At 40.6% G+C, this 240,961-nt stretch overlaps 1 protein-coding gene and 1 long non-coding RNA gene across 6 annotated transcripts; one reads left to right on the top strand and one right to left on the bottom strand.

The window, feature by feature from the left end:
* Positions 1 to 21,815: 21,815 nt before the first annotated feature.
* LOC128811771 (uncharacterized) lies at positions 21,816 to 26,170 on the bottom strand. The gene is made up of 4 exons (XR_008438464.1): positions 26,055 to 26,170; positions 24,239 to 24,284; positions 24,073 to 24,154; positions 21,816 to 22,040 (listed from the first exon to the last, which is right to left on the bottom strand). It is a non-coding gene; the product is annotated as an uncharacterized LOC128811771 (long non-coding RNA).
* A 25,996-nt stretch (positions 26,171 to 52,166) lies between these two features.
* On the top strand, positions 52,167 to 239,284 carry CARMIL1 (capping protein regulator and myosin 1 linker 1). 5 transcript variants are annotated; one of them, XM_053981787.1, is made up of 39 exons: positions 52,167 to 52,444; positions 56,284 to 56,381; positions 131,042 to 131,092; positions 132,199 to 132,258; positions 134,488 to 134,609; positions 136,592 to 136,689; positions 137,038 to 137,108; positions 137,248 to 137,321; positions 142,163 to 142,238; positions 144,817 to 144,905; positions 149,896 to 149,990; positions 153,944 to 154,030; positions 157,728 to 157,831; positions 159,757 to 159,834; positions 159,950 to 160,026; positions 160,960 to 161,064; positions 166,242 to 166,311; positions 170,609 to 170,690; positions 172,009 to 172,108; positions 172,196 to 172,250; positions 177,487 to 177,659; positions 179,948 to 180,016; positions 184,241 to 184,334; positions 186,493 to 186,591; positions 188,288 to 188,416; positions 188,679 to 188,810; positions 193,006 to 193,181; positions 195,134 to 195,221; positions 197,864 to 198,013; positions 211,952 to 211,969; positions 215,879 to 215,945; positions 216,263 to 216,459; positions 220,437 to 220,543; positions 222,667 to 223,099; positions 227,958 to 228,036; positions 230,844 to 231,077; positions 233,685 to 233,819; positions 235,413 to 235,559; positions 236,051 to 236,255. In XM_053981787.1, exons 1-39 carry the CDS (start codon positions 52,405 to 52,407, stop codon positions 236,077 to 236,079), a joined length of 4,188 nt encoding a protein of 1,395 aa, XP_053837762.1. In that variant the 5' UTR covers positions 52,167 to 52,404; the 3' UTR covers positions 236,080 to 236,255. The 5 variants fall into 5 exon arrangements, with proteins under 5 accessions (XP_053837762.1, XP_053837771.1, XP_053837779.1 ...); XM_053981769.1 differs by lacking the exon at positions 236,051 to 236,255 and adding an exon at positions 238,231 to 239,284 and having other exon boundaries at positions 52,170 to 52,444; XM_053981796.1 differs by lacking the exons at positions 235,413 to 235,559; positions 236,051 to 236,255 and adding an exon at positions 238,231 to 239,284 and having other exon boundaries at positions 52,169 to 52,444.
* The last annotated feature ends 1,677 nt before the right edge of the window (positions 239,285 to 240,961 follow it).

Raw genomic sequence — 240,961 nt, 5'->3', positions numbered from 1 at the left:
TCTTTATCTTCCATTTCATGGGCAGTGCTCAGGAGATCCAGGCATACCCACTGTGGGCAGTGCCCACTGCCTGTGGATAGCATCACCTCCTGATCTGCATGCAGGAAAGGCATCACAAAGCAGAGCTGGGCACGTCTCTTGCCTGAGCTGCGTTTAAGGAGTTGCTTTCTGTGCTCTAACACAAAGAGGTTCCCAAGAGCACATAAATATATTATAAAGCAGCAGAACACTCAATAATTAATTTTCAGCAAGGAGAGGGTTTTATTTCAACTGGAATGACATAAAAAAGCCTTTTGGATTCTCACAGTCTGTAAGTCAAAAGCTGAGGTGATTCAGTCCAAAGACTGTTGTGCAGAAGGCTCAGACAACATGACCCAATCCCCATGCACTGACACCCTAACTATATTTGGCAAAAATGCAATTTTCTGTGCGGAAAATACAGAATACACCAAGCAGCAGATCTCTTTTCAGTCCTTTCCTCTTACTTTGTAACTAGGAATGGTCTTCCAGGTCTTTCATCCGTTCAGTCAGAGTTGCAGCATCCCAGAGGATCATCTCACTCGTTTCCACCAACACTGAGCACTCTGCTCATATGTGATGTTGCTCCTTTTTCATATACAGTTGACTGGTAGTTGGGAAATTGAGTATTTAAAAGGTATTAAGACAGGAATGGTTGATTTATGGTATTGCTGCTATTTTGCAAGTGTTGGGAACAGATAAATAATTAATTTGATTAATTACCCAAATACAAATGGAAGTTCATGACGGATTCACTGTCTTGGGACAACTGACTCAAGTAACTCTAGCTAGGGACAAATAACTCTTTTCAACAGCACTTTGGGGGGCAGAGGACAGTGAAGCAGCTCTGCTTGTGTCAAGAAGATGCCTACATGCCACAGATAGTTTAAGAGAACCAACAAAAGACATATGAGATTTGCTGAAAATACATAAAAACTGCATGATCAAGGGTAGTGCTACAAAGCTGGTTGCTATGAGAACTTTTCTGCATGCAAAGATACATAGGATTCTCACTGAATGATTTACAAACTACTTATACTAAATTTCACTCTTCATTTATTGTCTTTATTCATTTCACTGCTCAAAACCCAGCAGCAGATAAATGACTGCCTCTACACAATGCATTAATTTTGAGACTAGCTTTTTTAGTGCTTCCACTCCGTTGCTTTGTCTGTCATCCCTGGCAAGTCCTGCCTCAGCAGTATAGCTCAGCATCAGGGTGATGGGGCAATGCACACAGCAGCTCTTCCTTGCACACACCCCCTTCCTTGGCTCTGCCCCACCAGACCAGCTGCCAGCAGTATGTGCCAGGGACAGACCCACTTGTCACCTAAGGGACTGAGAGAGGCCCAAGAAAGCTGAAACAGCTATGCAGCCCCCAGATCACAACCTAAAAATACCAATAAAAGCCAGCTGCGTTGGCTCCTGGTGCCACTGTTGAGGCTGAAGACAGTGAGTTTTCATGTGAGGTTGGCATTCCCTCACCGATTTATCCAGCAGGTGTGGAAATTAGGAATGGAGAGGCTCTCTTTTTCTGAGCAGGCTGTAATTAAAGTGCAGTAATAAAAGCCTAACTGCTGTGTGACTGTGGGCCAGCAGCTGGCTCACACAGCAAGGACTGAAGTGAGCTTGTGCCCTTTGCCCAGCAAATCCAGGAGCAGAACGGGGTGTGAGGTGCGCCTGCTGGATCTCACTCCTGTTGTTTCTGTGTTTCAGTTACAGTTGCTTTTTTTCCAGTTGTTCTTAGCCTGCTGGTGCTTCTGGTGGGAAGAAGCCACCTCTATTCCATACCAGCTTTTTATGAATTTTTATGGCAGCTATTTTAGAACTCATTTCAGTGAGTTTCCTCAGATTTCTCGAGTCTGAAATGCTGTGTGTTCCTGTAATAAGGATGCCACTCATAGCTAGAAGCATTTTTCCTACATTATTTATTCATTATTCTATCTGATGAATGTGGGATGTGTTATGAATCCATGGTAGGAGATCTGGAGGTAAACTCATTTGCTTTTAGTACTATGTGATTAAAAAGAGACTCTCTGCTTGCGTAGGCAATGAAGGTATTGAATTTCTCTTATCACCAAGATGGTGAAAAACTTGATTCCTTTCATTTCCTCCATCAAGGAAGCAACAGACTGCCAGCACAAGCACATGCAGTGTGATCTATTCAGAAGATACAGAGTTGCTAGACTAGATATGTTCTCATCACTTGCAAAACGAAGAGCCAGGAAGTAGGCATTTAAAGGATAACATCAAATATTTAGGAGATAAAATCTGCACAGAGCGTAAAATGAAAGATTTAATCTGAGTCTTACCTTAAAGAGTTGGGTTTGTTTTCCTGTCTAGTATCTGCTGCTCAAATTCAAATGAAATGTTAGAAGATATTACATTTGGGTACAGGCATTATAGAGTTCAAAATTTCCTGGTTCAGGAATATTGTCACTCAGGGTTTTGTTTCTGTCTGTGACAGAAGTACAGGCCTTAACAACCAGGTGAGGTGGTCAGAAGTTTCTTGCAGGTTTAAAAGGAGATAAATGAAGAGACACATCTTTTAGGTTTCTTTGTAGTCCTAGAGATTCACCCTTCCCTTCCAACAAAAGACCCCAAACCAAAACCCCAGAAACCTCAGCCCACTTGATAAAACAGCCTGCCCTTTCTGGAGGTGAGCATGTGGCTGGCATTCAGGAACTGCAGGGTGACAGAACTGCATGTAAAAACAGGACTGGTGTTCTTTGTCAAGGAGGATATTGGTACCTGCAGGCAGTACCAAGACTTTTGCCTGGGAATAGAGTAGAGAACAAACAAAAGATGGTGCTGCTTGGAGCACTGCCAGGACCTGCAGAGAATCTCAGAATCATGGAGATGGGAGGAACAGTCAGATAGGCATGACCCAAATAGCCAAGAGATGGCAACACTCTTAGACAGAAGGCAGTTCTTTTCCAGATGGACGATGCATTCATTCAGTAGTCAGTCACAGGCCCAGGGAGGCACTGGAGGTATTGTGCACCAGTGTCCCAGGGGACAGACTGTGTAAATGTACTGATGGGAGCAGGGCTAGAAAATGACCTGCATGCCTTCACTGCTTGCTCAGCCCTTCTGCGCTCAGCCCTGGGCTCTCCCTCTGCTCCTCACGTCTCTGCTGAGCCCCACAGCCCTGCTGTCACCTGCCCTGGGCAGAAATACACTCCCAGGACCAAGGACTAGTGGTAGTTGTTTTTGCCTAGAGCTCTCCTCTGCTTTGATTGCATGGTTTCACTTCTGATCATGTTGACAATGTTCTCTTTAATGCATTGTGGCACTTTGTTTCTCAAAGTATTACTTGCACAGCTATTTTGCTGAGTATCTTAGTGCTGAGGAAAGAACTGGTACAGGAAGATCCGAGAGTATAACGTCCTTTATCCAGTTATCCCTGGAGGCTAGGAAGCCTGCAAGCTTCACATTCCAAGCTGCACAGAAATAGCTTCTTTTAATGGCCTGATGCATGAAAAATCCATGCTGGCTGCTGGAGTTAAGGTGTCTCCTCTGCTCCCAGGCCATGGACAGGCCAAGGAACCATTAGACACAAACCACTGTAGATGGAAACTGAGCAAACACTAGTCCCACCAAAAGTAGTGCACATGCACACAGTTGTCAGCATTTTGGTCTTGGGCTAGCCTCCTGGCTTTTCCTGAGGGTGAGGCAGAAATCCTCATCTCCCACACTCAGCTTTTGCCCCAAGCCCATCCTGGTACTTCTGGATACTGCAGACCACAGACAACAAAACAATCCTTCAGCCAGAGGCTTTCAACAAGGTGCCGATGACATTCCTTAGGGCAGTCCGGCAGTGGTGAGACAGCCACCGTGTGAAGCCTCACAACCTACAGCAGAGAGGAGCAGGTGAGGCTGCCGAGGGTCCCGGAAGGATGGTGGCTCCATCCATCTCAGCTGCTTCCAAAGTAGCTTGTGGAAAGCTACAGCATCACACCCTCGACTGCAGCATCCACAACCACTGGGTACAAAACAGCCTCGTGGTTGCCAACAGACTGAAGGTGGGTGGAGAAACAACTTTTCCTCTTATGGCTTTCTATATGGTGGGGAGAGAAGGAGGACAGCAGAAGGAGTTGAGATATGTATGTCTTCAGTCACCCCAGAGTAATTGGGAAATGATGCCTGGGAATCAGCCCTATTAAAAGGAGCGGAATTTCAAACTGTGTGAGAAATAAAAGTATATTGGTACAGCTTTCTGAGCACAACTTCACCAATGGAAATTCCCTCTCCTGCTAACAAAAAGTGGGAGTTTTTTTTACTTTGGTGTCAGGAATTGAACTCTGAAGATAAATTTTCAATTGCCTACACATTGAAAGGATTAAAAAAAAAAAATCAACAAAAACCCCAACAAAAGAATCCCCCAAAATGTCCATGGTGGGAATACAGAGCTGTACATGTTTTGGTATACAGTTAATAAACTTATCTAAGAACAGAAGACATAATTTTTCTTTTAAAACTGTCAAGTTTAACTAACATAAATACAGTATGCTGGAGAGCAAATGCAAATCCAATGAAATCACTATTAGGCAAACACCAGCTCCTACTGGCTATGCAATCTCTTAATCTGGTTATGGGCTGTTTTCAGGAAGACAATTTATAATTTGTAGATAAATCATGGGACTGTAGAACTGCAGAAGCAGAGTGAGAAGGACCCACAGGTACCACAGCTAAATCTGGATACATCTTTGCCAGATTTTTCCGCTGAAGGAGAGGACAAAGAGAAAAGGGACAAAGAAAGAAGGAGTTTGAAGATCTGTAGCATCAGCTACATTGTGTAGCATCAGCTAAATTAAGCCCCTGGCCGAGGTAAGCCTCGGCAGCTGTGTAGGAGGCCTGAGAAAGACACCTTCTGACAGAAAGAGATGCTGAAACCCTAAATGAAAGTTGTAGTTCACCTGAAGATGAAAATCTCTTTCTCAGAAAAGATCCCAAATAACTTTCTGACATGACATTTTGTACCATCTCAGTGAAGTTAAGCAATTTACCAGTAGAGGCAGAAATCACCACCAGTCATAATTTCCTCTTGATCTGAAAACTGGGGTCATGTGTGGAACTGGTAGGGCCCATCTCACCAGCAAACACTCAGCAACCACACAACTCTTTTGTGAATATTTGAGAGTTGAGGAAACTCAAGCACACATGAGGAACAGGTTTACCCAAAAAGGTTAGACAAACCCATGGCATTTAATAGAAGAGAGTGATTTCTTGCTGAAGCTACTTGGCAAATGTCCTCTCAGGGCAGATGCTGAGCATGGTGGTGCAATTGCCAGGAGGTCACTGCTTGACAACGAGTTCTTTGCCACATGTAAAACTCTTTACTTCTCCTGACAGTAAGTCAGTCTTTAAAGAACAGGAAAAATGTCTAAAGATAACACAACGAAATAAATACAAATTACTGCAGCTTGTGCTCAGTTGCGTTATGCAAATCCCAGCGTGTGTTCTACATTGTGTGCCCTCTCATTATGAAATAAACCCTCAGCAACTTTCCTCATCAGCAGAATTTTGGCAATCCAGGAATATATATTGCACTAAAAGCTGAGAATCTCATTCATAGAGCAACTTAAAAGAAGAACCCTTCGGCATTTTTTTATATTTTTCTTTTAGCACAAAAGCCTGATTGTAGAAGCCACAAAGCCAGGTGGTGAAGACATCAATTGATGATGATGGGGATGGAGTCCTGGCCTGTGATGTGTGATGTGTGGTGTGGAGCAGCCACACCTCCTCACTAAGAGATCATGTTTCTGCCTTCATCACCATTCCTGTGGCTCAGGGAGGAGATAAGCTTCTGGAAGCTCCCCTCCTGGCTCCTCCTGTATCCCACATGGCATCTATCTCCCACCTTGGCACCATGCTGGGAGCTGTTGCTGGCTGCTACCCTACACTCAGTGGGGACATTTGTTAAGGGCAGAGGTAAAAAGGAAAAACCTAGAAGCCTAGAAAATAAAATGGAGTGAGAGGAGACAGAATCACAAAATCACAGGATTGTTAGGGTTGGAAGAGACCTTTGGAGATCATCTACTCCAACCCTTCTGCCAAGATAGGGTCCTGCAGAGCAGGTAACACTGGAACATGTCCAGGTGGGTTTGGAATGTCTCCAAAGGAGACTCCAGGACCTCCCTGGGCTCCTTGTTCCAGTGCTCTACCATCCTCAATGTAAAGAAGTTCTTCCTCATGTTGAGGTGAAACTTCTTGTGTTTTAGCTTATGGCCACTGCTCCTCATCCTGTCACATCCCACCACTGTAAAAACTCTGGCACCATCCTCTTGGCACCTGCCTTGGAGAAATTTACACACATTAATGAAATTCCCTCTTCAGTCTTCTCTTCAACTGACTAAACAGGCCCAGATCCCACAGTCTCTCCTCATAAGACAGATGCTCCAGACCCAAATTACCTTTGTGGCCTCCACACATGGGACCCTTTCCAGTAGCTCCTTGTCTTTCTTGTACTGAGAAGCCCAGAACTGGACACAGCCCCCATCAGGGCTGAGTAGACAGGGATGATCACCTCTCTTGACCTGCTGGCCACACTGTTCCCAATGCATCTTAGGATACCACTGGCCCTCCTGACCACAAGGACCCATTGCCAACTCATAGCCAGCTTGTCATCCAGCAGGACTCCCAGGCCCTTCTCTGCTTTCTGGTAGGTCAGCCTCCAAACTGTGATGGTACTTGGGGTTGTTCCTTACCAGGTGTAGGACCCTGCATTTTCTCTTGTTGAATCTCATTAGAACATTTCTCTCCACCCAATTCTCCAGCTACAGATGCTACTGCAGAAGTTACTTCTTCTGTCCCAAGGTGAGACGACTCTACACAAATGTTTGCCAGATTGTTCCCTAACACCTTGGGTTATGGGGATCTTGGCCTTTCTCAGAAGCCTGTCCCAGTGCTCCGTGGTCTCCACCCTTAAAAAATGTTGTCTAAAATCTAAGCCAGCTCTGTCCTGCTGCAGTTGAAGATGAAGCATCAATGCAATGTTTACTTTTAGCAAATATGTTGAGTTTATGTACATTTTAAAGGAAATATATTGATTAGGGATTTTTTTCCTTATTCTTTTTGAGCAAGATATTTAGGAAGCTCTTACTTGCAATAATGCTAAGTCTTCCCCTCAATTTTGTTGACAGTCACGTATCAAAGGAGCAACACAAGTGCAAAGATTGATTCAGGAAACAAAAATATGTACTTGTCCAAAAGAGTTATGGGTTTGGGTATAACATCCCCTTTCTGAAGTTAAATGAATGTTTGGTTTCATATCACACCCTCAGCTTTACAACAGAAATGAACTACAGAGCAGAAACTGCTGGGGTTGTGCCAAGGAGTAGATGCAAAGTGTTGGTCAGGTTCACTGCAGCCTGCCCGGCTCTGGCACCTCAACCAGGTAGGCAGCAGGATGATTATCATGTGTGAGCAGCCCCCTTGATGAAATCAAGGCACGGCTGCTCCCAATCCCCCAGCTCAGTGCTGCCTGGCACCCCCACAAGCAGCTTTCTCCCTGTCCCCAATGCCCCTCTGGTGCCCTGCCAGGGGCTCCTCCCACATTGTCCTGTCCTGACCTCACAGCTGGGTCTGCATACAAAAAAAAAAAAAAAAACAAAAAAAAAAACACAAACCCCAAATGAACCACACCTGATACTTGTTGCTGCCAGGAGGGGAAGTTTGGGATGCTTAAGTGTTGCTGCAGCCCCTGCACTTGGCACTGGTTCAGCTCTGCTTGTAGCTGGCCACTTATGATAGCAAACATCTCTGATATCACGTTGTACATGAGCTGTAACAAGCTGCTGTGAGGTACAGGGCACGGCAGAGAGCAACCATGCTTGGATGAAGCAGTTTTGAGTGGGTCTTGGTGGGAAAGCTCTGTACATGACGTAGAGGGGCAGAACATATGCTATTTTTGGCAGGGAATGAATTGGTTAATTCAGCTGAATAACATCACAAATCAGCTGCTGCTGGTAGTTTCCGTAAGAAAAGGAAATATTTTACATAAGTAAAAGCTTACTAAAACTAGTAATAAAGAAAATAGAAGACAGGGAGGTTCATATGTAAGCCAGCTCACATTCTAGGATGTGCAGTGCCCAGCTGCAAGTGCTAGAGCTCTCCAAGTAAGTGTAGAGAGATGATGCTATTGCTTTTGCTATTTGCTGCTTAGAAATGTCTCACTGAGAAAATCAAGGAGAGTCATAAAATAACAGTGAGTTGTTTATTTGCACGACTGTCCCAGCAGGAGAGTACTGGTTTGCATGCAATTTGAGATCCCAGGGAGGATGGGATATAAACCAGGGAATGCTCATCCAAGATTGCAAAGTATGATCCAGCAACCCTAGCAGCTCCCAGGGGAGAAAAACTCTCATAAATGAATGTTTTACTTGTCTCACTAGTATCACATGGAGTTTTTGACACAGGGATTTTCTGTGCATTATCAAGATTTTGGCTGATGTAAAACATTTCTTAAAGCTTTTTGGAAGCCCTTTCTCCATGGCAATAAGAGGTAGGATTCAGAATGGCTATTAGGACCCCACTGCTGGCTTGCTTCGTGAGGGTGTGAAGCTCACTTTCTGTAGGAGATGAGATTGGTTATTCCTCACTACCACATAGTATGACAGAGCTATTGAAGTTGGACTGTGCTTGAGTATTTTCCTTAGCCTCTCATTCAGTGCCTGGTGGATCACGCAGTGCTCACCCTGTTATGGCACAGTGTCATCAGCACCATGAAGCAGCAGCCTCAGCTGCTCCCAAAGTAGGTAAATTAGGCACTCTGGGTTTATTCTCTGTTTTTGTCTGCAACCTTAGCACCTCATATTCCTGACTGCTCCATGGGATGGTCAGAGTTGCCAAAGCTCCTCTCCTAAAGCCAGTTTTCCATTGGTTTCTCAGTCTCTGCCTCCATCTCCCTCAACATATCTACACATGTACATTTTGTGCATAATGCATGATTTTTGTGTGTGAGGTGTTTCATTGATCCAAGATATACTATGAATGTTCAAAGACTCATTCTAGAAGGTATGCTTCATATCTTGTATGCCAGTCCTTGAATTTAACTCAGGATGTGGAAGTAAGTCTCTGAGCATGTGAGTGCAAATGAATCCATGGATTACAGTGTCTGAGTCTCACCAGGTTGAATGTGTCTTCCATTGCCATGCAATATTCTGCTGTGATAGCCTTAGTGTCCAAGAAAGAGGGCAGAACAACAAGCAGTTAAGAAAAGGTGTTAAAAAAAATCCTCAAAGATGTAATCCTCCCGAAGTACACAACGTTCTTCCCCATTAAGGAAGAAGAGCCCCAGGATCAACATAAAGGTTTGGGCTGTTACACAATGTTCTCCATCTTTGAGTTAATCTGTGTGCCAGGAGCAACGGCAGCGCAGCTGTGCCGGCGCTGCTGCGGGTGCTTCCAAGCCGTGCGGCTGGCAGGCACTGAGTGAGCGGAGTCGTCTTTAGCAGCACAGCTGAGGACTGAAGGCAAGTCTGTGTCAAGGGATCTCAAACCATCAACACCCTTGCTACGCGCACGGCAGGCATTTCAACAAGCAGTGAAAAGCAGCTGCTGGTGGAACTCCCTCAGGACACCCCAGCTCTACAGAGAGCTTTCAGGAATCAGGAGAGGACATTTACTCCCCATTTGTGCTATTGCATCATTTAGGGACACTAGTCAAAACTCCTTCTCTTTTATACCCATGTCAGCTTGGCTCTCTTGGCAGAACTTTGCATCTTTTAGACAAGAAAATTCTAGGATTGGTTACTACGATTTATACTCCAAACCAGATAGAGGGGTCATCTTTTTGTGTAACATGTGGTATATTAAGGTTAGGGGAGCCAGATTCCAGCAGCTCAAACTGTAGCTACAAAATCTGTGCCTCTCCTCAAATTGAACGCTGGAGCAGCCCAGGTAACTTTTTTTCTCAGTCTTCATTAAACAAGAGAGTTCTGGACTGCACGGCCTGTGTTCACAGATCCTGGGTGTAATTGTATATAATTTCTGACTTTGATAAAGAATCTTTAACGGTAAAGTGCACTATGGAAACAACAGAGATAAAATCAAAATAACTTGAAATTGGAACACTTGAAAACTTGGCAGCGAATCCGCTTAGGAAGTTTATATGGCAGGGAGGAGTGTGATCCCCCAAATGCTGGGGATTACATTTCCAAACTTACAGCAGGGATATGCAATAACAACTCCATAATATTTTGATTAGGAAGGAAGCAAATAACATATTGCAGGATGCTACTGTCATAGCACACCCCTTGGCATCACCCTCTTTAAAGAAAAAAAAAAAAAAAAGAAAAAAGTGGGGAAAAAAGGAAATCATCCCACTGCTTACAGATAGACAGGAGTAGAAGTCAATGCTTGGAGAAGGCATTTGCAGGCTTTCCTTCCCTAACGATCATTTCCTCGTTGAACCCATCAAACAGAAATCCATGTTTACCAAAACCAAGTTGTAGCCGAGTAGAAAAACTCATCTTCAAGTCTGCTGCAGCCAGCGATGGTTTTTTTGGGATCTAATTATTCTAACAGGCTTTCCTCCCCTTTCATAGAAATTCTCAATGTTCTTCATTTCTGGTCAAGCTCATTAAATCAGCATACACCTTTCACTGGCTCCAGGCTCCCACACAGTGACATGCAGAGAGGACAACTCAATAATAATGATCACTTGTGATAGTTTTGGGGTTGAGGACATTTGAGACTGAGGCTGAAGATGCAGCTGTAGCAGGAACTGTTCTGGCTTTGTGCACTGACTTTTTCTTGAAACCAGGGTGTTAAAATAGCACTATCAGTTCCTCTCTCATGAGTGCCCACCACATCACCTAAAATAGAAAAATGTCCCAAAGACCATGTGTCTGCCCAGGGCACAGCAGGAAGCTGGTGTACTATTCTTTCCAACACTGAAATATAAGCACTCTAGGTCCTGTTTTCATCCTGCAGAGCCTTTCTTCATGCATGTCATGACATATCTTAAACATAAAAAACCCCTAATGTAGGTCCACTAAATATTTCCAAATACTAGACTGGGATATAGAGGTCATAGTTCTATTATTATTATTAAAAAAATAATAAATGCAATTGAGACACTGATTTCATAATTCTTCCATGTCTTATCCCAATAAATCCCTTAACATGATAGTTACCTATTTCTTGTCTGTATGATGGAGGCTAATGACTTAATCATCCTTTTTCTGTCTAGCATTCCCCATTACTCCATGGTTACAAGGCATGCTCTTCTCTTGAGATATCTAAAGGATTAGTATTGTTAGGATAAACTCTGCAGTATTACTTAACTCCCAGTACACATGTCTTGGTTTTAGTCTGCTGCTTCCCACCCAAAGAAGAGCTTCTGTAACCAAAAAAATGTGTTTTGCATTTTCAGTTTTATCTGTAGGCTGCAAAGAGAAAGTCCCCTTCAGTCTTGTTTCACTGTAACTATTAATTTGATACTTTGAACTTATTAACTAGCATCATTGTTAGTGATGAGCAGTTTTAATGTGGGAGTGAGAATATGTCCTTCTCTCCTCTGAGGACTTTTATTTCAGACAGAGCAACTACCTCACAGAGTGAGAACAGACTTTGAAGATGCTCAAATTAAGAAGAGCTGGGTTGTATTCATGACCCCTCCATTTTACAGTTTATATAATTAGACATAATGACAAAGCTAGTACTTGGTATCTAGCATTCAGTCCTCCCACAGATTTCAGCAACACTGTGGATTCATGGCTTTTCCAGGTTCTCCTCTCTAAGTATTCCTATTGCTAAATACTGAACATCAGCAGTTAGCAAGTAAAACCACTCACAGATATGGAAGTCTTCCATATCAGGAAGTCTTCCAATCCAAACCAAACATTTGGTCTTCTTTTCAACACCTCAATACTATCTTTTAGCCACAACTAACCTACTTGTAGTAGGTCACTAGACAGGTTACCAATTACACTGTCTTTATATCATACTCCAAAGTAAAAAAGGCTCCAAAGTTAATTTTATCAGTCCTGAATCCCTCATGACTATTGTTGCAATGCTGATGAAGTGGCAGAAGGAACAAAAGGGAAGCAGTATTTTCAGAATCACAAGAGTTGTTATAGACATAAGTTTAGGCACATGGAAAGTGAGTGAAGTGCAGTGGAAACTATTGCAAAGATCTCAAAAAGTGTTGTGAAATCAGAATTTCACCTGCTTTCTTGTACTGTCCTCCATGCTTGTACATAATAGAAAGGCTAAAAAAAAAACCAAACACCAAACCCAAATGAAAAAGAACAAAGATTGTTTGACCTACAGTGCAACTTTGGTGGAACCTGCATACCCCCACAAGGTTTCATACTGACTTCCAGAGAGGCTACCAAATATCTCAGCACCTCTCAGACATGAGATCATTTTCAGTGCAGCAGCCTGGTGTCCCCAGGCAGTAGGAGGAAGCTCCTTCACAGGATAAAGCCATTTATATGGGCCTTATAGTAGTCCTGTCCACTCTGCTGTTGACACCAACACTCATCTACTTCCACAAAGAGCCCATTGATGGAGCTCAATCAGGAAAACCTAAGCTACAGAACAATTTCCATGAGCAGCTGGGTCTTCTGGGTGGGTTGTTGGACTTCTAATGCATGCACCAGCTTGTGTGTATTGCACATGCACAAAGCAGCTGTGCTACTTTTGTTATTCAGCATTTACATATGTCAGGAATTTTGGTCCCACCTAAATCCTTTTGTAGCTCTGGACTTTAATTAGTAACATGTCCAAAATACTTTGAGTGCTTCTGGACAACAGCTATAGGTGCTTAGAGGCAATGCTGCGTGGTGCCAGAAGCTTTGTTCTGTAAAGGGAAATCTAGCTGGGTGTTAATGAGTGTCACAGGGAATTAGGCTCACTCAAACAACCTAACAAATTCATTTCTATTGACATCTCCATTTATAGCTTCTCTATGTATTTAACAAAGGAACATTGGTGGTAAAATAATGATAGAAAAACACAGGACTTGCATTAAACCATTGTGGTTAATGCACATGATATCAGGAACTGAAATAATGAGACCAAAGTCAGCTTCCTCCAGATCATGCCAAACCTTGACCACAGTAATGAGGAGGTACAAATTGCACAAATGTGGAGGAGCACTAGCGTGAATAACTCCTGCTGCATATCCAAGTGCATTTTCTTTCCACTTGTGCGTAAAGCTCTTCCCTGTGAAGGATCAGGCCAGTGCTAACAGAAAATCAGCCACCCTTTCCTGGTACCCAGTGCTGTTCACTGCTCTGCTTTGCTTCCCTCATGCTTTTCATCCTTTTCTGCTTTCTGAAAATGGGTATTTCTAGGGCATGAGCAGTCCCTGGCCTGGCTGCCTGCACGGGTACAGGGCCAGAGCAGAGCATCCACACTGCAGCTACCAGCAGTAGCCATGCTTCTGCTCTGCTGGGGAGCTGTGCTCTTAAAAAAAAATCACAGCTCTCAGAAAAACATCTCACACAAGATGACAAATGCCTTGCTTATAGGCTGGCACACTATCTGAACAAAAATATATTTATGTACCCTATCTTGCACTTTAATTTGATGTACTGCAACATCCCAGCATGGCTTTTTGGCTTCAGTTGATAATTGTGCTAATTTTTCCATCTAAATTAAGCTATGTAATGCTTAGGGACAAAAACAGTCACATTAAGATGTGTACTAGAATCATGTTGTACAAATACTGTGAGCAAATCCCATTGTGATGATCTTCAGCAGCCTTTCTTATAGCAAGCAAATAGGAAGGCATTGGAAACATGGCAGGAATTTTTTCTCTTCAGAATCAAGGAAAGGAGCTGGAATTGGTCCACCCAGGCACAGTTGCTTGAAGGCTCATTTTTGTAAGGCTGCTGATGGCTTGTCCTCTTGCTTCCCCAAATGTGTTTCTCTAGACCCTATGTAATGGCTTGGGAAGGGTCTCACAGAGACAAACTTGTCCCCCAGAATTAGTGGGCAGGAGGTTGCATCATCTGTGAGGAGGTGGGCATGAGATTCGAGCCCAATAGGGGGTGAGCTTGTCATGAAAGTGGTCTCTGTAGAAGCCAAACTTTGGTGATCCCTCTCAAGACCTACGGCTGAAAGAGTCTATGTAAGTTTTGAGAAAGATAGTTACCTTTCAATTTTTTGTTTCATGTAGCTGCACAGGAGATACACCCAATAGAGTGCAGAAACCCCGACAATAACTGCAATGACTGCAGACAGAACTAGCAGGGTTTGGCTTCGTCTGAGAGAAGATCTGGTTCCCCTGTCAGTGGGCTTGAAACATAGGCTCCCGCAAAGTGGTCAACTGTGATTGTTACTAAGGAGGTCACAGCAATTTTAACCTGCAGCAGATAGAGCAGGATGTTTTAGTCCTTTGTCCTTTTATGGCCTCATCTAAACCAAGGATGGGAGAATTGCACCACTCTCCCTCAATTTCACAGGATGGTTTGTTTGCTTTGGGTTCTTTTACATTCAAGGACATAAATGCTGGATAAATTGTACCTAATTCTACATAACCTGGGGGTAGCTGAGCACCAGATATATCACACTGAAAATTCCAGCCCCTAGAGTGCCTTATTCTCTTCCCCCTCAAAGGGGGAAATATTCCTTTGGGAGACTTTTGGATTTTGTGCTGCATTTTTGATGAGCCAATTTCAAGACCACCAGTGGGGAAAATAAGCAGTCATGGTCTCTGGTGGGACTCTCAGGGACTGGAAGGAAAAGGTGGCAGGTTTATCTCACAAGTCAGGGAGCATGGACCATCCAATGCCCTGATTGTTTGCTGCAGCAAAAATGTGCCACCAAAGAGCCGTGACTATCAGACTTGCTGTATATTGTGTTAGTAATTCAAGTGGATTTAGCAGCACATACAGGTTTATCATGCATGCAATTGATTTGCATTTATTGAGCCTTATCCTGCTTCCAATTGGATATTTGCAATACTAACCTGCATATTTCTCTTCAGACATACTGTTTCTATGTGACTGAACAATTCTCATGAAGTAACTGAGACTAAAAAACAGCATTGTTTTTGGCACTTTCTATGGAGAGCTTGATTAGAGAGGTCTGGCATAAACAACTCAGCATCTCTGCCCCAACCACACTGTAATGTTTCCACACAAATGAAATCATAAGTTAGAAACACATTTTTGCCCTGAAGGAATAAATGCCCCCCAAATCCCATCTGCCACCACAGCAAGGTTTTAAACTTCTGCTTTTTAGCAACAGCAAGAGCAAAACCTGCAAAAGAAATGAAAAATCAGAGTGGAGAACAATTTCAGGAGGAGGATTCTCCAGGGCTGTGCAGAAGGGCAGCTCCCTCATTCCTCTCCAGGGGGAAGTACAGCACCCCCAGATTCCCCACTCCCACAGGTGTGCGACCAGAGCACCCTGCCAGCCCTCAGTGCACACACAGCACAGGCACCTTGCTCATATTACCATCGTACACACACACCAAGCCCATGCTGGAAAAAACAGGCTTAGAAGAGCCTTGAAATCTGGTTTTGCCACTGTTCATTTTTTCTACAGTAAATTATATTTAATGAAAATACCTGAGACACAAAGTACCTTGTTTTCATCTTAATTAGCAATTATGGTTGCTAATTAAGGCAATACCAAAATAATTGTGTCATAGTATAAAGGAAATGCCCATGTTTCTCTGTGCCAGATAAACAAGATTATGATCTTCAGCCATAGTTCCAGAACAGATAATACTCTACTAATAATTTTTGCGGGGCTTAATTTAATGTGTGCATGAGAGAGAAGAACTGCGTAGCTTTTGATATATGGTAAAGGCCACCATGTCATATAAAGATGGAGGGAGAAATCACAACAGTCCTTTGTCTTAGAGTTGAAACACAACTAGCCAAATAATCATCTTCAAGTGTTCTCACATTCCTCACCTTCTATAGTTTTTTAAATCTTCTTTGTATGTTAAAATAGATACACTATCTTATATTTATATGTATTACATATAATCTATAAATCTGTTGGTATGAATTTTCTTTGCCTAGTGCCTTCACATTGACACATCTTTGACCATTTACACAGGGAAGCATTCACTGAATAAGACTTATTTCCTGCAACCAACTAAATGGCCTTTTTTTTAAGAAGTAAAGAAAAGCATATCCTCCACAAAAGCTAATTCATGCAGCATGACTCTTTGAATACATGGTCTAGCAATACACAAGTGTTGGAAGTAGCACAAAAGATTCTTGAAAACACTTCTAATTGATTAATTCAGCAGGGTAGCACCATGGAAATGATTGATTTCAGTCTACCAGACCTCCCTCTGACCTTTTTAGAGCCTCTGTTGATGGGTACTTGAATGGAAAAAATTTAAATACAAATGGCAATATAACAATAGAACCCAAATTCCCATCATTTTAATATGTCAGATTGACTGCAACAGGTTTAAGATGCCACAAGGATGAAAGCTTTTTTAAAAAATGTATCTTTAAAATAGTGAGAACTTTAATGTCAGTAGTAATGACTGATCTCAAATGACTCATCTGACTCACAAATAATACGTGACTGTGTTCTTCTAAGCTAATGATGAGGTGTAACAAACCTGGTGATAATGACTATTAGGAAGGGTAGAAAAAACCACTGTGGTACATTTCTTTGAGGTCATCAAAAATTTGAGGTCATCAGGTTAGTTTCCTGAATAATCGTGATTTATTGCAGGGTTTGCAAACCAAACCAACACTTAAACTGAAGCTGCCCTTATTTTGCCAATCAATGTAAATAATGTAAATAACGTAGGCTGGTATTTCTGCCACTCATCTGGAGTCTGGGGACAGGTGATAGCTGCCCTGAAGGCATACAATTATGAAATACCAAAATGAAAATGACTATTTCCTAGTGTTTGATCCTTCAGACTCAACTCAGGCGAACTCCCACTCCAGCTCCAACTGACCTTCAGAAACCATGCAGACCTGCTGCAGAGGGAAGTATTTTTTCCTGCCCTTCCTTTGGCTGAATAATGTTTGAACATAGTTCCTGGGTTTAGAAATAACCATGGTTTTTAGAAATAACCATTTCATTGTGCTTCCAGAGTACTCATGTGAAATATTGATGTGCTGATGACAGAGGAGGCAGGCAGTGGCTGTGAAGGAGACCCTTCTCCATGGGAGAAGGATCACTGCTCTCTCCTGCCCTGAAGTAAACCTCTTCTTGATGAACTTATGGCTTTTTGGAAGCTTCTTGGCTTTCCTGCACCCCTGTCCTGAGCCCAGGCTGTGGGGTTGACATGGATTTCCCACACAGATGTCTGCACAGACAGCTGAGCAGTTGAGGGCTGAGCAAGGCAAGCAGGACACTTCCCAGTCCCCAAATTGAGAGAGAAAGCAACATTCGTCCTTCCTGACATCCCAATCTGATGTTAAATACGCATCATATTCTTGGTAGGAACAGACTAGATTAGCAAGGGAAAGCATGCAAACTTATGCTCATCAAAAGTATGTAGTACCTTCTGCAGATATTAGCAAAGGGATTTTGATTTTTTGACATCTCTTGAGGGTCTAAAGCTGCGAATGCAATTTCTCTTCACAGCTTCCAGTGGTGGCTGGCTTTGACCAGCTCAGCTGTATTGTCAGACCCAACCTGTGCCATCAGGACCTGCAACCATGGAAAATTTCACTAAACAAGTTAGAATTGTTTTTTCAGATGTCATGGTTGGGGTTTAGTCAGGCTGTCAGGGACTCAGTTTTATACGCATGTGTTTGTTTCAAAATCTACTAACTTGTTTCCTGCAATCTCAGCTCTGATTTATATATGTATTCGAAATCTTTTGCCCTTGTGACTGTAATGCAAACTGTGAAAATTATTCAGAGTGTAACCAAGCAACATCTGCCCAAGCTACGAGCTGCTTGAGGAAGTGTCAGTACTGATGTTCCCTGTCCTCTCTTCCCTGGCCAAACAGAAAATGCATGGGGAAGAAGGAGAGAGTATTACTTCATATGCACCTAAAAACTTTTCCAAGCAAATGTCCTAAGCAGAAGGCATTTCAGTTTGGAGTGAGGACTGGCACCTCCTAGAGAAGTCCATCCTTCCCTTCTACTGGCTGGCCCATCAGCTAGGAGGGAAGTACAGCATGGCAGGCTCACAGGATTGCCTTGGACTGTGAACCAAGCATCTCCTGTGGAAATTCCTCCCTGCATATTTGCTGCCTTTCTCTGTGGCTGTTGATCACCGTGCGGGTGGGGGGAGGGGGGGGGTCCACTAGCTGGCAGCATGCTGTGATGCTTTTCTCCTTATCCTTTATCCCTTGACAATTTACAGCTCTCTGGCTGCATGAGAGAGAGCTCTGCATCCCACCTGCATATTGCACAGAAATGAGATTTTTCTGTGATCCCCCTTTAGGTCCTCGCTGTTGGGGGCCATGGCACTACACTTCTCAATTTTCAGTAGATAACTGTCTTCTTGGGGCTGCAATAATTTAACTTTTTTTTCCCAGTACAGGTGCATAGGAAACACCATGAAAGTATGTGCCTGAGTCAAGCTCCCAAGTCAGTCCCTGTCACACTGGCTCATGAGATTGTACAAAGGGCAATTGGAAATGGCTTAATCAAGCTTACTGCCACAAGTACAGTGTTAATGAGCAATAAACAGTTCACTCAAGAGCTGTGGGCTTACCTCAGGACAGCTTTCATTACAGAGATATCATCAGCTAACACTCAGCATCAAGAAGATGACAGTGGGGTTGAAACTAGGTCCCTTCCAACCCAAACCATTTCATGATTGAACCAGAGGGTGGTCAGGCACTGGAACAGGCTCCTCAGGGAAGTGGTCACAGCACCAAGCCTGACAGAGTTAAAGAAGGGTTTAGACGATGCTCTCAGACACATGGTGTGACTCTTGGGGCTGTCCTGTCAGGAGCTGGACTCTTGGACTCGATTATCCTTATGGGTTCCTTCCAGCTAGGATATTCTATGATTCTATAATAAAAGGTGGTAGTTTCTCAATTGAAGCTGAAAAACTTGATGCAATGCTTCAGTGTTTCTAAAGAGCATCTGAGTATATTAAAATGCCCCCATATGCATGTGTAGGTAAAATATTAATTAATTAAATATAAAATTACACTGTATTTATCCAGCACTCTTGCACTAGAAGAGCAAAGGAAATACAAGCAATTATAGGCAAACTGAATTCCTCTGTCTACATTCTTCTTAGAAGTTTTTTTTTTTTCTGTTTCAAGGTGATTTGACATTTTTGGGTTAGATTTTAGGAACTCAGTGCAAAATCCTGGCTTTGTACTGCCGCTCCAAACCAGAAATGATTCAATTATGCATCACCCCATCCCTTTTCCAAAACTAAACCCTCTCAGATACTGAACTCCCTTCAATGCAGGTTTTAAATAGAAAGGGTAAGTAGGGTAAAGCTGGTTGTGGGAGTTACTTTATTTTCCATATTTTCCATAAGATGATTCCTCTGACCTGGCCAGACTCTGAGGTCTGTTCATCTCATGAAAAGTACATAACATACTCCTACTAAGCAGTTTTGCAAACTTGGTGACAAGATTATTGCTATTATTTTACTGCAGACTTTTTCCTTGATAATTGGAATATGTTCATCTTTTTTCAGTTTTGTTCTGGTGTTCTAAAATCTGTATATTAAAAACAAAGCTGGAAATTTGAGCTTCATTTCTATATTGTTTTCGAATATGCTAGTTTGCATGCAGAGACTTTACCCCAGCAATTTGATTTCAGCATCAGAGCAAGCAGTGTAGCACTTTTGGAAATGGAGAGGTTTGCTTGTCACAAACATGAAAGCACCTTTTGTTTAGTGAATTTTGTTTGTAAAATAACAGATATGAAAATTACAAGTGAAGAGCTCACTTCAGAAAATTTGGCAACTCTAAGTAAAGCGAAAAGTATTTTTAAATTTTAATAGCATGATACTAGCATGTCACTGAAGGTCTGTATTCCTCCCAGAATTTGCGTGATGCATATTCCCTACAGATTTCCGTCACTTAGAAAGTAGCTGCTTTCCATTATTTAATACAATGCTTTACAAATACTTCTGCAACTTGGATTCTCCTCAAGAGAACACGCAGTTCTTGCAGAGGTGCAAGAGTTCAGCCGGGGGTGACTGCAGCCCATGCTGGTTTTTGAAGGTGACTTGCAAAGAGGACTTCAGGATCCGGTGTCTTTCTTGGAAAGCTGCCACCAGCACTCAGAAGCTTTGAGAAATGCAACTTCTACCTATGGCACAGGATCATAATCTCCAAGGTATTAAAAACCATTTCATCATAAACACCGTGCCACAGCGTCTACAGCAGTGACACATTTATCCTGTATGGGTTTAAGTTTTCATGTGACAAGGGCTAAATTTTGTTCTTTTTCATATTTTAAAATATAAGTTACATACTTTTATCTGGACTTCTCAAACCAGCTACTCAGTGTAGTGACCACTCCATACCTGGTGACTGTACTAATGCTTTTAAGGCTCTTAGGTGTCCTGTGCGTTTCTTCTGCCCTTAGATCCTTCATACTGCACAAGCATAGCCTGTTCATTCTCATAATTTTCTGTTTGCTTTCCAAATTAGTGTTCCAATATATCACTCTTTACTCTGACCAAAAGGATTAACAGAGCTAAAAGGCTTAACAGAAATAGACATTACAAGGCTTAACAAAAGTAGACATTATATTTGGCACAGGGTCAATGGTGCCTGTGCTGTGGACACTGTAACCACTCTGTTTAAATTACCAGCTTTGAAACAGCTCATTATTATTATTTTCAGGTATATCTTTACCTATTTTGTAAAAAATGTTGAAACTCTCTTTAGAAGATCACTGCAAGACAGATTTATATTGATTAATTTTATCCATCTAAGTTTTGGGACTAGATTAGGCCCATACAGTTCTCAAGGAGAACAGCAGCACTGATATGGCAATACAAAATGTCCAGACTGATCCATTCCCTTTGTCCTCAGAGCAGGAGCTGAGGGTGTTATGCTCAAACCTGGAGGTTGTGCTGTGCCTTCTGCCTGGGAAAAGATGCTGTGGGGGCAGTTCCCATCTCCCCCATGTAGTGCAAGGCTCACACACCATCCCTTGGTACAGTCTAAGAGGGATTTAAATGGCACTGGCCCTAGGCCCACTGAGGGATTTATTTCCTTTGGATTTATGCATGGATTTTATTTTATAAAAGCTATTTAGCACAAGGCATTAGGTAATGCAGCCTGCTCTGGAAATCTAGGGCTTGTGAATTTTACTAATGTCCAGCAGAACAGTGAAGTCCTTACTTCAGTAAGGACATAGCAGTTTTAATGCAAGGAAAAAGGGAAACATTTGGCCGTTGGACAGAGTTATATCCTTGCAGTGCCCCTAGTGTTTGGTTTATTGTATAAAACAATATATTGCTGTATACCCGGGTGAAACTCATCATAAGACCCACAAGAGCTGGGAGAAGGTTGGTGACTGAACACCTTTCTTTCACTCAGCAGTTGTCTCCTAAGGTCAAGGCATCCTTGACAAGGCCTCACAGGACGCCTGTACACTTGGGTTGTACGAGAGTGAGGAGCAGTAGAGCCATCCCAAGAAGAGCCATTGCCCCAGCACGATACCTCGTAACTGATGCTGAGTATGAGATTGCTACTGCTCTGCACGAGCATTACCAGATCTGCTGATAATTCAGCTGAGAAAGGCTAAGGTTTAGTTGCATCCAGAAGGATGAAATCAAAGAGAGCTTGTTTATATGTTAAGCATATAATAATAAGGCAGAGATTAGTCCTCTAAAGGAAGGGGTAAAAAAACAGCAAACATAATAACTATTGCTACTGGTTTAAGTTACCAAAGAGTTTGTCTCTTTTCCTCAGGTAATTGGAGTCATCACCTATTTCCTTGGAAATCTTAATATTACCTGTGAATTATTGCATGTTATACAAAGTTATCAACTACATTTTCATCACCAGCTGCCCTGCCAGGGGCCTGCCGCAGACTCACCATTAAGGTCTCAGGTTCCCCACTTGTAATGAATAATGACAAAAAAGTTCCACCTTTTCCGAAATGCACCAAAAAATGAGTGGTTGAGGGGCAACACTAAGAAAAACAAAACAAAACATGCAAATGTTCTTGAGGTTGTTTTGAAAGACTATTGATATGAAATTCTCAGTCCTTTAATCATTATTCAAAACCTTGAATCCCATTATGATTTTCCAGTCACTGAAAGATGGAATCTAAGCATCGCACGGATACAGAATTAACAAAAGCTCTAGGGGAAGAGGTTTTTCACAGCCATGGGTGATATTACTCATACTTGCATATTCTTCTTTCCACACGTCAAAGGTCTGACAAGACAAAGAGCTGTGCCTTGGATGGTTTTGAAATCCATCAATCTCCACTGGTCCTGAAAGGACCCCTCTGAAGAAAGGTTTTTTGCCCATGCAAGTATCACAGCACTTCAAGGGGGCCCATGCCTTCAGGTACATAACACTGTGTTTCCAAAGAACATTTCCCTGAGGTAAGAAGAAAAGTACAGCTATCCCTAACTGTTGCATGAAGTCTACTCCTTTGCAGGAGAGCAACCTCCTTCTCTTTTTCCAAAACAAAAGCATAATTCAAAATTATTACATTATTACCAAGAATGAGTAGGATAAAAAGCACACTTTTTTAAAATTACCATTTAAGTGTAGTTTAAATCCAGACTCTTCTATTAGCGCATAGATTATTTCCATTTATGAATGCAAACAATATTCTTGCCTTCTTTCCCTAACACCACTGACTCATATGTTGGGTTTTATTCTATAAACCAATTGCACATATCACAAAATAAGGTATTGTATTTTGTATTGTGAGGCTATGCAGTTCATGTATAAATTATGCTTTTGCCATTTTTCTTTTAAACATGACATTTGTGCTCCTGGTTTCTTTCTTTTCTCAGCTTTTTCATGGCAATTGATTTTTTTTCAGTTGGAAACAAATTGAAATACAAAGCAGACCTTTTTCTTTCTAAATTGCACAGCCAGTTTGGATCAGAAAGAATAAAGGACTCTTCACAACATTACTTTAGTAGGTCTTGCTGATGAGGAGAAAATGTGCCTAACAATGAACACTTAACGAGATTTGATTAAAGCTTGCCATCAATTCCTTGCCCTAAATATTACAGGTTGTGAAAGTACATTAGCACCAGAGGATACAGCTTCTAAGACCCACTCTTGCACAATAAACGCTGTGGCTGGATCCCAGATACCTGGCAACACTCCAGGATGAGTTTGTGCTGATGACAGTCAGTGCTGGCAAGGGCTGGGCCCAGACATGGACCTGGACCCAGAACCAGACCCAGACCCATCACAGTGCAGTGGGTGGTCAGTGCTCATGGGGTGAGCACGTGGACAAACACCCTGTGTCTTGCCCCACAGCCCCACCTGGGGTTATGGCTCTAAATAAGTCGCTAAATACTTCTGCTGTGGCTTCCCCAGCTCTTGCCTTTTCACCAAATGCTTTCAGCAATATGTGAAGAGGTACAGATTGGCCCAACCCTGCAGAATTGCAGAGACCACTCATGACCAGAGACCTGGCAGCCTCTGAGTATTGGGCTGGTATGGCAGGACTGCAAAAGCCACCCAAAACAGCCCTCGGCCACACAGCCAGCAGAATTTCCCTATTTGCTGACCTGCATCAGGGACATACAATCCTTTTTCTTGCTGTGAACTCTTAATATTTTCTGTGGAAACCCCATCTGCTAAGGTTCAGGCAAACCCAGAGAAACCTCCTCCCCACAGATCCCTAGGGCTTTAACATGCATTGATGGCCAGAAGCCAAGTACATTTTGGGGAGTAGCAGCAAACAGCTGCTTTTCAGACGCTTCACAACACAGTTTTAAGACTTGCTCCATGCAGTTATTACTAGCATGATCCAAGCTCAGCTTCCAGCCTTGGCATGAGCAGGACCTATTAGCCTGTTTTCCTAAGGAAACATTATGCACAGTGATCATTAATATTTTTAAACCCACTGGCCAGCTTCAATCAAACTTGGCAGCCAGGCAGCAGTCTTGGAGACCTCAAGTTCCTACAAGGTTCATGAACCATATGTGTGGCCGGGACAGTGGAAATGGAAGGAAAAGCAGGCCAACCTGTATGAGACCTCAGAGATCCCAGCAAGACTGAGATGCTGTGGATGACCTGCTCCAGGAAAGCTTCACAATGTTTTTCCATCTGCAAGGACAAAGGAGTGTCCAGAGGAAAAGCAGATTTCAGTATTTCCAGCGTCATTTTTTTACAGCAGGATCATGAACTTACACTCTGTGTCCAATGTCTCTCTGTTGGAACTAGCCCTTGCTGCGAGCTGAAAACAGAGAATTAACTTTGTGAATGTCAGAAGCCTCTCAGAGGGTTTCTCTGGTGCCAGCTGCAGTTGCTTCCCCTTGGTTGGAGGGACAGTCGCATCCAGCCAGGCAGTGAGGAAAATGAGGAAATTATTACTCTCTATTTGAAAACGTGCCTTTGTTCAAAGCAGTGTTTTTGCCATGAGCACACGTGCCTGCAGGGAGCTTCCTTCAGGGACTCGGCTGTAAAATGAGGTCACAAGGGCAGGCACAGACGGACTGCAAAGTCCCCCGGCTGTTTCTTTGAATGGCTGCCTTAACCAGGAGGTACAACGACAGCCTGTGCTCATAGAAACTTCGAAAACCAGCCAGCAGTAGCTTCCTCACTAAGTTGGTTTTTTTTTTTTCGGTTTTTTTTAATTCTAAACTGAACATTTTAAAACAGAAGATCAGCATATCTCCTGTAATAGCAGCAGTTTTGCTGCAGTGCCTCAGCAGAAGGCAGCTAAAGAGGACAAACTGAATCCGGACACACAGAATTTGCAATGAGCAGTCCTTCCTCAGGACTGGCCTCAGCACAGATCACAGAAAACTGTGCTTCTTCACTGATCCAGGCTAAATCAACCTAATTAAAGATGCCAGAAGTTATTTCTAGTAACAAAGCAAACAAACACTCTTCTGAGTGATTAGCATTTTTCAGACTCATTAAGAAATAAAAATATAAAATCTTTATCCCATTCTTTTGGTTCAGTGCTGTAATGTTTCCCTAAGGCACAGGCTAGCTAAAAAGAGGGGCTCTGAGAGATGTGCAAAGATAGCACCATTGTCAACCAAAGAAACCTCCTTCAATTATTCAGAGCATCTGCTGCTCTCCAATTTCTCATTCTTAGAGCTCCAGCTAAGTGGTGCATTTGGCAGTTGTTCTTATTAACTCACAGGGCAGCACAAGTAAGGAACATATGTATTCACAAGATAATTAATGCTCAAAGTGAATGTTGTGGTAAGAAGTTTCCATACATATTTGCAAACTATCTGCCAAATACATATTTTTGAAGAGTAGGGAACTTCATATGGAAAAGGTGAATGTAATCCTAAGTAGACAGGAAACAAAACTGTCTCTATTTTTCTACTTCATTAACAGCCAGAAAATTGACCAAAGTACTCACAAAGGTGCAAGCATTGAAAACCAGTGAACACAGCCTACACCTGACAACTAGGAAAATCAGTCTTTCTGACATCTATCGGTAATATTTTGCATCTGAAAGGCACACTGGAGTTGAATTCATGGCAAAACAGTATTTAAGAAGGTACTAGTGAGAGCTTCATGTCTCTATTGTCATCCTATCAGTTAGAAAAATTCAAACAGACCTTGTTATCTCCATGGCTAAACTAAGATACTGAAATGACTTGAACTTCATGCAGAGTTCACAGACAGCATGCTCATTTTATCATATTAATTCTTCTGCAGTGTATTCCTAATGGCATTCAAATTCCAAGATCCCTTTTTCAAAATATCACCTTGATGGGAAGAGAAGCTGCCCAACCCAGCCCACCCTCCCAAGCCATTGCATTGCATCTCTTCAGGAGTGATTAGACACTACAGTTGACTGAACCAAAGAAATCCCCTTCTGTTTCCTCAGCTGTGACAGTACACTACCCTTTCCGTGTCTCTGCAGAAGTGCTGGCAGTATTTCTTTCCAAGTTGCCAGCTGAAAGGGAGCCTGAATAAATCAGCTAAAAGTGGCTGAATCTCCATGTATATGGTCTGTCAGGGAAGGCAAGCAATCTACCTCCAGTAAAACCACGGTGAAATGGTGAATAATATATGCCAGCAACCTGCAATAAGGTTATATATACATTTATATACATGTTTGTGTATGTATATATATATATACACACACACACATATACATCAGTGATGTGCATGGTTTCTAACCAGATAAAGGAATGGGCAGGTTCAGAATGTTTTCTGCACTGTGACTTCACAAATCACCGATCTGGTTATGTTCCTTTCAATCAGACTTTCTTTGATTCCTTCAGCTGGTCAGTCAAAAAAGAGGAGCGGGTATTATTGCGCATTTTTCCTTATTCCTCTTTCACCACACAAACCATCCCGTCTTAAAACTCTCTTAGAAAAGCGAAAAAGTGCTCAGCCGCGTTAGGCAGGGGCCCTTTGGAAGCATCCCGTCCCGAAGACGATCCCGCAGCCGCAGGGCTCCGCTCAGCCGGGGCTGATGGTGCCACAGAGCCATGGCAGTGCCCTCAGCAGCCAAGGCCAGAGCCCTGGGCCTGGCGAGGGCAGGCGGGCTCAGCCCGGCCGCAGGGTCTCTCTCCACGGCGGTGGGATGGGCGCCAGGCTCTGAGGGCAAAGGCAAGGGGGTGGGGAGGGGTGCGCGGGGAGCTGAGACGCCACACTTACTGCAGAACTGCCTCCGCCTGACCCCGCAGCGCCAGAGCCGCGTCCGCACCCAGTGCAGGCACGGGGACAGGTCCATGGCTCGAGGGGCCGCCCGTCCCCGGGGCCACCTGGCACGGCCCGCTCCCCGCCGGGCAAACCTGCGGCAGCCCCCGGCCAGCCTCCGGGCCGCCGGCAGGATGCGGCGGGCGGCCACCGAGGCCCTGCCGTCCCTTTGTCGCCATGCCATGTTTTATGCATGAAGGTAATTTCATCCCGATTCTCCGCGCCTGGTGCCTACGTGAGCTCCTGCGACGTGGAGGAGCCACGGCTCCAGTCCCTGGGGAGAGCGAGCTCCGGGGGAGGCAAGGGGCGAGCGTCCCTCCTGGGCCGCGGGAAGGCGCCCACGGCAGGAACGGCGCATTTCCAGAAGTTTACACGTCTAAGTCTGCAGGTGCTGCGCTGCGGGGACCCTGGAACGGGGAGAGATCCGAAGATGTTAGGGAGCCCTGCAGAAACCCATTTGCACTCTGGTCACAAAGTCATGGCCCACGTGTGAAACCTCAGCCCCGCTGCTGCCTTCTAAGGAAACAGGAGCATGTGAGGGCAATACAGCTTTAGCATGTCCATGTCAGTGCTGCACTGGTAGGGATCATTTCTCACATTCTAATTTCACTTTTGCTATCAACAAAATATAATTCCCAAAGTAATTCCCAGAGTAATTTCCACAGTGACTCTCTCAACAGTGTCACTGCCGCCTGAGGCTCTTGTTTTGTAACATAACTAAAAGGCTCCTTCTCTGATGAGTTCATACCATCACACAATTTCACAGAATAATCTGAATCAGAAGGGATCCATGAGGACCATCAAGTCCAACTCCTGGCCTTGCACAGGACCATCCCCAAGAGTCACACAAGGTGTCTGAGAGTATTGCCTAAGCCCTTCTTGAACTCTGTCAGGCTTCATGCTGTGACCACTTCCCTGGGGAGCCCATTCCAATGTCCAACCACCATCTGGGTGAAAAATCTTTTCTCAATATCCTGCCTAAACCTCCCCTGACACAGCTTCAGGCCATTCCCCCAGGTCCTGTCAGAGAGAAGAGATCAGTGCTGCTGCTCCTCTTCCCCTCATGAGGAAGCCATACACTGCAATGAGGTCTGTCCTGAATCCCCTTTTCAGGGTGAACAGACCAGGTGACCTCTGCTCCTCCTCATGCGAGTTCCCCTCAAGGCCTTTCACTATCTTCATTTTGCTCCTTTGGATGCTCTCTAATAGTTTAATATTTTATATTGTGGCACCCAAAACTGCCCCCAGCACTCGAGCTGAGGCTGCCCTGGTGCAGAGCAGAGCAGGACAATCCCCTCCCTTGCCTGGCCGGTGATGCTGTGCCTGATGCACCCCAGGACAGGCTTGGCCCTCCTGGCTGCCAGGGCACTGCTGACTCAGGTTCAACTTGACATTGATCAGAACCCCCAGGTCCCTTTCCATGGCACTGCTTTCCAGCATCTCATTCCCCAGTCTGTACATGCATTTGGCAATTTAGGCTCTGCTCTCATACCTTTAAGCTTTGCCTCAACAAATACATTTGTAGAGTTTACTTTAAATGTTCCCTGTATCACAAGAAAGAGGTTACCTGCCCCCCCCACCCCCACACACCTTTTACCAGGCAAATCTAAGATGTGGGTCTGGAGTATATAGGCTGTGTTGCAAATGTATAGGCTGTATCCTAGCCAGGATTCCTGAAGCTTTTCCCTTGCCACATGCAGCTGAGACCACTGAAGGCTTGACTCCAGGACAGCAAGGCCTGCCAAATGTACCCAGTGTAACTGGAGAGTGGTGGATGGGCCAGGTTTCAGGTTTCCTTGCCAGTTCAATCTCACTGTAGGGTCGTCCAAAGGGCCATAGTTGATTTTTTGCTCTTGACATAGGCAGGTAGATCTTGTGCTCTCATTGTAATGATTGGCAAAACCCAGCAGATGTGTTTGAGCTTCGTTTTAAAACTCTTTTGATTAATCCTGATCTGGACTAAATGTAGCATTTTGGATCCCTGTTGGGAATATGAAAAACTCAGTGTTATTTGCCCCTGAAGATTACGTTAAAGCCCAGGCATAGTTCATCCACACTGGGAATTCACACCAGATTTCTGCATGACAACCCCAAGCAGCCTAGAGATTTACAACCAAACTCACAAATCACTGTCAAATCAAGATATGAAATTCCACAGACACTCATTACATTTTGCCAAGCAACAGTCATGTCAGATTATTCATTTGGAGCTGATCAGAAATGAAAGTAATGGATGGTACAGAAATACTTTGAAAAATATGAAGAATCCATGCTGAGTCTTGTGTCACCGTGCATTTGGAGACTGGTCAGAGTGAATTGGTCACATACTGTGGTGGGCAACACTGCTGGCATAACAGGGAGCAGCTGACCCAGGTTATGTTCCCCACTACTTGCTTCCAGTATTTCAATCATCAGGGCACCATCACCTATTTCTATCAAGAAAGACTCATCTAATGAGGCTTGAGTGAGCTGAAACCGTGGCTGTACCAGAGTGAAAGGGATTCCTGGGTCACCATGTCCAGCTTCAGCTGCTTTGACAATCCCACCATATTCCCAGGTCTTTAATAAATTATATCTCATAATTAGGCTTCCTGTCCTCTTTTACTTGAGAAAGAAGGAAATAGGAGTGTGGGGGACTTCAGGGGGTGAAAATTCACTTCTTGATTAGAATTCAGCACAGCTGTGATCTCAGTGTCATCACTTACTTGTGCTGATGCTGATGCACATAATTTACAGCAACAAATGAGATATAACAGCAGGTATGTGTGGGCTGGAAATAGAAATTAGACCTAAAATGAGAAAGGTATGACGGCTTTGGTGTATTTTATGCTTTAATAGTGCTTATAATTGTCCTTTTAGAACTGAACAGACAAATAGAATAATGTAAGAGATGGGCTAGGTAGGATTCAATTCTGCTTGTTTAAGGAAAATACATAGCAATGACAAGAATATTTGTGCTGATGATAGCTTGTTTTCTTCAGGATTTGATGTTTGTCTTCTTCCCCCCCTCCTTTTTTTTAACACAAACACACCTAAGCTTAGAACTAGCTATTTGTAGATGTATTTTTACCTTAGAGTAGGCAGAAGTCCTCATTTTTACACTTGGTTAGTTCCAATTCAGTATTATTTTTTCATAACATTCTGTGTGATTTGCGTGCAGTCCTCTGGCACCAGAGTGCAAAGGAGAGATTCAGAAAAGCTTTATTATGCACATCATTTTTGACACCACCACCCCTTCAATTTTCCTCCTGTAAATGAATGATGGCATGTCAGAGTCACAAGGCAGGGCACTCAGCACATGTGTCTTTCTGCATTTTCCTTTAAAACATTGGTGGAGAGGAGGAGACGTGCAGTTGCACAGAAGAAATAGGAACTGTTGAGCTGGTTCGTACCCAGTCATGGTACTCCTGTAACTCCAACCTACAAGAAAAACCTTGGCAACAGCTAATGAAGGCATCAGCCAACAAAGGCAACATCTTTTAGTCATCACAGAGTTCCTAAGGTTAAATATAACTGCTTGATCTGATGCTTGCCATTGACCTCCCAATGCAATGTGGTTGTCTAGCAGCTGCTGCTGTTCCTCTGCAAAGACAGAGACCTCCTGTAGATCATGACAACCACAAACTGCTGCCTCAAGCCCTGACATGTGGCCCTACTATTTTCTTCCTTAACATGCTGCTGGTGAAAAAACACAGTTCATGAAACCTTTTCCTCAGCAGAAGGGATCTGTTGTGGGGCTATATTCTCCCCAACACTCTAAAGGGCTTTGAGGTGCTCTGACTGCAATGTCAGCAAGAACTTTTCAAGATAGCAAACCACAACCCTGCTAAATGTCAGAGCATTTCAAAACTTTGGCATGTCAAACTTCTATTTTGTTGTGCACTGGTTTTCAATCGTGTTTAATACTTGAAAGCAATTGATGTAGTGATGTTAGTGGATGTCAAGAGTAAACAATGCACTCTGGGATGGAATAAGGAACATTTCAGAGAAAGCTTCCACTTAAGCCCCTCACTCCGTGTGCTTCAGTGCAATGATTCAGTTAGTAAAATCACTGGCTAACAGGGTTTGTAAATACTGCAAGGGAGGAGCCGGGGGAAGGCAGGCTTGCTGGCTCAGGATACAGCCCTGGCCGCTCAGATCCCGTACTGCAGTGCAGTGCTCTGCTCTTCTTGTGCCACCTACTGACCAGTTCCTCCTGGCTTTCATTTCGGAAACGGAACGTTTTCCAGTTTATTTTTAAATGCAAGCATTTGATGTTAGATTTTGCCCAAGTAATTAATAGCTGGTGAATACAGTCAGTCTTCATGCCTTGATAACATGCTCTAATTTAGAGCTGCACCACCTTATCCTGCACTAGCTCAGTGCAAGGAGGATGGGATGGGATGGGATGGGATGGGATGGGATGGGATGGGATGGGATGGGATGGGATGTGTTATCCACCATGTCAGGTCCAACAGTGCTTTCTCTCTTGAAATACGTAATGCCTTGCTGAAATCATTATGACTGCCCAGATGTTCAAAATCAGAAGCTCTCTGGAGAGTTTGCCCTCTGTCCATAGGTTCTTCCTGGGACATGGCTGAGCTATGGCAAAGGGTTGACCTCTCATTCCTGTATCAGGGAGTGGTATTGAAATGTAGCCTTCAGGTCCTCACCCATGCTCTGTGTTAATAGAGAAGCATTTTTCTTTTGGCTCTCCGACCCTCTGAAATGTGAAGCTACTCTGCAGAATTAAGATAATACTTTCAACATTTTTTAAATTTAAAGTCAAGGCAATGGCTAAATGGATGTGTGTGTCACCCCCCCCCCCCAAACATTTCTGAAATGCTTAAAAGTGGAAAACCCATACCATAAACCTGTAGGTTTAGCTGTACAGCTGCCCATTTGCATTTATCTTGGGTAGATGGTGTTGACATTGTTAACATTGTGAGTTGTTCTGCCAGAGCTGAAATGGGGGCTTAAACAATTGTAGTAGGCTCAGTATTGGTATTGCACCACAAATGTTTGTGATAATCACTGTCTTCTTCACTCTGTCTGTGGCAGAAGGCTTAACCTTCTGAAGGCTTCACGTTGAGAAGAGTGATTCCAGCCCTAATCAAGAGCTGACTGAAACCTGTAAGGAGTAGCACATTGATAAGATAAGGCTGGGATTGGGAATCTTGTATGACTGTGGCATCAATAAGTAATTTCTCCACAACAGTACCATCAGAGGACTGGGCAGGCTCTAGGATTTGCCCCATCAGAGCAGGTGGTTGTTGTTCTAGAGCTTCTCACAAGGAAAAGTGTGGTCAGAATGACACTTTTTTCTACATATGATTTTAAATGACCACTTTCCTCTGGGCCCAAAGCAGCCTTGACCAGGCCAAGGCATGATGCTGAAGAAATTGCTTCCAGCTGCAGTTATTTCCTCCCACTTGTGCTCTCCTCCAGCTGCACATTTCAGTGGGGCCATGACATCAATGTGTATTTTTAAAAATATGTGGAAAATAAGCTTTCCATTTTCTTCATTGCTAAATGGGCTGCCTCTTGCAACTCTTTATTAAATGAGAAGATATGGCAGGCTTATTCAACCTATAATAAAAGCATGATGTAAATTTCATATAATCTTTAAAGAGAATTACAGAGAGACCATGCATAAATTTTGTATTTGGGGACACAATATTTTATTTCTAATTATTTAAAGCTCAGTATGTGATTTTAATTAATGCTTTCTTCTTGCATTTTACTTGTTGGCCTGCAGGCAATTTCTTCTAAAATTAATTGGATTCATCATTCCAGAATCTCAACTGGATGATCACATATATATTAAATATTTCTAGAAACTATTTCAAAGATTGGCAAGCATTTGGATTTTGTTGCCAATAAACTTGGCACACCACTATACACAGAGAAGTTTCTTTAGGTAGCTATGAGAGATTTCCTGATCTGTGCTCAACTGTCCTGCAGGACCTGCCACAAAGCATCAAACATGTAGGATTCAGAAATCATCTAATGCTTCCCGTGGGCATACACAGATTTGAGTCAGAAACACTGCAGGAAGCTCACCTCTGAAAAAAAAAAAAAAAAAAGCTTTCAAACTAAGTTGCTGGCTCAGAATAATGGTGGGAGACATGACAGTCATACTTCTTGAAATATTTATCTTAGCTTTTTCCTCATGAAACATTGAAAATACAGCTGCACCACTTATGGGTCAATAAATAAATATTGTAGTTCAGGCAAAATTCTGTAGTTTCCTTAATATTTCTCTAAACTTCCTTTTTTTCCACTTGCAGAAAGTTACCCAGTGCAGTGAAACCAGTTCATTAAGCCAGGCTTTCAGGCTATCCAGCCTTTCACAGGTGTGAGAGATAAACCAGCTGCAAAACCCTTCCAGATGGATAAACCCATGGTCTATAGGACTGTGTTTCTGCAAAGGAGGATGCCTAAAATAGGAGTTGCTGTGAGAGTGGGGTTCAAATGGAAGCTCTCAGTATGACTTTACTGTAGTCTTCCTCCTTGAAAAGATGCACCCAAGCAGAACACCAGAATGTACACAGCAAATTTGTGTCTGTAATGAACCTTTGGAACACTTTATTAGAATGCTTTTATTAGATAAGTAGGTCTCATTCTAAAGGTCTCTTAATTAAGAATAAGTATGATTTTAAGTGCTATCCATTCCCAAATTTATTGAGCTGCTTTCAGTCTTTTCCTTTGAAACCTGCTCCCTTACTTACTGTTTTAAAGTACCATTTTTGATAGCCTTGTTAATCAATTTGCCTGTTAATTTAATCTCAAAATTACTGGGTTTAGCTGTACTCTTTATTCTTGTAACTATTTTTTTCTTCTTATTCCTTTTAAATATATGCTGATTGCTTATACATTGCTGTTTTTACCAGCCCTGACTATATTTTATTATTCTGCATTTTTCTCTTTGAAGTTACCTTTTGGCAATTATGATTCCTGTACCAAACACAGCACTACAGGAACTTCACAGGCCAGAAATTTGTGTCTTTTTTTTTCAGAGTTATGCTTTTGCAAGCACCATGGTATATAGTCCCATATCAGGGACTACGAGGGAAGCTCACACTCTGTTTGCATTTCAGTCTTCACAACTGACTTTCTATAAGTAAATTTATTTCCTTGGATTCAGATTTCATATTTATATAATGGTGATTATTACTGTGCTTCCAGAATTTTTAATAATATTCCATAGAATAAGGAGTGGTTAATTATCTCCTATAATTATAACATTCTTGGTTACCTTAAACCAGAGAAAGAAGTGGCATTTAGTCTGTTATTTTTAAAGATGAGTTATTATGTACCTCTCATTATCCCTTAAGATAATTTGTCTGTTTTAATAATCCTGTCAGAAGGTGCTGCTCACCTCTTGGAATGGACATAAACCAGGAATCATCACCTCTTGTGGCTAATATTATGGTGCAGTCATTTGCCTCCATGACTTCTGACTTTATAAATCTGATGGAGACCCTAATGGCATGACTCAAAGCTAAAGAAAAACTAAACCTGTATTCTAACCTATTGCATTCTCAAACTGAGGTTGCCCAAGAGACCAGGTAGCAGGCAAATGCATTCAAATTACTCTATAGATTGACAGAAACTTTTCCTTCCACTGGCTCATGACCCAGATGCTTTTACTAACTGACTGCCTTAGAAAAGCATGTCTGATGAAACATTTCTGGGCATTGTTTCTGCCCCACCTTGCTCCCCTCTGAAACAAATGACTGTATAAAAATAATCTTTTAGGCTTATTGCAGAGAATCAAAGACTTGAACTCAGTGCACTGCTGTGAAGACACATCAGTGGTCATCCAGAAAATACAAACAAATCATTGAGTCTGAAAAATCATGTTTCAAAAGTAGTTTGCCTTAATCCACAGGCATGTTCTTTTCCTTCTGAAACCTTCAGGCTTCAAAAGCTGAAACTTGAAAATTTTGTCCCAAATATTTGTAATAAAATTACAAAAAAAGGCATCCCATGTCTCTAGCAGAGTGATAGCAATTACACCATGATGTAAATAAACTGTGATTTAGGCTTGAGTTTCTCTTCAAAGTGAAGGCCCTGATCACAGCTTTATTTACAGCTTTCTGGTCTGACACTTGGTTTGTCGTGTCACACAGCTTGCTCAGAGAATGATAGAAAAATTAGGATTTGAAGGGGCTTCTGGAGGGCATTTCACCTAACTCCATGTTCAGATTGCTTCACATGACATTCCTCAGGGCCCTTTCTGACTGTGCTTTGAAAGGTTTGTGTATCTTGGAATGATATGTGATGTCCAAAAGGGCTCCTGCCACAAGCTAAATATTCATGCAAAGCATATGCATCCAAACTGGGAAGTCCAGAACAAGTATTGCCCTTTGCTTAGGAAAGAGGTTTGGATGAGTCTTTCAGCTCTTAAGTTCATAAAGATTCATTAAAAGGTGATCTTAAGGCCCAAAAAGGAACAGAGCTCAAAGATCTGGGTTACTCTGTCTTCATTTGTTGCATGGGTTAAAGTGTCTGACATTGTCACTGTGGACAAGTGGCCCTTTACATCATTATGATGGTCACACATGGAAAAGTCAGTGATTTCTTTCCCCGGGCATCTCTAAGAGATGACTGCCATGCTTTGGGAGAAGTTATGCACTCTGCATGGGCAAAACAGATTGAGCTTGAGTCAGGTCACACTTCCATTGCCAGCCTCTGGACTAGCCCAGGAAACTTTTCAAGAGCAGGAGGATGATTTGCACTGTCTTCCTCACTCTCTTTTTTTCACTTGGGCAAAGCTCTCAGCCAATACCTGAAGAGGTTAGACATACCTTCTCTGGCATCTCTGCTCAAAATTTGCTTTTTCCATGCTGAAGTACAAATCATTTTCATCTGACATCACCTAAACTCAATGGATGAGCAGGAATGCCTGGTTTTCCCCTCTTTCACTCTTGTCTTATCTTCCCAGCACACATCATCAGCTGTAACCCATTTTGCCCACCTGATACTTCTTGTCCACTATGTAGACACAGAGGGCATGAGGTGATGTCTAATTAATTACCTTTGAATATTTTGTTAGTACAAAGCCCAGCACACTAAGTTCCTAGGAGTTGGTACAATTTAAACAATAAAAATAAATAACCAAATAGGAAGAAATGCCAGGTTGGAGTGAGAGGTGTTTCAAGCCATTGCACTTCCACTTCCTTGAGCTAAAAAGGTTTTGAGTCATGTTTTTTTGCTAGTAGGACAATTAAGAAACTAGTGATTTAAAAAGAATCCCAAAGGTTATTTGTTAAACTTTATGGTGGAAGCAGAAACAATATCCTGAAGCTAAAACTCATCCTGTCCCCAGATTAGGATGGCACTCACACATTTCTTCTGCTCCCTAGGCCAAGGTCTGCCTTGCAAAGGTCTGATAAGGGGCTAGGTACCAGGGCTAATAGTCTCAGAAAGGTCTGCTGGGAGATCATCCTACTCCTGCTTGCCTAGTTCTTGGAAATGGTTTTATGGGGAAAAATTCTTCCTCAAATTCCTGCAAAGGACTAGGAGTGAAGTCTCCCAGTGCAATGATCCTTGAGCTAACTTCTCCCTGAGGACAGTCTAACTGGAGTAAAAAAATCTGTGTCTGGCTGCTAGGTGAACAAAGCCTCCAAAGCTGTTTTCTCTCCCTGGGAGACAGGAAGTTTAATTGTTCTTAACCATATAAAAACATAAATGAAAAAGCCCAAACCCATATTTATACTGATATTTCTTTGGCTCCTCAAAGAAATGATAGTTAAAGAAAACTTTGCCCTATAGGCAGTGGACAGATGATTCAAAATGTAATAGGATTATTTTTATGTTGGCACTTTACAGCCACAAGGTGTCATTCCTTACTCACAAGAAGAGCTAGTGGCTGGTATACTGCTGTCGAGCAGAGCTGAAGCAGAGTTTATGGCTCCTCCAGGAGCAAGAGCAGTTAGGGAAAAAGAGAATGAAAAGCCAGTAAATGCAAAGGACAAGTGTAAAACTCAACTGCAAAATCTTCTCCTTTCACCTTGTAAGGAGATCACATACATGCTTGGTAATATTAGATACACAGCTCTCCTGAATAGCTAATGGATTAAATCAAAACGAAATGCCATTGTTATTTTCCTGCAGTATTTCAGTTTTGATGAGCTATATTAGAAAGTTGCACTCTCCTCAACGTTTAATTAAATGTTTCTATTTAATGAAGATGTGAAAAAGATCAGCAAAAAACAAGAAAGCTTTAGAGACACATCCAGAAACACTTAACACTTCAGAATAACAAGTGACAGAAGAAAGAAACAGTGACAAAAAAGGAAAAGTCAGGCTTTCAAAAAGCTCAGCATTTACATGTCTGTTAAATAGCCAGATTTTTCGACTGTGCTTCAGTAATGAAACACCTTCTTGCCAACTGATGCTTTATAAACAGCATGTCTGTCCTCAGAAATCCTAGCAGAGCACTAACAGTCCAGCTGAAATATAGCAAAGACATTTTTCCCTTTTACCATAGCTAATGGGCATTGAATTCCCTCTGGGTTCCCCGCGTGAACTCCATGTGCTCTGAGTGGCAGTTCAGCATTCAAGTACCGACACTGAGCGCTAGCAGGAGAGAATAGCACTGATTTGCCAAGGAGGAAAAACACAAATTACATGGCACGTGTAATTTAATGGCATTCTGAACTGTCTCTTTCAGTGCTGCTATATTTTTTTTCCCCTGTGAGTGAGATTGTGTCTGTGCATGAATTTATATTCCATGGTGTCATATTAGGGAGGAGGAAGGCATTTTGGTCTTCTTTTAGGGATTTCTTACACATTTGGAAAAAGCTGTAAAGGGGAGAATTTTTTTTCCTGTCCAGTCTGCAGTAAAAGAGTCTCTTAGTGCATTCACACTCTGAAAATTAATTAAAGATTGTGTGTTTTCACTTGAGTAGGTATCTCCAGATCTTAGTTAAGCTTAAGTGCTTTTCATGCCTCTTTGCACCCCTCTGCAGCACTGGCGGCCATCAGCTCTGCTGGCTTCATTGCCGTGGGTTCCCCCATGTGACAGAGCCACCAGATAGAGCAAGCTGTCACTTAGAGCATCAGCTGATGGCCACACGGTCACACAGGCGCAGCCGGAGCCTGGAGCTTGTCAGCACGACCCTCGATTACTAGCGTCATTCCAGCTTAAGGTGGAAGAAAGCCAACTCAGCTGCTGGAGACTTGACTGAGCTGGCAGCTCAGGGAAACACTTTCTCTTTCAAATCAAGCCTCTTTCATGGGGAAATCATCGTTACACAGGAAAACATTGCAAGCTCTGTGAAAGGTCTCTAGGGAGAAGCTGCACTTCACCAGGGAATTAGCATAAACTAGGTGGGTCATCCGAGGGAATAAGAAGCAAATGATAATTTAATGCCCTTGGAAAAAAAAGGGAAGGAGGATCGTAAGTCTCGTGAAGCAGGAAGTTGTTTCAGGAGAGATTACTTTGTGTAAGTACTACAGGGAACTGAAAAGACTTCACTGGGCAGCTTCCATCCCCTGGGGTGAGCATCTCCTGCTGTCTCACAGCTCAGCAGCTTTGGCACATTCTGCACTCAGAGCGCTGGCATGTGTTGCATTAAATACATTGGCAGATATTGCATCTCCCCAAACTAACTGGTGTACGCTGTGTGCTCGTCTCCAGGCTCGTCCCTTGTGCAGCAAGGACATCTGGCACATTTTCCCTAACACAAAAGCAAAAGTTTTATGGCTGAACATCCTTGTTTTGGAAATAACAGCATTGCGGGGGCCTAATTCCTTTGCTGGGAAAGGAAATGAGTCGATTGGGTGTGTGCAGCTGGGAAGAATGAGGAGTGAAGTCTTTGTGTTTGTGGCAGTTTTTCCCCTCTTTTTGCTGAATCACAGCTAAATGCTTAAATCCAACAATACAGGACAAAATCTGAAGATCCCTCTTAGGTGGAGGTAGAACATAAAAAAGGTCTGCCAAAGGTCTAACTGTATGTGTGTTCACCCTGAGATGATGACAACACACATTTTGCTGTTTATTAAAGAACATCAATTTCAGATGTTGTCTGATGTAAAACTGGAAATCAATACAGTTACTCCCAAGGTAACAGTAATAAACTAAAGGTTCACCGTTTCCTAGTTTTCTAAAAGGTTTCTCCTAGTTTCCTGGGAAATGTGCCTACAACACTGCCCTTGGAAAGGTGCAGTCAGCCTGATTGGTGTCAGACTGTTCGTGCTCAGCAAGGGGTGGAAGGGATATACCCCTCATCAGGAACCCCTCAAAACTCCCTGGAGAGGCATGAAGCAATTGTGGCTGGCACATGGAGTAGAAGAAAGCTGGATCTCCTGAACAGTTTCAAAACATTAGTGTTTTTTTTTCTGTCATCCACCTCTGCCCCAAAGGAATGGGTTTCTCTTCCTCAAACCCTATCCTTTGGGTGTCCTGCTATTGCTGCTGCAGATCTCAAGAGTCCTGCTGATTTCTCTGCCAGGGCTGAGGTGAATGCTGAATTAGCTTTTCAACTTATATTTTCACCCAAAACCACAGATTCCCACCTCTGCTTCCTCCCAGCCCTATCTGCAAATATTGCAGTATGCATATTTTACTGCATACACGCTGTATAGGATATTTTTAACCAGGTTGTTTCCATCTCTCATTCTCCTTACTTTGGTTTCAATTTATTCCAAGTGCTACAATTAAAAGAGAGGTAGGAAAACCCCTATATCCATATGTCTGCTTGCAGCACAAGGAGCATCACTGCCAGCCAGCTTCATGTGTCCTTGAACTGAGCTGGTTAGCTGGGCTCTGCTCCAGTGCCTGGGGACGTTGGCAGGGTCAGCACAGCCTCTCTGTCTCTACAGACCCCTCTCTCTGCTGCCAGGCTCATTTCAGGTCCTAGCTGTAATCTGCCTGTACACCCATCAGAAACACAACCGTGCTCACTGAACAATTTAATGCAAGTTTTCCTACAAAGATTTTCAGCTTCTGTTACACTGAATGCAAATGAGTGTGTAACACTGACCAAGGTTTCCTGTTATGAAGCTACTTGGGAATAAGGGAACTCACTTGTCTACCCAGATAAGTTCAGCTGTATGGGAGACTGAATAAAGCCATGCCATGTATGCAGAAACAGATTATATCTTGTCTGGTAATATATAAACCCAGATTCTTGTAACTTTCAAAAAGCCTACAGCAACATTTAGTTAAAAACTATTTTAAAGATAGAAAAACAATGCCAGGAGCCTCTGTGTGAATATCAAAATGAAGAAATGAAGAGCCCTTTCTTAAGAGTAGGCCAAAAAAAAAAAAAAAAATAGAAAAGAAAGCAAGTAACCAAAGTAATCAACTAGGCTGGTGGTAGACTACAGTCCTGTCTAGGAAAGAATTTTAGCTGCCTGTGTCACTTGGTATCTCACCAAGCAAACCCTCTCTTCTCTCTGTGCCAACTGAGACAACAGCCTAGCTGTTTGAAATCAGAGAGCAATGGAATTTTCCAAAGCACAAAATTTAATGGGTTGTTACAAAACAAAAATAATTTTTGACCTCTTGCTGAAGAATGGGGGGCTAATGCTTTCTATCAGCAGAGAGCTGTTAATGTGTTGAAAAGATGACGCTGATTCCTTGATGGATGCACGAATGAATTAGAATGAGGGAAGGAAAATTGTCATCTTTTACTGAGCACCTCATAATTTTGCTGTCAGTTGAAGTGCTAAGATTACTGCCAGCAGCAGATAATACACAGTGAAAGGAACCAAAAGCATCAAGTTGCAGGGGAAAAAAAAATGAGTGTGTGTGCAGTGAGGCAGGGAAGGGAGAAAGATTAATAAAAACCTGTTCTGAACACTACATTAACCACTTAGGGGCAGACTGAAGGCTGCTAAATGGATCCTTTCTGTTGAAATGAAGATGAAAAAATTGGAGAGCTCATCCCTGACACTGCTTTGTTTTAGTGCACATAATCAAAATAATCCGATATATTTTTTGTTTTGAGAAATGGTGTTGCAGAAAATGACAGCCAAAGTTGGTGGCTGGGAAAAATGCTTCCAAAAATCTCTAATGAAATTCATTATTCCACTGGGGAGGTAACCATTAATTGTTTTCAAAGATCATTTGAGCTCTTGAACTTGATGAGAACTGGTGCTCCTATGCCAAAAGCAAACTTCAGGCTGATTGTGAAATAAGTTTTTCTTGTTGTACTAGTTTGTTATGTAAATTGTCCAGAGGGGGAACAGAAATAATACCATTTGACCTATACTGCTGACAGAAAAACATAGTTTGCAAACTGCGAATATTACAGCCAGTCATACAGTTCTCTATTTACAATCTTTATGTCCTGCCTTAAATAATGTGGTCTTGTTTCTGCTCCCCTGACTCAGAGGCATCTGTAATTGAGATCAAAATGTGGGCTGGAGATTAGAAACTGCAAATAGTTATTCATAAACTTGTGCTTTGCAGATTACTGATTACATTCTGGAGAACTATGTGGGTAATTCTTTCCTAATAGCAAATGCATTCAGTTAGTGTGAGGTCTTTCCAATGGTGATTTGAGATCAGAGAAATGGCAGTGGTCTAAAGCATTCACAGCAAGTTAAAAGATGATCTGTGATTTTGCTGGAGCATCTGCTCTTTATGAGTCTGATCTCAATATCATGATATATTGATATGTTTTCGATGTGGATCTTCTCACCTGGATTTCAGTACAGCCCTGCAAATAGTTGTAACAGCCTGGTTTGTGTGTTAGCCCTGGTGGGCAGCTCAGCCCCACACAGCTGCTTGCTCACTCCTACCATGGGTTGAGGGAGAGAATAGGAAAGGCAAAGTGAGAAAATGTATGGGTTGAGATAAACAGAGTTTTAAAAAAAATAAAAAAAAAACCAAAACCAAAACCAAAAACAAAACCAAAAAAAGCCCACAAACACACACACACAAACAATAACAAAAAAAACACCCAAGAAAGACAACTGATGCAAGACATAGCAACTGCTGTCCTTGAGCCAACTAGTGCCTGGCCAGTCCCCAAACAACAGTGGCCCTGGCTAACTCCTCCCCAGCTTTTATTGCTGATCATTATGTTGTATGGTATGGGATGTCTCTTTTGTCACAGAGGTCAGCTGTGCTCCCTGTCTGTCCCCTCCAAACCTCCTGCCCACCCCCAGCCCACTCATTGGTGCATCAATGTGAGAAGTAAAAGCAGCTTTGACACTGTGTAAGCACTGCTCAGCAGTAGCTAACACATACCTGTGTTATTATCAACACAATTTTCATCAAAACCCTAAAAGATAGCACCATATAGTCTACTGCCAAGAAAATTAACTTTGCCCCAGCCAAAACCAGTACAAACCAGTCAGCTGACTATGAAATGTGGCAATAGGGTGAGCAGAAATGTCTTAGGCTGTTTCTGCTGATGGCATTCTGTGGAACTTTAAGGCAGGCTTTCCTTCCGCAACCTCCTCATATTTGTGGCTTATCTCAGGAATTTTACGAGTGTTTTTCCTTTTACTGTTCCCAGTGTTCCCTTGGTGCTGCTGGCTGCAGGTCACTGCCTCTGTGGCAAAATGTCCAGGGATTTCATGGTACTGGAGAAGTTCTCTGAACACCCTTCCCCACACAAGGGAAGAGAGACTAAGCATGCTTAGGCTTAGTGTAAATTCCAGAAATAAACTGTGCCAGGAACCCCTCTCAGCCCTGGAAAGCAAATATTGCATTAAAAAGCTGCTGTTCCTGGATTTGAGCTGTCAAGCGTCAGCCAGCAAACAACTCTCCATCACTGCATAGAGACTAAGGTACTCCATGGACCCTTTGAAGGCTGAGGGAACTCATTAGCACAGACCTCACATGCTCATCATTCTTATCACCCAGCAACACAGCCATAGAATGGTTTGGGTTGGAAGATACCTTAAAGATCACCTAGTTCAACCCTCTACAGTGGGCAGAGATGCCACCCACTCGACCAAATTGCTCAAACCCTCATCCAGTCTGGCCTTGGACGCTTCCAGGGATGGGACATCCACAACTTCTCTGGGCAAGCTGTTTCAGTGCCTCACCACCCTCACAGTAAAGAATTCCTTCCTAATATCTGATCTAAACCTACCCCCTGTCCGTTTAAAACCACTGCCCCTTATCCCACTACATGTCCACTACATGCCTTTGTAAAGGTCCTCCCCTCTGCAGCTTTCCTGTAAGCTCTCTTTAGGTACTGAAAGGCTCCTATATGGTGACCCTGGAGCCTTCTCTTCTCCAGCCTGAACAGCCCCAATTTCTCAGCCTGTCTTCATAGCAGAGATGCTCTAGCACTCTAATCATCATCATGGTCACTCCAACAGATCCAGACCTTTTCTATGTTGGGGATCCCAGAGCTGGTGTCAGTACTCATCACTGGGCCATTCAATTTATTAATAGGAAATTAGCCTTTCTCTTCACACACGTGGTGTGGCCATGTTTCTCCTGCTTTTTTAAAGCTACTGATGTAAATTTTACCTCTTTTTTTTTTGCTGGTAGGCAGAACACCTATCTGGGATGTGAAGTAATACCTTCAGTCATTGGTAGACTTCCTTGCAGTACCCTGAGGGCCACCATAAATGGCAAGAATTGTTTCTTGCCCATTTCACAAACAAAAACCTCTCAAAACATTTGGTTCAGTAGTGGCATTAGCCCAAATACCAGCCCTCTTAGGAATTAAAAATAGGGCTTGAAATTAATAGCCTAAAGATACCATTTTTCACTGAGACTGAAATGGCCATATGTGGAAGCAAACCTACTCAGAGGAACATATGCGTGTGTGCTGATGAAAGGAGGTTGTGTGTGTTGGTGATAATCCTATTGCACAGGAATTTTTTCAGGCTCGAAGAGTGATGATTTGAATATGAAAAAACAGCACTTTTAAAAATAATTTTCTCCAAGTCATTGATGAAGTATATCCATCCAGAAAACCTGATGTGACCTCAGCTTTACTGTGTTAGTCAACTCTTATGTTAATATCCTGTTATGGCCAGACCCGGAAATGGAAATCTCATTTTGCCAGTAAATTCCTATTACATTGCAATACCACATCTGATGCTGTTTTATATTAGAAACATGCAGCTAGGACATTCTTGCAGTTTGTTCACATTGCTTTCCCTGCTTGCTAATTTCCCTATATTTTATTTGTAAAATTTTCATAAGCTGTCCAGAGATGACCGGTGTTCCTTGTTTTATTATACAAAACATCTAGGACAACTCGAGCAGTCTGGAAATGGCAAGGAAAGCTCTAGGAAGATCTCATCCTCACACGGAGTAATCTGGAGATAACTGTGGATTTGCAAGGTGGGTGCAAAGATGAGTGTAAAAAAAAAAAAAAAAGAGTCCCTCCACATAGTACAGTACCAAGCTGAGCAATTTTCCAGTCTGTGAAAAAGACCAACACAATTTTAGTTTAGAACACCATTCTGCAAGAGTTCTGTAAATGGTTTACCAACATAAGAGGTTCTCAGACTATACTGTGCAAGCTCCTCCATGGGAAGAAACTTGTGCAAAGGGAGAAGTACCAAATATTACTGCTACAGGACACATCAGAGTTCAGGTCTAGTGTGTGAACGGAGACTCCTGCATGTTCTAGCCACATCCTAAACTTTTCCTAAAAATGGCTGCAATTCAAAAGGTTGATAGCTCAGTGTTCTTAGAGAGCTTGTTTTGCATTTAAAATTCCCAGGTAATTACTGCCAGTGTTCTCTTTGTCACTATGCATTCCACTTTTCCTGGTCCCAAAGCAGTATAGTCCAAGATAACTTTTCCTACACATTTCTCACCCTTAGCCTGTCTCTCAGGCTATCACAGTGTGAGGTGGAGAGTTATGTCTCACCATTTAGGCTTAGCATGCTCTTTTAAAGGCTCTTGACACACCATATGGTCAATGACCTCACCAGAATCTGCTGCTTCTGAGCATGCTTTTTGAGATTTAAAGAACATATTTTTTGCAGCAAAGGTTGCTAGGTTGAATGGAAGGTATTGGTATTGATGGAAGGACTGTTAGTAGTTTCTGCAGGGGAAGAAGTAAGAATAATAACGGCTGAGAGAGAAGCTCAAACTACTAAAAAGAAGAATCATGCTCAGTTTGAAATTTAGGTCAGAACTACTTCAGATTTATTTTTATACCGGTTTATTTCACCCACTTCATTGCTACAAAGAAAATCTGTCTTCTTCAGTTACCTGAGCCAGCACAAATTATGTCTGTGGAGTTTCACCACCTCGATTACAGGTACTAGTTAATATCACAGGGCTGGAAACCAATCAGTGAGTGTTGATTGATTAAGCTGGAGTCAACGGTAAGAAAAAGAGGCTTCCCAAGACATCTGACATCTCCAGTAGAGGAGAGATGAGATTTTACATACCCTAAAGATGGTGGAGCTTGCCTTAGTGACATGTGACCCAAGTAGCTGCAATGCTCACGTACCTGTTTTAAATGCTTTAAAATATTAAGTTTCCATTCAGTATCTTGCTCAGTGTATTCCACATGTTGTTAGTAATGCCTTGTACAGAACAGAGAAAAACAGGATGCCAGTATAGACAGTTCATTTAGGAATGATCTGCTTTTGCCCCTAGTTCAGCATCTCAAGTTATAGAAATTCTAATTGTCTAAGTGTGATGGGATATGCAAAGGATTATGCTTTCATGAGAGAGAGCTAAGTAGCAGAAGCAAATGAGCTCTTTAGCGACAATGATCCTGGTTTTACACAAATATGCCTGATAAAAATGTTAGAGGCAAGAGGAATATGGAAATAGATCATAAAATAATCATAGAATCATAGAATCATTTAGGTTGGAAAAGACCTCAAAGATTATCCAGTCCAACTGTTAACGCAGTACTGCCCAGTCCACCACTAAATCATGTCCCTAAATGCTACAATTACATGTCTTTTAAATACTGCCATCACTTCCCTGGGCAGTCTGTTCCAATGCTTGACTACCCTTTCAGTGAAGGAATTTTATCTAATCTTCAATCTAAACCTCCTCTCTGCTCAAGACAGGCTTCAGCTATCACATCACCCACCAGTTTCTCCTCTGCTTAAAACCAATTGGCTTAGCAGGTATATTCCCTAGTTGCCTCCCTTGCCAGCCATGTCTTCCACATACTCCAGGACCCTCCTAGACTATTTTTTCTTAGCTGTATTTCCAGCAGACATCTGGTAAGTTGAAGTGTGCCACAAGTACAAGGTCCAGTGATTGTGAGACTTCTCCCAGCTGCTTACAGAATATTTCACCTGCCTTCTCATCCTGGTTGTATGGTCTACAACCATGGGTATCTTCCCCCTGATTCTTATCCATAGACAGTCAACCCTATCACCATCACTAAGCTCCAGACAATCAAAACACTCACCAACATACAGGGCTACCCCACTACCTCTCCTTCCTTGCCTATTCCTTCTGAAGGGTTTGCAGCCATCCATTGCAGCACTCCAGTTGTGCAAGTCATCCCACCATGTTTCTGTGGTGGAAATTTGTCACAGTTTTCTTGCTGCACTGTGAATTCCGGTTCCTCCAGTTTATTGTGTGTGCTGCATGCACTGGTGTAGATGTACCTCAGCTGGGTTATTGGTTCTGCCACCTTCCTGGAAGGAGAAGCCCTAAATCCTACCTGACTATTGCAGACACTGTTGTGATTTCTAACATATCAATGACCCTTGCATGGATCTCCATCCTCTCTCTCCACTGACATAGCAGGCAAGGACCTTGCTAGTGCTCTGTCCCTCAAACACTGGCATGCTCCTGCCAGACTTATCTCTAGTGAGCCTGGTTTTATCCCTTTCTCCCTCCAAACACAGTGGAGTAACCAGAATTTTTCTGAATAGATTTTTTTAATTTTAAGAGTTTCATGAGGCATCAACTGCTCTATGTAATTCTCTTCTTAACACTACCATCAAAATATGCCTTATCAAAACATACATCTTTGCTGCTGCATTTATATTCACCCCATTTAAAATCGAGACAAAATACTTTTTTTGGACTGTAAGGTACTGAAATAATCATAGGAGCATACAGAGGAAAGGGTTTGAAAAGACTCTGTCACAGATAACAACAGGAGACTATTTACAGAGTCTGTCATTTCCTTAACCAAACTAGGACTGATGTAGGACACACATTTCTCCCTATGAATTTTGTCTCAACTGGTGAAATGCAAAGAAGGCATCCAATCGTCCAGCAATATAAGACATATTTATCATTGTGCAATCAGCTACCTACTTGTTTTCTGCTCTTTTCCTAACTAAAGGTTCATGTCAAAGGATCCCTAAGTCCTGGAATATCTACAGGTTTCCAAACATCCGTGATCAATGTGAAAGGCCTAAATATCACACTTAATGTTATCACCACACATACAAAATGAACAGAAAGATATATATTGGGTAAAAATTTTAACAAACAAACAACTGAAAGTGCTATAAATTCTTTTTAGGCTGAGTGGAAATAAATATGGCATGAATGTGTATATTTCATGAACAACTGGGCTCAGAAATAATTGGAAGTATGTGTCTTAATTGTGCTTCATATACTTCCATAGAGTGGCAGATTAGCTGCCTTTTGGTCTTCAAAATGCCCAAAATAATTGCAGTGATTGAAAAGAAATACTTCCTTAAATGACAGTGCTCTAGGAAATGCCTGGCTGGCTAGTACTGTGGTACATGAGGCAGTATGGCCCTGTTCTATCTGCCTTCAACCAGGACAGGAAACAGGATCTCTGGGATTGCACAGGCATATCTGGGAAAGAGTTCACCCCTTCAAATCTCTTAGAAATGCAATTGGCAAACCTGGGTCGTTTATACCTACAATTATTTTTTATGAGACATTCTGTCTTTTACGGGATGTTCCAAGCTTTTACTCCAGGCTGCGAGGCAGCTTTGCAAATCAGATTGGATCACCTGGTTTCTCCCACCTTGATGCAGCAGGATGACTCCAGGGTGTAACCTGAATGTCAGTCTGACACCTGCTGTTAGCACCTGAAATCTTTTCACTGGCTTCAGCAGGATCATTCAATTGATCATTTCCTGATGCTGATAGCATCATTCTACTGATTCTCAGGAAAAAAAAAAAAAATTCTTCAGTGCTGAAGCCATTATACAAGGGCCAGAGAAGTTGCCAGGGAGGACATGTAACACTATAAATACCCTGCCTTATGACAGTGTGCACAGCTTGGCAACAACTCATATTGACACCTGCCTTATCTGCAGGAGATGACAGGATTTAGGCTGAGAAGGAGGACAAGGGCAGCAGACAGGCAGGGAAACAGGAATTTGCTATACTGTACGTCAGTACAGCTTGTGAGGTGCCACGATAATAAAGACCTGCAAGAGGTGGAGTCAAAAGTCCATCAAAATGCAATTATTTGTTAATTTGATGCATAAAGGCGGCAGTTTTGAGGACATTTCCCCTCCACAGCCCTTTCTGTGTCAATGTCTTGCTGATCAATTACTTCTGAAGCTCTTAGTTCCTCCTTCCCTGCTCTGTTACTGTCAGTTAAATACAAGCTCTGAATGCTGCAACATTCCCTGCAGCCATCTAACCCACACACAATCCAGCCCACTACTCTCGTCAGCATTTCTGTCATGCCAGGAACTACAACAACTTAAGCAGCCTTTAGAGAAAAAGTATCCTGAACAAAACCATATGCATCCCATTCTTTTGACAGACAAATCAGTTATCCTTTGAAAGACTTTTAAAATTACTTCAAAGATCTTCTGCTCTGGCAGAAGACCATGTAACTTCTTTCCATCTCCATGCACCAGCTGCACGTGTGATACGCAACATTGCAGTGCTACTGCACTGCTACAACTACCTGAAAGGAGATTGAGTTAAGGTGGGAGCCAGTCTCTTCTACAGTCTCTGTGCCTAAAGGAAATGTCTTAACAGGGGAGACAGGGGAGATCCAGATTAGATATTAGAACAAAATTTCCATTGTTAAAATCGTCAGACTCCAGAATAGGCTGGCCAGGGACATGGTGGTGTCACCATCCCTGGAAGTGTTTAAGAGGCATCTGGATCTGGTGCTGGGTGATGTGGTTTCGTAGTTTAGGGGTTTCAGTGGTACTGCTGGGCTGACAAGTGGGCTTGATGGTCTTAAAGGTCTCTTCCTACCCTGATGACTCTATGATTCTGCTGGAGTGTAATCCTAATTAGGGCACCTGCATTATGATAATTTGCATCAGTGCCCCTAAAGTGAGGTTACGAGGCCCTGCAAACATAGCCAGGACTGCTTGGGAGCAGCCAGGGCATGAAGTGCACCTGAGAGTTAGGGGAATGCCACTGAGATCAGACAGGAAACACATCTGCATCTGCTTCTGTTGTTGCAGTTTAAATTGGGCACCTCCTCAGCTGTGCCAATGTGCTTCTATTGGCAGGCAAGGAGGAATAAAATACAATAAAAATTCAGCTACTGAAATGACAAAAATCCCTTTCTGCCCCCTTCACTAATTCAGGTTATGAGACAGTAAAACAATTTCTTACACTGGCACAACATGGAAAGTGGTAAACAGCCACAAGTGGACACGGATGACTTGCAATAGGGGGCTGAACTTCTTCAAGCATCCCTGCCACTGGGAAAGATGCCAGTGACACCTGCATCCCTGCTGAACTGACTAGGGAGAGTAAGGGTCAACAGGAAAGGATGAAAATCACACCTTCTTACAAAGGTCACCTCTCCATGGTGAGGCTTTGCCTGTAAACTGTGGAGAAGAGTCTCTGGAGACTCAGGCAATTAATTGTTTGAGATCTCTGGGATGGTGGTCCAGTCCTCTCTGCACTGGGACATGGACCTCTGGGCTTACAAACACCCTTGTATTGACAGGCCAGACTGACACTGTGATAGTGTCAATACCTAGGCATTACTGTAGTTGGAGAAGCAGGAGCAGCAGCCTGCCTGGGCAATCATGTTCTACCTCCTGACTAGGGAACAAGGAATGGGAAACTGCATTTTGCTGATTGAACCTAGTCTTGGAAGCACTAATCCAGCTGAGCTTAATCCACCTGAGCTGAGGTTCCCTACCTCGAACCAGGTCCAGTCTCCTAAGCACCAAAGCAGGAATTATACAGTAGCCCCAGCAGTGCTACTTCATTAACCTGCAGTGCTGCTAATTAAAAAACACAAACCAAAACAAAAGAAGCCCTGCCTGCTGCCATCATTCATTCTTCTTTTCTTTTTTTCTTAACACAACCTGGGCTCAGCGTATGTGTCAGCTCATGGTAGGAAACCGGGGTGGAGGAGGTGGTAGCAGTATTCCAGCAGAATGCTACAGGCAGGCAAGCATGGAAGTAGCTCATCATTTTTGTGGCTGATGCATGCTAAGAAGTCTGTGGATGTCTGGCAGCAGCCAAAGAGGTAAAGTCCATGCTTCAAATACTGTGTCAGAAACAAGACAGTGGTGTGAGTAGCATGCTTAAGAGGTCATAGATCCAAAAATATATATTTTTTTGTAGAGTAGGTGAATAGTGATGGAATAAAAGTTATCTTTCTAGAAGTTTTACCCAAAGATAGGGAATTAGACTCAATACATAAGTAACTATATGAAGTTTTATGGCCTTTCTTATGCAGATTTGATGGTCTAACTTTTCACTCCTGAGTCTTAGAAAAGATATTAAATTCTCAATTCTTTTTTTTTGCTTCCTGCCAGAACAAAGAACCAGGCCCAGGTTCATTGGAAGTAAGCCTGTGTGTATCCAGTGAGCAAGAAATGCAGTTTTCTGCTGAGCCATGAGGAAAAATTGGCAGAAAAGGAAGGAAGAGGTCAGCAGGTATTCTGTGTCCATCATAAAAGGATGCAGCCACAGTAAGGAAAAGAGAGCAGAGGAGAAAAGGAATACAGTACATTTTATTGAGAGATATATATTCATATCCAGATAAGATTAGTTGACATTGCTGTATATTAAAAGCACACAGCTTACTTTATTATTTTACTAATATATTCATTTTTTGTTTATTTTCTTTTAAAAATGTGTTTATTCTTTACATGTAAACAGCAAACTGTAAAGACTGCAAATCGTATCCACCTAGGCAGTATAGGTATCTGTGTTGGTAAAATCATCTCTGACAATTTAGAGATCTGGTCGGTGCCAAGAGAAAACATGATACATTTATTTGACAAGTAGCACCAATTTCAAAGTGGTCATGTTTCTTCTGAAGACCATGGTATACAATAGTCAGTGACACACAGGAGTGCAGCAGTGTGGTACTGTACCAGCAAAATAACTCTTATCGGAGTCACACTGTTGCTCTCACTGAATGAATTTCAGCTTTTTAATTACACATAAATGACTTTGATCTCCCAGATCCACCACACACTTGTAGAGTGCTTGAAATATGAGGTTTATGCAGTAATCCATCCCTTTAGGATGGAGGGCGACCAATCACAGTCCTGCTGCAGTGAAAATGATCCTTTCACTGAAACCAGGCATCACTACCAGAAGCAAGCCAAAGAATTTCCAGGGCTCTTCCTTCGCTCTCATCCAATAAGCATCTTTCTGTGCTTATATTTATGAGTGCAATTAGGCAGCTCGCGTGCTCTGTTTCTATAATGTGGCTGTTAACGCATGACAAAAACCCTCGATGGCAAAGTGCAACAAGCAAAATGCTGCAACTTGTGGATTTTAATTTGGTCCTGAGAAAGGAGGCATGTTTGCTTCCCTTCAGTGTAGCACAGGCTCAGCAACACCGAGGCTCCCTGCACAAGGAGTTCGCTAAGCCCCATGACGTTATCTCATCACAGGTGCCGAGGCACCCGCCGTCCCCATGGAGATAAGGTGACGGAGCCAGGGAGAGGCAGATGAGTTCGGGACCAAAGGTTAGCTTCTTCCAGGTCTCGAAGTGATCCAGCTTTTCTGGAAAGGAATTGGTCAATCCCTTTCCCAGGCGGCCAAGACTGACCTGACGATGACAACCACAAACCCGTTTTAATGAACCCAGAGGAGAATTCCCGCGGGGCAAAGGCTGAGGGTGCAGCTGCGGAACGCATGGTCTGTTGGGGAGGGCCGGCGCTGCTGCCGCCTCAGGTGGTACCTCGGCGGCGGGGGCCGGCCCAGGCCGGTGCAGCCGCCGCGGCCGCCGGCAGATGGCCCCCGCCGCAGCGCCGATCGGCGGGATCGGCCGAAGGAGGGGCCGGCGTCGCCGCGCTAAACCTCCCAGCCCGCTGCCCTCCTCCTCCTCCCTCGCCGCGATGGCTTCCTAAGGGCGATGCTCCCGGCCGCCACCACCTCCCCGCTCTGTCGCCGGGTGCTCGGTGGGCGCGGGCGAGCGGGCGGCTCCCGGCGGCTCCCGCGCGGTTCGGGGGCCGGGCCGGGGCGCGGGCTCCAGCCCTCCCGGGGCGGGGGCAGCCGCCGCCTCCCGCCGGTGCCGGGCGGGGGAGCCGGGCGGCGCGCAGGCGGGAACGGGGGAGCCGGTGCGGGGGCCGCCGTGAGCCCGCAGCGCCGCGCCTGACGGCCGCCTGCGGACCATCCATCCCTCCCTGGAAATGCCTCTCCTGGCCGCGCCGGCAGCCGGGGGCGGCATGTAGCGCGGGGGGAGCGGGCTCCGCGGGGGCGGGAGAAGCCCCTTCCCTCCGCCCGCTCTCGCAGCCGCGTACACACCCCGTGCTCCGCAGCGAGCCGCACGGCCGGCCCTCCTCCTCCCCCGCCCGCTGGGTGCATGCCCGCCTCGCCCGGCGCAGGGACGGCGCGCCGCTGAAGCAGCCCTGCCGCCGGGCACCCCCGGGCGCCGGGCAGCGCCGCCGCCATGGCCGAGGAGAGCTCCGACGTCCCCAAAGAGTTGATCGGTAAGGGACGGGGCATGGCGGGGGGGATGGGGGCTGCGGGGTCCCGGGCGAAGGTGCTGCGGGGGCAAGTTTGGAGGCCGCCGTGCGCGGGATGCAGCGCTGCCGGAGACGGGGCTGGAGGGAATCCGGGGGTGGGTCTGTGGAGCCGGGGAAGCGCCGCGGGGGCTGGCCGGGGAGCCCGGGGGGCTCCGCGCGGAGCTGGAGGGACTCGGAGGAGCCGGCGGGGGGCGGCGAGGCCGCGTTGCTGCGTGCGGGGAATGGGCGGGCGGGGGCTGCGGCGGGCAGCGGGGAGCGGCCGCGGGCAGGGACTGAGCCTTCGGGAGCCACGGCGGGGTGCAGTGTGTGTCCCCGCTCCGCAGCGGTCTGTCCAGGGTGCCGGCAGGCTGCGAGCGCTGGGAAGCTGCTCCGGCTCCCGCCCGCCCGGAGCACGTCCTCGGTGCGCCTCAGCCTGGCGGCGCGGGCTGCAGCTCCACTCGGTGCTTTTTTATTTATCCTCCCGGGTTCTGCGTAGTTTAAGAGTCGTTTTTCTCTGGACGTAGGAGGGATGAGGGTCTTTGTAATTAAAGTTTTATGGCCCCAGGCACACAAGCCCCCATCCTGCGTGGTATGCTCCTAGGAACTCAGTTACAGGTGATGGTGAGGATCCTGAAAATGCTGTCACCGTTTTTGGGGCGCTTCCAATAAATGCATCATTACACATGCGGCGTGTGTGTAACTAGTGTCATTTGGGGATAACAGGCCTGATGCTCCAGGCCCTCATCTAGCTACCTTGTTGAGGCCGAATTTCCTTTGGTTTTGCCTGTTGAAGAGCTATCTAAACATCTCACCAGCATTATAATAATTTAAAGTGTTGTCTTAAGGACAGATGGAAACAGAAAATTGTCAGGCAACAAGGTATATGTGGCATTGAATACAATCTTTCAGACCTTGTTTAAGTGATTTACATTGTTGCATTTCCTTCAGTTTCATCAGTCAGCAAGTGGTTTTAGCATTTATCAAATATTGGCGAAATCTGGGTGGACATTTGCAGCTGCTGCAGACTTTTTTTTCTATAGAGTCAAAATAACTCTATTTAGCAGTCCTTTTGGTCTCCAAACCATGTGGTTTACCTGGGAGACTGTAGTCTGTAGCTTACTGCTAAGAGAAGTGATGAGCTGGGAAGAGTTCTAGGAGTAGCTATTGTTAAAACCCTGAGTTTTCCTATTTTAAAGTGGCCAGGCATGTTTGACGTGCTAATACACAGTATTTCTTACTCTGCATGGGTCTGCACTCTAGTGTTGTAGGTGAGGTGTGCTGTGTACTACCGGGAAGAATAAGGTGAGCATCTTCACACACATCACTCTTTTGGGGGCTTTGAATAATCTTAAGAATCACCCCCTCCAGCCCTGGTGCCCTGCACCCACTCAGCTTGATTTGTCAAGGGCTGTTCTGAGATGTGGTGATCTGTTAATGTAGGTTGGTTTAATTTCTAGCTGTATTTTGGTGTCTGCATGTTAACCTTTAAATAGGCACTTTGTAATAACGATGTTTTGAGAGCAGGATGAAAAGATGTGCTCTAACGTGGAGTGATTGGAGTGTGGAGATTAAACTGGGGGTAGGAGTGTTTGAGCTGCAGTTTTTGTTCTGTTACTCACTTCCCGTGTGACCTTTGTCAGGTCTCATAGGTCACAGTCTTCAAAGAAACCCTCTCTTACTGTTGGCTTGCCTGGATCCACTCCTTCCAGGTGTGGATGTTTGAAGCCTCCAGCATTAGAAATGGATGAACACTTTAAAATGTGAACCTTAATATTATTATGTTTCCATCTCTCAGTCTGAAAATTTATTTTATGAGTCAACTTGCCACCCAATGTAGAGGGAGTTGTCTTCAGTCCCATGGAGAGTATCTGTGAAATCTCTACCTTAGCTCTGAACTAGTGTTTCTAGCCCTTTCAGGCAGACAGAGCCTTGTGAGGAGCTGACATCCTGATGATGCTTTGTGCAGTCTGGGCTCCCAGGCCCCTTCTCTCCCTATGGCTTGTTGGAGTAAGAGTGCTGGAGCTGAGGGCTTGCAGTCATTCCCACTTCTGCTGTGTGGGGCCCGTGGGACAGCAAAGGGAAGCACGTCTCTCCATGCAGGTGTGTCAGGAGGAAGTCCCCTGCTAGATGTAGGCACTTGGAGCTGTTTGTGGGAGAGGAGAAACCGAAAAGCACGGGCTGCACGCGGAAGTAAAGTAGCAGAGACAGCAGCAATACCTTCTGCGAGGAGACAGGACTTGATGAAAAAGACTCTATGGTCAGCTTGCTTCTGAGTTCCCAAGCAGGGGCAGAAAGGCCAGAATTGGGCATTACCCATGGGAGAGGAAGCCTTGGGAGAGCAGCTCACATCGGGCTGGACTTTTCCCCCGGGTTTCGCTTACCTGCCTGCTCCGGGATCTCGCAGCCTGGCTCCGGACCAAGCGGTTGCTCCGGGAGCCGGCCGCGCTGGCTGCCTGCCACCGGGGCTGCCGCGGCTCGGGACAGGCTTCTCGCTGGGCAAGCCGCTGCTACCGAGGAGCTTTTGTTTCCTGATAGGAAAATTAAAATTCCTGGGGAAAACATGCCGATTCTGCAGAAAGAGCTCTTTCTGGTGAAGAGTCTCTATGACCAGCCACGTTTCTGACTTGCACACCCTTCTGCCCTGCAGGCAGAACACTGTGGCCTGGGTTAAACATCCAGGCTTAATAAATGGTGTGTTGTTTGTGCTAATGTCTTCTGACTACCGGATGAAAATTGTGCAGAAAAGCGCTATACAGAGCACTATAATTAAAAGCCTTAGGAATAGCCAATTATCTTTCATTTTTGCTTTTAAACTTAAGCGTGCCTGAGGGCAAAGTGTATGCGTCTGGAGAGGGTGGAGACTTTCCTTTTACAGATGCCTGTTGTTGCGCTGGAAATAGGTTAATGTGTTATAAAGATTTCTTTCTCATTCTCTTTCACTGGGGCTGGGGAGTGAAACTTACGGAAGGTGACAAATTGGCTCTTCTAGATGAACTCTTCTGTTTATCTCTCAATTACATCAGTGTCAGTAGTTGTGTAAGCTTTCTAGACACAGTTCCCTGTGTGTGTGTTCCTTTCAGGCCAGGCTGCAAATGTTCAGGGAAAAAGCTGGTTTGTGTCATACTTGGCAGAGACTCTGTATATGTGTGTGTGCATGTACATATTAAAACGTTATGGCAACTAATGTAACTTTGGTGTTGGCACCATGGAGTGGCTACGTTGCTGCTGAGATTTGGACCAAGACCAATGTTGACTCCACAGCATCCTCTGCATAGCTGCCAGGTGTTACTATCTGGAAGTCTGCTTGGTTTGCTTTGCTACTTCAATGTACAGAGTGCAAAATGTGTGAACAGTTGCTCTTCCATTGCCTGACCCATTTAGTCTCCTTGATATTAACAGGAGGTTGAAATTTGTGCAATGCAAGGAGCTAATTTGCTTCAGTAAGCTTTTCAGGTACAAATAATAGCAGTGAGGAGTTTGTTGTATTTTCCCAGAATGGAGCTAAGCAGTGCTGTGTCTTGTCTTGGGAATGCTTATGATATGTAAGTAGTGCTGGAAAAAATATCAAATTGTGTTTAGAATCCAAGCATTTGACATCAATAATCCTATCATACTAGACACAAATTATTGTATAGATAGCATACTTAGAAAATTGTATTTGTGTTAGGTTGTGTTTAGTGCTGGTGCACGTGCATGAGACTTCCATGAGTGCAAGCAGTTGGACAACATAGCTCTGAGTCTTTCTGAAAACTCAACAGTGGCTTCTGTTTCCTTCTTGTGTTGACACTGAAGGTATTTAATTAAGGTATTTTCTTTTGTTTCAGAAAGTGTCAGAGATGTTATTGGGAGGAAAATCAAAATTTCTGTCAAGAAGAAAGTAAAGCTGGAAACCAAGGGAGATAAAGTGGATAACAAAATATTGGTAAGTACAGTAGAATGACTCTCATTACATATGCAAAGGAAAAGACAGTATCTTTTCAGAAGGCATTAATGCTCCTCTGGAAGTATTCTTTGAACTTTGTGTGTGCCATAAGATGTCCATGTATTTTATTTTCTTGCTTTCATGATAGCCTGCATAGGAAGTTGGTGTGCAGCTGTGCATGTGTACATACACTTGTTTATCACTGAGTTATTTTTCAGAGTTTTGGGTATTGTGTTTTGGACTGATGATAAAGCAAGCTATTATCAGAATCTGTTCTAAAATATTCTGCTGCCTTTGCTGGTTAGGTTTCCTGTTTACATCCATAAGAGTTTTAAGTGGCCAAGAAATGCAAAATGAAGTGTGTAGAATTAATTTTGAGAATCTGAAGCTGTTATGCAGTGAAGAGCAACAGTAAAACTGTTGGGCTTTTTGAACTCAAGTGACTATTTGTGTTTTTTGATATTCTCTGTTAAGTCATACATCTGCATTTTAAAATAAATGCTTAATGTGTGGGATTCTAAATTGTTCTTAAAACTCTAGTTGAGGAGTGTCAAATTAATCTCACTTAAGTATGCTTTCCTGTTTTTCCAAGAATAGTTTTGCTGGCCTCTCTTGATAGGAAGAAAGCTGTGGTAATGAGCCTCTGCATTTGCATACTATCTTGAATATGCAAAAAGACATGGAACTGTATTTCCTTGCTCTTTTGATACATTTCTGCCAGGAGAACTCTTAGAGTAACAAACACAAATAAGTACAATTCTGTCATAATATTTTGCAAGATATTTGAGATTTGGTGTCATGTGCTCGGGCTGTTTTATATTTGAAAGTTTTGTTGCCAAAGCTGTCGTTACAGATATTAGGTACATTCTCCATGCAGATGTGCTATTTTGTCTTTCAAAACCGCAACTTTTTAATCACTTCGGAATTATCTTCTTAAAGTACGTGTTGCTATCCCTGGGCATTAAGACTGTAGATAATGACTCACTTTTCTGTGAGAGCCGCTACTTAAAGGAACTTGAAATATTTTCTGCTTAATATCTACCCATGCTATATCTAGTTCCTTGATTTACAGTTTCTGTACTGGAAATAGATTGAATATGTGAATGTTGATTGATTGTCTCTATTTATTTGAAAGCCATGTTTATAGGGAAGGCTGACAGGTTTCACTGAAGTTGTTACACTTGATTGACTTTTTGACTTACATGGAATCATAACTATTATCAATAGTGAAATATATTGTGGAAACACTGAAATACTGTTCTGTACTGATGGGACCAAGAGAATGTCAAGCTTTGAATCATCAGTGAGGTTTCTGAGGGATGTACTACTTGGCAGTAAAATGCCTAAATGTGATGACTTGGATGGTTTTTCTCTCTTTAATCTCCTAAGCTCTCAGGTGGGGGTCTTTCACCTTCCATGACTGAAGAGGTACTGAAAGGGAGAGAACCTTTCACAGGTTCATGAGTTAGTGAGCACTACTTGTGTACATACATGTAGGTTTCAGTGCACAAGATAAGGTTTCAGGGAAATGATTTACTGGATGTTGCCTGGTATAACCACTTATTCTTTGATGCAGAAATGCAGGGGATTTATATTGGTGGGAAAAAAAATTATTCTTAGAGAAATTGATTATTGATTGCTGGAATTGGATTTTGTGTTTTCCTTTGCCATAGAAGAAAACTGCCTTTTGTGAAGCTGCACAAATCACTAAAGATGTCTTTTATACAATGTTTCTCTGACTGTGTAAATCTTTGTTGGATTGTTTGGTTTGGTTTTTTTTTTGTTTGTTTGTTTGGGTTTTTGGGTTGTTTTTGTCATTTTGGGGCGGTTTTTTTCTTTTTTTGCAGAGGTGCTGAATGTTGTCTGCTGTGGCAAAGGCCTGTAGAGACAGTGGTTCATTTTTGGGACGCAAAGTTCTATGAAATGCGGAATGCTCTGGAAAAAATTACACCAGAAACACCTTAAGTTTGGTACCTCAAATTAATGGAAACTTTTTTGGCCTTACTGTGTCAGCACAGTCTCACTTCTTACCTGTGTAGTAGAGGGCATATACCCTTCTCTCATTGAAAGAGTGACACTGAAAATAAATAACTTTGCTTCAGAAGTGAGTGCTTAATACTAAATGCTACAGGAAATCTGCCTGCAAAACTAAGAATTTTTGTACTCCGAGCTGGAACTTAAAAGTTTTCAGTAAATAATGCATATGGCTGTGTTCTGACCGAAGCAGGTAAAACCAAGTTGCTGTGCCTTGGGTGAGCCTGTCAAATGGAATGCTGAATGAAGTGTTGGCAGCAAAAGCAGTTCCGTAATTAAAGACTGTATCCTTAAGTGAATGCAGCAGAGGGGCTCAAATGTGATTGCATGGGCAGCCTTCCTGCCAGCACTCCTTGACTCCTGAGAGCTTGGTTTTGAAGCATTAATCTTCTACGTACTGTCTCTTGAGTGCACATGTGGCACTGGATTGTTTTGAGATTTTGGGTTGACTTTATTAGTAGTTGCGAGTTTATAATCAAATTAGGTGCCATGCTTTGGGTCCAGCACTTAATAGGGAGAAAATAGCAGTTGCCCTCATCTAGGTAACTCTGGAGCTGTTGTGAAATATGCTCATGGCTTTAGAGGAGGTTGATCACAGAGGCTGGCACTGAGCCTGACACCCAAATCTGCACTTTAATTAAATGATCTCTCATCCTTTCTTCCTAGGAAACTCCAGCAAAATCAGTACCACTTTGAGCAAGGGAGATTATTTAAAAATGACTGCACTTGGCAGGTAACTATAAAAACACTTGACTGCTGGCCCTGTTGTTCACAGTGTATTCAAGGTGCAGAGTACTAGAATATGGATGTAACCATGTACTTGAATCACTCTGCTATAGGAAATTCCTCTGATAATTAATATGGAAATTAGAATCTGAGACTACAGAAAAAACAGAGCAAAACCCCTGGTGTTGCTTGCAATAGGATCCCAGTATTAAACTGGTGAAGTTGGTAGATAAAGACCACGCCTGCTTTAAAATGCTTTGGGTGCCAGAGTTTGGAAATTATGTCTAGGAATTTTGATATAAACCAGATTTTTCAGTCTGCACAAGGAGTTTGCTGCCTCAGCAATCTCAATCTGCAGTTATTTAGTTTTTCAGTTAGTCATAATGATGCAAAACAGTAAACATCATGAGCTGCTGAGCTGCCTGTGGTCTGCTGACACCAAATCTCATGTGTTCGGGCAGCAAACGGGTATCCAGCCCTGAAAAGGCAATAATCAGCTTGAACAGGCAGAAAAATCAGTCCTCAAGCGATTAGGGCTAAACCCCAGTCCCATCTGGGCACTCTGGCAGAGCCAAGCTGCACTGGGGAATGTGAGGAAACATGTAGGCATATGGGAGACCTTGACAGGTGACACGGTGCCCCACAGGGTGAGCAGAACAGACCTCGTGGGGCTCCCCAGCAGGGCACAGTCCCACTGTGGGCCAGGGAGACACTCAGCAGGACTGGCGTGGCAGCTGAGTGGTCTCCAGCGCTGCGGTGGCCCGCGGCCTCAGCTGGGAAAACAACCAAGTGCAGGTGTAGCTGTGGCATTGCTCAGGCCAGAGTTGAGTGCCAGAGCTCTGAAGCAAGGTGGGGAGCCCTGGTCAAGGCTTGCTCTTACTTTTGGGGTCACATACCTGCGCCGTGTTGGCTGCAGGCAGCCCAGCTGTGGCAGAGCCCTCGAGCAGGCTGCCCCAGGTGGCCCTCAGCCAGAGGCAGAGTACTCCTGCAGGAATGGACCCAGCTTCAGTGTGATGCTCACAACAGTATTCTTATTGGGTTAAAATAAATAAAGACGTCACTCTTTTCTAATCAGCGGAGGATTGCTTTGGTTTTGTGTGATTGTTTTGTTTAAACTTTTTTTTTTTTTTAATGAGGACAAGGTTTAAGGCATCATGCTGAGTGTCTGCGGTGTTTTTCCACACACTGACATCTTCTGACCTTCTCTCCAGTTTTAGCTTAAGCTGATGGGTATGGAGAGGTCTCAGTTGTGATGATAAGAGGGGAGTGGGGGGAGACAGCCAGAAAAAGAAGAGAAACTTTACACCTACTCCCTCTTCTGAGGTCTCCACCTTTTGCCACAATAAGGGATCAGGCAGAATGCCCTGCTGGAGTCTATGAGATACTTCAGTATTTTCTTCTCTCTCTCTCTCTTTTTTTTTTTTTTTTTTTTTTTTTAAATCCAGAGGACTCAGTGCTTATCAGGTTATCACATGCAGACAAATGCTTTTAGGGACTGGGCTTCTTCTTAGCTTTGGTATTTGTGGTGCTGCTTTTCCCTCCTCAAAATAGCCAAGATATCTGTATATAATTTTGTTGATTATTTCCTACTGCATTTTCTTCCTCTCAGATTTATTGTAATTAGCAGCAAACACTGACAAGTTAAAATGTGAGCTAAAGCAATTGTGTGAAATAAATGTGACCAACTCCTTATGAAATATTGATGTTTTTAAGAGTGGTTCATGACAGGTCAGAATTCAGGATTCATCTTATTTTTTTTCTTTACTGTTAGGAAAAGAGAATATTCCTGCTCTAGTTGCCTTTGAGATTAGTTTTCCTTTCCAAAGTAGTAGTATTTTAGACATAAAAGATAAGGAAATATTGCAAGTGGCCATGCTGTCTATATGTTTGGTCAGGTTCCTTTGCTTTGTTGCTGGGTTTATTTTGATTTTTTTTTTTTTGTTGTTTTTTTCCCTAACCTTAAGGCTATAGAATAGTGTTATAGTGACCAAAAGCACTTTATTAGGAAATCCCATTGAGGAGTCTCTGTTATGCTTCTGCCCTCAGTCATTTACATTCTCTTTGTTAAAATATCACAGTGCTACTTCTGAAACTGAGACAGTTGCTTTGGCAGGTGGCTCTCCTTAAAATGTACTGTATGCCCAACATAAATTCACTGGGAGCAATTCATATGTCTTTGTCACTTTCTCTGGGACATATGTTTCCATGGGCTTTTAAAACAAAAAACTGAGTTGACTCCTGTCGAAGAAGTTTATATTTTTTCTATGCACATGGTCTGAGATTTCATGTTCTGCTTCTAAAGACTCTCTTATAAAGACTAGAATTCTATTTAAAAAATAAAATCTGTGTTTACTTTCAAAGGAGCAATTATGGCCATTTTGTGTCCTCTCCATGTGGCTTCTGAATACTGCTTGAACAATGTGGCTGACTCTCATGAAGCAACGGAGAAAAGCCTGAGCTCCGGTTCAGCTATCAGGGTGGCAGTCTCCAGGTGGAGGCAGTAGAATTTTGCACTGTCAAAACTATTTTGGGATTAAAAGCTCTGGTGCTTGTTTTCCATTGCTCATCTTTTGTCTTGGTCCATCCGTGATATTCAGTTTGAACAGAGATGAATTTCACATCCTGCCTTAAAAAATAGGCACTTCTCTTAAACCACTAAGAGCATGAAGCTCACAGGGTTGTCTAAGGTTGGTTTTACATAAAATGTGTGCAATCTCACACGTTATATCATGACAGCTGGTGTGTGATAATAATGTTAAATAGGGACATTCTTTAAAAATAATGGTGTTTCCTCTTCCCTGCCCAGAACATTGACTGTTATGACATATATCTTAAGTGTGTCTTTATGAAGATGAAAGGAGGTAGGTGTTGGTACATCCCTCATGTCAGGAAATCTAAGTGAAGTGAGGTAGGGTAATCAAAAATACTTAGATGTGAAAATGTATTTTAATACATTTACAAGGTGCCTCCTAGAAAGCAACTGAACTGTGGCCTGTAAGATTGCTACAAAAAACTGAAACAAGAAGAGTACTGCAGGAAATAGAATTTATAAATTCAGTCATGCAGTTGCATATGTTTCCAAAATAGGAAACATTTGAAAAAATACACGTGTGCAAGTTTCATTGAAATTTACATTTATGTTATACACTGATACATAAGGTTACTTCTGACTGGTGGGAAAATTTATAAACCTGTCATTCTGGAGTACTGTGTCCAGCTCTGGGACCCCCAACATATGAAGGACATGGACCCACCTGTTGGAGTGAGTATCCCCAGGGATTCTCCCCTCTACTCCATGCTTGTGAGACCCCATCTGAAGTGCTGTGTCCAGCTCTGTGGCCCTCAATGTAGGGACATGGACCTGGAGTGAGTGCAGACGAGTACCATGAAGATGATCAGAGGACTGAAGCACCTCTCTTATGAAGGTAGGATGAGAGAATTGGGGTTTTTCAGCCTGGAGAAGAAAAGGCTCCAAGGAGTCCCTACTGCAACCTTCCAGTACTTAAAGTGGGCTTATAAGAAAAACTGAGTCAAAATTTTTAACAGTACCTGTTGTGATAGGAAAAGGGGGAATGGTCTCAAACTAAAAGAGGATTAGTTTAGACTAGATGTAAGGAAGACATTTCTTATGATGAGGGTGCTGAGACGCTGGAACAGGTTGCCCAGAGAATTTGTGGATGCCCTATCCCTGCATGTGTTCAAAGCCAGGCTGGATGGGGCTTTGGGCAACCTGGTCTTGTAGAAAGTGTCCCTGCTCCTTGCAGGGGGTTGGAATGAGAAGGCCTTTAAGGTCTCTTCCAACCCAAACTGTTCTATGGTTCAGTGATTCAGTGGTTCAATGAATTGCTGGTGATAGTGCATGCAAGTGTAGAAATTCAAGATCATTTCTTACACCTAGTGTGTTCTTTCCATGCTTTGGGAGGACAGAAATACAGTTTTTCTTCTCCCTTTCTGTAGTTCTGGGCAACTGGTGCAGGCAGGGAAAGGAAAGAAAAAGGGACTCTTTTTTCAGTGCCCTTAAAGCACCTGCTGTTGTCCTGGCTCATGTCCTTTGCATTTGCACACTCACCTGCAGTGTTCTGGAAGGAGGAAATGTGGACATGATCTCACTCTTAGCACGTTCTGGTTTTCTGTATGCAGCTCTAACAGATATTGGGGTAAAAAAGAGTGGTGGGAGGGAGGAATCCACTGTGGCTCTGAATTGATCATGGACTCTTTCCTCCTGTCAAGTTTTTGGTAACACAATTAGAAAGCATTTCCTTTTTAAACTGCCACACTCTTTCTACTTCTCTTGCTGAATATATAATGTACCAAAGTGGTTTGCTAATGTGCTTTTGCTTTGAGAGGGCCTGACTCCTTGCCACCATTATGTATGAAATGGAGCCTTCACTGAACGCAAGGGTTTTCACTGAAATCTGTGCATAAAAGAGGCAGAAGATTGATTATTATATATAATTTCCCTAAAGCTGGAAATAAAAAATAGAAAATGAGCATTAGGGTCAACTTCTTGTCTCAGCACTCTTTGCCATTGGTGGCTTTTTTTTTCCCCAAGAAAGAGAAGACTTGGAGAGGAGCAGAATGTGTTATTTGGTAGACATATATTTGTGTGGGGTTTCTTTTTTTATTCTTTTTTCCTATTACAGCTTGTTTCATCTGCCTGACTGACTTTAAGAAAAGACTTCTCATGCAGAGAATGTAGTTTACTTTGGTCTAAGTAGTGTGAAGGAGGACACAGTAAACTTGCAAATGGCTGCAAGGACTCCTAAGTGAAAAGTTAGTGCAGTGTACTGTGAAAAATGCTTCTTGTTGCTCAGAGTCCCTCTCTTCAACCATTCTTGTGGTGGAAAAAATGGTGAATGCCACTGATTTGTTTGATTATTAAAATACTTTCGCTCACCTAGAATTCTTTTTCTTTTCTCATGGTAATTTAATTCTGTGTAAAGTAATTACAGGCCCAGGATAGAAAATTATCCTTTAAATTTAGCTGCTGCTAGTAGTGCTCTGTTCAGATACCTGAGTCCCCAGGCTGATTTCTGCCCTTGGTCCTGTCTCATCTCTCCCCGTTTCTGAAACATCTACTCTGTGCCAACTCATGAATGATATATTTGTCTTAGTGATAGCTTCCCTAATTTGCTTATTTCAGATGTCAAACTGTTAGGATGCAAAGTGTTATTGTAAGAGCCAGATTCTTATAATCCTACACTCCTGAAACAGATTTAACCAAATTAATTGGCCTGCTGGATGAGGGAAGAGAGACCCTGGCTCAGGGAGTTGGGGTTGCAAAATAAGATCTGAATAGCTGTGTCATGTGAAATTTAAGGCTAGCACAACAAAACAAGTTTCTACTATGAAGCTCAGAGAAGGAGTCACATTGCTGGTGTTGATACAAATTAAAAGGGTTTGTGGGTCCTGTGGGACTGCTGGAAAGTGTTTGCAGGGTAGAAACTGTCGTCAAGTGAGGAGTAGCTCTTATTTGAACAGGTTACATTTCTGGATCTTCCTTGCAAAGTGACCTTTATTAAAAAAAAATTACAGTAATTGTGGTCTGGGCCTGTTGGTGTGGATGTTGTGCAGCTTATCCCCTTGGCTGACAAATGACAAATTCATATCACTGCATACAGTAGAAGGCCTGTGTGACAGCAGGATGAGCCTCAAAGCTTGCATGTGGAGGTGGAAAACTGAAGAGAAGATGTTGGGTCTATATTCCCCTCAAGATTTTCATCCTTCATTACATTTTCTGTGCTTTTTAGATCAGTTAATAACTAATTTTTCCCCCTTTCCACAGCTGAAGCAGTGGTTAGCAGCATGCTGCTGTGAGGTAGACAGTGGTCTGTTTGGGATGTTTGGAAACACTCTTAGCCAGGTCTTAGGAAGCTGAGGTCATTTGGAGCAAGCCACTTCCACTTTGTGCCTCAAAGATTCTTGCCACAGGCATGTCTTTGTGGAGTAGCCACTTAAGGTACACACCACTTGAACTGCAGTCATTCCCTTGTACCTAAGACTTGGTCAAACCACTGCTTTTGTAGAACTCCATGAAATGTTGAGGATTTGAGCAAAGTTATAGATACCTACTTCTTGGGGCCAGGGAGCAAAACAAGAGGGTGAGATGGCTGCTGCAGGGCAGTTTCTACTCAGATTTGATTTCAGGAAGTGAATGCCTTTTGACTCCAATCTGAATTGGGAGACAGGGCACTGCTGTGTTTGTTCAGGGTCAACCTTTGAATGAAAAGGCTTCTCCCTCTCTGCCTTGAAGACCTCTAGCAAGACTGAAACTATTCACACAAAACTATTGATAGAGGGAAAGCCTTTCAGAGGTTCATCTCTTAACAAACACTAGAGGCTGATGCTTAAGAATGATACCTTTTACAGCCATGTATGTGAGCCTCTACTCCAATGTGGAGCTAAGGAGCCTTAGGAAGGGAGCAGTGAAGGTAGGTCAAAGCAGATGTTTGGATTTTTAATGCAGCTGGGTTCAGATGGCAATCTCTTCTTTTGGCATTTACAACGTTGCAAGTAAATATTTGAAGAAATATTAGCTTTGTTAGGTACTGGTGCTTTGTTGAGTAATAATTTCTGCCACCTTGGTAAGTTTATTCATATCCCAAGACTAAATTTGTAGCATGAAAAATGAATTATAAATATAACAAGCAGTTTTCTTGACTGTGCTATTCTTCACATCTGCATTTTGCAAGTGGCAGAAAACCACAGGCTTTCTCTTTTCTCATCTCAGGAAGGTGCTGAAATCACTGCATTTTTGGTAAAGCATATTGATGTATTGTGTGTACAATTGTTGTGTACACTATGGGTATCTTTATGCTCTCTTTCTTACCTTGTGTCTTCCTTTTTACTGTCCTTCCATATCCTCTGCTTCAAAAAGTCCCTGGAAGCTTTCCCGTGTGCAGATTGCTGTCAGGACTGGGGTTTGCTTTTTAGTTTACCCTTTCTCACACTAGTATGCCTATTTTTCTAACAGCCCATATTCCCCAACTTTTGTTTCCTTTCCTTACAGAGATAAGACAAATATCCTCAAATTCCTCAGTATCCCTGCAAATACAGGAATGATGGACCAAGCATGATGCTGCTATGCCAAAAAGTATTGTAGGCTGCCATGAACTTACTCTGTATACATTTTTATCTTGTCTTGCTAGCCAGGTTCTCTGCTTCCTTGTACAATTTAATCAAAGTCTATGCTAGGTCTATTTTATTTGTGCCATGGTGGCAGTTTGGTTCAGGCTGGACATTACAGTGCTCTTTGTGTAATTTGACTTTAAGTTCTCTCTTTGGTTAAAAAAAAAAAAAACAACATAAAAAAAAAACCAAAAAAACCCCCAAAAAACCAAAAAAAACCCAAAAACAAACAAACAAACAAAAAAAACCCACCAAAAACCACCAAAAAAAAAAAAAAACCCAGAAGCACAACAAAGCAAGCAAACTCATCATTAAACCCCAGACCAACTGCTAGCATCTCAACAAAGTGCTGTGCAAATTCTGCTTGTCCTGAGGGGAGGCAAGGCAGTACAATGGACACAACTCACTTGCATTCCTCTAGGTGATGTGCTCTCCACATCTCTAGGTACAGGAGCAGTTGGGCTGAGAAAAGGGAGAAAGTTAAAAGAAAACAAGTAAAGAACTGTAACATAACACAACAATTTAAATGTAATTAGCTGATGTGGATGGTGCCAGAGCAGCGTAGAGGATTGTAAAATAGCTTTAAAAGGGTTTCATCTGTGAATACAATACTTTGTTACCCAAGTTTTATAGTGCTATCTCTACTTTGGGAAGACATCCTCTATGAGACTTGACTCTGCTGATGGAATTTAACTGCATTTTATGTAATCTGTACTATTTCCTTCACATGTGATTTCAAAGCCAATTTCCTACCATTTACTTGCTTAGCTACACCATGTTGGCAAACTGCAGGAGAAGCTGCATGCTAATTCTCTTGGGGTTCTATGTAGGCATGTCAACTGAAGTTTGGAAAAGCAGCTTATCTGGAGAAGAGTGTGTGTTCAGTCTTTAGACAAAATGCCAAGGAAATTCTTCAGGAGTCACCTAATACTGCAGAGACTTAGGTTTTTTGGTTGGGTTTTTTTTTTGTTGTTGTTTTCAAATTTTAATGATTGCTTGTTTTTTTTTTTTGCCTACACTGAGTACTACTAAAAAAAGCTAAGAGGTGCAGCTCTCAGCTCTTACAAGTTGCATATTCGAATTAGAAAGTTTATAGATTGTTGCAGGTTTAATGATGATACTGAAAATACATTGCCTTTTTGCCTTCTCATTGTTAAACTATCACCCTTTCCAGCTGACAAAGATTTCTGAAACTCAGTAAATGTTTATTGTAGGCCTTGGAAATATATTCCTCCACGTTAAATATTTTGAAAACATTTAGCCAAAAATAGAAAACCTAAAAATACTAATTTCATGTGATATTTCTAATGTGATGCAATCCTTTTACTGTATTTCCTGTAATGTTATTAGATGGTACTGCTATTGTTTATATGTGCAAGAAATTGTGTGAAATTTAAATTCTGCAAGTTTTTATACGGTATTAGTTTATCACAATGCATCCTTAATGCAATTTTAGTAGGTTTTTGTTCAGCCTGAGGGCTTAAGGCTGCCCCAAATACATTATTCTTCTATTTTATATTTTCCATTGTTTCTCTGTCTTATTTTTCTATTTTTATCTTCCATTGTTTATTTTAGAATATTCCTTATGTTGCTTTTCTGTTTGGAGTGCCTGTTTCTTCTCACCATAAAGACAATTGCAGACAGTTCTTTGATAACAAGACTGGCCTTAAGGACATACTTATAATTGAAGGAAACATTGGCAGGTCAGCTCCTGGGCCTCCCCTTTCACCTCTTAAACTGCCCCAGTCTCCCACTGCTCTCTGGGTTGTGATTCCTGTGATGTCCATGGTGCCTCTTCCTTCAGCTTGGAGCAGCACAAACCTTGTGTGGAAGGGGTCAGGGAATTGTGCTTGACACAGAGCACTAGGAACCAACTTTCCTCTGCCTTTCCTGGGAGCCAGAGCTGCCTGGTACTGGTGTTCTGTGCCTCAGAGCAAAGGCAGGGTGGTGCCTGGGAGGAGGAATGCCACCATGTGTGTACTTTGAGATGTGCTGCAAAGAAAGCTTTTCTGTGCAGTAGCCTCTCTGTTTCAAGTTCCACAACGTGTCTGTTCCTTGTGTAACTTCATGCAGGGGAGCTGGAAGAGGCTGGACTGTACTGGGGGAGGAGGTGTCTCTGCTTGCACAACTCCTTCTGTAATGCTAGACCTCTCTCTTGCCAAATGCAGGAATCTGCATGGTGCTCTGCTCCAGAATGTGATGGGAAGAAGGGATTCACTGGTTTTGCTCTCTCAGAGCATTGAAGAATTGAGAGTAAGGGAGTCTAACAGAAAGACTACTTGCTCTCACCAGCCTTTTTATCATACATGTTCTATGAAGGGCCACCCTCAGAAGTGTTTTCCATGTCATCTTCACCTCCTTTTTTTTTTTTTTTTTTTTTTTTTTTTTTTTTTTTTTTTTTTGCTCTGTTAGTACTTCTGAGAAACCTCAGCATGTGCAAAAGGGAATATATACTGTGACAGAACTACCAAAAAGAAGAGGAATAACTTTCTCCACCTCCCATGCGTCACTGTTTTTGAAGTGGTAATAGCAGCTTTTCCTGGAATATAAAGAGGAAGAGCTGGCAGGGACAAGAGGCTCTGTCAGAAGCCTGGCAGGAATTAAGCAGGCTTCCTTAGTTGTTCTTGTATTTTTGTGTTCTCTTCAAGTGTACTTTCCATGGGCCCAGCAAAAATACTGCACTGAACTCACTGAGCATTACTTATTGGTAAGAGAGTTATTTGCATTAGATATTGGTAAAGTAATTTGAGAACCTTTGGGAAAAGAAGTTATTTTCATACATTTATTTATTTACTTATGACATTGTAGTTACCTTTGAAAGAATAGCTGTTGTGGCTTCACAACTTTTGAATAGGTTTTATTTCTGTAGGAGTACCCTTGTGGGAAATTTAGCAAATGGACAGAGGATTGCAGAAGTGTTTTAAAATATGGTGCACAGACATTGCTCCTCTCTCCCCCAAAACTGTTTCAAGCTGTACATTAGTCTTTGGGTTCAGTTCTCTGACTTAATATCTGATAATCTGATATGATAAAATAGGCTGAAAAAAATTCCTTAAACATATAGGGTTCAGATGCATTTTTGTGAAGTTGAGTTGTTAAGTACAGTGTGGTTCTTGCCACTTAGTATCTTGAAAGACACTGAGTAAGTTGGGTAATTGACTTTACATTCATGGATATTGGATGACCCTCCCTTGGGGAGCAGAGAAGTTTTCATAATTGACCTTTGGATAATCTGATGGCATTGTCTTAAGAGAAAAAAAACAAAAATACATGGTCAGGTGGAGTTGGTCTTGCCATGTCATTTAAACTTTGGTGGTGAAAATCCATTAAACACCAATCTGTTCTATTTTTGGCTTTCTGAATAATCCATCTGTTCACTTAAGATGTGACTAAAATCCGATTTTGGTTTCTTTGCTGTAATCTCTTTGTGGTGTAAGAGCACTCTCAGGTGGCTTTTAGACCCCACGCACTTGCAAGGTGAAGAGTGGATTGGATTGCCCTGTCCAATGTTTCTGGCACAGTGCAAGGATAAGTGGATCTTTTGGTGTGTGATGGAGTCAGGCCAGTTGGATGAGGCATTAGGTTAATGCTTGGGGCATTTTGGATGCATTGGCATGAGGAACTTTAGTATCTGGGTCACAGCAGCCTCTGGCTGTAATATTTAGTTGATGCTACTGTAAGAAAAATACTCCTTTTTGAATTTTTCTTTTTTAATTCCCCCTGTGATGGAAAATCTCTCCTGAGCTGATTTTAGCATTACATGGAGGTAAAGATTCATAGTGGGTTGCAGTTATCACTCTGCCATAGAGTGATAAGGTTGCTTTCAAGCATCTGTAATGGAAATATTGATGTTTTTCCATTCCTGTAGGTAGAGTTCATGCGTAAAATGAGTGTTGAGCTTTTACGTGTGCATAGTAATCATCCCTCCCAGGAATGTATACCAATCCCTATAATGTAGCACAAGCTGATGCTTTTGATGGGTTTGTGATGTAAGGAGCTACTTTGTTATATATTGCCTAATAGATCACACATAGACTATATAAATTTCAAAGATTGTAATATTATATTCTTATTTTAAGGTTAGTAGAGTAATTGAAACAAGAGGCAATAAAATCAAATCTTCCGAGCCCAGCATGCTGCCTCTTGCCTCAAGATGGTGTTGGGTTGCTGAATGTGTTTTTCCCCAGACAGGGAGTGCATCTGCAGATTCTGCAGGGCCCATTTGTTTCAGCCTGAGCACAGCCCTCTGTTCACACTTGCTGTGAAATACCAGAGCCTGGTTCACCTTCTGTGCTGCTGAATTCTTGTAGCTTTATCTTCTTCATTTATTAATTATTAAACACATGCTTTCTGCTTGACAAGTGCTATAAAATCCCTTTCACTGTGGCTGAACCTAAGAACCTCTGCTGAGAGTCTAGAAGGGTTATAATTTTTTTCCTGCAAATATAAGCATTCTTACTTTTTGCTGAAGTGCTTTTCAGACCAGACTCCTTAAGAGGCTGGTAGATACTCCCTGTACTTCTCTTTAAACCCTGTAGTCATGAAAAGATAAATTCTATTGATATTTCCAGATTCCTACTGGAAACAGAAACAAGAATGTCTCATGTGTTGGAAAAATAGTTCTAGAGGTTTGATAGTATATTAGCTCTACATGAAAATTAATGTTCCTACTGTGTAGTTTGTGTGCTGTTATTACATTCTTCTGTTTTGATGTAGCTGGTATGCAGCCCCCATTAAGAGCACAGAGCATAAAACTGAAAGGTATGCATTTCTAACATGGGCTACAAGAGTTCTAGATTTCTGAAGCTGTACTTTTAAATTAACTGAGTGTAGACATGCAGTGTTGAAGTTTTTTAGGTTATTTGAAGTTCTATGATTATTTGAGAAAAACAGACAAATCAGGGCTTTGGGTTTCCTTCCTAAGCTGTATCTTATGTAAGCATTGTATTGTCTTTCTATTCTTATTAGGTGTGTTCTGACTTGTTTTTATTACATTATATTTTATTTATCCTTTCTTTGATGAGCATTCCAGTATTTGGGAGCTAAAGACATACCTGATACTAATCCAGGACACCAGGTTTTCCTCCAAAGGGAGAACAACAGAGTTAACCTCTTGATCTTGGTTTGATAAGAAGGTATCTTTCCAAATACAGGCCTTTGGCTTCTGATTCTTCTCAGAAAATATAACCATGGCAGATTTTTAGCTCAATTTTCACCTGTGTATGTTTACTTGTTTGCTTTGAAAATAATCAGTTTGGGACTGTAAGATTCCTTTGGTGTCTGATTCATCTCTTGAGTCAAGAGAGGTAGCCTCAGGATTTCTCCTGCAGTTGGGTGTAATGCCAGCAGTGACCCGGGACAGCAGTTTTTTTATCCGAGATAACCAGCAGTGGAAGAGCTGACTCTTCCCCTAGAAAAGAACAAAGAAGTAGATAGGAGACTCTGAAGGATATTTGAAAGCAAGGCCAGGGAGAATGAGATCAAGGCCAGAGGAATTACTCAGACTGCTGAGTGAGCCTTCTTTTTGCTCTCTGTACTTGACAGACCACAGCTGTGAACCCTGTTCTCCTCTGTGCAGCAGAAGACCTGTAAGCAAAGGCACAAGTTTTTTCCTCAGAGCACAGGTCAATTAGGGTTTGTCTAACTGGGTGAAGAGAAGCTGAGAAGAAAGCAAAGGAGGCTTTGGGGAACTCTGTCTACATGCTCAATGTTAAGACCATTATTAGTAAAGAAGTCCAAGAAATTGAACCTTCCAACACCTCTTGTGTTGGAATCCACTTGTGGATTTTATCTAGTCTCAGCTGTGATCATCTTAGCAGTCACACAGCTTCACTCTTAGCTGGCCAAGGGCAGCTGTATTTCTGTTCCAAGCCCTACAGCTGCTGAAATAGCAGTCAGGTAGCCATGAGCATGGCAGGTGGTGTGCAAGGCTCCTCAAAATGCTGGCTACCGGAAACCAGTTCTTCCTGACTCGTAGGCTCTTGGTCTTCCACTCAGTGTTGAAATAGTGGGACAGTTCCCTCTGGGTCATAGCATCTCCTTGGAGGAGAGATGCTGGATCCCAGGATCAGTGTGCTGCTGATGCTCATGGCCCTTGATAGACCTGGAGTCAGTACTGGTTTGGTTTAGTTCCACATGTACCACTACCCCTTTTTGTTAAGGAGTGCTGGTTCAGTGCCAAAAGTGTAGTTATTAGGTGAACGCTCTTCAGTAACATTGGATCTGCTGAAATGCTTAAGTTTCCAAGGCATAGGGTCAAACTTTCATTTTTTTTTGAGCCACAAAAAGTGTGGAAGTTATGGGAGCACTAACTGAAACCAAGTGTGTCATATGCAATGAATGAGTAATTGGATAAATTTGTATCCTTACCTCCTCAGTGTGGTTATGTGTTTACAAAAATGCATGGTGTTTGTTTTTAGGTGGATTTAACACCATTCCTTGAAAATCTCAGGCACATGTGCAGAGCTCTTTCAGCACTTTCTGTACAGAGGCTTGCATCTGCCTTACTTGGTATTTGTTTGAATGTTTTTTCCACACCCAAACTTGCAGATGCTAGAAACATTTCTGTTGTGAATATTAATGTTTGTCTTCTGTGAATACTCATGGGGCAAAGCCCCTCTATCATTTCTGTGGGTACTTTTTCAGTAAACTTTGTTTCTCAAACATTTTTGGAAGGAGTGAGCACTTGTGTGAGAACATTAACCTACAACTGCTGGTGCTTGCTGAGAACAGTGTGTGGTTGTTGGCTTAGCCTTGCCCTCTGAAAACAGTGCATTGCTGAGGTATTCACTGCTTTTGTTCTTTCTGCCTTTTGTAAATTTTTTGGGAATGATTGTGAACAAATATAAACTTGGAAATAATCTCCTGCCTCCCCCCCCTTTTTTTTTTTTCTTTTTGGCGCTTCTGGTATCTGACAAGATAACATTGTATCAGAGTACAAAAGGATGGCATTAACTCTGAATTGCACTGCATTTTAGCTGCTGCGTTTATTGGTGAAGAGTTAGAAAGTTGGGATCTGGCAGCTTCTAGTGACAGAAAGCCAGAAAGAAAATCTGTTACCTCAGGTCCTGTTGACAGTCACGTCTGCTGCCATGCTCGTTTCTTTAGATTAGCTGGTAATAAAACTCTGAACAGCAGCTCAAAGCAGTATATTAATAACTGAGTGAATGTTAAGTATGATTATTTAATAGCATTAAATACTGAGGTGCAGATGTATAAAAACCTCTAGGCAGCAGCATCCAGTAATTGAGCGGAGCTGTCACCTATTACAGCCATCACATAAATCATCCTACACCAATTCATGCTGAGTCTGTACCTTGGGTCTTCCCCCCACAGCCCCAGACCAAAACAAATCCAATCAATTTTGTTTATTTTTCTCCAGCAAATTAAAAAGGTGATTATTTGTGTGGAATGAGGGAAATGGTTTAATGACAGGAGAATAAGGTCTTGAATCCTGGACTTAAAAAATGTCAGGTTTCAGCAGCTGTCTGTTTTCATAAGAAGGCAGGCCCTTCTTGGAAAGGTGCCCTTCTGGAAAGGTTTCCCTTTGCAGCTGGGAAAAAACACATTGAGCAAAAATACAGTTTGAGTTGGGCTTAACAAACCAAATCATGAAAAAAAAAATTGTTTTCTTCCAGCATCTTGTCTGCCTTCTGATTATCTAAGTTATTGTGGTGTAGTTTTGATGCTTTCCAGTTTGTGCTTTCCAGTGAATTCCATGTGACAAGCTCTCCTGGACAAGTGTTTTCTTTGCAGGGCAAGTTATTGTCCTTGAACACTAATAAGCTGTGGTATTCTGGGAACTTTGGGGCAGACATAGCCACTGACTTAGACAAATAAATGACAATCTGTAGTTAAAAATTTCTCTCTTACACTAATATAGGCTACCTTCTGCTTTCAAAATGCTTATTTTTAGTGAGATATATATATTTTGCTTGCGCATTATAGCAAACTATTGCAATATATTATCAAAGGGAAAACCTACCAGAAGGGAATTGTCTCTGACTCTAGATAATATCACCTGTAACTGAGATGTAAAGCTCTTCTCTGAAGGAAAACCCTATGCAGGCAGATTTATTGTAAATAGGGAAAAACATATCAGGAAGCAGAAAAGGTATTTAACAGATTTAAGAAATACACAGTATGCAAGAGCATGAGAAAATATTTACAGTATTACAGGTCTGCTAATTTTTCAAATGACCTTGAAAATACTTAAGTGCTGATCTTCTTGTTAATGTGAAAGGATGCTGCTTAGGAAAATGTGGGTCTCGTAGGGGTTGGGTCAGATCCTTGCAACTAAAAGTCTTGAAGCTATTGACTGGTGACATTAGTATCTGATTTGATGCAGTTGTGTACAGATTTGAGACAGACTTTAGGAAGGTATGCTAGGATTTGGGAACCATCCATAAATATTTATCTAGTTTTGATTGATGAGGCTGAAATACAGATCTTTGCTAAGAAACCAGCTTGAAAACAATGTTGTAGCTTTTAAAGAAGAGCTATTGCTCTTTAGTAGTTAAATAGAGGATATGAGCAATATTAATTGTCATGAGAAACTGGAGGCTTTTAAACTTTTTAGGCCCAGTTTGATTTTGGGATTGATTCCTGTAATGCAAGAGGTCTAGGATAGAGACTGCCTCTCTGCGTAGTTCAGGAGAAAGAAAAGACACTATTTACATGGTCAGGATGGCCTTTGCTGTGGAGTGAGAATGCTGAATGACCATATCAAATAACAACAGTGAAAGACCACGCTGAGTGGTCTTCAAGTGATTAATTTCTTTGCACTTCTCAGTTGTCTGTGTGTGTAGTGAATAAACTGACTGACCTTGATCCTTTTTGCTCTTGTACAAAAAGATTGTCTAGTTAGGACTTGCCAGATGTAAGACAGGATCAAATTTTGACTCACTTTGGAAACTTCCCTTATACAGAGGGATATGTGTTATAATCCTTTCTCTAGTAGTTAATTAGTTTCCATTTAGAAGGTCATTAGTGTTTAAAATGTATTTGAAATTTTCTAGTAACTCTGAGAAGTCATATACCATCAGAAATTTACTGCTAAGCTAAATTCCCTGGGCTCTGTGATAGTTTTATTTTTTCAGTGAAGGAAATGCTTCACTCGGTTTGTTTTCCTTTGAAGAGAAGTCCACTGATCCCTTGAAAACTTGATACCACAGTTTTTAAGATTCCTTCTCTGAAGAACTATTCCCTTTCTACTTTTCATTATCTGAGTGCTCTGTCCCTTCAAGCAAGGCATTACACTCAGGTTTATGTTCCCTTTGTTAAAGCAACTTGCTTTTGATAAAGCATTTTATGGAAATGTGGATAATTGTATGATTGCTTGGGAGAGACCTAATATTTTTGGCATGCTTGGCTTTTGCAACTTTTCTCTTACCTGTGTTGAAAATAATAACTGCCACAGATGATTTCTTTGTAATGCTCCACCCTTAATAGAGACAGCAGCAACAACCTATGGATGTTTTGAAGGAATAAACCCATACCAATAATTTTAAACCTTCTCTCTACCCTGGAATTTCCTTTATCATTTATTATGCTAGCCACAGGCAAGAAACCAAGCTCTTTGTGGTGGGTTTTCATGTTTCCCTGGAGAAGAGGAGGGGAAAAGGCTCTTCAGGTAGAGATCAACTGCCCATTACCGTGCTCTGGTGTGTTTTCCTGAGTGAACTGCTGTGATGAGCAGAGTGACAGCCAGTGAGTAGGCTGAGCAGACTCGGGCTGCTGCAGGGCAGTTATACCTGTTAGTGCAGACAGAACCCAGGTATCAAATCAAAGTGTGGTGTAATAGCTTGTTAGCTGTAGCTAGCGGGCTTCGTGGTGCCAAGAAGGAAAAAGCAGATGGAAACGCTCAAATGCATTTCCTCCCTCCCCTTTCCTGTCTCTTGGATCTTTTGTTTCAGTCAGTAATGGAAATCTGTGGTCTGAGTTTTGAATGAAGGGCTTACACTGCGCTAGTGTTAAGTACTTAATGAGCCTCATTTCTCAAAGATCTTGCAGTCTGCCTCAGTTAACCCAGCTGTTTTTTTAGGAGTACTTGTTTTGGCAGAGGCTTTTCTATGTGGATGAGGAATGCACAAATAAACCGTTGTGCAATTTGCAATTAAAAATGAGGTTATAGGGTATGGAAGGTTTTTAAAATAGGAGATCAGAGGCTGCAGAGCCAAGGAAAACAATTGCCCAGCATCATTCTGTAAACCCCAGTCTCAACCAGAGCTGTGTGTCTGCCTTGCCTGCTGAAGAGAATAGAAATGAGTCCATGCTGGGGAAGTCCTGCTGTGCTTGTAAGGATCAGGCCCCAGCAAAGGGAGAAATAACCTGAAGAGGCCAGGAACTCATTTGTGGCCTTTTTTTCTTTCCCATCTCCAAGGAATAAATGCAGCATGGCAGAGTTCTGCAGAACATGTGCAGTGATAGTGGTTAGGATTATTGAGGTTAAAATGAGTGACACTAGCAACTCGGGAAGTGTGTGCTTTCAGAGAGTTTGAGGATACAGATACATAAATCTAGAGTGTATCCACAGCTGTGGAGCTGTTTCAATTCATAGACATCAGTGGTTAGCCATAAGAGTAGCTGTGCTGAGGTTTATCTTTATGCTGAATTCAGATTGTCTGCATTGATTATATTACATTTAAGCAAGAATTAGTTTGGTCTGATGTAAATTTTATTTAGGATGGAAAGGGAAGGAGAGCTGTTGCCTGGGTAATTGCATAATATCAGCAGTTTGTGACAGTATGGTATTGGCTAAAATTCGAATGATAAGTTTGGTTTTACAGATGGACCTGTGTTTTTCTTCCTTTTGTTATAGGGGTCTTGAATAGCTGTCTCCTGGATGTGATACTTTAAAAATCCTTTACCTTTTAGAAGTACCCACTACATCAAAGCAGACATAGCTAAAGAGGTTAAAAATGTTAGCTGGGGTTACACAAACAATTGCCTGAATTGCTGGAGTTCCAATATCTGGCATATTTGTTACAGCTGGTGTTTGCCTGCATGCCTGCTCTTAAGCTCTGATGAATCCTGAGTAACCCACCTGCTCTTATGCAGTGGTCAACTTGTCACCAAGATACTGAGATGTGATACCAGCTGAGGAGCAAGCTCTGGACCCAGGTTCTTCAGATGGTGTTTTGACCTTACATCTTCATCTTAAATAAGAGACCCTAGTCTCATAGGCAAGACAGAATCTGCTGCACATTTAGCTGGCTAAAAAGCAAAGGGTTTGTTATTTTAGCTAGTTAAGTAATTGAAGAACAACTCTGGAACTGGGGAGGGGAACCCTGTCTGTGACTACAGAAGGACCAAAGGACCATTTAGCCTAGGCTTCAGCTTAGGCTAAATGCCTAAGTCTTTTAGCTGGCTCAGACTACACATAATTATTTTTCACCTTGCTTCTATGCACTTGGCTTTCATGTTTGTGGAGTGGAAGAGTGGCTTGGTGCTGCCTTGGGTAATAACCATCCTTTTTCCTGCTGGCATGCAGGGAGTTCTTACTGTGATGAGTTTCCACAAGCATGTGGTACTTGGTGGTGCTGTTGATCTCTCCATCTGTGCTGCTGTGGCATGCTGTAATTGTAGCTTCTGGTTGCCTTCTGAAGCCTATAATGGTTTATGCGGTTGCCTGCTGTGGGCTGTGGCAGTACATTTAGCAGATGTTTTGTGGCATCTGCTAGACACCTTTTCTACCTCCATGTGATCTTTAAAGTGTCCAGTGCTGCTGTTCCTCTCCCAAGAAAAGAAGCTGTTGGGAGAAATGCTCAGACGTATTGTACCGCAGCCCTGAGTGACTGCGGATTTAGTCAAGAGCAGGTAACTTCAGTTACAGGTCTCTTGAGTCGCAAGGCTCTCCTTGGCCATCCTGAATGGAGACCTTGATACTATCCTGCTGCAATTTGGGAATGCAGCAAGTGCTTTAGCAGTCCCCTTCCTGTGGCCAGCATGGGTGCCTCTTCTCTGATCCAGGCATGGCTGGAGTCCCACAAAGTGCTGGAGGAAAGAGGTGTGCTTTTCCCTTTGAGATAAATGCCTCTCATCAGCTGTCTTCCACTGGCTTTGCTCTAACCATGATACCAGAAATTTTCCATTTGTTTCTGAAAACAGTTCTTCCAAAGACCAAATATCAGAATTACTTTAAATTAAATCAATTAATTTAAAATTAAATTTAAGGCAAATGCTCTTAAATCACAGATGTACAGAATAAAGTGTTGTCTAATCCATCACCAAAACCTAGCTTAACTAGGTAGCAACCAGGGAGTGTATCACAGGAGCAGTGAAGACAGTTCAGGAAATACCATAAGCTTGTCTTCCTCTCCTCACGCAGGAACTTCTTGTTACAGTACTGGTAACAGGCCTCTCAAAACGCAGCCTCTGAACTGGTGACTTGCTTTGCTCTGATTTAATATTATCTTGGCAGTTTTTGAAAGTCCAGCTGTGAGTCTACTTTATTATATTAGCCATGGGATCCTATTTTGTATTCACAGAATGTTTGCTTAAACACAATATCCTGGGAAGGGTAATAATCCACGGTAAATATGATATAGCCCCTGAATGCCTTATTTCATGGAGCTCCTAGTCTTTCTCCCTTCCCCCAAGAACTCTTAAGTATTTTTCTAGCCTCTTGATGCAGTTCTCTTTAAACATGTAGATTTATTTCTGTTTTCCCTCTCCTCTTTCCTACTACTGTTTGCTGCACTGTGATATCTGGTCTGGGGTGGGGCAATGTCTGTATTCAAGCAGGAGAGTGGACTCTCACTTCTAAAACGGTTTGTAGGTGTTGCTCCGGTGGAGATAATAATGAAATGTGAACTGCTTGTGGTGCTCTTTGGCTTATAAAATAAAAGAGAGACAAGTTTAATGATGAGCTATTAAAATGGCCAAAGCTTCTCTCAGAAAAACTCAATATGTCTGGAATCCAAAGCATTTTTGCTTGTACAAACTTTTCTGGCTGATGTCATCAACAACAAAAATTGTTCCTTGAGCTTTGCTGCTGCCTAAGGTGGCTGATAGGCATGACACTGACAACCACAGCGTCACAGTCTTCTGGTGAACGGGGGCAACTGTGGGTGTTTCAGATGATTAGCGTGTCTGGGTAACTCATTGTCTCTGCTAAGCCAAGTGAGCCAGGCTGTTATGAACGTGCATGTTGCCAAGGATGTTTAGGCTGATCATGGTGATGGGGAAGAAATGGAGAGAGTGTGTTGGTCCAGGGTTCTGCGTACAGGGTACGAGAGGCATCTCGGCAAAGATAATTCTTTCTGTGACTGAACATGACCTACCAGAGTGCTGCATACAGAGGCCATTTATGCAGCTATTGATTCTCTTCAAGTAGGTGTTTGTTCCTGTGGAAGTACTAATAATCAGCTTTGCAAAAGTTCTGTGTTATATATATATGTCCCAGTCACAGAAAAAAAATTAACACTATATTAATAGGCTGCTAAGGCTTTTTTGTTTGCTTTTCCTTTTGCCAGATGTCACTTTCTTTCTCAGCAATTTTACTTATGTGTCAATTATGGCATCTCAGCAAATGATGTTCCAGTACCTTGTCCCACTTTCCAGAGGATTTGGGTTAGAATCACCAGATATTGAAAAATCCCAAAATCCTTCAAACACCCCTGAGCTCTCTAAACTCTTGTTGAAAAAAGAGCATGCAGTGATTTGCATGCAAGATTCTTGGCTACTTTTCTTGGCCTCTGCCTTTACAGGACTGCAGTCCAATGGAGAGGCTGTTGCTTGTTTTCCTTCCTTTGTTTTGGAGAATGACTTTCTGAGAGTAGAATTGGAATGGCCTGTACATTCCTTCTCTTGAAGCCTCCTGGGGTGATTTAATCTTTAGATGCCAATTTTAACTGTGAGAAAAAAGCATTTGTTGTCTTTCTCAGTATTTCTTGACTGTCTTACATTGTTTTTAAGAGGCGCAAGCTTCAAGTCGTGCTTGATGCAATTTGGTAGAAATGGTAGCCAGTTCCAAACTGAAATAATGCCAAACTTTCTTTCACCCTCTGAGTGTAACCATACCTGAGAAAATTAACTCCATAGGAATGATTCCTGAGGTATGTCCCCTCAGCGTGACTGCAGATGTACCTGCCTCTTTGTGGTTATGACAGGACAAGAGATGTGGCTTCTATTTTAACTGCTTTGATTCTGTGGATGATGTGGATGGTAAAAATGAAACCAGGAAACTTGCTCCTTCTGTCCTTGACTGCTGCTGCATGGCTCCTTCTCCTCTCCTGCCCCTGCTCTGCAGGGATTCTCCCTGAAGTGCTGGAGCTGCAGGGCACCAGGATGCTGCTGGGTCCCTGGGGAAAGAGCTGCCAGGTGAGTTGCAACACAAAAGCAGAGCTGGAGGGAGCTTAGCTCAGCCTGCCTTGTGCTTGTGCTGTCACACACCAGGACTGCAGATCAATGTGGGGGCAAGAGGCCCACCTGGCAGGCGTGGGGGAAACAGAAGTGCTGCTCATCACAGCAAACTGGGACAACAATGGGGGGGTTGCTAAAAATTCCGCCAGAAACATTGAGTGTCCAGTGGCTCTGTTACAGCCAGGCCTAAGCTGGCCTGATCAAATTGGGATTTATTGGCATGGGAGTGGAAATGAGAGCATGGATTGAGGCTGTCACACAATACTAAGTTTAAAAAAACCCCAAGCCAACCAAATAAGAGAGCATCTATGCAGTGGTGGTAGGCCTCATGTCTATTCTAGTGTCTGGTGCTGTGTAGTTCCACTAACATTACTGGCCACATCCTGTTTTTTATGATGGAAAAGTTCATTTTTTTAAAGCTGTACACAAAGGTGCTATTTTAAAACCTGACTTAGAAAGGTAGTACTTGTCTCCCATTTTGTTTTAAATCTGGAATATCTCAAAGGAGGAAAATTGTCAGGAAGAGAGTGCATCTGTGTCCTCAAAAAGATGTATTGAGGAATGAATGAATGATGGACAAATGGTTTAATGGCATATATTCCATTAATTTATCAATATCTACCCCACAGGAAGACCTTAAAGTGTTTTCTTGTTTGTCACTTCACCTTTCTGAATGCTGCCTAAGTCCTGCTTTTTCTAATGTATTGACATATTATTTTTGACAAATAAACACATTCAATTTACTCTGTACCCTAGTGGAGCAAACATAGAGGATCACTTTTTCTGTTAAAGTGTTTCCTGTAGAAAACAAAGAGTCACTAATTAAGCAGCAATACTAACTAGGTGTGGCAACATGTGTGGATAGAATTTTGATAGCAATTCCACGTTTCTTGCTGCTCTAATTATTTTTTGAATATAAGGATAGAATTTTCTGTTAAAGTGTATTCTGCAGCTAACCTGTCTAGACCTTCTGAAAATCCAGCTTGTTTCATGGCTGCATTTATATGCATACCTTCAAAGAACACCACTGAAATCCTGCTTTATAACTGGTAACTGATGGAGAATTAGAGAAGAAATTCCATTAATTTACATGCTTTGTGAGGATCAACAAAATGAAAGATTCTGTAGGGAGATAGAATTTTCTGAATTATTTTTACTGTGGAGCATTTTATGGAAGTAGCATGAAAGGTTGTTTGTAGTGGTGATTTTGAAGCCAACACAGTGGAATCAAATCTTGCAAACTAACGCTTTTTATTGCCAATTATTTGTTTATTTTTTCTTTGGCTTCTGAGATATTTTTGGAAACTTGTATATATTTCTTACAATGTTCATATCACTGAGATAATTAAAACTAGGTAAGAAAATGAACAGAAGTGATAGAAAACTAGAGCAGGATGGGTAAGTAAGTGAAGCCACTCAGTTTTGGTCAGTGAGCCTTCTTCTGTTATCAGTGTATAGATCCAGAGGCTTCTCCAGACAGTAATTAAGAGAATCCAGGCTAAGCTCTTCCTCTGAATCTCTTTGTGGAGACTGCTGTATCTTTCTGTTGCTTGTTATTTAGCTTTGAATTCAAGTAATTAGTTACTTGTCTCCACCTAAGCAGTAAGAATATATTCTGCTGCCATGCTCCTGAGGAACATGATTTGGAAAGGTGAAGTTGGTTGGGAGGAAATAAAAAAAAAAAAGGAGTACCACAAAAGTTCAGACTTTCAGTGTATGTTAAGTGAGAAGAAAAAAAAAAAAAAGTCTGACAGTGCCAAGCGCAGGGACTTTAAACTTCCCTTGAAAAGTTTTGCCTTGGCAGTTCATTAGTTTTATTGCTCCAGTTTTGGCACAAACCCAGACACGGCAGTATAATGTCTGCATGGACAATGAAGACTCCATTTATAATTGTTAGAATAAAAACCTATCAGTGTGATTTAAATGTGCTGTATTGGTAAGTGCAGTTCTCCATCTCTGAAATTGCTCAGTGGTTCTATGTTAACCTGCCCATCAAGTCCTACTAGAAACTGTCTTTTGCATGTTACTTCCAGAAGGTATCATTCAAAATTTGTGCTACAGTGTATGTCCCCTATAGAAAATATTGTGAGGGGATATATGTACTTGGTTTTGGCACTGGCTGCACTGTCAGTGGACAATGGTGACTTGTCAGTATATGGCTGGATGACCACATCAGACAGGAATGCCACCGCAGGGGTGGGGGAAGGATGTGCACTAACCAGCAGTTGCAGAAGTATGGGGATTTCAGAACTGAAGAGAACAGGACTAGGCCAATGTCCCCTTTGCATGTTTTCTGTATCAAGAATTGAAGTAGTAGCTTCCAAATACTGTAGAGCATGAGACATTTCTTCCCAGTATAAAAAATATTGTTTATTCCCCCTCCTTTTCTCCTTATTTTTTTTAATGATAAAAAATGTAAATTGCATTGACTGGTGCAGTGGATACATAATGAAAAAAATTAATAGCTAGGTCCTTGTTTAGTATTCATAACATGGTGTTTTCTAGGAAATAAGAAGCTGTTGAAGCATCTAAAGAGGCACTTTTTTTTTTACCTTGGGACTTGTGATTACATTTAATTATGTATTTTTATCCTTACAGCTAAGCATGTCATGCATCTTCAGCCTCAAGCTGTATCACATGAAAGATTAGTTATTAGTTCATGGCTGATGAAATCAGCAGAAGCAGATTCTCTTTGGCTGTAGAAAGCTGGTAATGCTCCCTGCTTTGTGTAGGCAAGGAAGCTGACTTAATGATGACCCATCCAGCAGTTATCGTGATAAGGTGGTGCATATCCCAAAATCTGAAGTTTGCAGCTGGACTCTGTGACTCATGGGGTGTGCTGCAGGCTTCCTCTACTTTCCCAGGCTTTGCCCAGGAAAGCATCATCACCACTGAGTTGCCACAGTGGGCATGGTGGGGAAACATGCAGCTGAAATGTTTGTTTTTCTTTAGGTGTGGTAGCTGTTGTTTACATCTGATAAAGGCTTTCTGGAACTGAAGGGTTTGCAGCTTCTTGAAGCATGATGTTTTGAGGGTTTTTTTTCCATGTTTAGTTATAGGTAGGTCTTGAAACAGTGCATGCTTCTAGAGTAGAAAACTTAATAAAGATGGGGCAAACATGATAAAAGGGAACAACAACAACAAAATGCTTTTAGAAGATGGAGGAGGTTCTCTGTAATGTCTGGGAGATAGCAGCGGGTTATTTCCTTTTAGGCATGGCTGAAAATAGGAAGGATGATTGCAGTTATCCAAAAGGATTGTGCCTTGGCAAACACTCGGAAATCCTTTCACTGGGTTCCAGAGAGGGACAGGAGCGTACTAGGAAGGCAATCAGGTGTGTCGTGTATAGAAACAAGCAAAACAAAGTTTTCCAGAACGCATTGTGTGGCCTATGCCCACAACTGTTTTATCTGCAAAGGGACAAGCAGCACAGTGCTTGTTCAAATATTTTTTTTTAATCATTGAAATATGCATTTATCTGACTTGGATAAGGGTTAGATGATGCTCTCTGAAAAGAATATGATGCAGTTGCAACTGTTTCCTAAATCATATGACAAATATTCATATGAATAACCAGCCATCTTCCTGGTAGACCTTGCGTTCTGTGTCTCTTGCTTTTAATAGCATTTTTCTCAGTTTACTGCAGTGAAGTAATAAAGTTTTTAAGACTTTGTTTATCACAGGTTTGCAGAAAAATTGTCATTGTACAAAAGCAATTTTGTATCCTCATGATTATAAGGCCAAGCTAGGAATTGTATGAGTTTTCACTGGATTTGAAGGCCAACGCTGATGCTGAATACCAGACACTTGCACATGACAGCCATCCCACAAAATGGGGGTGTTTCATGTGACATTTCTCTTATAAGATTGCATTATATAGAGTTACTGCCTTGTATTTATTGTGTGTGTGCGTGGTGTTTTTGCACTGCATTGGTTTGACTGGATGAAGATGTTTGTTCAAAAGTTTGCATGGGCTGTGTTAATATTGTGAACCTGGGTCCCCGAGAGCAGCCAGCATTGGGTGTTGCATGGTTACATGTAAGAGCAGGATGAAATAATCCCCCAAATCCTATCTGGGATTGTCCCCTGGGATCCTATCTGCTCCTGGTTTGTCCCACCTCTCCTGGCAGCGGGGTGCAGAAACAGTGCCCACGTCACGGCCGCGGGTGGATGACAAGGAAGTGACATGTGCCGGTGATTAACACCAGGCAGCAAGAACAGGATGTTCAGATCACTAAGGAACATGAACTTTCTTTTCTTTTTTTTTTTTTTTTAATCTGCTATTGTTTAAAACTGACCTGCTGCTTTCTTAGCTGGTGTCATTTTCCTAAAGGAATTTGAGTTCTGTGATTGTAACTTCAAAACAAAAAAAACAAGTAATAATTTTGTAACGATGAGGTATCAAAACATGTTTGTTAATGTGAGGGATTTTTCCCCAGCAAGGGTGCAAAATGTGTCAGTGAGGTGGACAGTGATAATGTACTCACTGCCAAGGAACTGAGTTGAAAGCAAGTCTCTGTTTATGTTTTTTTTTTTTTTTTTTTTTTTTTTCATATTGCTGGCTTGGCTCCTGATTTTCTACCTTTCACTCACTGGCATGTTAAGCCAAGTGAATATGCTCTTTGTTTGGCAGTTAACTCCCTCTTTTCCATCACTTTGGAACATGGAGTTTTGGTAGTGGTCTTAGAAAAACCCTATTTCAAGGATGGATTTCACAATTCTTAGCTTTGTAGTGAAAATCACTACTTATTTATTTGCAGCTCCTGTTCATCCAGTAGATACTGGGGGGGCAGGGTTAGGAAAAAAAAAAGTGTATTTGTACAGCTTTTGACTTTGTATCTTTGCAGATGCCTCACTATTAAATGTTTCTTTTGGAATGCTTGTAAAACTCAGCAAATGAAAATAAACTTGTATTTGCTTTATAATGATCTCTCTTCACATTTAAAATGTGGCTCACACTGAGCAGTCCATTTGTACTTCATTTTGTCAGTAATAGGACAATTTTTATATAGGATTAAAACAGCAGGACTGAAAGCGATAGCATTGCTCTAGTTCCAAGATGCTTTAGTCATTGGACAATAAATTTGTAAAGTGAAAGTAATGTGTTTATGAATTTTGTAGTGTCAGCTCTAAGTTGTGATAAAATGGCATTATCCAAAGTAGTGTGACCTACCCCTTTTTACCTTTGCATGATATGTGATTTCCCTGTCCCCTTTTGCAGAAGAATCCCACCCACACAGTGAGTGATATGACTGCTGCTACTTCCTATCAAATCAGTCAGTGCAGGGCATTGTTGGGAGGTAAACAAAGACACAAAGGTTGAATGACTTGCTCAGGAATGTGCTGGCAGGGGAGAATTCAGGCATCAGGGCCTGGCTGATAGTAGAAGATGGGACTGGAAAACATCAGTTTTCGGACTGCATAAACCATTGTGAGACGAGGAAATGTGAGTGCCTGTGCCATAGGTGAGACTTGTGGTACAGATGTACATTACTTGTGTGCAGCTACAAAGGAGGATGTCTGAGGCAGTTCCATATTTTGATGTCATAATCCCTGGTATCCAGAGCTCCTTATCTGGTTCCACAAAATAGTCCGGGTTTTACTTGATTTTTTTTTTTTTAAGCTATTTTCCCTCTGTTTTCAGCTGTCAGGATACTATTTACTGGCAAGTATTGCAGGCACAGAAACCAGTACCGTAACTGCTTGATAATGCTGGCTGTTGTTGCAGGAAGAGAGGAGTCCTGTTAGTTACTGGAAGAAAAAAAATTGTGTGTCTTAGCAACCAGGGCCTGAGATGGGCTGACTGAGGACTCTCCTGTTTCCATGGGTCTGATGAGTGGCAAGCCTCTCTCTAAGGTGTCAACAGCCAGCCTGTCTCTGCTGCCAGGGTTTGGGTTGCTGCTCCCCAACTGCTCCAAGTGCCTGGGCTGGGCTGCAGCCACCTTCCTGCAGGTTCCCTGCCTCCTCCTAGCCATGTGTTCTCCAGCACTCTGGGCTCAGCCAAAACTCACCTTTAACCTTGCATGAACTCTTTAGGGAAAGCCTTCCCAAGGAGGACAGCACTTCTTTATTATTGACATAATCAACTCATATTTATTCAGTTGAGAGGTTGGATTGTAATAACTGCTTAGAATACTTCAATAGAAATGCTGTCGACGCCAAAGCAATAGGAAGAGCTGATTGCTTATGGGTGAAAACTATCTATGGCATAAATTATTTACAGTGTGCTTAAATTGTCAGAGCTCTTGAGAGAATGGGAGGTTAGTTGTGTCCTATGGCAGGGCTGGCTTGTTCAGCCCTGCAGGGAGAGAGGTAAAGATGAATGCAGAAAATATAATGTGGTTGAACAAAATGAGTGTGGGTGCCCGCTCCTAACACAAGGAGTGTTCTCCCACTGTGGCTGTTCATGACCATCCCAGCTTCACAGGTTGGTTGGTAGTTTTTGCTGGATCAGTAGTGCTCGCTTTCTGTCCTTGGCTCTGGTGATGAGCTGCTGTGAAAAGTGCTGTGTTTCCAGAGAAGACTGCATGTCCATGGAAAGGTACACTTTTACATGTTTGGGCCCCAAATGCATGCAGATGTGACAGCCTGGACTAAGAATACATTGGGCTCAGAATTTAGTGTATGTATTTATGTGTATGTGCTATATGTAAAATAAAGCCTGCAATTCAATGTCTTCTAGGATTTGGTCCATAAGTAGTTAATCAGTTTGTAAAGCATTTGGTAAAGGTACAAAGCATTGTGGTTTTGCAGAACACAAAATCAAGATGTTTAGCATCCTGTCTTTGTGCTATGTGACCAGTTGTGGAGATCTTGGAAAATTGGTCATAGGTCTGTGAGATTGTTTGAAAAGCTACAGCGTTGGAGAGATTTAAATCTTCATGGAAGAAAAATTACTCTTATAAACTAGTTTTAAATGGTTCCAAGATATCTGGGGAAAAGAGAGTGATTTTTTTTTTTCCACTCTCCTCCTCCCGTCCATTCAACAGCTGATAGATACAGAGCAATGTTGTAGACTGTTTTCAAGTTGTTCTTTAGATGCTGGTATACTGTACTTTAGTTTCTGGAAAGCATAACTAAACAGTTACATCATATTTTCTGACATGACTGGTACTGTACTTGTAACCAAAACATCCCATTAATTGTTTATCTAACCTAGAGTTATTTCCTCCAGAGGAAAGGATTACATGCATAAATACTTTCCTTAAGACACAGAGGCATTTATAAAGAAAAAAAAAATGCCATGGATGCATAGCCAAAAGTTGAAATTGTGTGCAAGTTACTTCAAGGTTAAGGCAGCCAAGTGCTCTCCAGGAATAGGGTTTATGTGAGAATTCTGCAAAGCACCTCCTGCTCAAAGTGCTTTGGTTCTCAGAGGGTGCTGCTGCTTCTCTCTGGAGGGTCTAGAATTCTGTTACTTCTTCCCTTCTTTTTGAGAACATAACATCTTGTGGATTTAGGCAGGCACACCCTTTGGATGCCTGTTCAGTAATGAGTTTGAAGATTTGATCCAGAGCACAGAAGGCTCAGTATACCATAGGAGTAGGAGCAGCAGCAACAGATCCAGGGCTTTGGAGGATTAACGGACTGGTGGTATTGCTCACCAAAACTTTAATCTCCTGTTTTGAAGCCAGAATAAAGCAACAGAACAAAAAGCTTATGCTAATGACATAGTTATATTTTTTTTTTTGTCATTGACAAGGTGCACAATTATATGCAGCACTACTGTTGGGGTGTTTTTGAGCTAAAGAAAACATACACCAAGGTTAAACAAAACTTACTATAGAAATGTGGCAGTAGTAATAGTACAACTTCATAGAAGAATTTGTGCTGTGATGAGTTACAATATAAATGTTTTTTATTCCTTAGGTTAATCTTTAACTTGTGTAACAAAACAGAACATTCGTCTTAGAATAATGAAATTGCTTCTGCAGCAGTGATGCCTCAGTCAAGGCAAATGGCAGTGAAGTATTGCTACAGAAGACAAGGATGTGAGAGGGAGCAATCCAAAAGCCAGGAAGAGTAGATATAGGACATAAAAGCTGCACATCCTTAACACAAGCTAAAACACAGGTAGCAGAAGTCTTCCCAGTTCCATTCATACAGGATTGAGGCCTGATGCCTCAGTCTTGCTTCCTCCTTTATTCACTGAGAGTCTAAAGACTGGCTGAAAGAAATGAGCACAGACTAGGAATCTAGCTCCAGGAGCCTGGGCTAAAAAGGACGAAAGAGAAAAATGTTCCACCTGACATGGAGAAATTGCCTCATGAGTTTCTTCCCAGTTTACTGTTTGAGCTCTAGCCTTGCATGTATGGTGACACCAGTTCAGCAGGCTTGGGTGCCTGCCTGTGAAAGCCCCTGAGCCACAGAAGCGTGTTGGGACTGACTGAGGAGCAGGGCAGGCACTGGCTCTTGCCGCCCCTCTGGATCAGAGGAGACTGGGCAGCGAGGACTGTGCCTTGCAGGCAGCCTGTTCAGGCCTGCTGGACTCCTTTGTGCTTTGCCCCTTCCCTGCTACCTGGGAATTGGAGATTTCCTTTCAGCTGGTCTCAAGGCATACTCTGTTGTGTTTAGCTCATCTCTCCTGCCTCATCCCAACAAACACCCTTACTCAGTTCAGTGGGGAAAGGCCGGCCTCTGGGGTTGCCATCAGGCATTTTACTGGCCTCAGCAAAGTCTTTGACTTCCTCTCTGAACAAACCTAAGATAAGTGTTCCCTAATGAGCTGAAATTCACTTAGTAACTCCTCCACTTGTGTTTTCTGAAAGAGTAAAATAAATCTTGTAAAGATGTGATGTGCAGTGTCAAACCCCAAACCTTATTGCTCGTTATCTCTCCACCAAACTCTCTGGTGCCTCTAGTATTCACTGGTACAAGCTGAAGGCTGTGAATGGCAGAGAAATGAGCTTTGGGTGGTTTGCTGTGTATGCTCCTCATAATGAGGTTTACTACTTGGAGTACTGCTATTCATCATCTACGTTTTCTTATCTTTAACAGTTCATTCACAAATCTGACATCAAGCTGTTTTGAGAACCAATCGCTCCTCATTTATACATAATAAATCCAGTGACACTTAGTATTCCTTAAAAAGCCAAACTTAAATTCAGTAAAGTATTTCTGAGCTATATAGGAAAGACATCTATGTTATGTGCTCTACTTTCATAGTTATTGCTACATTATTAGCCATTACTTTAAGTCTTTTAAATAGCACATGAATATTTTTTGATAATAGAAACCTTTTCTCAAAGTTTCAATGAATTTATGACATACAGAAGACACAATTATATTAGTGACTTCAAGTGTTAGTGTACCGTAAAATTTTTAAATTTTAATTGGAGTGTTTCTATAAGTCACAATTAAAGAATTTATTGGAATTCAAAGTAGGATTCACATTAATTTGACAAAATTCAAATTAAATAGGCAGCCAGCAATAAAAGATAGGAAAGAAGGATGTGATCAAATTATTTTTAAGATAAAAAGAGAAGATACTGTGCAGAAAAACTCAGAACACCAGAGGTTTATGTCCAAAAAGGAGACAGAGGAGTCCAGTAACTGTATTTGAATAAAGGGAGAGGTCATGGGTCATTTCCCTGGCACCTCTTAAATTACTGGGGGACACAGCCCCCTTTCTATCCTAAGTTCCCGGCCGCATCACCTTCTTCCTTTCCCCATTGGCTGAGGTACTCAGAAGATACAGACTTCCCAAATTGCCTACTCTATGCCCCCCTCTAATATTTACCCCCCCTTTTGTTATATAAGAGAAAGAAAAAAAAACTATTCATAATTCTATTAAGCCTTTGTTCTTTTTCTCTAAGTTCAGGAATTTCACATGGCCTTGGCTGAGCAGCAGTCTGTGTCAATTAGTAACAGTTTCTAGAACTGATGTTTTCTTAAGGTATTTCCCTATCTGTAAGTTCCTGGCCCTATGTACAAGCAGATTTTCATGGTCTGTTTGTAAAGACATATTCATCTTATTGCTTTCAATATTATTCCACGTTTTATCAACTAAAAATTTGCTTTAAAATTTGTTCTGTAAAATGTTGATTGATATATTAGGGGGTCAACAAGTGATGCTGTATTAAATACTGGTGGCTTTTTGGTTCAAGGTATGTGGTTGGAGGGGGTGTTTGGTTTGGGTTTTTTTCTGAAAATATGTGCCATTTGCTGAGTAAATAAAGTGATTTTGGTGCTTAAATTTTCAGAACCTATCCAAGGCTTTTCTTGACAGACAAGTTTTCTTGGAAGTGTCAGGCTTGTGCAGTGGTTGACATCCATCTGCGTTAGATAATTCCTATTCCTTGGCTCTGAAATAGCATCCATTCCAAATCTGTGGTTGCCCTGGAGTCCTTTTTTCCTTTTGTAATTAACTATGCTGGTGATTTTTCTCCTGCCCTTTGGGATAAAGATATAAACCTTTCTATTAATTTCTATTTTATTTATGAAGGAAGTTCCTCATAAATATTGCTGCATTGTTTTGAGTTCTCTGTGAGGAAAGAATATTTTGTAAATGGACCAGTCACTTTTCTTGTACATCAAAGAACAAGGCTCCTCTTACACCCAGAGAGTTGATTATGAAATGATCCAGCCTTCTTGGCAAACCATCTCTATCACAATTTGCAGGACTGGGACAGTGATCATCATCCCCCTGTACTTGGCACTGGTGAGGCCACACCACAAGTGCTGTGGTGAGGAGCCCAAAACTGAACAGAAGAAGGATATTGAGATACTGGAGCATGTCGAGAGAAGGGCACAGGAGATGGGGAAGGAGCACAACTCTGATGAGGAGCAGCTGGGGGTGTTTATCCTGGAGAAAACAAGGCTTGGCAGGGGGCTCATCACTCTCTAGTACTACCTGAAAGGAGGTTGTGTCAAGATGGGAGTCAGTCTCTTTGCTCAATTAACAAGTGATGGGACAAGAGAAAATGAACTCAAATTGTGTCAGGGGAGGTTTGAATTGAATACTGTGAAAAATTTCTTCACTGAAAAACTGGTCAGGTATTGGAACAAGGCTGCCCAGGGAAGTGGCGGAGTCACCATCCCTGGAGCTCTTGAAGAGAGGTGTGGATATGACACCTGGGGACTTGGTTTAGTGGTGGACTTGGAAGTGCTGGGTTGACAGCTGGATTGGATGATTTTAAAGGTCTTTTCCAATGTAAATTATTCTATGATTATAATGCTTAGTAATTAAATGATATTACTTTAAATTAAATTAATCACTATTAGTAGTTAAAAAAACTCAGAAAGACTCCACAGCAACTGTGGCTGTTTCCCCTTACTCTTTCTTCTTTCAAGATGTAGTCTTTCTAATGTAGCTACCCTGAACATGTTTAATCTGCAATAAAGGTTTCTATCCAAAGTTCTTAGAGCCACACTGCCTATAGGTGTCAATCTGCAGCAGATCCCAGGCTTGCACTGCCTTCCAGCAGCCTCACTTTCCACCTAAAGCTGATGTGTCAGCAGGGAAATGCCTGATTTTCAAATTAATTAGATGTTCTGCTGCTGCACTCGTGGACTTAGTGGAATTCATGAATTAGTAGCTTTGTGATTTCTGTGGAGGGAGAAGATCACATGTTTGCTGTCCAACATGTTGGTTTTTTTAAATGTTTATTTCTTGTAAGTTTAGGTTGCTGAATGTGTGGCAATAAAATCACTGATATGGGTAAGTACTGTATAATTATGATTATTTTCTGAATTAATTTGTTCTTTACAGCACTTTTCCCTTTTTATAACAAAATTCATTTTAGCGAGAAGTTTTTGGTGGCTCTTTTAATGAAGATCTGATTTACATGTTTTAATTCAGTTCAAAAAACTTCAGTGCTGAGAAAATGTCTTTTTTTTCCTTTCTATCCTGCTTCCTGTTATTGTTATTTTTCATACTCTTTACAGTAGCACCCAGTGTCTGCTATTTGGAAGCTGCAAGAACAGAGTGAAACAAGTAGGGCTGAGAACATTTTCAACTTGGCAGGCTTTGGGGTGTCAGGGAGAGATGGAGATGTGGCAGAGGAAGGATTGGCTCTTGGGACAACAGGCTTCTCGTTTCTGCAGCTCCTGGATGCTGCATTGGGCACAGGCATTCTTCTACTCTGAACCCTTGTTTTCATGGTGTTTTGAAGGGAGAAACGGGTGCAGATGTAGGCTAACAAATGGCACAATCCTACTGCATATGCCTATAGAAAGTACGTACAAAGCTAAGTAAAGTAGGGAGCTGCTGGGAAGAGCTTCAGTGTACAATTGTTACAGTATATTTTGGAAAAGGCATGTTTCTTACATGTTCCTGTATAGCCATTCTAGACTCTTAAAATAAGTTTTTCTTATGTGTGCTGTATTGTTTAAATCTTTGATTTGCACAACCAAGTAGCCTGAGTGCTAAAAGAAGCACACCAAGTAGAATTTCAGTCAAGTTGATTTTATTATAAATGTTTCCCGTGCTTCTAGTTCCTAGCAAATTGCTCACTGTAGTAATAAAAGCAAATGACTTGCATTTGAATCCCTCACAGTAAAATCAGCCCTTTTAAGAACATCTAAGTGACATCTGCGTTTGCTGAGGATGGCTGTACCTCCAGAAAAGCTTCAGGTTGCATCCTGATGAAGAAATGATGATTGACTTTTATTTGTTCAAGTTTGGATAGTGTATCTTCTTTCCTGCCACTCATCTGACCTGGGGTGAACTGCCTGACTTTGTGGGGACAAATTCTGTGGAGAGGCCACAGTCTTCTGGATTAGACCTTTATTAGAGAGGTCTTGCAGGGAGGAGTTAAACCAAGAGGAAGCCCTTGGTAATACAATGGAAAAAAAGACAATCAAGAAGGATACTTCTTTTTAAAGCAGGTGGTGAGTAGCAAGAACTACATAATCTCCCTGGCTGCACAGGACAGGGTGGAAATCACCTTGCTTGCCTCCCCATATAACAGTTTTGTACACTTGGTGGCAAGCTGTTAGAGGTCATGAGGTAACCATGCTGGTAGGTTAAAAATAATCAGGAAGTATGCTGCTAAGTACATTGGGAGTTTATTGAAATAGCAGTTTATTTAAATAGAAATTATTAATTAAATCAGTAATTCTTAAACTTATTTTTCTGCTCTTTAAGTGCCTTTTTGGGGAAAGACTCCCGCTTTTTCAAGCTTGGCATTCAAAGCATAAGTCTAATGTTGCATTTCTGCCAAGTGTTGCAGGCTTTTCTTGGGAATGGTGGCATTGGATCAAAGTGTTTTTTCACTGATTGATGTTACAATTTCCCACATGGCCTAGGTTAACTTTTAATTTCTGGGGATTTTTAAGCAAGCAGTAGTGTTGAGGAATGATTTATGAGAGCTTGAAAACCAGGTGAACTGGCTGAATAGAAAATTGGACAGGACTTTTAAGACATTTCTTTGGTTTTCAGGCATGCTGCCTGTTATTCCTGCCAATGGTAAAATGACCTTTTATTGACCTCTTCCATTTCTTTGAAGGTTGTTTTTGACTGTTTTCTATACTGATATAAGAGAAAGTTCCTGAACAAGCTTACATTGTGCTACATATCCCTCCTTGTTTCTTTTCCTTAAATCTCAGACTAAAAGTATGTGGCCACATGGGGTACAAATAACTTGCAGACTCTGTAAATCACTGACAAGTTCAATGTATGCTAATGTTTCTTAAACAGATGCAGGTATCTCTTTTAGGTCTAAACATAGGAAGCCTGGGTATCTAGTGAAGTACATAACTTTTATGTTAGACAGTTGTTTATATAATACAGTATAAAATTTTTATAAGTTATCTGGGCACTATTTCAGCAAAGTAGGTTAGCACATGCTGAAATCCAAGCTATTCAAACAATATCTATATTTCAGCAGAGGATTATGTATTCAAAGGGCTTCTCAGGCAAGAGTTAAAGAATTTACTGAGTTTTTTTCTTGATTTTTTTAATTGAAAAAAATCTTTATGGCTAGAGACTTAGTTGTGTATGTATTGTTTCAGGTTTATTCTTGATGTCTTTGCAAGTAATGTTTGCTTGTGGTAATTTTTTTCTTCCTAGGCAGTTATTATCTGAACATTATCAGTCTTAAGTCTTAGTTAATAATTGATAATCTGTCATTGAGCAAACTTTTTCCAGGGCAAGGAAGAAGGTTGAAAATAAGCCATTTGTTCTCTGAAGTGATAGAAACGTTTGGACATTTCTGTTTAGCTACTTTTGAATGGCTAATAGAGGTGTGTCAGGTGATGTGGCAGTGGGGTTCCTCCATGGATTGCTTGATGTTAGGAAGCATCAAATGTTGCCTAAATTCTGCTTAAGTGTGTTCTCCTCTATTCTGGGCTAATGATGGTGATAAAAAGCAGTATATAATAAAAGGGTTTTTTTCTGACTGTTTCAGAGGATTTTGGTGGTTTTCAGAGCTGTGAATTCGTACAAAACTGCTTTGTCTCAGCAAAAGTGTTTCTGAGGCATAAAATAAACCCGGAGAAAAGTGAGTGTCCTGGGATTTCCCCAGGTGACTTCCAAAGATACAAACTCCAGAGGACTTTGCCTGTTAGCTTTACACTCTGGCAGGGGTCAGACAGCTTGAGGTGCCTTTTGACAAGCCTGATAAAGAAACTCTCAGGAAAGAAAGAACTGTCCTAGCCTGGGGTATACTGATGGATATTTTCTAGTTTCTTTTGAACATTTGTATCTGGAGTAGTTTCACAGGGCCACTGAAGCTGTTGACAAACTTAGAGCTTCTGTGATGTCTACCCTTATCCTGTTTGCTGGATGTCTGAGCAACAGGTCTGATGGAGCTGTGTTGCACCCTAAATGCCTGAGTGTCACACAATTAGCTGGAAGTTTTTGTTAGCTGCATGTGTGTAGCCATTGGCTTTGCACGTTTTTTCCCTGACATGTGAGTATCTCATTGTGTAAACAAGCTGTATGAAGAAGGGAAGCTGTCACAAACCTTGGTGAGAGCTGCTGTCTTACAGAGATATATGCAGCAGGAACAACAGCCTGATGGGGAAGTGCTGCAGGGTGGGAAAGGTAACTGTGGCTCCTAATGGCTTTATTCTGGATGTGACACGTGCTGTGAGGCACTGGATCTTACATCCTTCAGTAAAGCAACTGCTCGTGACGTACACACCCATATTCACCCATTTCTTGGCTGGCCAAGGATGAAGACTGTCAGCAGCTGTTTTATATTAACCTCTTCAATTTCAAAACCAGTTGCTCCTACCATCAGTGAGTTGGTCAGGATCTCTTGAACAGATGTATCTCCTGCACATATCTTTTTTGGTGGCCAAGCCTGTAGAAGTGCTATGTGAGTCCTAACAGGAAGGGCTGCAGGCTGTTAGCAAAGACACACAAGGTACTCCAGTTTCTTAGCCAGGGAATTCTTTGCTTTACTTCTTGCTTTTCAGCAAATGGAAAACCTCCAGGATTTATTAAACGATTCTTAATAATTATTTTTTGCAATTGTATTTTGGGTATTGAGCTTGACTTACCATCTCTGTACGTGGAAGTACTCTTTGTACACAGTAAGAAAGAATCTGGTCTCACAAACTGCTTGTTTGCAATTTCTCATAGAAACAGTGTCACAAAATATGAAGTAAAGGACTTCTAGAAGAATACAAAACAGTATCTGAATGAAGATGTGTATCAAGAACTTCTTGAGAATAAAATTTTGGCTGTGGGAGAAGTTTATTTAAAATACCTTAGGAAAATTCCCCCTCTTTTACAAAGAAATTTAAATGGTAAATGTTTGGAGGAAGCCACATTGTCACACCCCAAACATATCTCAAAATGATCTAATAACATGTGAAGAGCCTTTTGTTCTACCTCTCTCTTACCAGTGCTGAACATTATAGGAGTATGGACCAAAATCATCAGAGGATAAAATTGTCACACTGTGACACGAAATAACTCACAGAAGCAGGCTAGATGTAAAAGGAAAGAAAAAGAACCCAAAAAAGCCAACTTTATTTTCTGACTCCACTATATATACAATAGCAAAAATGACAGTGGATTGAAGGGTGAAACTGCCACCTCTCCAACCACACTGGTCCAACCAACAGTCTATCAATTCTCTCCACCCACAAAGAAGAGTGCAAAACAATCATTATTTACACGAACATGCGTGAGAAAACTCAGTTGAAATATGTAAGTATCAGAAGGCATAGGAACTTCTAGGAGAACTTTAAAACTCTCAAAAGAACAGGGCGACATAAAATGATTAATGCCTATCATGGGTAATAATGAGTTATCATTTTCATTTTGCATCATCAAACAAGGCACTAATTGCATTCTAAAAATGTTGTGATTCTCTTATTCTCATAGTAGGTTTTTGTTTTGTTACACCAATTATGTACTTGAGTTGATTACAGTAGAGCACGAACAACTAAAATAATTCCAATCACATCTTATTACTTTTAAACCTGGTGCTACTCATGCAACAGAATCCCTGCATTTTTTCAGCCTCCTTCATGATGACTTAATTTGTTCTATGTTTACCCAGTTAAGTATGACAGTGTGAAATATACAGTTCCAAAATAAAATTATATCCCCATAATCTCTTCTCATTATTTTCTGACTTTTGCTGATTTGCTATTACAGAATTCAGTAGGAAATAAATTACTTCAAACAGAGATCTTGCAAAATCTCAGTGAATGGAGAAGTGGGCTCCCTATAGGTTATGTAAAATTAATGACATTTATAGTCTGTGGTTTAAAAATATGTAGGTTGAAGACATTGTGATAATGTGAGATGGAAAAAATTAATGTACAAAAACAAAAAGTGAAAAAGGAATTTTCTTAAAATTAAAAAAAACATGAGTAGAGATTACTCTTAGCTTTACTTCTAGTCCCATTGCAGGAAAACTTGGCTGACATGTCCACAGAAAATTAGTGACTGACTTGTCCTAAACAGAACAAATTTTTGTCTACTATTTTGTCTTTGCAGTAAGTAGGCAATATTCTTAAAATTAAGTCATTGCTTTAGTGGGCAAAAGGGAAGATTAAGACATATAGTTTGAAAATACAATAAAAATGGAAATTTTGAAAGGCGTGGGTTGACAGTTTTGAACTTTATTGAATCCTTTGATTGGGAGTTACTTTGATGTTTGAAGTTAGCAATAGTGTCTCCAGGATGAGCAGGCTGATTTTAAAGGGATTATCTTATGTGACAAGTACCAATATTGAAGATTGATTCTGTGCTGGATTTACGCATTTGTTGACCTACTAATTCTGAGAACGCTTGAAACAAACACTAAGGAATTAGTAGGGTTTTCATTTGAACTCACAAAGACTTTTGTGAAGTGGCTTTCTCAGTGAGTAGCTACACAATATGTGTTTAAAAAAGCCCACTGACAGTGGGCTAAGAAATGAGGTATTTTTAATGCTAGCAGGAGAATCAGATGTTAAAAAACCTAAACTGAAACTGCACAGCACTATTAAATTGTTCAAATGTACGTCTGGCCCCCCACAGCCAAGTTTTGAATTCCTCAACTTAAAAAATTACTTATGATGAGCATGTTAATGTACAACAAACTCAACAGCCCTTCTCTAGTGAATGATAAATGGTAAATGCTGTAGGGTTTTTGTTGAGAAGGAGCTGAATCAGCCAAAAAAATACTTCCTCCCTCTTCTACAAGATAGGCCTGCACAGACCCTGCCCTCTTAGTTTTTCAAACTGGGCAATTTTAATTTCAGCATGCATGCTGATGTTCAGCTGGTTACAAGTGTCTAATTATTGTGATTATATGCATGCAGACTTCATCACTTTTTTTTCCCCCCCAAATGGAGCTGGCAATGCAAGATGAGCTTGGCATTTTATCTACTGTATAATTTGCTTGTTTTTATGCTTAGTGTAACAGCTTGCTGAATAAGTTGCCGTAGTGAAATGTAGATAAACAACAAGGGGAGGGTGGGCACCCAGGCTGGCAGGTTCCAAGTGGTCATTGCACATATCTAAAAGACCTGTCAAACAGGCAAGGGAAGGCCAAAAAGGTGAGAGCAAATTCAGAAGTAAATTCTGCTGCTTGGTCACCTGAGCCTTCGTTTTTTTTCCCTCATAGAAGTGTTTCCTCTATAGGTGAATGACATCTCTTGATGAAGATGTCCCCACGGTGGCCAGGTGTGTGCTCAGCTGGTGTCTCCTTGTGGGTGGTAGCTCCTCATCTGGCAATGGCTGCTTGGAATACACAGAGGTGTGTGGGGAGAACATCCATTACCTGAAGTCTTGTGCCCCACCATTTTTGGGATGGAAGCAGCCAAGGATGGTGGCATTATTCTGAGAGCAGACCTGGCTGCTATCCTGCCACCAGGGCCACTGCAGCCTTGTTTACTGAGATCTGGTTATAACCAACTCTCTGAGAATCTAAGATTACTTCAGTCAAAAAGAAGTATGTAAATGAAGTCCTGTCTGTCCCAGTGGGACAGAGTGAGAGGCAGAAGCGCCTCAAGGGTCACCTGCTGTCAGGACGTGGTGCTGGCTCCTTGCTCATCCTCTTGTTGCACTTGATGAGGGGAGCCTCTGGTGTGCCTGGCCTGGCCCTCACTGCTGCTCTCTGCAGTTGCACAGCAGCCCCCTCGCCTTTCCAGCCTGACTGCGTGTCGCAGAGTGCATGCCTGGCTCCAGTTCTGTGTTTCCTTCCTTGACAGCTGCCCGTGGTTCGCAGTTTACATGGAGACATTTATTGGAGGCCACTAGCACGTTCCTGTTAACAGCTTCCTTCGCCGCAGATACCAGGTGACAGGCGGTGACTAGACGCCAAAGGCTGATGATTTTGGTTTCTAGCCTCACAGAGAGCTTGTGACCAGTCCATATTCAGAGATGGGGCTGTACAACTTGAGTCAGGCCAGGTGTTAATCCTGGCCAGTGTGCCAAATAGAGGTGAAGGCTCTCCACAACCATACTTGCTGCAGCTGTGCTAGGTCTCATGTCAGGGAGCCCCCTTGCTGCTTCTCCACTGTTGGACTCCTCATCCACCTTTCCCCTGCTTTGCATGCACCAAGGCTGAGGGGTGATGCAATGAGATAACCCAATCTCAATACTTGGCCAAGTTGTTTCCAGCATGAATCATGGGATGTACGAATTCTGTGTGGCTCAACTTACCCCTTGGGAAGCTTAGTCGCCTGGCATAGGGTCTGTGGCAGGCCAGGAGGCAACTTCCAAGACCTGCACTAAAAGCTTTTGTGTGCTGCTTGGGTGGCTCAGCATTGCTTGAGTGTTTCTGTACAGGGCCATGCTCTAAGACAGCCTGCCAAGGGTTGTAACAATTGTGTGACAGGACAGCATGTTACAAACCCAGCACATTTCACCTGCTCCTTTTGGCATGTCCCTGGACAGAGCACAGGAAACTGTGCTAGGAGTCTTCTTTCTCTCACCAATGAGAAGACTTCAATCTTTTGCAGCAGCACCTCCTGAATTCTGGTTTTCCACTCGACCTTTTTCTAGGTTAGGAGATGAAAAATTTGTGATGTTTGTGCTTGTTCTTAAAGCGGTGGCTTGGTTTTATTTGTGTTCTGATTTTATAGCTTTTGGAGCAAACTATGGTAATATATCCAAGGTTTTCTTGCAAGACTGAAGTCTGTGTTCAGGTGGTTTTGGAGAATAAAATGTGTTCTTATATAACTCTGATACTAACACCAGGATGTGGGATTTATGAAAACCACTGGATATTATGAGTCTTGGCAGTAAAATGGTGAAAGGTAGGTTAACATCCCTTCACAATTCTGCCTGAAGTAAGCTCATGGAAATTCTCAGTTACATCTAAAAGGTCACTAGCTTGCAATAGGAATCCTTGGCTTGGGGTAATACTGCAGTTTGTTAATATTTTGTGGTTTTGAAATTTGTAGCATTGCAACAGGAAATTAGTGATTTCTTATCTGAAATTAAAAAAAATCCCTAACAAACCAAAACACGCCTTTGGGAATTATTCGCAAAATAAGAATTTTGAAATACCATTAGGATGTGTGTGTTTAAATGTTGAATTTCAGTAATGGTGTTAAATTTTAAGAAAATAATTAATTGTTTAAGGTACTAAATAGAACTAAGACGTGTCTACTCTTGTGAATGTAAAGATAAAGGGCAAAGCAGTTGACATAGAAATGTCAATATAATTTTAGTTTAAAACATCTACACATCTCTACATCTTTATATGAAATGCTGAGCTCTTGACAAAGTGTTTTGGTGGTGATTGTTTGTGATTTTTCCCATTTTTAAGCTTTTTCCACTAAAGTATTCATTTGAAGTATTTTTACCATTCAGTCTCTTTCTCTCTTCTGCCCCCCTCCCCTTTTTTGATTTTCTCATGTGCCATATGCTATGTGTCTTCCTGTGCGATCACTGGGGATAGATGATATCTAAATATACTTTTTCTCAGTTTTAACAGAGTGTGGCTCTGTTCCTAATTAGGACTTGAATGCTCTTCAGGATAAACATGTTAAGGAATATGATGCCATTTGTGAAATGGTTCCTTTATGAATATGGGAGGTGCTTTGAGCCTTCATCAGAATCAACATTTCTCCAAACTGTCTCAGTATTTCAGCTGAATAATATATCAGCCAAAACCATGGGATATTAAGTAATATGGTTATAAAACAAATGTTTCTGCTTTTAAATCAGATTCCATATGCACAGTATACTCATGGTCTTCTATGAGTTGTATGTCCCCTGAATAAGGATTTCAAGACAGATATGTTTGGACTGCCTTTAAAAATCTAAAGTTGAATTAAGGAAAAGAAATCTCAAACAAATATACTAAACACATCCAAACTGCCTGTTAAACTCGCTCTCATACCAATAAATGCAGTTCTTCCCATTTTGTGTGATCTCTAATATGTGTTAATGCTGATACATTGAAGGAGCCTTGTCTGTGGGAAGTGTCTGGTGTAATGGAGACCACCCCATGGGTTTGTGCTGCGTTGTCCTTTATCTTAAGTAGGACCTGCTGCTCGTCCCTCAAAGCAGGTTAGCCAGAGCCATAAACTGAGGCAGCTGCTGGAATAGCTGGGTAGAATTGACAAAGCACATGTGCACTGCCTGAACATTTCCTGGGTAGATAAGAGCAGGACATTTGACTAAGCTGTGTTTTGTCTGTCTAAGCCTAGTCTGAAAAAACCACAAGTTTTCAGTGTGATTTGTTCTTCTGTTATTTTTAATTTTAATGGGGTCTAGAAATCCAAAAGCAATTTTTCACAGTGTTAAATGTGATGGCTAGGGATTCTTGAGTAAGCCTAAACCTCACTAGCTTGGATACTAGACACTGTATAGTACAGAAAGGAGGAGGTGAAGGTATGAACAGCAGCTTCACAGTGGTGTAGCTGGGCTGCATTACCAGCTAGTTCATGTGTTTCTGTATGCTGCAGTTAATGCCAGCTAGGCACAGCTACACATTGCCCAAGGCGCTGTCCCTTCCCAAAGCTTAAAATAGGCAAAGTAAGGAAGGATTACAGGGTTCTCTGAAGTATAGGGACTTGTTTGGATTTGCTGTCAAGGTCCTGAACAAATTGAGGTTTTGTACATCTCCATCAGTCTCTGATCTGTTAGATACAGCCCATTTGTAGCTTGTTCCCTAATCATTCAGTAGATGGGAGTAAGTAAAGGAATGCCAAAAACTATAAGCCTCTTGACAGAGGGGTGTGTATAGTAAATCCAGGGAATGGCAAGCAAGTTTCCTTTGCTCTCTTGGTTTTTGGGGTGTGTTGCAAGTCACAGACTTTGAAAACAATGGATTTCTCTGTGAGATCCCAAATGCAGCATATAGAGTTTAAAAACTGTTTAAACTCTAGATTACAATTATTTCAGCAAGCTGTAGGGAAGTGCACTATGTATTTTTATGGCTAAATTTGTAGTATTTCTATGAATGCTGAAGCATTTATATTTGACAGTTGTGTGCTGTTTGAAACTCTAGGGTAACCTTTCTTTAGCAGAACTAATAAGAGATGGACTGATAAGAAATAGAAATCTGCTTGCACTTACTACATGAACTTGATTTTCTGCTTCTTTGCCATCTTGCCATTTTACTTCCTCTGTTAGTGAATGCAAACTATTTTTAGGGGATGTGAACTCTTATGGATTTGTAGGTATTCATTTCATTATATTACACTTTCTGGCAGCATTTTTTTTTTCTGTAACAAAGAAATCTAGAAATGTAGTGGGTTTTTGTTTTAAATACTGGTAATGAATAAATAAATAAAATTTGCTCACTTTAAAGTGCATGTTATTTCAATGTAAATTTCTGGGCTTAGTGTTTATATAAAGTAAACAATAACTTCCAGTTTGGGAATGTTATTGTTCCTGTTACTGCAATTTACTGGTATAAATAAGATCAGATTTACTGACTCATTTAAAGGATATTTTGATTCTTTTTCTTTATAAGTTGTGCAACTGTTCTGGGGTTTTTGTTGTTGTTGATTATATTCTATTACTGCTCACATCATCCTTGGCAGCTATTTCTGTCCACCTTACAAACCATGCTGTTCTGGATCTCTGCGTGTGGGTGGGTGTTTTTTGCTAGCCATTTTTTCAAGACTCATGTTAAATCTTTTTCCTATCACTACATCTACCATTCTCCAGCTCCTAATGAGATGCATTAGTGGGAATGTTCTTCTGCAACTGAATTGGGATACAGAAGTTTGCTTTATTTGTGTATCTGACATGAATTCTGTAGATCCAGGAGATCAGTCTGTGAGAACTGAATGTGCTGCTGGACCTACCTGCATAGAGCTGGGTCTAGCTACATCTACAGCCCTTCAGAGTCCCAGGTGTCTAGTAGAACTGCACAAGGATTTAATAAAAATTCCACCAGACTTCCACCAAAGACAGACAAATAGTAATAGGAAAGGCTCATCTGTGGGCAGTAAGAAATCTGGGCATTGAAGTAGAATTTAAATGTGCAGGGTATGTCTTACATGAAAATCAAGATCTTACAGTGCCATTATTAAAATTCACTTTTTCTAATTCTTATTAGACCTCTCTTTTCCTCAGTGAGGTCATTGTTGCATTTCAGCCATGTAATGCATTAACTAGACTAGTTCTACATCTCCTTTATCCTCAGCCACTTTGAGGAGAAGGTGTGCTGGATGTTGCTGCCCTGAACCCAGTCCCAGAATTTGTTCCTGCAATTTGTTCCTTGATGCCTTTGAGACTTGATCTGAGCAAGGAAGCATAATATAATTTAAAACAAACAAATAAATCAACTCTCCTTCCCCTCCCCAAAAATGAAGCTCGTCTGGTACTGTCACACTGTAGGCATATTTAACTGAAATGTTAATGCAGGCTTAAAGTCTTCTGACAAGTTTTACTAAATGACCACCTGTTTGAATAAGCTCTAGTGGAAAAGGAAAGAGACACCTGCACCAAAATCTCTTAAAATATTGATCAATAAAGAAAAACCTTTGCAAGAGAGGACTGGTTCATTGACTCTAGCTCCTGCTGTTACAGGCATATCACATCATAATCTAGTGCTCATATATTAACCAAACTCTGTCTGTAAGGTTCTTGCCTCTACTGTAGCCATCCTATGTCTTTCTTTCCTGGTGGTAAGGAGCGTTCCAATTTCTGACATGTTGTCAGTAGTTTAACCATACTTGGTTCTAGTCCCAGTTAAAATAATTGAAAATTTAGGTAGTTCTTGTCTTTTTCAAGATTTACTGAATCAGTAAGAGAGACATTTACAGCCCCCTCAGAATGCAAATACATGGAGCTTTTTCTGGTGTTCTGTCACACGAGGAGTTGCCTCTCCCTTCAACCATTTGCTGGTGAGGCTTTTAGACTTAATGCTGAGGATTTTTGTATCGGTGTCTTAGGTGAAATATTGACTCATGTAATAGTCTGGTCTCTATCTAACCCTCATTTTGTCTCTCATAACAAGTTTTCTACCCACATTAAAATTATTCAGTTCCACCTCCAGTGTCCACAACAACACTGGTGCATGTTTTTGGGTAGTCAGCTATGTTAAAGCTAACATTTCTTTCACCTGAAGCTAATATTTCCCTCATCTAGAAAATGAGCTACAACACTGAGAAATAAAGTCATGTTGGTCTGATGTGATTTTTCTCATTGGTGTTGGCAAGCTGATGTTGTGTCTTATTCTGCTTTCCTTTAGACTTTCTCTAATGATGCCTGCCTTTACAATGTGTTCCAATGCCCTGTGTTTCTGCTGAGGTGTTTTTTTGTGACTTGGCTTTGTTTGCCACTTCCTCTGCGATGTATTTTTTCAAATCTAGTTACTGAGTTTATTGAATATTTTCATATTATATACTACCCTATACTTAATAGTTTTATTAAAGCCCTTGCAACTAGTCCTGCAATTGCATCTGTCAGTTCTTTAAGAATCCCTGATGATGATTACTGAGGTTTTTCTAGTTTTGAATGGATTAAGCTCTTTGAGTTTTGCTGCTGTTTTCATGTTCTTTGCCTTATGGGCATTCTGAATTTCCCAGGCTGTAAAATAAGAAATTTAATTCCATTTTGAGACTATTGAAAGTGAACTGTAGGGCATCTTGATGTTGGATGCTCTGCACAAGTGTTGTGGGATGCCTAAGTGAAATTTTCATTTCATTGTTTAAAAGTAAGCATAGCAATGCCATGGGAAATATAAAACCATGTCTTCATTTCCCTTTTCACCCTAATGGAACATTTCTCCTGCTCCTCCCCTACATGTCTCTGTGTGCTCGTTCATGCTAAGCAGGAGGGGCAATAATTCCTCTTCCCAGTGCTCACTCCACCACTCAGTGATATACCATCCACCCAGAAACACTGCCAGCCACCTTGTCCTTTTGCCCAGAAGGGAAGATATTCTTGTGCAGCTGCTGTGCTGAACTCCTTCAGTAAAAAAAAAGCAAAACAGGCATCAATTTATCTGCTATGTCTCAGGATTTTGCCAGGACAAAAGAGGCAAAGCCACACGTCTGGGTATTGAAATGTGGTATTTCTTAACAGATGACAAGCCCCAAAAGATGTTCTCTGAATGTGTGTAGTAAGGCTAGGAATGGGTTAGATGTGAATGATGAGGAGAGCCAGGCTGACTCACTCAGACAAATTTAAATTACTTGTGTTGTTTCCAGTTCACAGTGTGTTAAAGTCCATTCAGATTCATAAACACCATTTTCCCAGCTAGTGAGGTGAGTGAAACATGTTTGTTTCTGGTTTCCCTGGGGAAGTACAGAGTGGGTAAGAATAGATAAGATAAGATCAAGCCACCACAAAAAAGTGTATTTGAGGAAGAGTTGTGACTTTGCATGGTGACAAGTTCTCTTAAAATAAAAACATTTTAAAAAACTGAAGCTCAGCAGATGGCTACATAATCTGTTGTTGAGACTGTAAAGATGGAGGCTGAGGGGACTTCTGGAAGAACCTGACACACCGTGACAGAGGAGCAGTACAGTGTTTCTGCTTTCCTCAGGTCCTTCCTTGCCTTCCATCTGGCCTTCCCAAACCCTAGGGAGCAGACACAAACCCCATAAAATTCAGGCTGCTGTTAACAGAGGGAAGCTGGAGAGTTGTAAGCAAATACAAGTTTTGGTGTTCATGAAGTATCAACTACCTAGAAATTGAGTTTGTCTGTTCCTTTTTTCTCCTGAATTCCTCTAGGGGCTAGGACTAAATCTTAAAAACTATACAAAAAAAAAAAATCTTAAACTTTTAAAGATCTAAAATTATTTCAATATTTTAGAACGTAGAGTTTTGAATCAGGAGAAGTGAGGAGGCAGTGATTGTCCTTCTGGACAGCACAATTTATGAAGTGAGGACGATGCTATTGCTTAAAAAACTGCCTGCTTGGATTGCTGCTGGAGAGGCTTATTGGACTCTAATGTTTTTTGTCATTGCCAAGCCAACTTCTTTTAGCCTTTCACAGAGCAGGAAAGGTAAGCCTTGCTCCCATTTTGAGGAGTATTTGAAACCTACTGTTGCCTCAAGCTTTAGCTTCCTGTGCTGTGCCGTTGAGTGTCTGATAATGAAACATGAAAGCTTTCTATTTTTGTCTCGTGAATGTAGCTCATGTTTCATGGGCCAGATTGGTCGAGTTTTGTGTGTTCCTTTTTGGTGCTGCCTTTATCGTGGGGAAGGGGGAAGGAGGGAAGAGAAACTTCACTGCGGTGCTAAATTTAGAGTGGTTAGAAGTGAGGATGTGTACCTGGGGTCTTTCCAGCTTTTCAGACTCAAGGCATCTGAAGAGACTGAATTGTGACCAAGCATGGTTGCATTGAAGAGACAGTTCCTGGGCACCAGAAACCTGCTTGTCCTTTACCCCAGTGAATATCACAAGTGGCAAATCCGTACACCTTGCGAAAGCAAAGACAATTTTTCTCTCTTTGTCATTTGAAGTTTACACTGCAGACATAGCTGTTGGTGGTGTGGCCTGATCTAGTCCAACTTAAAATATGCATTTAAAAATTATGATTGATTCTGGGTGTTTTACTTCTGTATGCCTGGTACGCTAAAGTACTTTATACAAAAATTTTTGTTTACATAGAAATATTCTCAGAGATGTGGGACAGTGGATTTATGGGCTTCTTTGCTACTCTGTGCATCCCACAGAGATGGGATGGGTGCAAAAAGAGGACATAGAGGAGAGGCCATGATGTTCCGTGCCTTGCATTTTCTTCACACACAATTTTCTGCCTAAATTTATTTTGGAAACTTGCTTATCTGGACTGCAGCTATCCAAGTGTTTTTAGTATATAAGTATAAAAGCAAAATATGATTTGTACTTTCTTTCTTTAAGACCTATAGCCTAGCTGTAGAATTAATATATTTTTCATTATAGTTGTTTATACTGGATTGTTCTCCTACCTCACTTTGCTCTCAGATGTTGGTATTTCCACTTTCTTTCTTAGGATGATGGAAACCTTCATTAAAAATTTTTTTTGCACATGTGTTACAGAATGAAATGCCATATCTGTTCACAGCTCCTGCTGCAGGAATTTTTCTGTGGAGACAGAATCTGCATACTTGTGTGTGCAGTGTGAAGTGCTTCAGGGGAGAGGCTCTGTGCTTCAGCATCCATGTCACAGTCCAGCTTGCAATTCTGACTACAAGCCACAGCCAACAAGTTCTATTGCTCAGCCTTCCCTCTTTTTCTCCCCCAACTGCTGGCTTCCCAACCTGCCAGCATAACTCCTCTGCAAGTGTGATCTGTGGGAGGGAATAACAGCTTTAGCTGTTCTGGCAGAGCTCAGGTTAAGTGAATGCTACTGGATTTTTCCTCTTCCTGAGCACTGGCACACCTGGACAGCATTCCACACCAAGGATGGCTAAGATCCATAGTAGTGCTGTTTTCTCTACAAAATAGTTGGGGTTGTTAACACTGATAGTGGGTGCTGGTTTTTGTGATGGTGGGCCCAAGCTACATCTTCAGAGTGCGAATGACTAAGATGTTCAGCACCACGCTGCCCTGTTCAAAATGAACTGGCTAAGAGCTTTAGCATATTGACAGTAGGTCCTACATTTTGTGATGACATTATCCGAAGTACCATCTCGTGGAGCCAGGTGACAAGTTCTCTTTTGAAAAAAAAAATCACGCCGGTGCTGCTGACAGCAGGCAGCAGCTTCCAGGTAAATCTGCTGGGTTGCAGATGAGTGTGAGGAAAGTTCAGCTTCCAAATGCTTCCATAGAGCATCCACAGCTCCTTGTCAGGCCCTGCATGTGTAGTACAGAGAGAAGCACTCAGCTGCTCGGGCAGCCCTTCCTGCTGAGAGAGGTGGTGTCCTGTGGAAAAGACATGGCTCACACGAAAGCCTCTGGGAAAACTTCATTTGCCTTCTTGAGTGTGCCTCGTTTTCTGGAAAGCAAGAGCTGCAGTAGGCACATGCATCAGAGATTTCATTGCTTTGAGTAAGTGAAAAGATTCCTCCAAGACTAGGAAGATGAGAATAGAGCACAAATAGTGGAAGCTTTGTATAAGAGCTAACTTCGTGTTTGTTCTGCAATATGAGCTTGTTTTTACCTGGTTATGAAAATATGAAGCTTCTTAGGTTTTGCTGTTTCATACTTACAAGACAGCACAAAGGGTGTCTTACAGTGTATCTTTTTGATCCTGTGTGCTATAATTCAAAGCACTGTGTTCATAGTTATATGTCCAGAAGACATAAAAGCACATCTTAATCCCAGTCAAAATGACAAAAAGGACTATGTTTTGGATATCTGCATTTGGAGTGTGCTTGAAGTGAGTTGCTTTGTTCTCCATGTGCTCTGAGACAGAACAGGTAGTTTGTTACCTGGGACTTTTGTACACTGACTCCCCACCTCTCCCAGCAGTTTAGGAAGCTCATGCAGCCTGGTCTGATACATGCTTGAACTTGCATCTTGCTAAACAGGGCGGATTAAGTGCAGTCATTGATGGGGGCCAGAGAGGGACAGTCAAGTACTGTTTGTGTGGAGGATGCAGTTAAGGAGGCTCTGTGACCTGCATTGGAGGGGCAGCATTTGAGGGTAACTGTGTGTGCATGTCTGCACATTCCCAAGTAATTGTCTCCAGGAAAGGAATGGCAGAAAGCTGACCATACTTCTGGCTAAACAGTTTCTGAATCTGGTCAAGCTATTGCAGGTGGATCATTCACAAAAATAATGGTTTGTTTTCACAGTGTCAGTTATGTCTGCCCGGCCCGTTTCGCATGAGATAGGGAGTTGTTTTGAAGAACATTGCAGGCTGGTTTTGTTCAGCTTCATACCTGCAGCTGTTGCTTTTCCACATGCTCAGGTTTTTTTCAACACTGATGGAACTAAATGTTTTTCTTCTTAAATTAAATGTGTTCACAATTTAAAAAAGAAATCTCAATAAGCCAGGTTCTTGGTGACTACAGATTTGCTGGAGGAAGGCCAGTGGGCTCTCTGGCTGAACGTAAGAATTGGAAAGCATGAACACGCAAATCTAGAAATAGGAAATGCTGCTACTTGACTACACACGGCTAGAACTGCTTTGTGAGCAGAGTCTGAGCACATAAAACAGCTGGTGACAGGTCTCTATATGAAAAATGGTTTTGGCTTACAATCCACAACCACTTTCCATGAGTTACAGAGCAAACTTCAGTTAGTGTTTGTATTTGGTTTGGTTGGCGGCTCTTTTTGACATTTCTTGGGTTAATTTGTGCTCTTCCCTTTTTCCTGTCTTCCTTCCATCTTACAGTATGTGGTGCAGCTGTTTCTCTGCAGTCCTACTGTTGGCTTTCTTGTTGTCCTACTTGCTGCTCAGCCCCATAGGGAAGGGGATCAGCTCCTCCACCTGTACACTGCGTTGGTAACCGAAGCCACTTCTCTGGAGCATGGCAAGGAAGGGAAATCAGAATGGTATCAGTAATGGTATCTATAAACTCAGAAGTCAGCAAGGTCTCATGCTGCACTAGTGACATTTCCATTGCTAAAAGGGGTTTCCCAGAGTGGGAAGAGCCCTTTTGGACTCAGAAGAAAAGAGGTCTGTGTAAAATCACAAGCTAGTTCTTATAAATCAACATCTGTTTATTGATGGTTCTGTCTTTATGACAAGTTAGGTTTGTGGAGAGAGAAATGACTGTAGGAATCAGCACAAAATTACTTTAAAGTGGTGTTACTGAAAACACCTACAATCTTTAATGAGTTTAATGAGTTTTCAGTGTAATGTATCAATTTAAAAAAGCATGACTTTGTTTTCTTTGCTAAGAGACAATAAGAATGGACAGCAGTACCTCTAATGTTGAATAGACTCTAATCAAAGGCAGAAAACATGTCAACTAGAAAATAACTGCTTTGTTATTTTATTTTTGTGTTTGTTTGTTTGGCTTTTCTGGATTTTGTTTTGTTTTTCTTTTTTGTGATACTCCTGATCACATTTGGCATTGCAAATCTCGACTGCTGTTTAAGTTTCCCCATAGAACTGAGAAAGAAATCATGACTGTTCAGCAAAAATGAATGTATGAAAATGTTGAAATGTGCATTTGATGTAAGAACATTGGAAGCACATCCAGAAAGGAGAGATGGTGCTGCCTGGAATACCTGTCTTTGCAGAAAGGAGATTTTATTGCTGCCCTGTTTTTCTGAATGTTTTCAAGGTTTTGAGATGTGCTTTGTGTTTTGTTATGCACAGTGGCAAAAAGCAGAGATGAACTATTCTGATGATAGCATTTGATAGTTCATAGAGGCACATTATTTAATATCTTTGCTCAGCAAATTTAATTGCTGATGAAAATTGGGAAGTTAGTACTTACATGACCCAAGGCAAACAACTTTGAACAAGCCCATTCCTGAAGTTTTCAGTTTTAGCAGATACCTCAAGTCAGACAAAACTTCAAATGCATGACTCGTAGCTGCCAGCTAGAAGTGTTTTGTTGTTCCTAAGGGTACAAAGCAATTTCTTTTATGTTTTGGGCAGTGAGTCACGGCTGAAAAGCTGTAGTGCTTCTAAGCAGGAATCAGTAGTGCTTCTGAAAGTAAATTGGGTAACAGTGATTTGCTGGTCAATGGATGGAGTTCATGCACCCTTAGCTGTCTGTGGGGATGGACTCTGGTTTGATGTCGGGGATTTACTCATGAAAGATGACTAAGTGGTTCATAAGGTTTATTTTCCTGGTGTGTTTGACCTCTTCTGGAGTCATTGGTGACAAAGAACTTTGAGTTTCCACAGTTTGATATTGGTTACAGACAGATAAGATGGTTTTGTTCTCATTGTAGGTAAGTCATGGGATTATGGAATGAGCTGTAAGGCCTGGCCTGGTTCAGCTCTTCTGTTCCTCATGCACCTACCAGGACTTGCAAAATGTGCAGACCACTGTTACTTCCACCTGCCTGGTCAGCCAGGTCGCCAGTGCTGTGTCCTATGGTCGTGTGGGGTGTCCAGCCTCTCCATCAGACTAGTTCAGCATCTGTGCCATCAAGTTTGTGTCTGTGTGGCTTCTGACTTCTCGTTGCATTTAAGGTAAAATAAATGTGCCTTGTCATCATGGCAGGCTCGCCTGATAAAAACTCAGCCTCATAAAATTACAGGTGTTTTGGGAAACCCTTGGTAGGAAGGAAGGGGGTGTCTGCACTTCCTGTATACAGTAGCTATGGATCTGGAAGAGAAATCTAGTTCTCACCTGCTCTTCCAGGTGGAACACTTGTGCCTGCACATAGTTGGCAGCGGCAGGCATCGATTTAAGCTGCCTGCCTGCAGGTCTGAAGTTGTTTCTTCCTGTGTGGGAGGGAACTTTATGCTCTGGGATAAGTGTTCTGGCTGCACACGTGCGACTGTCTCTCTGTGGCACCCTCAAGGCCAGAGGTAAGTGGGGTATTTCAGCTTCCTAAGCTTCCACATGCGGGAAGCTCATTCCAAGTCAGGGGTGGAAGAGCGTAGAGGATAGCTGGCATGTCTTTGGACCTGCTGCCTCAGGAGGCACCTCTTCTTTGCTCAGGCAGCAGGCACCAGACAAGGAAAAGCACAGAAGAGCAAGTATTTCACAGTTGATGGGGCAGCTGGGCAAATGACTAAGTTCCCTGGTGTCGGCATCCTCAGAGGCATGGATTTTATATCGTGAGGGGTGTAGACTGCAGCTGGCTTCCCCAGTGACTCTGCTTGTCTGCTGATAGTGTTGTAGATGGAAGATAAATTGCTCATCATTGCAGTCTGACAGCTGCCTAGAGAGCAGAGTAGAATTAATTCCTGAACTTCTTCCTTAACTATTTCATTTACCTGGGTAGATGCTCACTACTGAATGTCTAACTCCTTCACAGGAATGAATAGTAATAGAATTATCTGCCATGTTTGTTTCATGTATGCTTAGCATCCTAGATAACACAGCAAGTATGCTGTTTATCTCTTTCAGGAAAAAATGTAGATAGTTAAAATAAGCTGGAAATTCACTCTTACTCTATTTGGTAGAGGCTGATGCCTTGGGCTGTGGCTTATCTCGTTAACCAACCATAAAAACTGTGCAGTTTACCATCTTTGCTCTTCATCAGGTAGATTACCATTCATTATTTATCTGCAGTTGTTCAGGGCAACAGGGTAGGATATTTGTGTATTTCTGGTGTATTTACACAAGGCTGCTCTCTGATGATTACAGACTCTGGAGTTGTCTCTTTAAATGCATGTATTGATGGACAACTGCTCTGTAATTAAATAAGAAAATGCCCTTTTTATTCGGCAGGGGGGTTTGCCTACCTTGTATTGTGCCTTTCAGTTACCTGTTGAGGTGGTTATGCCGTGAATGGGCTGTGGTAACCAGAGACTGTTGGAAAAGCTGGTAGCAAAACAATAGCCTGAAATAAAATACTTTCTGGAGGCCTCTCAAGGGTGGTTAATAGACAATTCCTGAGCTTTTAGCTGTTAAAAGTCTGCTCAGAGCTCCAGCCAAGTTACAAAACATGTTTTGTCTGGCAGTTGTGTGGATCAGTGAGCCAAAGGGTTAGGAACAGGTAAAAAAAAATTCTTTCTGACAGAGTTTGGGCCCTTGTTTTGGAAAAGCTGTTGAGAGAGTATGAAGAAGGTAGGGTTTCTCCCAGGTCTCCATCACAGGAGTTTGAGTCACTTAGGTAAGTGGGGCTTGGGATATGTATTTGTTGTTTCAAATCCATAGTCCTCTATTTTGATTTTGTACTGATAAGATTCAATAGTGGTTGGAAAAGGCAGCTTGGCTACTAATTTAGCATGACCATAACTTGTCAGGAGGGAGAAGACGTGGGGTACAGAGGGCCAGGGAGCTACAGGCACCCCAGGCTGGGATGGCAAGGAGCCACTGATAATAAACTTGGGATTTCAGAGAGGTGCTTTGGCAGGGGCTGGAGTGCAGCCCAAACGCACCAACGCCAAACAGCGACTCTGTGGCCACCTTTGCTATTTTTAATAAAATTGTAGTGCTCTGTGAATGTATTAAAAGGAGACCTTGGCAAATGTTGTCATTTGAAATGTCTAATTTTAGGTTGTCTTTTGTTTATTTAGTATCATGCAAGAGAAGATTCTTTTATAAAATGAATTGTCATTGCTGTGTGCAGTTCTGGGACAGATGCTCTATGTTTTCATGTTGTTCTCATTGGAAAGCAAACAGATATAGTTACAGCAGTGTTAAATGCTGTGACTAACCTAACATACTCTATTACATACTGTTTAAGATTTTATGCAACCAAGCATGTTATCTTTCACTGAAAGAATGTTTACTACAATTTTATATTAGTAATCTGCAACGGGTTGCTAAGTGTACATGACAAATGGATTGCTTCTTGCACTAACGTGAAGAAAACGGTAAGAAATTCTTGATGAAGTCCTCTGCTCCTTTAGTTCCAAAGAAGTCCTGTGAAAATAAGTCTCTGTGTCCTTCTTGTGTATTTTCTCCCTCCACTGTATACGTGTATGGGGAGGGGGACTGATGGAGACAACACCCCATCTGAAAAACATGTTTAGTTTGTTTTCTTCTATTTAATTGCTGATGGTTTTAAAAGTAAGAGAACTATCAGGTCTTATGCTTTCATGTTTTTCCCTTTCTATTTAACCACCTGCATAGCTGATCTTTAGTTTCCTTTGTATTAGATTGTCGCAGGGACATTCTTCTTTCTTTCAGGATTTTTCATAGAGCAGCACAGAAGAACGAAAGAGAAAATAATTTCTATTTCTGTTCCTTGTTTTTCTCGTGTGGAATGTGTTTGGAGAATTGTTTACCTGGGGTGATTGCTTGATTTGATTCTGGTGAAGATTGTTTGAGCCTGATGGCCAATCCAATTCACCTGTGTCTGGACTTTTGCGAAGAGGGTCATGAGTTGTGAGTGAGTTCGATATGATAGTTAGAACAAGTAGGTTTATAGCTTTATTATCTCCTTTAAATAGTGTATTAATGTATTATAGTATAGTTATAATAAAGAAATTATTCAGCCTTCTGAACTGGAGTCAAACATCAGCATTTCTTCCCACCAGGTTCGCCTGTGTTTACAATATTAGATAGAGGTTTTTTACTCTTCTACTCCAAGTAGACACAATATCTTCTTCCATGGTGCTGTGAAGTTGACCACATAGGTGACCTCTGCTTTTTAATTTGCTAGCAAAACAAACTTTGTGTAAGCATACAAGCATATATTTGGTTTCTGATTATAGTTTACTTTTTTTAAAAAAGCAGAATGAACCTTTCAGAAAACTGTCTTAAGTACGAATATACTTGTCTTGGCTGATGCAATAGCTAAAGGGGAGCTGAAAGAGCTGTTTGGAAACCACCTGTGTATCTGTAGATAGCAGGAGTGCCAGATTTACAAACCACTTGACCAAAATGACATACTTTGTGTACATTAGGGCATAAGAATGAAGCATGCTACCAAGTTAATTTGCCCAAACTGGAAGCTGATTTTACAGTGAACTAATTTCTTTGCTTCAGCGTTCTTAGGTTTGCTTTTTAATTCTGTGAATTAGCATCAATACATGTGGGAGGACATTTTCTTTGGATCCTGTATTAAATTATTCTGAAGAGGCCCTGACAGTGAGAGGAGTTGAATGTCTGTCTCCTCATCTATCCTCTTAATGGGCCTTGCACTGTATATTTTTGCACCTATTTGAAGTAGTGATATTAGTTTTCCAATTACTGCTCAAGCTCTTTGACGGCACCGATGAGCAGTTATGCAACATGTCTGAGTTGCTTCCTTTTTCCCAAGAGTGAGCAAGGACTGACAGAAGAAGTATTAGCTTCTTTGTACAAGTTAACTCTTAAACTGGAATTTGGAGCTCATGCTGTGAATATTTTGAACAAGTCCCTGATTAAAAAAGATGAGAGGTTACAGCTATTAAAGAAAGAATGGGTGCTAGCACAGTGTCAGAAGAGCTGGAGTTGGTTCTGGCTGTTCTGAAAAGTTGCGTACAAGTTCATGTAGCATTTTTGGTTTCCATCCATTGTAGGAAGCAGTGACATTTTATTTATTCAGGTTAATCAGCCCAAATGGCACTGATTATTCTAGTGTAGGGGTTAAACAAATACATAAACCCTTGTGTGGGCTTGTTACTCTGCTACTTGTGTGCCCCAGTTATCTGTCTTACTGGCCTCCAGCGTTTGTTTTTCCTTCAGGGACGTCTACCATGCCTGTGCAGCCCTTTCAACAGGGAGTAGCTTTGCCAGATTTATCAGCAGATGCATCTCCAAATGAGTTGTCTTGTGTCTAGTAGGATGCTGGAGGTGAGCTGCCAGCAAAGGGCTGCCCAGGCTGGGTCTGTATATCTGGATCACAGGATGACTCAAAGTCATGCAGCTGTGGTGCATCACTAAGTGCTTAATTACATTACCCTTCCTTTTGTGCTCTTTCCTGCAATAATGATACCTACCTCATGGCTGGTCCTTTCTAGAGAAAAGTTAGGCTAGGGTTCTCTTCTCTTTTCTCTTTGGGGGTTTGTCCTCTTGGGGAAAAGCAAAAGAGTGGTAATTAAAATCATGGAAGTTGTCCATCTCTCGAGGAAAGCCCTCCTTCCAATACAAGATGGCTAGCAAGCTCTGGCTGAGCTGGCTGTGCCCATTCTAAGAAGTTTCCATTTCTGTTTGCCACCTGCCCCTCTGGCAGAGGTTACAGCTCCCCTGTTGGGGTTGGTGGCATAGACATGGCAAGAGACACCTACATCAGGTGCAGGAGAACCGATTTGGCATGTCTTCACATGGTGGGAGCCCCTCAGCCTGGCTGAGCCACCTGAGCAGCTGGGTGGCTTTGGATGTGCCCTGTGGTGTGGTGGAACTGGGGGGCAGTGGGCTCAGCCTCTCTGGGTTAGCCATGTTAGGCTGGATTAGATGGGTTACACAGCTGCATCCTAAGACGGCATTTTGGCACGTGCATGGAGGCTTTTTGCTTCTAATTGATTTCCCTCACTTTCTTGCCTGCTTCATGCAAGTGTGACCTAGAATGTGAAGTGCCAAGTCTGATGCAGTGCTCCTTGCTTTGCAAGCAGTTTTATATATATATTCCAGGGTTTTAATTTAGTTCCCTTTTTAAAAAAAATTGGAGATTTTTCATCTTGGATTGAATCATTTAAATTTCCTGCTGCTTACCAATAATCTAGTGGATGTAGTTGGGTCTTGGAAGAGAGGAGTTTATATGCTTAAAAGAGAAGGTAGATTCTGTTCCTAATGCTGGGTCATCCTCAAATATTTCTGTGTGAATATGGTTAGAATAAAAGGCACCATGTATTTGTGTGACTGTTATAAAGCTTGATGTCTTCCTCTTTAGTGTCCCAAATTGTGTGTAGCTATTACCACCCCCACTGCCATCTGTTTCAATTAATAACAAGGGTAAGACAGAGATGGTTGTTGAACTCTAGACTTCCTTTTGTGTGTGCATTATATAGATTTGCTGACTGTATTTTGATAACAAAATTGATTTCTGACGCTGTACCAGAAGGTACCAGTTTTATGGGTTGTGGAGATAGCACTGATTATAATTCTTAGTTAGTTTGTTTAAATACATTAGCTTTTAAGTCTTATCCTTTCCGTCATACTTTTCAGATGGCCTCATTTGTAGGTTCAAAAGGTTTCTCTCTTCTCCAGGAATCAGCAAATTAAACACAAATCAGTATGTTTTTTTTGGTTTCTCTAAAACTGTTGGTTACCTTGTATTTGTAGTCTCTCTGTGTTACTTGAATCACTGCTCTATTATAAAAGCAGTACTAGCTATACGTACACAGGAGTAAATGCACTGCAAGTGCTGGTATCTCAAACTAATAATCTGGAATGGAACACAGCACTGCCTCATTTAAAGTCTGGCTCTGCAGCCATCTATGCATCTGCTAATGAAAAGAGGTGGGTTTATAACATCAACAGAGCGAATTTAGAGAATCAAAACATGTTCCATGGTAAAAGTGACCTGGAAAGAAATATTTTCACACAGTTTTATGTTACCACTGTTTTTCATTCGTGACACATACACACATCTCCGACTGAGATTTTTTTTTTTTTTTTTTTTTTTGTCTTGTTTGTTGGTTTCAGAAGCTTCCTGGCTTTCACTAAGAATTATTTAGTGTCCCAGATCTGCCAATTATGAGCTTCTCAAGCTATGGGCACAAGAGCAGAGGGACAAACCTCCAGGCAGAAACATGGTGCAAATAGCACTGAAGCAGCTGCAGACAAAAGGGCAGGCTGCGCATTTGATAAGTAAGAATTCAGTGTACTAGAATTGCAACATAGGCATATGAAAGGTGACAAATTTAGCCCAGGGTAAACTTGCCTTTGGGAGAGAACTCAGGGTAAGTGTCAAGTGTTCGGAGCTTTTAAATCAGGACTGCTTGTCTTGGCACAGTTTAACCCTTGATCTATCCTTGATCTTGGCAACCCCCATGCATTTGAGTTTCTCTGATTGCGCTTGGGGTAGGAGGAAACCAGAACTTGGTAGAATATTGAAGGTAGGTATGGTGCGTTTCTCCTGGATTTCCAAGCCTTTGGTGATCCAGGTGAAACCATGGATGTTGGATATCTGGGAATCACAGACACTCTTTTAAGTTTACCTGAACTCAATAGCCAAAACCCAGCATGTCTTGCATGAGCTGCATGTCAGGAAGCGTAGCGTGTCTCAAGCATGTTGACTGAGCATGAGCAGAGCTGCTATCAGTAGAGCAGCCCTGGATTTCCAGATGCATCCAGCTTGCTGAGTGTAAGTGCAATCTCTTTTGTTTCTACATAGAACAAATCTTACAGAATCACAGCTGAAGAGGTTGCCCAGCCTCAGCCAAGTCTTTCTTCTTACCAGTTCTTCCCCAGAATGTTGGCATGTTGCCAACGAGTAACAACTTCAGACAGTATAAAAATCACTGTCCTTAACAATAAAGATTTTTGTGTGATATTGAAGTCTTTGGATGGATTACACAGCCTGCTGGAAGCAGAAACGTGATAAAGACTAGAAATTGAGTGAAGAGGAAAAATTATTATGTTAGTCCTTAAACTGAATTACCTTGCCATTTGTCACTTCTGTAGTGTTTTTCCTTTGTATTAAATCCTCTTTCTGGTTTGATTGCAGGGAAGTATCATGTGCTCCTCCCCAGGAATGATACCCTGTTATGACAGCTGATGTTTCTCCCTGTGTGGTTGTGTCTTACATCACATCTGCATTTGGTGACCTCACTTTTTTTTTAGCTGTTGCTGCACTGGCTCAGTGCAGGGCTCCTTGAAGCCTGTAGTCTATAGGCTTTGACCCCCTTGGAAGGAACATTATTGAGTAGCAGGGTTTCCAGACAGCTGTGATTCCTTCATCATTTGTTTATAGTGACATGATTGTTACAGCCAGGGTCAGATCACATATTGTGAACCCTGAGGAGCCAGAGAAGCTTGTGTTTTTTCTAGTTAATTTACCAGGCTCCATAAACGTCATAGAATTGATTGATTTTTACCATCAGTGAGTCAATGATGTACTTTGAAAGCTGTTATGTATCTTCATGTGGCTGCAGCAAAGTGAAACTGCCCCCTCTTCCCCACCCACTTTTGCATATTTGAAAGCAGAATTCTTCAGACTTTTTATTAGCAACCACAACAGATGCTTAGCTTCTGAAATTGCATCAGATTGAGAGGAGCTGAGGTTACAGACTTGGTTCTGATATTGTTAGATGAAACACTGTGGTCTTTATCATGCAAAGAGTGGGCATAGATATATTATTTTCAAACACTGTTCTTTGGCATCTCTTCTTGAAAGAGTTATATGTACTTGCTTCTGTCACCTGCATTTTTAGATTAGGGCCTCAACTACATGTCTGTGTATGCTAACAGCTTCTAGGGTAGGAGTGGCCTCATTAAAAATGTACTTTATGATCATGATGATGCAATTTTTTGAGGCAAAAAGCCAGATTTTGGTGTTTTTTTTTCTGTTAAACATATTGGGTAGTGAGCACTCTTGCTTTTTCAGCTTGAGCAAAGCAGCGTCTCCTGGAGCTTCTTTACACAACCTGGAGTAGATGTCAATAATGTCCCATTGTTTCCACCTCCCTTGACCTCTACTTTAGGAGATACTTATACCTGAAGACAGAAGATCTCTTAAGTTCCCATCTAATTTATGAGCAAGGAGCAGGTAGTGGCCTTTTCAGAACTGATGTGAGCTCTGCCATGAAACTGAATTTGAAAAGTCATTTCATCCCAGACATGTTGATGTGGATGCTTTCTGCTCCTTGTCTTCATTTCTTGGTGCACTTGTGTGAGAAATGCTAGGATTTAAGGAAGGGAAAGAGAAGACATCTGTATCTAGCCTGCAAGAAAATGAGAAATGATGATGTAGACAAATGGAGTGATTACAGGACCCTGACACAGAAGACATGGAAGATAAAGCTGGGGGCTTTTTTCAGTGTTGCAGTTGTGGGTGGGAGGTCTTGAGTTTTGATGGCTGTGCTTTAGTGACATCATTAATGTTCTCATCTGAATAATGAAGTTAATTATTCAGTCATACAAATGTTTGTGTGTGGGCAGGGTTCAAATCTTCCATATATCTGATAGTCTGTTGGGTAAAATTTTGTGCAAACCTGCTACCACTGATCATTTATTTATGACATGTTTGGGAACTTAGCTGTGTAATTTGAAATCTTTAATGTGATTTCTTTAAAACTTCTAATTTTAGTTGTACAAAACTCCTCTGTTGATATAACATCAAAGCTCAACAAAAGGAAAATATTAGAAAATATAAGAAAATATTTAGAACTTCAAGCAACTAAAGATCTTGAGAAGAGATGATAAACAAGAAGTGGGTAGAAAATGGTGATGACACACATTAATCAGCTATTTAGGCAGCGCAATTGAATGACATTTTTCTTTCTGACTTCTGTGAGAATACCAGCAAATTGACTGAATCCAGGTGAGTTTATTGAAGTGGTTGATGTGTAACTCCAGCGATAGTTAATCAATGTTACTGTGAATTTAGGCTAAGGATGATAGTCACATTAGAAGCAAATTTAACTAAACTGGTGTATGTATATTAATGCCATACTCTATAACTGGTGTAAACTTAAAATTGCACTTGGAAGCCTTGTTCTTACAAACTAAGATGGACTGTGGTGGCTTAAAACCTACCATCTAAAAAGAGCAAAGGCCATCATTCTCAGGTTTACTTTCCTTTTTGGCAGACTGTGCTATACCTCCATAGAGAAAAGATAGTCCACAAATTGAAGAGCTTGTAAATCGTTACCTTAGATAAAATGATAATGCCCAGGAGGATCTAGTTCACTGTACACTTCTGTAGCTTGCTCTGACAAGCAGAGTGAAAGTTCACAACTTAGAAGTAATAAAGCAGTGAAGTAACCTTTTAAAAGCTCTCTTCCTCTCCCTAAGACTCTTGTTCTGAAATGAGCAATGGTGAAATAGCATCAAACATGTGGATCAGTGCTTATAAAAGCAAAATTCACACACAAAACTGTTAAGAGAAAGAGTTTGACTTAAAAAAAACTTTTGCATCATGTGCAGAACCTTGGAAAGGCTTTCTGGGGAAGCAAGCTTATTTTTTCCCAAATTTTCAGAGGCATAGGTAGTTTAAAAATTATTGAAATCATTTATATATCAAGGAGTAACTTGATACTGAGTGTTGGGTGTCAAATTGCAGCAGTCATTGTACTTAACTCCTAAGTTTGAAGAGCAGACTCATTTATTGGTTTTTACATTCAGTGAATTGCAATTTCCTTCTTTTTGAGCATGGTTTTGGACTTTTTGATTTTTTTTCTTATTTTTATTTGCTTGTTTTTCCAGCTGGCTGTTAGAAGTTGATGTTGTTCGCAGATAAATGGGGATGTTCTGTTATTACATGCATTTTTCGAGGTTACTTTTGTACAAGAAGCTGCATAAGTAACACATAGGCAGGTAATAGTGTGATACACTCAAGAATCTTCACAAAACCAGAAATTCTGAAAATGGTTTTTTATTGAATAGGAGTATATTAATTTTTAATAATTAACAGCATTAGATAATTGATATCATAAGACTTTTTAAAATCAGCAAAAAGAAAAATAACCCTCCATGAATGGTTACCTAGTGGTTTTTGCCCAGCTCATGCTGCCTGTACTTCTTAGGTAGACAAGATAGTGTTCATTTGGAGGGTGGGGGAGACTGCCAAGTATTTTTTTGCAGCATGTTGGAGGCAAAATTGCTTTTCTGGAATGTGGCAATTCCTGAATTTCTGTCTAAGGGGAAGCCAGATGTAATCAGCCGTGTCACTGCCTGAAGCTGGTCTGGTTGCTGGGTTTCCTGCCTGTTAGATACAGAGTGGGAGCAGGGAGGGAACTTCATCTGGTGCAGAATTTCCTAAGAAAGAAATGCATCCAGCACCATGCACCTGCATGACAAGAAAGTGGGAACACTGTTCACACCTCAGTTATTTAGCTGCCCTGGCTGGAAGAGTAAAGTGTATGGCATTGAACCTGTTGTGAGTTTTCTCCAGGAGATGATTAGCTACACATCGGGTGAGTGGGTGAGTGGGTGGTTGGCCCTGGGTGAGCCATCAGGGAATTCCCCAGTCATCTTCAAATCCCACCACTTAAGTAATGAAGTATGAGAGCTGTGGGAAAGCTCCATATTATAAGGGGCCTCCCTTTCACTGCCCTTTTCATGCAGGGATAGCAGTGGGCAAAGGGAAGTCCCTTTCAGCCTTGCTTTCTTGAGCAGGGACAAGGGAGTAGTTTGCTCCCTTTTTGCCATTTCTGGAAGGTGTTTTAAACTCTGAAAGAAAAGATTATTTTAGCAGAGGCGAAATGTGATACATTAGAAATAAAATAGCTGTAAAAGGGATCATATAAAATGTAAAACAGTATAACAAAATACCTGAGTTTTGGGGCCGTGCATATAGTGGTGGCTTTTAAGGATTTTAAATGGCCAAGTAGCTGGTTTCAGCATTCAAGCACCATCCCTCTCTTGAAAGATTGATGGTCTTAAGATATCAAAGTATATAAAGATTAAGTCTTGCAGTGTAGCTCAGGTGATTAGGGATGAAGTGGCTGTCACAGTTGTGTTAGTTCCAGTGGGTACTTCGTATTTTACAGATGATAGGGATGGAAAAGGGGTACTGTGAGGAAGCAAGGGAAGAAAAGGAAATCAAGAGTGCACTTGAGGACAGCAATGAGGCTCCTATAGCAGTGTGGAGGAAAAGATCTTGCATCCCCTCTGGACCTAGTGGTGAAGAGAGTTTTGTCTTGCACCCACAGCAATGGTTTCTTTGGGAAAGATCTGCTTTGGCTTGGGGGCTTTTATGATTCTCCGCCCATTGGTTTGTGTTTCAACTTGTGTATGCCGTGGAGAGTATACAAAAGACTTAATTCTACAATTTATTAAGCTGATATCTTTCTCTGGCCCTTAGCTCTTGGGGCTATCCAAGGTCAATTTTTTTGAAACTGGTTTACGGCAGTGGCTATTGAGGAAAACTGTTCTACTGTGCTTATTTGATTTATTTCAATATTCAGTGTAGCTAAGTGCATTGCATTTCAATAATTAAATCTTTATTTAATTGTTGGTAGCTAAAAGCAAAGAGGAATATCTGTAGAGTTTCTTATAAAATGTTTGCACTGTGGATCAAATTGCATTTCCTCTGAACCTGAAGTTTTTGTTTCGTTTCCTGGTCTTTAAAGTTCTTCATTATGGTTGCTGTGACACACTTAGAAAAAGAGCAATCCCATCACTAAGGATCACTGCAAAATGTAATCTGGCATTTCTAAGTGATGAAATTAAAGAAGATAAGAATAAAAGCACTGTAATAGCAAAATCTATTTCCAGCTACTTCTGCATAGAAACAGCGTCATTTGCAGCACACCAAAATGCTCCCAGTTTTAACTGCTGTGCGTAAACACAGAAAGAAGCTGTGTAGGAAGGGGGAAAGTGTATGGACATTCCTTATTATTGACACTATGGACAGGTAACGGGTGGTTTTTTCCTGAAGGGAGCCTGTACAATCTTTTTGTGATGGAGAGAAGTAGTACAAGAGCGTAAAAAATTGTTGCACAGAAAATGCTGGAGCCCAGGCTATTTTGCATTACCAATCAACAGAATGTTTTCAACTCCCTTTTTAACAAGTATTGGGGGTCTAGAACATTGTAAGAGGCGAGTACTTGAGAGTCCTGCTGAAGCACATTGTAACCTGAATTTCAACACTGAATCTGGGTAATGGCTGTATACAGATAAGAGCAGAAGTAGGAAAAAAAAAAGTGAAATAATGGTATATTAACACTAATGTACTAGTGACCTATTTTTGTGTAATGTAGGTACAGAGAAGAAAAGCCCCCTCTGGGGTGTTACCCCTCACTGATGAGTTGACAAGTGAAGGTATGTGGTTGAGCCTGCTCCCCTTCCCTACCTTGGCTAGGATCAGCTCTGCCTGTGTCCAGTGCCATGGAGAGGACTTTGAATTGTTGAAATGCAGCTGCTGATTCCCATTTTTATGGCTCAGAGCAGGCTTAAATAACACTGTAGGTGGGTCTTCTGGTATTTAGTGTTTTACAGCATTATGGTTTCTTGTTGTTGGGAATTGTGTGGTGGTGAGCAGGATGACAAGGAAGCTTTGCAGCCTGCAGGGGATTGTGTTTAGTGCTCTGTGTTGGACATCTTTCACGATGCCATGAAACTGTTCTGTGATTGATTGTTTGTTAGAAAAAGGGAGCCCTGTACACACAGGCAGTAGGTGGCTGCCCCTCCACAAGCAGCTCTGTGGTTAATAGCCTAAGATACAAAACTTTTGAATGTAAAACCTTTGTAAATCAGACAGTCCCAGTCTGCACCACTGGTGACCACATCCCAGGCTGCTTCAGTGACAGGGCGTGGCAGTTGGAGTGTCCATGGGTCCTGTTGCTGCCATAGGTGATGTCCGGCCAAAGGTGAGCACATCTCAGTTTCTTCTGAAATCCCACCTTTACTAAAATAGCTGGATGGTTTGCTTGTTGCAGACAGGGTTATAGCAAGTGTTCATGTTTCTTTGTGCTTCATAGGTGTTAAAGAAGCTCAGTTTGATTCATGTGTCTTTTAGAAACAGTTCACAGGCGTAGGACAGGGCTGTCTGTAGGTGGTAGTGGTAGTGTTGCTAGAGCTGTTGGAACAAATTAAGTTATGTCTGGAAATTTTGTCTTAATTTGCTGATAAACCTCCAAGCTATGTTGTTTCTTCTCAAACATCAGAATTAGGACCCTTTTACTCCAAGCTTCTCTTTCAAGCTTTACCGCTTCATCTTGCCTTTTTGTTTTAGGCAAATCTTTCCCTGTCCATGCTTTAGTTGTTATTAATTCTAAAACAAGGATACTTTTTTCTTGCCTTTCTTCTAGGCAGTATTTGTTCATTGCTGCCTCTGAAGCAAAAATTGCTCTGCAGATTTGAACAGCTTTCCAGGAGCTAAATAAGCATTTTTGTTAATGGGTCCTCTGACTTGGACTGAAGGAGAAATGTGTGTGAAGCACTCCGTTGTGCCATCTTGTGGTGTCCCCTGTCTTGTTCCCTGCAGTAATGTGAAAGGTGCTTCTCTAGACATGGCAGGTTTATTGGCATCTCTTCTGATATCTGAGCACACATTAAAACAAACAAACAAACAAAACTCCAAAGCAAAACGACAACAAAAAGCAGCTAAAAAGTGTTCCCTATACCATCCTCTGCCATCCAGAAAATACAGAAATTGGTGACCCTTAACAGAGCAGGCTTGAATCTTTAAAGTAGTGTGGTGGCAATAAGGACCAGTGAAAGCTGTGATATGCACAGCATTCCTGTGGCAGGCAGGCTCACACTGTCTACAGCTCCAGTCAGGGAGCCTTGAGGAAGCAGTGGTTGACTTGAGGAATGATAATAGAGAAACATGCAGCAGAGCAGCCCTTTATGGGGATGGCTGAGGTAGTTGTGCTACAGAGCTTACCCCTGTCTTGGGCAGGAGAATTGTCCTGATGCAAGTAGCAGCTCCCCTTACTGTGTTTTGGTCTTTGGCTGGCCACACAGGCACCAGCGACTTAGGTGAGCCTGGGAATGTGTTCAGCTTGGCTAAGGGTCATCTCAGTGAGGGAGAAACTCTGTTTTTTGTGTGTGAACTGAAATGCACTAACCCTTTCCTAACAGTACTTCTCCAGCAGCAAAATACTGCTTTAGTATTGATGTATAAATAAGGGGACATTTGGAGTAGGAGTGAATAAGGTCCATCAGTGGTTTTATCACAGATGGCACTTCAAAAGTAGTCGAGACCAAATGATCAGAGTCAAGCTCAGTGGTGAGGACTGTGTGGGTGAAGGTGGTGGTGCTGCAAGCCCTCAGACTGGGGCTGAGCTGGGCTTTTTTGCTGGTGTCAGGGCTCTGCAGAGAAACCCACCATATGCCAAGCGATGCCACCATTTCAGATGATGCTGCATACGTGTTCCTGTTGTGCCTGAGCTAATCAGCCCTCCAAAAAGCCCTCCAGGATGTCAGCTAGCCTCTTTGTGCGGGGAGGCTCAGAGCTTTTAGCAGGAAGTGCCTCTCTCAAACCCAGCTCTAATATCTCTAACATGGTGCTGAAAGGGGCCTTTTATCTAATCGAACTCCAGTTGCTTCAGGATGAAGCATTTACAGCATCAGGCGTGCAACCGGGGAAGTGAACGGTCGATCCTATAGGGACTGAGGGAGGCTGGATGCTCTAACATGTATTGATTCATCTGTGTTTTAACAAAACAAAAACTGTATTAGTGCTGCTGCTTTACCTCACGTTATTGTGTGTATATTAGATATTGACTCAGCAGTGGCAATGGAAAGCTTATGAGAGAAATCATAAAGGAACTAATAGAGGTGGAAACTTTAAAATGGTGATGTTTGGGATAATAATGGTAATGAATAATGAGAAAAATGGGGATGGTGTAACTAAGATATATACAGAAAAGTGACTCTCTTCTGGATTCAAGGCATTCTCAAGATGATGGCTATCATAAGAATGTGATAAGAAATAAGAAAACTTGTTACAAATGCTTCTTTCCATGAGTAAATTATAATGGAAGAGACTGAATCAATTTTGAGGCAGAAAATATGGCAGATGCCAGGGGCTAAAGAAACTACAGTGAAAGCAGAGGTATGGAGAGTACATTTTAAGAACTAAAGTTGCAACAGCTGATCAAAAAAGTACAAAGTTGGCTGGTTTTTTTTGATTTTTGATTTTTTTAAAGTATCTGTGTCAATCAGTTCCCAGCAAGGGAAAAATATTTGGTTAATCATCTTTATTTTGAGATTTCAGCAGAAGGAAGTTTCAAAACATCTGTGGTAGTGAGTGGTGGGAGCATCATGCAAATTCCCAGGCCCATGAAGTGCTGAGGAGGCTTGGTTTTGTTTAATATCTAGTCACGAAGCCCAAGTATGCTCACTGTGTTTTCCAGAACTCTTAATTCCTGAGCATTTTAAAAAGGGTAATGGTGTTTTTCAGAAGATTTGCATTTCCTTATGGATTTGAAACTGCTTTAAGTATAGATAATGTAGCTTTAGTTGCTGTGGTTTGTCTGGCAAAATAGATGCAATTAGCACAGAGCTGTGCTTCTCTAGTGATCTTCCCAAGAGTGACTGCCAGGTAGGGCAGCTGGGTTAACCCAGTGCAGCCCTGTTAATTTAACTTACAGTGCTAAAATGGGTAATAAGGCTAGGATTTGACAATAAATGACAAAATGCATCTCTATATTTGTTACATTGATATGCTCATGGAGGATCTATGTTATTTACTGAAATATATTATGTTTCTAGTAAATAGAGGATGACCTTGTAGGCCATGAGTCTCTGGAGACAATAATTTGCAGGATATGTTCTTGGTGAATGCTTGCAAATTTTGTTTCATGTACATTATGAGCAGCGTAGGGAACGTTACAGAATTTGGAATGATAAAAACATTAAGCAATCATCAACTTGGGAGTGTGTGTGTGAGTAGGAGTCATTTCAAATTCAAATAATAATCCTATTTTATGCTTAAAAAAAGCAGAGTAGGGAGATATACCAAAACTGCTGTTAACTAAATATAATTCTCTTTTATTGTCCTTTCCATGGAGCAACAGCCAGGTTGTGTATCCTGTATAAAATTTGCCTGGATGTGCTTGCCTGGATGTGTTTGTGACATCAGTCACTCACAAACCTTTTGGCTTACAGGTGTATTAAAGCATGAATTAACTCCTGAGCCTCTTTCTTCACCCTGCATGTGTCTATTTCTTAATGGGATCTTTTAACTTCATTAATGATTGAGTACTACTGGTGACAAACCAGAACAGTTATGGAGGAGTGGGGTTGGGACACATTAAACTGAACAAATGAAATCATTTTGTTATCAGATGATAAGGTGGATTATACAGCATGCCCAGCTGACATTCCTGATGGGTTGTGAGCCAGGGGGCTCTTTGTTCCAGGTTATCCCTGGAGTTAGGGTGTCTGCTCTGAGCCTCTGGACTTCCACGTGACTTTGACACTTCCGTGCTCAAGGTTCCCTGGGTGCAAAATGAGTGCAACAATGGCAGAACCTTCTTGGTAAGATGCCTGAGGATTGCTTGAGAGTAAGGGTGGCTGCTTCTGCTTTTTAGTTTCTTTGTATGAAGAAATCAAAAACCCCAGGAAATCTAGAATCTGCCTGTTCATGAAAAACAGCACTCCTGGATGCTTCAGAAAGCCCTAGACAATTGTGCAATCACACACATACTCATTCTTGTCAGAGGAATGCACAGAGACCTGGGTCTTCCTGCACTAAAATAACTTGTTACTTAAGAGGGGGCTTGAACTGTCATGTGAAAACACCTCCAGTGCCTCTGCCTTTGGCGCCAGCATCACATTTCTCAAGAGGAGGACTGGAGTGGTGTGTGTTTTTGAGTAGCCTGCAATACATGTTCTGCTGCCCTTGCAAGTATTAACAGCCATGCAGGATCCTATTGTCAGAGACTTGGGTGAGCCGTAGCCTAAGAGCCATTATTTGTTTATGTGCTGCAGCCTTATCGAGGAGAAGGAAGTCATTGAAAACAAACCATTCATGTTTCACAGCTCATCCAGCAAGTCTTGGGTTGAACTGGGGTACAGGCTACCCTGTTGTTAAATGTCAGCAAAAATGGTGGTGTTAAAATGCAGATGTCACAGTAAAATTCTGAAAATATTAGAAAAGAACAATCAGAAAGCAGTAAACTAAAGTGGATCCTTTCAAAGCTATACTCACAGATTTTAACAGCTAAAATCGTGATAAATGGCAAGCCTCAGCAAATTTTGCCATTGTAAAAAAAATTTAAAAAAATAATAAATCTCGTTCTGCTGTTGCAAGATGGGCCATTAATTTTGCAGTAATAAATGACCTTCTCTTCAGCTGATTTTATGTTAGAATCAAACTCTTGCTTGTGAGAGTCTTAGCTGATAGAATTTTTTCTATAGATAAAACTATAGAAAACTAGAAATTTTTCTAGATATAGAAATCTAGTGTTACTGGATTAAAGTGAAATTTTAGGCTTTTTTTTTTTTTTTGGTGCCATCTTATTGCTCAAGAGTAGCCCTTTGCCTGCTGAGTGGGGAGTATCATCTTAGAGCAGACCTCTTCTTTGTACATAAATGCATCTTAAGGTCAGTGGGTTTTTCAGCTCTGTTGGTTTTAGAAAGATCACTTTGGGATCATTGGTTTGTCTGCCACAAGAATATACACTTGTGCTCTACTGGGACATTCTTTCCCAACATAATTTTGTTAGGGCCTTCTGGATACCTGGTTTACATTTAATTTTGTTGTTTGGACTACTCATGTGTACTCTAGTCATGTTAAATCAACCCTTTCTAGGCTTGTAAAGTAGCTTGAACCCTTACATGCAAGCAAATATTTTAAAGCAAGACTGTGACATGATTCTCCTGTGACAAACTGTCCCACTGTGGTGACATACACAGAGCACTCATATCTCTAATGCTGTTGGCCATACCTAGAAGGTAAATATAGAAAGCAGTTCTTCAAAAAGTTTCCTTTCCCCTTTCTCATTTGGGCATCTGAGGTGTAGTGACCAGAGCTGCTCTGCCTGTGACATTGGAGAGGTTTTTTTTGGTGGTGCCAGCGCAGGGAGGATGCCTGATCACCTAGCCCTCCTTAACATGGGCAGCTTGTGGATGGGTTCATGAGTAAGAGAGGCATTCCTGCTGATGATAGTGGAGCTATTTTGTGAGCATGGGGGTGTGATCTTACCCAGAGGCTCCCGGGAGAGCGGTGTGCACCTATTGTGTGGGGCTGCTCTGAGGAGGTGGTAAAGGCAGGGAAAAGATCAAGGTTTTATTACTGTGAGAGAAAGCTGCTGCTAGGCTGGGGAAACTGTGGCTGAGCAGTGGAAAAAAAACCCTTGTGTAGGCCCTTCCCCTGTCTCTTGGTGCTGGACTGTGGAAGGGATACTTGGGATGGGTGTAGCTGGGAGGGGAGCACAAGAGGCTGTCTCTCTATGCATGAGCAAAGAGATGAAGCAGCTTTGTGTGGCAGGGCCAGCCTGTCATAAGGGGCTTCAGGGAAGGGTTGAGCCTTGCAGGACACATGGGTTATTCTGCAGCAGTTTGGCTCTATGCCAGCGCTAACCAGAGCACTGGCTCTAATCATATCAACCCTGAAACAATCTGCTAACATTCAACACTGGTGCAGCACTGGTGCTCTTAGGATTTAGCAAGATGTTTTTCTGAGGGACTGAAGCTGAAATCCAACTCTTGAAGTGTTCAAAGTTGGGTGCTGGGTTGCATTCTCAGCCTGCTTCTTCCTCTCCAAGTGAGGAACACGTTTTGTGTCAACCTGATCACTTGATCATGGATACAGGGAAGGGCTGAGTTCAGGAGGTCCTAGCTGTGGGAAAAGCTCTGCATGTGCTCTGGGATTTTGATGCAGGTGTTCAAATAGAATTTGCTTCTCTCTTTTTTTCTTTTTCAATCTGGAAAAAGATGTAGCAAACAGCAGATAATTTTGTGGGTAAATCAACAAACAGTACTGTAGTTTTGCAAGATGAGTAATTCTTTTTGCAAAGAGTAAAATCTGTGAGTGGGATGTGCTACCAGAGATTGGAGTGATATGATATAGAATCATTATATTTTGATTGGCAGTGGCTTCCAAAATATTTGTTTTGTTGTGCTTTCTCCCCAGAGTCACTGGTCTCACTTGTCTAACTGCATTTTTCCATTGCCTTTGCTGGAGAAGAAATTCAGATTATATGAATGAGAAATCTTTGCATTCTTACTCAAGAAATGCCCCAAATGTGTCCAAACCTTCCCCATTACATCTCTTATATTGCTAATAATATTATGATAATATTGTAATTTTTTCTTTACATTCAAATACATCCTATGTTCCTGATAGGACTTCTCATCCTTGGTTCTTTTAAAAATGTCACTAAGATTTCTGTTACATGATGTTGAGAGATTGGTTAAATAGATTTCTTCAATTCACTGGTGTGCTAACTAGCTTATAGCTGATCAGATTGCAGCAGTCTCTTCAGTGTGTTCTACTGGATCTGATCCCAGTTTTGCTTCCTTTAGTGTATGACAGCAAAGGGAATCTACATTCACTCTGCTAGAGGTTTTTTCCCTCTGGTTTCAGGATTTTCCAGGAGAAGAATCTTTTATAATATTAAATGTTTCTTACAAATTCTGTTCTTTTTTATTTTTTCAATAGGTGTTGGCATCATGTCGGGCATTTCTTTTAACATCTCGGATTCCCACCAAGGTAAAATCACTGTGTTTCTATAAATACTCTGGGGTAACAAATGAAAGTTACATAAACTAAGCAGCAAAAAATTAGCATATTTTAGTTATGTACATCTGTTAAAAAAACAGATAATTGAGGAATGGTATGTTGCGTGGTCTTGAGTTAGAATGGTGCTGCTATTAGTATATGCCTTATATGCTTGCCAGTTAGCCTGAGAGCACCCTGACTACGGACCTAGGATAAAATAAAATACAGGAAACTTCATGCAATTCAGACAGACTGCTCAGTTGCAATGGTTTCAGTGATAACTAAAAGGAAATGAGCTAATGTTTTGCCCCGTAGTTACAATTAAGTCCAAGAGGTTTGTTTCTTTCTGTATATCTGAGCTGTCAAGATGATTGTCTACATAATTGTGAATTCAGATCTTAGTACACTCCCTGTAGCCCTAAATTTGTCCTTGGAGAAGAATTCCCTGCTGCCTTCTAAGCTTTCATTTGGAGTCAGTATGTTCTTCCCTGCCTAGTCTGACTCATCCAAATAAACCACTCAGAAAAAGCTTATGTATCACTTCCTCTCATACTTTTAGATAAGCTAAAAGCTTGGACATTTATGTTCATATCTTTATTTACTTATTTATATATGTTATTTTTATTCATATATATAGTGTGTGTACATGTCCCTGCAGCTTCTGTGCAGTAAAATTTTTCACATCTGTGATTGATGTAACTAATGAAAGAATAATCGTGAAGCTGTAAAGATTGTAATAAATGATTAATCAGTCACAAGAGTATACATCATTAGGGTATAGTATTAATGATGCTTTTTATAGTAAATTTTTTTCATAGAATTGATTATAAGTTTATGTACTTATAGCTTGCAGTGCAATGTCCAGTGTGGTATTCCTATAGCCTCTAATAACCATTTAAACCTGTAACAAACAAATGTAAGTATTTTAAAATGAAAAATGCATCCAGGTATTAAAAAATATTTAGTGTAAATTACAGAAACTGATATCAAATATCAGTAGCCTGCTCAAGATTTTCTTAACCTCATTGAGAAGTGTAAGTGCTCTTTAAAAGACGATGATGTTTGCACTGATGTGGTGTTTTCTTTTCTATCTACAGTTAGAACTAACTTTCAGCTACTTGGAAATCCAAGGAGTAACTTCCAGTAAACCAGGCCAGGTGAGTGTATTCTAGATAAAATATAATTGTTTATTCATTGCTAAATCTGTGCCAGTCAAGGAGGTAAGGCTCTAACATGCAGGTGTCTCCCTCCACTAAGCACACTGTGCATTTGTATTCTTGCTGGTCTAAAGTCTTAAAAATAACATTAAGAATTTAATGAGTCCGTTTTAGGAATGTTTTTTGCTCTTGGAATAATGATAAGAAATAGACTGGGTTTTTTTCTAGTTCAGTATGGTACAAGTTTCCATTTGTATCATAAGTGGATCTTTTTCTCAGACCTGGTAAAGCAATGGTGGCTGGCACAGAATCATCACCACACAAGCTACAGTGGCTTCTGTGGTGAATACTTTTATGGGGAAGTCAAAAGCTACTGCTTACATTGCAGGCAGGAATGCTTTGCTTTCAACTATCCTTCATGCCTTTACTGTGTACAACACAAAATATATTTGACAGCACGTTACATGCCCAAAAAAAGTAAATGTCAAAGGGAAGGTGCTGAAAAGAAGAATGCCTTTAGAGTGCTTTTAATTCATAAGATGAGCATGTTGACAAGATTTGACAGTTCAATTGTATCAAAGTCTTCATGTGTTTCATGTGTGTTTGGCTTTTAAAGAGCTTTTAAGGAATAGGAGTGCCTGAGATACTTTGAACTCTGAAAAGCTCTCATTATATTAACATCTCATCTTTTTAACCTGTCTTTTGAAGCTTTCCTTAAAGGAGGGGAAAAAAGAGGTCCAGGTGTTTTAATGGGGTGACATTTACTAATTTCTAAGTTTTTGTGGCTTTTTTTTATTTAAGGTACTAACATGCCAGGTATCTATTGCTAATTATTCCTGGAGGCATAGACAGTCACTGTTGTAGCAGTATTTACAAGAGATTTTCAGCAGCCTCAATGAGCATACACTTTTCCTAAAATATTTCTTAAGGTTTTTCATGTTTACATTCATTTGTCTTTTAATTGTGTGAGTCTTCTAACTGAAGGCAGAGAGAATCCTAGATTATTCCTTGTGGAGCAAGTGATTTTGTTGCAGTTTTCCTGCAAACAGCATATTATAGCTGTGATACCAAAAGGGTGTAGTTTTGTGCTAGGCATCTTGCAGAGAGCCATGAAGAACTTCCTACTGTAAGAAAAGTGAACAAATGGACAGAGGAATATAAGGAAATGTTGTGCTAATATTGGTGATGATGAAAACCTGTGGTGAGTTGCCCACTCATTCATCATCAGGGAGTGGTGGCAACAGGCTCAGAAAGGAGTCTCATTGATGGTAAAAGGTGTGAATAGTCTCAGTGTGCTTTAGGGGTAATACAGCCTCTTCTAGGATTATCATGGTGGTGACCCTAGGCATGAATGGGGAACCAAGAGAGCCCTGGGAGCCAGCTTCAATAAGAAGCTGTACCATACTGCATAGAGTCCCCTCTCCTGCTGTCTGTCTACACTTATTTATTCCGAATGTTACCCTCTCGCTGTGCATGCGCAGCTTCTTATCTAAAAGAGGTGATGACTTGGGCTGTGCTAACTATTCACACTGGAGTTAGCAGAAACATTACATTGCTTCCTGTGATGCAGCCAAAAGCAGCAGCAGAGTTGATGTGTCACTCATAGCCTAATCTGATTTGGTTCTGAACACTCAATATCTAAGAGAGGCACGTTACAGAAGGCTTTATTTATGCCTCTCTCTGAAGCACACATCCCCCCAGACAGCGGGACAGTCATGCTGGATGAGTTACTGCTTCATCTGCACAGACAGACAGCACAGCACCACAGCATTTTCTTAAGCAGCACAGAACAAAGCATTAGAGCTTTTCCAGGGGATTACAGCCATTAAAGACTTTTACTTTTTGCTGGAGGAAACAGGCACCCTGCTCATTCAATAGTTTCCTGTCAGGCTGTGCTTGCTTCTCCTGGTGTTCTGGGACATGTTTCAAAAGAGGACAATGCTGTGAAAAGTTCTTGGTTTTCAAAGTGTCAGCTGAGGTCAAGATCCTTTGAAAATTGTATTCCCGTGGGAAGCAGGACACTGTTAGAAAAAGCGAAGTTTGTATATGGGGGTCTTTGTACATTCAAGAACAACTTTCAGAAACTTTACCTGGGGCGCTGCTGTGTCGTGTCTTGAAGAATAACTGATTCCTATGAGCATTCAGCTGGCATTTAAAATGTTTTCCTGTTTAATTCATCAACATGAATTATATGATACCCGTCTCAGCCTCTTGCACTTTCATTTATAGTTGATTATGGAAACAGAGAAATGCAGCATCTCCATGAAGATGGCATCCTCAGAGGATGTGAACGAGGTGCTGGCACACATCGGGACGTGCCTCAGGAAGATATTCCCTGGACTCTCACCAGTGTAAGTATCCTTTAGGGCACATCTAGTGGGAGCAGATTGTATGGAAGTGACAAGCCACCCATTTTTGTCTGCTGGTCTCCCTACCCTGATCTCAGAAATACGCTGAGGATATAAGAATCATCCATAAGCACTAAGCTTTTGTCCAGGTGTATGGCAGAACCAGGACACGGTGTAGAGCATAGGTAGACTGTGTGTCATCCTGTAGGGTCATAAGAGCCTTTGGTTTGAAGGGGAGTGCAGTTATTTGAGGTCTTACGTTTGTATTTTACCTTGTTGCCCCTCCAGCCTCAGGTACAGCTTAGGTTCTGTCTTTTTTGTCGTAACTGGCTCAATGTTCTGTTTTATTTTTTCCCCATCAGAAGTAAAATATGAGATGGGAGAGAAGGGAAAAGTTCCATTTACTTTCAGTGTTTGTGAAACAATGTACATGATTGTGAGCCTGTTCTTCAAAACTAAGCCCTGGGCAGTCTTGTCATATACTTCCCATGGTTTAACTGACTCCTTGAATTATTTGTCTCCTTGTCTGGCTTTTCATTTCATTACATTACTTGTGCCTTTCATTTTCTCTCTTACCTGTGTTTCTGGATTCTATCATCTTGCAGCAATTCTCAATAGTTTTTCTTTATTTTCTTTTCTTTGTTCTCAGTCATTGCCTCATCTTCATCACTCTTTACCAAGTCATGCAGCTCTACTGTGTTCTCTTCAGCTCCTGGTTTTCAGCATTATTAGAAAAAATGGGCTGTGGAAAAGAGTTTTCCCAGACATGTTGATTTTTATATGTGAACTTTAGTAACAGACTCTAGATGTGAATGGTTAGGCTAAACTTACATGTTTTATTTTGGGTGCATGTCTTTATTATTCACCTTTCCTGTAGGTGGAATAGGAAATCAAGTCCATAAACTCTAGATGGCAGTTTCTTTTGGTTTTGTTTTCATTTTTTTCCCACTTCCAATTTTCCTCTTGGACAGTGTTGTTAACTGCCTTAGGGGAGATTGAGGTCTCCCTTCAAAGAACATGAATACAACTGAATATTTGTGAGCAGGGTTGCTATAAAACCTCAGTAATAGTGTGAGAAATGCAGACAAAAAGAATAAAGAAGGTTGCAAGACTGTTTGTTTCTCTGGTTGTTTATGAAGGCCTTGAACTCTCTACGTTTTCTGTGGGTTTTCTTGAGAACATTGCTGGAGCAGGTTGGGTAGCTGTATGGAGTACTTGCTTCCCAGAAAAGAAATCAAATTTCTTGCCCTCCTCTCAGATGGCAGAGTTTTCCAAAATGAAGGCATTGAAATTGTGTAGATGATAGAGGACCAGATCAGGCAAGAAAGGGGGGAAGAGGTTTCTCCAGTTATTATTGCTTATTAATTCTCTTCTGCTCCATCTCCTACCCCCTTAGACCCCTCATAAATTCTGTAGTTTATGAGGCAGTCTTACCATTCAGAAAACCAGATAATATTATTTCTTAAAAGGCAGGAAGGTATTGTGCTTCTTGTCTGTCTAGGGAAGGAAACTGCCATCAAATTACAAAGATTGGAGCTGGAGATCAAGAGTGCAGCCTGGAGGCCACATGGAACTGCTCAACTCTTTGCACCATGGTGCTATTCCTGCATAAAAGCAGTGTATATACAGCAGTGGTTTCAGGGTAACCATTAATACCATGTCTCATCCCTATTTTGGGCATCCTGGTGCCAGATGAGGTTCACAAGCCTCCTTAGATGGAGTGATTCTGTAATACAAAAGAATTTAGTTGCTCCAGTAGTCATAGGGTTAATCAAAAGAAAGCGAGAAAGAAAGAATGAATGAATGTTACTCCTGCTGTGCTACATAATGGTGTGTGTGCCTTTTAGGTAGGAAAGTGGGTTGTATTAAAAATGGTAATTCTTCCTATGCACTCATTAAAAAATGCTCTTAAAATAAAAAAGGTTTATGTGTTTAAAAATACTTTCAAAGCCATGAATGATGTTTTCCCCCTCTTTTCCATCCAGGAGGATTATGAAAAAAGTAACTATGGAGCCTTCAGAAAGACTGGCTAATCTCCAGGCCCTCTGGGACAGTCAGACAGTGGCAGAACTTGGACCTTGTGGTGAGAATGAATTTAAATGCTCAAATATAAAAGGGCTGGAATTGCAGTGTCAGGAAGTTTAATTCTATTTCTGGCAGAAGCTTGTAAAGGTGTAATTAGTTTTAAGGTGTAATTAGTATGAGGCAGACTTCTGATTGGTAGGTAAAGGCACTATATTAAGCTTTCTTGCAACTCACCACATGAAGATAGGATAGTCTTAGTTCCTTTCATAAGCACAATGCACAGTCTTCTGAAAAAAAAGAGCCTGAGTTTTGAAAAACTGGCTCTAAGTATTAAAGTGTCCTTTTAGATGTGCATTTGTTTGCTTGTGTGACTACTGTGTTAAATAGTGTCTCGGATTGTTTGTAGGAGGCTTTTCGCAGATGTATGCTTGTGTTTGTGACTGGCTTGGATTTCCCTACAGAGAGGAAGTACAGTGGGTAAGTGCTTGTCTTGTTCTGAAGTTTTTTCAGCTACCTGTACTAATGATGAAAGAACAGGTAAATCCATAGTGCTTGACAAAAAAAAAAAATAACCTACAGTTCTGTAAAGATGTATTTGGTTATGTATTTTTAACAGGATGTTGATACGATTTATCTGACACAAGATACCAGAGAGTTGAATTTGCAAGACTTCAGCCACCTTGACCACAGGTAAACCATGTGCAGTAATCATGCTAATATTGATGAAGTGTGATGGCCCCATAGCTGTTACTGTAAAATTACCATCTGTAGCACTTTTAGTTTTCAGCACAAAGCTGCTGTTTTTGCCCAAAAGCCCCATGGAAACTTCATTTCATTTAGGAGCCTGAGAAGATAAATATATTTTCTTATTGGAAGCAATCCAAAAAGTTAGCAGATAGATACTTTTCCTGTGATGGCAGATATAAGAGCTCAAATTCAGCAGATAAAACATGCATCTACATCTGGTGGGCAAAGCAAAAAAGGAAATTATGAAGTCTTTACTTCTGCAGAATCGTTTTCTCATGGTGTACACAGTAAAGGAAATTAATTTTTGTCAGCAAGTCAGTAGAAGGTTTAAGTTGTTCAACTGAATTCCAGCCAGTTGTCTCTTCACTTATAATAAATGCTACCGAAAATATGTACCTTCAGAAAGGAACTAATTGAGGGTAATTTTGCTGTGAGATGCTGAAACTTAGCTAAGTGTTGTATTTAGTTTACTGAATTTAGCTGGCTGAGAAAATTGGATTCTGAGAAAGTTGAATCTGGAGATATTACAAATAGGAGAAAATGGGAGGGAAGCTTAACTAAAATTCATCATTATACAAAGGAAACTGCAAATTTAAGAAAGTGTAAATAAGATTGAGAAAGCATTTGCTTCTTTGGGAGAACCCAGTGAAAGAATTAAGAATCTATCACAGATACAAGGTTAGAATACTGTAACAGAAAGGCTGAACCTGGTGGTAGGTAAATAAGAGTATTTTGCCACAGCATTCTTTGCAGATTTAAGCTATCTGATGTGTGAACTTGCAGAATGCCCCATTCAAAGATTTAGCTCATTTTCTGTGCCACATTTTCACAGTCTGCAGTGAATCCCTTGGCAAAGTTACCCAGCAGTGTCTGTGTTGACCAGTTCAGAGGTAACTCAAGACAACAGGGCTGCAACTGGTGTGTGATAGATGTAGCCAAAGATTCTCTCCTTGGTTAAGCCTTGCTGAGAAAGGATAAGGGGAGGAATACTGCTAAGCACAAGGAAATTTGGGCAAGAACTTAACAATGCTTTAAACATTTATTGCAAGATGAAATGATGAGAAGACTGTGGGGCATACCTACAGATACCCAGCCTCAATAGATATTAAATATTCGAACAATTTATTAGGAAAGAGTAGATAGAATTGTTTTAAATATTTAGAATATCTCAGCTGGTGCAAATGAGTTTGGCTTCCAGAAAATGTAATAATGGATTTCTTGTTTTAGAAAAGCTTTTCATTAAAATATACCTTACAGAATTGCTGAAGAAATGTATCTGTACTGTTAAGCAAAGTCTTTTTAAGTGCTTCAAGATTGTCTGTGTCCAAAGATTCAAATCTCTTTTGGAGCCATTTACATGTTGTAGAATCCATCTTGTGATGAGAACATCTATGTGTTGAGGTCTGAACTGAAGAACATTTTGGATTGAAATTTCAAGAAGATTAAAATTTTAAGAAAGCCAAACTCTTGTTATTCACTAAAAATACAAATTAGGAATTGAAATCCCGGACAATTCAAGAATGTTTGTAAGCATTTTCCAATACATTTAAGACAGTGGAACTGCTGTAAATTCACAGTATGCCATTATACTTTGGATTTTGAGAGACTGTTGTATATCTCATTCACCTAATTTTTGACATTGCTGAACCTATATATAGAGGAATTTAAGTTCCCAGATCATCACAGCATGAAGTTATGTTGTGTTGTGAACCATATAATTATTAAAAAAAAAAAAAAAGACTCAAAGTGAAAAGTGACAAAGGGCTTATTTGATATGGTTGCAAGATCTTCATCTGTGTAGCATGTGGTTTAGCTTATTTGGACATACAAAAATTTTTAAGAAAAGTGTAATTGTTTGGATTTTTTTCATTGTGCTGTTGGGATTTCTTGCCCTGAAATACACTGGGGGACAGAGATATTGAAAAAATGTGAAGGCATTAGATAAGCTGGAATCTTGTTGAGGCTTGGAGAGATTGTCTGCATTCCAGAAGAACAGAATCTGCTTTTATTTTAAGATGGCACAGATTTATTTTTTATAAATATTACTTTATTCTGGATGGTAATTTTAATTAATGTAAACATCTCAATGTAACTCAGTGAGGGAAAGTTATGAGAAGGCCCTGCTTTTGGAACTGGTTCTTAGCTTTCTTTCATACCATACTGAAAAAAAATCAGCTTATTGTTAAAACCACATCTAGACTGCAGTAGAATAAAGTGAATAAAACAATGTATAATTTTGAAAAGAAAAACTTGATAACAAGAATATTGGGGTTAAATGAGCTTAAAGCAAGAGAAGCAGTAGAGATAAATTCCTGGAGGAGACCCTTCTGACCCACTGGTGAGAAGCACCTTCAAAAATTGGAACAAAAATGGAAAAAAAAAAAAGTCTTCCCTTAAAATCAGATGGTAGAATCTGATAAAGCAAAGTTTGTAGACAGTAAGTACAGCTGCTTGCTGAGCAGGCATGGGCTCCATTGTCTGCAGGCATGTTGGGAGTAGGGGGAATGGGGAGTGTGGAGGGGAGCAGTTGGTGTTTGTGAAGGTCCCAGGAAGGATGTGTGAGTGATTGGGGTTTGAACAAACAGGCCTTGGATACTGCAGAAGATTAAACTGTCCAAGAAACATGTTGCAGTTGGACAGGAGTACTTTAAAACAAATCAGCCCAGTTGATTTGCAAGTTCTCATCTTTAAATATTTCTTGAAAGTGTCATAGCTCTGCCACTGAGACTGAGCACCCCTTGTCCTTCAGCCATTTCTCTCCCGAGCCAGAGAAGGAAAGGGGAGAAAAAAGGCACAGCCTCAGGCAAGCTCTGTCTGCAGCCACTCTCCTGCCCAGAAGTTCCTGAGCTCTTGCCAGCACTCCAAGCTGCCTTACCAGCTCCCTGGCAGTGTGAGCACTTGAAGTTGGTGATCCCCAATCATTGTCCCTCTGTTCCTTTGAAGGAACTGGGCTGCTGCTGATGGCTGCCCTACAAATGCTCATGGTACCTTCTGCTGCTTTTGGAGGTGGTGCTCCACAGCATGAACAGCTCTGCACCACCAGTGTCAGCCTGTCCAGTGTGTGCCCAGCTCTGCTGCCTGGTTACTGCTGCATGAACAAACCAAAATTTCACCTGAAAAATTGCTCTTATATTCATTCCACTTCCAAGGCAAAGACAGTGGCAAGAGAGGCATCAAAGCTGCAAATTCATTACCACTTTACTGATCTTGCCAGGGAACCATAGAGGAGAAGCAAACCTCTCTGTCTGTGGGCATTCCATACTCCGTGGAAAGATTCCTGCCTGCCCAGCCTAAGGGGGAAGTACCTCTGGGTTGTTAGTTTTTCTCACCTAACATTTCTGCAGTTATTGCTTTACATGGAGATGAAGTGTGTGTGTAGGAACAAAAACAGCATGGTGGGCAGAAATAAATCTATACACTCCACGAAGCTGCTAAGTCTCTGCTGTGCCTGTGGAAACGAATTCACCACACAACGTGATGTGTGCTGTGAGCGAGATGGAAAGACAGCTTAAATCCTTGAAGGGCACCCCACACTAGTTCCTTTGCAGGAGTGTGAAAATGGTCTATTTGCATGAGCTTCTCAGTTGGTGGGCTACAGCCTTTTGCTGCAAAATGCTGCACCTTCGATCTGTTACCTTAGTGATGCTTGTACTTCCAAATGTAGCAACTGCAGTTCCCAATATAGCCTACGGAATGCTTGTCCACGTGATGCTGCCTTGTCTCCTGGCTTTCCTGTGTGTTTAACAACCACCCCAAAGTGTCTGCCTGTTTGCAGAGGAAAACTGGAGGAGGGGAAGAATAAAAAGAAGATGGGAGAAGGGTACTGCATGTTAAGTGCAGACCTGTGCCTACCTGCATATGTCCTGAATGAAGAGCTGGGGGGCGAGAAGGAGGGTTGGATTGGCTTATAAAAGCCAATATGTTAAAAATTCTCTCTAGAAAAAACAGGCTTGAATGGCGCTGGTTTGCTGGTTTGATAAGTTAGTTTGTGCATGTTGCAACTCTTTATTTCGTTATAAAGACAAGGGCTTTCTGAGGAGCTGTTCAGCCTCTGTGTAGGTGTATGTAAGTGTTTAATATGCAGCACCAAACTGATCTGAGTGCTGCACTGCTAAATGGTGTGATAGTGCTTGATGAATGAATCTGCTGGGGGGTAGCGTACAGACGTGACATTCATCAGCGTCTGCTACTGGAGAAACTTAACACAGGGAGAGCAGATCACGTTAAGAGGCTTGGAATGAAGAAAATGGGAATCATTTAGAACTTCATTTGTGAAATCCCTTTCACAATTAAGGGGAGTTGGTGCTGAATGTCGCATTATCCTGTTGCAGGTCTCCTGTTTCCTGGGGGAATTTAACCATAGAGATGAGACACGGAGGTGTTCTCTAGAAGCATTCAGTCATGGAATTATATTAAATCATCAGACTGCCAAAAAGCTTTTTAGCGTCATGCTAAATTATAATTAGAGGTGATTAGGACGCTTAAACATGTCACAGGCTGAAGAAAAAGTTATGCTAAAAGTAGGAATGGCAGCCCAGACAAGTTCCTGTTTTTAAAATTCATGCTAGAATGGATGGCAGTTGTCCAGCCAGAAATTTTTATTAAAATAAGAGGAAGACATGCAGCTGCTCCTGCTGTTTTTAGAATGCAGAGCTTTCTATAATGGGGATGGTAGGCAATTAGCATTGCAAAACTACGGGGAATGAGACATGTAAGAACACTTAGGAGATTGTTTCAAATGACAGTTATATGAAATGTGTGTAAAAGTGTTTTTCTTTTTCTAGAGACTTAATACCTATAGTTGCTGCTCTGGAGTATAATCAGTGGTTTACAAAGCTGTCCTCCAAGGACCTGAAATTAGTAAGTAATAAATTGAAACAATATATCTGCTTCTACCAGGCTGTGTTGTGTTTTAAAGGATGCTATTACATTTTTTAAAGTGAAATATTTTTGGCAAGTACAACTGGGCAATCTATTGCCAAATTTTTTTTTCCTGGAATCATATCAGGAAAATACAAACTGTTGGATAGTCAATTAGCACCATAAAAACACTGCTGAGAGTCAGGTCTTGTCAAAATTTCAAATAATATAGTTTGAAAACGTAGTTGGTTGATAGTAGTAGCCCATAAAACTTCATTAGGCATTGCAGATTCTCCCAAACAATAGTATGTGACTGATTGGAAAGTAACTTCAAAGCAGCCAGAAATCTTGCTTTTTGGAGGTGAAAAGGTCAAGATTCTGGGGATTTTTTTCTTGCATAAAGCACTTTTTTTTCTGTGTAATTTTCATTGCAACTTGATGATTTTGTCTCCCAGTTTTCCAAAACACTGATGTGTGGCACCGGTATTTTTCCATATCAGTTTTCACTGCTAAAAACAAAAAGAGGGCATGTCTGAACAAGTTGGACTACTGTAAAAAGAGCCAAGAAAAGCAGTAATTCAGTGACAATTTAAATATATCAAAATATGCTATTTCTCCTAAAATTTTTAGTCACAGGTGGAGTTAGTGGTTTGCTTGAGAAATTGCTTTCATGCTTGTCTCCAGAAGCTTTTGCCTTTAAAAATTAATATTAAGTATCATTGTGTTTAAATTGATGCCATTTTATTGATCTTTAAAGCTCTCATTATATTCCTAAGCTATCATTTCCAATGAAAATTCAATAGCAATGTATGTGATTCTTGGCAAAAGAGTGGGCAACAAACTTCTTTCCTGCTGGGACATCTCTCTCAAAGTTATGCATGGAATGAGGGCAGTGGTATTTTTAGTGCTGTTGTAGTTTGCTGTTAAAATCAACATTGTTAAAAGGTACAATGCAATTAATCAGTTTCTGCTTCAGTGAAATGAGATAGTTTGCTTAGTTAGAAGACTGGCTGGTGTAGTTTGTTTAGAACTAAACCTGGCCCTATTATCTATCTGAGATACATTTATGTGAATGTTTTGGGGTTTTTTCTTAGCAGCTTTCCTGTGGAAAACAAATAAATTTTGTCAGTTTAGAAAATGCATCAGTTACTTTAAAAATCCCAACCTCTTACCTTCCACACATTCAATTTTTAAGTCGAAAAGGAGGAAAATATTGATCGTTGGACAGTAAATCCATGCCATAAGAACACTGCCATGGGTCATTATGAGGTCAGACATATCCGGGGGCCATCGAGTGCATTGTGTTTCACGAGTCCCACTCTGACACTGTGTTTCATACACAGTACCCACTGTGGTTTTATAGTACAGGCACGAAACTTTCCACTTGCAGTCACAGTACTGTAGAAAGCTTGCTGATAATATTCTGAATTATTAAAACATGGATGGTAAAGAAAGTATTGGGAAGATGGCTGAGTTGACAGTCTTCACCAAAAATTGTCAACCTTTACTGTGTAAAGGATTAATAAGATTTTATGTGTGTGGTAGAGCAGATTTATTTGTTTAGGGCATTTTTTTTTTTTTGGACATTCAATTAGTTTGAAAGTAAAAAAAACCCAAACCCTGAAAAATACACAAACGAGAAAATGTCAGATGGTCATTAGAGACAAAGATACACCAGGTATGAATGTCACATTGTTGTCTTTAAAGGCAGGTAACAGAATAGTTTCAGCACTTCATGATCATGACTCAGATTCAGCTTTGGTTATCACATGAACGCTGGTTAGTGTGAGCTGTGGGGGGAAAAAGAAAAGTCAAATCCAGAAGCAAAATAAAAGTTTATAATAAAAGGTGATGAGGTACAGAGTTCATTGCATGGCTTTTGAATGATTACAGTTTTATCTCTGTTTGAATGAGCAGAGCAAGCAAACTCTTTTGTTGTCATGTTTTGTTCATGGCACTTGCAAATATCCATGTAAATGCTAGAATTCAACAACAATAAGAACATGAGATTTGCTTCTGAATAGGCTGGAAGAATTCATACTCAAATATACTGGCCCTTTACCACTAGTCCTTGGGAGTCTTTGGAAGACCACTCTAGCTAGGGTACTTTTGTTTCTGAGGTTCTTCGGGATTTTTTGTTTGTTTGTTTGCCTTCTAACATCTTTCTTTGTGTTTAGTTGTCATTCCTGGTCGGGCTTTATTTTCCTTTGCACTAGTTACCACTTTTTTCTGCAGGAATAGTGTGCATATGACTAAGATTTCTTTTAAAATTAAGCCAGAGTTTTTTCTGAACTGCATGATTTTGGTTGTTTTCACTGTCATTATAAAAATTCTGCCCCTTTTGGTTAGGTGGCCTGGTTCATTAGTTACTTGCTTTTAGTCTGCCTCCTGCATCTCTTAAGTCTTTTCCAGAAGTCTTCTGTTCACTCACCTGAATGTTTCTGGTATTTTTACTTCCTATTTATGTATAACAAGAAGACGGTTGTGGCCTGGATCCCATTACGATGTACAGCTTAACTCGATAACTGTCTGTTCCGTGTTTGTGTTCTTTAACACTGTTCTGTCTTTTCTGTGGCAGTCCACTGATCTCTGTGAGCAGATACTGCGAGTGGTGAGTAGGTCCAGTCGGTTGGAAGAGCTGGTATTAGAGAATGCCGGGCTTAGAACGTAAGTAATTCCTTCACAATGTTGCTACAGATGCTGCTTACCCCACTAAAAGGGATGTGTGATGTATGGTAGCCTGAATAAACATTAAAAAAGCTGTGCTCAATGTCTGTCTAGTTCTGAGGAGCCTCTAGTCACAAGCTTTTTATCAGGTTTTCCAGAGGGCCTGTATGTCCAGGAAATCCCTTTAAACTGGTGGTTTTTAAGGTTCTGCCTGGAGAGCTGGGCTAAGTGGAGCAAAGTGATTGAAAGAGAGCATAAACCTTAAACTGGCTCCTACTGTTCCTCTCCCAAATATGGGTCCAATAGAAGTATCAACACCTTTTTATAATTTAAAAAACAGTGGTTTAGGTTTTGTTAAAAAAAGCATACTGTGCCATCTTGCATAACACGTTGTTGTTTCATTTCCAAATGAGCTGTTGTTTTCTTAATGTGGATTGCTGTCTGCTCAAATATAACAGGACTTCTACATTAACAACTCTTTTGAAGAAGTAGATCAGTAAGTTTAATGGCTTGCCATAGATTTAGAAGGAAGATACACAGAAATAAGCCATACAATCAAATCCTTGCATATGTTTTAAATACAGTAAGTTGTAGTTACTAGCTTTTTTTCCCCCTTCACGGGAAACAGAAGCAAAGTTCAAGTTACTTGCAGCTGTACTAGTTTATACTTGTAGTGCTTGTTTTATGTTAGGGTAGTGTCCAAGACAATGTAGACAAGAGAAACTCTAGAGCTAATGATTTTTTTTAAATTAAAAAAGTAGTGTAAATGTGGGAGAAGCAGAACACTATGCAGAATTACAAATAAAGGGAAACAAGCACAGGGGAAATATTTGGTGTGTCTCCTCTTCTGTTGTTGGAGTCTTTTTAAAGTGCACTTTGCATTGAAATGCCTTTAAAAGAAAATTGCCTACGTGACACAAGAAATTTGAGATCGAGTATGGGAACTTTCTGATCACTAGTGCCTTTAACAGCCTTTAATAGCTGTCATTCAAACATAATCCCCTGGTTTTAATCTCGTTTTTCTTCCAGTATGTGCCATGAAATCTAGTGATAATCATTAATATTAAAGGATATGTTGAATACTTTTGCACATTGCCTACCTTAATTTATCAAAGTTGGATTAACTGCTTTCAGTTTAAACAGGAGCTGACAGATAATCACCCTGTGACTTTGGTTTTCATGTCTCCATCTACATGCAGAGTGTTTGGCAATGTGCCTTGGTGTGTATCTCTTCTGATCAACACTGTCTGTTTTTGCCAAGGATGCATTTGTCAGTTTTGCCATTTTTCATATCTGTTTGCTAGGAGATCCTGTTGTTGCTGCCTATCTTCCTTCCTATGTCTTACAGACCAGTCATTTTTAATGAGCTGTGATAGAATGCCAAACCAGGGTTAAGCAAGAGCTACCAAGAGTAAAGCTGTAAGAAATAACCTGAGCAGCTGCAAGAGCATATTTCTTCCTGCTGCAGAGTCAGTTTAAGATGACTCTGTTCTTTTCTATCTCCAGCCACTCATTTCTGTGATTTGGTTTGGGCCACAGCCTCATAAGCACTTGTCATCCTCCCAAATGATGAAACAGCAAACTATTGTGTAGTAGCAGTAATAAGGAAAAACCCAGAACTAGGGAAGTGTGAATTTCCTGTTGGGAAAAACAGGATGTCAAATGAAAGCCCCTGCCTGATAAGATTTGTGCTTTCCAGTTTAGATGCTCTTGGAAATTTTATCCCCATTGCTATTGCTTTAACTACACATAAAGGATGCATTTTAGATAACACTGGAAGGCTTCAATGCATACAGCAATCACTAATGTTTTGGTAAGTGTTTTAATTAGCATACATGATGTCCAGATTTCAGGGAGAGCAGAGTAATTCAGGCTGACCCCCAAAAAATGAACTTGAAAGGATGGTTAATTCCTGAGGTATTTTAGAGGAATGGGACAATATGTGATAACCAAAATACTGATTTCTGACTAGGCAGCTCAGCCTACTGATTAGGCTGGGCTTTGGTGTCCACCAGGCTTTGAAGCTTGGCCTGACAGGCCAAAAACAGGTGTATGGTGGGAGCTGCCACTGCCATTGGCCTGCACTGCTGGGAGATGCTAAATGGCAAGGACTTGGATATTAGGAAAAGGTTCTTCCTCCAGAGGGTGGTTGGGTGCTGAAACAGGCTCCCCAGGGCAATAGTCATGGCCCCAACCATGCCAGAGCTCAAAGAGTATTTAGACTACAATTTCAGGTACATGGTGGTGTTGTTGGGGTGCCCTGTGCAGCGCCACGAGTTGGACTCGATCCTTGGGAGTCCCTTCCAACTCAGGATGTTCTGTGATTTCCATGGAACTGCAAGACAGACTTCCCAGTCTGCAAAGGCCCGTTTGCAGGAGCTGCTGCAACTGATTTATTTGTTACACTTCCACGCTCTCTGAAAGCTGGCAGAGAGAATGTCCCTGCGTCCTTTCACACTGTCCTGTGCAGCCCTGTTCCAAAGGGAGTGGCCAGCTGGCACATGGGGAACAACAGAAGTGCCTGTTGCTGGCCTTTGAGGTCCTAGAGGGCCTTTGACAGTCATGTAGAGTCTTATCTTTCCCTTCTTAACAGGGTCTTAATGCCCTTAGACCTAACAGTGTTGCTTCTTCCCACACATCCTCTTTTTTTCTGTTACATGGATGTTGTCTAGACAGATCTCAAGGAATTGTTTTGCTTGTCTGAGATTTCCAGATTGGTAGTATTCTTTCCCTTGATGAAATATCCTTAGCCTGTCATGTGTATAGTTAAATTGAATCTTTCTGGGGCTTTACCTCCAAGCCTGAATAAGCTTGTTTCAGCCCAGCATGGCTGTGTAATGCATACAGAACAAGCTTGATGCTTTATAGAAAGTTTCTGACTTACACCCCGTGCTCTGTTCATAAGTGTGCAGCCAAAAGTAACAAAATTTATGACTTGAAACTAATAGTGAACAAAGGAGGAGAAGAGATGTTTCCCCATGAGCAGAGAGTCAAGGTGCCCCTGTTTATGGCAGGGGCTGCACAGGGAGTGTGTGTTATTTGTTGTATTATTTTTTCCAAAATGAGCCTTGAAGCCCAGTGGGCCCAATATAGATAATCCAGTGCTTTCTGGTGGAAGTTGGTTTGCTGTGCCTTTGCTCAAGTAGTTCACACACACTCTAGGTGTCTAAAACACTCTGGTAATCCTGCCTATGTTGCTGGCAAAAGCTGGAGCAGAGTTTGTAAACAGGCCTGGAGGTATAGGCAAAGTATTGTAATGACAAGAATCTGTTAGGGATAAAGGAAGAGGAGGAAACTCCTCAAGAGGAAAGGGTTTGTTGCTTTTTAATTCAAAACCTCATTTTTCTTGGCTGGACATAAGGAGCTTGATTCAGATGCCTAAGGGCAGGCATCTAGCACCATTTGAAATGCTGGAGGATTTCCAGAATGTTGGCAAGTGTCACTGAGGACCTACAGGAGATCCATAGTCTTCTGCAGCAGCAGCTGGTAGCAAAGCAGGAGACCCTGGGGCCTGTCAGGTGGCAAAGTTTCAAGTCCAGAAGTTCTTTTTGTTGAGTGTTTGTATTCACATACTGCTTGTATTTTAGGAAAAGAATGTGTTTTTCCTCAAGGCAGCCCTTCATCATGCATCTGCAGTGCTGGAACCAGCTCTGGCCCCAGAAGGACATAGGGTTTCAAAGGGAAACTAAACTTCCCTGGAGCATCTCTGTACTCCAGTAAACTTTGCAACTTCAGATAACCAAAAGCTATTGAGGCTATTGCTGTTCAGCCTCCTTTCTTTCCCAAATACTAGAAGAGGATGCTACCTCCACTGTGGTTCTCAGCAGAGTTTGGTGGTAGGCAAAATCTGTTACAAGGAAAGAGGGCAGTGTTGATTAGCATTTTGGTAGCTCTCCACCACAGGCCTACAGGAGGAGAAATAATGTACTTCAAGGCAGAGGGAGAAAGAAGGACGTTCAGGACATAGTTTTGCTTTCTATCTTGTTGTCTGATTTTGGTGAAATAAGAATACTGAAGTTACAGCCTCACTTTATCAAAAGCCCACAGTAGGTCTAGTCCCTTAACACATCATAACTTCTCAGTTGGTACAAGAAGAGGTTTGAGGATTTGTCTTAGAGCTGATAAGACATCAGCCTTCTGGCTTCATGCAATGAATGTGTCTCCACCAGAGTGTGACAGTGTGGTGTGCAAGAAAACCCAAGCTAGCTTTCAGCTTAGTGCTGGGTGGTGGCAGTCCAGCTGCAGCAGAGTGCTTGCCTCTCAAGTGGCTTTGGAACAGCGGTCACGCTACTACACCTACCTACCATAGCTGGTTAAGGGTGCTTCAAAGCTCTCTGTGCTGCCTGGACTGGCTGTTGTCAGCGTTACAGAGCTGATACTCTGCATCTCTTTTGGATCCATTGCTGGGACTGTGATCAGCCACTCATGCCCTTTGATACTTCACACTGTAAAAGAAGCAAAAGACCAGCTCATCAGTGTGCTGCTATTCTTTGAGAGAGCTATTCCTGCTGTTTTATAAGGTTAAAAATACTTCTGGATATGCTGAAAACCCCATCTGTTTGAGTGATTATTGGCAGAAGACTGCTGCAAGTGAGCAGGATAGCTTATGAGTGAAGGAGGTGGTGGTGTGCAAGTTGATGTATATCTCCAAATCCTGTGGTATACAGAGAGACGGAAGATGTGGTCAAGTTTTGAGTTTTTACGTGTAACTTCTGTTTTATACCTTCAGATCTCTGTCAAAACCATTTTAGGCTTTGATTGTATACTCTTCTGTCTCTTAGGTCACAGAATGAATAATTAACAAAGTAACTCCCTGTGAAAGAGCAAATTAGCCAGATAAGCATTGTTTAGAACCATGAGGAATCAGTTAGTGATCTGCACTAGGGAAGGCCATTTGTGTCGAGTAATCCCTCCATGCTTTTAAGCCTTTGAATATGCTGTTGGCAGAGGAGATAACAGGATTCCTTCTCCCTCTCTTTTTTTGTTGCAGGGATTTTGCACAGAAACTAGCCAGTGCCCTAGCCCATAATCCCAACTCAGGACTCCATACAATCAACCTTGCTAGCAATCCACTTGAAGATAGAGGTACTGTAACTTTTACATTTTTCTCTTGCTATAAATATAACAGGAGGATTATTGCTGCTTTGGTCAACTTTGCCTGAAGAATAGGTTATTATTTTGTGCATAATGCTGCTGTAAATTTCTGTTGCCCACAAATGACTGAAAATTGCCATTCTTTTTGACTTACACATATCCATTGGTGTGTTGAGAAATACTTAAATGCCTTAAATCAACCTCAGATTTTAAAGGGAGATAGAACACACTGATTGTTTAAAAAAAAACCTCTAGTTTTTAAGAGGTGTGCATTTTTAAAAGCAATGTAATCAGCTGAAAGATGAAGCACAAGATAGCTTTGTTTCTTGGATTGCATTTTTCTGATGGTTTTGTGTTTTTATTTCAGCTGTAATGCCATATTTCTTTTCAGTATGAAAATTTCCCCTTTTCATCAGCTCTGTGCTGGCCTGCCCTGTTGTGAGGTCTTGGTGATGTTCAATAATACTGGTGTAACAGGCATTCCTATGGAGCAAAGTGCTGTTGACTCCACCAGATGGAAAATCAAGCTGAACAGCTCAGCTTTTCTCAGACTGGGCACCGCTAGGCATGATTTCAGTACAAATCAAGTCATTCCTCTCCCTTGTCTACTCTTTTTTCACCCAAGAGGCATTTATTTTTAAAATAACGTTACATTCTTTCAGTCTGGAGTTGACCCTTCAGTGCTGCCCATGTGAGGTTTCCATTTGCTTCACTTAATGCATTCCAGGCACACAGTGTTCTGGGATCAGACTATCTTGTGCTCCTGTTGGGCCAGAAGAAAAATATGAATTTTACACAGCGAGCCTTTCTTGTGTTATTTGGTTTGTTTGGGGGAAGTTTTCTATTCTCTTTGCTGTCATGATTCAAAATAGAAAAGCTGTTCATTCTGATTACAACCTGATGGACTCAGACTGTTGTTAACACAGAATTTTGTAGGTTTTTCGCTTTCTACATCTGTATCACTTTTCTTTTGACTAGAAGCAGGTATGATATAATGTTTTTGTTTTTAACATATTCTGAGTAAATTTTTATTTGAAATTGTTCACATGAATTGCTTTAACTCTTCTGATTACCTCTTGCCTCCTGATAATTGCTTGTACTCGTTAAGAATTCTCATCACATGAAAGGCAGTGCTTTGCTGAAGAACGTTATTGTTACAATGTGCCGCAGGCCTGCTGCATTTGACAGAAATTTCTGTTGCAAGCTGGAAGAAAGGCTGCTACATTGTTGATTCTGCTTTTGAAGAAGTGTATTTAGGTTGTGTTATTTGAAAGGGTTTGCTTTTTTTTTTTATGTCCTAAGGAACTATTTTTTATCTAGGAAGCAAAACAATTGACGAAACATTGGGTACTCTACAGTGCAGGGGATCTTTTTTTTTCATTTTTTAAACATATCCATGAGGGTGGATATGTTTATGTTGCTTTCTTTGCAACAAACCTATAGATTCAAGCTGTTCCGCAGTATCCACATATAAGACAAAATTGAAATGCAGAAACTACAATTTGGAGAGATTAGTATAGTTTTTTCATTATCTCAACCGCTCCTATCAAATATGCAATTAAAATTTGACCTTTTTGTTAGAATGAGATAGGTTATAGAGTACTTAGAAATTAATTATAGTTGTAATATGCAAATATTGCATCTTTTCAGTTCAAGAAAATTTCCTGGGTGCAAGGTAGATTTGACTTTGGTAAACTGGAGCGGTAGGAAGGATTTCACAAGTTAAAGTGGAGATTCATTTAAACATATGGATTTTGGAAAATACCTTTTGAAAAATCACCTGCAGGAACTGGAACTAGATTATTTTACAGTTATAAGGGAAGTCACAGAGTTGTTTGTTTTCTGGAGAAGATCGTATCGTACCCTGTATGAACACAAACATGCACTAAGCTATTAGAAATTGCTGAGTACCAATAAATGAAGGCACAATATTATTACATATTAATGCAACTGTCTGTATTCCAACAGCATGGGAAGTGGGTTTAGTTTACCTAAAGCACAGGACCTGTCTTCACTTCAAATACAGTGCAGTGTTTATATGCAGTGATTTTTTTTACTGAGACCAGTCTCTTAATTTGTGTTTGGCTCTCCTTTATGGCACTGTCAATATTTGTGAGACTAACACAAATATTTGTGTGGGAAAGTTTGTTATCAATCTTGTCTGTAAAAATCTAGCCACACTGAACTGATGGCGGTTTTGCTTTTGGCTCTACTAGGATCAGAATTTAATCTCATATTTTGTTAAAAATAATGCAAAGCAAACATACTGAAGCCCAGTAGCGCTCAAATTCCAAACTGTGTGCCTGGATGCAGATAACTCAATTTCTGCCATGTGAATTCTCATCTCTGTTATGCCATTGGCAAAAATGAGTGAGCTAAAGGGTGCTCAAGGGCCAGAGTAACCAGAAGGAGTTTTTCTTTTCTGCACCAGATTCCTGTATCTTATAAATATAACTTAACCTCCATGCTAGTAAGATGTGAAAAATTGTTCATCTTGGCTAGAACAATAATTAGTCTGCAGATTGGTAGCTAAATACAAAGATGGAGAGGTAAAACGATTTGCTGCATGTCAGTCAAATTGCTTAACTGCAAAAATGACATTTATTGTATCCTTAGTGATAGCGATTGTCCTTATAGGGCTATGGAAGAAATTCCTGTTAGTATGATTTGATTAATTCTTGCTGAAATTGGTGAAGATATCCGGTTACCATTGTGCTTTACAATAAATGATTCCAAGGTCTCATGGGTCTAATGCTTTAGCAATATAAATAAAAAAGTGTGTATTGTTTTGAGCTGCATGGGTGTTGCATGCAACACTTTTACAGAGAGCATTAAAAAAAACCCTACCACAGTATCTGCAAGGTAGCTGGCTCCTTCATTATCAATGATAAGTAAAACAGAATAAAAACAGAGTAAACATAGGTATGTGACCTACAGTTTCACAGACTGTTTCATGTCTGTGTGTGTGGAAAGGGTGTCAGCTTTTTAATTTACTGTGTTTTCAATCAAGTAAAAGGTTTTACCCTCTTTCTCTGTGCCCTTTTCTCTCCAAATGAATTGCTGTAGACAACTGTATTTCACACCTCAGGTTAAGCCTGGAGTTTTTATGTTGTTTTTTTCCTCTAATAAATATTTCACAGCTTAGTTGCATTGTTATTTAGGATGTGCCCTCTTAATCAAATTTCAATCTTTTGCTTAAAATGGAGCATTAAATTTGTGGAGTGTGGAACTTAGACACACTGTGTAAAGGCTTTAATGAAAAGTGCCTTCTTATGGTTTTCTTCTTTTGTTGAATTTGTGCTGAGGTAGTCCAATCTCAGCATCTTAATAGGTTTTTACTGTTTAGGATTGCAAGCAGTTGTGGTATTTCCAAGCCTGTGTCCTGGCTGGTAGCCTGCAGGCTGCTGTAAGGGAATTAAGTGGTCGTTTTGACTTGGTAAAGGTTTCAGGTTCTTAGGGTTTGCCTCAGAAAAAGAGGGTAGTGTTAGCTAATGTGGGTGCCTTTCTTGCCTTGAAAGCCCTTCCTTTTAAAAGAAAATAAAAATAGTTTGAAGTTTCCTGTGAAACAGCACTGTTGGGTTTTAGTTCACGCTTAGATTTTATAATTTAGTTTTTTTCTGAAACATAAAGCTTCCAGATTTTCCAAGTGCTGACTGCTTGGTGTGATAGCTTCACTTTGACTCCTTCCCAAAAGTATGTGTGTATTATAAAGTTTTTAAACTAATTAAGGAAGATTACTGATGTTTAAAAGCAAAGTTTCCTATCTGTTCAGTGGGATCTTGATTACATCAGTAAAAGGTTCACAAAATGACAGAGCCCACCTGCACAGTGAGTGCAGTTCCTCCTTAATTGTCACTGGTGCAGTTTGTCCCTGATGAGATTTGCTGGGAAAACCTGAGGTCACAGAGCTCAGACATCTGTTTTGTCTTTGGCCCCCCCAACAGGTGTGTCATCTTTGAGCATCCAGTTTGCCAAACTTCCAAAGGGACTGAAGCATTTAAATTTATCTAAAACCTCCTTGTCACCTAAAGGTATGTTTTATAAATACGCCTCTTTTTCTCTTCTAAAACTTTCAGACTTACATACAAAAAATACTTTTTCTTAACAGATTATAAAATGATTCATTTTGTTAAATATTTACATGTATTTTCTCAACAGTGCAGCTACTTTTTTTTGCAGTCCTGGGTTGCTGAACCCTGGACTGGGTTCTGAGTAGCCTTCAGCACTTTGGTAAACTCAGACTTTAGGTTAAGGGTTAAGTTTGAACCTGTATTATAAAGGAAGACTGAAATTAGGATTGACATGAAAGATATGTTTCATATGCACTTTGAAAAAAATGTCTGAAGCAAAAATGTGTAGAGAAATTTCAAAATGTTTTGTATACAGTTATTTTATAAATCAAGCATTGTGACAATGGCTGGTGAGTGACTTGCTCTGACTAAAGATTTCTTTGTTTTATGATTTACAATTTCTGATTTTATATTGTCATTAAAATGGTTGTATATTTTAAAAGCGATAGCAGCCGTGAAACACAAGTCAGAAGCTTTCAGCATTTTTTGCGTTTTTGTTTTACAAATAACAGGAGCAGTGACCTCTTACAGATTGCACAAACCCAGGGTCTCCTGTATAGGTAATGGGTGTTAAAAATAGAGAAACCACACTGGCATTATTGCTGCTTTTTTTGTAGATGTTGATGACCTGGAAAAGATGACTGAGTTAACAGTATGAAGGACATTAGCTGATAACAGACAGAAACCATGCCCTTTTATCCTTTTTATTAATGCTCTGTGAAGTGCAGATTCTGTATTCTCCTTAGCTTCAAGGATTAACCTGGGGAAATGTGGGTGGGGTAAAGGGCTTTTTGTTGTTTTATTATGAGTGCCTATGGCTCTTATTATGCTTAAGTAAACAGTAAATCCTAACATGAATTTATTCAACAATTATTTTCACTAAAAATAGTTTTATTAAACTCTGGGGTTGTTGTTTTCTACTGCTAACTCAATTTTTGGTGACAGTTGACTAAGAATCTTGACTAATGTAACATGTACTCTTGTAATGAGATACTTGTGAATTTAACAGAAATTTATGCAGTGCTGGTATGTTCATTCATTCTCTACTTTCCTTCATGTAAGCTGAATTATTTCAGCAAGTGATTGTGAAGTTTGAGTCGAGAGAACATTCTAGCAACATTTCCTTCTTCATAAAGAGTAAATGCCAGCTTGATGAAGTTCACCCACACATCTCTTGTCAGTGAAAGTGAATTCTGAGGTTATTAAAAGAATCTGAAGGTTTTTAACATCCTTTTTAAAGATGATCTTTGAGCAAAAGCTGAAAATATTTTCCAGTATGTCTAATACTGATGACCTTCAGATTAACATGTTACCATTAATGTTGTCCCATAGAAGCTCCTCAGTATTTCTTAAAAATAGTATATGCCATATCTTAAAAAGGGAATTCTTACAACCCTCAGGCACTTAAGCAACTCAGGTTGCTGCAAAGCTGTCAGTTTTTCTCTAACCTAAGAAGACAGTATTGATTTGATTTTAACTTGGGAGGCTATTTTTGAGGTTGTAGTACTTTCTGTGGAGAAAGTCTAAAAGAGTCCCTGGATCATGGATTCAGTAGACTGCAAAGTGCATGTATTTTTTCCTTCAACCTTTTTTTTTTCTTTTTTTTTTTTTTTTTCTTTTTTTTTTTTTTCTTTTTTTTCTTTTTATCTTTTTTAAAATTTTTTTAAGCTTTTAATAAATTCAGAACAAGCACTCATAGGTTTTGACCTTATTTGAAGAGTGCTTTCTATTTGAGATAAGTTTCTAAGATTGGCAAGTGAAGTTCAGGTGGCAACTTCCTAGCTGATCTTTCTTCAAATATTGTATGTCAAAGTTCCTGAGAGCTATTAACAGTCTGAGCCTCCTGAGAGTGGTAAAAGAGCATAAAAGATTGTCTGCAAATGAAAGTGAGATTACTGTTAGAGTATAACATGAGGCAGTGTGAAGTTCAAACATAAATTTATTGATTTGAAGATTCTGGTTAAATGGAAAATTCTAGTATACTCATTCAAAGATAAAGCTTGCTTTTCTGAGTCCAAGCCAGAGGCTAATTTAAAAAATCCCTCATTCACATTGTTTGCCTTCACTGATGTGGCTGATTTCGAGAAGGTGGCCCTTTTTAGGCATGAAACAAGCAGCATTATGAATCGTTTGATAGCTCCACTTTTCCCTCAAACTCAGACACTGCTTCTGAATTTCCAGAATTGGTTCTTGGTTATACATGCTGAATTGCTGGTAGTTTAACCCAGCTGGAACCCCAGCTGATAGCTAAGAACCGTTGAGCAGCCAGTACAAAATTACATTTGTTCCTTCTTCTTGGTGTTGCTTGTAAACATTGTTGAGAAGGCTCACTAAAGTGAATCCAAAGCTGTAATGTCAAATATTTAAATAGAGCTTTGAGATCTTTCCAAGTTTCAAAAAGTATTAGTTTGCAGTTTACCTTTAGCAATAGGGTGTAGATTCAACAGCACCATCTCAAGATAAAAGAAAAATGACGCCAAGCAGAAAAGATTTGAGACTTGACAAAAGTGTTGCTGTGCTTTGATACTTTCCAGTTTCAAAAGCCTCCTGAAACCAGGAGCCATACTACTAATATGGGAGACTTTCTTAATATTTGAAAGCTCAGAAAATTAAGTCACTGACATAAGTATTTTTGTCTCCAGTATCTTGCTAGCTGTTTCATCCACATCCTCACTGGCAAATCAGTTTCATAATAGTTTTTAAGTGAAGACTGGACGTGTTTCATCCATTGAATGCCCATCCAATTTCACTGACCAGCTGTGAGAAATCGTTGAATGTTGCGTATATCACTTGCCTTCTGTATAGCTTTTGCCTGGCACTTAGAAAAAAACTGCTGCATCAACTAAAGGACACAGTGATGCTTATGCATGCAAGAAACATATGCATGTAGTGCTTGAAAGACAGCAAAGACCATCTACAATAAATTGAGCAGTTGATGATAAGCTGCAGAGTCCTCAGATGAAAGTTAGATTTGAAGGAATCAGAAATAGCCATGTCCTAATTTGTATTTTGAAAAGCTGAAAAATTTCAATGGAAGAAAGCCCTGACTGGTTTGTTCCCAATGTGAGCTTTTTAATTTTAATGTGAAAAATATGTGTTTGTTCTGATACGCTACTGAGAGTCTTTATGCATCTCTTGGTACTTTTAATTAGCTATTTTTATGAAATTACAGGCAAATACATGAATTGAAATATTTTTAATTTCTAGGTCTCGTCAGTCGCTTTTGAAGTTCTGGCAATTATAATTGTTAATGTATTTGGTCTTCCACAGATGCTTACATCTACTTCCACAGATAGTTTTATCTAAATATAATTGTTTATAGGAAGACACTGGCTTAACATTGTGGAGTAAACTGTGTTTTTAAAATCTGTTTGAAAATGGATCTGGGTACATCCTGGATCTGGGACATATAACCCACTGTGGCTCCATCAGGGAAGCTGGGAGAGTGTGGTCCAGGTGGAACTGGGCATGCTGTGTCAGGGAAAGGTCTTATATCTGCCTGGTGATCTGAATTCTTCAGCTGCTGTACAGTGACAGCAATTGGAGGTCATTATAAACATTTGTGTGTGTCTGTGTTCACTGAAATTGTGCGCTTGCAGGCTCTGGGCCAGTTTTGTGTGGAGCTGGCTCAGCTGAGTTGTGACCTCTTTTTTGGCAGGGGTGAACAGCCTTTCCCAGTCACTGAGTGCCAACTCGCTGATCGCCAACACGCTCGTCTATCTCGACCTCTCAGGGAACGCGCTCCGCGGAGATGATCTCTCAGTAAGCGCTTTCCTCTCACCAGGGAGATAATGAATGCACATTTTAATTCACGGTTGAGAGAAAGGCAAAAACCTTTTGGTTTAGAACCTTTTTGGCCTTTATTTCCATAGAGTTTTAGTAGGCATAGAAAATAACAGTTTTGTTTCTACTCTTTGGTATAAAGTCAGAGAACTATTCCACGCAACTAAAATCCACATAATTTTGGTTCATGCCTTTAGTCTTTGGCTTCTGCTGATACATGAGAAAAGAGCAAAGATACCACTGTTTTTCAGTGAATTTACCTTTCTCTCGGAGTTCTGTTTGAAAGTGGCAAAATGCCTTTAAAAAGCCTTCATCATCTTTTTAATGATAAGAGCATTACAAATTTTTCATTGAAAGGTTGGAAGCAAATTATTTCTTCTGACTTGTAAAGAATTAGTTTCTGTTTTTCAATATTTTTGTTTGTATAAATAAATTTGTGCACCTCCTTGACATGTGCTGTTGAAACCCATGATTCTTTGAAGAATGTATTTATTTTTTAGACTCCTTTGTTCACTTTATTAATTGCCATGAAGGTGGAGCTCTATTTCCTCCATAATGAAATCCACTTACTTCTCAATTTGTATATACTCACTTTTTGACTGTTACATTTGCATTTCACTTTCACATCAAAAGTTATGTGCATGTAACTGCCAAGTTTTGAATTCTAAGTATTGAACATCTAGAAGATGCAAAACTATGGTCAACCAATCTCATCATTTAAAGTGCAGTCAGATATGACTTTTGACTTTTTCACATGTCTTACTTGCAGATTCATCAGCATATTCAGGGAACTAGCCTTTTCAGACATGAGGTGAAAAGGTCAGTGGGACAACAGGGTTTTAAAGGTAGCAAATAAGCAGTTAAATGTAAGTAAAGACACACAGTGAATTACTCTGAGAGAATAACATAGTAAATAATGTAAAAACAGAAGGTAAAATAAAATGTAATAAATAGATCTTTGGCAGGCAGTGTTTTAAAAAACCTAAGGTCCACCTACAATATTTTAAGAGATAAATGCAGAAAGTTGGGCTTTTCTTAACCTATCAGAGGGATGGTTCATAGATAAAGATTACAGGAGCAAGGAAATCTTGTTTTTTAGCAATTAAAATAAACCCTAGGAAAGCACGGAAATTTTTTAAGTGAGGACCTCTCTTGCGTTGTAGTTATAGGGGCGAAATGACCTAATTTTTGGGAAGATGGATCTATTTTAAAAATGTTAAGTGTGCCCTGTTTGGCTGGATTTCATGTGGAGTTGAGCTTTCCACTTTTCTCTGAATTAGGTCACACTTTTATCTTTCTGTGTTGCTCTCTGAGACTAAAAAGAGGCCAAAATGAAACAGTGTATAGTAAGAAGTTTTACATATGCTAACATTTACATGACATATTCTAGGCAGTACTTAAAGCCATCTTAAATATTAAAATCTTAATATTAAAATCTTGTTACTGGTTCTATATTCTCCCTTAAACCTGTATTGTGCAGCTGATATCAAGAATAACCATTGACTTCAGATGCAAATTAACTGCTTCCCTCTTGCTTAAAGGGTCTGGCTTTAACTTATGAATCAATTAGCCTTTCTGAAGTGTAACAGCAGTCTGAGTGACATCACAAATCTTTGTTTAATTATCATCTTACTCAATTATTATCTGCTGTGAAAGTTAAATGCAATAACTCAAGACCTGTGCTTTAAGAGAAATTTTGGGTAAGCGTAGTCTGAGCTCCATTTTCCCACTATTTTTTAAAAAGAATGATAGCCTACAAAAGTAAAACAGGTTGTATTGATTAAGTGAAGTTTCAGGTGATTTTATAGTAAAAGCTGAAAATGCAATGACAGGTAGTGATCCAGTAACAGTTGTCATAATATAAAAATTAACACCTCTAATTCTTTCTTACACCTGCATTATAGAGCCTGTACAATTTTTTGGCCCAGCCAAATGCCCTTGTTCACCTGGATTTATCCAACACGGAGTGTGCACTAGATATGGTAAAGACCATTTTTGTTGTTATTTCAATGCCAAGGAAACATTCCCCACCTTCTATCCCTAGGTACTTTTTTGGGTTAATATAAAGTAAAATGATTTGCTCTTATTTTGAACCAGGTGTGTGGAGCCCTCCTTCGTGGATGTCTTCAGCATCTAGCTGTTCTTAGCCTCTCAAGGACTCTGTTTTCTCACAGGTACAATTTAAATGTCCTTACCCTCAATTCCTGCAGTATTTTAGTTTATTATTTTTTGCGCATATGTAGCACCCTTCTTTTTAAGAATAAATCTAAGATTTATTTTATAAAGCCTTAGAAGTTTTAATGCTCGATGAAGTAGGTACTATTTATTCTAAGCAAATTATTTTCTTTCCCTTTCTGCTCTTTGCTAAAGGTCTGTAAAATAAGCTACCTCGTCTAATATCTGTTTGTGTGGCACTGATGCAGCAGAAAGTCTGTATATCTATATCTCTTTTGTCTCTAAAGGGCATAGCATCACACTTTGAAGTCAGGCTGACTTGATTCCTCTTTATATATGATTTTTAAAGTTTGTATTTTTCATGATTTGGTGACAGTTACAAATGCTTTTTTTCCTGTTTTGTCTTCTTCTGGGAGGAACTGCCTTTGAAAGTCTTTGAGATTGAACATTTACTTTTTAGAGTACTTGCATTGTAGGAAATATTAGCTTCCATTTTCTTCAGATTGAAGCCTTGAGTCCTTATCAAAGATGACACCTAATTGATGCTAAGGTATTCTAGCATTGAGAAATTATTTCTAGTGGTGAAAAAGCAATTTCAGGGTTTTGTTCATGTCCTGTTTGATCTTCTGCTTGTGAGATGTAAGTATGTTCCCTATTAACCAGATCTAAATGATCATTCTTTGTAGTTCACCAAACAGGAGGTAGATAGTAATGTCTTCTGTGCAGCAGTGCAGTTGTGAGGATTGTTTGTTGAATCAACATTTTGATGACATTATAATTCTAAGCTAATTGAGAGCCACTGATTACAGAACTGCTGAAGGTAGAGCAATTAAACCCTAAAAGATCATTACATTTCTGATGGCTTGCATTCGGTATTTATTGGAATGAGGAGTGTCTAAATGCTACTTCTTAATAAATTTGTTTACTTACAGAAAAGGAAAAGAAGTCCCTCCCTCCTTCAAACAGTTTTTCAGCAGTTCACTTGCTTTGATGCAGATTAACCTTTCAGGAACTAAACTCCCTCCTGAGCCTCTAAAGTAAGAATTTAATTTCATTTTCTCCTGTGCCTAAAACCTAGTTTGCATTGTTGTTATATGAGTACCTCATATTAAAAAGGAAGGGGAAAGAATTCTGCTTTCTTCTTTTTTTTTTTTTTCCCTATTGTACATTATTGATATTAGAAGAATGAGTTTTGTGATGGTCACACATTCATAAAATGTTCTTTCCATCTCACAGTTGAGGCTATTAATCATATTTTTTGCTCTGGGAATGTCACAGTTGTTTAGCTTCTGTCAGCATTTTCTGGGATATATTTCTTTCTTTGTGGCTTACGAACAAAACTGCTCCACAGTGAAATGGGATTATAGGCTTGTGTGAGCACCATTCCTTTGAGACTGCATTATTGCAACAGCCATAATGAAACAGAGCCTGTTGCAGTGTTTGGGAGGAGAAACCTATTGCACAGAGCTATGTTCTCCTTCCAGGGGAGGAGACGATGGCAGCCGTTTCCAGGAATGCTGAGTGAAATGAGTCTTCTTGCATGTCACCCAGCCTGTGACTAACAGGTTCTGCAGGCTGAGGGAAATTGTGAAGCACTGTCACCCTTCTTGTGATGTGTCTGGATTTGAACTGTGTTGAAATTTTCAGACATGAAATTTAAAAGTGTGTTTTAAAGTCAAGACAGGCCTAGAGAGATATTTCTAGTCTAGATAGGCCATTCTGTAATTCTGGCAGAATACTGGTGTTTGGCTTAATTAAAGAAAGGGCTCTTTTCAAAGTGTCATCTTCCTAACTAATATGTGTTAAAATACACATAACCTTATCTGTAGCAGACACCTAGACACACGTTCACTACCTATTTTGCAATCTTAATATGGATGTAAGTGCATGGAGGTATCCTTGTATTGTTGGGAGCCTGCCTTCTGAGGGGAAGGGGAATGGGGAGTATCTAATGGACAGGAGTTGATGGCAAAATTGGAGATGTGGGATGTAAAGAGTAGTTGTCACTACTGGACACGAAGTAAGCACACAAACACTTGGTAAATTCAAAAGCCAAAGAAGAGAGCATTTTATTCGAGCATCTGATATTTATAGAATTCCAGAGGTGACCATGGATTGGAGGATGGAATTACCACCTCTCCAGCCACACTGGTCAAACCAACAGTCCATCAATTCTCTTCTCCCACAAAGAAGAATGCAAAACAATTATTATTTACATGAACAGTGCATGAGAACTCCAGTAGAAATATGTAAACAGATCAGAAGGCTGAAGAAGTTTTATGAGAAATTTAAGACTTTCAAAGGAAATATAAAACAAAACTTAACACTTTTAAAAATCAGGGCAACAAGTAGTTAGTGAGAATGGGATGGATGGAAATGTTTTGATACACTCTGGAGGAAGCTAAGGGAGGGAAGAGTGACAAGTGCAACAGCAGAAAGAGTAGAGTATGCAGCTTTGAAGTTTTTTCCCTTAATGCAGGTCAGTATTAAAGAAGGCAGTACAATATCACAGAATCACAGAATGGGTCAGGTTGGGAGGGACCACAGTGGGTCATTTGGTCCAACCTCCCTGCTCAGGCAGGGTTATCCTGCAGCACTTGGCACAGGATTGCATCCAGATAGTTCTTGAGTATCTCCCGTGGGGAAGACTCCACAACATTTCAGGGAAACCTGTTCCTGTGCATGGTCACCTGCACAGTAAGAAGTTCTTCCTCATGTTCAGGTGGAACTTCCTGTGCATCAGTTTTTGCCTGTGGCCTCTTGTCTTGTTGCTTGGCATCTCCGAGAAGAGCCTGTTGGTTAAGTCAGATGCACTGGACTGAAATCCATATTCAACTGCAGGAGCCATTTTAGCTCTGACCTTTCACTTTGTTCTGTGTGATACTCTTGGTTGTTGTTGTGCTTGCTCAGACTTTGCCAGTATTAGGAAGGTGTGGTACAGATGTGTTTTCAAACAGAAGGCGATTTTTTTGAAACACAGTTGACTCTGATTAATTTAGAGCTATTGATCCTATGGTGGATGGCAGCAGGGGAAAAAAAACAAGGATGGATGTGACTATTACAGAAGATAGTATTGGTTTGACAGGAAAAAGAGAATACTGTGGAACATTTGAATATATCCCCAGAGATTAGGAAAGGTGAGAAGCACCAAACATTAAGGTTCATTAAGGTTCTCTTCTTGTCATGTTTAGTATCTCATATGGTATGAGGAATTTGAGCAGGTGAGTGCTGTACAATTGCCTGTGCTCATGAAAGATGTTCATATATTAATTTGTCCCAAAAACTTGTGACCCTTTGCCTGCCAGCTGGGCAGCAAATGGTATCTTCCTAGTCCTTTTCAGTCAAAATAGGCATTAGCAAAAAACTGCTTCTGGTAATATTTAAGATAATCTGGCTCAATTTGACTGAATTGGGTTGGAGGGAGTTACTTGCCTGACTGGTGTTGGTGGAAGTAAAGAGGCAATGATGGGGAGCATAGGATGAGCTGAGAGCAGAAAGCTCTTTCACTAGACAGAAAGCTCCAGGGAGAGGCAAAGTCCAGCTGGACTTGAATGGTCTCAGAGCCTCCATGCCACTCTCAGCTGTCTGGTATTTTGGCCTGGACTGCTTTTGTTCTGGTGACAGCGTTCACCTCTGCCTGGGAGGTATGACAAAAGCTGTTAGTACTTTTTGGTAATTTCTGTGATGTGCTTTTTCTCTGACCTAAATTTTTCATTCAGTTTGAGCTGAGTGTGTCACAACACTACAGAGGACTTTCATCTGCAGGACACCTTGCATTACCTCTCAAATCCTACGTGGCTTGACTAATCGACTTCAAAAATGTCCTGTGGAAGTTAATCTGGTGTTAAAAGGACTGAGGATGTGTATTGTGGGACAGATGCTTAGCCTTTTGTTATTAAGTGCAAGAATTACAAAACTTCTCCAGAACCATCAAGATCACAGTGTTGGTTAAACACAAGAAGATAGATACACTTTTTTTTTCAGGCAGACTTATTTGTCATTGCCAAGATTGCAAGAGTACATGAGAGATGGCACCAGGAAGAAAATAAATTAAAACTATGGTATCATAACAGTACTTTCCTGGCATCATTCACCAGCATATGTAAAAAAAAAACCAACTTTGGAATTGGAGCTGTCCAGTAGCAAAGGAGAAGTTCCTGGTTTGTGTCCATGAACCAGAAGTCACCAAGTTGAATGTGTGATTCAAGATCAATCCTGCCTAGAGAAAAAAGAGATAGATAAAATGCAGATACCTAACATCCTGAGTTCCAAATTCCCCTAATTAATTGTTATTTGATTTCTTTATAGGCATCCTTTAGCTCTACAGTTGTGGTACGTTTAATTGCATGTGCTAACTCAGTGAGTTTAAAGATTAATCAGTGTAGTCTGTGAGGGACATGAACTTGCTTGGAGAGTGGAAATCAAGCCTTTCAGGGAATAAGTTTGCTGATAAAGCTGTACTATGAGGATGCCATGGTGGAGAGAGGGTATATCTTGTACATAGGTAATATAGTTAATACTCCATCTGCAGCTCACTCTTTTTTCCACCATTTTTTAACGGAGGCAGTTTGTACTCTTGCCCTTGTTGAAGTATAAGTTGGCATTTGTGTTGAATTTTACAGACATTGCCAAAAATTGTATTTTGGTCTGTCAGTGCTGTAACAAGACAAGTCACTGATATGCTTCTCATGGAAATGCTAATTACAAGGCCAGTTCTTGCATTCTGCATCATACACAGTTGATAAGACCTCTCCATGTGTTGCCATGTGTGTGATTTAAACATAGTGGCCAAGTGTAAGTATAAGATGTCTGGCTTCAGGCCCTTTGAAGGCTGTTGATTTTTTCATGACAAAGAATTGAGAAGTAAGGGGATTTTCTTAGGGTGAATTTATAAGGAAGAGGTTAGGGAAAACCTTTTTTTTCCTTCCTGTGAAAAGTGTACAACTGAAGCAGCACTGTATGTCTTTTTTTAATCTGTGCTTCTTTTATGCTTGCACTGTATTTTTTTATTTCCTGGAAATGTTTAGGAAGCTCTTTGCAAACTTACCATCAGCCAGACTGACAGAATAAAAAACATGTCTGGGTAAGAACGATAGACAAGATCATCTAAAAAATTGTGAGAACTGTTGCAGAACTTTTATTTCCTCCCCACCTTGCTACCCTTATATATTAATAGCTTAAGTAAATAAGCACAAGACATTTGCCTTTGTTAATAGGGAAGGTCTGATTATACCTGCAGGACAGAAGATATAAATAGGTTTAAATGAAAATCTGCCCAAGGCATACACATTTCAAATGTTGCTTTGACACATTACTTGCATAGCAAGTGTGTAGACAAATGGCTCATCAGAAGGGGTTGGTTTTTATCTGCATGCATCAGTCACTTGGTTAGCTGCTTTTGGCTGAAATGAAGGTGGAGAAGGAAGTCCTTCTGTTTCTCTGTTGAATTATTAATTCAAAGCTGCATCTATTCTGAAGATATTAGAAGGTATACACAGATTTTGTTTGTTCCCTCTCTATTACACATACTGTTGTGCTTTCTGATTTGACAGTATTAATATAAGTGTGATATTAACACTAACTTTTAGATGTGGAAACGAACTTTTAAAAGTGGATTTATGAAAACCATAATTAGTCATTACTTCATGTGTCTGCCAGTCTGTCTAAAGGCAAAGGATACCATTGCATAGGGATGTCATTTTGAAATCTGTAAATATTTGTTGGTTTGTGGACATGGAGAATTTTGTGGTACTGGAACATGCTCCAGCCTTTGAGTGTTACAGGCATTGCGCCTCACTGAAATGCCTGCATGGCATCTTCCATTATTTTAAAAACCTAATGTTTTCCTACATTTTTGGAAAATCAGAGAGTTTGTATGGTTGTATGACAGAGCACTCCAGTTTTGACCATTTGGTGCTCTTTGAAAGAAAATGTTGAAGAAAATTTATCTCTGATGAATGCTGTTAAATGTTGATGGTGCATTAACTTTAGAGTTTCTTCATTAGCCTTACATCCCTGCAGTTTTTGAAGCTCCTGGAGTGTTCTGAATGTTGCAGGCTTATGTGCCATTGTCATTTAAGAAATAACTGCTCAGCTGGTGTCATTTTGAAATGAATCTTTGCATTATAGATGTATTAACCTGTGATCACTTAGATGATGATGTAAAGCTGCTCTTTATTTTTTTTAAAACGGTTCTAAAATTTATCTTTTTCAGAGCGCTTTTATTAGGCCTGGCTTGCAATCACAATCTGAAGGAGGTGTCTTTAGACCTCAGTAGCTGTGAGGTAAGGAATATTTATCAGGATGTGTTCAAAATGTGCAATGACAAGCTTTTAGAATTCCTGTGAAATCCACTGGGCAAGATATTCTTTCTCCTAGTCAAAAGTTGTAAGAAAGGTAGAACTCATAGAAGCAGTGATGGTAGAAGTTAGGATGTGTGTTACAGCATCCTAAATAATGAGCACAGAGGTTCAAAGCACCTGACTAGCAAAATCCTCCTTGCAGTGCAGCTGTAGTACACACTGAGCCAGCCTGTTGGATGCTTAGCAGCTTCTGCTCTCTGGAGCTGTGATTAGCAGCAGGATTTTCCAAGGTGCCCAAATCTGAATGGCTCTAAGGAAGCTGCATGCCCTGAAGGCATGTTTTCTGTTAGATTGTCTTCCTTCAGAACCGAAGGCATGCTTCCTCTTCTGCAGGTTTGCTTTTTAACCTTGGGAGAAATTCTATTTTCCTGTTCAGTTTATCAATTCAAGTCAATAAGGTACTTTGGTAAAAGTTATTAACATAAGAAGCACTGTAAGAGTGGCCTCTAGAATAAGTAAGAACAATTGTGGCAACTGATCTTGTTTCCTCTTGCTTCCCTGTGCTTTGCTGTGCACACTGTTTCCCAGGATTGCCCATATTCTTGCAGGATGATTCCTTCACAGTTAAAGCAGAATTTGAAAAGATCAGACACAACCCTGAGAAGCCACTTGAAGCAAAGTCATTTTGTAGAGAACTGTGGTGGACTCTTGCCAAAACCAACATGAACCAGTTTAGGCTCAGGCCTTCTCTGACTTCCTCGTTTTTTAAGCTGCAAAGAAAGCTTCCAATTTGTTAGATACTTCCAAGGCCCTCTGAGTATTAACTGTTCTAGAAGTGCCTGCAAATACAGTGGTTTCCCTTTAGGTAGAAAATATGCAATATTGATAACCATGTTGGAGTGCAGTAATCCTTGCCTTTAGGTTTGTGGTCAATTGCTTTTGAAATGTGCACAGACTTCCTTATGAAGAAAAAACCAAATAATTGTGAATGCATATAATAGTTTCTGATATTTTAGACTTTTTGTAAAATATTATTACTTTGAAGAGAACTAGATGTAAATTCCAAATAGAAAAGCTTTCAAGTCCAGTATATATGCTTCTGACTTCTGAGTAGAGGGGTCACACGGATGATAATTTATCTTTCAGAGGAAGGAAGGAAAAGGGAGGAGTAATTAACATAATAAAAATTAAGTCCTATGATCATAGCCTTAAATGAATAAATCAATAAAACACAAATATAAAAAATAAGAGTATAAATTAGCATGTAAATCAACAAGGGCTGACAGGAGAGAAAATATTACCCTTTAATGAAATAACACCCAGCATGGGATGTGAAAGAGCCCTTCAAGGAGCAATGAGATTTATTGGACACCAAAGCACTTGTGGTCATGGCTGACTCTTGTGACAGAAAGGAAGGAATCCTGCCCAACTCAGTGTTGCATCCCTGTAGCTGGTCCCTCCAAACTGACAGCACTTCCTTAGATCCTTCCCTTAACATTTTTTTTTCCCCATCACCGAGCTTTATCCATTCTCATGTGCTTTGGAAAGAAGTTCTGCTTCCACCAGCAGGGAAGTTGATGTGGCAGCAGCTGGGAGTGCTCTCAATGAGCCCATCACCTCTGGATCCTGCTCCATCTCTCCCTGACCCTCTGGGATCTGGGCAGGGTAACCTACACCAGGAAAGAGAGTGGTGGGATGCTTGGAGCCAGTCACCACTACTCCCAGTTCCTGCAAGTACACGCTGCTAGGGGGCTATAAAGCTGATGCTTCAGCTTTGCCCTCTTCTTTCCTGCATCAGGCAAGCTGTACTCAAGTTTGGAAGGATAAATCTGTGTTCCTTCCCTCTCCCACCATTTTTCATTTGCTCCCATAATTTTCTGGTAGATTATCTCCAAGCTTAATCATTTCCTATTGCTTGTTTGGTTGGTTTTTTTTTTTAATTATTTTTTACTATGAAAATTACATTTTTATTTCTACCTGCTCAGCACTGATGTATTTCACTCTTTTCCCTTCTGCTTCCCTTAGCTTGGTCACTGTGTAAGTACCCTCCATGCTTTACCTTAATTGTTAAATCAGTAAGCAGCTTTGTTTGCCCTTCCCATGTTAGTACCTCATAGCTTTGAACACACTTGGCATTTTTAATTGTAGAAGGATTATTCTTCATTTTCTGATAAGAGCTTTTTTTTTTTTGTAGTCTCAGAAGTATGTCATATAGAAGGTGTTGCAGAGGGTGTTTTTGTCAGTATCAATGACCACATTGACAAGCAGCACTTCAATTCATCTGTGCTTATATATATATATATATATATTTATGTGCATAATATTTTAACACAGTTGCAGCAAATTGTGATCCTAAAAGTGGAGTTTTTGCCATCACTTTCAGATCAGCTAGATATCACCATTTGTGCTCATGAAATGTTTATATATTTAAAATTTTGAATGTAGAGTTATCTGGTACAAGATTGAAAGCTACTCCTGAAAAATTGTCCACTTCAGCCCTCAAAGTATATATAGCAATGAGCATTTGGATTCTATTGTGAGTATAATTTTAGTGCATAGAACTTTACCCTACCAACAACCAATCCAGTTCCATGTATGATCTGCCACTTCCATAGATTCTGCAGTAGTAGATGTGACACTCTGTGTGAAATGGTTGTCTTGTGGTGAGCCACACTGAGAAAGCAGCACAAAGCAAAACTGAATGATTTTGGCTTTCATACAGCAAATGCTATAAATGGTCTTACTAAAATAAAGTTGAGTTAAATTTGCAGCACTTCTGGCCCCAATGCAGCCTGTAATATGACTGCTTATTGAGAGGATGAGGTGAAGGATAGGCAGGCTTTGATTTATGGAGAGGAGGAAAGGTGCCTTATGTTCTGTACTTCTCACACATTTATCACACAAAAATCTCATGTGATTTATGATTTAGGTGTTGTCTTTTACCACTATTCTCCAAATATTCAGGTCAAGTTATTCAGCTGCTTGTTAACCCATCATATAGCTCAAACTTTCCAAAAAGTGCCAAATCAAGTCTTTATTGAAAAATGCTTCTAGAAGGCATTTGTGGCTCTTTAATTATAGCATGGATAAAAGTTGATGGTCCACAGAAATATCAGCAGGTAGATTCAGGATATTTATCCAAGTAAGTGAACTAAGTAAAATATTACACAGTTTTTATGCACAGGAGGTGAAAAAGCCTTGAAGAGGTTTGAAAAAGCTTTCCATTCTTTTTGAAGCAAATAACGTGAAGATAGAAAATGGAAAAATAAAATTTCCATATAATCTTTTCCCACTTTAGCTAAAATCTTTTACTGGGAGATGTTTATAAAGAGAAATGCACCTTGTATAAATGTGCATAGCTGCAAAAAAAAAAAAGGAAAATGCTTTTGCTCCTTTGGAAAAAAAAGGTTGTGTTAATTCAGTAGCATTAGTAAATAAGTGTGTAAGATTTCATTTCTTTAATTCTTAATGTTGATGTTTTCTCCTAGAACATTTCATTGTTTTTTCATTAAATCCTGACATTTCTTTTATAGTCATGTAATATTTCAGATTAATAATATCATAATTGATACTTTGCAGCCAGGCATTTTTGTTATTGTTGCAATTTTTTTTTCTTTTATTGTTATTTCTTAAGAATGACTATATTACTGTTTTCTCTCGTTTATTGTCTTTTATGGCTGTTTTACAATTGGATTATTTGAATTTTCTTTTCAGCAACAGGGAGGCATAATTTAATTGAGGGTTTTTTTTGTATGCCCCCCACTTATCTTTTGGGCACCTTAGCATTGTGCTAAGATCTGGAAGAAGATGCTCACTGTAAGGCCTGACTGTAGTGGAGTTCAAGGGTGCCAGTGTTGCAAGCTGATAGGCTGGTCTAAGTTTTTTTTTTTTTTTTTTTTTTATCACCAGACACTGGAAATGTCCTGGGCCGTTCATGTAGAGAATGCTCACCCCAGTCCTTCAGGCACTGCCCAGCAAAAGTGCTAAAGCATTTGCTGTGTTTAACCATTTAAGTATTTTCCCCATTTAAAGGCTGAGAGGTAGTTTAAGAGAAAGGAAAGAGAGTCCCTTTTCTCATTTGTATGCAAATACTGAGAGTAAGGATGAGAACAGTAGGAATGTGTGCATAGGCTGTCATTTTGATGTCTATAACTTCTTCTGTTGCTGTTGTTTTTGCCGCTGCTAGTGCCTTCTGTATTCACAAAGCTCCTACCACTGTCTTCTGTGTGATCTTGAAACCATAACTAGTTTGCAAAAATGGATGATGTTTTGTCTCTAGTTAAGATCTGGAGGTGCACAAGTCTTGGAAGGATGCATAGCAGAAATACACAATATCACCAGCCTAGATATTTCAGACAATGGTAAGTGCACAGAAGAGGAACGGAGGCTTGTGCAAGTCAAGAAATGCTTTTTGTTTCAGCTCTCAGTGTAACCAAAGATGGTTGCTCTTGCTTTGTAATTATTGGCCATGTTGGTTATGGAAATGTCTCAGACCAAGACCTCTTACTAAGAAACGTTGAAATACTTAACTGCACCCTCATAAGTTTTTTGTTTGAGATCAGTGTAACACACCAGTATAAAATAATGGCACCGAGCTCATATTAGATCCAGAGTAAATTAGGTTTAAGTACAAGAGGATGCGAAGCTGAATGAAAATTGGAAGTGTAGTGAAAGAACTAAGGGAAAGGTCTGATACTGAATGAAGCTGGGGGGGAAAATCTGGAGATAAGAGTCAAGAGCTTCAGGTCAGAAAAGGCCTGCTTGAGTCTTAGGAAAAGTCTTTGAATAAGTCTTTGAAATATTTCTGCTTTGGAGTCTCTGTGCTTCCTAGCACAGGTATTCCTGGGAATATGAGCTCGCTTCTCATCTTGCAGATTCAAGGTATAGATGTATGAACTGGAAGAATTCACCTGCTGTGTTTCCCCCTCTATCAGCCAAGTGCAAAAGTATTTCAGAAAGAGATTCCCAGTACAGTGGAATGCCCAAGAAGAGTGGGATGGACAAGTGGAAAGCTGTGAGAGCTACTGATCCAGCCCAGTTAGGCAAAAAGATTTGTTTTTCTAAATAAAGACAGATATTTGAAATCTAAATTATGCTGTGAATCTGAATTTGAAATCATTGTAGTCCAGCTAGTGGACTCCTCAAATACATAACTAGCTTGGGAATAGTAAAGTTAATTTTCTTTTACTCAGGAGTAGAATAAAATTTTCCTTGTTTTTCAGGTCATTTTATCTGTAGTGTGTCATGTTAGCTTTTTTTGCAGGCTTTTGAAGGCTTTGAAATATTGTTGGTACACAGCTCTACTAAGATAGTGATTAGCATTATTTCAGAATTCTCCAAGGAAGTTCAAACTCTGCCTGACAGTGCGAGGAACTACCCTTGGGTGGTTGGACTGTGGATAAGGGACTGAATTCTCTTCTGTGTTTCTGAGAGGTGCCTTTAATAGCTGATTAGCATGGAGATTTAAAGGGTTTATTTTAGAGAAAGCATTTATTCTCATAGAAAAGCAGAGGCACTAATGAGAGAAAGATTTAAAGACAGAAGAATGGAAATTTTTCCACACATTTTTGAAATTAGTACACTGATATAATTACTTGAATAGAGCATCAGTAATTGGACCTGGTCTGGGTGTTTTGTGAAACTGTGTTTTAATTCCTAACCTAATCTGATTCTTTACAGGCCTAGAATCTGACCTCTCAACCCTTGTAGTCTGGCTTAGTAAAAACCGATCGATAAGACACTTGGCGTTAGGCAAAAACTTTAACAACATGAAATCCAAGTAAGGATTTTCTTTCTTCTAAATAACAAGAGAATGGATGAGGAGAAACTGCTGATTTCATCATCTTCCTAACTTTTCTTCCCTCAGAAATCTTACTCCAGTACTTGATAATTTAGTTCAGATGATTCAAGACGAAGATTCAGTGAGTATCTTTCTGCCTACTATCATCATGTGTATTTGTATCCTCACAGTCTATTTCTGATAATTTTCTTCACTGTGTTAATTTGTTGCATAAGATTTGATCACAACCCTGCACAGATACATCCAACATTTTGAATTTGTTTTGTTTGGGTTTTTTTGGGTTTTTTTGGGGTTTTTTTTTTTTTTTAGATTGTAATTTGGATTAACTTCTGGCATGTAGGTGAACATTTTCTGAGAACAGTCTTAGGATCTGTGGTTGTTGAAAAATATTCATTTTAAATAGTTGGATGTGTGTAACCTAGTTATTTATGTCTAAATTATACAGCTCTTTAGGCACAAATTTTCAGAACATTTGTGTCCTGATAAGAGATTACAATGGTAATGTTCTCAATAAAAATGTTTTTTTTTTTAATTTATGGAATGCATTATTTCCTGATAGCTGTTCTTGGGTATTAACTTTTTTTTTTTCTTGGCAAAATGCAAGGTCACTGCAGTGATCTCTCAGAACTCCTTCCTTCTTCAAAAGATGCAAATAAACCATTCACTGTGCTGTTTTTTACCTTTCTAAGTCATGGGAGCAATTTCATAAAATTTTTCAGGATACTCTGCTGGGATGCTTGCCCACATCCTTAATTTCTACACTCTTTTGTTATTCTGAAAGACTTCTGTGGTTGGATTTGTGTTCTTGCCTGTTCTTGGCTTCCTAGTTTTGGTTAGAAGGGGGGTCTTAAGATGCTCCGTTACTCTCATGCTTGTCAGTCTTTATTTATCTACTCTTAGTCCTTTCTTTCTCCTTAATTTCCTGTGCAAGTACCAAGCAAGCTTTCCTCATTCTCCAGAGACAGCCTACTGTAGACTCAGGTTGTCTGAACACCTGCTACTTCCTGTTGTCTTTATTGTCTCACCTCCAAGTTCATGCTCTCTATATTAACTGCTTGGCTGTCTTCTCCTCCCACCTGTGTCTGTATCCTGGCAGTTTTAACCAGGATTTCCAATGTCTCTTTCCTTGCAAGGTCATTAGACTCAGATTGCATGTTCCCTTTTTCTTAGTTGAAAGAAGTAATTTATTAAACTAGTCCTCTATGCTCTTTCTGTCCTCTTAAATGGGTTTAGTGGTACTGATGTTTCTTGATTCTGTGCCTTCCTCCACATTTTATTCTTTAAAGCATGGAATGTCAGTGTGATGTGGTAAAGTTCTGCATACAAATACCAAAACTGATTCTAATTGAGGTAACACCTCTAATGAAAGCACCTTAATAAAAGTACTTGTTTGCACAAGTTAGATGTAGGGTTGTGCTAAGTAATGCATTGGTGGAACTCTGTTACTTCTTGTACCAAGCTGGCCTTTTTGTTTTGTGCTGTGTGACCACTTTCTTCTACTCTGCTCTAAAGGGAATGCTGCAGGACTGCCTTCCCCTTCTTTCCTTTTCCTTTTGATCCTGTACTCAGGGGTTTCATTTAATCAGATACCACCTGCTGCCTCTGTGAGGCCATTTGTCTCTGTCCTGCCCTGTTTCCCATGCTTATCCTTTCACAGCCATCCTGAAGAACTGAATCACAAGCAAATGTAATTTAGTACGTTTTCTATTTCCATTATTTCTTTGCTCTGTTGTAGGTGAACATTTCTTCCCACTTAGACCATACCCTAAAACACCTCCTCAATGCACTCTGTGTCCTTTCAGTACCTAAATCATCTTCTCAATTATGCTGTTGGGGTTTTCCCCCTATTTTATGACTCTCCTTTTCATGATATAATTTCTTAAGAACAAAAATTTCAACTTTCACTGTATTATTTCTATTTAAAGTTTTACAACCTTCTGTTTATCTTCCCTGGCTCTATATTTGAAGCTTCCAGGTAATAGAAAAAAGTAGCTGCTAAATTTTGTGTATCATTCTTGCAGCTCTCTCTACTTTGCATCATTAGTTTCCATTTTCTTGCATTCCTTTTCTTTTCTCAACATCATTTGTTGTTCTGCTTTCTGCCTTTTACAGTATGCACTGGTCAGATGTGCTCCTGTAATTCTTACCCACCACGTTTTCCTGACCTAACCTATACAATGTATTCTCATCCTGTTTTCAAAGAGTGTTATAATGAAATAACTCACCAAAAAGTGGTTTTATTTAGATACTTAAAATAAACGTCTCTCCTTCATGTCACGCATTAACATTTGGGATATAGCATATGATCCTTTTGGTGTTACCTTGCCTCTTCTTTCCCCATGTTCTTTTCTCTTGTTAACCCTCTTCAGTGAAGGAATCTTGTTATTTTCTGTCTCATCAAGTGCTAAAACCAGAGTGAACCATCTCCTAGCAGCAAAAGAGTTGAGAACAGATACTGTAGCACTGTGGGAAAAATGTATTGCAGAAAGCTGCCTAGGATTGTCCTCACTGTATCTCGATGCTAGAAAATTATTTTAGGTCTCTAGCTCTTTCAGTTTGGTTTTGAATCTTAAATGGGGTGGTCCTCGTTCTAGCAATAGTATGCATTTGCTGCCACAGAAGATTAAAAATTTAAGATGCAGTTGTAGAGACCAGGGTGTGATGTTGCCTAGAGCACACTGCATGGTTTATTGTCTGCATGGAAAGCTGAAGCAAGTGGCTTTAATCTAAAATAATCATCTCTAAATGCTTCTTCATGTATTTATGCACATTTTAAATAGCTCTGTTGCTGTGTTAATGTGAGCCATGAGTAAAATGATTTAAACAATCAATGGCTTGGTTCTATGACTGTTAAAATAGAGTGATATCCAAATGTAATTCTGCATCCTTTAAAAGCAGTAGTAGTAACCTACATAGCAAAACTTCACAGGTGTTTTATATAAACAAGAATGTAATATTTAGTTTCTTTTTTTTTTTCTTTTTTGTTCTTTCCATGTCTTTTCTATATAAATAGGTGCTATACTGTGCAGACCATTATAATGCATTATTACTGTGCCATTCCTTTTCTTGTTGCAAAAATGGATGTTACACTGCAGGTATGCAGTGTTGTTACTCAGAGTGGTAATCACTCCTGCATAGGTACAGTGAATTTCTAGTGATGAATATTTTTAGTTGTTAGTTCAGTGTTCGGTGCAGAATTGGCTTTTTGAGGGTTTTTACAGCATTTTTGTTCTTAGGAAAAACAAATTTAACTTGATTTAATTCTTAGGGTTTTTTTCCAGCAGAAGTTTGACTGAATCAATGAATAAAATAATGCAATTTCTAATTGTATATTTGTACTTCAAGAATTCCTCTTCCTTAAAAAGATTGTGGTAAGGCATCTTCTCTGTATTGGCAAATTAGCTGTTTTCTGAAGCAGGGAATCTGAAAGTGCTCCTTAGACTTCTGTTTTTTCAATATCTAGCTAAAACTATTAAGTTGATAAAAGAAGTAAGTGTTTGTAGAGTATTGCCCATATTTGTGATGTAATGATCAGATAATTTAATGAATATTTAGATGATGCATAGCTGACAATCCTTACATAACACAGTACAGAAGCATTTTCAGTCATTAAGTGTTTTGTCAGAGTGTTGGAATGCAAGAAGTTTCCTGGGAGGATATTTGAGATTTAGAAAAATTATGTGGGAGGGATCACATGCAGCTCAGTTACTCCAATGCCCATTTCTAAAGTGACACATGAAAAACAGAAACAATCTCACATTCACAAGTTTATTGCTGATTTCTCCTAGTGCTGCATGGTGCTGCTTTACTGTGAATCTGTCAGCAAAAGGGCTTCTCAGACTTCTGTCAAGAGCTCTTGAGTGCCATTCTAAATGTGATGTTAACATTTTTATGTTAATATTGCTTTTCAATTCTTAATAATTCTTTACATTCTTCTTCATGTTGTGCAATAAAATTCAAAAACAGACAGATTAAGGGCATTAGCATAATAATTTGATAACTTCCATTTAAAATAAAACCAGCATGTGGCTTATGTTATTATTAGACTTTATAACTATCAACCTGTTGTGCCTCCAAATTTTTGTGCTTTTCCTCATTAGTAAGTGCATTTCTTGCATTGTTGCAAGATTTTTGGTTATCACTGTAATCCAGTGGTGTCTGGAGAGTCAGATCCCATTGTGTAGCAGGTCTGATGCAAGCACCTTGGACCCTGGAAGGTGTACACAGCTTGGTTGGTTTATTTTCATTAATCTAAACTTCAGGATCTAACATAAGTGCTTTGGCTCATTGTTATGAGATACTGATTTTCCTATACTGGCTATTTGAGGATTTTAGGCTCCAAACTTTCATCCTTCAATATGTGCCTAAGCAGATGTATAATGACAGTACACTCCTCTCTATGGACTCACACTTGAGCAAGGGAAATGTTTTGTGGAGTCCTCATTCATCACCAAAGACAAATTGCACTTTTAGGAGTTGTAATATTTATGCAAGATGGGGATAGATTGACTGTGGTTCTTGAGATCCTGCTGTTGAGTACTGGGGGCACTGAGAGTGGAGGAAATATGGGCATTTTTAGAAAAGGTGTTTTTTGAGGCTTGGAGTATGACTTGCTGGAGTCAAATAAGGTAGTTTCAGCTTAATATGCTTCATAAAAAATAAAGTTACTGAAAGATATTGTAGTTATGGATGTCAAAACACCATTGTTAATAATATTTATTGATTTAATAATTGTAATAGATACTCAATACTGCTTTGAATTTCAGACCTGCTGCAGTTTTATCTTTTCTCCAAAAGTCCATGTCCTTTGTTGAAAGAACAGATATGCAAAATCTCTCCTAAAGTTGAAGTAACAATAATAAAGCACTTTAAGGAAACTGTTTATGTTTTAACAATGCCTTGGACTCTAATTTGCCCTTGGGCAAATCTCTCAGCCCGAGGGAGAGAAGGGAAGTGGTAGATACTTTTTATTTCTCACTGAAAATGCAAATGCTGGTTAAGCGAAACCCACTGGACGCTAGAAGTTGTCTTGTGAAGCTGGTTATTGTTATCTTGCCTTTTTTGAGGTTTACATTGTATTCTGTACTTAGTAGAACTCAGGGAGTTGGAGGCACTGCCACTTGAAAATAATTTTTTCACAGGGTGTTACAACTTAATCTGCTTCTGTGCATGTGTTTGATACTTGTGCTGTAAGTTATTGACTCCCAATGTGTTGTAGGATCTGCAGCCTACACAGAAAAAACTCTTTGATGTTTACTGCTGTCCCCAAGAAGTTGAGAAACTTGTAACTTAGTTGATGTTTGAGGAATGAGTGCATTATCAGCTTCTGTTATCAGTGCCTTTTCTATGATCCACAGCCTCTACAGTCACTGTCCCTCGCAGATTCCAAGCTGAAGACTGAGGTCACCATCATTATTAATGCCTTGGGCAGCAATACTTCTCTCACAAAAGTGGATATTAGTGGAAATGCCATGGGAGATATGGGAGCAAAAATGTTGGCAAAAGCCCTACAGATAAACACTAAACTCAGGTAAGGGAAAGTATTTGCAGTAAACAGTAGAATGGCTTAATAATACTGAAGTTGTTGGCTTATTCTCAATCTATTTCTCTTCAGAACCTTTCTACATACAGCAACTTAGGAGTGTCTTTATTTGGAACGATTCTCATCCTTCTTTTTCTTAAGAGAAAGGAAAATAACAACAGAAAAACAAGAGGATCAAGTTGTCCCTTCAAAAACTTTTCCTTAACTGAAACTGAGGAAAATTTTCTACATTTGAACAGAAAGGCCTCTTGTTGGAATCAAAAGACTTTCCAAATTTCTAGAATGACAGAAAAAAATTACATTGTTATGGAGCTCTCTATTAAGTCCACTGCTCTTCTCAAAGCTGGGCCAACTTAAAGCTATGTGAGGTTGCTCAGGGACTTGTCCATGCAGGTTTTGAAGATCTGCAAGTACCAAGATTCTTCAGTGTCTCTGGGAACTCAATTTCAGTGCTTAGCTACTCTCTTCTGTCCTGCTATGTTTTTCTTACTGGAGACTTTCCCAGCAGAGAAAATTCTGATATTTGGGTATGAAACTGAAGTAAATTATTCTTTGTCTTCTTAAGTGTCAATTTGTAGAACTGAGAGCATGTGGAATTCAGAATGGGGAGCAGCATGGACCATCCATCCTTCCCTTCTCCCCTTCCTACTGTGTTGATGGACCTTGGCATATTTTCTTTGCAACTTCATCTGCCCAACAACTTCACTGCTTTTTAGCATGTCTGGCACTGATGGCTTGAGAGTATCACTTTTTTTCTGTCCAGCATGTGTTTCACAAACAGTAAAACCTTCAATCAGCGTAAATCTGGATGGAGACCTCTAAATATGTCACCCTCATCAGGAAAGATAATCCTCCCTCCTCCTCGTCAGACTGTGCAGATGAACCTTTCTCAGGGTACTGCCAGTGTAAAAAGACCACTTTTTACTTGGTCTCCAAGTATTTGTTCCCTGGAGGATAAGAAATTCCCCCAGACAGTCTTGGCTATTTTGTTCAGAGGCTGGGATCCTCTGGCCTTTGTGTTGCTATGCCCCAACTGAATATTAAAAATGTCAAGAAAGCACTGGAGGGATGGCTTAGGTTTATTCAATGTATTAACCTGAAATGACCACAATATCTGAAGAAATAAAGTCTTGATACATTTCAGGGTGGCAGACTGAAACATTTCACAGTATGCTGAATGTCACAGTGACATAATGTCACCACAGTCTGTGGTGTGATTACGGACTGAATAATGCAATGGTAACTGTCTCTGCCAAAAATGTTATAAATGACACCCAGGTAGAAATATAAACACACTTTCCAGTGGCAAAAATATTCAAGATTTGACCCTTTGCATATCTGATATTTGCAGAGTGAGTGTAGAATCTCTCTTCCTCGCTTTCTTACCTTTCATCTAAAAAACAGAGGGATAATTCTGCAACAACAGAAGGATGTCAATACTTGTGAAAGCATGCCATCTATCTTTTTTTTTTTTTCTCTTTTAAGCACCAGAAATCTTTGTTTGGTTTTGTGCCTTTTTTTTAAGAACAGCTACAACTGATGCTCTAGCAGAAGCAAGATTTATCTGCTTGTCTGTCTCTTCTGCCTACTAATGAGATCTTTGAACATGTGTTTGCAAATTGCCAGGCAGTCTGCTTGAGTGGTCTGAACTGGGGGAGGAGGGGAAGGCTTGATCACTCTTATCATTACTGTGTATTCAAAAGAGCTACAATTTATGCACCTAACCTAATGGTTTATTTTGGCAGCTACTTGTGTTACATGTGGAATCATACGAACAGTGTGATGAGCCTAGTGTGGGGCTGAACAAGTAATAGCCTGCAAATTTTGACCTCTGATCAGCATGAATTTTTAAAATACATATGTGTATCCTATGTGGAACAGAGATTGAGCAGTTACTGCAATTTTCTGGGATTTTTTCAGTATGGCCTTGCAAAGCAGACATTTGACCTTTGGTTTTGATGCTATTCCTCAAAAAACCAGGAACTTATGTCCAAATCTTTCTATTAATTTTGTTTTAGAAAAGTAAGGTACTTGTATTAGTGATAGAAAATGCAGTAGAGTCCCCTTTAAAGTAATGGAAACTGGATTTTGGGTATTTGTCCACAATTTCTGTAATTGCAAGGATTTAGTGTCTAAGACAAGTTTTTAAAGTGCTGCCTTCTGCAATTTTGAATATTCAGCAGTGTGTTATTTCAATATGCAAAGTTTCATTATGGATTTATTTGGTGGTTCTTGTTTAACTTCTATTTTTCTTTCCTCTTCCCACCACCTCTCAGAACTGTAATATGGGACAAGAATAACATTACTGCACAGGGCTTCCAGGACATAGCTGTGGCACTGGAAAAGTAAGTCTCAAGTAATTGAATGTCTGATGAAGAGGCCAAAGATCCTGAATGATCTGAGCAGCTGCAGTTCTCACCGTAGTCAATATGATCTTGAAGATGTTGAGTGCTCTCAATTTAAAGCATCAGGATGTTTAATCTAAAGGAAAATTCATGACTTCACATCCTTCAAAAGGATGGGAAGAGGCTCTGTGGCTCTTTCATCCATACTCTGCTATAAGGTCCTTGAGTTCTGCTCTTAGCATTAAAATTCTGAATTTGGTAATATTTTCCCTTTGCTTCATTTTCTTGTGTTGATAGTGTGCAGAAATTCTATTCTAGTGAATGAAGCTGTACATAATAACAGAAAATTACTGAAGTGGGCCTTTGTGGTCTGACATTTTTTCTTTCCCCTAGCAAGTTGAAACTAATAGTGATGATCTCAGGAACTGCAGTTTTTCTTTGTAATTCCTGTGGCCTGAGTAATTTTGCTTCCATGAGTTTACTCACAGATGCAGCCGTTACCAGTGATAGATGTTAAATTGCTTTCATCTCCCTCTACCTCCATCATATTTCTTTATATGTTATTATTACTTTTCTGAAGAGAAAAGAATTACAGATTTAAATTAAGCAGCAGTTGAAGTTTTTCACATCATTAAATCCCTCAGACAGGAGCAAAGGCTCTCTTTAGAAAGTGAATGTAACCTACAGTTGCTAGGTTCTAGACAAGGTATTTTGTAAAACTGTATAATTACTTAAGGGAGCATCTTAACCCTTGTAGGGGTCGTGAGGTTAGAGCTTATATGGTTACTTGTTTTGTGAAACTATTGTAGTTTATATACTCGGTTTTGAAATTAATTCAGTTGCACTGATGTGGGAAATTAGATAAACGATGTATAATTAAGCAAATCTTGCAGTCATTCCATTGATAGTGGTGAATAATAATTTGCAATGGTTATTTGTCAGCTTGCAGACATTTCTCTGTTAAAGGGCAACAGCATGGGGAAGTCTGGTAGAAAAAGAAATACCCTTGTTTTCTGGTTAGCATCAGCTTTATTTCTCTGTTCCAAAGTGTTAGGATGAGTAAATAGAGAAGGGGTGGAAATCCTGAGGCAAAAGCAAGTAGTCTAAACAAAACCACCCCCAGAATGCCACAGCTAATAATGTGACGCTGTACTTTTTCCGGGTGACATCTCATTTATTTAACTTGGAAGCTGAGGTCATTTTGTGTTGCCTTAAACATTTTTAAATTGACAAAAACTTTGATAACATCACAATCTAAGCCACAAGCAACAAAAGTTTAAACATGAAGAGAAGGGACTGTTAGTACTGGCTGAAAACAATTAGGCTGTAAACAATCCATCTTGAAGACATTTTGAGAATATTCTTCACCATATGTTTCCTACAAGTACCTGAAGTCATCAGTATTCTGTAGAAAAGAACCATTGCTCAAAATGGAATGAAGATGCTTGAGGATATGTGTTCCATGTTCTGTGATCTTAAGAGAAGTAGTCATCTACCAAACCACAAAACAAGAAGAAAGGTAGCCTTTAGCAGGATGGGCAGGAGGCTGAGGAGATTTGTAGCAGACTTTAAAACAGGCTGAAGTAATTGGAAGGTTTTTTTCTTTTCCCTTCTCCCAGCTTTTCTTCGTCTGCTTGTTGCTGTTTGAAAATGTTATTTCTGCAAGGGAATTCCAGGAGCATGGCTGTTGGCAGATTTTGTCCCAGGGGTGTCCCAGACAGGTGGTGTGAAGTGCTGAGAAGATTTTCTGCAGAGTCCCTTACAGATGTCAGTTCAGGAGAGCATTTGAGAACAGTGGGCATCCTATTCAGCTTGGCCATTAAGCAGGGTCTTGTGTCTCTGTAATTTTAATATGAAGATAAACATGTGATTTGCAGCCTAGAGCCCCCTCTGTCAAAGGACTCTACAGCATTTTCTCATGTTCATTTCTGAAAGATTTTTTTTTCTATATGGACTGACTGAAGTTCTAGTATCTGAGGAGAAATGCTGGAGTTTGTTAGAGGGCTATGAATTCTTCCCTTAGCAGTGATGTGAAATTCACACACCCTGACCTGAAAAACAGATGATCTTGTTCCTGTAAGTAAAATCTCCACTGCAGCAGAGAGCATACATAGTGTGTGGATCAGAAGTTACTACAGGGGAAATAATGTGATGAAATGTAGGACTGTTGTCACACATGTTGTATGTAGAAGAATAGGTTTCTGGGACCTCTTTTGGGACATCCTTTACAGTCTTTGAGCACCTCTCTGAAATTTAACATCCTTTAAATATAGGTATTTTGCTGAGTATATTGATGTGTTAGGAAATTACTGGATTATTGAGTTTGTAGCAAAATGTACTCCTTTACAAGAGACAAGTGGAGTGTTAACAAAAAGAAGAACGGGGGAATATTTTAGACTTCAAGGAAACAGAGAAAAACAAAGCATAACAGTAAAGCTGAAAAGTGAGCTTTAAATTCTTGGAATTTTCCCCTGAGGGCTGGTAAATTTTTAGTTGAAAATAATACTGTGTCTGAAAGCAACCCAAGTACAGAGGGTTTCCTTCCTCTCTTAGGGTAGTGGTCTTCTAAAGTTTTGCCTCTGTGATTGTATGTCCATGAAAATCTCCTTACCTTTCATTTGCCCTCCTTCAGCTCTGTGTGTCCATATGTGTGAGGGAGGGTGCACTAAGCCTTTGACTAAATTGAATTTAGCATATAACTGCTAGCATGAGAGCTGGCAATTACAGATTTGGGATGTATTAAATGTCAAACAGCTGCAGAGATCCTTAGAAATCTACCTTCTATTTTTTTTTTTAACTAAATAAATACTCCACCTGTCAGGCAATCAGCAAGTTCTGTAATTATCTGTCTTTCAGCTCAGTATCTTTGATATTTAAAAATTCTCCCTGTGATGGTAGACACTGGTTACTATTACATGAGGACACATAACAGGGTCTGTATAGTTTGCAATGTTCTTTTAAAGGACAAAACAACCAGAAAGAAGAGTTAATTTTCTGACTGATGCAGTAGACGTACAACTGACAGTCACCATGTTTGCATTGGGGAAGAAACATACAAGCCTTCCATTATCATTTAAAGTAAAATGTTGGGTGGTATCAGTAAGGAATTGGTGTGTTTGCAGTTCAGGAGGACACTGCCCTTCAGAGAATGGTGTTGCATGTGTCCAAGCATCTGGTGGTAGAAGAAGTGAAAAAAGCTTGGAGTTTCACACTATTTAAGGCGTCTGCTGTTGGGAGTAGTGTGGTCTGCTGTCATCAGTGGTGGTGACTCCATTGTAATTACCAACTTTAAAGTGCTCCAGAATAGAGGGTTCCAAACATATTTGTGTAGCTCTGGATGGAATAGGAACAGACGGTTAGTGGGATGTTTGCAGAAGGAGGAGAAAGAAATGTTTGCAGGAAGTAAAGGATTAATTGAAAATAGAAAGAATAATTTCCTTTCCAGGTTTTAAAAACTTCCTGCTTTTCCCCCCCCATTTATTCAGGTCTGAAGTTGTGTGGACATACCACTGTATGTCCATTTTAAGCATAACTGTGTCATGATAGTGAGTTTATCTTCTCAGAGTTTAAATGTAATTTTGACTCAGGACCAAACTCCTGTCTTTAATCTCTTATTGCAGCAGATGGACACAGCTGCAGAAATATTTTGCAAGCAAATAAGGAAGATGCAGGGAGCAATTGTTTGTGTAAAGCAATATGGAGATGCTATGCTTGTTTTGTCAGCTTTTTATTAAAAATTCAGCAAGTGTCTTCAAATTGTTGTAAACACGAGAAGTTATTAAATAGTAAATTTCTAAAACTCAGTCTCTTAGTTGCTATCTGTCTATTACTGAATATTTCCATTTAGGCTTAGATCTGATACAGTTGCCAGCAGGCACTGATTCTCCCTGTTCTGTTTAGATACACAAAAATAATCTAACCATGTGCAAAGAGCTACAGAGGGCAGGTAGGCTTTTAATCAGCAGCCACTGGGCACCGACCATATAACTGTTTTTCAAAATCTACCCCTCTGTCTAGTAGTAAAGAAGAATTAGCAGCAAAAAAGAGCATGTATACTTCCAGCTATTCCACTTAAAAATGTGAAAAATACTTTCTTAGTACCTTCCATGGACAACCTGGATGCACTTTACTTCTCCCTTCTAGGTTACTCTTCATAAAAAAGTACAGTGATTATAAAGATACACAGTAATTAGATTAACTTTCACTATATTTTTTTTTCTTTAGGAATTATACATTGAGATTCATGCCTATACCGATGAATGATGCCTCCCAAGCACTCAAAACAAACCCTGAGAAAACAGAAGAGGCGCTGCAAAAGGTATTGCATATGCCACTAATGAACAGAAATAAAACCAGCAAAAATATAGTAATTTTAAGTGACTGAGACTCCATGCTTGGCTGAATAGGAATTCTATACTGGATTCAAGGGTTGTTTGGTTTGCATAGACATATAGATGGTAATCAAGTGCTGTAAGAGCTTTTCATTCCACAGAATGCTGGGAGTGAAGGCTGATGGAATGCACTGGTGTAGTGTCAGAATATCATAACTAAAAAAATGCAAACTAGACCTGGTATTAGTGTGTGCTTGACTATGAGAGTTAGAAACTGCATGTTTGTAACATATGTGCCTGTGGGTATTACCAAATGTTTAGAATTACCGGTGCACGCTTTTTATATTGGCATAAAAAGTGCAGTCAGCTCTGTACAAGACAAAGGGTGCTCTTCAATTTGAGGGAGGATGAAAACATTTACTGCCTGTGTTTTATATTGTGCATATAAAATTCACACACTGTGTTGCCCTAAGTAAGCAACTGCACCAGCATGTTCTTTTGGATGAAAAGGTGTTGACAGTATCTGTAGTGTTCCACTTGCATGAGTTTTAAAACTCCCAGCTGAGTTTTAATATGATAAATCTTGCGAGCTCCAAACAAGCCTCCTGCTCAATCAGGAAGCATACATTTCACATCTCTTTAATGAGTAGTTTTCCTTAGCCACGGTAAGGCCATAAAAATGTTATAAATAGTTCTTACAGATAACTGTGATTAAAAAGCAAATGTCTATGATCCTTGTTTTCAGTAATTTGAGTATCACAGGGAGAAGTGCTGGTAGTTAGTATCTTTTTCTTTGATGCACGAAAATTCTCTCAATTCTGCTTTTAAAAATCTGATTCATGGGGGATGGATGTATTTCTTACATCTCATTTAATATAATTGGCCTGGTTCATATCTAGACTGGTAGGTGCAATTCTGAAAAAAATAGTGGGAAGCTTCTGGCCACGGGGATTTAAATTCTGTGTGTTAATTAGGCACTATGTACAAAGAGCATTTCCTTTTATTCATATCAAAGTTGCTAAAACTGTTAGACCCTGAGTTTGTTTTAACATGTGGTTCAGGATTTCTTTACACAACACAAGGAAGTTACCTCCTAGAAAAGATATCAGTGTCAGGAGTGGTGCTGTGAACACAACACAGGTGTGTTCCCTGCAGGTAGGGATGCAAGCCCCCATGCAGGGACTGAGCCTGGTACCTGCACAATTGCACTGACTGACTGATGGACACAGCAGCCACCCTCCCGAGCTCTGGTGTCTCTGCAGCACAGTTGGCTTGGGGTGGGCAAACTGGATAAACCCAGAGATTTGCTCTGGGACATGGTTGGATGTTGCAGTTCTTGCTGCTGCTGCCACTATCCCCACTGATGTCAGCCTCACAACCTGCTGGCCACTCCACTCAGCCTTTCCTCCCCTCTCTCTTTCAGAACAGATCCATCACTTTTGATGAAGCTTGAACAGGTTGTTAATAGGTGTTCTTGGCTTTACCAAATTTGAAAGAGCAGGGTTTGGGGGTTACTCTGTGTATCATGAAGCTGGCTGATGGTGGGTGTGTGCTGCTGCTGACAATTATGGTGGCCTGCAAGTAGGAATCACTTGTCTCTAAATAGTGCTTCTGTACTGCTTGGCTTTAATGAACCAACATGTGAACTGAGGCTGCACTATCACTTAGGCACTTCTAGATAGTTTATTTTCTCTTCAGACGTACTGCTATTCAAATCTGTGTCTTTGCAGTGGGCCAAAGACATCGAAAAGAAATTAATCAAATACCTTGAGTCATCATGATCTCTTCAACACCTAACAATTAAGAGTGTCTTAAAATATTTCTCAAACCAGGATCTAGTCCTTTGTCAGCATAACTTGCTAAATTGTTCATAATAGAATACTCTTTCAGAAAACATAGGCAAAACCACAATGTTTAACCATGTGTCTCTAGTTTGTGAGTGAATTAGTATTTATTCATGTGGTTTTTAAGCAGCAAGGCACACAAAATAAAGTTTGCAGATGATAAACAAATAATTAGGCAGTTTTTCTTGTCAGTCCCCAATTCTGACCCATCAGCAAAATTGAAAGCAAATTACAATGTGAAGAGTCATATCAGTTTTCTAATCTGACTTTTTTTCTGCCTTTTTTTTTTTTTTTTTTTTAGATAGAAAACTACTTGCTTCGTAACCATGAGACCAGGAAGTACCTACAGGAGCAAGCATATCGACTGCAGCAAGGCATTGTCACTAGCACCACTCAGCAGGTGAGAATTTGTTACTTAATGGACATCTCAGTGCCTAAAACCTGCTTGGGGAGGAAGTCCTCTCTCATTCAGAGTACTTTTAAGATGTGCCTTGTGGGTTATACTGTTTCCCAAGAAATAATAATTATCAATGACAATGCATTGTCAATGCAAAGCATTTGTGAGATGAAGGTCTTCTACACAACAGTACCATGTAGAGAAAAACTCAAGGTATTACCAAGTAAACTACTGTTGAAACCAGGAACAGTTTGGTTTGCTTGTGCTCTACCTGTGTTATTTAAATTTAATGGGACAGTGTTTTGTTACTGGAACCTGAAATTGTACTCTAACCTCTTGAGAGAGAAAATGGTATATGGAGATATACTGGCACTAAAAACTGCAAGAGCAATTGTTCTATTCTAGTAATCTTTCTGCTCCAATGCCACTTTTTCTCCCCAAGTAAATAATCTCTATATGAAATAAGTTTAGATTTTTTATAGCTTGTTGGTTTTGGTTGTGCTTTTCTCCAACACCACATACACATCAAGTTTCAGGAAATGTAATTTATTGTTATTTTGAAATAAAGTTAGTGATTTCTGTATTAAATTGCCTACAATAAGGATGGATTTTAAAAACAGTTTTAAAAGAGAGCTGAAAAAGGCTCTGTGGTATGATAGAATTGCATTATTATTCCCAGAATGCATTTTTTTCTGTCCAGATGTCCCAATGAGACTTTCTAATAATTAATTAGCTTTTTGTACTTGTAAAAAAATACCCAGCCAAAACCCTTTGAAGAGAAAGATTCATGTGGATCCAAAAAGGAGCATGCTGTGAAATTATTTCAGTTCTCATTGCTAATGATACAAGATGCTAGAACGGTAGACTTTATATGATGGTGCGTGCACTCAGATGTTGCTTCAAAATGTCAAATAGCCAGTTCTAATGTATGCTAAGTGGGCTGATAAAGACTTTTAACTATTATATCTCCCTGCCTCATATATCTTAATCAAAGCTGACTATGTGTCAGGCATTCTTGGTGGTTTGTCTTGTAAGATACAGATATACCACCTGCCCTGTATTTGCAGCGTGTTGAATGAATTGTCTTGCGGGTACAGATTAAGTTCAATTTATCCCACTGTGAAATGTCTGATGGAAACTTCTGCTTTGATAGTTTTAATTCCCTTGCAACTAGGAATATTTACATTTTAAAAGGATACTGCAGAAGCCTGCGCAGTTGCATTTTGCTTAGACTGGAGAAATCACTGTTAGTGTTTGTTGAATGAACAGAGCTTTCTTTTACTCTCTGAACTTCTTAACAACTCAGAGACCTTTAGACCATAGTCTTAGGTATATCAACAACATTTTCAGCATTAAATTTGATCAAAAAAAACCAGAGTAACACTTAAATAGGATAACTTGTTGATTATTTGCAGTTATGCTGGAGGTTACTGTGGGGGAAATATTCCACAGCATTTATTTTTCCTGATAGTAAAGTTTTATTTATTTTGCAATGCTTAGGGATGTCTTTATGAGATGTAGTTCTTTCCTTCAATAGTATTGACATACTGCCAAGGTCTTATCATGCCTTTCCAGGTTTTTATATTGGCACTGCAAATCTCATCATGCTACTATTGATTTTCTACCTGGACTCTGGATTAAGGTTGTGTTTGACCAACGTTCTGATGTTTTATCTTTTGTATTTCTTTTGTTCAAGTAGATGATTGACAGAATATGTGTAAAAGTGCAAGATCATCTCAACTCTTTAAGAAACTGTGGTGTGGATGCTGTGCAGGAGGATGTCAAATGTGCGGAACGGCTGATGCGGGATGCTAAGAACTCCAAAACAGTAAGCCTTTCCCAGCACGCTGGCAATGCTGAGAGCTGTTCTGTGTGTGCTTGCAGCTTGTGTCTTTTTGGCCAGTGAAAATAATAATAACTGTCACAAAAGAGCATTTTCTTCAGATGACTGGCTATAGGTAGTATTTAAAGGGATAAGATAATTCTAATTTATGAAGACTCTGTTTTAGCCAAAGACATTTCCTGCTGTTTGCCCTGGTTTGAAGACAGTGATGAGCCTATTTTCTGAATGTACTCTTCCTGTCTTACAGCTTTTACCAAATCTGTATCACCTCGGAGGAGCTTCTTGGGCAGGAGCAAATGGTTCACTTTCCAATCCAATCCAAGAGACACTTGAATCCATGGCTGGAGAAGTCACAAGGGTAGTGGATGAGCAACTTAAGGTCTGTAGATAGATGTGTTACCATCTCTCACATGCAGAAATAACTAAATCTGGGGGTTTTCTGTTGCTAAATACAAATGTGCCACACTTCATTTTTCTTCTCAGTAGATTTGTATGTAAGCTAGCAATCTTTCTATTATTAGTTTCTTATAACTTTGGGCCATGTAATTTGGATTTTTTCCCCAGCTGGAATAAAATAAAAAGTTTCTTTAGTGTTTTCAGTGGGCAGAAGGAGCATATACTGTTTATTATAATATTTTCTCATCTGCTAGAAGGGGAAGACTAATCAATTGCTCCTTCAGCCTTTTATAAAGGCATTTGTCAAGCACCCTAAGAAGCCTCATGCCCTGGAGGAAAGTGCTCAGTAGTTAAGGAGTCATAGTAGAGTGAAAGTTGCGTTTTTATAGACTCCATGGCAGATTTTTTTTTCTCAGTGGTCACTTTTGAAACTGATGCAGGATTTCCACTTTACTGTTTGATTTGGGTGACTTGTAGGTATTGAGAATGCCCAAGGAATTGGTGCAGGCAGCTTTAGAGGAAATCTTCTCACAATTTGCCTGTCAAACCTCAGCTCTTGAAATAGATGCCATTGATCTGTCAGTGTTCTCACCCGTGTGCTCAGCCAGCTGCTGCTCAGAAACTTGCACCTTCAGTTATGTTTACTCTTCCTATCTAACAAGGAAAGAGCCATCCATACAGCATGTGCCAAAGTATCAGTCCAGGAAGAAGACAAGGTGGAGAAATTTTAACAACAGTTGGGATCTGTGTGGAAGTCGATGAATTTAAGAATACTGCTCTGGGGCAGCTCAGACCAACTTCTGTTTGTGACTAAGCTGCTTTGTCTCTGTTCTGGAGTATTTAAACACTTTGCAACCTTCATCTTCAGATTCTTTGATCTTTCAATTGAAACATGAAAATGCTTCAGTCAGTGGGAATATAATGAAGAACAATAATAATGCCATATTACTAATTACTTGTTTGAAATTAAAAAGTTAATGAGGAGGAAAATGGTGCTCTATTTTTAGTATATTTCTCCCTTTCCCCATTATATGAAATAAGGTGAAGATTTCTGCAGACATGAAAGTGATTTATCCATAAGATTCTTCCTAGTGGAACCTCTGGGGTATTATTGGGACAGGAGTAGTCAGGTCAACCCTTCATGCACTTAAATAACTTCATCTTGGAGACTCTTATAGAGGGTGAAAAAAAGTGCCTCTTCAGAATTTGGAATGTTCCAATGTGTCTTCCATTTACACTTGTACACATTTACAACGAAAGGCACTTTAGCTCAACCATTCTAACTTTTAAATTTACTTCTGATCTGTGTGGCATTAAGGTTTAAGTGGCTTATAAAAAACTATAAAGTCATAATGTTCTTTGTATACTCCAACACTCATTTTTATTAATTTTCACTTAAGGTGGAAGGGCTTTCTTTTATGTTCTATGCATGGAGGAGGAAGTGTTGAACATGGATTAGAAATATTTTTCCCCCCAGTTGTTCAGGTCAATTCAAAACATCGTAAGCAGTTTATTATTTGTAAAGATAGATAAGGGAGCTCTCATAAGGACAGTTCTTTTTGTAATTGTTGGGGAAAAAATACTGTGTGCTGTAAGAGGAGTTTTGAATTTTAGTTTCCATAGCAACTAGAGTGTGATTCTAAAAAGAAGTTTGGAAATTGGTTAAAGGCAGTGAACATATTTTAAGTAAATAAGAGATTTTTTTTTTTCCTTTTTTTTTTAACTCAAGGAAAGGAAGAGGGGTGAAGAAAGGAGTTAGAGTAAGGAAAAACAATGTATTGAAATGAGTTGAGTTGACCACAGGAGAAATTATAGCAAGACCCTTGCTTTTTCTTCTCCTGCTGGTGTCACTGTGGACACACAGAACCTGGAGATGCATTATTCAGTCAGAAAAGGCCCAAGTGAAAATAAGCAAGATAAGTGGAACCTATACAAACACGATTATTTTGTAATGACAGGAGTGCTCAAAATAGTCTTCCTAAATTTTGTCCGGGAGCAAAGGGTTTGTTGGCTCCATCACCTGTTCCATTTTTTATTTTGACACCATCATTCTTCAGTCCTTTTCCTCACTGTATCTTTCTCCTGAATGTTAAGATTTAACTGTGGGTTAAATCTTTGTTCTTTTCTTTCACCTGGTGAGTGGTACTTGCAGCCCTGTGACTGAAATGTGTGCACTTTCACAGTCAATATTGGTAGTTGTGGCTTTCCATCAGTGAAAGGTTTGGGCATGGAATTAGGAGGCGAGGAAAGGTTTCTGTAGATACCTTCTATAGATAATGGTCATGTGAAATCAACAGCTAAAAACCACCATTAAAGAAATTATATTCAGTTGTGCAGTTTAAGATAAGATCCAAATTCTATTTGACTTTTAAATTGCACATTCTCTCAGTTTTTTTGAGTAAAAATTGATTTTGGAAATTTCAGGGAAGGTCTCGTTTTTCCTGCTGCTTCCCAGTGATGCCTTCTCAGAGCATTTTTTCACATGATCCATTTTGAAAGACCCTGCTTAGACTGCAATTGTAATTCAGCATAGCAAGTCTATCACTTTTATGATTGTGATTTATCAGTACCTTTGAGAGGCCAGGGAATTTTTTCACAATAAACTACACAATTGCACCAGTGAATAAATGCTATGGAAAAAATGGATGTGTCAGGAACTCTCATTAGTAGTTTACTTGGCTCAGTGTTGTTTAACATTCAAGTTCTTCATTCCCCATGGGGATATGGCCACAGAGGCTTGAAAGTCCCTTCATTAGTTATGCTGCCCCAGAATCTGCTTGAGGACTGAAGGAGGGAATGTGGAAAGAGTTCTTAAAGGACATTTAGGAACCTAGCAGCAAGATATGTTATTAGCTATAATGGCTCTTGTCCCTTATAACTCTAAATCAAATGTTGTAAAGATTGGACTTTCCTGTACGCTGTGGCCACTTCGTATTGCTTTGTTGTTTTTTTCCAGACTGTAAAAGCTACAGACTGAAAGATACTGCTTTGAATCACTGAAATTTTTATGCAGCAATGGTGTTTTTTCTTGCTTGTTGTCTGCATAAGGAAATTACTAGTTATGGTAAGGCTGTGCAAAGAGGAAAAAGCTCTGATACTATAGAGTTGAATTTGCAGTGACTCACCTGTGGTATGGCATTGAGAAGAAAAAAGAAATCAATAGTGTTTTCAAGGGGGGCAGTTCTTATTTTTGTACAATTTACAAATGCCTAGGTAAGATCTAGGCTTACCTAGTACACCATTACAAGGCAATGTTGTTTGTTTCTTTTATTTTATTATTTGTAAGTACCTTTTTCTGTTTTATCAACGCCCAGTCTTATGAGAGACAAGTTGGCCCATTTCAGGAAACTGGGCTCTGGCCTGATCCTTATTTTTTTCCACCCTCCTTTGAATTTTTCCTGTGTGGGTGACCATGCACTGCAACTGGCTGCCTGAAGAGGGTGTGGAGTCTCCCTCACTGGAGATACTCAAAAACTGTCTGCACACAATTCTGTGCCATATGCCCCAGAAAAACCTGGAGCAGGGAGGTTGGACTAGATGACCTTTGGTGGTCTCTCCCAACCTTTCACCCATTCTATGATTCTGTGTGAATAAAAATTGTTGGCTATATCTAAAGTTTGCTGTAGATTTACATGTATATAAATGAGAGCCATGTATTAAAGGTTTGCATGCTGACTGCAGATCATGCTTGTAGCTACTTTTTAATATTCAGCTGGTATATTCCAGCCATCTACAGCATGCTGAGTTCTCAGGATCTCTCGTCCTCATTTACTGATGCTTCTTACAAATTGGCAGGTCTGGAGCACTGGTGAAAATTGGTGATTCAGGGCACAGTTTAGAGGGAAGGCAGCTGCAGCAGAGCATCCGCTGCAGTAGTGGGTGCACAAGGGAACATAATTTGTTCTGACAGTTCAACACACAGAGATGTAAATGTTTCATATTTGAAAAGGCAAACAAGTACAGTTGTGGGTCATTTTCAGAACAAGTGTTTTATTCTCAAAGCTATATTTTGTAAAATGTCTTATATTGCAGCTGGATGCAAAATAGATTGGAAAGCAGGAAGAAAAATTGTAAAAACTACAAGTCTAAAAGTGTCATATTCAACAGAATAATACTGTCACCTCACAGCTAAAGTAAATCCCAGTATCTAATGTTATTTTTTGCTTATTGTGCTGCAGACACTCCTTGAATCTATGGTGGATGCAGCAGAAAACCTTTGCCCAAACGTAATGAAGAAGGCTCGCATCCGCGAAGACCTCATTGAGGCCAGCACTGAGAAGATTTCCATCCCACGCACTTTTGTAAAAAATGTCCTCTTGGAGCAATCTGGAATTGATATCCTCAATAAAATTAGGTACTTTAGGAGGCTAATCTAACAAAATTGGAATTTGGATTTTGGGTTGTGTATATGTGCGTTTATGTAGTAGAAGAATTTTGGAATGCTTTTGTGACTCACAAGAAACTATATTACGGCATTCAAAAAGCAGGAAATTGTCCTACAGGTCTGGGGAACTTAGATTCATATGTTTGGAATCTCTAGGGATGCTAACTATGATCATGAGTGCATGTGCTCTCTGATTTAGTGAAAGATTTGGTTTGTGGTATGCAAATAATGTTTTCATGACTGATCCTTTTTAAAAAAAGCTTTCTTTTCTCGCGTAACACTGGATTAATGTAATAGAAGGAAATTACACTATTTGCTTTGAGTGGTAGCAGTGCTTTGTCTATTATTATATTTGGTCTGGTCCTATAGCTGTAGCACTTTGTGTGGGAGCTGTGCACTGCAGACAGACCTACTTAAGAAATGGAAACCTGGATATTCAAACCACAAATCTGGAGCAGAAACCATTAGCCTAAATAACTCTTAGTTTGTCCTGTAAAAAAAAAAAGAGGCGTTTACCTGACCTTTTACTGCTTTTTGTTTCATATTGAATGTATACCAGAGAATATATTTACACAGTATAATGTGGTTAACCTGTACTTAAACCTTTTCAGCTCCTTTCTGCCTGATGCTTGAAAAGCATGACATTTTGCATTGAGATGATAATATCTTTGAGGAGGAAAGAAACAGTTTTGCAGAATGCAGCACAATAGGCAGGAAAAGGTGCTTAGCAATACCTTCAGAGTGTTTAGAATAGTTCAGTGAGTAAGTTTTTTTGCATTTCAGTCCTATCAAATAAATCTTGGCCCCAGGACAATAATACTGCCTCTTCTATTGTAGAAGCTGGAACTGTCAGTGAGGGGAGGGTGCCACACTGTGATCTTTCCTGCCTTATATTATTTGAAATTAATGTTGGTAGCTGAGGGAGATTCCTTCACTCCCACTCTCTTCCCGCTGTGGCTTGGCCACCATTCTACCTCCCTATGAATTGCATTGCCTTTCCAAGGAGTTCCTTGCCTTTTTCTCCAGGCTCTCTGCAGCAGTAATGCTAGCCCCAGACAGAAATAGCTTTGTTAATCCAATACAGTTCATTTCACATATAAAAACCATAAACCAAAATCATGTCACTTGCTGGCAAATGTCAGTTGAAAGAGTTGGTGTTGAAAGCAGAGGCAGCAGAGGTGGAGCTTTGGGCTGCAGCTCAGGCAGTCATGTTTGTTGGCTCCACATCAGCTGCCCTACACAGCCAGAGCATTTGGTGCTGTCACCAAAGATGGGACCCCAAGGGAGCAATTCAAGGTACATATTTCCTTGAGAGGGAGTTAGGAACTAACTAGGGCAACCTAAGCTCAGTGTGCAGGTGTGGTGGTGTTCCACAAATGTCTGTGCAGTGGAAAAAGGGCTGACATGAAGTTCTTGAGGCAGAAAGTGGTTACCTGGAGCAAAAGAGGAAGCAAAGTTGTGATGGCATTGGCTGAAGAAACGGCCTTGTACACTTGTCCTTACCGGCTGATCAACACAAAAAAAAGAATTGAGGAAATCAATGGATTTTAATTGTTTAGTGGAGAAGTGTTCTATAGGCAACACTGTCCTAATCCTATTCGTCTGGGATGCATGTTTGTATGATTTTAGCAGAGGAGTATTCCTCTCTGAGTTTCACTTCTTATTTTTATTCAGCTCTCTTACCCAGATGTTTTCATTTCATCTCATGGAAAACTGTGAGAAGCAGGTTAAATATGGTACAGAGGCTCCTGTGTTTATTGTGTGATTCATGAGTTTATTTCTGAAACCTGCAGTCATTTATCCTGACACCCTCTAATGTTTTACTTCAAATAAAATGACAGCACAGTGGATAATCGTCACACTGTTGAATGTGTAATAAAGACGAAAATTAAGAAGTTCTCTCATTTTTAATCCTCACACAGTGAAGTAAAGCTGACAGTGGCTTCTTTCCTGTCTGACCGAGTTGTAGATGAAATCCTGGATGCACTTTCCCATTGCCACCACAAACTGGTGAGTTTTTTCTTGGTTGATATCTAATATGTCAGATCTCAACAATGCCATTTATATTCATAACTTGTTCGGTTTCTCCTTTGACAGCTCTATTTTGAAATTGGTCTTATTTTCGTTGACATCCTGACATCTTTTGAAATATAATTTTGGGGCTCCTGCCTCTTTGCTGTAAGAAAGATGCAGCCTTGGAAGAGATGTGTTATATACTTGTCCTATTATCTTTTGAGCTGTTGTCAGATCTAGAACTAAAACTGCTATCAGAATGCAGTATTGAGTTGTTAGTTAAGAGCAGTCCTAGTATTTATCAAGGTGAGAGTATAAGGCTTGACTGATCATGAAATGAGAGCTAAGATTTCATTCTTTAGAATTCTTTGGGTACTGCTGAGACCTTGTTCCCTGAATGAGTACGTTTTGAGGTTACCTCAGAAATGGGGGTATCCAGTTTGGAGATAAATGAGTCGGACTGTAGGAAGGGAAGCACTGTTACTTAAAGGTCCTGAGCTGTTGGGAGGCACAGATATTTATTATATAGGTATTTGCCTCATCAAGAGTAGAAGAAATAAACAACTGTGTATCCACAGAAATTTTTTTTTGCTTCTAATGCAACGAGGTTTTGTAAGGACAATCCAGTACTCTTTTTTTAAAGAATTTTGTGGGTGGTCATTCTGATTAAAGTTGCTCTTCAGTTCTAATTGAAATTTCTCTGGCTTCAACTTGCAGTCATGATTTTTTTTCAGATGCTTTTCTCCCCAAGATAAGGGAAATATATATATTTCTCTTTATTTCCTCTCTGTGAAAGTCCTCAGACACATAAAACAAATCACTCTTTCTACCCTCCCTTCCCTCTTTTTTTAATGGAAGACTGAGTTACTTGAGCATGCATCTTTGTAATACAGAGCAGCATTGTGCAAAGGTACAACTTCTGGTATCTGGAGCCTATGCAGCAGCAACAGCCTGCTGTGGGAGGGACCACATGAATGAGTTTGTCCTGGAGGAGGCTCAGCTGGAATGAGCAGGGACTGGGCTGTGTCTGTCCAGTGGTATTGCACAACCTGGACATGCCCAGGTTCCTGCACAGTACGTCATTTTCTCCAGCCTTTGAGTCACTTTGCTGAAAATCCTCTGCAATTTTTCCAACTGCTTAAGAAATTGCTTTTAAAATTGTGGTTTCCAGAACCACACAGACTATTTAAGTGTTTTAAGCAACACAGTCCACAGGAATGAAATTGTTTTTCTCCTGGTATTCCTTATTCCTTGTATTTGCATAGCCAAAAATACAAGAATTCCTTCCTTTTGTCAGAGTTTCAGTGGCAGCTCATTTTTAGGACAAGATTTGCTAGACCTCCGTCCCACTAAAGGCTTCTGGATACTTGTTGCTTTTCAAGATTGTAAAGTTGGTTAATTGCCAGTGCTGTTGGTTTCTAATGAATGATTGTACATTTTGGGTTGTAATCCATTTTGGCCTATGTGACTAACGTGTCCCTTTCACCATTTAACTCTGCTGTGTTTCTGTTAGCTCTAGGTTCTTTGAGATGATACAGCACTGATGAAAACCTTGAGGAGTACTGATCTCAAAAATGCTGCTAGAGAAACTCCTGTCTAATTTGACACTGTTAATCTTCAACTGACAGCTGCAATCTGAGAGCTGGCAGCTACTTCTTCATACAGCAAAGATTAAATGCACTGATGTAGTTCTCAGCCAGCTCCTTAAGTTGGACTGTCATGTTCTACTAATTCAACCACCCACAAATGTCTGTGTTTGTTGCATTGGCATAGTAGTGTTTGAGGCAACTTTGAAAAATAAACCTTGCTTGACAAGACCTCAGTTTGCCTAATGAGATGACAATTAGCATTAATTATTATTGCAGCTATTTTAGTGTGCTTGAAGATAAATTCATAGCAGCTCTCCAGTTGCTTTTCCTAAGTAGACACCAGACTAAATGAGCTATAATCAACTCAGGTCATCTGTTGACCTTTTTTGATGGTTAACAGAACAGCAATCCACTGGTTGTCCCAAGTTCTGCTGATGTGAAGCAGTGGACTACACTGCCTCTTTGAAGACTTCTGTGACCAACTGATTTGGGACAGTTGATCTTCAAATATCAGCTTTTAACAGATGTTTGTTTAATATTCTCTTTAGTTATCCAAAGAACTATAAAATATTTCATCACTTTCATGACATCATGATCCCACTCCATTCCAAATACAACCCAGGGTGGTTTCTATAACATTCTCTGTGGTCCTAGTAGCAGTTTTTGCTAGACAGGTCTAAAAATATACTTTACTGTTGATACAGCTTTTCCCTATCTATTTCTTCAGTGAAACAGAACTGAGGTATTTAAAACTGTGGGGTTTTTATGAAGAGCAGATTATAACACTTTGGCTATTGAATAATTATGAAAATTATATTGGCTGATATTGTACATGCCATTTTTAATTTAAAAAAACAGTTCAAGAAAAAGCTTCCCTTCCACACTTCTATTTTCTTTATAAGACTAGTGTGAGGACTAGCCAACACAACTGAGCTTTCCTTTTGTACTTGGTCTTCGAGGATTTCTGATCACTAAAATCCTGTAAACTTTCTGGTTGGGTTCTCTTTGTCTTTTTATGTTTGACTGGTGTGTTCCTGTCTTTATCTCCAGGCTGACCATTTGACCAGACGTGGCAAACCACTTCCACAGCAAGAATCACTGGAGATTGAGTTAGCTGAAGAAAAACCCACTAAACGCTCTATGATCACGGTTGAGGAGTTGACAGAGATAGAACGTTTGGAGGATCTGGACACTTGTATGGTAAGACACATTCCACAGCTCGTGTGGTTAAGCACACAGGTAATGAGGGAAGATGCTTTTCAGAATATGATTTAGTGAATTCGTGGTATCAGGAAACTGAAATTAGGAATTAGCTTCTAGAATAAGTACATGTTAGCTTGGAAGATTTTGCCTGAGCTGCATCTTGGTGCTCAGCAGAAGAAAAGCTTTTCCCTTTTCTTCACTTCTTTCCTTGTGCCTGTTCAAGGGCCTTTCCCTTGCTACACTGCTAGTAGAATAACCACATCTTTCACAGGGCACAGATTCACAGAGCTTCAGCTGAGGTAATAAATTGAACAACCTTTCTGCCTTTGTCTTCCTTCTGCTTGGGTTACTTTCACCTGGGACAAAAAATATTTCTGCCTGAAAGTTATGTTACTGACCATGAACAGAAGTTGATTTACGTGTGACTTTATAATAAAGATGGCTCTGTGCCATATCATCATCCTTACAAGATGTGATCCCACGTGATTGCAAATATAACTGTTCTCAATTCCAAATTCCCCTCCACTCAGCTCAGTCTGTTGGGGAACTTTACAGTGGACAGGAACTTTAGGAAGTGCTTCTCTATTACAAATTAGTCAGTCTAATAGGTGGTCAGTCCTGCAAGGGATGAGCTTTCTGCTCTACCTTCCTACCTGATTCCTTGGCCATGTTCTTTCACCAGAAGCTAAGATGGCAGAAAAGCTGGTTGCAGCTTTTTGTAGGTTTATTGATTCAGCTCCCTGAATAAACATACTGCAGAGTCAGACAGCACAAGAGAAGGAGCAGCAGGGCTGCTGCCATCTCCAGCAGCTATCTGTTGATCTTATTTATCTGTAAAACAAAAGCACACCGTCCTTGCAAATACCAGCTTAAAATAGGTTCTCTCTCTCCCTTCCAAATCTCCTGTTACACTGAGAGCTGATTTGATACAATATTTGTCTGAGCACCACAAATCCCTGTGAGGCTTGTGGTGTTGATTACATCATCTAGTTCATCACTGGTACTATCATGTTCCAGAAGCTTTCTGTGGCCAACATGCAGTAATCATTTTGAGCCCTAGCTCCTACGGGAGAGACAGCCCAGTAAAATATGTGGCATCTGAACACTGTACCTGTAAGTTAGTTTATGCATGCTGGCTTCATATATAGAAAACTAAACTAAAGGCTTGTTTTGACACCCCACACTCTGCCTTTAAATTTATTCTTGCAGCCTGTTAAGGATAGTAATACTGGAAATGTAAAAAAAATAGCTCCTGTCTTTATCTCATATCACCATGGTTATATGAAAGCATCATATCACTCTGCTGTTGTCTTTCACTTTGGCCATATTAAAATAATGGAAATGTGATGCTGCTTACACTCTCTAAAATATGCATTAGATGCTAACTGTACTTATCTTCAGAAGTGTTTATATGCCTTAATTCTCTTCATTCACCCTCATCTTGCACAGAGATTCAAATACCTTTGTGACCCAGATTCTCATCAGTATCTAATTTCTGAAGAGAATGAAGCATCAAATAAACATGAGACAGTAATCTTAGTCAGTGCTAAAGAATCCATTTATTAAAAACTGTAATCCATATTTCAGAGCTGCTTTTTGCATCCTGACTGCAAATGATGTTGCTTGCTGCTGTAAAAACATACAGATAGATGAATTCATAGAATAGTTTGGGTTGGAAGGGACATGAAAGATCATGTTCTGTGGACAGAACATTAGACCTGGTTGCTCAGAGCACAATCCAATTTGGCCTTGGACACTTTCAGGGACAGGGTATCCACAGCTTCTCTGGGTAACCTGTTCCAGTGCCTCATCACCCTCATAGTAAAGAGTTTCTTCCTAATATTCTTATCAAAATCCACCCTCTTTCAGTTGAAGCCATTCCTCCTTTTTTCCTATCACTACATGCCCTTGTAAATAATCCTGCATTTTTGTAGGTGCCCTTTAGGTACTGTTGTAAGGTCTCCCTGGAGCCTTCTCTTCTCCAGGCTGAACAACCCCAGCTCCTTCAGCTTGTCTTCATAGGAGAGGTGCTCCATCCCTCTGATCATCCTCATGGCCTCATCTGGACTCATTCCAGCAGGTCCATGTCCTTAAACTGGGGGCCTCAGAGCTGGAATGCAGCACTCCAGGTGGATTCTCACAAGATAGGAGTAGAGGGGCTGAATCCCCTCCCTCCCTCTGCTGGCTACTCTGCTTCTGATACAGCCCAGGGTACAATTGGCCTTCTGGGATGTGAGTGCATGTTGTCAGGTCTTGTTGAGCTTCCCATCCACAAACACCCCCAAGTGCTTCTACCCAGGGCTGCTCTCAGTCCAGTCTCTGCCCAGCCTGTGTTTGTGCTTAGGATTGTCCCAACCCACATGCAGGACTTGTTGAACTTTAGCACTTGGCCTTGTTGAACTTCAACATTGACACAATGACACAGCTCCTAAAGGCTGAGTGAGACAGGGATTTTTACTGAGCTAGTGTTCTCACTGAGTTTCTTGTGACTAAAAGCACTTTAAGAATGCATCTTCTGTGTGGAGTTAGTAACTTCAAAGAGAGCACTTTCCAAGTGATTCATTTTAGCTATGGGAAAATCCTACAGAGTTCAGACACTCTCTTGGTAAACATAACCTTATCTGTGGCAGCTTTTAAGTGTCACACAGGTATTTGTGTGGAAATAAGGGACCCTCTGAAAGGGGCATCAGTGAATGCATTATGATCCAGTCAGTGCAGGACACAGATATGTTGCTGAGAGATTTTACTAGAAAGAGAAGCATATGGTTTTATGAACTATAATTAGGAACCTAATTAATTTTGATTATTTTTAATCTTAAATGTGAAGTAGATATTTAGATATTACTTCCAAAGTGGCATTAGTCCAGGACAGTGCCTTGCTTGGTTATTGGAAATCCTTAAGCAGATCTTAGCCTTTTGATTAGATGCACCTGGCTGTGTGCAAAGCTCAAACCTGAAACCTTGAATTGCAGCTTGGTGAATTGTGCTTGTTTGGGAGCCTAATCTCCTATAGCCAAAAGTATTTGGAAAGTAGCATGAGGGTGATTGTGTTGCTGGGATGCCAGACAAAACTCGCCTATTCTAAGCCCAGCCTTGCTCCAGCTGGCTGTCAAGATGTTTTGGGAAGAGATTTTGGTCATAAAAGAGAGGCACTGAACTTGGACCTCAATTTGGGGAAAGCTGTTTCCCATTTGCAAAACAGGATTTGTTTTGCAAACCCCTGTTATCTTCATCAATTCTTTGTTCTTGTTTCCTTCATCAAGCCTATTTATGATCAGTATTTTGGGGTAAACCATACAGCCTCATGTTGTTATTTACCAGTTTCCCTTGAAGCTGTATTTCAACAATGTGGGGAAAAACTGGATCTGGATTCACATTTGACTATGGCTGTAGGTAGATTGTATATCACTGAAGCTATATGAATGACTGGGAGTGAGATGGGTGTATTGGTAACAAAATGTTGATGAGCTATTTGTTTTTATGTGTGGATTGAAAGCCGAATACAGAAAAGTTTGGAACACTTGGACTGGCAGCAAAGGGATCTGAAACCTCCATTGCCAGTGATAGAGGGAACAGACAGGCACTGTTTCAGAGCCTGCCCACCTATTCTCAAGCAGAGTGCAGAGTGGCTGTGGCTGGGAGAATTTCCCTGACAGAGAAGAAATTTAGATATGTATAAACAACACAGACAAGACAGAATGAAATATCACAAATGGGCTCACAAAATGCATCACTGAAAAATAGACTCTTACGTGTTATTTCTAGTATTTTCTGTTGTGAGAATTAGGGCTTCCTAAATACCAAACTCTGCAGTTAACACTTATTAGCTTCAGCTTAGGATAAGTTTCTTATCCAGCCTTTAACAGTGGCCTGAGAGCCCATAATATGAAAGACTTGTCAGTCATACCAGAATTTGCCAGTCTGTTAAATGAGTTGTGAAGAACACTGGGAGCAATTGAGTGGTCCAGCGTAGGATGAGATTGCTGGAACATTACACATCCAAGAGCTTCTGATCTCCCTGAGCTGCACTACAGTAAATTGATGCTTCCCTAATCTACAGCTGTCTTAGCTGTCTACATTTGATTAGAGCAGCACTGATGGTAATGAGTAATTAGATAAAAGTTGTGTGCAACTAAGATGGAAAGAAAAATCTTTATGCAGAAAATGACTTGCTCTTCTCAGATGAAAGGAAAACCCGTGGCCTGCTTTGCAGAGCTTAGACTCAATCATGAATTAAGTTCATAAAATAGTATGGTTTGTCTACATTTTCCTGTGTGTATATGATGAGTGTACCACATATTCAACTCATGCATGCATTTTAAAACTTACTTTAAATAAGGCACCCTTTTTTTACTGAGACTGAACATTGTGTGTCTTGGTATGTGTAATCATGTAGGTAGATACTGTCTGATTTTAATTTGCAGAATGCTTCTAATTGTCATGTGCATTAGTACTTTGCAGAAGTAAGAAATAATAAATAATGCACATTCCCCACTAAAAGACAGCGGAGCATCTTTGTTAGATTGTGTTTAACAGTTATTTTCTAAAGTCTTTATTTTAGCTATTTAAATGTTATTTTGGGTTCTAGAGTACTAAATAGATCTCAATAGAGTCGAGACACTATTTAAAGATGTTTTGAAAGAAATAGCTTTTCTTTTGCTAACAATCCACTCTTTTTTAAAATATCTCTCTCAGCAATATAACTTTATTAGTATAGGTAGTAACAAGATACAGCCAGGATAAGTATTGTTTTTAGAGTAAAGTAGAGGTTATTTGTTTTATGAAGAGGTATGGTAGGAAGTTGTTTGAAACGTGTAAAGCAATTGCAGGTTCTAATACAGAAGTTTGCCTATAACTCTTCTTTAAAGCATTTCAGTGTAGGATTGAAACACTTGGTAAATTGTGTTTGAAAAAAATGCTTGTGGGTAATAGGAAAGGACTGCCTGTGATGAATATTGAGTGCTAGCCATTTTTCATCTATTTCTAATTTTAACCACAGAAATTGTTCTGTGATTTCAATGGAGGAAAGTTTAAAGAAATTCATGAGCACTATATTAAAGTTTTTTATTGAACAATAGACTTCACCTGTAGAGTAGAGAAGAAAGTTTGCAGAAATAGCAGAACACTTGTAGATTGGTGGTGTATGTTTTTCCTGGCTAGCCATTGTCAAAGATTTAGCAGACAAGTCCTGTATTCACATGAAAACTTATGACCTTGTGTGTTCTGAAGGACAGGAGTGTATGGACCTCAGTGTTTTCAGAGAAAAGGAAAAAATGGCACTCACAAAAAATAAAATTATTGAAACAAATGAACAACCAAAAAAAAGAACCCAAAAAGAACACCCCAAACTCATAAAGCATCACCTGTAAGCTCTTCTCCTCTGACCCACCCCCAACCCCTGGCCCCTTCCCCATCTACAGCAAGTTTGACTTAAAACAACAGAAACCTCTTCAGTTGCTTTCACTGGCAGGAGGAGGAGATCCTGGTGCACACTCAGGAACACATGCACTGATGCTGTAGGAAGGAAAACCAAAGCACAGATTCTCTGGTGTGCCCTGACTTACTACCACATCTGATTCTTGCTGCTCTCTATTTACCTGCAACAGAATTGTCTCAGGCATAGAGACTCAGCTTTTTGGATGAAAGACTGAACATCTACTGCAAATAAACCCTGTTTCCCATTGGACTCTATATGTTCTCCTGTGCCATAAATAAATCTCCAGCTCTATGACTGACTTAATCCAGCAAAAATCTTCTTTTTGCTGAAATGAGCATCTCCACTTTCCCCCGTACACAGTTCGCACTTTCCTGCCCACAGCCTCACAACAAACTGGGTGTGGGAATTGATTCGACTGACAGTTCAGCTTTTCACGGAGGATTTCTTTCCCAGGTTAGTTTACAGACCAGCTAGTCCCCTGGTTGAGTCCACAAAACAAATCCTGAGTGGCAGAAACAAGCAGACAAGGATAAGGGCAAAGGCAGCAGCCTGGATGAATGCTGGATGAAATTGATTGTGACACTTGAGTTTCTCTCTTGTATGCATTAGCAGAAATGGGCCTTTGATGTGCAGTAAATACAGCACTCTGTGGGAAGCTAGAAACTGGCATTATGGTATGTGAGAGTGTTCTTGGCTTCTGAAAAGGCTCACAGGCATGTGAGCAGATCTACTTCAGTGGGAGTCCAGGCATATTTCTGACTCACCCTGAACTAGGACAGTTTATGGAAATATCACCAGGAGGAGCAAAGCACAGTGCCAGAGTCCTCCTTAAGCCTTTCCCTGCATATGCAGTGCTGTGGCTGAGAAAGTGCCATACAAAAGGAATCAGTGAGATCATTTTGCAGAATGTCTTGTTTATTTGCAATTTATGTGTTATCCTCATTAGAATTATGAATACATGAATTTTAATAGTGAATATTTATTACCTATCTTTTCCTGATTTCCTCTGTATATAGTTTAGCAGCATCCTCACTGCCCTTACCCATGTTTATTCAATACTTGATACATGTATAGACTACAGAGTACAGGCTTATGAGGGGTTGCATGTTCCCAGCTGAAAGACTCTAAAAGAAACCTGGCTTTCAATGTCTTTTCTTGGGTCTCTAAGTGGAAGGAGGTGATGGATAATTTATAGATAGTTTTGTTGGGTTTTTTTTTCTTAAACCAGCTGAGATTTCTTAGAGTTCAAAGCTGTTTCTCATAATCTAGGGTACATTATTGGCACAATATGAAGTAAATGAAGAATGTGATGAACTGCTTAAGAGCACTGCATTTATGTTTAAGAAAAATAAGTAGTATAAATTTGGAGATTGATTTCTGCTTAGGTTATAGGAAGAACTGTGGAATGCAGCTGTTTGGGTGGTGACACCTGTACCAGGCACTTGTCTTCCTGTAATACTGGTGCCTTAGCAGACCCAGATTTGTGCTGGGGATGGAGAGGAGGGCGTGTAGTTGTTGTGATTTAATCGGGCAGGCAGCTGAACATTATGCTCACCTCCCCCACAGTGGGATCCGTGAGAGAATCAGAAAAAAGTTAAAAACTCATGGTTTGAAAAGAAAAACAGTTTAGTAGAACAGAAAATGAAGGGGATATAGTAATAATGATGAAAAAAATGTACAAAACAAGTGTTACATGATGCAGTTGTTCAGCACCTGCTGACTGATGCTGAGCCAGACCCTGAGGAGAAGCCACCATCTCCTGGCCAATTACTCCCAGCTTTATAAGCTGAGCATGATGCCATAAGGTATGGAATGTCCCTTTGGTCAGCTGCAGTCAGCTCTCCTGGCTGTGCACCCTCACAACTTCTTGTGCACCCCCACTCTCCTTGCTGGCAGGCCTGCATGAGAAGTTAAAAAGTCCTTGATTTAGTGTAAGCATTGCTCAGCAACATTTAAAAACACCATCATGTTATCAACACTATTCTCATGCTAAATCCAAAACACACCGCTGTACTAGATGCTAGGAAGAAAATGAACCTGTTCCCAGCTGGGAACAAGAAGGCATTTATATCCTTTGTGGCAGTAATTGTCTTACTGATGCTGAGCTTCCATTGGTTTACTTCATGTGTCATGAAAAAGCCACATGGAGGGGAGAGTTCAGTAACAAACCACTCACTAAAACACTGGTCTTGAGAGCTGAACTTCCCTGCAGGGATTTTAAGAGGGAGTTACTACAATGAAATTTGTCTGTGGTGGACAGAAAGGTCTTGAATGTGCAGCTGTGCAGTCTGTGGGTAGTGCCAGCCCTGGCTGCACAATCCAACCATTTGCCACTCTGTAGGCAAGAATTTGAATGCCCAGTCTGCCAGCACAGGCATGTCAGCAGGCACCACCAGCTAGCTGTCATGGGCTGTCACAGCCTGCTGATGGACACCCATCCTCTACTTGGTGGAGAGGTGACTGTCCCTGCCTGCATTTGCTTGCACCCCAGAACTCACCTACCTGCTCCAGGTAGAGTTAACAGGTTATGAGGGCAAAGCCCTTTTGCACAGATTGGGTCGGGGCACTCCTGTGATCCCTTTTGCCAGCAGAACCATGGAGTCAGTTGGTGCTCAGCACAAACAGATACAGAATCATCTTCCCACAGCCTCTGCTTATAAGACTCTTCTTGTTATTTCCCTGGTAGATCAGCAGGAGCTCCTTTGGATTAGTTCTTGCCAAAATCTCTGCTCTGGAGCCTTTGGCAGAGGCACAACAGCAAGCAGCATGAGAATAACCTGTGATAATGCTATTTCTGTAGCACACATCTCTCTGTAGCCATGATGTGTCCCAATTCAATTAGCATCTGTCAAGCTGACCTTCTCAAATGGTTGAGGAGTTTTCTGTATAGGTTGTGTAGTCGTTTCTGCTGCTTTTTTGATTCTTCCAGCATCTCAGATGAACAACTTGGCATGAGGTACTTAATCTGTGTTGTCTGGGGAAATCTTGTTTACTCTGAAATCTGGAGAACCTACTGAAAATAGCACAAGCATGAGTCTGTCTCACTAAGAGTGCTTCACAGTTCTCACTTCACCCAGAAGAACGTGAGGCTTGCCACGTTTTGCTCTGCAACACTGATACTTCATATTGCAGGGATAAAGAACAGTTCCTCACAGGAAGAGGGGAGATAAAGTCTATGTTAGGACAGGCAGTTACAGAGTACCATTAGGCTTTGCTGTATTTTGTCAAGGAAAAGTAGGTTAGGATAAGCTGGGTTACCAGAATAGGAACTTCAAAATAAATAAATAAATAAAATCAAGTATACATACTGCCAAAAGGTCAGAAGACAGCTTCCAAGTCATCAAGTCTCATCACTGCTATCATTGACACTGCATCACACAGCCTTATTCATAAATATATCAGGGTTCCTCTCAAAACATTTTTCTGTTAGACTAGAGGAGAACTTAGAGGAAAACATACTTTCTTTGGATGTTATTCAGGTCACCTAAAGCCTCATTGCAAAGTGGTGCATATATCTCTGCAGTGAGATCGTATCTCGTGTTAGATCAAGTTAGTGTGAATTTTTGAGGTCAGTAGTGGCAGGACTAGAATACTAATCTGAAACCAAATCTTTCACACTTAAACAGGTGAAAGAATCTTCAAGTATGCAGATATTAAAGAAATGTAAAAGAAAAAAAATGAGAGAAGAACAAAGTGATAGAAAAGTCAGGCTGGCTTCACTCAAAGCTGATCAGAACTTCATTTTATCTGGTACAATTTAGCTATGAGTCATTTCCAATACCATGGTATTTAGATACTCTTGGGAAGTTTGTGTCTATACAATCAGCACTTAATTCCATGCTTGTGATGAGCAGCCCTGCTTTGCAGGGTAGGCATCTTCCAGTCTTTTCATTGTGTTTCTGTCCCTCCTAGGCTCATGTGCTGCCCCATGACTATCTGACCAAGCAGCATTATTTAAATGATGTGTCATACTTTAGTGTCATCACTGCATAGGTCAGCTTTTGGGTTTTGCCATCCTCTCTTGGGAAAATAATGATTGACATTTTCCATCAGTTTGTTTTATAGAAGAAACTCAAATACTCTACTCAAGTATTTCAGTTTCTCATACAGGGTCTTAGAATATTTACTAGTTGCCTGTCAAGATATTTCCTGTTTTCAATAGGAAAATATCTTGATCTAGTATAGACAGGACTTAAAATTCAGGAAGTTGAGAGGTTTTTTTAATGTTTTAGTTCATAAAGTATATTTTGAAGTGTCTGAGGGGTATAAAGATTTATTGTGCATGCTGGAGAGATGTCTGAAGCAATATTTTCTATGAGAAAATAACAATAGCTCAAGTGTGCCTGGGTTTTCAAGAATAAAATTTCCCATCATAATTCTGAGCATAGAGTCCACTTGCCCCTCCAGGGTAAACTCACTGTAATAATGGTAATACCTGTAGCATTTCCCCTGTCAAATGCCACCACAAACAATGCATCATCTGCCCACAAAGAGTCTGACAGCAGTGGAAAGATGACTGGTTGTTTTTTGTCCGGATAACTGCTTACCCTTTTGGTAGTTGTTCACTTCAGGTTGTTGGATGGAAGGAGAGGTGGAGAAGTTGTGCTGGTTCTCAGTGCTGGGAAGCTCCAGGGCAGACAGGTACAATAGTTCTTTTCATAAAATCATCAAATGGTTTAGGTTGGAAGAGACCTTTAAAGATTCACTAGTTCCAAGTTCCTGCCCTGGGCAGGAGAATTCCTTTGCTAGATCAAGTTGCCCTAAGCCCTGTTTTTCCTGGCTTGAACACCCATTCAGGAGTACATTGCCTCTGAGCTGCTTTAATGATGTTCTTGCCCAGTGCACCTGATACATATGGTAGCTGTTAAAGAACTGCCTAAGGCTATCTTGAATAGCTGTCCACCCCTGCATGTTTGCCAAGTTTAAGAGCTTTTTATTCTTACTGTATGGAAGATTAGGTCATGAACAAAGTAATTTTTGGGTCAGCTTTTGCCAGCTGAAGGTAATAAACAATGACAAGCGAGCAGGTTGGGGTGACTTTAAGATATAGTTTGTGCTAGCTGACCTGCAGCAGATCTCTGCTCTGCACTTAGTTTTTTTATTAAAATAACTATAAAAGCAAAAGTAATGTAGTTGAAACTATCCTCTTGGATCATCTTGAAGCCCAGGTACTGTAGAAGATGTTAACCTCTTTATGAGCAAATAGAAAGCAAAACTGATGCTATGGAGAATTGCTTTTTCTTTTGCAGGTGGTAGTTGCAGGCATGAATTCCTTGCAGGATACTAATTCAGAATATGGAATTAAACATTTGGTTTATTAATTTTAGGAACCACTCAGTTTAATTTGTGTGTCTGATTTTTCACTCTTCATAGTGTAAGTTTTGGTTGTTTTTATGCAGGAATGTTTATTAGCAGGAATTTTACATTACTCAAAAGATGCAAGTGCAGAATTATTAATTAAAAGAAAATACTGAAATGCTTGATGAAATATCAGAGTACATGTGCCACATCTCAGCAAGCAGAAAAGCAAAGGTTTCTTGGCTAGTAAAATATAACAAGCTCAAGGGCAAATCTACTGAGCTTATTTTACTGTAGTGCTACTCCTTTTCTTTCAGAAGATATTTCTGTACAAAGGAATTCTAAAGGTCAGGTTGGTTTATATGAGACTAATTGAATTAATACTGAACCCATAGCTCCTTCTCTAGAAATTCAGCTCTTCAGGGAGGGAAGGAAGCAAACATACTCCTGAAACTCACATATGGATTATTTGTATGCCATATTTATTTACACTATTTACTCTATCTATCTATCTATCTATCTATCTATCTATCTATCTATCTATCATATTTCCATATAGAGTACAGAACTCTGACATATGAAGGTAAGGACTGATATGCTGATATGAACAAGCATAGCCCCTACATTCATGTGAGGGGCTTTGCTCTCCTGCCTACTGAAAAATACTCCATTAGGTGTCATAGATTTTAGCATTGCATTTAACTTTACAAGGTCAATGGCACTCAAGGGGCAGATTCTAAGGACAGTGTCTCTGGTTACTGTCACTGCTAGTGGGAAGTGCATCACTGAATTTTGGAAGCCACATGGGGGGATTTCACCCTGGAAATCACATCATAAAATCATTTGTATTTGAAGTAAGCAATAACAACTTGCTAGTTCCAAAAGTTTTCTATACAGATGGTGAGATACCTGCATGTCCAAAGATGTCATGTGCAAGAACCAGAACTGGTCAATTTGCTGCTCTGCTTTGTTAAGAAATTTTTGTCTTTTTTTTTTTTTTTTTTTTTTTTTAATGAGACAACATATGTATGACACTGTCAGAGGTAGTTAGGAGACTAAAGGAAACACGGGAAACATTGGTTGACTGAACTGGTGTCATGGCAGCTTTACAGGTCAGAATTCCTTACAGCAAAAGAAAACAACAGGATTTGTGATAAAATGCCTAGTTTTCTTACACCTCTTTCTTAAAAAGGCATACCCCACAAAATGCATACAGCTGAAATGGTATAGCAGTGGATAAATATGTTCTGTAAAATTCCTTTGAAATATTTTTATGACATCTCAAACCTCATTGGCACGTAGTTAGAATTCCCCGATGCAGTTTCTGATTTTGTTTGGGTTTAATTTCCTTGGGATTTTTGGTTGTGTATTTCATCTTCGAGGATGGTCCATGTACACTGCAAGGCAGACCACTTTATATTGCAATTATGCTGAGAGCAAACAAAGCAGGAAAGGTTGAGAGACCTCATGGTCTGTAGCGCTTCAGGGGTCTGAAGACTGGCATTAGGGCTCCCTGCAGAGCAGCCAGATTCCTTGGTGGCTTCAGGCAAGTCCCTTGGTCTTTGCTTTGCTTAATGGTGCTTCCTTGTCTAACCTGCTGTGCACCTCTTTCTCCCTCCTTACTCCCCACCCACAAGGTGTTTAGCACCTTTTAAGTGCCTCAGTAGATGGGAGATGATTGAAGTGTGGAAGGTAGGCGTTTCCATAAGCCCTTGTTGGATCAGGACCATAGAGTGTAAACTCCCTCAGATTCTGGGATTGCTTCCATTTATGTGTGTTACTTTGCACTTTGGTCCTAATCACATTTCCAGCTGCATATATAATACAAATAACTTTCCTGCCTATGCATTAAATAAACAGAAAACACTGGACTACTGCCACAAATGCTGGCTGAAAGGGAATCAGTGTTGCAGGTGTATTTTTTGAAGTGTGCAGGAGCACTTTTTAAAAGATTGTATCAGTTTTCGAGATGTTTGTCAATTGGTTCTGCAGTCTCTCCAGCAATCTCAGGGCAGCTGTAGTGATTGGTAGTGTAGAAGATGGGCAAGAGAAGAGAGAACAAAGATTCTGACAGCGAAATTGAGTCAAGAGTGTATGTGTGCATGGATAGCATACAAAAACGGGAGTAATGAGGTGGTTTGCCGGAATCACTGCTAGCTGAAAACTCTTGCATAAAGCCAAAGTTTCTGAGGGTAAAAGAAAATGAAGGCAAAAAAACCCCAAAACCCTGAGGCAAAACCCCAACAAACAACTGACCCTGAGGACAGCAGGAAAATGAAGGAGAGGAGCTGGTTGCAAGAACATGCAGCACTTTCTTGACAAGGTGCTTAATCCAGACCCACTACTTCTGCCACATTCTGCTAACACCTGCAGTGTTGTAATAGCAGTTCCCATTCAACTTGAAAACACACTTCTAATAATTGTTTGTTCTAACCCTGAATTCGGGAGGAGTATGGTTGGTCTTGAGCCATAGAAGAGATGAGATATGGCATTTGGGATTGCTTCATTTCCTGTGATGGCTGTGCTGCTTCCTTTTTTTGCTTATAGTTTTTGAAGGGAAAAGGTTGTGCTTTAGTCATGAAACAGCATCTTTCTCATGTGCCAAAAGTGCTTGAAAGTCTGTGCCTCTAAGCCTCCTTATGGGAAGGAGAAATACTGTTGCTTTTGTTTAGGCTTATTTAAACCTGAGGAAACAGACTTCCATCCTTTTTCATTCCTTCAAGAGAAGCTTTGTTTTATTTTCCTTGCTTGCTTGCACACCACAACAAACTAGCAATTTTTAATTCAGAATCTTCCTTCAGACTAGGAAGTAGGAGAATTACATTTTTTTTCTTGCTACTGGTGCCAGAAAAATGGAAAAACACAGTACATTGGGACAGCAGGTGGCAGGTTGGCACTATGGCGAGTGCCTTATATTGGAAACAAATGACAGAAAACCTTAATTTGTCCCAATGTAGATCAAACAAGAGAGCACATATTTCTCTGGTTATCCTCTGGAAATACAAATTCGTATAGCGCTTCCAAATTCAAGGGATTTTACCCCATTCTTGCATGTCACCTTTCCTGCTAACACTTCCAAGTGTTTTGGCTTTAGTTTTCTTTATTTTGGTGATTCCTGGTTTTGCCTCCTTTCCTGAGAACTGCTGTTGCTTTGTCTTCCCCATTCATATTCTTTTTTCTTTCTTTTTTGCTGCATGGAGACTCTCTGCTGTACAAGTGTAAGTATTTTTTTAGCTCTGCTGTTTCTGGCCTACTTGTTTATGGTTTTGTGCTCCATTTGCCTCTGTACTGACTTGAGAGTCTCCTGGGAGACTGTAGTGCCATCCATCTGCACCTACAAATGAAATAGACAGTGGTTCAGGAATGAGATTGGATTTACAAAAAGGTTCAGCTAATGTAGCATCTGAATTTAAGGGATCCCTTGGTTTTAAGACCAAACCAAAGCAGAGTGATGATGTTGGAAGTATAAGCACAAATATTACTGCTCAGAAGGAAAGTCTGTTGAGTTGGTTTTATGTGCAAGCATCATACAGCTTAATGAAACAATAGTCCTTAACATGTTCTCAAAGCTGAAAACTTATATGTTGAAGGGAGTCTGGTTGGGGAGATAAGTTTCAAGAGGGAGCAGCAAGTTGTTCATTAGTTTGTTTGAAATCTTCTGAAAGGAAAGTCACAGGAGGGTCACAGAGCATCTCTGTATCTAATAGGATTTAATAGAAATTACTTTGAAGTAGGAGGAGAAAAACATGGAAATAAGTATATCCTTCGGCACTGAGAGTAATTTCAATTATCTGTATAAACAAAGAGAATATCTGAGATCCTCTTTCTGAAAGTACATTGTTTTCTAGCATTCAAAACAGAACAATTTCAGTTGTTGTTTTTAATTCCCAAGGTACTAATGTTCTTCCACAGCTGGTAATACAATTTCAGAAAACTCCAGAGAGCTCAGACAGTTTTGTGAGGAAGGCAGTCAGAAGGGAGGAATTTGGAAAAGTGATCATGAGAAGAGATCGTGGGAGCTTAAAGTTAGCAAGGACACATGACAGTGTGCAAATAAGCCCTTATTTGGAAGTGTGGTAGAGATTTGCTGGCTCCCATCTACTGCAGAAGGGTACATTCATGGAGCCATCTCCTGAGATCTCAGTGGCATAGGTGCATGAAGACTTCCAAGAGGTCCTCTCAAATTCCAGAGATGCAGTTAATATTTCTATCTGTCCTGCCAAGCAGCCTACAATGTGCTCATGGAAAAGCAGGCAAAACAAGGAAGAATTCAGGAGGTGGTGTGCTAGAATGGAAAGTCTGTGGAAGTTGCGTATGAGAGGAGGGGATTCTAACGGCCACAAGGGAAGCATAAGGCCGGAGAGCCACGTTGTGCCTGTGGGGCCAGAGGCGGTGAGAAGGCAGAAGATGTGCTTCTGCCAAAGCTGAACTGCTTCCATGTAATATAGGAAATGGGAGTCAGGCTGGGGTGTTCAGATATCTCCTCTAGCAATGACATGTGCACTGCTGCTGTAGCAGACTGTGTGGTGGCTGAGATGTTAAGCAGAGATTAAGCCTAATATTTTGTAAAAGAGCACACTGGCCTATTTAAGTTAATGCTTTGACCCATTTTGCTCTGCATGTGATCTAGAAAGTTCACTTGGCAAGAAGCCTTTCATCTGTGCACTTCCTAAACAGGCTAGAAAACAGAAGGTTTTCAAATAAAAGTGTATGTGGAGCTGTTATTCATGCTGTTAAAGCAAATGGGAAGCATCTCTATCCCTCTGCCTTTATCCCCAGCAACCGAGCTGCTGATGGACCATGCCAAGCTGACAGTAAGTTACAGCAGAGACTGGCTTATGGTCATCAGCACAAGCTCTGCAGGGTCATCTGGGGGCATTTTCTTGTCTGGGAAGTAAAATGAAATCATTCTGTTCCTGGCTGTTGGAGAAGTATTTGGAGCATACCAGTCCTTGCACAGGAACCTCAAAACTTGCCCTGTGCTGTGTTGCATTGGTGCCCTGTGCCAGGGCAGCTCTCAGCTTGTCTGGTTCAGGCACTCAGAACACTGGCCATGGCTGTGCATCTGCTGAGTGACCAGAGCTCTTCCATCAGCTGTGTTTTCTGTCCTCCCTTCTGGTCTTCTTCAGCAAAGGAATTGCTGTATCTACTAAATGTAACTTCCAGTCACACCACCAAAAAAAAAAAACCAGGAAACAGACCAAAATGCATGTGAATATGCCTTCACAAGAGAAATGGGCTGTGTCTGGAAATGAAATTAGGACTACTGACAGTGACTTGTGATTGCTGTCCCCCAAATGCTGAGTTGCTTCAACTCTTTCTTACATGAGGTGTGAATGCTTTGGTTGTTTCAGGTTTGGCAGATGGATGGACAGCTGTGGAGGTGTGCAGTTCAGAGGCTGCCCAGCTGCCTACCTCTTGCACAGTCCACTGCACTTGTGGCTGAAAAAATTCAGCACCTCTCCAGCCATTCACCATCAAACCCATTGCTTTTAATTTACTGGTAAATCTGAAAGTAGCATCTGACCTTTTGATGCAGCAACATTTGCCTGATCATTAGTGTCAGAGTGAGTCTACTCAGGTGGCAAACTACTTCCTGGCTTATCTTTAAACTATTGTGTCATTTACTGATGGTTGTCAAATGTGGAGGTGGAAACCTGCAACAGCTGAAGTATCTTTTTTCCCCCAACAATGTACATGTCAATAAAACCAGAGTTCTGTTGCCCAGGCAGTGCTATCACTGCCTACTCTGTAGTCTTCAAGTCCTTTTCTGGTCTTGAGAACATGGGTAATAGCTGTCCAGTCACAAAAATCTGTCATAACCCTGAGCATGTGAGTAGTGGCGTAGTGATCCTCGTGACTACTTTGAGAATATGAATTCAGCACATGCAAGTCTGTGCACTGAACCTTCCATACATAAAAACTAGCAAATGTTTGCCTTAAACAGTTCATGAATTGTCTGAAATGTTAATGTTTTTTTCTGGCTGATATAAAATTGATACTACTACCTTTATTAACAATTCTGTTAATGAGTGGCAAGCCATAACAGCTTGCTGATTCATACTCCAGAATTTGAAGCCACTAGATTTGAAGTCACTAGGCTTCAAGACTAGCAGGTTAATGGTATCACTAATGCCAGCATGTACAACTCTACCACAAAAGGAGCCCATCTTTATAGAAGCTCAGTGATTTTTAAATTAGCTCTTGAGAAAACGTGCAGTTCAACTTTTAAACAAAAACTCTGACAATGCTGAGATTTGGAAGTGGTGATGCATCCATTTCCTGGAGCAAAACTGTCTTTTGCACCATGCAAACTTTCAGAAGGCTTCAGTCAAGACAAGACAGACAACTTTCTTCCAAAAAGAATGAACTTGAGTCTTAAGCCTGGGTATTTGTGCTCTTAAGGCTACGTACTCATTTTTTGACAACGTGAAGATCAGAAGGCTAATAGCAGTAACTGAGTAACTGTGTTGAATGCATACTGATCTTTCTACCTCTTCTCAATGTGTCTTAAGTCCAGGGAAGTCATGTGTTTGCTACAGATACTGCCAACACTGACATGGTGGTTTTGTTTTTTGAAGGAGAGCTGTATTCTCCAGGGCTCGTTTTCCTAGGGAAGTTCGGTGAGCTGTGTGATGCTGTCCAGAAACAGAGATTCCCAGTAACATGCCACTAACAAATGAACTGAGGAAGTGTATTTTGTATCAAAAATAGAAGCCAGAACAAGGGGTAGACTATTCCTGGTATTGTCATTAACTGCAATGTTGGACAAAGTAATTAAGTCTTAAATGAGTCCCTTGTGATCTCTGCAGAGGTGAGATTTTAATAGTTCCCTTGTTTTACACTTGGAGATCAAAGACTTAATGCCTGGACAATTTCAGTAATCATCCTGTGTGCAGCCTGCACTTTTAGTGGGAAAAATGAATTACCTCCCTGGTTCTGTTCAAAGTCAGTTAAAATATAAATTTAGAAAAAGTTCTGAATGTATAAGAGAGCGAGGAAAAAACCCATTCCCTTCTGGTGTTAAATCAAATCAGATCTTTAAATGGTTCACAGGCTTGAAAAACTGTTTTGTTGTAATTTCTTTTGTCCCATAAAGTAATTTTTATTTTGTTTTGTGTTGATAGATGACTCCTAAATCAAAAAGGAAAAGCATCCACAGTAGAATGCTCCGGCCAGTGTCCAGAGCTTTTGGTAAGTGAGAATTCCTTAAAACCATTTTGTTTCTTTGCTTGCCTGACGTGGTTCTAGATGGTTCTTGATTGAATAGCACAGGTGATTCTCCCTCCCTCTGGACTGCATTTGTGGCCCACACTGGCTGCTTTGTTTTGGGACTCTGCTAATGTGTTTGATAGTAAATAGTTGCTCACAGTGCTCTCTCCGCTCACAGAGATGTTGTGGCTAAGTTCCTGAATATACTTATAATTATTTGCCACCAAAAAGAGGAATGGCATTGTCTTTTGTTTTAAATATCACATTAAATCTAATTAGAAAGTTTTGATTTCTCTTAGAAATGGAATTTGATCTAGATAAAGCACTGGAAGAAGTACCTATCCATATAGAAGACCCACCATTTCCTTCCAGCAGGCCAGACAAAAGAACTTCTGGATTCATTTCAGAGCTGCCATCAGAAGAAGGAAGGAAGCTGGAACACTTTACAAAATTAAGGCCCAAAAGGAATAAAAAGCAGCAGCCCAGCCAAGCAGCAGTGAGTCTACATTAAAATATTGCTGGCAATGTCATGTGTTGATTGCTTTTTGCCATGTCTTGCAAGGTCTTGCAGTGTAATGAGGACAATGGTTGAAGGTATAAAAGCCATAAGCAACTACTTAATTTTTCTTCTGGTATTCATGTCTTTCAGTGTGCTATCCCTATTACAAGCTTTTTATCTTGTTTGACACAGCCTAAATCCAGGATATGTTTTATCCTTTTTTATTTTGCTTTTGTTTTTTTTTTTTTTCATGGAAGCAGTTTCTGGAGGTGCTTGGAGCTTTCACAGGAAATGCACAAAATATCATGAGACTTTTCAATTATTTTGCAAGGGTTTGTAAAGTCTTAATCCTTTTTTCTGCCTGCATTAAGATGAGGTAACTTGGCATGAATTCTTCTTTCTATCAGCTCTCAGAGGAGCTGCTCTGTGACACCCAGCTTCCCACAGCTCCTAAACTGAAGATGGTGTTTGGGCCAGCAAATCTGCATAGTCACAGATCTGCTTTTTATGCTGAAGCCTGCCTTAGAAAGGCAAAACAGAAGAGCACTGTCTGTTCACGAAAGGCATTGGTGTGAACTCAATATACGTGTGTGGAGTTCCCACAGCTCCATTTCCTTGGCACACTGCATCAGTAAAGATTTATTTTTGTGATGGTGTGTCCTCAGGGTATGTGAGGACAGATCTGGAGGAGTTACAGAGTTATCTCACAGCAACAGAGCACAGCTGATATGATAAATAGCCCCATCAAGGGGCAGCCATTGCCTCTCTGTGTTAGGCTGCCTCACAATAAATGCCTGTGGCCTCTTCTGCTTCCTGAGGATTTCCAATTGAGAGGATCCTTGAAAATTTCCCTAATGCTGGGGAAGATCGTATCAGGCAGTGGAGTGCTTTTTGTACTGCTTGGAAAGGGAGAAACATTCAAGCAAAGGGAATATTCAAGCCAACTTTCCATTCCCTTGTGCTTCACTGGGAAGGTTAGAGGTAGCAGAAGAATGGATTTGTCTCCAAGTAGTGCAAACACATCTGTGTTTACTCTCCCAGTTCCACTGCTGCAGAACACACATGTTTTCCCAGTTGCTTCCAAGCTCAGCGCATCTTGTGCCATCAGCGCAGGGAGGTGGAAGGAGTGGGGGTGTGGGAGGGGCAAGTGCTTCACTACCAGGCATGGAACTTGCATGTGCAGTGTCTTCTTCAACAGCAACAAAAAGGTCACTCCTTGTAGAGAAGTCTTACTTCCCATGATGGTGCAGTGTTGTGGGAATGCTCATCCATATTGAATTAATTCGGAAATTGGGAGTTTTAGTTGCAGAAATTGAAAGGAGCTTTTTTTAGTTAAACTCATTTTTCCCTGTCTTGCTTTTATGAACCACTTAGTTCCTTACTAGTTCTGACCTCAGAATGCGTCCAAACAAATTTTTGAAAGACTTAAGATGTTTATTTTGATGCTTTCAAAATGAAACAGCCAGATTTTGGAGGTCAGAGTCATGAGTGGACTGTGACATTGCTTGCAGAGTTGATTTGCTGCTGGTTTTGGCACTTTAAGAATATGGAAAGCAGCGCTTAGGGAAAGCACTTGAAATATGAGAGGCAAAATCTTGACCTTTTCTGCCACTTAAAGCAGCTCTGTTGGGTTGTTTGCTGTTCCCATTATTTGTATTTAGTAATTCAAGGGGTCTCAGATGATCATAGCTGTACTTCTCTGGTTTTGCTGGAAAACAGATTTGTTCTTTGGAAGCTGAAAAATGTAAGAAAATAGAGAAAAAAAAAAAGAAACAAACTTGAGTTGGGTGGGTGGGCAGAAGAAAGATTTATAGTTTTGTCAGAGTTTCTGCTGGAATGAGTGTTTAGAGAGGGGGAAAAAAGAAAAACTCAAAACCATCCACTCTCAAGTAGCTTCAACTTTGAAGCAAAATGATAAAACAGTTGTTTATAATTTAGATTTTTGTGAGATCTTAACCTCATGAGTTCTTCCTTCATGTGTGAAGATTTAGTACAGCAAAGGAGATGAATCTCTAATGTATGAAAGAGATTGTGATTCATCTTATTTATTTCTGCTTCAAAGCCAGTTTTTTCCTTAACAAAGAAACATGCTCGCTTTTAAACTTAAGCTTTAAAAAGAGATAAAAAAGGACAAATGAAGACTTAACACTTTTTTTTTTTAAGAGTTAGGAGTGTGAAACACAAAATAAACCAGAGCTCAGTCTGTCAGTTAATGTTGGTACTAGAAGGTGTTACAATAAACAGCTATAAGAATATCCTGTACCTTGAGGACCTTATTAGACCCTCAACATTTCTGTACATCTTTAGTTATTTTTAAGGAACTTGCCACTGTTCAGATGCAAATTATTTTCTCTTTACAAGGTAGATCTTCTCATTTGCTGTAGATCATTGGATCCTAGAATTAATTCCCCTTCAGCAGATGCTCTTGCTTTTGATACTTTCATGTTTGTCCCTACTACCTGGGGGACTACAGTATCAATATACAGTGCTTTCTCATGTCTGTTAAAATGCATCATTCACTTTTATTTTGTGTTTCGGTTGAGACGCCAGTGATAAGGGGTTTGTCACTGAGACCAAACCAGTTGAAGGCATGTGCACTCCTGCCTACTGTGAGATGCTCCAGCTAAACAAGCTTGCTACAGAACATACCAAAGTTGGAAATCTGATAAATCATTGTGCTAATTTCTAGTTTGTTCTAATCATAGAACCGTTCTTCATAGAAAATCTGTTGCCAGTTTGACTGGCAACAAGACAGTCATTACCAGGTGGGCTCCTTTCAGTATTAGATTGCTACAGCAGGTATCAATAAAATATCAACTATTATCTTTCATGGCAAAAATAACAGGGTTCAGGAATGGAAAGCAAAAAGTTTCATGGCTCTCTCAGAGCATTGGTTCATATGAAGCCCATTTTCCTGGCTTAATGAGATTGGGTTTGGAATTAATAGTAGCTTTTAAGAGTATTGAAGCATAGAAAAGACTTTGTATTCTACTTCAGAAGAGAAGCTGGGATTACTCTTGAGTTATGGTGGCAACTAGGAGATTCCTTGATTTGAATTGTTTCAAATTACAGACCCTGTTATTTTGTGTCCTGGTCCCTAGCACTACCAAGAATACAAATGGGTTTGGTCCTGGGGAGTCCTCTGTAGTCATCTGAAAGGTTTCCATGTGGCATTTGAATTAAAGGAAGTCTCTTTACTGGTAATAGAGCTACTCCGCATCAAAGCCACGTACAGGAGCTAGACCACATGAGAAATCCTCCCAGGAGACTTCTTGTTTCATCTTCAGGAAGCTTCAGAGTCACCAGCTAATCTTCACAGGGCCTTTGTGGTTGGCAGGTATTTCAAAGCCAGCCTGGTTTATATGCCTGAGGTCATCCCTATTTAAAATGTGGCATTGAAATCAAAGATGGGGAGCAAGTTTGTTGTTTTCAGACATTGAGCAAAAGTCTGTGTTTGGTTCCTAAAGTGGAACACCTGATTCTGTATTTAGAGTCTCTGCTTTTGGAAGTGCTAGACTGAATGAATTATAAAAGGCTCTGTTAGCTTACTGGAGCTGTGTCTAAATCTCTAAGTTCAAAATCCAGAACATTGTTTTTTCTCCAAATAGGGAAACAACTGGCTGTTGGAAATACTTTCTCTTCAGGTCACCACCTGATCAGGTTTTATTTTTTCTGTGTTTTGTTGCTTGTCTGACTGACCTAGTGCTCTATTCTCTCTAGCCCAAGGCATTTGATTTCTGGCCTCATGCATTACAGCATCCAGTTTGTCACTGGTGTTTTGGGTTACTTTGCATTTGATGTAAAGCATCAGCTGGCCTGGCTAGAGGGAGAATTCCAGTGGTGATTCTGTTGTCTGCACTGAGTTCTGGTTGGCACACATAATTTTTATAATGTCTTAACTCTTAATTATTATCACTGGAGCAAACATGCTTAGATTATTATATAAAAAAGGTATTTTTTTTTCCTTCTGTCAGGTGTCTGCTGGAGTACCACCAGAAGGGGATCAGAATGGCCTCATGGGGAGAGTGGATGAAGGTGTGGATGAATTTTTCACTAAGAAAGTGACAAAAATGGATTCAAAGTAAGTTAAATTTTTTTAGCAGTTATTTAAAAAAAAAGTCCATCTTGATAACTGGGCAAGCAGCACTTTCAAGCTGTGTTTGACTCCTGTTCCAAATATCCAGGGTTGCTGTTGTCAAAGTCAGAAAATACCTTAGTAGTCAAGACATTGTGAATTCAACTACCTGCCCTTAAAAGTGGCTACTTTGAAATAAATTGCTTTACTATCCCATGTTGGGGGGATTAATGACTAGCGTTTATTTTTATAATTCAGTTGACTTCATTTTACCCTTCAGTGAAGCTCATTAGAGCTGAAGTAAAGCTTTGTATTGGTTGAGAGCTCCCCAGTGCTCATTGTACACTCTCTCTCTGTGTTTCTCTCTAGTGAGGAGTGCTGTTGGGTACAGCGTTTTCATAGATGACAGTAGATTTGTGCTGGTTCTGAAATATGTTAAAGATGTGTTTCAGCAATTTGTAGTATTCCAGGTTTAAGCAAAACATTAATCTGAAAGATGTCTCCTTCTTTATATAAGGGTTATAGAGCTGATGCAGTTGCTTTGGAGCTGGCTGTATATTTTCAGAACCATGCATGTAAATATTCTTGAATTCATGCATGTTTGTGCTCATGCACACACAGAGTATTTCCATAACTAAATGAGAAAGCAAGGGTGATTTCCAGGCAACTTGGAATGACCCTTTCTGTGCTGTATGTGACATCCATGAAGGAAAACAGTAAGTGTTGACTGGTAGATAGCTGTGCCAGTAAAAGCAAATGTTCTAAAGTCACTATGAGTTATAGATATCTATAGTGACATGTGAAGCCATTTGTGATATACTATGTATCATAGTATGAAATTATGGTAGCTTTGAAAAATGTCCTAAGCAGGTTAAGTTCAGGATGCTCACAGGCTTGCATTCTCATGTGCTTCCCTTGGGTGCCTGCCAGCTGCTCATTTCACATGTCCCTGTGAACTTACACATCCCTGGCCATGCTCTTTGCTGAGGATCTTTATTTGGGACCTGGCACCACTGGCTCTCTTTCCAGTTTGGATGCTTTTATGCTTTCATGTGAATGTGTTTGTGCTCAGCCTTGCCCTTAAGCGTAATAATCTGCTCAGAAGATGCCTCTAGAAAATCCTAGTGGCAAGTGGGCTCTTTAGGAATTGGTTTTGCTTGTTAGGGTTTTGTGGTTTCTTTTTTTTTTTTTTTTTTTTAAGATGAGCATCTGCACTATGAAAGTGACCTCTGTATTACTTAATGAGAGAAAGTAGCTAGTTCCTATTTCAAGCAGGGCCCTTAAGGAACAATATCTCCCAAAAGCTGTGTTAAACATGTGCCTAGATCAGTTCTCCTTTTACTAATAGGCAAGTACAAACCACAGGCAGTGCATTCTGGAAACAGAGCATAGTGAAATTATATGTTGTGGTGGATTGACCCTATGCCCACCATCATTGCTCTATCACTCCCCTCCTGCTGGACAGAGGAAAGAAAATATAATGAAAGGCTTGTGGATTGAGATAAGGGCAGGGAGAGATGTCTTGCCAGTTACCATCATGGCCAAAACAGACTCAACCTGAGGGAAAATAAATTTAATATATTAACAATCAAATCAGACTATGATAATGAGAAATAAACCAAATCTTAAAAATAGCTCTTCCCACCACTCCCTCTTTCCAGGGCTCAACTTCAGTCCTGATTTTCTCTACCCTCTCCTACCCAATGGAGCAGGGGACAGGGAATGGTGGCTGCTATCAGTTCATCACACATTCTCTGCTGCTCCTTCCTCTTCAGCAGGAGAGCTCCTTACACAGAAGCCACTCCTGTAGACCCCGTGCTATCAAAACCTGGCCATGCAAACCCAATATCTATGTGCATAGACAGCTTGGTTAGAGCTGTCTGGTGTTAGAAACAGCTGGATGCCCAGTGCAGATGAAACAACTGCACAAAGCAGCACAGGAATCCTCAAGATATGATCAATGCTAATTGTCCTGTTTTTAATTTAGAGACACCATGTAATGATTTGGCCTAGGGCAATGCATGGGTCATGGAAAACATTAGCTTTGCCTGGAAGAAGTTGTTCGATACTATTTAAAAAAAGGGAGGTGGGGAGCGGAGAAAAGTTTGAAATGTCTGTGTCTTTTTTAGGAGACCATCAACTAAAAGTTCAGACAGCAGTGAGCACAGTGAAGCAGGTGATGAGAAGAAGAAAAGGGACTCGAGGAAGAGTGGTTTCCTTAACTTAATCAAATCAAGAGGCTCCAAATCCGAACGCCCCCAGACTGTGTCGGTGGCTGAGGAGCCTTCCTCACCCAAGGTTGCTGCAAAAAGCCCAGCTTTAGACGCAAGCAAGAAGGAGGCAAAGCCTGCAGAGCAGAACGGTGGCACAGAGCGATCTGAGGAATTAAAGACGCCAGACTCACTGGAGGAGGTGCAGACAGATGATGTGGCAAAAGCTGAGAGAGGTGACAGCAAGGGAAGCCCCCAGGGAGGCCGGAGGTACGGTGTGCAAGTGATGGGCAGCGGACTTCTCGCAGAAATGAAAGCCAAGCAGGAGAAGAGAGCAGCCTCTGCTCAAAAGGTGAAGGCAATTTGATTTCTTTTGAGTTATTAAAAAAAAGAGCAAAACTGTGTCTTCGGGAGAGGTGGTTTGGGTGGGTTGGTGGCTGGGGCTTGACACATCAGTCCTGCTTTCCAACAGGGATTGTGGTGTTCCTGCAAGAGGACTGCTCTCTGCTGTGGTGGTTGAACACAAACAGCCTGGCCAAGGCAAGGCTGCACGTGTGGAGCAGGAGTTGCACCCTTGCGCCTGCGCTTTCACTCCCCTCGGGGAGGGAGTGACACTTGCCCTTGCACTTGGTGTCAGACCATCACAAACACAGAAGAGGACATGTAATTGTTTGCACATATCACAGAATAACTTGGAGACAAATAGTAAGCCCAGCTCAGTATTTCCACTCTATAAGATGTGTGGTTTGTTCACAGTGCATACTGCAATTGCTTCAGAAAAGGTAAAACTAGGACGGGCTTCTTACGGTGTGCCCCTTGCGCACCAGTACCTCAGGTATGTGGCAGAGTTAACTACAGTGGTGGCTGGCTGTACTCTTCTCTTTGAGAAAATGATGTAGACAGATGGAGAGGTCTGCTGTATATTAAATTAAATATTCCATGCAGCCGTAAAATTCTAACAATGAAAGAAAACAACCTGTTAAAAAAATATTTCCAATTTCCTGTCCAGATTCCCTTTGCTCTCTGTAATTTTCTCTTCTGTGAAGTGCTGGTCCTGGGCAGGAGCTCTGCTTCACTCTCCAAATGCACAGAGTGGAATATCCTTGTGTTCCTCCAAAGCATTCTGTGCTGGCCTGTTTTGCCTGATGCCCATTTGCCAGTGGTCTTCCCCATTATTACCCTCTGCTTCCTGCCAGCTGCAATTGGCATATTTCACAAGTACCAAAGAATCAGCCTTTTTTCACTTCTCTCCTCTTCCATGTGCAGGGCACTCAGATGTTCTCCATTTGGCATCACTGTCCCCTGTCATTTAAAAGGTGTTACCTTACAACAAAACTCATCTCGTGCTTTGTTGTGTTTTCCTTCCTTTGACACGTACAGAGTTGTCTTGTTGTGGCCAAGCAAGGCACCCAAAGTCCATTTTTACCTTTCTTCATAACCTTACAGTGCTTGCCATGATGTGTGAGCCGTTCCTGCAGACACCAGAGTCTTGTCACAAGCAGATTCGAATTAATGCAGTTGTCTATGGATCATTAAGGAGATCCTCAGTGCAGAAATGATTTTTCTAAAGAATGACCAATTCCTTCCTTTCTCACTGGTATTAAGTAATGTCCATGAATAGTCTCATTGACTTTTAAAGCACCAAGTTTTCAAATAAAATGCCATATGATTTTAAATAAGAGTATTATGCCCTGCCTGTAATTTATAAAATACCAAGCTGTTCCAGATTATATGAATTTTTACAAGTGCATAATTGTGTATGCTTTGTGCTCTTTGGGTTCTTAATGCTTATTATCTACAGTGAGTCAAATCTGGAAGGAACATGACTGAGGTAGAATATTAGCATGTGTAATTTTCTTTATAAGTGGGGAAAGTAAAAGTCCTCTTCAATTGTTGAGCTTTCATAACATTAATTGGAAACTTTAATTTCGTCCTTCAGAAGTAAAAGTTGTTGTTGCCAATTCCAAGGTTTTGGGGTGGTATTTTTACCACACTTAACTTATTTACTGGTTGGAAAGGTTAGTCCTCTTATTTCAGGTTTAAATTACAACAAAATAATATTATGGATCTTATTTTTGTACAATTTTATATTTATGGAATGCAAAACTGTGTCTTTATACATATACATATATAAAAGAGTGACAATAAAACTGAACTGAAATAGGAATCTGTACACAGAAGAGTACTGAGTTATCTATCCTTAATGTTGCTCAGAGGAGACAAATTTGAACTCCTGTTCAAAAGCATTTTTCACATACTTCATCCATCACATTATCAAATAATTTAGGTTTGCAGTTTTATTCATGATACTCATGAAGGTGGAAATCATACAGTATCCTGACACCTGAGCTGCAGAAGACAGCATCCCACTGCTTCGTTCTTCAGGATGGTTATGATATCAAGTTCTGTAGCATTTTCAAATTTATCAGAATTTCAGCACGATAGAAAATTGTATTTTCCTGTAAGGTACAGATGGCTGCTTATATTCTGAGCTATTTTACATGAAAACAAAGCCAGAAGGAATTTACTATTTCATTCATATCCTACCACAGTCTTGTTACAGATAAAAGTGATGAGCAGGTGCAGAGTAGATGGAAAGATGGTAAATGCATTTTTGTTTTCTTTTGCTTAGAATACAACGTGGGAATTGGCACTAATGGTAGAGTCAAGTATTTGGAGATCCGTATTGCCTCAGGGCACACATAAATAGATCTTTTAGCTCCATCTAGTGTTACACACTGGATTTTTAAATACCTGAGCAAGGCCCACGAGGAAACCATCATTCATAGCCTGTTTATTCCCTCTCAGTGGCACCTAACTCTGCAGTGTTTCCCAGCCTTGCACAAATTCCTATTAAAAATACAGCCTGGGCATCATTTACCTACATGATGAATTCACCTTCATTGATCTGACTTCTCAGGGTAAATTTTTGCTGCCAGTGTTTAGTGTTGTCTGGGGACCATAAGCTGTTTGTAATGTGTGTACAGTAGGTAGCCAAACATGCTCACATCCTAATTGCATTTTTAAGTACTACACTAATAGTTGCCAGCACTGGCTTTTCTGCTTGTCTTGGTACATGGTCATATTTCCCCAGTTGTCCCATAACTAGAGAGGGAGGAAGGAACTACAGTGAAATTAGTTTCATACAGTCATGCAGCTCTCCTAAGTCATTTACTGTAATTGTGTTATGCATCTTTCTTCAGCATTTGCATAAGACAATTAGTTTCTCAGTGAAAGGTCAAGAGAATTTACATTCCATGAAAAGATTGTTGAAAAAAAGGTGTTTTTTCCAAGGTAAAAAAGAAAAATCCAGGAAAAGGAGAGTGGTATTCCCTTAAAAAAAAATATAGTCAAGACAGTCTTATAGAAAAACTTGTAACTTTAGGAGGTCAACCGGTGAGAATTTAGCCAAAATCTCAATGTCAGTCAAGAAATGGGAACAAAAACTGAGATTCTACCCAGTGGCACAAAGCTCTAATGCTTCTTTGGAAGTGATTTTGTCTGTATGGACACCATAGCTAAATATTCTGGCCCTACAAGTCACAGCATTTCTGGAGTTCATATGTCCAGAAGACTTCATTGTATCAGGGTAGTTTTACAGCACAGGAAGCTTAATGATTATTCTAATAGCAACCTCCTTAATGCAGTGTGCCATTTTAAGTGTTCACCTGTTCTTAGAGGAGAGGCTGGGAGATAGCATCACCCTGCCAGGTCTTATACAGGAATGGCAAACACTCAGCATCTCCATTCTCTTTGTTGTATTGAAGAGTGGCTTTGTTTTAGGAGCTGTGAAATTATATGAGCAAAGTGGAGGTATCAGAAAATCTGTATGGCCAACTACACTGTCTTCTGCATCATTCCCCAAAATCATCTTCTCTTGAAATGCACAGGAAAGGTGCATGGCCAGCATGGATATTTAGAGATCATTTCTTGATGCTTGTATTTGAAATACTGCTTTCACTCTAAATACATCAATTTTTCTATAGTAAATATGTACTCCTGCTACTTGTAGCCATTATCTTCCTTCCTACGTTTCCTGTTGTCCCATTCTTAACTACATGCTATACTTAGCAGTTTTTCAGATCATAACCCCCAAAGGGCAGTGATCATGTTTGTACACTGTGTGGCACATGGTGGAGATTTCTGGATGCTATGGGAGGGACAGTCAGAGTTGGTGTTGGAGCAGTAGCAGTGAACATATCAGTGTTATTTATGTGTGGGTATATGACCAAATGCAGTAATCACCAGAACAAATCATCTGCTTTAAGTATTTGCCACACTAACTGTCTTGAAATAGCAAATAAAGATCAAGTTTGAAGCTGCCTGGCTGCAGAAGTCTATCCCTACTTTTATAGTTTAAAAAAACCCTCACTTTGATCCCTAGTCTTATCTTTATAATGCTTTCTCTCTTAGTATATCCTGCACCTACTTCTATGTGCTTTTTTTGAATCCTCTCATTTGTCCTTTTGTCTAAGCTTTGGTAGCAGACAAGGCAGTAAAAGGAGGCTGGTTCTTTTACAGGTGCTGCATATCTAAACTTCTCCTGGTGAATACACAGATGTTAACCTCACTTAGCTATGACATGACAAAAACCTATTATTGACAATAAAAAAAACCTATTAAAAAAAAACCTAATATTGACAATAGAAGACAGGCAAAATATCAGCACATAAACCAGAAGTTCCCTTTCTTTTGAGGGGACTGAGCACTCAGCAGTGCTGTTAATGAGTAGCTTTGAAAACTTCTCAGTAAATAAGGTCTGTTGGTTTTTAGGGGAATCCTGTAAATATGTGAGCGTTGCTTACTTCTGTAGTTGCAGTTTTATCTAAAATAAGAAGTTATTTTTCTGTGTAGAAGAGCATAAGATCAATTCAGCAGTCATATTCAAAATCTAGATCTTCAGAAAAAGGTTTTCATTTCAAACAAGAAGCTTTTAGATACAGAGCTGTGTTAGGAGACCTCTCACATAGGAGGCAGCGTGTCACTGCAGCTCTGATAGGCATGTGGCAGTGTTAGGTACAAATTAAGGTAGTTTCCTTCTCACTTAGCTCTCCAGGATCTGAAACAAAGAGAGAGAATGCACCATTACTTGCTATCACTCATTTCTCTGCCTCGTGGCTTCCAAATTAGAAGGTTTTTCTTAACGGGATCACCAAATTGTATTAATTGCAGATGTATTACTAATCTGAGAGTTTTTCTCACTCTTTCAGAAACTTGGGAATGATGCAACTCCCAGAGACTCTTTTGACACAACAATGAGCTCAGAACGACTGGATGGAAGTGGTACAGGTACAGTATAGGCTTTTTTGGTATAAACTTCCTGGAAAACGCAAAATGCCCGATGTCCAGAATCTCACTTCCCTCTTCAGATTGAATGTCTGCAACTGGTTAAGCAAAGTAGGAGTTTACACTATTTGAAGAGCATTAGAAACAAGCTCACTTTTTGTGCTATGGATGGCACTTCTTATGAAGTCAGCTCTAGGGCTGAGTTTATGGCTCACTTTTATACTCTTGTTGCACAGGAGAGAAAGTACTTGGATCGCCTTTGGAAGAAGGCTGGCTTTTAATGGAATCAGCAAAGCTGAAGCTCAACCCAAGAGCCAGCAGAAATGTCTGTGCACAAAAAAGTGGAAGTGCTCAATATATCTGAGGATGGAAATATGACCAGTTTTCAAGCTTTAGGTTTGCTCATAGTAACTTGAGTCGTGCTGACTTTCAGCTGACTGTAGTGCTGTTGGTCTGTCAGCAGTCCTGACTCATAGTCAATGGCAGCTGGCTCTTCCCAGGATTTAACCAGTCTGATCGAAGCCAGGGCTGTCTGCAAAGCTGTGGAGGCCCCTGGACACTGCTCATGTGCACAAAGCAGCTCTCCATTGCGTACAAAATTGTGTTCAGCCTTGCAGTGCTTACAGCACCAATTCCCTCTGCACCTCATCTTTCCATGCCCTTGTCAAGCCACAGTCCTGGGCCCTGACATAGCAGTGCCACACTGCAGCCACCTGAGGACAAAGCTGACAGACTGGTTTCCATGTATTCTTTGGGGACTGGCCAGTGAAGGTTTCAAAAGAGATTCAGCTCTCGTGGTTTGTATTTACTATATGAAAAGAGTGGTCTGAACTAGGAAATCCAGGTCTGATTTCTCAGCAGCGGTGGTATTCTGCAAGCCTGGCACACAGGATTACTGAAACATATAGAAAAAAGGCTGGAAAAACAGGCTGAAATCAAAATCCAAATATGGCTATCTTGATTGAGCACTTCAAATATCAATTTTGAAGTTTTATATCTTTTTAAAGCTTTTTTAAAAAAGCGTATTCAAAGCATGCCATAATCTATAAATCAGTGCTTTTAAAGCCTGCTTGTTTTTTGAGGAGGAACTCGTGAACTGTATGTGTCCCCTGAAGACAGCATACTGAAGTCAGAGGATCAAGGATGGTCTGCAGTTTGGGCATTGGAGTAGCTAGGGGTGTCTGACCTCAGCTTGTCTCTGGCCATTGTCTCTGTATATGACACATTTCACCCCCACCACACTGCACTGTGCTTGCCTCTTCCTTTTGGCCTCCAGCTGTCAATTGTTTCCTTACCACTCTTGCTTGAGAGCTCCCCAAGGCTTCTTTTCATTGTTGCAGCTACAGTTAGTCTTTGGCTTGGGCTAATTTATTTTAAATTACTATGTTCTAATAATGTTAGAAGGCCTGAGGTCAGGAAGAAAAGAAAGAAAGTTAATGGAAAAATTGCTGAATATTGTTACAGGAGAACTAAGCTAGTGGTTCCGAAGGAGAATAAGTTTTGAAGGTTTTATTCCTTGCTTTGTGTCTGCAAGTTGCCTGTTTCTTTTGTATGCACACACACACAGGTGCAGGTGGTGTCCTGCTGTTTCACTTGCAGCAAGAAAGTATTTAATGTGTGCAGATACAAACTCTCCCTGTCATGCACTCATGCTCATTTCTATGCACCATACAGCTGTCTGCTTTGCCAGAGTTTGACTCTAGCTGGGCTGGAAAACAGCTACATATGCTGGAAAAACATACTGGAGATTGGCTTGCAACAAACTGTATAAACACTCTCCCTGCCTTCCTGCCACTGCCATTAAAATGTCTGTGCTCAGCACTTCCATGTTCAGTAGGCTTTCTGAATGGGAATAGCAGGTAGGTAGGTCAAGTCAGCATCTGTGAGCACACACTTGGTTTTGCCAAGTGCCAAGGCTACCAGTCTGCATTTCAGTTAGTCTGAAATTCTCTTCTGAGATTAAAGATGTGAAAACTGTTGAAAGTTGCAGGCTGAGAAACAAGTTCCAAGATTATAATTGAAACTGCTAGATATAAGCCTTCTACCTCCTGAAAGCTGCAGAGTAGGAAAGTAGAGCAGGCTTTTTTTTGTTAGCAGCCTGGAGTCCTGCAGGCTTTCTACCAGCTTGCACAGCTAGATGGGACTGACTTACTGCTTATAAGTCAGTGTAAATTGATCTCTAAATACTCTGGTCTTTGTTTGGGATAAACAACATGTTGGTAAACTTACTAATGTGTGGAAACTGTAAGCCATGTACAGTGTTATTAGACAAAGCAAAATACTATATAAAGAATACTTTGATCTGGGCTGAGTTTCAAAATCTCTTCTAGAGCTTGCTAAAAGCAACAAATAAAAAGATGTAGCCTGCTGGTCACACACTTGGGGTTTATTTTCTGGGCCAGGATTTCTCTGTTGATCTTGGAAACCCAACCTTTCGTCTGTAGAGACACAAAACAGACAAGAGCGGCTTTTTCCACTAATCCATCACTGTTTTCTCAGCAGGTAGGCTGTGCCACCTGCTCCTAGAAATAAGAAGGAGGAATAAAGTCCAGCTAGCCATCATCCCAAATATATTAAAAAGGGCAACATGTTATTGCTGTCCTGGGCAATTGAATCACAAATCTTAGCACATGTCAAAACTAGCAGGTTTAGATGCTTTGCTTGCAGTGATTTTGAATAAGACATTGGGGATCCTCTTACACATAGCAGTGCATGTGCTAGCTTGTGGTGGTATTTTCCACACCACTGTAGCTGTGCATGGAGCCTTCTGTGCTGCAGCACACTTTATTTTATGTGTCTATTTATTTCAGTGCCTAAACAACAGCAGACCCTTTCAGAGAGTCGGTTTGCATCGAATAAAGGCGACTCCATCTCAGCATCATCAGAAAAAAATTCAAAAGCTGAACCAAAGGCAGAAGCTGGTGCAAAGGCAAGAAGTTCTTCCAATACACCAACTAGTCCAAAGCCCCCACTGCAATCAACAAAGCCCAGCCTGGCAGGACGACCCACAGTGCCACAGAAACCACGCTCTGCCTCTCGTACTGGTGAGAAGCTCTTCTGGGCAGCTGTTATCCCCAGCTCGGGGTGCTGTTTGTGTGGGCTGTGGTGGAGACACCCTTTGCCACATCCTGAACAGAAGTTAACTGGAGAGGGACAGGTTCTTCATTGCCTTTCTCTTGACTCACAACTTCTTTTCCACCTCCTTTTGCCCTAATTCAGATAAAAGTATTGAAATAGTTTAATCTGTGATCCTCAAGAGTAAAATGTGAGAAGCAGTAGTGGCAGTGGCAGAGCTGTTTTGAGTTAGTTTGCTTTCACAGAAGAGGTGAGCACGGAAAGCTACTTCAGCATTAAAGCCCTACTGTAGTAGCACTGACAAAAATAAATGTGTTTTCTCTAAAAACCTGGCTCTATATACTGAAGTCCTTGGGGTTTCGTGGCAGGTTTCTCTTAGCCCCTCAAGCAAGTGCCTGTTTCTTAATAACTTGCACAAAGCCACTGTCTCTTGCCTTTTCCTTATTTAGCCTTTGTTTATTTCCTTATTGCTTTTGACTGAAAATAATTGTAACTGTGCTTTTATAAACCTGCAAGACTGCCTCCTGCCCAGGTATTATCTTAAGGTAGTGGAAAATGTTTCAGCAGATCTCCCATGCTTTTGTCTGTCTGCTGTTTAATAGGCCAGTGTCACAACCTCTTCTTCCCAAAGTACAGCCACTGCAATTGAGAATTAAAAGCCAGTTACAGACTTCCCAAATACCTACAGCAAATATAGCTCATTAACTGCCAGGGAGTGAAAAATATGAGCATGGCCATCTGTAAGAGCTTGAAGCCCTCTTGACTTTTCCCATAATCACTGTTGACCTTAGAATGATGTAATTTCTTATAAGGATGAGGAGTCAAAGGGATGTTACGGCCTCCTCCCTGCCCTTAATGTGAAACCTGAGCCTTCCTTAGTCTTTGCACTCCAGTGGGCAGAATGTTGTTCACATTTAAAATCACCTTCAGATTTTAGGTGGATTTACATGTATTTTATTGACCATTTTAGAAACTGTCATCGAAGTGAGGGATGTTGGGTAAGGTGCTCATGAAGATGACTGCAACAGGGAAGGCATGGATTATTTAGTGGTGTTTAATCTGTAAAATGGGCAGTCAGGAAGACCTGAGCTGTCTGTTTCTAACAGCTCCTATTTCCTGCAGAGAGAGCATACTGTGGATTTAACACGAGGGAGTAATTAATACTTACCCATAATAAGCCAGCTCTTTGGTCAATAGTAAAAGCAGCACAGCTCTGTTGCAGTCTAACTTCTGTCCTAGTACTTGTAGTAGCCCACTGCCTAAGGATGCTCAGGCAACGTGATGAAGAAAACCAAGCAATCATCCTTTCTGTGTTCTTGCTCTTGCTGTTCTTTCCAGCAGCATGGCCACAGAAATAGTGGCAAATTTTTTGCTAAGTAATTTGGGTGCAAATGAACACAGCTCGGATGTCCACAAATTGTCAAAGACTGAAAGTCTATATCTAGCTGTGTTTGCCAATCACTGTGCTCCTCCTTTTGTTGATATTGAGCTTTCCCAAGCAAGTGGCCTCACAGGCATATCAAATGCATGGAGAAGGTCCAAGGATTGTTGTATCTGTTCATCCCAAATTGTATTTGGGAAGCTCATTACTTTCCTGCTCTGAAAGTGAAACAGTTGACTCTTTGTGGTGTCTCCTTAGCAGAGATAAATGTTGATTGATTTATAGTATGCCACTGAATTAATTCTTTTTAAAATATGCAATACAGATGATACTCTGACTTCCTTTTTTTCTTCTGTCAGTGCTAACCTATCTTCCTAGTACCTCTGTTATGTACACATGCCATTGTTTACTTCTTGAAAAGGAAACATAAAAGCAGTTTAAGTAATCCACTGTGGCTGTACTTCCCTACTATCCAAATGAGGCCTGTGTAGTGTAAGACTGAAAAGGTCTTCCTTTAAGGACTGTAAGGTAGTCAACTTGCCTTACATAATCCCTATCTAGCCTTTTAGAGAAACAAGATATCCAGATGGTTTTAAACTATGGATTTGAGTTTAAGTTTCAGATTTTCTCACAGTCCAGAAGATGGAAGTATTTTTTTTTTTAGCAACTCTTTATGGATGCCCTTGTGTTATGTGCTAGGAAGTTATTTGTGGAAGTACAGAGTTTCGTAATGCTTTTTTTTGTAATGTAATTTGTTTCCCTGGTTCACTTTTAGACCTTATAATTGTGAAACAGGACTTCTATTATGTTTCAGGACAATGAAAATATAACTAGAACAAATATTTCCAGAAATCCATCCAATTTTTTTTTCAGCTGTTCTTTACAAATTGCTACTTACGTCATGCAGGTAAATCACATCAGATTTCTATTTGCACTACAATAGCAGCACACATGAAAAATGCTGAAATTGAGATCTTCTCTTTGACTGCTAAAAGTCTTTCACCTGGACTCATGTCCATACAATTTGTTTACATACAATGTAAATTCCTGAATCCTTCGTTTTCTGACACAGGTTCTGGCTGCTTCTTGTTTGTGTATTGTGTTGAGGTCTGGTCCATCATAAGCAACTGTTTCTGTGAGCTTTAGTGTAGGTATAATTTTTCCTTCTCACCTTTTTGTTTGTGGTACTCCACAGAGGATGCTCCAGAGTCTCCTTCCGGCCCCAGTTCCCCAAAAGTTGCCCTGCTCCCACCAGTGCTGAAGAAAGCTCCTTCTGATAAAGAAAAGGATGGTCAGAGCAGCCCCTCAGTCAGATCATTTTCTCAAGAAGGTAGGAGTATTTGTGTAACCTGGTGTCTTCTAGTGAAATTTCATGTGTCAATGTCTCCTGATCTGTTTTGACTTGGAAAGGAAGAGGGTTACGCATTTGAAGGTGCAAAAAGCAAGGAAAATTTATCTGGTCACCTATTCAGTATCTCGTCCACCCATCTTCCTTTGATCAAATCAAATAAACAATTAATCCCTGGGTATTAATAATGTAACTAAACACTTAAGGGATTCATGTGTTGTGTACATTTATGGTTGGTTTGGTCTGAACTAAGATGCTGGTTGATATTGGTCACACAATAATGTGAAATGCAGCTCTGTGGTTCAGCACGTTTCCAGGGGAGCAGCCATAACTTTGATCCTTGTAGCCAGCCCACTGCTCTCTTTGTTTTCCTTTCTGTGGGATCTCTGCATGTGACTGAGGTCACCTCCCCATCCTCAGGCAATGAGTCTCTGTGTGCCAGGGCAAGGCTTGGTACCTGTTACCTTTTATACACAACAGTAGGCTGCTCTCTTCTCTTTGCTGATTTTCATGTGTGCACTGGATTTCTACTTTTGCTGATGCATTTTCTGCCCGGATTTGATTCTTAGAAGAGTTCAAGCTTTCTCTGATAGCACAGGGTATGTGGAGAAGTAGTCACAGGAATGTTGCTCATCATGGTGTTAGCTGGCACAAGTGATGATGTTTGAAATCTGGGGATGAGATGTCTTCCTACCTCGGTCTCTCCTCAAGAAAGACATCTAGGGTGATTCTCATCATTTAAGCTGTGAAACAAAGGGGTGCCCTTTCACACTGTGACAGCAGATTTTCACAGTATTAAATGGGAAAAAAACAAGTTGAGGCAGCTACGTAATGCTGGGTTGTGAAGACTGAGAAGTTGTGCTGCCTACAGAGCCCACTGTCATCATTCACATGATCCAGATTGCCTAAAGCAACAGAAGTCAGGCACTGTGCTTTCTTACTCCTTGCTCCCTTAAACCTCTCCAGTCAAACACAGAATTTTCTACTCGGCCCTACGTGGCACTGTACATATTTAATCGATAATAGTTTAGACTTGCCAGGTCCTTAAGGAGCAGCTTGACTTTGCATAAAATTGTTTGGGAAGGAGTAAGTTCTGTTTATTTTATTTTTATTCCTTTTCATGTTTTCTTTTTTATTCATTACTGTCCTACTTCTTCATTTAGCCATTCCTCTGTCCTTGCTTTCTGCCTCTCTTCAGGCTAGCATGTTAAATTTATTTCTGCAACTGGTAAATCACTGCAAATCTGTCCAAGTTAGTAACAAAATTATATCTCCTGTGAAATAAAGCTACAAATTAGATGATACTTGATTGTAAAATTTCTTTATGTTGATGATTTTAACTGTACTTCATGGGACAATCTGAAAATATACCTCTTTGCACTGCACGGCTGTGAGATTGGGCTACAGTTACCCTCAAGATATCTGGACTACATTTAAACAAGCAACTGGCATACTGATTACTGCTCTCTGAATAACTGATTAAATGGGTTGGATAAGTGAAAATTTTCATATTACCTTCTGTATGTGGGCCTACAGAACAGCTTAGGAGTATAAACGAATCCTTTTCCTTGCTAGAACAAACAGGAGATTGTCAAAAAAGAGACGCAGCTCTTGACTGTGCCAAGCCATCTGGCAGCGTGAAAACCACTCCGGGGCAGTATTCTACCAGTGCAGAAGAGGAAGCTAATGTGCTTGGGCAGAGGATGGCACAGCCAACTTCTGGTTAGAAGTTTTCATTTTTCATCAAGGTGGAGCTTGATAACTGGCACTAACAATTGTTAAGAAATGGTAATAACAAAGAAGCCACAGAAGAGTATGGGTTTGTCAATATGAGAAAGGTAAAAATCTCATGGGGTTCCAAACATATTTCTGCCCTCATGAAATTTACATGGCATGAAAAAATTCACAGATAAAACACGTTTCGTGCATTTTTCCTTTGTGTCAACTCCAGTGACCATCTAGCACATGCAGCCCCTCTGCAGAAGAGCACTCACTGCAATCTGTGACTGCTCAGTGCAGCAACACTGGCATGCTGCAGGTAGGCTGGCTGCTGCTTGCTGTGCTTGCACACCTGTCATTTCTAAGATCACGCACTTTAATGTTTCAAAAAACATTTCAGCTCGAATATTGTTAGTGCCAGTTTCAGTGCATCACTCACAAAACCATTTGAGAACTGGGTAAATCGGATTATTTATTGTTACTTTGATTTTCAGTGGCAAAAGCAAAGAAAAATACCACCTAAAGAACCCAAGCCCAACACTGTTAATCAAAGGAGCAGCTTCGACTCACAGTGAGCTTATTCAGTAGGCTATAAAAATGTTAATTTTCTTTATGTGCTTTTAAAATATAAAAGTTCCTGTTCTCAAATGGTACATGTTTATAATGTTTCTTTACCTATTAAATGGTTGGTTTAAACAGTTGTTCAAAATTACTTTTCTTTCTAAAGTATTTTAATTGTGTATTTGAACATCTTATGCAATTTCATTTACCCACAGTTTTTCTGTTTATAAGACATCACATAACCCTTCCTTAGCCCAAAATTTGTCCTTCTTGTATTGTAGAATCAAACTTAGTCCATCCAAACTGGGAATCTCCCCTCCCTACCATAATCAAATTATTATATTTTAGTTCATTCTGAGATACCTCTCTGACAAAGTAAGTTTTGCAAGCTGAGATCCTGCCATAGACTGTTGCAGGTCACCTGCAACGGTTCTACGGTTCAACATTGAGGCAAGGGTAAGCTCTTCTGGCAGAAGCCTGACTGCACTATGGGAACTTAAATGCCTCATACATCTTTCAGTCATTTATGAGGCAAACTACTTGCCTATATTTATCAGGCCATAAACTGAAATGGTTGCTGTAGGATGTGGTTTGGGTTTTGTTTGAAGAGTCAGTGAAGGCCAGACAAGGGCCAGGTAATTATTAGGAGGTACTGGTATCAAGGATGACTCAAAAAATTTCCAGGCACCTATTTCTTTGAAAAGCAGTGGTATTTTGGAAGGTAGAAATGCCTGAATATTTTTTACAGGATAATCCTCTCCAGTTCTATGAAATGGCTTTAAAAACCTTTCTCAAAATCCCTTCCTGTTTCCCAACTTGTAATGCTAGGATAAGAATGCAGTGAGTGTGTAACTGCTGGCCCTTATTTCCTCACATATTTCAGTCAGCACAAATGAGAAAACAGCTGCTGTGGCTGGAGCTGCATGCTGAGGACAGGGCAGGCTGTCCCTTGCAGTGGTGAGGCTACAGGTGAGTGGTACATGGGGAAGGAGAGGTGGTGCTGCATGGCCACAGAAGCTCCTGGTGCCTTGTCAAGAGACGTATTCACAAAAGTGGTCAGGAACAAGGATCAGTGTGAACCAAAGCCTACCCGAAATGGTGGAGCAAAGAAGGTCTTGTAGTGACAACATTTAATTTTGTGGGAGTGAAGTGAGGCGACTTGCAGCAAGGTCACATTTAAGGGCCACTGTGTGTTTGAAGTTTTACTTCAAGTGCAAGTCTGAGATTTGTAATGCTATCAGTCCTTGGGTAAGGTCACCGTGGTTGATGTATATAACCAGCTTGTTACCGTAGCAGTTGTAGGCCACTGATTAGATCAGGAATCTCTACAAGGTTTTACAACCTTCTTTTCCAATTTATTTTCAAACTTATAGGTTTGGAGAAAGCCCTGGCTTTATGGAGATTTCAGAGTGCTGGGTGAACAAAATGTGTATTGTTTGCATTTAGATCATGGGAAGTGAATATGGCTTCCTGCTTTCCCCATTGCCAAGCACAGCAATGTGCAGAGCCATGGGTGTCCTTCTAATCAAGGGACAGAGAGGACATTGGGACTTGGCAGTGTAGTGGGGCAGGGAGAAGCAGTTTGGATAACTTGGATGCTGAGGTGAATGTCTGTCCTGTTCAAAGCTGCTGAGACAAAAAGGAGAACACAGATGTGTCCTGCAAGGGAGACAGGCCTGCCTGAGATGTGCATCACTGGTCTGAGGGGTGCCCAGCAGGCACATCAGCCTAAGCAGTCAGGAATGCACTCTCTGAGATTCATCCCAGCTGGAAAAAAGAATGCTGTCCTGGTTTAGAAGTGGTGTAGATGAAAATAAAATCTCCAGATCATTTCTAACTGTAATGTTTATCCATGTCACAGTGAAATACTAGGTGTCATGTTTCAAGTTCACCTGCTTGCCAACCAACAGTGGAATAAAGCTTGCTCAAACTCTCTCTTCTCACCTTTTTCTGGCGTGAAAAATTAATGGATCTATGCTACTCCTACTAGTGCAAATTAATTCAGTGGTATCAGGAGCAGCTCCCATGTGCATTAATGACCTTTTTATTGTTATTTTTTCTTCTTCTTTTCTCTTCTGCAATCATTAGTAAGTCCTGTTTCTGTTTTATGCAGCTGCAAAAAGAAGTCCTGGGCAGCAGTCTCATGAGTTCCAGGAACTGAAGCAGAGGTCCTTAAGTAAAGACGGCCATCAGGGAAGCAAGTCCAGTGACTCTGGCGAAGAAGCAGATAAAGATTTTATTTTTATTTAGCAATCAGTACAAGTGCTTTGTAGCGCAAGAGCTTTTTATAACAATCGGGGTTCAGCAATCAACAGTCCTTTTAGTCAGCTGCTCTTTCACCACAGGTACATTTCCATGCAGAAAAACTGATCTTCCAATCATGATTTACAGTACACCTGGCATTGATTCAGCCCTTAATTTCTGGTCTGTACAGCGCAAGGCATTCCTTTCCATGCCTTTGCCTAAAGCCAGCTATTCTTTCATGTATTCTACTTGAATTTCTCTGAAGCAGCTACAAAGAGTGCCCTGCATTAGGGCATTTAGAAAGCAAAGCAAATTAACTGGACACTGTCTTACACTAATACACTGTACAGCAGGTAATGTGTTGTACTGCTGAATGTAAATGTGTCATATCTGCACGTGACTTACCTATAAATATATTCTTGCGGTATGCAATTGCACATTGTAATTATATTAAAAGAGCACACTAATAAAATAATTTGTATAGATTATATATATTAAATGCTTGGGTATGGTTTTTACATTCTTCCATAGGGACCTTCTTTCTTCCTGTTCTCCTACTGTACATAAAGCTCCAATGCTTACATTTGTGTACCGTCAGAAAGCACAACAGAGAAGGATTTGGATATGTATAACCATGGTATGCTTCCACATTCGTATATTAATGTATATAGTTGATTGGAATGAGGGCAATTGAAATTTTATTAATATTGGTGTTTTCTGGAGGCCTTCCTTGGTTCTGTCTGCATATTAGCTTCCTTTCAATGTGTAATTCTATGAGAAACATAGTTCAACATCTGTAAAAACATTTCAGCTTTTGAGGGAGGGGATGCAAATTTCACGGCTACCCACTTACATTACAGGTTGAAGGGATTTTATTCATATGTATATTTGTAACAATAAAAAAAATGATTTTACAACTGAAATACTAGTCTTTGTTTTTATAGCACTGTTTGTGGTCTGATGGTCTCTGGTCTTTGAATGCTGGCATTGGGTCACATAGGCAAAGTGTGTTAAGATAAAACCTGTATAATTTTTCTGCTTCAAGTAAAGTGTCTGTTCCAGCTGAAAGAGACACATACACATCATAAAACTGCTGAGGGAAGATCTCTTTACTATTCTCCTCCCTTTGAATCTTCAGCAAAGTAGCCTTTGTGTGAGCCAGAAACACCTGCTATCTAAATTCTCAATTTTGGTCCAATAGGACAGAATAAAATTTGTTTGGTAACTCTCTCCTAAGAGAAATTTCTCTAGCCCTTTTGTGGCTTCTTGACTGGACAAAAGTGCTCAGATACCTGCATGTCTGATGACCTTCTCTCTGATCCCTGTGCACATGTCTGCTATTGCCACTTCTCCTATTGCTCTATAAAGGGCTGCTAAGTAAAAACAAAACATATTAGAAGCACTTGGTAGATGTTTACATCTCAAAAGTAGGCTACAAGGTGGTGGGAAAGAGGTCCTGAAGGCTGGGGGTTCCTTCCTGAGGTTTGCCGTGACTTGAAATTATGCATTTATCTAAAATTATTAAGAAAGAATCTTCATATATTCATATATATAGTTTTGATTTATTTGCCATCAGTAAGAACAAAAGACAAATGGCAAAAGAAAACTTGAAATACCTGTATTATAAATGAAAATTAATTTATTAATAAATAAACCGCAACTTTTATTCCTATAGGTCATAGAAAAGACAACTGTCTGAGAAGTGTAAGCATGCAAGAAGGGTTGCTCTAATTACTGGTTTTGTGAATTGAAGAAAATTACACCAAGGACTGTGGTATTAAGACAAAAATTAAAAATAGTCTATTACTTCCAGAAAAGTTAGTTGCTGAGGATTCCTTACTTGTTCTTGATGTTCTTCTCATCAGTCATCTGAGACACTGTTCTGGTCCTGCTGTGAGAAACCACAGCAGTAGTGTGTGCTCACAACCCTGACATCAGTAAGCCAAAGAAAGGGATGTCTCAAATGCTGTAGACAAAGCATGTACTTGTGCTGTTAAGAAGAAAAGCTTTAGTGCTGTAACATTTGTTTGCTGGAGTATAAGGATTTCATTAGACATCAGTGTTTTTCCATATTAGTTATGGAAAGCCATTCGTCTTTATTCCAGCCATCAGTGTGTTGTGGGCAGGCTTAGTGGTAGAGAAACAACTTTAAAGGAGTCCTAGTGAGAGCTCTTGAAGACCTGGGGTTTGGCTTTTTGTGTGTGTGGCTTTGGGGGTGGGGAGGAGTGATGATTTTCTTACTTTACTTTCTTTCTGCCTGGCACGTCCAGCACTATCAGCCTGACTGAAAAGAATTCATGTTGCATCCAGAGCACCCCTCTTGTACCTCTTCTGCATTTAAGAAATAATGACTTTTATTTTCAGTATCTTGAGCTCATAGAGGCCATGGGCAAGTGCCAGTGTGTTTCAGGAAAGGAACAACCACTTGTCCCCTGGTGCCAAGCTGGGAGGTTTGGGGGGATCCTTGCAGAGCAGGGAAGGTGTTGCCTTTCCATGAGCTGTGGGCCCTCCAAGCAGGTGTGCAACTGGCAGAACCCTCACTTCTCGTTTCCTCCCTGCTGCCTGAGCTGCTCTGGGGGTGGCCTTCTGTGATCTGTGCC

The sequence above is a fragment of the Vidua macroura genome, chromosome 1 (genome assembly GCF_024509145.1).
Source record: "Vidua macroura isolate BioBank_ID:100142 chromosome 1, ASM2450914v1, whole genome shotgun sequence".
NCBI lineage: Eukaryota > Metazoa > Chordata > Aves > Passeriformes > Viduidae > Vidua > Vidua macroura.
The sequence above is the reverse complement of the archived record's forward strand: the minus strand, read 5'-3'. Positions and strand labels throughout refer to the sequence as shown.

Coding starts and splice junctions, on each gene's coding strand:
- CARMIL1 (XM_053981769.1), top strand. CDS start 52,405: ATGGCCGAGGAGAGCTCCGACGTCCCCAAAGAGTTGATCG. Junction 52,445..56,283: donor CGTCCCCAAAGAGTTGATCG/GTAAGGGACGGG, acceptor CTTTTGTTTCAG/AAAGTGTCAGAGATGTTATT. Junction 170,691..172,008: donor CCTAGATATTTCAGACAATG/GTAAGTGCACAG, acceptor GATTCTTTACAG/GCCTAGAATCTGACCTCTCA.